This window comes from Mustela putorius, unplaced genomic scaffold (genome assembly GCF_011764305.1).
Source record: "Mustela putorius furo isolate JIRA1106 unplaced genomic scaffold, ASM1176430v1.1 tig00000040_pilon_pilon_pilon, whole genome shotgun sequence".
NCBI classification, from domain to species: Eukaryota; Metazoa; Chordata; class Mammalia; order Carnivora; family Mustelidae; genus Mustela; species Mustela putorius.
The window spans coordinates 954,226-1,242,583 of NW_025421261.1; the positions used below are offsets into that span (position 1 = coordinate 954,226).

The window sequence follows — 288,358 nt, forward strand, 5'->3', positions numbered from 1 at the left end:
GGAGTGTGTTTTGCTTGCTTGCTTTTTTTGTTTCTGTTTGCTGTTTTTGAAACTGTAACATTAGTAAATAAAGGAGTAATAGATTATGGTTATTTTTTACTTTTTTCTATTGGACATTCCGTGTGTGTGTGTGTGTGTGTGTGTGTGTATAAAATCAGGTTGTAGGAGACAATCATGGTTTTTTTTTTTTAAGTGTTGACAGCCATTAAATTACAAAGTTTTGAAAATATCATATTAGCCAGGTGTATTTAGGGTACTGTGTCAATTTTAGCACAGGTGTGGCACAGTAGTAACGAATTCTTATCGCTTAATGTGTCCCATGCACTGTCCGGAGCTCTTTGTTCTGTGTTTATTTATTTAATTCTTACAACAACTGGACGAGCAAAGTACTATTTAATCTCTGTTTTCTGATGAGGAACCGGCCCCAGCTGGGGAGGAATGGAAAATGTAAAGATTAACAAAATCCTGCGGCCGCGTCATCGGCAGCTCTGGCAGTCCGTAGTAGAGAGGTGATGTAAACTGACCTGCGTTCTTTTCTGAACTTTTTTTTTTTTAAGTTTTTTTGTTTGTTTGTTTTAATTTGTCAGAGAGAGAGAGCACAAGCAGGGGGAGCAGCAGAGGCAGAGGGAGAAGCAGATCCCCCTCCGCCCCCACTGAACAAGGAGACCTCAGTGGGACTGGATCCCAGGGCCCCAAGATCATGACCTGAGCCAAAGACAGATGCTTAACCAACTGAGCCACCCAGGTGTCCCTCTTTTCTTAACTTTTAAACTGACATTTAACACGTGTATAAGGCAGTAAGGGCACCAACGTGAAGTTTAGAGCTTGATGAAATTGTACATGTATATCCTCCAGGACATCTTCACCTGATGGAAATATAAAATATTTCCAGCACCCCAAAACCGGTTTCTTTTGATCCTTCGTAGTCAATACCTCCCCTAAAGGTAGACTTTATTCTGATTTTCATCATCATACATTAGTTTTATCTGTTCTTGAACCTCACATTCATGAAATCATACAGTTTGTACTCATTTCTGGCTCCCCTCACTCAACACGGAGAGTCATCCGTGCAGTTGTGTGAATTTATAATTCATTCTTTTTTGTTGCCGTATAGTATTCTATCCTACGATCATTCCACAGTGGTTTACCCATTCCCCTGTTGGCAAACTTTTTTCCAGTTTGAGGTTTTTATGAATAAAGTGACTCTGAATATTCTTTCTCGTGTCTTTGAAAGGACAAATGCCCTCACTTCTCTCGGGTGTATCCTTAAGAGTGGGATTGCTGGTTATAAAGTGGATGTGTATTTAGAGTCCAAAGACATTGCCAAACAGATTTCTAAAACGATTATGCCAATTTACACTCCCACGAGCAATGCGTGAGAGTTCCAGTCGCCTCACATCCGTGCCAACTCCGTGTCATTCCAGTAGGCATGTAGTGCTATCTCATTGTGGTTTTAATCTGCATTTCTCTGATAACTAAGAACGTCAAGTGCTCTTTAATATACCTGTTAACCCCTTGGATATCCTCTTTTGTAATGTGTCTGTTTAAATCTTTTCCTTCTGTTTTTAATTAGGTGGTTTGTCTTTTTCTTACTGAATTATAGCAGCTCTTAACACATTCTTGTTGGGAGTCTTTTGTCAAACACATGTAATTGGGAATAAATTCTCAGTCTGGCTTCTCTTTTTTCCTCTCTTAAGGGTGTCTTTTAACACCAAATCCCTTCAGGAATCAGGTAATAAATATACTTTATGTAACACACATAAAGGAGAGAACTTACCTAATTAAGTTATCAACCTGCGTAACATGTAATAAAATTTATGTCAATGGCTTCAAAAGGGATCTATTTCAAATAGCCGTTTTATTTACTCAAGCACTCATTTCCATACTCACCCCCAAGTCAATTCTGTGTGCGGCACTGTGCCAGGGTGCAAACAGGGCATCGTCTCTTCTCTCCCTCAAGGAGCTCCAGGAGGCTGGCAGGCGATAAACCGAAATAACGTAATGAGAGAAGTGATAATAGGTATGTATTTGTCCATGAGATGGGGCTGGAGTGAACGGACCGTGAAGAAGACCAGGAGGAAGAACATTAAAGCAGTTTCACCAAAGGACATTTGCGGAGCCCCCTGAAGGAAAAGAGGGGCGTTCACCAAGCGAACGTGCGGGAAGGGGCATGAAAGGCACGGGACGTCAAAGGCAAATATTTTGCTGTCTCTGAACCAGTGATTTTCTGTATGTGGTTTTTCAGACCCCCTGTACCAGTTCAACCTGGAGTAGATGTGAAAAATAGCATTTTACTGCCTTTCGTCCCAGAATTTCTTAATTCACATCTTTGGACACAGGACTTGATAATCTGAGTCTTAACCTTCCCCCTTGAGTGGTTGCTGGGTTTTTTATACCCTTACATTGGAGAACCTTGAACTAGAGTGTAGGGGAACCACTAGGACACAGAAAATGGTGCCCGGAATCAGGTTATGAAGAGTCTTTCCTTGGATTTTGTGCTGAGGACTGCGGGTTAAATACGAGTTGGGCAATGTAAGGCTGTTAAAAGAGTTTTCAAAGGGGAGAACGTTTAAAACAAAAGATTAATGGTCTTGCTGAATGTAGTTCTTTCTGCTCCCCCAAGTGAGGCATTAAAATCATTAGGGGGATTTGCACAGTCTATCTGACGGCATGTCCTGACTAAAAGTCAAAGGAGAAAGTCATATTTGCATTTCCCGTTCTAGACCTGAGACTGGCAAATTTATTCTGGAAAAGGCCAACTAGTAAACACTTCAGGCTTTGTGGGCTGCGCAGTCTCTCTTAGACCTACTCAATCTGCCTTCTTAACAGGAAAGCAGCCAAACAGCCATAGAAAATAGATCAATGAATGGGGATGGCTGAATTCCAGTAAAATATTATTTACAAAATCAGGCGGGTCCGATTTGGCCCATGGGAAGTAGTAACTTGCCCTCATTGATTCTAGATCATTTCACTTAGTCTAGTCAAAGACTTAGAATCCAAGGTTTAACTTCAGGATTGGGAGCTGTCTCCCCACCCCACCCCCGCCCAAATCGTGTTTGATGACTATAGGTTTAAATAAACATAAATCTGAAAAAATTATGAAGAAAAAAATTAGTGAAATCCAGGTTGTGATAAATTCTATAAGAAAATGCCCTAGATGCTGAAAATGTGATAGAAAAGAAGGGGGAAAACAAAGAGACTGTTTTAGTCTAAATTAAAAGGAGTTTAAGAGAGCTTACAACCACATATAATGCATGAAGATTGGACTCTAGATCAAAAAAGGGAAAAAATACTGCTATAAAGAATACATGTGGGACAATTGGGAAAGTTTGAATATGAGCTACAAGGTAGATGATATTAATGTTATATCAATGATATAATATATTGTTATATCAATGATATAATGTTATATCAATGATATAATATATATGATATCAATGTTCTATTTCTTGGATATGATAATGTTACTGTAACTATACAGAGAATGTCTGTTTCTTAGAGATACATGGTTCTGTTTAAGGATTGGAGCGTTGCAATTATGGTTCAGTGAAGGAGAATATGACAAAATCATAACAATTGTATCTAGCTAAAGGCTACACATGTTTCATTGTACTACTGTTTCAACTTTTCTGCGGCTTTGAAATTTCTTTAAGTTAAAATGAGCGGAAATGTTGCAGAGTTCAGTACGCAGTACGCTATTTTTTCCTTTCGCAGTGCAGAAGAGGACAGGTCTGCTTCAAAGTAGGGAAGCCCGCATTAGAATTTCATCATAAAGTAATGAAAGTTCTCGGGGAAATCTTCAATCTAGGCCTGGAGTTGCCATTTAAAACTGCCGGCTCCAATTTGCCACATTCTCATCTCAACCTCTATCTTTTTAAAAAAATCTCTTTTACTCCCTGAGTTGCAGGAGGGAGGGGCGTGGAAAATTCCCATTTCACAAGCGTGTATGTTGTGTCATAAACCGGTGGACTGCGGCCACGCGCAGGGCACTGCCCCACATCCTTTCTGGTGAGGGTGTCCCGCATCCTGTCACTGACATGGTCCCTGCCGACACTTTGAGTCCCTTCCGCGTGAACTGTGGGGGGATCAGGATGAGGCCCCAAAGGCAGAACCGCCCCAGCCGACAGAATCGTGTGTTTACACAGTTCTGCTCTGTCTCCAGCTCTGAGCCCTCCGCTTTTTTATCTCCCTTCTCTTTCTGGCATGGCTCGGACTCCTCCGGGGGGTCATTTCCGGAGTGGAAGCCTGTTCTGTCACCCCGCCTTTCAGTTTCCTTCCCCGCCCCCTTGGCAGTTAGAGAACCTTGTGTTGAAAATTGCTCGAAGGGAGACCAGGTGGTTGGCAGTTGCAAATAACTAAATTTAAACCTTATGAAACACAGCACTAATTTAGGCTGTTGTATAAATTTATCCTGAAAAAGAAAAATATATATATATATATATATATATATAATACGAAGGGAAAGACAAGTAGAGTACTGTTTAAAAAGAACACAGCTAATAATAACAACCACAAAAGCATCACGATAGGAAAAATCTTGAACCTCTGCCGTGCGGCTCACCGGCAGGATGATGGCGGACAAACTAGTTAACTTCTCTGAGCCCCGATTTCCTTATCTGTAAAACGAAACAAGTAATGCCTACTTCTTCTTGGGCTGAAGTGTCACAATATAGTCTTTCCCCCTTGGCCGAGAAGCTTCTCAACATCTGAGCGTTGATGTGCTTTAATTGTTGGGCGGCGCCTGGGTGCCTCGGTGGGTTAAAGCCTCTGCCTTCAGCTCAGGTCATGATCCCAGGCTCCTGGGATCGAGTTTAACTGTTGGTTCAATTTAAAGTGACCCTTCCTATTCCACAGAGTGACCGAGTCCACAGCCAAAATGGGGGAGGGGGCCAGGTGAGTAGCTCCTCCAGGGCAAGACAGAAAGCCCTTCTTTGAAGTCTTTTACAATTCAAATGCATCCAGATAAGAACAAAGCTTCTCAAAACTTTAACTGGAAGACAAATCACCCGGGGCTCTTGTTAACCGTAAATCTGGCGGAGTTCTTAACATCTATCAAGCTCCTGGGGGATAGGGACTAGGAAGCTGCTCCCCCGCTCCGGATTAGGGGCGCACGCACAGAACGGGGACCCTCAGGTTGGGAGCACCCAGAATTCCCAGGCTCTTTGCCTTCGGTCCTCATTCTCATCCTGGGCCAGGGACTCCCTTAACACGCCCATTATTCGTTTTCTTTCTATTAAACACGATGCTCCTTTCACGATGTTTTAATGAAGTGAAACACCTTTTCAAAATGAACTAACAACATTGGCAGTTGCCAGTTGAAACCTCGCTCAAGAATTAAACCATGAGCTGCTCTGCGGACAGGAAGGAGCGAGCTTTGCTGTGGAAAGTCGGGAATGCTCCAGACGCGGTTGGGCGATCACGGGCCCTGTGTGCGACACGGAGCCCCGGCCCCGGACAGCGGGCAGGAGACCCGCGGCCTCTTGTCCTTGGGAAGATGAGAAAAGGGGAGAGCAAACTTGGGAGAGGTAAGCCTTGAACATGAGCCTCTGGGCTTTTCTCTTCGCCTCCCCCCACGGCCAGCTCGCAGGCGCTGACCCACCTCCCCGGGAGAGAGTCCGCGCTCGCCCAGCAGGGTCTCGCGGACCCGAGGCCTCCCTCCGGTCCTGACTCCCACGAGAGCTGGCCCAGAGACTTTGAAAGGCTTGAGGTGGCGCATGTTTAAGGTCAGGAGCTGATGTGCGAGAGTGGTCTAGATTTCTCATCCACGATCTCCAAACTCAGTCTGGAGGTGAGAATGAAACTCGACACTGCTTGTGGGTCCGTCAAAAGCCAAGAATTAGGTTAAGGACTGTGGAAAATGAAGTCTAATGAGACACCCCCTGTGTTCAGGAGTTTCAATATTACGGAAAGTGACAGACAAATGTTAAAAGTGACAGGACATGGATAAATGTAACTGTGGAAGTATTGCAAGCTGCGGCCGATCGGAGATGGCAAGATGGGGTCCGCCCGGCACAGAGTCTGGCTGGGCCCGGTGAGGGCCACGGAGCCTGTCATCCTACATCCGTACGTGTCGCTGGACACATGAGCTGGTGAACAAGGAAGCGAATGCAGACCAAGCCTCTAGTTTCTTGAAAAGGAATCCCATTTTTCCCTGAAATGGGAAAATTTCCATTTTTCTGAACAGAACTTGCTGCTAGCCGCAGGTGAGCCCTTAGAGGGCAAATCGCCCCTTACTCTATGTTTGATGAACTTTTTTTTTCCTTTTCTTTCTTTTCTTTTCTTGCGAGCTGGAGCTGGTGTGGGCCGATGCTCATACACTGGTAGCTCTCTCTGCTGGGGACTTCCCTCCACCCCCGGCTGAGAGGAGGCTTCTGGCCTTAGAAAGAACTGTTGGCGGTTTTCTCACTGAAGAAAGGAAGGTAGGGAGGAGGGAAAAGTGACGGAGGAGAGGGCGCGTGGCAGGTACAAGCCCAGCCAAGGCCCGCCCGGTCTGGAGCAGCGCAGTTAGCCAGCCGGCCGAGGTTGGCTGCTGGGATGCAGGGCGCGAGAGCACGTTGGGACAGGATGAGAACCAAGCCTGTGTCCTGCTCAAGGGGTCGGGCCTCGACTGCGGGTCACACTCCACTGTACTCGCCTCTAATAGCACACTCAACGGAACAGAGCGGCGTCCTGGGTACTAAAACCTGGGGCATAAATAAACGCTGTTGGAACCTCTGGGACTCTTGCAGAGAACAAACCTTGTGCTCTTCCTCTAGCACTTCCAGAGGCTTAGCAAGTGACCGTTCCCAAAACCTGTTGTTTCTTTTACTGTGACTCTGTGTGTGTGTGGATGTGAGAGAGAGAGAGAGAGATCAAGAACATTCTTTAAGGACACATGTGAAAGACTTTGAGATGGACAGATTTAAAAATTGGGTTTTAGGTGTCTTCTTAATGGAACAGGAGGTGTTGTCCAGCACACCTTTTGACCTCACTCACCAGGGTCTGCCTTTCATTGTGTCTGAGGGATTTACAACTCTGTAAATTGTAGACAATTGATGGTGTTGACAAAATTCCAGTCACAGAAATGCAAATGAACTTTGTCCCCGTGAACCCGTGGTTGGTTCCACCAAAGGGAAGAGGCCAATTTTGCCTCTTTTAGCAAATTCACTTCAGTACTCGCGATTGCCTGAACACATACCTGTTCTTTGAACTGGTTTTCACATCTGACTGGTTTCCTTATTAATTAATGAGTTAAAGAAAGCATTTGGCACCTATCCGGTTTATATCTGTATGAAAGCCATGATTTTATTTCTTTTAACAAGTATCCTTTACCCATGGGGAAAACAAGCTCAACAAGGTTATCAGATGTGCATATCTTATTCACACGGGAAAGAACAGAACAAATATAAGCTTCTAATTTCAAAGCAGGGTGTTTTGTGTACAAAATGAGTATTCGAACTTTACCCCCTGGAGCTAGTAGGTTTAAATACAGCATGCCACCATCAGTGTTCCTCAGAGCATGGTCATTCTGAGTCAGAGGACAATTTGGCATCTTTACATCTTTTTTTTTTTTTTTCTTTAATGGGAACTCTTTGTGATATCCTTGTTGTAGGGGAGGAAAACTTTTCCTCTATCCTCTTCTGGGATGTGAGAGAGGGCTGAAAATTAAATTGACAAAAGACAGATTAACAGGAGAAGGGTTTATTTTGTGGGCAGTCATGAGTTTCTCTCTCTCTCTCTCTCTCTCTCATCCCCAATCCCAAAGAAGTGCTTCGGCCTATGAGTTTATAAACCATTTTAATACTGGGTGATCAATGATGACATATCAACATAAAAAAAGGGGTTGAGGTTTCTAGGGGTGGTAAATTGCGGGAAAGTAAATATATGGAAGAAATTAAGAAGGTAGGAATCCTTTTAATAAGGTTTGTTTATGCAGATTCATCTTGGTGCTGACGTTTTGGGTCCTGCGGTAAGGCTTTGCTCCTCCAGGTGCTGGAGAGGGGAGGGAACACACCTTCGTATCAGGGAATTTTAGGTGACTTTTACAAAGGGGAATGCATGCCTCGGTGAGAAAGGGGGCAGGCAGACCTTTGGGTCTGCTATTTATTAGTTATCTTCAGCTCAAAATACTCTCACGCCAAAGGGCATATTTGGGGGTGGCAAATTCTAATCCACTTTTGACGTCAATGAGACCAATTGATGTACGTCTGCTCCCTGGTCCTGTACAGTAATTAAGTTACTCCTTGTGATCCAACCCCGGAAGATGCCCTTGCTTCTGCAGCCGGTCTGGATTTCTGCTCAGCTGAGCTGCCCTCCCTTATTTCCTTATCACATCCGGCTCACAGCTTCTTACCACTCGGGCTGCACAAAGGAGGATCTAGATTGGATCAGAACTGCTGCTTTAGCCAAATAATTTAAGTCATAACTGGTTCAGTCTCCAGAGGATTTGGAGGATGATGTAAGAACCAACACCATCTTATCTCTGACATTTGTACAGCGGCTCTAACATGAGTGTGCTTAACCTCTCTTCTATACTGAACGTCCATGAACTAATATGGAATGACACATTAACTGAGAAAAGGAAAGGTGCAGAATGGGGTCTGCAGTATGCTAACTATGCCTTTTTTATGTATAAAAAAGGGAGGGAGATCAGAATCTGTATTAGAATTTGTTTGTATATAATACAAATGAGTTTGGAAGAATATATTTTAACCCAAGAGAAGATGGGAACAAAAATGGGCATTTGGGGGGCACCTGGGTGGCTCAGTGGGTTAAAGCCTCTGCCTTTGGCTCAGGTCATGATCTCAGGGTCCTGGGATTGAGCCCTGCATTGGGGGGGGGTCTTTGCTCAGCGGGGAGCCTGCTTCCCACCCCCACCCCCTACCCCTCCTGCTCTGCCTGCTTGTAATCTCTCTCTCTCTGTCAAATAAATAAATAAATTTTTTAAAAAGATAAATAAATAAGTAAATAAGAACTTTTTTTTAGAAAGTGGGCATTCGGGAGACAAGGCAGGTTAGAAGGGAGATGTTCAGACCATCTCTTATTTCATGCTTTCTGCTTTTTGACTCTCATGCCTCTATTATTTATTTAAAAAATAATTAAACATCTTTCTGTTGGGTCTGTTATCAAAGGAACGAGGCTGAGACAAAGTGAAAGTTATCTAAAGCTTTATTCTATGCAAAGCATTAGAAGTCAGACTGACCGGCCAGGGCTGCCTCCGAAGAGCGCGACCCCCCTTGGTCTTACAGGCTAGTTATATAGGGCACAACCACAGACCTCTACGTATGTGGCTTTGGCTGATTGGATGTCTCCTACCTGTGTGTTTTAGGAACAGTTACCTGGAACTGATAGCAGTAACTGCTGAGGCATTTATTAAACAACAAAATGTCTACTTAGGCAACATGGAGTCGCTATGGCTAAGTAGGCTCAGGCAGGCCCTAGGGTTTTAACAGGTTTTAACGTGGAATCGGCCCAACACTTTCAAAAAACTGGAAAATGTTTTTAAAGTACACGATAGCCCATTTGGATTAAGTTCCAACGTTAACAACGTGTCACAAAAATAAACACTGAAATAAAATGTGAACTATAACGTTACTTCAGTGCACATATATTTGCATGGGCGGTCAGTACCAGAAGGACAGGTCAGGCCAAAAGCCTGCGGAGGCTCTACGGTTCAAACAAATGTCCCCAGCACACCGAGGACATAGTCACTATTGGGCAAGGACAGTGTTCTGTACAACCTTTGATATGCGATCAAGACAGGTTTAAAGAATTAAGGAATTTGTGCTTGAGAAAAAAGAAAAGGAATGTTGCAAACATAATACTAACACATGATCGTATCCCCAAGGATTTCCGTTTCTGGGGAACCTCTGGTAATACCTAGGTAGATGTGTTAGGCTCTGCAAGCACCTTAGTTCCAATCGGATCTATACTTAACTATATTTTAAGATATTTGGGAGGTTACCAAGTTTCAGTCTGTATTGGAAGTGCATGGTGCATACGTCAAAATATTGTTACATGATGTTACATTAAAAGTCTTACAAAAAAAAAAAAAAAAAAAGATATCCAGCACTTAGTGATCTTACTGAAGTCTTTAACTCACACGGGCCTGGGTGGGCATATGTCAAGGAAGCCCCAGGGCAGGAAGCTTCCCCTGACTTTAGGGCCCACCCCCAACCTCCTATTAATCCAAATAAAAGCAACACTAAAACAGAAAATAAATATCAGGAAAGCTGGCAAAAATTTGATTTTCCTTAAGATGACAACTCTAATGTTTTAAGTATTGAAATTAGAGAAGGAGGGATCCTGGGTGACTCCATCGGCTGAGCAGCTGCCTTTGCTGGGGTCATGATCCCCGGGGTCCCAGGATCAAGTCCCGCACGGGGCTCCTTGCTCAGCGGGGAGCCTGACTCTCCCTCTCCCTCAGCCTGCTGTTCCCCTGACCTCTCTCTCTTTCTCCCTCTGGCAAATCAATAATAAGAAAAATTTCAAAAAAAAAAAGTTGTGGAAAAAAATTGCACAAAAGAAGTGGAAAGCACAGACATGGGAAGGAGATGAGTCTTACCCTATGTCCACCATTTCCTGACCGCATAACCCCGGGCAGATCCGTGAGCTTCGCTGAGGGAGCCTCAAGCCTCCACCCAGAACGTGTGCGCCCTCAGGCTTGTGACCCCCCAGCCCCGCTCCGAGCCCCGGGAGGCTCAGCCCGTCAGCCGGGGAAACGGCTGTGAGCTGGGCGCTCAGGTCAGAGGCAGGAGGGCCGAGGGACACTAATAAGCCCCCCGAAGTCCCCCCGCGGGCGAGGCTGCGCCAGGGCGTGCCCAGGGCGGTGCGGCCCCGAAGGCGCTCCTGACCCCCCAGCGCACCCGTAAGCTCCATGTGGTCGCTCACCGTCCAGCTCGGCTCCTCCAGTGGAAGCGGGCGAATAGGAGGCTGCGTGGACAGATCCTTGTGTCTTTCTCAGCCCGCGTCTGCAGGGGCCTTCGTCGGGGACCCGAGCTCCTCCTGCGCGTCGGTGCGTCCGGCCCGCAGCAGCCGCGTCCGCGCCGGGGTCCAGCCTGACCGCCGTGACCCGCGCGCTCCGGGCGGCCGGGGGTCCGGCCCGGGGGCAGCGGCCGCGCGCTCCCTCCGCGACAGCACCGCGCGTTGGGCCGTTTCCCGCCGCGGCTCCGGGGTCGCTCGCCCCCACCAGCCGCGTCCCTGGAGCCTGCAGACCGACCGTTTCTTCTGGAGACGGAGCGGAGGGAGCGAAGCGGAGGAGGCCACGTCTTTCCGGCCCACAGAGTCGGGCATGCGGCGCGCCCGGCCCTTGTCTACACTCGTCCTGCAGGTTTTCTGTCAGTTGGTTCGCTTTGCTCTGGTGTTTGGTTGCCAGAACGCGAGCCTTCCGTATGGACTGGCTGCCACAGCCAGAAGAACGGGGTGGGGCCTCCTGGCACAGGGACACTACGGGGACAGCCTGCCCGCAGCCGGCGGTGAGGGGAGGCCGGGGCGGCGGGCCGGGGGGGGGGGGCCTCGGTCGTCGCCCTCTGGCCAGGGACGGGGAATCCCGGGAAAGCACCAGATTCCCTCCATCCCGCGGCGGGCGCTGGACCCTGTCGCCCAGGAAGGCCGGGGGGCAGCTGCGGGCACAAGGCCGACGGGCCAGGGGCCAGGCCCGGGGCAAGGCGGACCGTGTCCAGGATGACATCCCGGGGGACGAGGGGGCATCGCGGGCTGAGGGTTCCGCGGGCGAAACAGCTCCGCAGCAGAGAGGGACAGCGCGACCCACCACCGTGTGCTTAGTGTCCTCCGAGCTCTGGGGCTGGCCACGCGGAGGAAGGAGCAGCGGGCAGCGACCCGCAGCCGGCGACCCGCAGCCAGCGACCCGCAGCCGGCGACCCGCAGCCGGCGACCCGCAGCCGGCGACCCGCAGCCAGCCTGACCTTGAGCCGGAGGCCGCACGCGCCCAAGAGCAGAGCAGGTTGCTGTGTCCGGTGTCAGGTGCCCCGAGGCCGGGTGACACGCGCGGGCTCGTACTTCAGCCCTTGGTCCCTCCTCGTGGGCGCGCGTTTTGTCGGGGACGCGGCGGGACGGGGGCAGGCCGGTTCCCTCCGTGGGGACGGTTTCCCGGGAAGGTCAAGCGTCTGCCTTCGGCTCAGGTCCGGGCTGGGGGCGGGGGGCCTGGGATGGAGCTGCCGCAGGCTCGGTGCTCCCGGGGACCCGGCTTCTCCTCCCTCCGCCTCTCCCGCAGGCTCATGCTCCCACTACCTCAAATAAATAAATAAAATCTGGTTTTTTAAGACTTCATTCATTTATTTGACAGAGACGCGAGAGAGGGAATATAAGCAGGGGGAGTGGGAGAGGGAGAAGCAGGCTTTCCGTTGAGCAGGGAGCCCGATGCGGGACTCGATCCCAGGATCCTGGGATCATGACCTGAGCTGAAGGCAGACGCTTAAGGACTGGGCCACCCAGGCGCCCCTAAATAAATAAAATATTTAAAACAATGTTTTGAAAGTTTATTTATGGGCACCTGGGTGGCTCAGCCAGTCAAGCATCTGCCTTCGGCTCAGGTCATGATCCCAGGGTCCTGGGATCGAGTCCCACATCCGGCTCTCTGCTCAGAGGGAAACCTGCTTCTCCCTCTCTCTCTCTGCCCTGCCCCCACTAGTATGTACAAACTTTCTCTCTGTGTCAAATAAATAACTAAAATCTTTTAAAAAAAAGTTTATTTATGGCTGAAAACAAACAAACAAAAAAAAACCGGTATCTACTACTTAGAACTTAAATTCAAGGCGCTATGCCAAGTACTTGTGGCAAAACTACCGTTTTCCCAGTATCTCTTCTTATTTTCTTCCAAACTTAGTATAACCTTGATGTGGGTTAGGGGAGCAAATCCTGCCACCTGTTTCTCTCTCTCTTTTTTAAACTGAAGTATAGTGGACAGACAATGTTATCTTAGTTTTAGGTGTACAACGTAGTGATTCAACATTTATATATATTACAAAATGTTCACCACAACAAGTATGGTTATCAGCCACTGCTTTTTAAAAAAATAAAGTTGATTAGAGAACACCCATTCATTTGTGTTTTTTGGGTTTTTTTTGTTTGTTTTTGTTTTTTATGGCTGTTTTTTTATGGCTACAATAACAGTTAAGTCATTGCCACCAAGACCATCTTGTCCACAAAGCAGAAAATATTCATTTAGGTCCTTACAGAAACAGTTTGCTAATCCCTTCTCTAAACCACTGGTCCCAAACTTTAACCTTTAATGTGAATTAAACACACACACACACACACACACACATCTTTTCTGAGCCATTTGTATCATACACTTTAACCCTTAAGACTTAAGAGTGTACTTCCTAAGAACAAAGATATGTTTTAATAACCACAGTACAGTAATCGAATTCAGGAAGTTTAAAATAAATAAACACACATTTTTATCCAATCTATAGTGCATGTTCCAGTTTTGTCCGCCCCGGTAATGTGCTTTATAGCATTTCTCCCTCCTCTTATGCAGAATCTGGCCCAGGATCACATACTGCATTTTTGTATCTTTCTTATGAGTTTTCATGACATTTCCCTATTTTTAATAGGATTTTTAACGTTTTATCAATTTGTAGAAATTCCATTTAGAAGTGTTAGACCTTTATCTCTGATATAAGCTGCAGAAGTTTTCTCATAATTCGTCATTTGACTTGTGACTTTGCTTAGGGTATGTTTCTGCCCGTGCACCCGTGCAAAAAGGTTTTTTAATGTGAATCTTACTTTTACATCTGAATTTTGAGTCATAGTTAGAAGCTCCTTCTACACTGACATTAAAGTTGGATTCACCCTTGTTTTCATCCAGTGCTTGTACAGTTTCGTGTTTTATATTTTGATCTCTGATTCATTTGGCATTTATTTTTATGTGAGGTGTGAGGAGTGAATCTAATTTCATCTTTTTCCAAATGGCTGCCCAGTTGTCTCAATAACATTTATTAATCTTTGCTCCAGGGATTTGTGATCCCCTCATTATCATCTCTGAGATTTCCATATGCATTTGGGTCTATTTCTGGACTTCTAATTCAATTTCATGGGTCTGTTTGACTATACATGTGCTGGTATCAGACGGTTCTAATTTAGAGGTCTTGCAGAGTATTTTAATAGCTGACGTAGCTATGCCCTCCCCAAGTAGCTCTTACTTTGCGTATTGTTTGTTTTTTCCTATGAGCTTTATTTCCTATCAACTTGTCTAGCTCCAGAAAAAATGCTTTGGTGTTTTTATAGGAATCACGTTAAAGTTCTGAACTGGGTACAGAACTGATATCTTAATGATTTTGAGACTAGAATAAAGGACATATTTCCAGTTGTTTCTATTTGTCTGTCTTTCAGAAATGTTTGATAACTTTCTTTGTATATGTATTCAACATTTTTTATAAAGTCCGTTCCTAAATATTTTATCTTTATTTGATTCCCTTGTACATGGACATTAAGAGATTTGAGATTTAAGGGATTTGAATGTTGCATTGTTAATTTTATATCCTGGTCCCTTACTGAGTTACTTGATTGTTATCTAACTTTCATAAGTAATTTTCTGAGGTAGCACTGTCCAATTGAAACATAATGTAGTCAGATGTGTGATTTTTAATTTTCTAGTGGCTAAAGAAAAAGAGTTAAAGAAACTAATGAAATCAGTTAAGAGTATGCTTTATTTAATTCAATACATCAAAATACCACTTTAGCATTAAAGCAATAGTAAAATTAATAATTAGATATTGTAAATTCTTTTTTATATAAGGTCTTGAAAATCGAGCATATATTTTGCATTTACAGCACGTTTCAATCTGGATCTTCAATTTTCGTCAGAAACATTTTGTGAATTTAGATTTCATAAATTTTGCAGTTGAAAAAGTATGTTCACGTATCCAAATTGTTCCAAACAGACTTAAACGTTTTCTTATCACTGAAGCAAGAACGAAAACAAGCATTTCCCTTTTATATTTGCATCCACCTTGACAAAACTGGTTCTTTTCTGACTGATTCGACTTTGTAGCAAAAGCCTCTGCCTGTTAAGAAAATTCACAAATTCCTCTATCGACTCGTGTTAGTAACATCGAATCCAAAAGGGGATTTCACGAGTGGAAATTCAGCCTTGCAATGAGGACAGCGAGCCTCCCAGGGGGACTGTCAACCGATGGGGGTAACAACCTGGGTAAATTAGTTCCTGTGCACTCTCACTTCTGTGGACAGTTCTGAGCGACCCTCCTATATGCGTCTCAGGAGGTCACAAGGGACGCATTCCCAGTGGTGACCTTGACTGTGGCTGTGTAAGAGAATATTCTTCTCTTTGGGTGTATACAACTTACTCTTGAAAGTTCAGAAAAAAACTATATGTATGTATGTATGTATGTATGTGTTCTTATACTAGTCATGGAACTTTTCTGTAATGAAATTATTTCCAAATAAAAAGGTTTTTTTTCCAAATAAAAAGTTAAAAAAAAAAACTATTATAAAGCTTCTTTTCAAAAACAGCAAACTTCAGTCATATAACTTCAGAGTCAGCAGACTTTTATCTTTTTACTGACGACCTATAAAAAAAATTCCTGGTGATTCTGATGAGTTAATATTCTTAAAGCTTCCACATTTGGGCTAACTTAAAAAAAAAATAAAAAATAAAAAAGAGGAAACATTCACTCGGAAGCGATTATAAATGGTCACACTTTCCCCACTTGAAAACAAAAGGTAATGTTGGCTCTGGCCTTTCAAATCTTGGCTGCCCTTTCCCTTATCTCGATGACCTGGTTTGCAGAGGTACTGTGAAAATTCATTAGAAAGCAGTAAAACAGCTGAGATGTGGGGTTCAAAGGTCATGCACCACTGTTATTTCTTCCCTGGTTTCTGGGAAACGTCGGTCAGGAAATCTCTTGCTGAGTTCGTGAGCAAAGAGAATACAGATGTGGTGGTGAGAAGGTCTATTAATGAACGAAGGGTGCCCTTTCCAGCAACTTGAGCAGATGCGTGTGGGGCATCCCAGCTTGTCAAGGCTGGAAGGGCTTTTACGACCAATAATACCCAATTCCTTCACTTGCCAGAGTTCTGCTACTGGGGCAGCTCACAACGGTCATGGGCTCTCACGGCTTGTTTGCAGCCCGTCGTTTTTAAATGATACCTGCCAAGTCATCATCCACCATAAACACATTCCATGCCAGGCAGCGCACCGCACCTGAAATGGCACGATTCAAGTCTGCGTCCTGTACTCACATCGATCTTCCTAGAGCTGTTCTTTACAATAATAATAAAAAAAATTAGGAAGAATTGAAATGACAGCCAGTGGGAAAACTGTTCATTTGCTGAAATTCTAAGTAAGTATTCTTAAAAAAGAGTGAGTTGCTGTCATATGATCTCACTGATATGAGGAAGTTGAGAGGTAAGTCAGGGGTTTAGGGGGTAGGAAAAGAATAAATGAAACAAGATGGGATCGGGAGGGAGACAAACCATGAGTGACTCTTAATCTCACAAAACAAACTGAGGGTTGCTGGGGGCTGGAGAGTAAGGAGAGGGTGGTTGGGTTATGGACATTGGGGAAGGCATGTGCTATAGTGAGTGCTGTGAAGTGTGTAAACCTGGCGATTCACAGACCTGTACCCCTGGGGCTAATAATACATTATATGTTTATAAAAAATTTAAAACATTTTTTAAAAAGAGTAAGCTGGATCTATATGTATCTATTTGAAAAATGCCTGCAGTACATCGTTAAGCAAAAAAAAAGAGGTTACCAAATAGTTCACATGATGTTCCGTTTTTGTACAAAAAAATGGTCGTTTATATCCATCTGCAAAAAGTAGTCTAGAAGGATAAGCTCCAACAATTTCACCTTGTTAACAGTGGTTTCTGCGGGGACGATGGTAGAAACTACTTACTCCCCGTTTTCCACCCCCAACTGGGAGAAGAGCTTCCTCTATACCTCTGACCTCTTGGCCCCAGTCCACTCCTCGGAGGTGTCTGGGTATGATGGGCCAGCTTGCTCTCTCCAACTCTCATGTGCAGGTAAAGGGCAGGCTTTAGAGAAACGCCACTATTGAACACAGGCAGATGGGGAGGTTTGCAGGAGTGAACAGGTGTCACTCAGTCAGGTCATATGGTCCCTTCAGCTGGGACTCAGACCTCAACACAACCCACTCCTCTGCCCTTCCATTCCGCGCTGGAAGTTTTACGGAGGTGGACCTTCTGAGGCCGTCAGGTATTCTCCATGACTGGGGCCGTTGAGTGCTACCCTGGGCTTTGGTGGTAGCCAGGCCTACTGCCGTGCCCCCCAGGCCACGTTCTACAGTAATTTAACCATAACAAAGCTGACACTTCCATGGCTGTCTGCTCCACTCTTTATCTCCTGGGTTTTGATCTTGGATGAGGAGTAACTGTCATTTATTGGAAGCCTCAAATGTGAAAATCACATTCTCTTTGTATTTTCTATGCTTATGTATTGTTTGAATTTTTTGTTAATATGAGCATATATTACTTATAGATGCCTCTCAATATAGGGATGTAGGGTCGTGAAATCCATATTCTCACAGTTTTTACCTAGTAGTAGGAATTCCTGTCTCCTCTTTGATCTGTTTCGATCTGTATTGTTCTTTATACTTCAGTTGCTTAAAGCAACACAGAGCCGTCCAAGCTGAGAAGGGGTGCTTTGCTATTCTCTTGGTACTGGTCACTAACTCTCTTGTTCTATATGTACTTTTCCCTTTAGGGTTTAAAACATCCATTTTCCCGGCTCTCAAAGAGGCCACTGCCTTTCTATTCTATTAAGTCATACCTATCCGACTGGGAAAAAGCCACCCCCATTTTTCTAGGCCTCAGGGTTAACTTTGCTTTGGTGACAGCCAAAATACTGTCTCCCAAGCATTAGGGAACACCTCCTTCATTCTCTATAGCGTGGCCTTTAAATATATAAAACATTATGTTCTCACAAATCTTTTTTTTCCCTCCAGAGAAAACATTTCCAGTTTCCTTCGCTATCCGTCATGGGACTTGGTTTTGATTCCCTCTGACATTTTGGTTACCATCCTTGGAATAACCCCCAGTGTGTGGACAAACTCCTAAAAGGTGTTAAAAATGACAAGCCAAGTGGAACTCAGCTCTCTGGGGGTGAACGAACCGAGGCGGAATGGAAAACCTACTTGTTCTGAGGATGACGGACTCTTACCCCAGTGGCAAGCGTGCTGGTGTGCTCTTACGGGATACGTTATACTGTGGATCGGGGACACACTCATCCTGGGCTTTCTGTGGTAGAGAACGCAGAGATCACTTTCGGTGAAAGAGACTCATTGCTCTCAAATTATAAATATCTCTGGTAACTTCCATGCTAAGTTAGAAACCCCCTTTCCCATTTTTGCAGCGATCACCCCTTTACAACCAAACATCCCCTTTTTTACCTTCTATTCAGGCCCAACCCAGGTGACTCTCGGCCTTTCTTCTCTGAGTAATTTGCAGCTACTCCTGTAAATGATGCTAATAAGCAAAATCCAGTAGTCTCTTTTCTGGCTCAGTCCTGACCCCGTAATGAATCTGACACGGATGGCCCTCCCCTCTTTCTTGAGTTCCAGGCACTATTGCCTCCAGGTCTCACACCAGTCCTCAAGGACGCCTCCCGCAATTTCTCCTTAGGCGCTGCTCCCAAATCTGACTGTCATCATCCTGCTGAAGTTATCCACTGTCTCTTTAGAATAGTTATTCGCAAGCCAGTTGTCTATTGGAGTCACCTGGGGAGCTTTTACAACCTCTCTAAGCCCAAGCCCCATTCCAGATGAATTGAATCAGAATGAGTAGGGATTGGCCAGGATTTAAACCACCAGCGATGACCCTTGCGTTGTTGTCCGACTTCATCTCTTTTCTCCTACCTGGTGATCCAGCTGGATGAAATGGAGTTCTTCCCCACTTGCTGTTCTCTCTTTTTAGGTTGTACTTGTCAGTTTAAGTATCACCTCCTCCATGAAGCCTTCGCTAGGTCTACATGTTCAACCTCACCCTGGTTTTTTTGTTTGTTTGTTTGTTTCCCCTACAGTCCAATTCCTTTGACTTGATAGAAAGGGGATTAGGTTAGTTCGGGCCGGTAAAACTGCTGGTAAAACTGCAGGCATGCCCGGATCAAGGGGCCAAGCCGGGAGGGGGGGAGGTGAAAGGTAGGGTGTAGACTGGCAGTAGTCATCCCTTCCAAACCCTTCCCCTCCATGTGCGCGTGTGCACGGGCACGCATGCGCGCCCACACGCCTCTTGCAAACAAGCGGACTCTCCTTCAGCTACCTCGGATCACCAAGGGGAGAAAAGCGTTTGGGAAAGAGATGAGCAATGTTTTATAATTAAAGAGTCAGAAGAAGGAAGAATGGATTCGATTGGGGGTAATAGAGGAAGAGCTTGTTTTTTGGCAAGGGGCCTGGGGGGGCTGAGATGAGGCGTTTGGGGCAGGCGGGGAGAAGAACTCAGGGGTCACGCAGCAGGTGGGTGGGAGGTAACGGTAGCTCTTTTTTGGTGTTTTGTTTTACTAAATTTTACATGTTCATTTTTTAAAGTTTTTTGTTTGTTTGCTCTGTTTTGTTTTGTCTAGTAATCTCTATACCCAGTGTGGGGCTCAAACTTATAACCCCCGGATGGAGAGTCACATGCCCTTCTGACGCAGCCGGCCAGGCACCCCTCTCTTTTATTTACTTATTTGGCAGATAAAGATCATAAGTAGGCAGAGAGGCAGGCTCCCCGCTGAGCAGAGAGCCGGACTGGGGGCTTGATCTCAGGACCCTGAGATCATGACCTGAGCCGAAGGCAGAGGCCTAACGCACTGAGTCCCCCAGGCGCCCCTCATAATCAGTTCTTGATTTTGAACTATAATTGTTATTAAGGATACTGGTCTGTTGTTTGAGGTCAACTTCTTTTACTTCTTTTTAAGTATTTCTTGTTTTTCTGATTGTTTCAAAGAGAAGCTGTCATGTGATCTTGCTTGCTGTCTCGCTGTCTTCTGATCTCCTTGGCAAACTCTTTTAGTATCTTGAAACAGAACTCTAATGGTTGCCTACCGACACCTATTTCCATTTAATCCATAAATAACATCTTTCTAAGGTAGCTGCGCTGTGAAGGAACCAGAGTCCTATCCCCACCACCTGATCATGATTAGTTCAGAAACTCTGTGTGTGGCTTTCCCCAAGGGACTGTTATTGGTCTGGGGTGTACCTAACCCAAGATCAGATCGGTTTCTCTTCTTCTGCACATATAGAAGAACATTTTGTAGTCCAAAGACGGACTACTGACAGCCATCTTCAAGCAAAGAGAAAAGTAACAGGATAAAGCCATTCCCAAGGACAACAAAGCGGAGGGATGCAAAGACTTCAAATCCTCGATGACATCACTGAGTCAATAAATCAGCCGGATTTGGGTCCTGCCCTACCTCTGGACTCTTTGTTATATGAGAAAATAAATGTTGTTATCATTGAAGCCATTTCAAGTGAGGATTTCTGTAATTGTAGCCAAAAGCATCTTAACATTCATCTGGATGTAACTTAAAAAGAAGAAATGCCTTAAACTCACTTAAATTACATGATTAATTCCCCATAGTTTCTTCAACCTTCTTGAATCTTGGCCTTACTTCCCTCTTTCTAATACTGGTTCTAGAGCTCTACACTCAAATGTCACGGAGCTGTACAAACTAGTCCCAGCACTATTTGGCTTTTAAACTTTCCAGGAGAGAGAGAGAGAGAGAGAATTCATGTCAGAACTTCTTCCCATTCTGAAGAGTTAGAAGGGAATCAAGATTAATTTTAACTTACCCAGTACAGCAAGCAAGTCAGATTTATTATTATTATTACTAAAATAACATATACATCTGAGAGAGTTCTAGAATAGAATCCCCAAATGGTAAGACTATACAAATTGGATGAGGGGAAAAAAGTTAATTTGTCATCTAGTATGTGAATGTTTTACTGTCATTAGGGGAAAAAAAAAGTCTTATTGCCTGCATATACAACCTGTATTCTTTTCCCGCTCTTCCCAGGAAAATCGAGAATAGTTTCTGTAGCTACAACAACATTGTATCTGTTAGTTCCTAAAAGTTTGATAGGACAGCAACAGGAAAGAATCATTTCCAAATGATCTAGCAATTAGAAGAAAATCACCACTTTATCTCTCTTCCAGAGGTGGCTTTTCAGATACTGAAATTAGAAGGCTTTTTAAGAAAGATGCTATAAAAAAGACAAATTGACACTTTGTTGATGATTTATTGTCTTTCCTGAATTTTTGCCAACATGAGTCACTGTTACGGTGGTTTTCAAAGCGATCAGGGAAAAAAAAAACCCACGAAAACTAAAGAACTGTAAAGTTACAAACTGATCAAGTGAATTAAAACTTAGGAAAGAGAAAGTTCAAATGATTCTTCTGGGTCAGGCATATAAACCTAAATTAAAGTATTTCATGTGGACAAATTTAGTACACAATCAAGGATATGTATGTTTTGGATTGTTTGCACATGTCAGCATTAAAAGATTCTGTATCTTACAGTCTTCTTTCAACTGAGATGACAAAAGCGCATTCAGAAACTGGCTTGCAGACCCGCTTTCTCTGTCTTCACAGCAAGAGGCCACTGTGGTGAGATTAGGCTCTTCCCCACCTCCCCGTGTCAGTTAAACTTCCTCAGTTTCTCTCCATCCAGTCAACGTTTTACTTCCTCTAGAGTAACACCCATCACTATCTGAAACGTTCTGATCTGCCGTCTAATTCCGCCACAGTGTAAGCTGGACAAGAGCCACTGTCTACCTCAGCTAGGTGATTTGCTGCCAGATTCCTAGCAAGACACCTAGAACGTTCTGTCCCCTTTAAGGGTTCAGTAACTATTTGTTGAGTACATACACGGATGAGCAAATCAATAAATCTCGATAAAATGTGTTTCATTTACAAAGGAAAAGGCAAGACTCTATATACCAGATTCCAATTCAACCTATTAGGAAAGTTTTCACGGAGAAGCATTAATGATGTGACATTGTTACCAGACAGGCATGCGTACTTAGGAGCTCGTTAGAACAAAGGAATGCTAAATGTGTACCGTCTCCCTAAATTTGAGAATTTTTGCAGCATGATTTGGTTTAAACCTTTCTAAACTTGAGGTGTTTCCTTACTGAGGAGGACAAATGCCATCTCAAGAATGCTTCTGATCAGGGGCGCCTGGGTGGCTCAGCCACGAAGCATCTGCCTTCAGCTCAGGTCCTGATCCTGGGTCCTGGGATCGAGCCCAGCATCTGGCTCCCCGTTTGGGGGGGATCCTGCTTCTCCCTTTCCTTCTGCCTGCTGCTCTGTCTACTTGGGCTCTCTCTCTCTCTGCCAGATAAATAAGTAAAATTGTTAAAGAAAAAAAAAAAGATGCTTCTGATCAGATGTTTTTGTCCCAGCTTGAGACCGGAGACCACAGTCGCCAACAGCCGTTCTTCTCGTGGCCCTACCTACTCTTCCACATGTAGCCACTTGAAATCTCTAAGTATCGTGAAACCTTGCTAAACTCGGACAGACTCAGTTTGTTCAGACTGCTGAAACAAAATACCATAAACCGACTAGCCTACAAACAACAGACATCTACTTCTCGTAGTTTCGGAGGCTGGGCAGTCCAAGATAAGAAGCCGTCAGATCTACTGGTGAGAATCCACTTCCTAGTAGCTGCTTTCATCTGTAAGCTCAGTGGTGGAAGGTTCTGGGGATCTCCCTGGGGCCTCTATTATAAGGGCACTGACCCCATTAGTGAGGGCTCTGCCCGCATGACCGGATCACCTCTCACAGACCCCATGTCCCAATACCGTCCTTTCGGGGGTAAGATTTCAACGTATGAATTTTACAGGGGGACAAACATTCAGTCCCTCGTTCAGATGGACCAAAAACAGCAGAGGCAAGAATTGAAACCTAAGGTTATCTAACTGCAAAGTCCTGTTCTGTTCTGTTTTGTTTTATTTTTCAGTACAAGATGTTTTCCAGTAGAATTAGAATCTGCTGGACAGAAGGAATCTGGGATTTATAAGATTACTGCTTTTAGTAAGTCTTGACATTTTTGTGCTTAATTGAAAAGTGAAAGTCACATAAATACGGCACCGGGTACTGTCAAGCAAAAGTCAGTGTCAGGGAAGGGCTACAAACGGCATGTATAGTGCTCCATCCTGGCAGGGTGCCATCTCCAATCACCACCGTCAAACAATTCTTTTTTTTTTTTTTTTAAGATTTATTTATTTATTTATTTATTTGAGAGCGATGGGGAGAGACTGAGAGCAAGAGAGGGAACACAAGCAGAGGGAGTGGGAATGGGAGAAAGAGGCTCCGCACCGAGCAAGGAAACTGATGCGAGGTTCGATCCCAGGATCCCTGGGACCATGACCTCGGCCAAAGGCAGACACTTAACGGCTGAGCCACGCAGGCGGCCCACAATTGCTACTGACGGAACTACTGAATGGCATGAGAGGTGTTATGCTAAGAAATCAACCCAAGAATCTGGAGCAATAATTTTGATACTCAGATCTTACTTCTTGAGTTAACCACAATTAGCTGGGAAGCTCCACTGTGTTGACAGGATGCTAGCATGAAACAATACTGATAAGGATCTTTGTCAAGGAAATTTCTTTCTCCCTATTTGCATGCATTGAAAACCAAATATATGATTACTAAGAATTTCCTCAAGGTGTAAACAGTGATCAAAAGGCTGAACTGGCAACTGTATATATGGAAATTAAATGACCAGTATTTGCTCTCTCACCTTGCACATTTACAGTAGTGTTTTGTTTCCTCCGTGAGGTTCTTACTGCATGTAATAGAAACGAAAATAAAAACGGCTTGGAGTACGTGAGAATCCACAAGGTCATTTGGAGCATTTGTGATAAGCTTTGAAATGTGGTGTCAGAAAACATGAGAATTTTTTTTTAAATTTAGTCCATCAACATTTGTTTCAAACCTTTTCTGGCACAGACCAATACCTGATGTACTTACTGCTTTATTTTTCTCAATGCAAATATAAAAATGGGCTTCAATTAAAACAAGACACAGCCCAAAATTTGAGATTCTCAAAACTTTTGGCCAGTTCTGCTACAAAGTCTAAAACTTTTGCTTGGACTTCTAGCAGGCCAGGGAGTGTAGACAACTTTGCATTTATGCACAGTGTTTCCGGGTACCTTTTTGGCCAAAGCTGGGGCTAACTCTCTTCTAATGAATGCTAATACTTTCTGTAATGCAATCTGTTTTACCACCTGTTGTTTAAATATTCTGTTTTCTGTCACAGTTGCTAGAAAATTACTCTGTTTACATTTCGAGTTCATATAGCTTCTGGGAGTCTTTCATGAGCAGGAAATCAATTCTATAGCTAGATGAATAGAAACTACGTGGTTAAATCCTAACTAATCTGATTAGTAGTTGTCAGAGGGTAAGCTAAGTAATGCGAAAGAGGGAAAGAGGCTAGGAAACATCCGAGCCTCCACACACCGGAGCTGTTCAGGGCTCCGCAGGACAGAAGTTGTTCCTGGTGATAGGCACAGGGTTTGAGGCCTGTGGTTTTGGCCTCAAACAATTGCATTTCTTGGCCTCTTCTGTTCTACCGCATCAGCTATCAGGTCAAAGAACAAAGGAGCCTGCAGGACAAAAGTCTTCACTGAAACAGACTTGATTCACCTGGTGACAGGAAGCTGGTCCTGTCCTGGTTGAAGCAAGCAAGCGACTGGGGCACCAGCTTTTATCAACACAACACTCTAGAAAAAGACATTCAGTTTTGAAAGGCTGTTCTTGGGTCTTTCATCTTCCTACTTTTCTTTGAAAATCACGCTCTCGTAAATATAATTGAGCATCCTGAAAAGTTACATAATACAAATACTAAATTATACATTCCTATTAGGAAATGAAACGCTGTGGCTAACTTTTTAGTTCTGGAAAAACACTTTATTCTAGATGAAAAAAAATGTGTGCATTTAGGAAAGAGACATAGAAAAAAACCCATCTCAAAAATAGGTACCAATATTTAGGAGACACAGAGAAATTAAAACCAGGGCTGTGTCTACATAATTACAAATACTCATTTAATTACATGAATTCAGCCAGTGAACTAAATTCCATAAAAATCAATAAAAGCCTCTTTATTTTTTTTTTTAGTCGTGAGGTGGGATAAACAGTTGATAAGTTGAAGATATTTAAAAACTCCTAATATGATCTGTTAAATAAATATTTGTTGTTATTTTATTTAATTACAAAAGTAATGCATGCCCATTATGGGGAATTTGAAAAATATGAAAAAAAATTAAAAACCAGATCAAATTACCCATAAATCCATTTCTGAAGTGTCAGCACCATTAGTTTTGTAATGTATATCTTTTGGACTTTCTTATGCATAAATTATATATATGTTTAAACAAAACTGTATGCACTGTTTTGTCACTCATTTCCCCCTCAATATTATGCGCAGGTTTTCTTTATTCTACTACATTTAATCTTCTCATGATTGATGTAAAAATTGTTGCCAACCTTTTGTTATTATAAATACAGCTGCAATAAATGTCTTTGTAAATAAATTTGTACATCTACTTTCCATTATTTCATTAGGGAAACATTAGCACTGGATTCGAAGATAAACAGCTAGCCTTTTAGAAACCTCGAAATAAATTATACTCTCACAGATAGTGATAAGAAGACTGGTTTGCCAATGCCGCAGCTAACACGGGGCGTTATCAACCACGTGTTTTCTTTCATATGTAGACACAGCATAATCTAACAAGTGCATGAGGAGAAAAACTGTATATATTTCCTTCTAAATGGTCCAGAGATTTCCCTGAAGTTTCCTTTACGTTTGAATATGATGTCAGTCGAGACCAAGTCTTCAAAAGCAGGACAGAGGGACTAAGTTAACATAATTTGGGCCACCATGTCCGTAACTTCCCTTATCTGACTCATTTGTTCCTTGCACACTCTTGTGTCTTAGCCTTGAAGCTGCTTTCAGGTTACTCAATAAATTACAAAAGTCAGGGGGCACCTGGGTGGCTCAGTGGGTTAAAGCCTCTGCCTTCGATTCAGGTCATGATCCCAGGGTCCTGGGATGGAGCCCCGCATCGGGCTCTCTGCTCCACGGGGAGCCTGCTTCCCCCTCTCTCTCTGCCTGCCTCTCTGCCTACTTGTGATCTCTGTCTGTCAAATAAATAAATAAAATCTTCTCTGCCTACTTGTGATCTCTGTCTTTCAAATAAATAAATAAAATCTTTTTTAAAAAATTGCAGAAGTCAGATCAGCAGCAAAAGAAGTGAGTTGGAACACAGTATTGAGAAGGGATCTTTTATCTCTACAAAATTCAATGTTTTATTAAAGTATGTTTGTCTATTCATCCATGAAACTAAAAAGCTATGACTTGTTCAATCTTTGATTACCCACAACAAAATAAGTATATTTAAAACAAAAACAAATTAATTTCCTAAAAAAAATTCCAAAGGAATTATACTATCACAGATACCAAATAATCTTTTCTGAAAGAACCAGAGAGAGAATATTTTCAGCTGGCCTTACAGGCTGGGCCGTATGACGTCGCACAATTATTCAACTCTGCTCTCATAGCACGAAAACAGTAAGGGGTGATAGGTCAGCAAACGAGCGTGGCTCTGTTCCAATAAAACTTTATTTACAAAAAGAGCCAACTGGGTGGCTTGACCTTCAGGCTGTCCTTTGCCAACCCCTGTTCTGGCTTACTGTTTGATCATAAAGAAAAAATACAGGGAGGCGTGTTTACATAATTATCTTCCTGAAATGAAGTCATTGTTTACATGAAGTGAAATAATTCTTTGCATTAAGATGTAATTTTTATTAAGCAACTGTTCAGTGAGAGGGATCGCATGAAGCCACCGACCTTCTAAGGAAGGGTCATTGCTTTGGCAGAAGGGAAGAGTCAAAGAAAAAGGCTTAAGTTGAAAGAGTTTCCACAAGGCCTTCTTTGCTTCACCTAAACAAAACTTAATCCCGAAACTCTTCTGAAGTAGTTTAGAGTTTATAAATCTTCATCGATAAGAACAAAGACCTCAGAGCAAAAACCAAGCTTGCTTGGGGCACAGGCATAACTCTACCATTGCCAAGCGGCGAAGAACAGTTATTATCACCGTGATCATTGTGTTATTGGTCTTTGTCTTCATGATCATTGTGTTATTAGTTTATTATCATCGTGATCAATGTGTTATTAGTATTGGCAGGTTTGGTTTAACTTATTATTTATCTTGGTGCTTACTTCGGAGATATTTTTCCAAACATTAGCTATCCCAGCTAGCAGGCAAGGGAAAATAGCAAAGGAGTGATGAACGTCTTGCAAGTGCCGTCAGGGGGTACATGAGGACAGAGGAGATGTTCGAGTGACAAGTCAGAACGAACATGTAGTTCTTTAATAAGACAACTTGATTGAGATATGCCCCACTGTGTACACTTTTATAGCATCACTGGCTTTAGGAATAAAAGAACTTCCTTATCAGAGGGCTAAGCCGTTCAAAAGTTCAGAAGAGAGTTTGTATTATTTTCCTCCACGACACAGGCCCTTCTGCCGGTCTAAGCCCATGTTACAGATTAATGGTGGCTGCAATTCTGTGATACCGCGGCTGAGACACGGGCCCGTACCCTCTCCTAGTCGCTGCTGAGACACGGGCCTCTACCCTCTCCTAGTCTCTGACGAATCGAATACAGTGGAAGTGACATCATGCCTATTTCCAGGCCCAACCATTTTCACTGTCTTGTAACACATGCTCTTGGAGCTCTGAGCTGCTGAGTGAGAAGTCCAGCGACCCTGCTGAAGAGTGGAAAGTCAGTGATCCTGGAACACAGAGACACAGAGAAGGCCTGACCCTGCTCAAAGAAAGAGGGGCCCAGCCCTCCAGCCATCCCAACAAAGCACGGGACATGGATCCAAAATGACTTTGTCTGCTTCAGACCGGCTTAGTTACCAATATATTGGACAGAAGAATCCCCCAGCGACCCCTTTTCCAAACCTCATGACTCCTTAAACTGTGAGATATAATAAATGGTTTGCTATTTTAATCCACTAAATTTTGGTATCGTTGGTAACACAGCAATAGGTAACTGGAACAGCATGTGAATGACAGACATCAAGAGGTATTTACTGCGGTCTGCAGCCATAACTCACTTGGTGTTTCCCCCTTTTGTTTTCTGGTTACTTTCAGTAAAATATACACCCCTGGCTTTTGTCGCTCTATGGCTAGAGTCATCTGAAAGTTATAGTTCACGTCCTAAACAATGAACTGCATCAAGAAATTCCCAAGATTGTTGTTGACTCGTGATTACCAACCAAAAAATTACTTTTGAAAATGCATAAAGCCTGCCACAGAACCAGTGTGAATTGGCGGCAGATCTTAAAAATAAACAATAGAACAAAGAGCCGAATTTAATATTAATTTCATAGCCAAATCCAAGTTAATTACCTTATTCAGTGATTTCCAATCCCAGTTTTAAAATATTTCAACATCGTTAATTAATGCATTCAAGGAATCACAAAGTTCTCCATGATATCTTAAAAAGTTGCACTTTTCTTTCACTCAAATTAGAATAAAAATGCAAAACATGTTGAAGAGCAGAAATTTGGGGAAGGAGCAACTGGTACTTTCCATGCGTAAATAAAATCTTTCAAAATATGGAATGTGTATCATAAGCATAAGTAATAAACTTGGTTACATACTTTCTTGGTATTTCCGCTCGGCGGTCTCATATATGTAATTCCATAGCAACGCGCCCTGCTCTCAGGTAATAGCAAGGAAGTCTGTCGAATGGCTGTAATTACCTGGCTTCTCATCTCAAGATATCCACTGGTTAACTCATGAGAAAACATACACTTTTTTAACATGAAGAAAAGGTTAGTTTTTGGTGATGATCTTTGTCTGTAGAAATTACTCACATAGCCTGGCATATGGTACAGGACTTCTTAGAAAGAGCGAAACAGGATTTGATTCCTCAGAATAGTAACACGTGGTTTTGGATTGAAAAGTCCCTTTGTGGGGCGCCTGGGTGGCTCAGTGGGTTAAGCCACTGCCTTCGGCTCAGGTCATGATCCCAGGGTCCTGGGATCGAGCACCTCATCGGCCTCTCTGCTCAGTGGGGAGCCTGCTTCCCCCTCTCTGTCTCTGCCTACCTCTCTGCCTAATTATGATCTCTGTCTGTCAAATAGATATATAAATCTTTAAAAAATAAAAATAAAAGTGCCTTTGTAAATAAGTTTAGGAAAAAGTTAGGAAGGGTAAACATGTTCCCTTTCCAGAATTTTCTGGGAACCTTGAATGTGCTAAGTTCTGTGAATTTCTGCGGGATCCCATGGTATGCTACAGCTTTTGGGACAGCATTTTGGAGAATGAGTGTGGACAGAAACACTCTGTGAAATGCTGGCGGGGTGGAAGGAGTCTGGGACTTTGTGCATGTAGGCCTTGGTTACAATCCTGATCCTCCACTTACTGGCCAAACACGTCATTTATCTACTTTCAGTGTCAAGCTCATCTTATGTAAAATGAGGATAATTATACATGCACTAACTGGTACTCTGCAGTTATTATGAGTAATAAATGAGAAACATTAAGTAAAAGTGACTAATTCAATGCCCGGCTTACAGAAGGCCCAGTGACAGAATGCTGGCGCAATGAGCTCCTTCGTACAATGTCTTTAGTGTTTTTAAGGCCCCAGTGAGAGACTCACCTGCTTATGAATTGCGGTGCTGATTTCTCCTTAACCTCCACATCTTTACCTTGGTTGGATTTTCCTGCAGCCTCACAACATCTTGCGGCAATGGCCACAGGACATGATTTATCGTCTGCTGAGTTGAAGGTCACCTTGGTTTTGTTATTTAACCCATTTTACAGTTGGACAACTAAGCCTAGGGATTTTAAAGTTAGTTTCTCCAGAATATAAAACCCAGGGGCGCCTGGGGGGCTCAGTCAGTTGAGGATCTGCCTTCAGCTCAGCTCATGATCCCAGGGTCCTGAGATCAAGCCCTGCCTCAAGCTCCCTGCTCAGTGGGGAGCCTCTGCTTCTCCCTCTCTCTCTGCCATTCCCCCTGCTTGTGTTTTCTTTTTCTCTCTTTCTTTCAAATTAAAATCTTTAAAAAGAAAGAAGAGAAGAGAAGAAAAGGCAAGGAAGGGAAAGGAAAGGAAAAAAAAAAAGAAAACAAAACAAAACCTGGAGGTGAAACCTATCTTAGAGCTGAGAGCTGGTACTAGAAACTCAGGACGTGATTTACTTAATTTCTTTGGCCCTTTGTTTCCTCACTTATAAATAAAAATAATTGCTCCATAAGAATATTATTGAGAATTAAATTTGATAATATGTCTGGTAGGTACATTTATAGTATAGGATACAGTAACAAAGTTAATAAACCATTCTACACTGTATCAAAAGAGATTTTCATAGAATTATATAATATTAAAATTAAAGGATCTGTTTTCAATTACCTAGTCCAATAATCCAATTCCCTCCTTTTCTAGAATAAAAAAAGAAAAAAGCTTAGAGGGATGAAGGAATTTAGCCAAGGACATAGAGTTCTTTGTGGCCATGTCAGGCAGGTTATAATAGCTTTCTCCAAATATTCAAAAGAAGGAAAATAGATTTGTCCTGTGCAAACCCAAGGGATAAGAATCAGTGGTAAAACTAGAGAAGACTAGGTAAAGAGGAAATGTCTAACAATCTCTGTGCTCCATTGTTGCAATAGGCTATCCCAGGCTATTTCTATTTTGAAACTAGCTTTAGGAAAATGAGGCAGGCCAGACGTATAGCTATGACACTCGGGTTGAACGTGATGGAGATTAATCATATGCCTCATGGCTTGAACACACGGTTAAGCCATTGCCTAAGACACGCCCAGCCCTAGGACAGAGCCAGCTTCGGAATGTGTATTTAACAGGAATATAAGAGCTACGGTTTCGCTAGAAAAAAAGACTCGAAGCTGTCATTTCTTAGCCCTTTACATAAGGTTGAGAAAATGCCAAGTATTCATATCAAAGAACAGGGTTTCTAGGAGATTATAGGGAGGTTAAACTCCCCTAACCCAGTTGGCATTGCCACTGGGTATATATAGATGTGTGGCTCAGCTCCGCTGGATGGTTAGCCACAGTTTTAGAATCTGCAATTTTCTGTTATCTGTGCTGACAGCCCTTTTTATTTCTGTGGATAATTGAAAATTGACTGCAATTATGAAATCTGACAGTCTCAAGACAACTCGTTGAGCACTACTCTTTAGAAACGATGTGGGATGAGATGTTCCACCCACTGGACAACCCAAGTTATGTTTGCTCATGGTTACAGAATGTGCCATCCACCGTGATATGCCAAACCAAAACAACACAGCAGCAGCAACAAACAAAGTTCTGTCTCGGACGCAGTCTGCATGAGACCAGATTGACATTAGCAACAAAAGAGAAGTGAGAGGTGATTTGAGGAAGTAAACGACAGTTGAGCACAGGCTGGGATATTTCTGTGGAACCTCTTAAAAGGGGAACTCCAAGATCTGCCTTCCATTTGTTCAGATCTGGACCTGAGTTTGCATATTTTGTGATTTCGGAGTGCGCTCTGACTAAAACAGCAATTACACTTAGTATAAATGGTCACTGAAGCTAGCAGTCAAGCGGGCACATCCCGTTACAAGGCACAGAACAACAACAAAGCTAATATTAACCTGCGCTCACGTGGGCAGGTGCTGTGCTAAAGTGTTACACACGAGTTCACTTGTTCAATTCTCCCAATAAGCCTGTGAAGTAGGTACTTTTCTTTTTCTTTTCTTTTTTTTTTTTTTTTGAGATTTTGTTTATTTATTTGGCAGATAGAGATCATAAGCAGGCAGAGAGGCAGGCAGAGAGAGGAGGAAGCAGGCTCCCCGCTGAGCAGAGAGCCCGATGCAGGGCTCCATCCTAGGACCCTGGGATCATGACCCGAGCTGAAGGCAGAGGCTTTAACCCACTGAGCCACCCAGGCGTCCCAAAGTAGGTGCTTTTCTTAAACCCATTTTCAGAAAACTGAACTTGAGAGAGATGGACTATTTTCCGCAGCAGGTGAGCATCTCATTTTGGGTTGGAATGACGGTTTTCCGACCCCGGACTCACACGCACTATTGCACTATGGAGTGTTGCGTGCTGTGGGGTCCATTCACCCTGGTGACAGCTGAAACGGAGTCTCAACTTGTTCCGCCAGCACGGCTGCCGCCACCATCCCTGGAGAAGCCCATGACTTCCCACCTCCCAGGGCCAGCTCTGTGTAGGCCGGCCTTTGGGGTACGGTGTGCCTCTTTCCTGTTAACCCTTGAAAGAAACCTACTCAAAAAGAAGTTATTTTTCCATCAGGGTCATGACAGGTCAAAGGTGTAGGGATGACAGGCTTTTACCAGGAGACGGGGCAGGGCATGAATTGAAACACAAGTAGAAAAATCTTCTAACCATTGTTACATTTACAATAATACTTAAAGTTAGGTGTGTCTCGCAGATGCTAAGGAAACCATTCAAAGGATTCAAAGGCCCAGTCCATCTGTTGGAGTTGTTTTCTCTTTTCTTTCTTTTCTTCTTTTCTTTTTTTTCTCTTTCCTTTCCTTTTATCTTTCTTTTCTTTCCTTTCTCTTCTCTTCTTTTCCTTTCTTTTTATTTTTTTTTAAAGATTTATTATATATTTTGGAGAGAGAGAGAGCACACAGGCAAGAGGAGGCAGAGGGAGAGAATCGGAAGCAGACTCCACACTCAGCTCAGACTCCGACGTGGCGCTCGATCCCACCATCACTAGATCATGACCAGAACAGAAACCAAGAGTTGGACACTGAACAGACTGAGCCGCCCGGTGCCCTGCAGTTCTAACTTTCTTAAGCTCAAGGAAAGTTGGGTCCATGTCATATACATGTATAAGGCAGGCGGACATTCAAGGTGCTGAAAAGGACACTTGTACCCAAATCTTTTATCCCCAGAATTGCCAGCTGGTGCGGAATTCTCACCACTACAATTACTTGCTTGGATAAAGCCTCCTATGTTAGGATATAAATATGTTTTTGAGAAAATGACGACATTTATCCTTTAGCATTCACTGTAGACCAATGAGTTGTAATGTCAGGAAAGAGAATTGGGCTTCAAGGGAATGAGACAATAGTAGGGAAATTTTGATGGAAAAAGAGAATTAGAAAGGTCGCTGTGGTTTCCAAACACAAGATCGCAGTTTCCAGTTGATTCGCGATGAAGTTTTCGTTGACGCATGGGGAAATCTGAGCAACTAGGACAAGGTAGTCTATTTTAAGATAAAAATTACAAATTCTGATAATCACGTCTTCTTTTTCAAATGGTGCCCTGTCATTTCTTTTATGAGAGGGTTGTGATAGTAGATGGAGACTTTTTTTTCTTTCATGTCCTGACTTGAAATCTAGCAAATTTTTATTAATTTTTAATGTGTACAAGTTCACGTGCTACGTGTTTCACATTCAATGTTTTATTTAATCTTCACAAAGACTATATGAGGAAAGTATTCTGATAATCTCTATATTATAGATGAAGACTTTCAGGCCTAGGGGATGAATAGCTTACCCAGTGTTACATGGTTAATGCGAGACAGAACTGATTTGCTTCCTTTTCCTCCCATTTAGGGCAGGCACACTGGGGCCCTTGTGGGAGTGACGGGAGCTAAAGGCTTGAGACCTGAAGTACAGAATATGAATTTCACCTCCTTAACTTTGCTCAAGGCTCTCCAGAACTTTGCTTGCAAAAGTGTTTTCCCTTATAGTGAGCATTTATAAACTAACATCATAAAATCCTATACGGCTTAGGGCAAAACAAGTCTTAAAGTTTATCTTCTTCTTTTCAACAAATGAGAAAACTTAGGGGTAGTGTATGACTTAAAAGTCTAAATTCTTGCAAATCATTAGCACTCAGAAATGTTTAGTTAAAGCCAAAGGCATAACATAGCCATTATTGCTAATGTAAGAAAAGAAAATAGACAAAGAGTAAAGCCTGATCAAACCAGCAAAGTAAAAACTACATTTCAGCCAATTCAATCATCCATGACAAAAGAAGAACAGTAAATAGGAAAAAAGACTCCAGAACACAGTAAATTTCAGCTCAATGCTTTATATACAATAAACACTCAACAAATAATCACTACTAAAAAATGAATGAATCCCTAATTTTATGTTGCTCATCCCAATGTGCATCTTTTCTTGTGCTGGAAATAAACATTGAAGACTTATGAAGATGCTTAACCATGAAATAACCCACAAGGCTACATTTTGATTGACTGAGTGTGCTTACTGTTAAACAGAGATGTGAAATGAAAATCTGCAAATATGCTAATTTAGATACGATACATATACTAAGTCTAAAGAATTAGTATCTTTCATGTGGCATCTTTCCGATCTCCCAACATTGGAAAATATTTTACCTTACTGAACCCCCTTGCCACCACCAAGCCCAGCTAAGCCCAGGCTTATGCTTTCTTCAGAGAGTTCTCATCAACCTCAGCAGATAGCTCTCTTGTGTTCCTTCTGGAACACACCCCCAAGGGTTATATGCTCAGCATTTCCAAGTCCTTTTGTATTTCTACATAGCATCTTCTGTTGATGAGAAGGAAAATTGGTGCACAGTTGATTAAATTACTTTTTTAGGGTCAAGGGGTATAGAAACAGAATTATGTTCTGGGGCCTCAGCTCTAAGCTTTAGGAAATCTATCTATCTATAAATTATATCTATCGATAAATTATAACTTTATATCTCTAAGCCAAACAGCTAAGGCAGGCCATCTAAGGCCTTTCAGAGGCAAGTACTGGAGTAGGGACCTCGAGAAGCCCTTATCTACCTTGTAGACCAAGATACAGATGATATGGAGGGAAATCAGGTACCATATTGAGTAGTTTCCCATCATGGCTTAGGTTTGCATAACAAACACGACTAAACTAAATTCGACTCCTGAGAATGGATGGACAGACTAGTAGTTTTCCGGGGGCTTCTTCATTAATTAGAGATCCAAGCTCATGCTCAGTTTCCTTCACCCACGGGGGGAGGTTGAACGTCCTGATGGCAATGCTGGGATGTATTGCTGACTTTCAGAATGCATTTCATCTACACAGGTGAGCCTTCCAAGGCTGAAAGGAGATAGAAGAAGTGAGGTTCAAACTTTTCCTTTATTTTCATTCTTTATGAACCTGCTCATTTAAAATGGTGGCTAGTCCTCTGACAAGCAGCTAAATTATCTGCAGAAGTTCTAGTGACTCTCAAGCTCTCATTTCTGCTTCTGGCTTCTCATTCTAAAATGGGGGCTTCCTGGAGCACCTGCTGGCTCAGTCAGTAGCACATATAATGCTTTATCTCTGGGTTGTAGGTTTGACCCCCATGTTGGGTGTAGGGATTACTAACAAATAAAATGGAGCTTTTCTGGAGCTCTGTGAAGAAGTAGGATACCATGGAGGGCCACAAGCCTGAACATGTGGCTCCCATGGTTGTCTGTAAAGGGCCAGCAACCCTTTCAGGAGATCCTGGAAGTGAGTGTGTCAGACCAATTTTGAATTTGGGTTGCAGGGTCTTAGAGAATTACCTTTCAGCTGGGACGCTGGACTTTCTGCCCCATTTGTTCAGCAACAACGTACTAAGCACCTGTTTTGTGAAACCAGGAAGGATGGGATCGCTGACAGTTTGAGAAGCCGCAAAGTGACACTGGAATTTGGGATTGTGACTGATGGCCAGCAGATCTCCACAGGTCCTCTGTGTATGGGGCCAAAGGAATCCTCACCTATATCCTTGTCCCACAATTTTCTCACCCCTTCGAATGGAAATGACCAATTTAGCATCATTATTAATTTTACCGGATTTTTTTCCTCCTGAAAATTTCTAAGCTAAGATTTAATTACATAGACTTGTGATAGACCCACCGTGTAAGAGATATCAAAGCTCACACTGTTGGGCTATGTATTAATCAATAAAAACTAGATCTTTTTAAAATCAATTAAAAAAACAAGGACCTTTCTTAATTTTCTCTTTGGCTTCCAGTGCACAGCACAATGCTTGTACCATAGTAGACCCCTCGCAAACATTTCTTGCATTGAAAAAAATTCCTATAGTAAGGAATTTTTACCTTGGGGTTTGCTTGGCTGGATGTAACTATTTGCTTGCTATTTTATCATTTGAAATGTTTTTGAACCAGTGAATAGTAATACTGACTAGCACTAAATTAGCAATTGATTTATTTAACTTTTAAGCCACGGAAATCTGCCCACACGGGCAGCAATATTCAGTCGTCCAGTCTACTGAATATTCACTTACTTTAATGCCAAAATTTTAGCTTCAGTTTAAGTATTCATCAAGAGTGTTCACCTGAGGGGCTCCTGGGTGGTTCAGCAGGTTAAAGCCTCTGCCTTCAGCTCAGGTCATGATCCCAGGGTCCTGGGATAAGGCCCCACATCGGGCTCTCTGCTCAGCGGGGAGCCTGCTTCCCTTCCTCTCTCTCTGCCTGCCTCTCTGCCTACTTGTGATCTCTGTCAAATAAATAAATAAAATCTTAAAAAAAAAAGAGTGTTCACCTGAAACTATTCTAAAACTATTGACTCCATGATTTTTGCCCTTTGTCTCAACGTCCCTGGTTGTAAGATCAATGTTATAATTGCATATTTCCTAAGAATAGGAAGAAGGCTTGTGAGCTACCTATTAGATATAATTATACACATGCAGTTACTATTACTTTCAATGCCCATGATTCAATATGCAAATGTGTTGAAATCAGTAGTCTATTGTAGGCAATAAAGTACTGAATTTTTAAAATGATGTATTCTAACACACATTCAGATTCAAGATTATCACAATCCCGTACATTCTCACTCATTCTCATTGACATTTGAGTTAATTTTCCTGAGTGAGAAAGAGCAAAGCAGAGTTATATCCAGATACACACATAAGCACACAAGAAGTCGCACTGGCCACTGGTCGACTAAAGGGAGTGTGTGACACACGTGACTATCATTAGTCGCAAGCATCACGGTGGAGAAACAGTGGCAAATTCCTGTTCAGTAGTCACAGTCTTTCACTGTTAATTATAATCACTTTTAGAACATTTACATTTAAACAGCTCCAGTGTGACTGCCCGCTCCTAGAAATAAGGCGAGTTTCCCTGATGACAGTATTTAACGATGCACCCAACCACCTACATTCCTTAGTCCCCTTTTCGGTCTTTATTTTTCTCGATAGCATCTATTGCCACCCGACATGCACGTTTTGTATTTTTACTTTCTGTTTATATATTCCTTCTGGAATCTAAACGTTTCCCCATCCTCCGGAATAGTGCCTGGCACATAATAGACACTCAGTAAATATTCACTGAATGAATAAATAAATAGGTTGCAAATTTTGTTCTACTGAGCAACTCTTATGAGGAAACTGCAATAATTTTTTTCTGTCTTAGGCTGTCAGTTGCTTTTATTAAAATAGAATTGGGATGGGGCGCCTGGGTGGCTCAGTGGTTTAAGCCGCTGCCTTCGGCTCAGGTCATGATCTCGGGGTCCTGGGATCGAGTCCCACATCGGGCTCTCTGCTCGGCAGGGAGCCTGCTTCTCTCTCTCTCTCTCTCTCTCTCTCTCTGACAGCCTCTCTGCCTACCTGTAATCTCTCTCTGTCAAATAAATAAATAAAAAAAATTAAAAAAAAATAGAATTGGGATGATGAATGAAATAAAATCACTCGACAATCTAAAACACAATAGTTAGTCCAAGAATAAAAACAGTAGTGATGGAAGAGAAATCATCTAATAAAGTGGTTCTTTTCTCTGCCGGACAAATTAGAGAAGAACACAGCATTTTTCAAAGGCTCAAATACAGTATATATTCCAAGAGCTTCTGAGAAAAAGAACACTTCTCAAATAAACATTGTCTAGAGGAAAACTAATCAACAATTATCAGATTAGACTAAAAAATATAGACTAGTAGTTCTTCTAAGTAAGATAATAAAACATTCTTCTGAACTATAGTATTAAGAAGGATAAAACTAAGATGAATCTATTTTTAATTGCTAGATAGAAGTGAAAAGATTATAGAGTTTCTTTTTATTTTACTAAATGAAGTCCTAAGCTTGAATGATATTAATGCTGAACACGAATTGGCTCATGCAGTATATTGGTTTCTTCATTTTTAATTAAACTTTTAATTTTGAGATAATTGTCCATTCATATGCTGCTGTAAGAATAATACAGAGAGATCGTATGTATCCCTTACCCAGCATCTTGTAAAACCACAGTGCAATGTCACTGCCAGGATATTTACACTGATGCAGTCGACACACACACACACACACACTGATGCAGTACGTACACACACACACACACACACACACACACACACTGATGCAGTACGTACACACACACACACACACTGATGCAGTACGTACACACACACACACACACACACTGATGCAGTACGTACACACACACACACACTGATGCAGTACGTACACACACACACACACACTGATGCAGTACGCACACACACACACACACACACACACGTTGTTCTTTTACAGCCATCCCCTCTCCCTTTATCTCCACTCTTCCAACTCCTAGAAACAATATAGAAATGTTCTACATTTCTATAATTCTGTCATTTCCAGAACGTTATAGAAGTTCTGATTCTTCGTTTGTTTGTTCCAGGATTATAGTACATAACCTTCTGGGATTGGCTTTTTTTTCACTCAGTATAAGTCTCTGGATATTCATATACGTTGTTGAGTTTAAAAATAACACCTTCCTTTTCATTACATAGTGTTCCATGTTCCCACCACAATTAGTTTAAACATTCACATGTTAGAGGACATCGGGTTGTTTTCAGTTTGGAGTTCTTATGAATAAATACTCATGCATAGGTTTTTATATGAACACAAGCCTTCAGTTCTGAGATAAATGCTCAGAAGCACAATTGCTGGGTTGTATAGTGGTTGCATGCTTAGCTTTTAAAGAAAACTCCTGAACTGAATTCCAGAGTGACTATCCCACCAGCAACGTATGAGTAATCCACTTTTTATTCTTGCCAGCATTTGGTGGTGTTCCTATTTTTTAATTTTAGCCATTCTGATAGGTATGTATTGATACTTGATGGTAGTTTAATTATGCCTTTCCCTGATGGCTGATGATACTGTATATCTTTTCACATGAATTTTTATATCCTTTTGGTGAAATGTCTGTTTATATCTTTTGCCATTTTCCAGCTGGACTGTTTCTATTTTCACTATGATTTTGGAAGTTTCTTTATAAATTCTAGAGACAATTTTTTGTTGCATGTGTGGTTTATAAATATTTTCTCTGGTCTGGAGGTTATCTTTTCACACTCTAAACAGGGCTTTTCACAAGCAAAATTCCAACTCATCAATTTTTTTTTTTTTGATTGATCATGCTTTTGTCGTCAAATCTATAAACTCTTTGCTTGGCCCTAATGTTTTATCCTTCTTTTTTCCTGAAAGTTTTGTAGTTTTAAGGTTTACATTTGGGTGGCTGAGTGGCTCAGTTGGTAAAGTGTCTGCCTTCAGCTCAGGTCATGATCCTGGAGTCCCAGAATTGAGTCCCTCCTCTGGCTCCCTGCTCAGTGGGGAGTCTTTTCTCCTTCTGACCCTCTCCCTATCTCTTGCTCTCTCTCTCTCAAATAAATAAAAGCTTAAAAAATTACCTTTGAATCCAAGATCCATTTTGAGTTAATTTTTATATACGGTGTGAGACTTACCTTCCTGTCCCATTATCCTCCCTTGTTTATACTATGAATATCTTAAATATTTCCTGTGTAGAACCATCCAGTGTTATAATTTTTGACTTTAATCATCAATGCTAATTTAGAAAACTCAAGAGGAAAGGGGAAACCTATTGTATTTACCTATATTTTTGCTTACCATATTCTTCTAGTATTCTAAGTTTTCTTTTATTTTTCCCTTCTGTTTTGAGAACTTTCCTCAGCGATTCTCTCAGAATGGTGAGAGATTCTAGTTTTCCTTTATCTGAGAATTTCTTGATTTCCCCTTAATTCCTGAAGTATATTTTTGCTGGGTATAGGATTCTGGATCAACAAGTCTTTTCTTTCAGTCCTTAAAATACTTCCCTCCTTTCTCTATGGTTTTTGATGAGAAATTTGCTGTCATTCCAATTATTTTTCCTCTAGAGGTAAAGTATTATTTTTCTCAGAAGTTTAATATTAATGTGCTGTGGTATGGATTTGTTTGGGCTTATTTTGTTTGGCTTTGCTCAGCTTCTTCCAAGGTTTTGCTTTTTCGAGTTTTCACTTATTATTCTCTATGTTTTTTCCCGGTCCCACTCTCTCCCTCCTCTCCTTTTGATGTCACAAATCTTTTGTTTTGATCCCACCGGCCCTGGCCCCCGAGATTCTGTTCACTATTTTTTTTTAAATAAGTCTTTTCTATTTTATTCAGGCTCTAATTTCCAATTTATGAATTCTTTTCTCTATCCCTTCCAATCCGCTGTTGAGCTTATCCACTGAGTTTTTTACCCTAGTTATTACACTTTTTTTTTACAATTTTCTTAAAATTGTAAAATTACCAGTTGGTTCTTTTTTATATCTTCTATTTAATTTTCAAGGTCTTCTAATTTTTTTGTTTCATTTGTTTATAATTGCTCAATGAAGCTTTTTATCATGGCTACTTTAAAATCTCTCTTAGATATTTCTAACATTTCTGTCACCTTAATATTGGTATCTATTGGTTGTTGTTTTTTTATCTGAGTTTGGGATTCACTCATTTAATCGGGGTTCATTCATTATTGAACCTCTGAAAAACAATATTTGTTGGAGCTCTTCTTTGTTTTGGTGATTTTTAAAAGGAAAGTGATTTTAAAAATGAAATCTAAATATTTTTGTATCATAAGATTCTGAATCTTATTTAAACCCTTTGTTTTAATTGGCTTTCTCTGAAATCACTCAGGCAGGAGAACAGTGGACACCATGTCCGTATGGGTTGAGGGAAGTAGAAATCAATATTCCCTTTTTAGCCTCTGTTGTCATCTGATGGGGTATAGGCTCCTCATTAATGCTGTCAGGAGTAGGATTTTTATCATTCCATATGATCTCTTCTGGCATCACAGGTGGTAGCCTTATCCCAGCCGAGAACCTATAAAAGTGCTGACTCTCCACTAGACTTCCTCTGACACTTCAGTGGTGAGAGGAAAGAGGGTCTTATTATGGGTGAGTGGGAATGGAAATCCAAACTCCCTGTGTCATCTCCAATGACACTAAAGGGGGGGCTCATTACAGGCCAGTGGGGATGAAAGGTGCTTGGCTCCCTAGTTGGCCTTTTCTGACACCACCGTGGGGATTGGCACCTCCTTACAGCCTGATAAGGATGGAAGTCTTGGTCCCCAATCAGCCTTTGCTAGTCTGGGTTGGGGAAGGATTACAGTATTTTCTGTTGTGTTTGGTACCACAGAAAAGTAGAGGAGCTTGGAAGCAGAGAAAGTAATGTCTGAAAATTTTTTTTCTTGCTAGGGTGACACTCTCTTTTGGTTTGAGAGAGTAGGCTTTTGCTGAGGCTTTTTTGTCTGTGCCCATTGGCATCCTGGGTTGCTTGCTTCTTCCGCTCCAAATCTAGAATATATGAGGCAGACAGAAAACTCAGCGAACTCACCACCATCTTGTCCCTCGGGTCCCAAAGTCCCTAGCTCATCAGCTTTCTTTCCACCTTTCTGTCTTTTCGTGTTTATTTTATATTTTAAGTCCAGGGAGAAATAGTAATAAAAAATATCTCTATTTTATCCTTCTGGAAATGGAAGCCTATAAAATACATTTTGTTCCATAAATATGTCAAATAAAAAAGTAGATAGTCATTATTGAACCTTCTGAAATGACGATATTTAGATCTGTGTTGTCCAACACAGTAGCCACTAGCCATATGGGAATATTTAAATTTAAATAGTTAAAAGTAGATAAAATGAAAATTCAGTTCTTCAGTTGCACTAGCAACATTTTGAGGGCTTAGCCACATGTGCTCAGTGGCTATCATATAGGACTGTGCAGGTTCAGGACACTTGGAACATCTCAGAAAGTCTATAGGACAAGAGTGAGCCAGGCACTGAACAAAATGGTTTGTGATACTACTAAATGTTGATGTAAAAAATGGTCAGGAAGAAAAATATGAACAGATGGGTAAACAAATGATTCTGGGTATTCTAGGGATAGAAAGGGTATGTATTTATTTGCAAGACAAATTTGCAGAATGGACACCAACCTATTATCATCACGTGGACTGAATTTTAGTGATTCTAGCTGCATGGGTCCATACCTAAGACAATTCCTTTTCCTATGAGTTGATGCAATTTAAAACAGCAAATGCTAATTGATACGGTAGCTGAGATTACCATGCACTTACCCTGAAATTGCCTGGTAGATTACATTCAGGTATCATCGGACTTTGGCAAATTTTGGGCACATTCATTTAATATCATTTTATTTGATAGAGGGAGTATGTGTAGTTTACAGATTACAGTTTTTTTTTAAAACAATAAGCTGAAATGATACAAAGGCAACTTTAGCAAAAGAGTTTAACTTCAGGGCAACAAAGCACAAGCAAAGATAAAATATAGGCACATAAAATTAAAATGGTTAAAAACCATAAAGACTTCAGAACTAGAACTTCTTATTTACTCAGCAATTATTTGTAAAATGCATATATTTTTTAAAGATTTATTTGTTTTATAGAGAAAGAGAGAGACAGACAGAGAGTGTGCAAATGCAGGGAGGGGCAGAGGAAGAGGGAGAGGGGAACAGACCCTTGCTGAGCAGGGCAGCTCTACATGTGGGGCTCTGTCCTGAGATCATGACCTGATCGGAACCAAGAGTAGGGCACATAACTGACTGAACCACCCAGGCGCCCTGTAAAATGCATATTATTGGAGTTCCACCATCAGTTTCTCAGATAAGAAATTGAGCTACAGAGAAATTGGCTTTATTACTTATTGGTAAAGTAAGGAAAAATACTTAGGCCATTTTATCGCATCCTATTAATATCATGTGGCCATAAGATGTCTGTCATGGTCATACCAGTCCTAATGGACCCCCAATTATTTGAAAAAATACCTTAAACTTTCTGCCCATATGGTTACTTATATTTTTCTTCGTTAATTCATTCTACATATCCGGCACCTTCAATGAGCCAGAAAATTCTAGCACCAAAGTGCATTCAGTGAACTAAACAAAGATCCCTGTATGAACACTCACATTCTAGGTAAATAAAGATAAATACAATAAACAAATCAGAGGATGAGTACTGCGGAAAAGGAAAAGCAGAACAGGTTAGAGGGGAACAAGATGGGAGGTATGGAGCAGACCATCTCCGGGGACCATCATCAGGGTCTGTTGCCATCCGGGCTCATCTCAGACCCACCCTCCTTGATACCTTACTTAAAACGCATCCCCCCCGCTGTGCTCCTTTAGCACTTCCTGTCTCTATTACAGCACTGAGCATTCTGCCTCGTCTTAGATACGAATACATCTGTCTTTTCATTGAACTCTGATTCCTTAATAAAGAGAACTTGCCTTATTAATCATTTTATCCCTTGCAGAACCACACATAATGGTTGGCTTAATAAGTGTTTGTTAAACAATGAAGACTAAATTGAACACAATTTGACAAAGATCTAGTACTTTTATAAAAGGTACTCTTAATATAAGGTTTCAAAAATATAAGCTATACATGCAGATATTGGGTGCCCACTCTCTGTTCATACTTACTTTCTTTCCCTCTACTAACACCCATTGGGCTAGAGATGGTATATGTGTCGTTGGAGAAGGTTTTTATTTTCTGCTTTTGCTGAATTTCTAGTAGAAATACCACATACTAACATACCCAACAAATCAAGCCAAATAGTGTCATCAAGAATTTAAATAGGTCTTCAGAGCATTATGCATTCACCATAGAACCTACTAGATTAAGTGTTCTACCTTAGAATTTAGGCAAATTAACTAACATTATTGTTTTTATATAATACCATGGTTTCATATGAGGAAACACGATTTATGTGAAATTGTCACTCTTTATTTTTCTTTTTGTTAATAAGCAAAAAACACAGAAATCATCTAGCTATATTCTTCTTTCTTTCATAAAACATACTGCTTTATATGGCAAGAACCAGTAGAACTTGCTGGTTAAGAAGTTGTATTTCTTGAACATAATAACTTACTATTTTGAAAGTGCTATTACAAACAACATTCACGATGTCATAAAGCATAACTACGAAGCTGATTTTGATTGCACATTCTGTAAATATCCCATTCAGTAGGTATGAATAAAAGACTCCCCCTAAATAATCATATAACTGAAAGTACAAGCAGTTTTTATAGTTTACTCCTTTTTAAAAATCAGGTTTAGAATTTGAAGATTTGGCATAATTAGAAAATGTTTAAAAATTCTTAGTAATTCAGATAGATTGGATTAGTTATTAGTATTGCTTTTTGAATAGAGATGTGACAGCATGAAATATTAATGAATGTTCTACTGGAATTGCTAATGATGGATTCTTCTGATGAAGAATTTAAAAGAAATCTCTTTTAAAGAAGAGAATCTGTTTGTTTTCTTGATATTTTTATTGAACTTAAACCTTGATGTTTCTTTAAAAAAAAAATTTTAAAGTAAGCTTTACCCCCAAAAGTGGGGCTTGAACTCATGACCCTGAGAGCAAGAGTTGTAAGCTCCACTGCCTGAGCCAACCAGGTGTTCCAATGTTTCTCTGAAAGGTACTTATTTTTTATTCCAAGTGTTCCTACAGGTTATATTTCATTTAAATTTTATCCCTGGTGTGCAGGGAATTACTATAGAGCAATCATTAGAGACACAGAAATTCTTCATTATGAATATTATAGGAAAGTTTATGGGTCATACATGAGAAAGTTAACAATGATGGAAGAGACAATGTGCTGGTCAGAAGCAGAACAAGTGTAAAGAATGCATAGGATGATCATGAACATGAGAAAAAAACGTCTACGGTGACTAGTTTCAATGTTTGTTTGGCTTAGAGTTTGAATCTTAAGTCTTATTTGTATTTTTCTATGTGCCTGGTACAATGTTGTGTGCATGTGTATGTATATACAGGCCTGCAATCAGTGACTATTTAATTAATTTAATTACTAGGTAGGACCGGTGAAGTTTCTAAAGTTACTTTTTCTTTGAGGCTGTGTGTAAATGCCATCAAAACAAGTGACAAATTCAACAAAAACAAAAATTGTTCTATGAAATGATTTGAGAAAATTTTAGCTGTTTGACTTGATTTTTCAAGGTTTTGATCATCAGTTGCTGTATTATATGAAAGTTTAAATTTTAAGTGGGCCAAATCTATGGTTGGTTATTTTGATTAAAATGTATTATTAGACACATTTTCAAAGATCAAAAGTATTTATGTGTGTGTGCAAAATTTGAACTTGGTATCTATCAACACAAACATTGTAGTGCACAGCTGCTACATACACAAATACATACACATAATTTATGATGTTGAAGCTTAAATGTGGTTGTCTATGAAAAGGATACAACAGGGGGACTCAACAGAGGGTATGTTATTTGCATTAAAAATGACAAGAATTTTAATAAAATGTTAATAACATGTGAATTCACTTTAGCTATACTATCTCCTTCACTCCTGAATTAAAGTTCTTACTCAGGAGTATGAATTCCTTCTGCATTTTGTAGATGCTCTGAGTTGCTCCTAGTTTATCAGTAAACATTAGCTGGGTGTTGTCATGGTAAATGAAAAAAAATGTTTCTAATCTGTCCATGCAAGTAGGCCCACTGCTGTCAGCAGATAAGAGAGAGAAGAGGAATAAGGTATAGTGATGAAGTATAAAAAATTAAAAGGTTAAAAAAAGAAAAGCATACTTATCCTTTAAGAATTATTTCCTTGAATACTATTTTTAGGGCAACATGCAAATAACATAATTGAAGAAGGTCAACGCAAATCAAATTGGAAATTTTATAATTGAATTAGTGGGTACACAAATACAATTTTCATTTTGGCTTGAAATATGCATGAAGGTGTTGTCTAATCTTCACCCAGATGAAAACAAATAATGAAATCACTTTCATATAATATCCAGTCACACTTCATAAAGAGTTTTTTGAGGAAAGATATGTAATAGGAACTTCTCTTTTACCTCTAAACAACAGTACAAATTTACCTTTGTTTACGTAGCCTCTGGTCAATTGTGACTCTCCTCTCAACGCATCTGTCTTTAATTCCTTTCTGGAACTCCAAAATGCAATTTTAAAAAGACGCATTCTAAAATGCCTATTCAAAGTGGCATTGATTATTTAAGTATTTGACCGTCTAATTCAGTAAGTGTTTAGCACCCGTAATGTGGCTAATTGGACCCTGTCTGCAAAGGAATTACTTTAAAATAAGAAGACATACACTGCGAATGTCCTTTGACAGTTGAGACGTACAGATAACTGGCCGGCTAAGCCACACAGTGTGTTAGACTTCGCATGCAGACAAAAATGCCGCAGTGGTTTAGAGAAAGGCTGGGTTATTCTGAAGTGGGGAAGTTGGGAAAGAACTTCTCGGAGGAGGGGAGTGGAGTTGGGAAACAGCGTATGCCTAATGCAGATGGGGGGGCAGGCAAAGACAGTGTAGGGGTCAGGGAAACAGCAAGCACAAAAGGAAAAGGGTGAGAGAGATGAGCCAGTAGAAAATAAACACGCCTCTTAGAGCAGATTTGCGTGTTCTGAGTGGTGGGGGCCCGGCTTCCGTTACAGTCTCAGGCTTTGCTTTCAGATCTGCTTCCGGTTTTACAGTTCTCCCCTCTCCCCTGTCTTTGTCTAGATGCTGTTACCTTGGGCCTTCTTTTGCTGGTGCTGTCCTCAGTTTACCCGCTTAGGTTTTCCACTCCTTTTTTTCTTTTAAAGATTTTATTTATTTACTTGACAGGGACCACAAGTAGGCAGAGAGGCAGGCAGAGAGAGAGAGAGGAGGAAGCAGGCTCCCTGCTGAGCAGAGAGCCCGATGCGGGGCTCGATCCCAGGACCCTGAGATCATGACCTGAGCCGAAGGCAGAGGCTTTAACCCACTGAGCCACCCAGGCGCCCCTTTCCACTCCGTTCTTGTAGCTCTGAGCACTGAGCAGTTTCCTATTTCCTCTTTTGTTAATTTGCTTTTTTCACTCCCTGCATTACTCCCTTTGAGACTGTTCACAAAGATCCAAGAAACCGTCAGGTTTAAGAGGACCCAGGTACACGGTTCCACCAGCGTTTGTTAAGCACTTGCTAGGGGGCCGGCATGTGTAGATGAAGAAGGCACCTTTCCTACCCTCCTGACGCTTTCAGCCAGGAGAAGGCTCTTTTGCATCCCCGCTCTGCTTATGTTACCCTCTACCACCACCGCAGGTTGACGTCAGCCAAAGCAAAAAAGTAAAGCGACGAATAAATGCGAAGAAGCCTGAAACTGACCCCAAATTAGAATCTAGCTTGTATGTGTGCAGTGCCTGTGGTGAAACGGTGACAGGGGAGTTCGGATCCTAGCCCTGTCACTACACTTCTACACTTGCTATACTTCTACACTTGCTACACTTCTGAGCAAGATGACAGAAGAGGAACTGACATTTCTCTGTGTCCAGCACAGTCACTGGTATTGATTGTATATTATTTAATAATCATAGTTCATATCCCTTCCCGGGCCCCACTCCAAAAGCAAAAGAAAACCACCACCACCACCCACCCACCCACACACACACAGAAAAACCAACTCTTTCTATTTTTAGAGATGACCAAAACTCAGAAGCTTGGGTTTTCAGACACACCCGAGATCTGAGCCTGGTCTCAAGCCTCTAACCCCACCACTTTCTACATTTCAGGCTAAGTTATTCATTCGTTTATTGAATACTCACTAGATGTCATGTACATTGCTTGGGACTAGATTTTGAGAAAACAATGTGATATGGCCCCTTCCCTTAAACCTCTTAGAATGCAGTAAAGGGAGACAAGCATGTAAGGAAGCCCTCTGATAGGTGTGTTTCTGGGAGTCTCCAAAAATAGGATGAGGTACAAAAAGAATTCATTCTACCCAGGACTAGTCAATGGCAGAGGTCAGGAAAGCTTCCCTGGGGAGGTGGCCCTGGAGGTCCACAGAGCCACCCATCAAACCAGGTGACTGTGAGCAAGAACAGGACATTCTAACTGGAGTCAGCACTGGGGCCTGAAACAGGATGGCAAGAAACGGAGGTGGTTCGGGGTGGCTGGAGTGAGAGTTGGGAGTTAGAACATTCACTTCGCTTGTTAGAGGAAACACAGGTAACATTTATACAGTGCTAAGCATAAGGCCTGAGACATACTAGGTGCTCAATAAATGTTCCTTTTGTTCTTTGGGATGCTGCATTTGATTACCTCCCCTTCCAGTCCTGAAATTCCATGATTCTTACCATACTGTGTGAGTTCTTACTGTAGATCAGTTCATATACTGTTTTACACATGTTCAATAAATAGTCTACTACAGCTGGCAGAAGACTGGGTAAAACAAGATGTAGATTTTGGTAAAGGATTGAAACGCAATGAAATTACAATGAAATTCATTCACTGAAATGAATGTGGCTTTAAGTCTTTCTCTGTCCCTCTATAGTAACTTGAACACAGTTTTGCTGGTGTTCTGTGAATGTTGTGCATTGAACACAGTTTTGCTGGTGTTCTGTGAATGTTGTGCAAGCGTACAGATTCAGCATTGGTTCAACATACTGGGACGTAATTTGCTATTTTACCTTGGGAACTGCTCACCTGCTTCCCAAACCAGACGAGCTGCTTTTCTGTTCCCTGAAGTTTCTAAGATCATAACATCAGCCGCATTGCTGGGTGGAGATTTGAAGGCATCATACCATACAAGCTCGATCTCAGAGCTCATCATTTCTGTACCAAGTTAGCACATGTAATGCACGTTAAAATTGCACTGATACATCTCAGGTATCCCCAAAGAAGCGGTTCTTATTTTACATTCTGCTGAAGTTTTATATAAATGTACTTGGGAGCAGGGTAGGCACAGCGCAGTAGAGCTAGGCCACGGAAGGGAAACACAAGAGGTAGCAAGGAGAGCGGGCAGGAACACAGCCAAGAGTGTGATTGTAACGACACAAGGACAGCCCTGCTGTGACATGGGAGCCCGAGGTGCTGTATATCCAGGGAACCTCCCTGCCAACTGCACCCCTCCCCTACCAGTTTAGCTGGGATGGCCAGCAAAGTGTTTCTTCTGATGGAGAGGTCGCTACCACTTGCAGTCCTTTCGAAAAGCATGGTGTCTGGAGCGGGCGGCTATCAGCGGGAGTGAAAGTGTTGACTACTAAGCTCCGAGCAGAGTCGGCCTGTAGGACGGAGCCGCAGCCCAGGGACAGGGCGCGCCCGACTCCCGCACAGGAGGCGCCACGCGTGTGGTCTGCGCTGGGAAAGGGAAGGCAATGCCGCCTCCGAGAGCAACGTCAGGGTCTGGCTTCTCCCCGGCCGCAGCGGGCCTGTGCTCCTGCGGCCGGGGTCCCGGAGGGGAGCAGGGGGAAGCTGAGAACCGGCCGCCGGCACCCCCGGTCTGCGCTCCCGGCGGCCCTCGAGACGCCCGCAGTCACCAGGTGGCACCGAGGTGGCACCGAGCCGCCGCCGCCGCCGCCTCCGGACGCGGGCGAGTCCCCGTTCCAAGGGCGGGGGGCAATCCGGGCGCTCTGGCCGTCGGCCGGGTCGCGGCGTCCTTCCTCCGCGCGGTCTGGGCGCGGAGCGGGGCGTCAGGACGGCCCCGCGCCCCCGCGGCCGGGCCCTCGGGCTCCCCGGCGCGCACACGCACCTGCTCCGGGCGTCCGGCCGCCGCCGCGCGGCCCTCGGGCTCCGGAAAACGGCGCCTCCGCGCTTCCCGCGCCGCAGACGCGCTTCCCGGCACCGGCCGCTTCCGAAGTGGGTTACGGGAAGCCGCTGCGGCCCCGGGCGCCCGCCGCCCACGCCCGGACGGCGAGCGGAGGCCCCTCCGGGACGCGAACCGGCGAGAAGCCGCTGGCGGGGACGCGGCCGGCGGCGGGTTTACGCGTCCGGAGGGTCGCGGCAGCTCCTCGCCCAGACGCCGGCCCGGACGCGCGGCCGGCGCGGGAGCCTCCCCGCCCACCTCGACGCGGGGCCCGGACGCCCGACCCGAACGCTCGCCGCCGGGACCCCGGACGCGGGACCCCGGACGCGGGACCCCGACCTCGCCTCCGACCCCAGCCCCCCGCCGCTCCCCGCCCCCACGCCCTCCACGTGACAGAGCCGGAACCGTCACTTCCGGCGGCGCCGATCGCGCGCCTGCGCGGCCGCCGGGCCCCAGAGCGGTTGGCAGCGGCGCCGCATCGCCCACGGCCGCGAGTGGCGGGCGGCGTCGGTCCGGCTGCGGCGGCGCCGCGGGCTGCGGTCTGGGGGCGCGCGGCCGGAGAGGTCCAGCCCACTCCCCGCCGGCCCGGCCGCCCCGCCCCTTCCCCGTCTCCCTCCCCGGCGCCGCCCCCTTCCCGGCCCGCGCTCCCGACGCGCCGAGGGGTGGCTGGGGCGCCCGGGGCGCTCGCGGAGGCGGCGGCGTCGCCCCCGCGCCGGCCCCGCCCCCTCGCGCCCCGCCCCGGCCCCGGCCCCGCCCTCCCCGCCGCGCTCTGCGGGAGCCGGGCAGCTGCAGCGGAGCCGCGGAGCGGGCGGCGGGGCCGGCGCGGTGCGCTCGCGCGCGGGATGTGAGGCCGCCGGGCCGCAGCGCGCACGGACGCTCGCACGGGCGAGGGCGGCGACCCCTCGCGGACGGCCGGCCGCGCGCCGGGCCGCGGACCCGCTCCCGCGCTCGCCCTCGCGCGCCCCGCGCCCCCCAGCGCGCCGGCGGGACCATGAAGAAGTTCTCGCGGATGCCCAAGTCGGAGGGCGGCGGCGGCGGCGCGGCGGGGAGCTCGGCCGGCGGGCCCGGGGCCGGCTCGGGCGGCGGCGGCTCGTCCGTGGGGGTCCGCGTGTTCGCCGTCGGCCGCTACCAGGTCACCCTGGAGGAGTCGCTGGCGGAAGGTAGGGGCGCGGGGGCTCGGCCGCAGGTGAGGGGGGCCGGGGCGGGGCGGCGGCTGGCGGCGTCCGCCCGGCCCGGGGCTCGCCCGCTCGGCCCGGGGCTCGCCCGCTCGGCGCGCTCTCCCCGCCCCTGCCCCGGGCCGCGGGGGCCGTGACGAGCGGCCGGGCTGGGTCGGCCCCGCTCTCCCGGCCGGGCTCCGGTCCCGCGGCGCGAGGGGTGAGCGGAAGACGCCCTCGCGGGCGGTGCGGGGCGCGACGGGGCCGGGGACCCGCCGAGGGGCCGGTCGTGCGGGTCGAGGCTCGGCCTCCGCCCCGGTCTCCGCCCGCGCTGCGGGGTGAGGACCCTGCGGACCCCGAGGTCGAGCCGCGGTCGCGCCGCTGGGTCCCCGGGGAAGCCGGCGCCGCTCTGCGCGCTCGTGTGCGGCCGGCGCGGTCCCCGCGGTGGGTCGGCGGGAGCCCGGAGCAGCGCGTGGGCTCGGAGTCCGCTCGTCCCGTCCGGAACCGGCGTCGGACCGCGGCTGTTCGTGCCCTCGGGGCGTCTCTGGCGCTGGAGACGGGGTCGGGAGCGCGCGCGGACTCCGGCCCGCCCGGCTGCGCGTCCCGCCCTCGTCACCGGTCCCGGGCGCCGGCGGCCGATCGGGGCTCCGGCGGCGGAGCTCGCGCCGGGGAAGCGCCGCCCCGCGCTCCGGTGTGGAGTCTCCCGTGCGAGCGGCGCGCGCGGAGGCTTCCTGGAGCTGGAGCGTCTCCCGCGGAACCGGACCGGTGAGGACCGGTGAGGACGCACGGCGGGCAGTCGGCCGCCCGACCGTCCTTCACGCTCCCGGTTGCGAGAGTTGGAGGGAGCGGTTCTGGCTCTGAAAGTCGGACGCTGCTGTGGTTTGGACGCAGCAGACGGAGATTCCACTTAGGCTTTCTGAGATGCCGTAAACAATAATGCATTAGTGCAAAAAAAAAAAAAATCTGAAGGTTTTTGTCTATAAAATATTTAAAGAGAAAGAAATGCTGACTTATTCGGGGATGGGTGTCGTTTTACAAGCCACTGCCTCTAGTGAGGAGCCAGGCACACCTTGGGGGGGGGAGAAGGAGCCTTAGCTTTTCAGAGGGATGAATATATGTGGTCATTGGTTTTGATAGATTTACTGCATGTAAAATTTCCTAGTTCTTTGTTATACCTGGATGTCAAATGTTGGTTTAGATCGAGTTGTGGCTTTTAAGAAGACATGGCTGTTAAGTTAATGCTGCACTTACACTTTGAATTGTAGTGACTAATGGAAGTGTGGCTTGAGTAGTATTACAGTCACTTCATTTCACAAAATCCCAGATGGGTTTTTTTTTATAAAGTGGAAAGAAAACATTGACATTTCATCAAACTAGATTTTGGATTTGTGGCTTCTATCACTGCCCTAAGCATATCCTATCATTACCCTAAGCAAGTCATTTTCAGGAAAAGTTAAGTAATTTTGGAAAATGAAAATAAGAATTTCAAAGGGAGTGTTCATTCAGCCACAAAACATTAAAAATCAGTTAAGGACTAATGTCACTGTTAGAGTGTTCTGCTAGCTTCTGCTATAAATTTTGCCATTTTTCTTGGGAAACTCCGTAACCAAGTGCTAGGACGAAGCAGGAGCTGAAGAAGCTGTTTTGGAAGGTGGGACTTCCCTTCCCGACCCTCCAGCTCTTGGATTAGACTTTTATTTCGTAGTCGTTGGATGGGAGGGCAGACTTTCTTCCCTTGTGTATTTCTTTTCTCTTTACACATACAACTGAAATTACCCGTATTCAGTTTACTTTTTTATCCTGACAGTTTCTTCTTACTTCAAATGCATAATATCCTCTCTTTTCCAAATAATTTAGACAATTTAGACAGGATGTTTAAACACAAAGTCTGGTTCATACTCAAGAATGATCGTTCAGTAATTGACAGATACATGTCCTGAATTACAAGGTCAGGGCAAGTGGTGTGGAAAGGCATTAAAGTTTAGAGTACCTGAGTTGGGCAGAGGTATACCATTTAGTGGGACAAGGAATAAAAACAAAGACCAAAAAATGAAAAAATGAACTTGGTAGGCTCCTTTTTTTTTTTTTTTTTTTTTTTTTTTTTTTTTTTTTTTTTTTTGCTTTGGGTCCTTGTTGTTTAAACAGGGCCAATACTGTAGGTGCTGTGCCCTGCCCTGAGGTGTTTTTGCTGTAGGCATCTTGTTCAGAGTGACCTCTGTAGTGTCTTTGAGTCTTCAGTAAATCTACTGTTCTTTCTCTCTGTCTCATATTCTCTCTCCTCTTTCTAAGTATAGTTGTTTGTATTTACATACTTGCCTCTCATTGTTCAGAGTAGTTGTGTTTTATAAAGTCATGGGGCAGTGAGTAAGTTCTGAACCGCTGCCCTTTAGAAATACAGGTGTGCGGTCCTGCAAGCCCCTGTTGACAACATTTTTGTCATTTTTGTTTTATGTGGGTTTCTGTTTAAAGATCTTTTTTAACATATATTGTTGACTCATTAAAACTGAACTTACGGCTTACAGCGCTGTAACTCATTTCTAAATAAAGCTTATCTAAGACACATTATTTTCTCTGTAAGGAACAGTGCAGCCTCCTTGAGCTTAGGAATACTAGATGACACTTTGGCACTATGCTTGGGCCATTTTAAAAAATGAAATCAATAAAAAGCACAAAAATGAGAAAAACATGGCACTAAACAGATTTCAAAAAGGGCCCTTGTTTATAAACAAGGCAGAAAGGTATCTTCTTGTGTCCAGCCAGCCTTCTCAGAATTTTCAGCACTGTGCTTATGTCTGCAAATGATCTTGAAAATGCCATTGTATTGATTTTTGGGAATACAGATAAGTTTTAGTGACTACGTGAATTTACAAATATGGAGTCCCCAAATAGTGGCAATCTCCTATGTATGTATGTGTATATGTATGTATACATACGCACGCATAATATTTCTGAGTATAGATATTAGGTCACATGTATACATGTAAGTACATATTTATATATTATATATTTATTTAAAGAAATAAGCAGATTCTCGGATATATACTTATGTTGTATGTTTAAACTGTTGGGAGTAGTTTCTTCTCTGAAATAGGTACTTGTATCATTGTCTCTAGTTAAGCATGTGTATGTTTGAAATGCTTATTACACCTTATACCTTTTTAATTTCTGCTCAAAGTTTAGAGAACTAATACTGTGGAACACTTTCATGTTTTTTTCAAAAACACTTTCGTCTTTTCAGGAGTGCATGCTAACTAAATCCAATTTGGGCCTATAGGAATCTGATAGAGCCATATGTAAATTTAAGCTTGAAACAGAGTCAGAGTGTCAAGCATATGTATTTCAGTGTACTCTTTAAATTCTAACAAAACATAGGACTGGCTTTTTGGTCACATGCTAGTCAGAGCATTTAATGTTGATTGATAAGGTTCTCAATGTGTTTGGTTCTGTGTTGTTCTAAATGTGTTTGGTACAAAGTGCTTAAATAAATGTGGAACCAGGGGACTGCGACACTATCATAATTTGTTGAGGTCATCTAATTATGAGGTTCTCGGGTCTGGATAGGAATGGTATTTTGCATACAGTTTCACGGGTAAGGATGAGACTTTCTGTCACGGGCATGGGGGTTGTTGGTGCTGTCAGTGCAGGTAACGGTGAGACCAGGAATTTGCTAGAGAGTTCTGTGGAAGGAGCTCAGTAGCTCTCCGGTTAACTGCTTAGATTAGGGTCAGTTAATATAGGCTAAGTGTTAGCCACTTCTTACTGTTAATTTTACAGGAAGGTAGTAAAATACATTTGATTTTGCCATGTAAATCAATCTGAAAATGAGGGATTTAAGCATGATACTTCATAAGCAGAAATTGTCTTGGCTTCCCAGTAACTTGTAAGTCAGTTTGTGAGAGGACAGAAGGGGAGGATTTAACAGAAATAATGACGAGTCTTACTGCCCCGTAACTACTTATGAAATGCCTTTCGTGTGCCAGGCTCTGTACTAGTCATTATTTATACAATGGAAAATGAAACAGATATTTCTTTGTCCTTGTGGAATTTCCAGCCTAATATAGAAGATAAAGGTTAAACAAAAAATCATCAAGTCGTGTAGATAATTTTAATAGTTGTCACGAGAAGAAAGCATAGGGTTTAGTGAGAAAATAACTGATTCAGTTTATACTGAAGGATCAAGGAAGACCTTTTTTGGTATTTTGCCAGAAATATGAAGCATGAGAAAAATTAGGTAAAGGCAGTGTGCGAAGGTGTGAAGGTGGGGGTGGTGTGGGGTATGTCACAAATGGAGAAGTCTCTGTGTGAGGAAGTTTCAGGAACTGAAATATGCCCAGAGCTGGGGAATGTAATGATTGAATCCCTTTGGAGGAAGGACCAAGATGATGTTGGAAAGATGACCAGGGTCCAGGACTTTAGGATTTTAGGTTTTATCTGAAAATGCAATGCGAAGCTACTGAAGGATTGGGGCAGTTATAGGCTCTGATTTGCCCTTTGACAAGATCATGGTGATTGCTCTGTAGAGACTGGTCGAGAGGCGGACAGATTCGATGGCTGGTTAAGATGGTGGCAGTGGGAATGGAGAGGAGTGCTCAAGTGGGAAGACCTGGTGATAGATTGGGTTGGGGGAGGGTATTGTAGGAACTGGGAAGAATGACTGATGCAGCTCTTGGGCTTGAGGTACCATTTGCTGAGATGGGGAAGAGGAGAGAAGGAACAGACTTTTTGTGGGGAGGGAGAAGAGTTAGGAGGACATCCAGGAGTTCCAGACATGTGTAGTTGAGCTGTCTGGGAGGAAATCAGCGTCAAGTGGGAAGCTGAATGTGTGGTCTGGTGCTCAGCAAAGGTGTCTGGGTTTAGAGAGAGGTATTTTTTGGTAAGTGAACATTTGGCTGTTATTGAAAGGCCCGGGAGAGGAGAATGTAGGGAGAGAGTGTAGAATGAGAAGGCTCTCGCTGAAGGACTCTGGTAGAACACTGGTCTTAAACATTAGTGTTCATCAGAATCATTTGGGGGGGCTTGGTAAGCCCCAGGTTCCTGAGCCTGAGCCCCCACGGTTTGGTTCTGTATGTCTGGGTGCGGCCCATAATTTTCATTTCTAACAACTTGCTCACTGGTGCTGCTGCTGCTGGTCCAGAAACCATACCTCAAGAAGGGCTGATTTAGAGTAAGCAGGAGCTGCAGGAGGTATGAAGAGGGCCCGGAGAACACGGTGCTTTGAAAAGGAGGGAGTGACTTGTGTGTCATCTTGATCCCAGTTTTTGGCCACACACTCACAATTACTCATGCTTAGTTATTATTATTATTTTTCTTTCCAGATTTTATTTTTAAGTAATCTTTACACCCAACTTCGGGCTTGAACTCAATCCTAAGATCAAGAGTCACAGGTTCCTTGGGCTCAGCCAGCCAGGCGCCCCGCCCCACCCCAGTTTGTAACCTACCTTCTAAATCTGAGCTCTGGTTATTTCCTGATAATACTCTGCTCCAGCCACCATGTGCCATTCCCTGTTCCTTACCTATCACTACCTTTGCCTGTGTAAGCCTATTCGCCTCACTGCTAGTTAGGATCACTCCCTTCTTCCTATGGACATTTGTAGCTATTTATTTGCTTTTTCCTTCTTATCACATTTAATCTTTTGTCTTGAGATACAATTATGTAAGCACGTAGAAATACTAAGGTGGTTATTGTTTCTGTCTCATTTCCCTTAACAGATAGTAAAATTCTTGAGGCTAGAATTACTGTCTATTAATTGCTTTTTAAATCACACAAATTGCCTTGTCATATTAAGGACCTTCAAATTCTTTACAAAGGAAACAAATTTTGACTTAAAAAAAAATTTTTTTTTTAAATGAACACAGATGGAGTTCTTCCGTAGAATTTAAGACCTAATTCGCAAATTGAAAAGCACCGAGGGAGGGCTCTTTAGTTCTTGTCCCATCAGAGGTCTTCTGCTTAGGTCAGGGGACCCTGAATACTTGTGCGAAGACAGACTTTTTCTTTTTTATAAACCTGCACATTCATGTTTACAGCACCTTTATTCATCAGCCAAAAACTGGAAACACGGATGCTTGGTTGGCTCAGTCAGTTAAGCTTCTGTCTGCTTTCCACTCAGGTCATGATCCCAGGGTCCTGGGATTGAGCCCCTCATCAGGCTCTCTGCTCGGTGGGGAGCCTGCTTCTCCCTCTCCTTCTGCCCCTCCCCCTGCTATGTTCTCTCCCTTTCTGTCAAATTAAAAAAAAAAATCTTAAAAAAACAAAACAAAACAAAAAACTAGAAACAGGAGGAGTCAGCATCATGGTAGTATAAGATGTACCTCTTTTTTTAAAAAAATGTGGATTTATTTTTTTTAATTTTAATTCCGACATAGTTAATATACAGTGTTTTATTAATTTCAGGTGTATGGTATAGTGGTTCAACAATCACATATAAGTGAAGACAAACTTTTGAAGACAGCATTTAAGGCTAAGTGTTATTTTAGTTAGCCTCCTTGAAACCGCAAAGGAAGATAACCTCAATGTCCTCTTAGAGTTATCTTTCTCTGTTGGCATATTTTTCTTTATTTTGCAAAGGTGGCTGAATTTAAAGAAGGAAAGTATCGTTACATGCAGTTGTGTGTAATATAATTGGTTTTTGACAATGAGCTCTTTGAGGGCAGGTTCTCGTTTATCTCCGTATCTTTAGTTTCTGTCCGCAATTTTGTTGTTGTTGTTGTAGTTGAATTAAGCTCTCAGAAAGCATCATTTCCTCTTTTATAAGATGGAGTTAATATTTATTATGAAGAGTAATAGGTAATATGTGCTGTTAAGCAGATAATGTAGGATAGTACTTAACAGTGCATGCCAAGTCTTTAAATAAATGTGGGCCAGTTTTAGGTTCAGATTTGGTTATCAGCTTTCTGTGAAATCTGCTTCTGGATTTGTGGTAATTTGCTTGTAGAGTAGGTATTTATCTTGAATTTATCTTGAATTATAGTTGTAAACATTTTGAATTATTTTAATTAGATAAATATTTTATGTCATTAGCAATATATAACTTTTCAGTTTCAATCAGCTATATAGAATTTTTACCTTGATAGCAGCATACTCTTTGACGATGAGATGAAAGTGATTTGTAGCAAAAGACATTACATAGACTCTCACACGCTTCGCTTGTGTGATATGTTATCATTGTGGGGATAGTTCTTTGGTTGTAATTTTGATTGCTGTTTTCTCTAGAAGTGGCAGTTTTATTCAAGGACACTAAAGCAATTCCCAATTTTCAATATTTTGAAAAAAGTGTGGAAATTATGCATTTATGTCCAAAAAAGTGCTAAATTGCACTAACATCATATTTCTTTGCTTTTAGCTACAGTCAGCTTTGTTCGGTTAATACTGACTTTGTCATGCTGAGCAGTTCAGGTGAGGTTGACTTTGGTTATTTAAAAAAGAGTAGAAATAAGTTAATACTTGTTAGCGTCTTTCCATTATGGGATCTGCAGGAGGGAAAAATAGAAAAGATCCCTGAAGTTACTCATGTTACGGAACATACTGCGAGGTGGAATTGTTTGTCCTTAGGTTGATTCTGGACCTTTAGTGTGCGTTACTATCTTACTTGTGCATTATCTTGTTCTCTTTAACTCCTTCTCTACCCCCTTTTTTTGGGTCAAAATTTGAAGTACAACATTTATTAGAACCTATTTGGTAGCTATCAAAAGGATTCAGGGTTTGACTTGGAATTCTGAAATTAAGAATCCTGAGTGGTGATTTCAAAGCTATAGAAAGGTTTCATCAGAAGGAGCTGTGACTGTTTATTCTTGGTTTTATCCTGGATCCATCTCGTGAATCATCCATCTACTCACAAGTCTATTATTTTTAGGAAACTGAGTTGGGAAGTTGAGTGGTTAATGACCGAACTGTTTTAAGTAGTTGGGCACGTAGTTAATTTGGAGAGTCCTTTGTCTGCGTGTATCATCTTTACAAATGAGGTCAGTCAGCACATTTCTGCTAACCGGCTCACGTCTCTCTGCAGGAAAGTGGTTGTATTGGGCTTTTACACAGATACTTTTATTTTGGAATTTTTGGTTCTTGTCTTGTAGAATTCCAGTAAAGTTTAAGGGCATAGTTTGGGATGTAGCCTTTAGAGAGGCATTTTGCAGTGAATATTATTAAAAAATATGAAACAGTTGTTGCTGCCGATTTGCCTGTTTTAACTTTTCATTAAATCTTCAAAACGGTGCCTTCTTGGAGGCAGCTATTAAAAAAAAAAAAAGGGCAAAACTTGGAGCTGGGCCAGCTGATATTCTGTTACGCTACTGACTTGCATTGTGACATTTTGATTTCACTCTCCTTAAGAAAAAATGAAGTGGATAAAAATGAATCTGTAACATCTTTTTCCATTTTAGCATTCTCCCATTCTGTTTGTGTAATGGATTCTTCCTGCTTCTCTGATCTGAGAGGAGCTTGGGAAAGGAGGGATAAAGATAACAGTTTTAGGACCGAGACCATAATGAAAGGATTATGTGTGATAATCATGCATCTGAGTTCTTTGACAAGTATAGATTAGCAATTTATTTTTTTATCCCACAGTATACAATTATTTCTTAATCCTTGTGAAAAAGTCCTTTCTAGGAAGTTGCCTTATTTAGTACCCTTTAAGATAAGGGGATTGGTGCTCAGATAAAATCCTGTGGCATTTCAGAGTACTATTTAGTTTCAAAGGATATGCCACCTTAATAGATTCTTTTATCATTTTAATCCTTTGTGTTCTCCAAGTGACTCATATTTTGGAGGGTATCTGGAGGTAAAGAAATTTTCGTGTTTTTCAAGTTTTATTTTGGAAAGAATGTATAAGGAAGAGCTACGACAGTACTTTGTCTTAAACAGTACTTTCTCTTAGTTCGTGGATTGAAAGTTTACCCGTGCAAATATGTGAAGAGTTGGCGACTTTTGTTTCCAGTGCTGTCAGTTCTAGTTTGGACCCTCCCCCCACCCCCGACCTTTTTAAAAAAATATATTTTTATTTATTTATTTGACAGAGAGCACAAGCAGGGGGAGCAGCAGGGAGAGGGAGAGCAGGCTCTCCCACTGAGCAGAGAACCCGATGTGGGCCTCAACCCCCGGACCCTGGGATCGGACTCCAGCCAAAGGCAGCCTGCTGAGCCACCCAGGCTCCCCTCTAGTTTGGGGTCTTTACTAGCTCTTACAGAATTGGGTTTTCACTCAGACTGTTCCTCCCCTTTTATTTACCAAACCACCTCTTGTATTCCTCCCAGTTTTTCTTCCTGAAGTGGACTTCTGATCATTTGCCCAACTCATTACTCTGGGATTCAAGGCCCCTGTGCGGTGGGACCCCAATGCCCAACTCATTACTCTGGGATTCAAGGCCCTGTGCGGTGGGACCCCAATGCCCAACTCATTACTCTGGGATTCAAGGCCCTGTGCGGTGGGACCCCAATGCCCAACTCATTACTCTGGGATTCAAGGCCCTGTGCGGTGGGACCCCAATGCCCAACTCATTACTCTGGGATTCAAGCCCCTGTGCGGTGAGACCCCAATGCCCAACTCATTACTCTGGGATTCAAGGCCCTGTGCGGTGGGACCCCAATGCCCAACGCAGGTCTTAATCTCTCTCTTACTCCAACCCTAGGACTTGACATTTCCTGTGCTTTACTCTTGCTTTGACATTCCTGTTTTTCAGTTTATGTTGTTACATTGCCTGGAATGCAGACACCTGCCTCCCCACTCTATTTTAAATGTATCTTGTAGGATACAGTTAAAATACAGTTACTTTCTTGCAGTCTTTATTTTTCTATGAAACCCCTGTGTGCAACCAAGTGAGGGTAATCCTGCCTTCCTCCGAGGCTCTGTGTTGTAACTGTTGCTCCTATTGCCCTTACTTGTGGCAGCTTTGTTCTGTTGGAAGACAATGTGTAATACAAAGTTTCCTCTACTGCAGGATTAGAAGTTCCTTTAAGATTTGACTTGTATCCATCTTATCTCTTATCTCTTTTCTCTTAGGGTGCTGTACTCATGTAGGTATTTAGTACATTTGTAAGAGATTAAATTTTTGAACTGAAAAGCAGCCAGAGAGGCCTGTAAACATTTACTATAAAACAATTGGAGAACAACATACTTGACATATCCAAGTTTGGCTGATGCTTGGGAGTAGGTTGGCCCCATTTTTCAAGTTATGTCCTTTTACAGAAACTGAAATAAGTAGAGATATTTGCTGATAATACAGGTACAGCTTATCTAGATGAATGAAAAAAAAAATACTAACAGATTTATTTCTGGATTCCTGGCCTGTTTCATTTCTGTAGTTATTACACAAATAGTCTATCTTTGTTTTGTGGGTACTGCGTTGCTCCTCATACTAGGTGTGACTCTCCACAGTGTTCTAGCCGAGTTCCCTTGACCCATGTCGGCTTTAGAGAGAGCCACTACTGTGGGACAGAGAGGATAGACAGGACTAAAGTATGTGCTCCAAATACCTAATCTTACAGTGACAATGTTGGAAATGCTCAACTGGCTATGGGTTTCTCTTGAGAGGTTGATAGTTACCAAGGCTTAATGGGAGAACTGCTGTCTGAGAGAAAGAGAATGAAGAAGAAGGGGATCTCGTATCCTCAGTGCCCTGGGGAAGAAACTACTCGATTATGACCTTGCGGGACCCCTCTGACTAGTATGTCTAATATTGGAGGTGCTTTTCTCAGTAGAGAGACTTCAGTTTTCTTTTAGATTAGGGAATTTGTAAGCCTGGCATAAGAGACCAGAGGGAGCAAACCAAGGCTTCATGCAGTTCTGTTAATAACTAATCATTATCACCCTCGACATTCTGTTCCTTCTTTGGTTTGGGAGAGAGGTTTCCAACACACCACTTCCCCTGTCTAATTGCTGTGTTTACTTATTTTCCTTAATTTTTTGTGCCTGGGTTATTGTTAGAGCTGGCTGGAGCTTTTTACACTTTTAAGTATTCTCTTTTGAATGAGATTGTGTGTGGTTGGTCTAGATTTTACTACTCATTCTGGAATCATTAAGATATTAGTATTAAATGATTTACATATAATATAGTAAAATATTTTACTTAATGAATATTGTCAGGACTCTTATTAGGGAGTGGGATTATGCATCACTGGCCATGACCCACTTTTTCATTCTCTTGCCTGCGTAACAGAATCTCTCCTACTGAATGTTAATGGTCTATTCTTTGTATATAAAAAAATGATGGCACTGACTCATGATCAATAGGACATAGGTTTTGAGTTCTTTTTCCAGAAGTAGGATGTGTATATGCTCTCTATACATAGGCCTTTAATGATCTCTTCTCTGATCAATAGGAGAAGTTTATAAGATAGTTTATTGGTGTTGTAAGCAATAATGAGATCTGAAGAGTTTTGTTTTGTTTTATTTTCTTACCAGCTAGCCTAGTTCAAATCCTAGTGAATAGTTAACTGTTAATTTTTTATCTTTTAGCAAAATATCGTTTGTATAATCCAAACGAGGAATTCTAAGGATCTCAATTCAAATTGGTATATATTTTTAAAATATACTGAAACTAGCTGTTAGGGGTGACAACTCAAGAAATGTTACAAATCCATGAGTTTTTTTGTTTTTAAGTATATGTTGTGTTTGTGTCACTTTGCTGATGGTACTCTGTCCTTGCGCAGTATTGGAAGCGAGTTTGCGAGGTGCTGTACGAATCCGTAGTGTTCAAAGTAGAACGGAACTAATGGCCATATGTTGTGGGGTCAGTTCATTGATTTTTGTTTTTTGGAAAACTGAATACAGGGCTGAAGGCGTTGGGTGGTGTACACGAATCTAAATGAGGGTAAGGTCTTCTTGACTTCCTTCAGAAAACATTTTGAAATATTATTCTAACTGGTGTTGTTGGATTAACAGTCTTTCTTTTAAAATGCTAGTGCATCCCAGAGTCACACTGTTAGTGTTGTGGAGGGAGGAATTTAGGTCTTGTGACTTCAAACTCTTTCCACTACATGTGGCTTCCTTAACTGGCTCCTGTGCACATACAGGCATTGGCTTTTGATTGCAGTGGGGACTTTAAGGAGGCTTAAGGGACTGGGGGGCTTTTACTGTTCTGGAGGCAGCTGGAGGATTCGTGGGTGCCTGCAGGGGCTGAGGTGGAAGGCGGTGCTCCCAGCCAGCTTGGAGTTAAAGCTTTCCCCTTCGCTTTTCCCTGAGACCATCAAACCATGCGGTGCAGTTGTTTAGGACGTCAGGATTCATTTTACAAAGTTTAAACAAAATTTTTACAAAGTTTAAAATCGCAGTTATTCCCTAAATAAAATTGCAGCTTACCCTAAAATGAGTCTCTTGTCTCGGCGTAGAAATGTTCATTCGTAAATGAAATAATGTATTTGCGAACTGTAAAGTAAGTAGCATAAAGTTGCATGACTCTAGCTCCTTCAGTTGAATGTACCATGGCAACATCTAGAACTGCTATAAAACACGAGGAAAGTGAAAGAAGAGACGAGCTGAATTCTTATTCTCTACTTCCTTCGGTTCCTGGTTCAAACTTAGGAACTTTAAGGCTTAGTGCTGTCATGTCAAATCCCTTTTTGCATTCCATTTAACAAATTTGTGCTACATGTATTTAAAATAAAGAGGAACAAGGTTTTGGCAGATTTTCATATTATTAGATCATGGTACAAATACATTTGACTTACACCTGGAATACTGATCTTCTGAGTGTTTGCAGGAGAAATGAGTGCCTATGGCATCATTAAACAGTTTTCTTAAAAATGACATGACAATGCTTCTTTGATACATATGGCATATTTTTATACACATACAGGTGAAAAGTCAGAAGAGTTCTTGATATATGATTTAAAAATATTAAAATTTCTAAATTTTTTGGTTAAAATGCTACAGTTATTCCTGTCATTATCAAGAAGCATATATCTAGTGTCTCGATTTTTCTGAGTAGGAGAGCTTTTTAAAATTTTTTTATTTTATTTTATGTTTTAATTTTTAAAGATTTTATTTATTTATTTGACAAGGAGGAAGAGGAGAACAAGCACAAACAGGAGCGGGTTGGAGGAAGGGGAGGAGGAATGGTGGAGGGAGAAGCAGGGAGCCTGCTGTAGGGCCTGTTCTCAGGACCCTGAGATCATCACCTGAGCCGAAGGCAGATACTTAACCGACTGAGCCACCCAGGTGCCCCTAGGAGAGCTTTTTTTTTTTTTTTTTTAAATTGAGATATAATTGACATAAACAGTTTCAGGTGTATAATATAATGATTGCATCTTTGCACAAATTGCAAAATAATCACAGTAAATCTGGTTAACATCCATCATTCATTTTTAGTGTAGTTACACATTTTTTTTCTTGTGATGAGAACTTCTAGATCTACTCTTTCAGCAACTTTCAAGTATAGAATACAGTATTAACTACAGCTGGCATGCTCTGCTGTACATCTTGAAGCCTTAGAGCTTTTTTGTATCAAATTATACCCCCAACCCCATTCTACCTCTGATTATGTTTCTCCTTTACTCCCAACTTCAGAGGCTGTGTCCCTGATTTATCTAATCTGCCCTGTTTCTTTCTCTATCAACTATCTGATTTTTCTTGTTTTCTGCTTGTTTTTAAAATTCTTATTATATCTCATGTCTGCTCAGCATTTAAACCTGTTTGTTTCTCTCATCTTAAAAGGTCAAATAAAAACAAAACTAGAACTAAGTGATCTTTTATGTTTCTTTTTCTTTTCTCCCCCTCCCCCCCAACATTAATTGGCTTTTCAAAAAGAACAGGCTCAGTAATGGTTCTTAAAATACGGCTTGTGGGCCCCAGGAGGAAGGATTCCCCAGGGCCCTTCGAGGAGTGCTTTCAGGTCAGAATTATTTTCATGATGCTACCAAGACATTTTACACTGCATTGGCATTTGTGTTGATGGTCCAAAAGCAATAGTGGTGGTGGTAAAACTTTTATAATATCTTACCACAAATCAAGACAGTTTGCACTCAGTTTTTTTAATTGTTTTTTAAAAATTAATTAATTAATTAAATTTATTTTTTTTAAAAAGATTTTGTTTATTTATTGAGAGAGAGGCAGTGAGGGAGAGCATGAGGGAGAAAGTCAGAGGGAGAAGCAGACTCCCCATGGAGCTGGGAGCCCGATGCAGGACTTGATCCCGGGACTCCGGGATCATGACCTGAACCGAAGGCAGTCGTCCAACCAACTGAGCCACCCAGGTGCCCCTGTTTTTGTTTTTAAAGCCAGTTTCCCTTAAGAATATCCTGGATAAAGCTGTAAAAACCCTATCAATCTTGGCTGCTTGAGTACATCTTTTTTTTTTTTTTTTTTGGTTGTGGTAAAGTGTGTATAACATAAAATTTACCATTTTAATCATTTTTAAGTTTACAGCTAAGTAAGTGGCATTAAGTACACTCACATTGTTATGTGACCATTACCACTACTGATCTCCAGAACTTTATTTTCTCTAACTGAAACCCAGTACCTATTAACCACTAGTTCCCATATCCCTTTTCCCCAGCCTGTGGTAAACACTGTTTTACTTCCTGTCTCTATGAATTTGAGTATTCTGAGTGCATCTTATAATAGAATCACCCAATATTTCACCTTTTGTGTCTGGCTTATTTCACTTAGAAATAAAGTTCATCCATTTTGTAGCATGTATCAGAATTTCCCATTAAGTGAATAATATTCTGTTGTATGTATATATCACATATTGTTTATTCATCCATCAGTGGGCACATTTGAGTTGTTTCTACCTTCTGGCTATTGTAAATGTTGTTGTGAACATGAGTGCACAAGGATCTTTTCAAGCCCCTGCTTTCAGTTCTTTCTAGTATATATCCAGAAGTGGAATTGCTGGCTTATGTGATACTTCTGTGTTTAATTTTTTGAGGACCTACATTCTATTTTCCATAGTAGCTGGATTTTTATTTAAAAATTCCCACCAGCAACGCACAAAGGTTCCAATTTTTCCCATCCTCACTAAAACCTGATATTTTGCGTTTTTAAACTTTTTATGAAAGTCCATTCTAATGGATGTGAAGTGGCATGTCATTGCAGTTTTGATTCATATTTTCCTAAATATAAGTGATATCGAACATCTTTACATGTTTTTATTATTGGCCGTTTGTAAGTACACATCTTTTTAATGTATGAAGAAGCGGGAAGTGTACACAAAACACGTGCTGCATAATGAAGTATGATAGTATAATGGAGGAAAAGTGTGTGGGTGATTGAGTTGTGTCCTAGACCAGCTGCTTTTACATAGAACACTATTTTTATTTGAAAGAATGACTGACAGACTATGATTCATTTAGATCTGGGTATTTGGCAGATATTTTCACTATTAAGTAAGGCTGTCACTTCAAGGAAAACACCTGACAGATGTTATTAATGATGGAATTTGAGCTTTCAAAAAGAAAATAAGAATTTTGGAAGACTGTATTTGCCATTGTGGACTTGACAGCTTCCCATTACGTAGGCTTTTCTGAGGAGATAGATGATAATGTTATTTTCTTTTGAAAAAATTGTGTAATGGAAGATCTCTTTAACTTAGTGAACTGATATAATATTTTCCAAATGTATGATGTTACAAATGTACAGTACGAAACTGACCATTGGATTTTAGTTTAACAGTGCGAGAATTTAGTGATACTTGCAACTAACCTTTAAGAAACTACTGTTTTGTTTTGCTGTAATAGCGAAGAAGAATATCCGTACTTATTTGAAAAGACTATTAAGATAGTTTTCACCTTTCTCTCTGTGTATGCGTGAGGCTAGATTTTGTTCATATGCTTTATTGGGCCCAAGCATATGATAGGAGATTTACTGCAGAAACGATCATGAGAATCCAGCAGTCTTCTCCTAAGGCAAATATTAAAGAGCTTTGCAAAAATGTGAAGCATGCCATTTTTCTCTCTAAATTTTTAAGAAATAACAACTAGTTATGTTGACAAGTCATGTCTATTATTTTAAATGAGTTAGTAAAGATTTAAAAAATTCTCAGTTTTAATTTCTAAAAATTTATTTTGGAGAGAGAGAGTATAAGTGCATTTGAACGTAAGCATGGCACGAGGCAGCAGGGGAGGGAGAGGGTCAGACAGACTCCACACTGAGCGCAGAGCCCAATGTGAGGCTCGATCTCACGACCCTGAGACCATGACCTGTGCCAAAATCAAGAGTCGGACGCGTAAGCAACTGCACCACCTGAGTGCCCCTCTCAGTTTTAATTTCTAAAATGGTAATATGGATTGATACGACCATAGGAGCAAAAGCTCTCTTGGGTCTGTGATGGATCCTGAGCCCAAAGGGCTCAAGAGTTGCTAGATGGTGTATAGTTTAGCAAGACTGTCTAACACACAGTCCACTAGCTGCATGTGGCTACTTCTTGAAATGTGGCAGGGCTGAATTGGAGTGTGTCACATATGTAAGATACACATGGGATTTCAAAGCCTTAATGTGAAAAAAGGAATGTAAAAGATACTATTAATATTTAATATTGCTTACATGTTGAAATAATAGTATTTTGGTTGTATTGCATTAAATAAAATGTATTATTAAAATTCACTGTGTTTGTCCTCTAGAAAATTTGAAATTGCATATGTGTCTTATTACATTTTGTTGGACATGTATCGGACAGTACTTGTCTGGACTGTGCAGTTTGTATGGACGCTACACTTCGCAGTTGGGGTAGTTCACCTGGGGTTCATTGACAGCCATGTGTTTTTTTCTTAGGCAGGGGCTTATGGCTTTCACTGTATTTCCAAGGGACACATGACCACAGTAAAAGTAGGAACCGCTGTAGAAACTGGAGACAACCTGTTAGAGTTGCTGCTTGTAGTTACTTGGGTACTGTTAGTGGCTTGGATCTGGGGCAGTCTCTTTCTCAGTGGTCGGCTGGGCAAAACCTGCAGTGTGAGGGGTGTAGTGAGATGCATTCTCGGCTTCTCGCGTTGGAACTCTGAATGTTCACACAGAGATGTTTCTATAGAGGGGCATGAAGGCACGACAGCGCTGTTAGAGTAGAGTGCAGGTTGACCTGAGTACCTCATCATCAGATGGAGGATTGTTTGTGAGGGGAAATACTCTGAAAGCCAGAGTGTGGATAGGAGCTGTCAGAGCAGAATCCACTACAAATTGGGGGATTTCCTACATGTCATGTTGGGAACTGTGATCGATTGAGGAACATTTTTCAGTTGAGCATTCATAGAGGTTGCAAATAAAATGCGTATTATTTGGTTGTACAGTATAACCAATACAAAACATGTATTAAAATAAAGTAGTAATACATTCCAAAGATGAAGATACAGGGTGCTTGTTTACTGTGTATCCCTAATCCTCAGTGGGATGATATAAAGGAGCCACGGAATTGGATTTGTGGATTAAGTGGTTGCATGTTTTGCTTGAGTTACATATGTGATGCTGTTTATGGGATAGATTTCCTGACGAATGTTGTCAGTTCTTATCTAGAAAGTCTTCCTAAAACAGTGAAATTTCAGGGCCCACTTAAGTGAAAAAAGAAGGCTGGATTGAGGGTATATCAAATATAATTTCATTTCAACCCTTTGCCATCTCAGTGACAAGTGCCCTTACTGTATTGTTCATCACAATGTGCCACAATATTTCTGTTTTTCTCCTCCCGAGAGACTGTAAACTCACACATACCGTGTCCTACTTAAAATGTGTTCCAGAACCTAGCACAGCCACTTACTAGAATTTGTTGGAGGGGCACCTGGGGGGCTCAGCTGGTTAAACATCTGATTCTTGATTTTGGCTCAAGTCATGATCTTGGAGTGGTGAGATGGAGCCTGCTTAAGATGCTCTCTCCCTCTCCTTCTGCCTGCCCCCAACCCCCACATGTACTCTCTAAAAAAATTGTTGGGAAAAAAAATAGGAAGAGCCTCTATCTGATGGTTAGCTAATTGTAGTTCGGGTGAGATGCAGGAGTGTGGTAGCTGGGTGAAGAGACCATGGGAGGCTGTCTGAGAAGGCGGATGATGGATGGGTCTTGGAGTTGCAGAATCCCAGACCTTATTGAGGTAACTGGGAAAAGTTTAAGATGTAGGTTTCTGTTTTTACCCTCACGAAGCCAAAGAGTCCCAAGAAGAGGTTAGTATAATGATGAATTTGGGAAGAAAAGACAAATTTAATAGCAGTGTGTAAGAATTGGCTAAAATTTTGGTGCTTTTCAGTTCTGCTATTTCTGGTGAGAATGAAACTGTGAAATGGGTGAGAGATGATTGAGACCCTAAGACCCAGGCTTATGAATGGAGGAGTTTTGAAATGTAAGAAGGGGAGAAAAAAGTAGTTAATGCAGTTATGGAAAAAAAAAAAAAAGAAAGCATTAAACATCTAAGATCCGACTTTCCCTATAGGAAAGAAAATGCGGATAAAGATGTCATGGCTGGAAATAAAGGAAAATCAAAAGATGGCGACTTCCTGCGGTCTCATGAATGGGGGTGATGATGCGGGACCCTTGGGGCTGGTGCTAGAACAGGGAAGTTCAAGAGGAATATGAATGTCCCTTTACTTGAATGGCTTTTTTTTTTTTTAAAGATATATTAATTTTTTAAAACATTACCATTCTGGAGAGCCTTATTCTTTAACACACTGGTTATCAAACTAATAAGTATGTAAATCATCTGGATGTTTATTAAAATACACACTCCTCTCTGCTAGATCTGGATGCAGCATGAGGTTCTGCACTGGGTCAGCTTTCCAGGGATGCCAGTGCTGCTGTTGCCACAGGTCGCATTCTCCTCTAGCCAGTCTCCTAAGATGGGGAGAAAAAATACCCCCCAAAGTGGCCAGATCAGTTCATGAATACAGGTCTCCCTTGACTTATGATGGGGTCCCATCCCCCAAAACCCATTGTAAGTTGAGGATATCATGTTAAAACTGTAATACACCTGCCTCCTGAATGTCATAGCTTGCTGTGCCTGCCTTAAACGTCCTCAGAACACTTGAACATTAGCCTCCTGTTGGACAAGATCATCTAACACAGAGCCTGTTTTATGGCAGAGTATTAAATATTATGTGATTTGCCAAATACTGTCCTGAAAGTGGGGAAAAAAAAGAGTGGCATGTAGCGGTACTGGAGGGTTGTGGGTGTGTCGGCTGTTTACCCTCATGATTGCCTCGGCTGACTGGGAGCTGCGGCTCTGCCATGGCCAGTGGCAGGAGAGGGTATCGTGTCACATACTACGCGCCGAGGAAAAGTGCACAGTGCCAGGTGGGATGTCTAGTCTCTGCTGAATGCATTTTGCTTTGGCACCATCGCAAAGCCGAAAAATGGTTGAGTTGAACAAGTAAGTCGGGGATGGTCTGTATCTGCTTTGTTAATGGCCTTCAGGTCAGACTTTAGTAGATAACAGGACTAATGCAAAGGTTCTTAACTTCATACGGTGCTTATTGAAGAGATTCCTGGACTTGAATCACAGAGAATTAATCCTCGGTTTAGAGAAGGGTCCAGAAAACTTCAGGTTTAATAAGCATGCCATAAAATTCTGCAGTTGAATTTAAATCGGCATTACATGAAGACTCTGTATTATCTCGGGACTGTAGGTGAGGAGAGGTCCGACCTGTTGATAGTATTGAGTGTTGCTTTCCAGGAACACACTGTGTCTGTCCGTTTGGTTAAAACTTGTATGTTTCTTAGTGAAGTTTTTCTTCATTTCGGTCCTGCAACTTCATATGCTTAGTCCTGTGTGCTCTATATTATATTGTAAATGGATTGTCCGTCTCACCAGTACAATTTTTTTTTCTTTTGATTTTTGGAGAAGATAATTTGCCTTTACTTAGGAGTATATTCATAATACTTAGGCACGAGGAATCAAAGCTATAAAAAGACACGGACTCTGTGAAGATCTTGCAGTCTGGTCTTTTTTAAAGAACTGGTTTCCCCAAATGCAGGTAGGTCAGTAGAGGAAAAACAAATTAAAGTTATAAATGTGAAAATGATAAATCCTTTAAGATTTTGCTTGAAAGAAACAAGGGAAAGGGACCTAGTACTTCCTGAGTGCCTGTGAGAAAGTAGATTGTACTGTTTCAGAGGCTTTCTTATCTTAATACATGGGTCCTTTAAAGTCAAAGGGGACAGTCCATTAAATATTTTTTAGGTTATGGGAATACTTTTACAAGTATTGTTAGCATATATAGAACTGTACCAAGGGAAGAAATAACTCATCTTCTTTCTTTGCATAGCTTATTAAAATTGCATTTTTATAAATCATTTCACTCTGAAAAGAATTTGTTCTTAGAAAAGCTATGATTATGTTCTTTCAAAGGTATGACTGTTTCTTGTAGTAGTCTCTGAACAGAGCAGTGCAGGTGGGCAATATTGTTATTTATTTGTTTTTTAGGTTAGTTTCAGGAGTGGAAGTTAGTGATTCATGAGTTGCATATAACACCCGGTGCTTCTCACATCATGTGCCCTTCACCCAATTATCCCCAACCCCCACCCCGCCCCTCCCCCACGCATCTCCCCTCCAGCAGTCGTCACTTTGTTTCCTAGAGTTCAGCGTCTTTTATGGTTTGCCTCCCTCTCAATTTTCGGCTTATTTTTCCTTCACTTCCCCTATGTTTATCTGTTTTATTTCCTAAATTTCATATATGAGTGAAATCATATGTTATTTGTCTTTCTCGGACTTACTTCGTTTAGCATAATACCCTCTAGTTCCATCCACATCAATGTAAATGGCAAGATTTCATTCTTTTTGATGGCTGAGAAATAGTCCATTATGTAGATGTGTATATATATGTATATGTACACACACGTGTGTATTTATGTAAAGAGGATGTGATCTATGTGTATATATATCTATAGCTATAGTTATATCTAGTATCTTTTTTAACCATTCATCTGTTGATGGACATCAGGGCTCTTTCCATAGTTTGGCTGTTGTGGACGCTGCTGCTATAAACATTGGGGTGCTTATGCCCCTTCAAATCATTATGTTTGTATCCTTTGGGTAAATACCAAGTAGTGCAATTGCTGGGTCATAGGGTAGCTCTATTTTTAACTTTTTTGAGGAACCTCCATGCTGTTTTCCAGAGTGGCTGCACCAGCTTGCATTCCAGGGAGACAGTATTTTTGAGGAAGTGGTGCCTGGAATTCTCTTACCAAAGAGTTTCATTGAAGTTCTTATTAACTAAAAAGTGCACAAGACCACTGTCATGTTCTTTGAAGTAAAATATATTCTGAAGTAAATCTACATGTCTTAAAGATCCACAAGCTGAATGAGATTACTACAGCTTGCAGTTATCAAGCACTGGGTATCAGTGCTTTTAAGACAGAACTTGTTATGTTTTAAGTGGTACTTGTTTTGTCTGAAATTGTAAGTGTCTTTTTTTTTTTTAAATTCTTAAAAGATTTTATTTATTTATTTGGCATACAGCGATCACAAGTAGGCAGAGAGGCAGGCAGAGAGAGAGGGGAAGCAGGCTCTCCACTGAGCAGAGAGCCTGATGCGGGACTCCATCCCAGAACCTGAGATCATGACCTGAGCTGAAGGCAGAGGCTTAACCCACTGAGCCACCCAGGTGCCCCTATAAATGTCTTTATAGACCATTCTAACAGGTAAAAATATCAGTGGTGAATATTGTTAAATTATTTTATATAGACATATTTTGATAGAGACTTCCAGCTAAGAGGACTTTCTCCTGTATTGAAATTTAATGTGGAAGCCCATTACATAGACATTTTAAGGACCAGAATTCAGAAAACATTCTGTTGCATGTTTCAATGAAAGTAGTAAAACTTAATTTTCTTTGGAATTGTGTATTTTGTTCTGAATCTAATGAAAGTTGTATACATACTGTACTTCTGTTTGGTTGGATATTCTTGTACCGATGCAAGTATTTATGTGTACGTGTGTTTAAAGAGCTCTATGTACATTTTTTTTCTTTTTTTCAGTGTGATGGGCTTTTCTATAAAAGTACATAGATGTTTTTAGGGCTGTATCTAGTGTTATCTCTGAGTATCAGAAGATTTGACCAAATTCTTCCTTACTGAGGTGTTGTGGTCATATTGTGTACCACGGATGGCTTAGAGGTACGCCGAGATGGTTCCTCCCCAGCCCTCAAAGTAGCTTCACTGTCGTTGGCGGTGGGGGGCGGGTCCCTGCGGGTTATCTCACACTGAAGGTGGACTCCCATCATTTTCCCCTGGGACCAGCCAAGTAGTTGGAGAGCATGACTGGATAGTAATACTGGAGGGTTTTCCATTAGTCGGACTAAATCTGTACTTCTACTAAAGTACAGATTTGATCAAAGGAGTATTAAGCCCGGGGAGTCATGGAAGCCAGGGAGAGGGAGAAACTGTCCTGGGCCTGACAAACCTTATGAACCCAGAAACAGACGTGAGCTATGTGTGGGAAGGAGGAATCGCACAAGCTACTCTTTCTTGTTTGAGTTTGGGGATATCAAGATAAGCTGATTTGAAGCATTGTAAGTGCGCTTTTCTTAGTCATACCCAGAATGTTTAAATATGTATTTGTTTTCTGAGCCAAGGCTTTGGTATCAGGCCTTGAAGTAATAGATCCTGGCTCTGTGCTGGTCCTTTGGCTCTGGGCTGTGATTCTTCTCAGTGGGCCCCCGCTCTGCCTTCCGAAGTCCTCACAGAAGGCGCTGTGTTTACTTGGCACGCTGGGGACGGTTAGCCGGGGTGCCTGCATACGCGCCGGCGGGCTGGGCCGCTTCGTGGTAAAGGCCAGTGCCAAGAGGAGTCCTGTCCAGTTCGCACTCTGTATCTTCGGTGACAAAAAAAGTTTGTCTTACTTGGGTTGGATATAGAATTATGTGCTTTGTACTTCCTCATGCACATTCATTTATGAAGTTTTTAGTGGTTTTTGTTTGCTAACCACAGGCTGTTTTGTGTGATTTTAATTCTTCCCTAACGAACTAAATCTAGAATGTAGTTATGTGGGCGAGTTGTTTGGTGTCAAGGTAGCTTAATTTCCAAGTGTTCTAAAAAATGGGTTTTGCTTTCTCTGATGATTTCATGTTAATATTTTAAATCTGTATCGCTTGAACTACAACTGTTTTCAGAACTTTGAAACAGCTGTTTTTGTTTAATAAGAATATAATTTGTATTATAAAGTAAATATCTAAAATAAAAAATGGCAGACAACTTACTTGTTAATGGACTGTAGATTGAATCACCTTGCTTACATACAAGAATTATCTAAATGTAACACATATTAAAATTGTAAACATGTTTGGGGGGATGACATATTTTAAAAACTTAGTGACTCAGTGTATTTCAAAACAGTTTTTTGTTTCATTGTATGTATTTTATTTTTATTTTTATTTGTTTGACAGAGAGAGAGAGACAGTGAGAGAAAGCACACAGTGAAGGGGAGTGGGAGAGGGAGATGCAGGCTTCCTGCCGAGCAGGGAGTCTGGTGTGGGGGTCCGGTGTGGGGGTCCGGTGTGGGGCTCCGTCCCACTGTTAACCTCCTTGTCACTGAAGGCGTTGTCGCCCCGGACTTTGCGTCCATTTGCACTTTAGTCCATCAGTAAGACATGCTTATTGTTTACAAGTCATGTTTAATAGCGTAGCTCATCATCGTTTCTTAAATGTCAGACCTGCCATCTCTGCTCACCTGTTTTCACTTTGACATCCCTTTAAAGTTCCTTTTAGTAAAGGTCATTTTGTTAACCTGAACATTGTTTTTTCAACTTCATTCTGGAAGGCAGATAGTTTTTTTCTTTCAGTATTTTGAAGGTACTATTTTACTGCCTTTTAATTTTCTTTTACTGTGGACAAGTTGCTGGTTACTCTAATTGCCTCTGGGTAATCTGTCTTTTCTCACTGGTAACTTGGATGTCTTCTCTTTGGTGCTCTAGTCTTTCACTGTGGTGGTCTAAGTTTGGCTTTTCTGTTATTTTATAGTTCTTGGTTTTTCTGAACCTGGTAATTGACATGAAATTGATGATGATGAAATTGTCTTTCATCAATTTCTGGAGAATTCTCAACCATATTTATTTTAATAATGCCTCTTCCCAGTTCTTACAGTTGATAGATGTGTATGAAATCTCTCCCCTGTATCCTCCAAATCTCATAACCTTCAGTCCCGTTTTCCATCTTCGACCCTTGGTGCTGCACTTCGGTCCACATATGGGCATCACACTCTGCATTCAGAGGCGTCTTCCCAGTTCTCTTTCTTTCCCTGTGCCGTCCTCTGCTGTTTACCCTTTTCAGAAATTCAGTTTGTGTGTAAATTGCCTGGCCAGTTTTCTGTTTTGAGCCTGTCAATTTTGATAACCTTTTAATGTGTTTCTGTACTTTCAGTTTCTTAGAATATGAAATACAGTCTCTGATGTCATTTAACAATTTTTAAGATAGTTTTCCTATATAAATAGCTCTGTTTCTGAGTTTTTCTTTGTTATTCTGTGGTCCTTTGTCTCTATGCCATGATAATGTATCTTATCAGAGTTTATAATTTGATAATTGGTAAAGAGACTAACCCCACTCCTTATTCCTTTTTAAAATTGTTAGCTATTGGGGTGCCTGCGAGGCTTAGTGGGTTAAGCCTCTGCCTTCAGCTCAGGTCATGGTCTCCTAGGATCGAGCCCCATGTCGGGCTCTCTACTCCGCGGGGAGCCTGCTTCCCTTCCTCTCTACCTGCCTCTCTGCCTACCTGTGATCTCTGTCTGTCAAGTAAATAAATAAAATCTTAAAAAAAAAATTGTTAGCTATTGTTAATTTTTTTGCACTACCGTGTGAATCTTAGAATCAGCCTATACAATTCCATGAAAAACTACTAGGATTTTTATATGGATTACATTGGATTTATCAAATAATCTGTGAAAAGTTAAAAACCTTATAATATAGAACCCTCATTTTCATAAAGAAATTTATGTATATGTATCTTTAGCTTTATTAAAGTTTCATAATTTCTCTCATTAAGTCTTCATTTCATGTACCTCAATTGATTCCTAGATGCTTTTGTTGTCGCTGTGGTCATAAATAGTATCTTTATTTTTTTCTGTTTTTCTCTTGGTTGCTCTTGTCTAAGAATGCAATACCTAGAGAATTATTTTTTATGCAAATCTGATGAATATAAACCTTTGCTTAAAATTCTTCTATGGTTTCCTCATGTTTTGCAGGACAAAGTTCAAACATCTTAACATGATGATCTTAGCGATGATCTTTCATGATCGAAACCATCTCTAACTCTTTACCATGCCTCATTTTAATATTTTGTAGCCTGTGCTTCAGCTTAATGGAGTTAGTTGTAGTTTCTTGGACATGTCCTGATTTTTTAAAAAACAAGAACTTTATTGAGATACAATTTACATATCCTGGAATTAATTTAATTTTTTTCTATTACCTATGCTATACTTTGATCTCTGTGATTTACTTGTTTTGTAGCTGGAGGTTTGTACCTCTTAATCCCCTTTGTCTGTTTTGTTCATCTCTCACCCACTTCCCCTCTTGCAACCACCAGTTCTCTGTATTTAAGGGTCTGTTTGTTTTGTTTTTTAGATTTCACATGTAAGTGACATTATAGGATATGTGTCTTCCTCTCACTTCCTTCACTTAGGGTAGTACTGTCTGGGTCCGTCCATGTTGTCACAAATGGCAAGATTTTATTCTTTTTTATGGCTGAGTAGTATTTCATAGTGGTGTGTGTGTGTGTGTGTGTGTGTGTGTGTGTGTGTTGTCTTCTTTATCCATTCATCTATTGATAGACACTTGGGCTGTTTCCATATTTTGATCATTACATATTTTGGGTGTTGTAAGTAATGCTGCATTAAACACAGTGGTGCATATGTCTTTTCAAATTCGTGTTTTCATTTTCTTTGGGTAAATACCCAATAGTGGAATTACTAGGCCGTATGGTCGTTCTGTTTGCCTTTGGGTTGTCTTTCTTATTGTTCAATGCTAAGAGTTCTTCATGGATTCTGAATACTAGATCTTTATCAGATATAGTATTTGTGAATATCTTCTCACATTCTTCCATAACCGTGTTCTTTGAAGCACAAAAATTTTAGATTTTAATGAATTCCAATTTCTTGTTTGATTGCTTGTGCTTTTAGTGCCATGTCTACAAATATGTTGCCTAATCCAAGGTCACAAAGATTTATATACCCATGTTTTCTTCTTAGAGTTTTATAATTTTAGTTCTTATGTTTAGGTCTTTCATCCATTTTGAATTAATATTTGCCTATGGTGTGACCTACAGGTCCAACCTCATTCATTTATGGGAATACCAAGTTGTCCTAGCACATTTTTTGAAAGACTATTCTTTCCTCACTGAATCGTGTTCACTCTTATTGAAAATCAGTTGACCATGAATGTGTGGGCTCAGTTCTGTTCCGTAATCGGTATGTCTAGCCTTATGCCACTATGACACTGTCTTGCTTGCCTTAGCTTTGTAGGTAGTTTTGAACTTGGGAAATAGGAGTCCTCCAAGTTTGTTATTTTCAAGATTTGTTTTAATTAGCTGTTTTGTTTATTAAGTTGTTTTGTTTCGTTTTGGGTCCCTTGCATTTCTATATAAATTTTAAGGTCAGCTTGTGCAGTTCTGAAAAGAAAAAAAAAAACCAAAACGGATCTGATAGGGATAGTGGAGGTTTATGTTTATTTGTTTTATTTTTAGATGGGGATTTAAGGGTATTTGAGGAGTATTAACTACCTTAATTTGCTGTTTCATTCTATGAATGAGGGATGCTTTTCCATATATTCATTTTTTAATGTCTTTCAGTGGTGGTTTGTAGCTTTTAGTATGCAAATCTTTCATCTCTTTTGTTAGATTTATTACTGTCTTACTATTTTTGATGCTATTGTCAATGGAACTGTTTTAATTTCTTTCTCAGATTGTTCATGTTAGTATAGAGAAATACAGTTGTTTTTGCAGTAATAAATGGGTATCCCATAACATGCTAAACTTGTTTATTAGCTCTGATAGTTTTTCCTTAAGGATTTTTTTAGGCTTTTCTATGTACAAGATCATGTTATCTACAAATAGAGATAATATTACTTCTAATTCAATTTGAATGGTATTTTACTTATTTTTCTTAACTAAATTACTCTAGCTTAAATCTTCCACACAATATTGAATATAACTGGTAAAAGCAAACATTCTTGTCTTACTTCTGATTGCAAGAGGAAGGCTTTCAGTTGTTCATCAGTGTGTATGGTTAGCGGTGTGTTTTGGTAGATGCCGTTTATCACATTGAGAAAGTTTCTTGCTATCTTAGTTTGTTGAGTGTTATCATGAAATGGCATAACTTTTTCAATTTTTTTCCTGTATTTTTTGAAATGGCTTTTTTTTTTTGTTAAGATTTTATGTTTTGACAGAAAGAGACACAGTGAGAGAGGGAACACAAGCAGGAGGAGTGGGAGAGGGAAAAGCAGACTTCCTGCTGAGCAGGGAGCCCGATGTGGGGCTCCATCCAGGACCCTGGGATCCTGACCTGAGCCCAAAGCAGACATTTAACCACTGAGCCCCCAGGCACCCTGATCATGTGATGTCTTTATTTTTTAATTAATTAATTTTTTGGGAAAGATTTTATTTATTTATTTGACAGAGAAAGACACAGCAAGAGAGGGAACACAAGCAAGAGGAGTGGGAGAGTGAGAAACAGGCTTCCCGCCAAGCAGGGAGCCCATGTGGGGGCTCCATCCCAGGACTCTGGGATCATGACCTGGGCTGAAGGCAGACGTTTAATGACTGAGCCACCCAGCCGCCCCATGGTTTCTTTATTAATATGTTTTATTACATGATTGATTTTTGAAGGTTGAACGAACTTTGCATTCCTGGGATAAATCCCACTTGGTCACAATGTATAGGGTTTTTTTTTTTAGTTGTTGTTGTTGTTTTGTTTTTGTTTTAGTTAACATTTTTGGATTTGGTTTGCTAATTTCTTTTTTTTCTTTTTTTTTTTTAAAGATTTTATTTATTTATTTGACAGAGAGAGATCACAAGTAGGCAGAGAGGCAGGCAGAGAGAGAGGGGAAGCAGGCTCCCCTTGAGCAGAGAGCCCAGTGTGGGTCTCGATCCCAGGACCCTGAGAGCCTGACCTGAGCTGAAGGCAGTGGCTTAACCCACTGAATCACCCACCCAGGTGCCCCCATAAATGTCTTTATAGACCCGGTTTGCTAATATTTTGATGATGTCCCCATCTGTATTAATAAGGGGTATTGATCTGTAACTTCTTTTTTTGTGATATGTTTGTTTCATAGAATGGATTAGAAAGTGTTACTTCTATTGTTTGGAAGAGGTATGAAGGATTGGTGTTAATTCATCTTTAAACATTTGATACAATTCCCTAGTGAAGCCATATGTTCTTGGGCTATTCTTTGTTGGAAGTTTGTGTGTGTGTGTGTGTGTGTGTGCGCGCACGCACGTGTGTTTTTGGTCACTCAATCTCTTTATTGGTCTAAATTTTTAATTTCTTGAATTAGTTAGGTATTTTGTATTTTTGTAGGGATTTATTGATTTCATCCAGGTTATTTAATTTGTTGGCAAAACTTGTTTACCCTGTAATCCTATTTATTTCTGTAATGTTGGTAGAACAATTTTTCCTTATTAGTCTTTCTGTTTCCTATTAGTTTTTCTGTACTCTAAGTTTTATTATTTCCTTCCTTCTTTCAGTATAAATTATCTGCTTTTTCTAGTTTTTAATATGGGAAGTTTTTTGGTTTGAGATCTTTCTTCCTTTTCATTGTGGTTATCTGCAACTATAAGTTTCCCTCCAATAACTGTTTTAACTGCATCCCATAAGTTTTGGTATGATGTTTCTTCATTTTGATTCATCTTGGAAGTATTTTCTCATTTCCTTTGTAATTCTGTCTCTGGTTCATTGGTTTTTTATGAGTATGGTCTTTAACTTCCACATATTTGTAAATTCCTCAAATTTCCTTTTTTGATTTCTAATTTCATTTCATTGTTGTTGGAGAACATTCTTTGTATGATTTCAGTTTTTAAAAACATATTGGGACCTGTTTTATGCTCTAACATGATCTTTCCTGGAGAATGTTTCATATGTGCTTGATGAATGTGTATTCTGCTGTTGAGGGGAGGGCTCTACAACTGTCTTCTGGGTCTAGTTGGTTAGTAATGCTCAAGTCTTCTTTTCATGTTGACCTTCTGCCTACTTGTTCTATCCATTATTGAAACTGGGGTATTTAATTCTCCAACTATCATTGTTTAATCGTCTTTTTCTGTCTTCAGTTCAGTCAGTTTTTGCTTCATGTATTTAGGGCTTTTTTGAAGTGTTTATGTGTTTGTAATTGTTACATGTTATTGATAGATTGACCTTTTCATTATTATAAGAATGCTTTTCCTTGTTTTTGTAATTACATTTGTCATAAAGCCTCATTTATCTAATACTAGTTTAGTCATTCTGGCTCTTTCTTTGGTTGCTGTTTATATGTTGTATAGTTTACCATCCTTTAACTTTCATCTCTCTCTTTTTTTTTTTTTTTTTAAGATTTTATTTATTTATTTGACAGAGAGAGATCACAAGCAGACAGAGAGGCAGGCAGAGAGAGAGGGAAGCAGGCTCCCCGCTGAGCAGAGAGCCCGATGCGGGACTCGATCTGAGGATCCTGAGATCATGACCTGAGCAGCGGCTTAATCCACTGAGCCACCCAGGCACCCCAAACTTTCATCTCTCCTAAAAAAATAATTTCTGACTCTTTATTGATACTCTCTACTTGGTGAGGCATCATTTTCATACATTTGTTCTTTAGACATGATTTTTTATTAGTTCTCTGAACATATTTGTAGTAGCTGATTCATCGTTTTTGTCTGGTGTGTCCAGCATCTGGGTTTCCTCAGAGACAGTTTCTCTTGACTGCTTCCCCTCTACCCCTAAATGGGCCATATTTACTATTTTCATGGCTCATAATTTTCTGGTGGAAACTGGGCATTTTAAATAGCTTATTGAAATGACTCTGGAAATCAGATTCCTCCACTCGCCAGAATTTTGTTTTTGCTATTTGTTTAGTGACTCTCCTGTACCGATTCTGTACAGTCTGAATTTTTTATGGGAGCCACTCGAGTCTTTTCTCAGTTCGGTTAGTTGTCAGCTCACGACAGGACAGGTCTTCCCTGAAACCTGCAGCCCGCGCGTGTTCGGCTGTAGCTGAGGGGCCCTTTCTGTGTGTGCGCATGAGTTCAGTGCCGCGGGTTCCAGCTTTGCTTTAGCCTTTACTTTTCTCGCTCAAGAGTCTCAGTGTCACCCAGGGGGGAGAGGTGGGGCCTTCTCATCTTGTCTGGGCATACGTTCATCCCTTTGCATGCAGACGGCCTTCTAGATCCCCGGGAATGTGTTGGAACTTTCCAGCGTCCCATATAGATACTTCATTTCCAGATTTCCCCCGTGCTTTTAGCCGGCCTCTCATTATCCTGACTCGGCTGGCGGCCCAAGACCGCCGCAGGGTTGTGTGGTTAGTTGCTGCTGATTGTTTTCAACACAAGATCTGGTGATCGTGATTTTTGCACATTGAATCTGAGTCAGGTCAGATACATTGAATCTGAGTCAGGTTAGATACAGAAAGCTCCAGAGAATGGAGTTTTTCCAGGGAGCTGCCTGACAGGTCTTGTGTTTTTTTGGTGAGGCCAAGCCTGTTTTGTTGATGCCAGTATCTGCTGGTTTTTGCAGTTACTGTTGTTGTAAGGTGTATTTTTTCAAGACTACCATGGAGCTGGGAGAGAATGATAGGAACAGGACAAGTTAAAATGTCGCAAAGCTCACTGTTTTTTACTGAGATTCACTTTGTTTTGAATAGAAGCTTCTCAAATTGTTGCAAACTTTCAGAGTTGTGAAAAAGTTGATTTTTTAAGTTTTTTTTTTTCCCCCCATTAGGAATGAGATCATAAGTGGGGGGAGGGGCAAAGGAAGAAGGAAGGAGAGAGAGAAGCAGACTCCTTGCCAAGGGTAGAGCTGGGTGGGGCTCAACACAGGGCTCTATCCTAGGACCCTGAGACCATGACCTGAGCTGAAACCAGCTGAGCCATCCAGCTTCCCTGAGTTCACCTTTTTGATAAATACGCAAATAAATGAGTATTGTTTTGCCAAGTGATCTCTATTAAGAAGCTCAGTTTTTGACAGTTGATAAAGACATTTCTTTTAACACATTTTAGAAGTCATTTAAGAAATTTCTATACCATCTTATAAAGTACACAGCTTTATTGATCTGTTGTATCAATTTCCATATACTTTTTTTTCTTCCTCCAAAAACCTTTGAAACCCATCAAAAACTTTGTTTTCTCTCTTCATTTAATTTGTTTAGGAATAACTTATAAGTGTTTTTGAGATTTTGTCCAGTCTCAAAAAGGGGGAAATTTCCCATGTTGTAGTTACTGAAAAGAATTTATGATGGTCTTTGTAGTCTGTTTCAAACAGAACTATGTTAAATTATGGCAATGATGTGAATAATCCATGTCAGTAATTTTGGAGACAGCGTTCATATCTGAGTGTCTGGGCATATAATACCTATGAAAATATATAATTCCTTTTGCTTAATATTCTAAAGTGGATCCCAAAGTGGCATTAAGGATTATAGGACGCTCTCTGTGGTATTGTCCTGCTTTATCTTATTGCTACCTGATACCCCAAACACAGGAGTATCATTGATGGTGTCTGAGTTTCTACCTTGGAAGCATTTTAAATACATAGTTCTCAGTTAATAAGGAATTCATGATATTTACATTCCTATAGAAATAATCTCGTTAATGTTGGCTGGCTTCCAAGGGCTGATCCAAAGGCTAATGTAATTGATGCTTTAGGATTCTGAACTGTAAACAGAAGGAACCCATCTCAGATTAGTTTACCAAAAGGGAGTTTTACTGGTTGAAAGAAACTTGGTGTCCTGAATTCAGTTGTACCTGAAGACAATGAGATTATTTTGTTTATAGTATATTATGTTAAGGTTATATTAGCATTTTTGTAATGCCTACACGAAATGTCATCCCTTGTAATGTTATTTGCCTAGTTATTTGCATTTTGATAGAAATAGAGGTTTCCATATCGTCACTAATTTCATTGTGGTAGAATTTTATAAATAAAATCACGAGGCAAAAAATATGAATATTTTAAGGCTCTTGTGTATGATTATGGTGGTAATATTTTACTAATCTCCACATCCAACAAGAGCATATAAAAAGATGATAGAAAATTATTGATTTTAGAACATCCTTGCTAACACATATAGTGATGCTTTACTATTAAGTAACTTTTTTTTTGGATACAGGAACACAGCTGTTTTCATTGTGTCTATAAATGATAATAATAAAGAAGATATCTCTTGCTTTGGTCTCTTCTCTGGACTTTATACTTGGAAATCTAATTGTCACTTCCATGTCTCCAACTGAATGTCCAGTAGGCATCTGTGACGTAATGTGTCCAAACTGCACTGTTGATATTCTGCCCAAGACTTTCACTGTTTGTCAAGAACTATTCAGAGTTTGAGATTTTACCTTCCTTGTAATCTGACAGGTTAGCCTGCCATTGTTACACGGATGCTGTCAGAAGACACAAGACGAAGGATTTTATTACAGCAATAGCTGTAGCCAGAGTATCAGTGTTTTCTCCGGTGGCCAGAGCCTCAGTTCCCACAGGACTGTGGAAAAGGGCCCAGGTGATGCCTGTGCATACGGTGGATTGTATTATAGGAGAGGAAGCCCGAGTTAAGGGAACTGGAATCTTTTACGATGTGTATCAAGTCTGTCCCAGAGAAGATGGGGGGGGGCATTATTATCTTTATTATGCTAGGCAGTCAACTAAACTGCTCTTTGCTCCAGAGGAATATATAGTCTGTGTCTGCTAAAGCTGTCACTACGCAATCCTGAAAAGACAGTCCAAAACAAAGGTAGTTAGTGCCTCTGCTCACAAGATAAGTAGAAATGAGAAACCTGTGTTGCATTGTTTGCCACTACAGTCTTCTCGGTCTCAATTAATGGTGATTTCATCCTTCTAACTCCTCGGGCCAGAAATCTTGGAGACATTTTAACTCCTCTTTTTCTCTTATATCTCACATCCAGTCTGTCAAGAATTCTTGTCCAGTCTACCCTCAACATATATCTAGAATTTTTTCATTTCTCACTGTTCCCATTGCCTTTTTCAATACCACTATCATTTTTTGACAGAGTTACTGTGGTAGCCTACTACCTGGCTTTCCTACTTCTAATTTTGCCTTCACTCTAATCCCCAAACAGTAGTCAGAGTGGTAATATTAAAATAAAAGTTCAGTCATGTCACTCGTCTACTTAGAACTCTCCAGTGGCTTCTCATTTTACTTGGAATGAAAGCCAACATCTTTACTCTCATCCGTACATAAGACCTACATGGTCTGGATCCCTTTTATGTCTTTGAAATATTTTTTATTTTTATTTTTATTTTTTTTGTTTTTTGTTATCTCTTCTTTGTTTGTTTGGCTTTAGGTTTTCTGGTCCCTTTGCTGTTCTCCAAATGTATCAGCCAGGCTCCCCGTCTTAGGACCTTTGCACACCCTATTTTCTCTACCTGGAATGTACTTGTCCCAATAGTGGGACAAGTGGGCTCGTCCCCTCACTTTCCATCTTGACTCGGAAGTCACTCCAGGCCATTCATGCCGCCCGCCAACCCAGGTTTCCAGTCTGCTGTCCTTCTCAACTTAATTTTCTTCTCAGGATGTAGCACTATCTCCCGTATAGTGTATATTTTATTTATTTTGTTTCAGTCCCTTTAGAAGTAAGCTCACAAAGGGCAAGAGGGTTTCTCTGAATTTTTTACAGGTCATCTTGTTTCTTGTACCTAGTACAGTACTCAGCACCTTGTGAACAGTTAATATATATTGTTGAATGAATGCGTGATTTACATGGTGCAGAAGTGAATTCCTGTTTTCAGAATTCATGCTGTAAATGAGAAGTGTAGTGAACAACAAAGGAAAATGATCAATCAGATTCATTGCTTTTTATTCACAGAAGATCAATGTAGTCGTTGTAACTTACCAGTTAAAATTACTTTTGGCAGAACCATTTTCTTAATGTTAAGTTGTGCACTTCAATATTTGAGTGTCGGACGAGGTGGTACTCAAACACGGATGAAAGTGTGGTAAGAAAAATGTTTTTTGTGGAATTTACATGCAGTTGAGGAGACCGGCATTGGATGAGTATAACAAGTGTACATACTGCAGCGGGTCAGTTCTGGGAAGTTCCTCTTGTAGGGGTTGCAGACTCCGATGGTGCCCAGGCCAGGCGGGCCTGTCGGAGTGAAGTGGGCCAGGGAACGCGATGAAATGGCGGCGAGCAGAGAGAGTGCAGATGCCCTGCGGAGCGCACGCGCTGTGTGAGGGCACGCCGGCTGACAGCTCCATGTGCGTGAGGCCATGTAGGAATGAGGGCCCACTGTTTCCTTATTTCCAAGTTTTTAAGAGAAGTTGAACATGTAGGTTTTCATCTGAAATGTCTGCTAAGGCGCTGAGCAGTCCAGTCAAACATGGTTTTGACTTGCGTCGTCATTATGAGAAATACTGCCTGTCACCTGCGTTTCTATCAAGAGGAAACCCTGGGAGTGGGGAAGGCATGTTTTCTCTTGGTTATCCGTTTTTCTTTTGTTCCTCCTCCGTTTCAATGTTTTTCCTAGGTCCTCCCATTTGTAATTCTATAGTAAACTTTTCTTCGGACACAACTAACACGGACGGATGTGGATGTAAAAATCATTAGAAGGCGAGATGTATGGGCGAGGGAGGAAGACTCAGTTTTGTGTTCTTGGACTAACTGCTTACCTTCTAAGTGTTGACTTTATTCCTCGTCTGGACGGCAGGAATGTCGGTTAAACTGCCTCGTGATGTTGTGAGTGGTAAAAGAGGTAATGACTCGGCAGTTCTCTGTACGTCGTGAGGGCTGTGTGAAGGCCGCGCGCCGGCCTGATCTTCTCCACTCCTCCTATTTCTGCCTCGTCAGATGTCCCTGACACATTCTTTCATTGCCTTGTACCAGATAGCACTTACTGACATGACAACTTCGGCAAAAATTTAAGTTAGTAATCCTCTTTAGGAGTATTTTCACTTTTAAAAGAAACTTCTGAAGTCATTGCCGAACTTAAAGTGATGATACTCTGACGTGTCACAGGTCAGTGGGCATTGGTAGAGGATCATTCTTCTGGCTCAAATCCCACAGCAAAATAAGTGCCTGTTCCACTTATTTTGAAGATTGTTTTCAAATGACATTGTTTTCTTTGGCAATGGTTAAAACCAGAAGTTGCTGACAGCTTGGTATTTCCTCTGTCTTGTTGATTTGCGCGATGTGTGATGGTACACACGCTACAGAAAGACCACATGTAATTCTCCCCTTCCATCTTTCCTCTTCCGTTCCCTAGGAAGACAAACTCGATGGGGTAAACGCTTCTAAAGCCCAGTCTTTCAGAAGCATGAGGTGCTTGTGTGTGTCAGGATGTCCGAGCTGTAGGTTTCTAGGATACTGTAAACATTTTCTGTGGCAAGAGACTCATGGTGCCTTTGGGGAAGTTGGCGTCTGTATAATCAGAGGCAGTGTCTTTTCTTTCTTATAAAAGAATAATTCTCAGTGGTGGTGGTGTGGTTGTTGGATGGCAAGGGAGGGAGCAGTTACCTGGGGAAAAACATCTGGCGTTTCTCGTTTCTTCCAACTTTGTCATGAAAAGTTTACAGTAATATGAAAACTTGAAGGAACAGTATAATGAATAACCAGGTTGTTCTTCATCTACATTCAACTACCAGTAACATTTTATAGTATTTTCTTTATAAATTTTTGAAAACACTTGGATAATTTTGAATAATGGCTGTGTATTAGGAGGCCTATTGTTCATTTTCTTAGGTGGGTGAGAGGTACTGTGGTTAAGGAGGAAAACGTATACGTTTTAAGAACATATATGTGTTTAAATAGCAATTACGTACTAGTAAGTAAAATGATAGTCTACCTATTACTTCCTTCAGACAGTGCACCACCAACAAAAAGGGTTTATGGTTTCTTTCACCAACAAAAAGGATTATGTAATGCATTTCATTGTTATGTCTTTTTAAATCTAGAATAGCGACGCCCTGGTGGCTCAGTCAATTAAATGTTTGCCTTCAACTCAGGTCATGATCCCAGGGTCCTTGGGTTGAGCCCACATCAGGCCCCCTGCTGTCACTCCCCCTGCATGTGTTCTCTCTCTCTTTTCTCTCAAGTAAATAAGTAAATCTTAAAAAAAAAAATGCAGAATAACCCTACGCCCCTCATTTTTTTTACTCTACCTATGGAACACTGTGTAAGACAACTAGCCAGAGTCAGTATCTTGGACTTTGGTTGTTTCTCTGTGTTAGCACTTTCCTTATTCTTCTAGCCTCTGTTTCATGTACGCTGGAGTTGGGCCTTAAGATTTATCAGGTGAAAAGTTTTTTGTTTTTTTTTAAAAGATTTTATTTATTTACTTGAGAGAGAGAGAGTGAGAGAGAGCATGAACGAGGAGAAGGTCAGAGGGAGAAGCAGACTCCCCATGGAGCTGGGAGCCCGATGCGGGACTCGATCCTGGGACTCCAGGATCATGACCTGAGCCGAAGGCAGTCGTCCAACCAACTGAGCCACCCAGGCATCCCAGGTGAAAAGTTTTTAACAAAATTACTTTGTAGGTAATCAGGAAACACGTAATGTCAATATTAATGCAATATTAATGACTCCCAGATTTCTCCCTTACAAGGGAATTTTTTCCTTGTGATACTTTGACTTCATGGGAATATCCTATTTCTCATCACACTTGATCTTGAATTTTGGGCATACATAGATGATCCTTACTGAATCGGTTTCTTAGTGTTGTACTTCTCGATTTTGATACCTTTTCTTCCCAACTCCGTTGGCCGTCTCTGTCACTTTTTGGGAATGAGTAGTGTCTTCCAATGTGTTGGGCAAGAAAGTGGGCTGAGAACCATGGTTATAAGAAACATTTAGTGGTAATTCTTTATTTATATAACCCCTGCCAACTTGGATTTTCTGTTCTCTGGAAAGAAGGTGCTAATTAGGAGCTAAGAGACATTCACTGAATGTAAATTATATGGATGAAATTAATTTCTTACAGTGATTACAAAACTTGTCAGGTTTTGTCAAAGTGTATCATAGTTTTATCAAGGCATTTAAAAAATACCTCGTTTTTTTCATTTCAGAAGAGTTTGGTTACTTCAAAAGTGATTGAACTATTACGTTATGAACACATTTTGATTATTTTGCATCTATTATTGTGTGAAATTGTCATCAAGTTGCTTACTACCTAATGGGAGAGGCAGATTGATGAACAAAAGATCAACTCTGCTCTGTGGAATGGACCGGAAGCTGGGAGAGTTTGAAAGCAGTGCAGTATAGCTTGTAGGGATGTCTCATTGTATAGACAAAGAAGTATTTACTAAGTACTTAGTTTAGTATTGTATGTCTCCAAAATATCTGATGTTGGCCTCTAGACCTCTAGACCAAATCCATTTTGAATTACCGTTAGGTTTAAAAGTTTTTTTGATTGTTGCTTGATATGGCATACTTCTCATCTTCCCAAGTAGAAGATGAAATACATTCATAACTACTACTTTTAGGTAAGCAGTTACATTCTGCCTGCGGTTCTCTGACACTAGCTGGGTGCCCCTCAGTTCAGTTTGGACACTACTAGACTCAACCCACGCCTTAAAGGGCTCAGTCTCAGATGATTGCCCCAATTTCAGATGCCTGGAGGCCTTAAGCACTTCTCGTGACTTTCTTGACAGCAAATTTGGGGTTTCTCATGATTCCTCTGCAGGTTTGATAATTTGCTAGAATGACTCAGAATTTAAGAATGTGCTCTACTGATGATTACCATTTTATTACCACGGCTACAGTGAACAGCCGGGCTGAACAGGTGCATGAGGCAGGGGTATAAGGAATGGAAGGGCCTCGAGTGCAGGGGCTTCTGTCCACATGGGGGCAGGGTGGGCCGCTCTGCGGATGTGAGTGTGTTCACCAACCAGGAAGTTCTCGGGGTCTTGTTAGTCAGAGTTTTTATTGAGGCCACTTTACGTAGGCACAGTCGGTTAAATCATTGACCATGTGATTGCACTCAGTCTCTTAAACCCTCTCTTCTCCTCAGAGGTTGGCAGGTGGAATGGAAGTAGAGGCAGGCGGCTGAAAAGTTCCTACTCCAGTTTTTGTCTGGAAAAACGCTAAAACTGGTAAAATGATGCCATCCATATATAATATGCTTATTTAAAAGTAGATGAGCTTAATTGTGCTTACACATTCACTCTCTGCTGGTGAGATGGCCAGATAAGGGTACAGGGCCAAATCTACCCTGAACTGAAGCAAATGTGCAACCATTCAAATGCGAAAAGATTTTTTCTTTATCCTGAACCTTCTGAAGTTTCTTGATGATTAGCCTTGATACGGTGTTTTTTGTGTTTGTTTTTGTTCTTGATCACCATGCTTGGTATTTGCTCGGTTGGTGCTTTTTTTTTTTTTTTAAATATTTAAACTTTAATTAAATTTTGATTTTTTAAAACTTCCAGCATAATGAACACGCATTGTTTCCTTTGCTCCAGGTGTACAATGTAGCGATCAGGCAGTTGGGCACCTCGCTCAGGGTTCGAGATAAGTGTACCCTTTCTCCCCTTCACCTGTTTCACCTGTGCCCACCCACTTCCCCTCTGCTGTCCGCCAGGTTGTTGCCGATACTGAATTCATTTGTTTGTCTCTTTTTTCTTTGTTTGTTTTTGTTTATTAAATTCCACATGTGAGCAAAATGATGGTATTTGTCTTTCTTTGACTTAATCACTTAGCATTATGCCCTCGAGATCCATCCACGTTGTTGCACATGGCAAGGTTTCATTCGTTTTTATAACAAATACTCCATTGTGTGTGTGTATGTAGGATATACTCTATATATCTATATATATGGTTAACTTTTTACTTACGGAAACCCATGCACATCAAGTTGGGAATATATGTGTGTATTATATCTTCGATATACTTTTCTTCTTAGAAATATTAAGAAAGAAGAAAGAATAAATATTATTCTTAATTATTTATTTCTTCTTTATTTTCTCTTTCTGGAACTTCTGTTACTGTGATAGTAGATCTGTTACACTGGTCCTTTTATGTTCCTGTCTTTTCTTATTTCTTTTGTCTGGAAAATTTCTGGAAATTTTCCTTAATTTTATCTTCTAGCTCCTCTGTTGAAGTTTTCCCCTTTTGATCTCTTAGTTTTAATTTGCAAAAATCATTCCTCATTCTCGGAATAGCCATCCCTTTTATAGGACCCTGCTCTTACTTCATGACTACAGTATTTTCCTTACACTCTGAACATGTTTGTAGGTTCATGGATGATTTCTTTAGATCCTAGCATCTGTTCAGAGTTCCTTTTTTCCTGTTTGCCTTTTTTCATCTCTTTATGTTGGAGTCTTTCTGTGTCTGATGAACCTTTGATGTCTGGTTTTTGTTTTTGTTTTTGTCTTTTTTATTTTTTGAGTGAGGTTCTTTAAAGTGATGATTGGAAGGGCTTTGTGTAAATTGTAAGGGTTTCTTAATTGAGGGCTTCACCTCAATGTCATGAGTCAGAAAGCCACTCTGTTTTCCTTCTGTGTCTCCCAAATTTCCGTATCTGTATTTTTTTAGTCTGGTTTCCAAGAAGAGAACTTCTTTGATACGACTAGGATGTACTTACTGTCTGGTGCTTGTCGCTGAGAAATGGTCTCAGACTGAGGTGGAGATTCTCTTTACAGTGTGTAGACTTTTATTTAATTTTCCTGTTTTTAGGACTACACCTTTCTCTCCGCTTCTGTCCGCATGCCTACAAATGGTGCCTAGTGTCCCAGATACTGGTTTAACTCATCTGGCCTGGAGGGGGAGGAATGGGGTGGGGTGGGGAATCTAGAGGTCTGATGCTTTTATGAAGACTTTAATCCAGTCTTCCTATTTCCTCATTGCTATCCCTGCATTCACAGGGCCCCCCATCATTCTGTAGTTTTTTAGTTTTTCAGGTTTATGTCATTAGACTAGTCTTGCTTCTTGCTCATTCTTGCTCCCTCTCCCTCCCAGTCAAATGCTTGATGTGCTCTTTCTCTGTTCTGTTTAGTCCTTTACCATGTGTCCCTAAGTTCTTCATCTTCCAAAATTTTGTTGACATGTCTTGTCTCTTTCTCTTTGACCTTATGGATTTAAGGCTTTAAAAAAAATCCTTTTATTTTTGTTATGGAGGAGTACAGTGGTAAATGCTACCGTTGAGATCACAATATGTTTATTGGAAATCTTGTGGCTTTGTGTGACCTCTTTTGTATGCGCTTTTACTGTATAGTGGTGGAAAGTACCTTTCCTTTATCTGTTTTAAGTTGATGAGTTCTTTTCTCATTCATTTAAAAGATATGTTCTACATTATTTCTCTAAAAATTTCCAATAAAACACAGCCCCCATACAACATCCAACACTACAATGATATATAAAGAAAAAATTAGGGGTGCTTGGGTAGCTCAGTTGGTTGAGCATCTGCCTTTGGCTCAGGTTATGATCCCAGAGCCCTGGGATTGAGCCTCGCATCAGGCTCCCTGCTTGGCGGGGATCCTGCTTCTCCCTCTCCCCCAGATGCTTCCCCTGCTTATGTTCTCTTACCCTTTTTCTCTGTTAAATAAAGAAAATCTTGAAAAAAAAGAAAAAAATTAAGTTCCTCTTCCCCCATTATATGATTCTGAATCAAGCTTTGGTGTGTGTCCTTGATCAATACCAAATGGAGCCAAGTGGTAGACCAAATAGGCACACCTTCATGTGTCAGGCGAATTCTATAATGCTCTCCTACAACGGAAGGAAAGAGAGGACCCTTTAGAGAAAGAGACCAGTGATAGGAAGGCAAGTCATGGAAGAGCGGACACAAGTGACCGGCAAAAAGAGGCAAAGAGGCTCAGTTTCACTGGTAATGAGAAGAATGAAAGCTAGAAGTAACAGAGCCACAAGTCTTTCCCAATCAGATTGGCAGAATTTTAAGTGCTCTGGTGAGCATGTGAGAAAAAGGACTCCTGTTGCTGGTGAAAGTTGCTACAGCCTTTCAGGGTTTAGCCTGGCAGTATTGAGTCTGTGTTTTTCCTTTGGGGGACTTACCTTGGAAATCTATGCCACGGGAACAAAAGTGCTAGTCTTTAAGAATGATTGTACGAGGGTGTTTAATGCAACATTTATTGTCCGTACTAGCAAGAGACAAATAAAACACCAGACTAACCTGGATGACCATCACTTTGGAGATGATCAAATTATGGTATTTACATGGTATAGCATACTCTGCCGCTGTTAAAATGGGGGAGGGATGGGGTGGCCGGGTGAGGGACACTGGGGAGTGTCTGTGCCATGGGGAGCTGTGACGTGTGTGAGCCTCATGACTCACAGACCTGTGCCCCTGAAACAAATAATACATTATATATAATAAAATAATACGTTATATGTTAATGTTATATGTTAATTAAAAATAATTTTAAAAAATGAAAAAACAATGAGTTAAGTCTTGTGTGTACACTACAATAGTCCCTACCTAGAAATGATTCTTTTTTTGTCAAAAGGTGTGGAGGGAGGAAGAGGCTAAACCTTATATATGGGTATCTGTGCTTTGTTTTTTATTTTACTTTATTTTTTAAAAAAGGTTTATTTGAGGGGAAGAGGGAACATGTGCTCGCGTGGTTGTGGAGGGAGGGGGAGTGAGTCAAGCCGACTCGGGGTGCGGTGCCCTGGAGGGGCTTGATCTTACAGCCCTGAGATCCGGACCTGAACTGAAACCAAGAGTTGGGCGCTTTACCAACTGTGCCACCTAGGTGCCCTGGTATCTGTGTTTTAAACCAGACACTTCTGTAAAGATTATGTGATAAAACCTGTGTAAAATACCTTCAAAACAAACTTTATCAGTACAAGGTAATTGGAGGATTTCCTGGGTGGCTGGCATTTAAGATTAAATGGAGGATTGTTCATTTTGATTTATCTCAGGTTGATTATAATGTAAAACTAATATCTTAATCCAGGTCCCTGCTTTCTTGTTTACCTAACCCAGTGAACTACTTAGTAGTGTTCTCAGGATTATTTTGTTACTGATGAATTTCTACTCCTTTGGGTACTCTTAGTTGGTGAATTAACATCTGAACCCGAGGAAGTGCAGGGAAGATAAAGAAAGAAACTGGTTCCGTCATTCATGTCTTCCTTCTTCTTTTTTTTTTTTTTTTCATGTTTTCCTTTTTTTATGTTATCTTTCTGAACACATTCGAGGAGAGTTACAAATAAATGCACCATCAGTAAATGGAAAGTAAGACAAATGAAAGCATGGAAAAATAATGGCTTTTAATAGGAGGAGTGGTTTATCAGGAAAAGTTAGGCTGTAGAAATACATGCCTTCCGTGCATCCACAATTACGAAGGCACCTGGCGTCTCTAGAGCGTGCTTTCGGTCAGGTGCAAGCTACATTGTCATTATTTTAATACTGTTAACTGAAACAAATTTAGGTTGGCTTCAAGCTACTTCTTCATTGAAATATGATACTTTTTGTGTTGGGTTGTGGACAAAGGAGATGGTATTTGAATTTGACGACCTGTGCAGTGGTTTCACATGTGAACTGCATGTCTAACCTGGAAACAAACTGGGGGAGGCTGATAATCATTGCTTTTCAGAATTTGTACCCACAATTGGAAAGGAATGCCTATATTATATGATTTATAGATTACAAAAGATTTCAGTAATTTTCCTTCTCGTGTTAAGTTGTGTAAATATACATTATTTCCCATTTTACTCTGTCAGATCAGTATCTGTCATTAGTTTTTTTACTCTTGGGATTTGGGGACACATTTGGAATGCTTTATAATACCCTTATGGCTCCAAATTTGGAATTATAAATATAGCTTTAATTTAACAACTGTGTCTTTGCTTGGAATTGAACAATATATTGAATTGGACGTAGAAATATATAAAAAGGGGAATTTGTGCTAGTAATCTTGTGATATATGTATGTGGTGAGTTGAGAATTGAAGTACACAGTAATGTAGTCAAAACCCTAGGTAAAAATTCTGAAGGAATGATGCATGATGAACTTGAATGGGGTTGGTCGTGTAAGACTTCCTGAGGAAACATATGTGTTGAAGACTTTGGTAGGTGTGGATGGATTGATAGCAAGCAGATGATACTCCTCTCTTGGATTACTGTAATTCTTAACTAATTACCACTGAATGTGTTCTTCAAGCAAATAATATTAGCTAATTAACAATCAGAAATTATTGGAAAATATAGTATTTGGAGAAATATAAATAAATTACTTCCCTTTCATTCTCAAAGCAGGCACTATTAATGACCAATTTTACCTAGTTTAGGTATAAATCACAGTTAATGAACATATCTCTTTAGAAAAGCTAGCATCTGGTGGGATTTAGGTCTAATTTCAAATTAGTGAAATCAGCAAGCTTTAACTTTAAGGAATATGGGTTTTATGAAGAAAATTAAAATTTTTCCCTTAGTTTCCCTAATTCATAGGCATAAAGTTACTTTGTTAGTGGGTGGTTGAGAACTGAATATATAGGATCCATGACTCCTCTCAGAACTTTATCTCTGGTTCAGTGGATGCTCAGCTAGGGTGTACATCAGAACCAACTGGGAGACTGCTGCCCAATTCCCCAGTTAATAACCAGTTTACATTATTATGTATTTATAGGAACATATACCTAAGTAGAATAATATAAAGTGTAGGGGGACACACACACACACACACACACACGGCCTGCTTAGGCTTTCTGACTCTGACTGGGTCAGAACTTGGAAATCCATTCAAGATAAATTCATTCTCTCTCTCTAGAAAAATATCTCAGAACAAATTCTGTTTAAATAATTTATCTTGACCTATACTCATACTAACTCCACATAAAGACCCAACTTTCAGCATTTTCTTTAAATTTTTAAAAATCAAATAAAAATTTGAATAGTTGAAGTAGTACTTTATTAGTGCTACTAATTTCTTAATGTTTGTATATGAAATTAATGCTAAGTGAACTTCTTTTAAAAAAATTCCCTGCATTGTTAGAGCTTTTATTTCAAGTACCTTTCCCAAATACCATCTTTTTCTTTCTTGGTAACCACCTTGCGAGTTGGATGATTTGACTTTCCCTACATTGTGTATATGGCAATCCAAATCTACGACGTGGGAGTTTTACAGTTTCTTGGAGCTGCAGTTGGGGGATATGAAGACTCTGGGTTGAATCCATACTGGTTCTGGAGTGTCTTAGGAACTCTTCTTCCCTAGCATTTATCCCCAGTAGTTTACTTTTCCTCTGACTGTTTTGTGTTGAATCAATGCAGGTGCCTTATAATTGATCAGGATGCTGTTTTATTAGGGCTATCAAACTGATAAAAGTGACACAACCATTTTTTGTTTTAAACTACATTAAACAACATAATATCCTTTACCAGGATGAGCTTTAAAGACTTCAGGTGGAGTTTTTGTGTAGATGTGACAGAAATAATTGTTCTTTAGAAAGCTGAGCAATATGTTTTGGATCTGCTTTCTCAAATACAGTTAACAGACTGTCCAAATAACGGTGGTATATATCATGAGGACACTTACATCATGCTAAGACTTCTGGAAGGAGATGGTTCCAGAGTTGTCTAATGCAGTAGCCTAACTGTGTCAGTGGTTTAGGTCATCTTTGCTCTGATCCTTTTGGTCCGTCATGGTCCCGTCTGGTCCATCCTGCCCACAGATAGCTACAGTAGGTCTGAACATCATATTCATCTATAACAAAATCCAAAAGCTAGCAGAAGAGCTTGGCCTTCTTCACAAGTCTCTCTCTTTTCTGGGTGGACATTCTTTCCCTGCAATCCCCAGCCAATTTTCCCCTTATGTCCCATAGCAAAATTGTTTACATACCTAGTCCTAAGTCAGATACTGACAAGAGGAAATGAGATTCATTATCTCCGTATAACAGTGTTGGTTCATCCCCTGGAACTGGAGGGGAACCCACCCATCTGATTCTGTTGCTATCTCAGATAATATCAGTGTTTTTGTTATCACAGAGAGGAGGAGGCTGGTGATTAGACAGTCACTAATATGTGCCAAACTATAGTAATGCAGTTATAGTGACATTTTCTACATGTTACATAAGAGGCAAAATGAAATTTTAGTATTTTAACCTTTAAAAGAGAAGCATGTTTATTTGAGGAGCATGCTATTCTCCATGTACTACTTTGTGATGTACTACTTTCCTACTTCATAGGAAGCCAGTGTTTTGGCTTTTAATCTAATAAAATAGTTGCTTGCTATTATTTTTGTCTTGTTTGCGGTTTATTTCTTAGATTAAGCTCCTCAGTGATACTGCATAGTAGTTTCTGCTTCTTTGTAATTAACCGGTACTCATTCTCCTAGGTGGATTCTCCACGGTTTTCCTGGTGCGGACACATGGTGGAATCCGCCATGCATTGAAACGAATGTATGTGAATAGCATGCCAGACCTCAACATTTGTAAAAGGGAAATTACAATTATGGTAAGTGAAAGTGTAATTCCATTTGAAAAATTGGCTGTATTTTCTTTTGATTTTGCACTGTAACAGTAGCCAGGTTTTAGGCAAGCTGCTTACTGGTTTATGCAGGTCTAGAAAACCTTTGAAGTGTATTCTTTATAGTCCTCCTTAGGGCTAACTGTAGTCAACTACTCCTTAATCCTCTCTTTCTGATTGTAGTTCAATGGGCAAGGACTCTGCTTTTTCTTTTTCCCCCTCTTTTAAAAATACATTTTGATTATGAAATATTTTGAGAATAGAAAAATTAGGGAATTATGTAATAAGTACCAGTTTATGCACTACCCAACTTAAGAATTAAAATTTTACAGATAGAGTTAAAGCCTCTGTATATTCCTGCGTAGCCATATCCTTATGCTGTTCTCATCCAAAAAGAAACCATTGTCTTGAATTTGGTGTTTACCTTCCCCATGGTGTTTAATGCATTCAGTGTAATGTGTTTGTCTTCAACAACATTTTGTTTTGCTTTTCATTTTAAAAATCATGTTATAAAGTTTACTGTTGTTATTACTTTTTTGGGGGGTGTACTCTACAATACATGGGAAGAGAACCTCCAATAAGGGAAAGATTCTTTTTAAATGTTAGGAAAAGTAAAAAATATTTTAATAGGTTATTAAAGAAATGTCAGTAACTGGGTTAACTAAACAGTTAAAAAAATGTACCAAATAAAAATATTCTTTTTTTCTAAGTTATCTTATTCTCAGCGCTCTGTGTGGTTTCTTGTTTTTCTCCTCCTCCTTCTCCCCTGGTCGTCTTCTCTTACGTCTCCTCCCTCCCCTCCGCCTCTCGCTCACCCCCCATCCTTCCCAGCTTCCTCCTCTTCGTTCCCACCCTCTCTCCTCCCCCTGCGCTGCCTTTTCCTCCGCCTCCTCTTCTTCCCCCTCTTCTCTTTCTTCCTTGCCCTCTCCCCATCCGTCTCTGCCCATCTCTTCTTTCTTCTCCTCTCCTTCCCCCGCTTCCTGCACGTCTTCCTTCTCTTCCTCCTCCCCGGCTCTTGTCTGCGGCTTATCAGATGCTAATATATGTTTAACACTTTTGTCTTATTGAAATGAAACTTTTGTTTGATTTATTTATTTATTGCAATCCACTATTTTAAAGTGAACAGTTCGGGCATTTAGTGCATTCATGATGATGGGCAGTCACCACCTCTGCCTACTTCTGAATCTTTCCATCACTCCAAAAAAAAAAAAAAAAAAAAATGAAACCCCTTGCCTGGCAAGCAGTTGCTCCCATTCCTACCTTGTTCCAGGCCCTGGCAACCACCCATTGCGTTATGTCTCCATAGATTTACCTATTCTCGATATTTTATGTAAATGGAGTCATGCAATATGTGACCTTTTATGTTGGCTTTTTTCACTTAGCATGTTTTTGAGGTTCATCTACCTGGTATGTGTGTATCTAACTGTCTATCACAGCTTGTTTATTCATCTTTTGAGGACTTTAAAAAAAATTGATGGACATTTAGGCTGTTTCTATTTTTTGGTTTGTTGTGAATAGTGCTGCTATGAATATGTGTGTATATATATATATATTTATTTATTTGTTTTCAGTTTTTTGAGTTTGTATTTAGGAGTGGAATTGCTGGGTTATGGTAATTCTGTGTTTAACTTTTAGGAGCCACAGAACTGTTTTCCATAGCAGTTGAACCTTTTATGTTCACACCAGCAGTGTGTGGGATTCTGGTTTTTCAACGTCCATGTCAAACACTTGTTAATATCACTGCTACTGTGAGCTGCTTAGAGATTTCCTACTTTACATCAACATCATTAGCAACATACAATTTGATCCCTTTTGTTCAGTGATAGGTATACTTATACAACAGGATTTATCTGATTCGGCTTTATTCTCCCTACTTCCTACTTAGACTAGAATTGACTAGGCTTTGAGACTTGGTTTTTAAAAGCATTTTAGAAAAGCTATCAGTTGAAAGGGTGAAGAGATTTACCCCCAAGATAATTGGCGTTCTTAGAATAAGTTCTTGAACTTGAGTTTAGACATGGTACTGTGTACCATAGTTCTTCCTTTCAATAGAATTTGTGTAATTTTTTTTTTCTTTTTAAAGATTTCATTTATTTATTTGACAGAGATCACAAGTAGGCAGAGAGGCAGGCAGACGGGGAGGGGAAAGCAGGCTCCCTGCTGAGCAGAGAGCCCGATCTGGGGCTCCATCCCAGGACCCTGAATCATGACCTGAGCTAAAGGCAGAGGCTTAACCCACTGAGCCACCCAGGTACCCTGAATTTGTGTAATTTTGATATGTAAAATATAGTCATCATCAGTAGCAATAAAACTCAGGTTCTCTGCTTTCGAACACAGAATTTAGGGTAATTCGTTCTTTACAGCAGTGGTCTTGTAACTTTTTGGTGCCCATCTACTATTATATTTGTGTATTTATGAACCAGTCACATTACAGCTTCCAAATTACATGGTTAAAATAGGGTTTATTATTAATGGTAGTGGGTGTAAATTTATTTTTAAAAAGTATTGTTGATAATCGTTTTTTAATTTCCAGACCTACCTAAGTAGATGATTATTTTGAACCTCATTACATGCTGATCGTTATCTTTACCAGAAACACAAGTGGCAGATTTGCCATTTTTTCCTTATTTTCTTGTACTTGTAATATTAGTATTATTTTTAACCTGTGGTTTCTTTTCTTTCCTTTTTTTTTTTTTTTAAAGATTTTATTTATTTTTTGACAGACAGAGATCACAAGTAGACAGAGAGGCAGGCAGAGAGAGAGAGGAAAGCAGGCTCCCTGCCGAGCAGAGAGCCTGATGCGGGGCTCGATCCGAGGACCCTGGCCTGAGCTGAAGGCAGTGGCTTAACCCACTGAGCCACCCAGTTGTCCTAACCTGTGGTTTCTTAATAGAATGTTTTTTTAGCCACTTGTTTGTTTTGTAGGTTATTTAGTTAAAAGTATATACATTCATAAATCCACTTAACTAAGTACACATAAATTGTAGTATGTTGCAGGGAAAACCAATTAGAGTGTACTTGTTAGTTCATAAATATTAGAGCTTAATTAAAAAATATTTTTAGCTAAAAATAAATAAAAGTTCTGGTATTATATTCTTGAGTCCCGAAGGACTATCATGCACACTTTGGGAGACTGCTGGTTTTGAGTGAACCATCTCTTTTGTCCTGATTTAGTTTAAAAATTAGTGTTCATTGAATATTTGCCTGTTAGAAAATGGCAGGCACATGTAAGGAAACTTTTCATTGAAACTGTAGAAACCTTTTTGAAATATGTCAGCTTCCATATTTATTCTTAATTTACTTTTTGAAATTCTTTAAATATATTAATTTAGACTTCAAACTATTGCTAGTAGAGCTTGAAAATGTATGTTTTTAAATTATTTTTCAGAAAGAGCTGTCTGGTCACAAAAATATTGTGAGTTATTTGGACTGTGCTGTTAATTCAATAAGTGATAATGTATGGGAAGTGCTTATCTTAATGGAATATTGTCGAGGTAAGTATTTTTCTGTATTTGTTTTATACTGAAAAAAAAAATTGTCCTTAAAATGGTTTACTAGGTGTCTTGGTTTCTCCCAGGACAGTTGTCATCTGATTACTTCTTGTAATCCCCAGCTTTAATTATCTAATTAAGGAATGCTATTAAGAAATATTTAAAATTTAGTCCTCGTTGCTGCAGTGATGATAGGAGCATGTAAGTGACAATTAGAAAAATGCTGTTGTTTTAAACAAGAAATCCAAGCAGGTGAAGAGCAGTTATACATCTTCCTCCCTATATGTTTCATTTATATGCCAACAAAGGAGAGCATCATTTATCAATATTAGTGTTGTCAGATTTTCTCCAGCACTCTATAATGTTAATTTTCAATATATATAAAATATAATAAATTTAGTTGCATTTTGATCTATAATATTTATAAACTTACATAGTCTTTGCGGTTCTTTTATAAATATCAGAAGGTTAAAAACTATTTTATTTGGATATCATGGTATTTCAAAGAAATATTTACTGGTGTAGTATGCCTTAATAATTTTAAAACTTTTTAATGTATTTGGAGGAGGCAATTAATTCATTTCCAGTAAACTTGCTTTTTTTTTTTTCTTTTAAATCAGACTGTATCTGGTAATTTTGACTGTAGCGAGCTTTGATTTATATTTAGATTCTCGTAAGACAGTTATGATTTTTAATTATATTAGGAACACTTGTCATTTCCTGAGTAATGGAGGAAGAGGAGGTTGGTGATGGTGATGGAGAAAATACAGTCTCATTTACTGTAGTTTTGTAAGGAGGGAAGGACGGGGGAAAAGGAAGTGAATCTGTATTATATCTATTATGTTATACTTGTAAATTATTTCCATATATAATATAAAAAATTAGATTTTTAAATTTTATTTATATTTCATACTGTAAAACATGTGATCTCTTTAAGGAGAAGATATTGATGTTATTTACTGTATGTTCCTGAGTTCTAGCATTTGTGGTGCTGTTAGCTGGATAGAGTAGCCCTTGGTTACCTGTAAAGATAGCCCTCAACTATTTTTTTAAAGATAATTGAATCTGGGAGGAGCAAGATGGCAGAGGAGTAGGAAACCTTAATTTCATCTGGTCCCAGGAATTTGGCTAGATAGTTATCAAACCATTCTGAACACCTACAAACTTAATAGAAGACCAAAGAAGAGAATAGCAGCAATTCTGTGAACAGAAAAGCGACCACTTTGTGGAAGGTAGGATGTGCGGAGAAGTGAATTATTTGAGACTCACTGCAACAGGCCCCTCCCGCAGAAGATCAGCAGGAACATCCAGCCAACACCAAGATTACTGCTCAATGAGAACTGCAAAGCTCCAGTGCTAGGGGAATACGGCACATAGAATTCATGGCTTTCCGCCCATGATTCTATAGTCTTTCAAAGTTAAATTTTAAAAAATTTCCTTATTTTTTCTTTTTCTATTTTTTTGAATTTTTCCTCTTTCCTATTTTAACCAATATCTTATCAATTCCTTTTAAAAAATCTTTTTCAATTTTCATTTTTACAATGATACTCTATCTCTTCATTGTATTTAACCTTATTTTTTGTTCATATGTATATATTTTATATAACTTTTTATATGTTTATAAATTTTAAAGAAAGAAAAACATATATGTTTATATATACATATATATGTTTATATATATATACATATAAACATATATATATACACACAAAAGTGTTTCTTTTAAGTTTTTCTTTCTTTAAAATTTTGAGATACAGTTTATTCTAACAGACCAAAATATACCCTAAATCTAGTGTATGGCTTTGTTCTACTCTCCCGCCTGATCACATTCTTTCCCTTTCCTTTTTTCTTTTTTTTCTTTTTTTTTCCTACCAACTTCTTATCAATTCTTTTTTAAAAATCTTTTTAAATTTTCATCTTTACAGTCATATTCCATCCCTTCATCGTATTTACCCTTATTTTTGTATATATATAGATTTTTCCCTCCTTAAAATTTTCCACTTTAAAATTTAAAATTAAAATTTTAAATTAAAATTTTAAATTTACCCTTATTTTTGTATATATATAAATTTTCCCTTCTTAAAATTTTGGGAGGCAGTTTCTTCTAACAGACCAAAATACACCCAAAATCAAGTGTGTGGCTCAATGTTCCATTCACCTGATCATATATATAAATATATGTGTGTGTGTGTAGTTTTTTTCCTTTCGTTTCCCTCTGGTTTCAGGTCTCTTCCAATTTGTTGAGTGTATATTTTTCTGGGGTCGTTGTTATGCTTTTATCATTTTGTTCTCTCATTCATCTATTCCTTCTCAGGACAAAGTGACAAAGTGGAAAAACTCACCTGAGAAAAAAGAACAAGAGGCAGTACCAACTGCTAGGGACCTAATCAGTACAGTCATTAGTAAAATGTCAGCACTAGAGCTCAGGATGACAGTTAATAAAGATACTAGCTGGGCTTGAAAAAAAGCATAGAAGATATTAAAGAATCCCTTTCTGGAGAAATAAAAGAACTAACATCTAACCAAGTTGAAATCAAAAAAGGTATTAATGAGGTGCAATCAAAATGGAGGCTCTAACTGCTAGGATAAATGAGACAGAGAATTAGTGATATAGAAGAACAAATGATGGAAAATAGGGAAAATAAGAAAAAGAGATAAACAACTACTGGATCATGAGGGGTAGAATTTGAGAGATAAGAGACAGCATAAGACAAAATAATATTAGAATAATGGGATCCCAAAAGATGAAGAAAGAGAGAGAGGGGAAGAAGGTATATTGGAGCAAATTATAGCAGAGAACTTCCCTAATTAGGGGATGGAAACAGGTATCAAAACCCCGGAGGCACAGAGAACCCCCCTCAAAATCAATAAAAAGAGTTCAGCACCCTGTCATCTAATAGTAAAACTTAAAAGTCTCAGAGACAAAGAAAAATCCTGAAAGCAGCTCAGGACAAGGTCAGTAACCTACAATTGTAGAAATATTAGATTGGCAGCAAACCTATCCACAGAGACCTGGCAGGCCAGAAAGGACTAGCGTAATATATTCAGAGGACAAAACGAGAAAAATATGCAGCCAAGAATACTATATCCAGCTAGGCTGTCACTACGACAAACAAAAACTAAAAGAATTTGCAAACTCCAAAAGCAGCCATATAAGAAATATTGAAAGGGGTCCCCCAAGCAAAGAGAAAGCCCAAAAGTGATGTAGATCAGAAAGGAATGGAGACAGTGTGCAGTGACAGTCATCTTACAAGCAATACAATGGCAATAAATTTGTATCTTTCAACAGTACCCTGAATGTAAATGGGCTAAACGTCCCAATCAAAAGACACAGGGTATCAGAATGGATAAAAAAATAAGACCCATCAATATGCTGTCTGCAAGAGACTCATTTTAGACCCAAAGACAATCCAGATTTAAAGTGAGGGGGTAGAAGAAAATTTGCCATGCTATAAACATCAAAACAAAGCTGGGGTGGCAATCCTTTTACCAGATAAATTAGATTTTAAGCCAAAGCTATAATAAGAGATGAGGAAGGACACTATATCATGCTCAAAGGGTCTGTCCAACAAGAGGATTTAACAGTTTTATTATCTATGCCCCTAACATGGAAGCAGCCAGTTATATAAAACTATTAATAACAAAATCAAAGAAACACATCGACAATAATACAATAATAGCAGGGGACTTTAACCCTCCCCCCCATTGAAATGAACAGGTCTTATAAGCTAAAGATCATCAAGGAAATAAAGGCTTTAAATGACATACTGAACCAGATGGACATCACAGATATATTCAGAACATTCCATCCCAAAGCAACAGCAACAGAACACACATTCTTCTCTAGTGCCTACGGAACATTCTCCAGAATAGATCAAATCCTGGGTCACAAATCAGATGTCAGCTGGTACGAAAAGATTGGGGTCATTCCCTGAATATTTTCATACCACAATGCTTTGAGACTAGAACTCAATCCCAAGAGGAAAGCTGGAAAGAACTCACATACATGGAAGCTGAAGAGCATCCTATTAAAGTATGAATGGATCTACCAGGAAATTAAAGAAGAAATAAAAAAAATCAATGGAACTAGGAGTTTGTTCTTTGAAAGAATTAATAAGATTGGTAAACTCCTGGCCAGACTTACCACAAAGAAAAGAGAAAGGACCTAAATTAATAATAAAATGAATGAAGGAGGAGAGCGGTCACAACCCTACACCAAAGAAATACAATTAGAAGAACATATTGTGAGCAAATTAGACAGTCTGGAAGAAATGGATACATTCCTAGAGACAAATAAACTACCATAACTGAACCAGGAAGAAATAGAAAACCTGAACAAAGCCATAACCAGTAAGGAAATTAAAGAGTTATCAAAAATCTCCCAACACACAAGAACCCAGGACCAGATGGCTTCCCAGGGGAATTCTACCAAACGTTTAAAGAAGAATTAATACCTATTTTCCTGAAACTGTTTTCAAAAAATAGAAATGGATGGAAAACTTCCAAATTAATTTTATGAAGCCAGCATTACTTTGATCCCAATAAAGGAGAATTAACCAATATCCCTGATGAACATGGATGCAAAAATTCTCACCAAAATACTAGCCAGTAGGATCCAACAGTACATTAAAAGGATTATTTACCATGACCAAGTGGGATTTTTTCCTAGGCTGCAAGGTTGGTTCAACATCTGCACATGAATCAATGTGATACAATACATTAATAGAACAAGAACCCTTTGACACTATCAATAAATGAGAAAGTACAACATCCTTTCTTCATCAAAGCTCTTCAAAGTGTAGGGATAGAGTGTACATACTTCAATATCATCAAAGCCATCTATGAAAACCCACAGCAAATATCATTCTCAATGGGGAAAAACTGAGAACCTTTCGCCTAAGGTCAGGAACACAGCAGGGATGTCCATTATCACCACTGCTATTCAGCATAGTACTAGAAGTCCTAGCCTCAGCAATCAGACAACAAAAAGAAATAAGAGGCATCCAGATGGGCAAAGAAGTAGTCAAACTTTCACTCTTTGCAAATGATATGATACTTTATGTGGAAAACCCGAAAGACTCCACTCCAAATCTGCTAGAACTTGTACAAGAATTCAGTACAGTGTCAGGATATAGAAATCAGTTGCACTTCTATACACCAACAAGACAGAAGAAAGAGAAATTTAAGGAGTCGATCCCATTTACAATTCCACCCCAAACCATAAGACACCTAGGAATAAATCTAACCAAGTAGGCAAAGAATCTGTACTCAGAAAACTATAAAGTACTCATGAAAGAAATTGAGGAAGACACAAAGAAATGGAAAAACCTTCCATGCTCACGGATTGTAAGAAAAAATATCGTGATAATGTCTATGCTACCTAGAGCCGTCTATACATTTAATGTATCCCGATCAAAATACCATCAATTTTTTTTCAAAGAAATAGAACAAATAATCCTAAAATTTATATGGAACCAGAAAAGACCCCAGATAGCCAGAGGAAGGTCAAAAAAGAAAACCAAAGTTGGCGGCATCTCAATTCAGACTTCAGTCTCTATTACAAAGCTGTCATCATTAAAACAGCATTGTACTGGCACAAAACCAGACATACAGATCAATGGAACAGAATAGAAAGCCCAGAAATGGACCCTCAACTCTATGGTCAACTAATCTTTGACAAAGCAGGAAAGAATTTCTAATGGATAAAAAAGACAGTTTTTTCAACAAATGGTGTTGCGAAAATTGGACAGCCACATGCAGAAGAATGAAACTGGACCATTTCCTTACACTACACACAGAAATAGACTCAAAATGGATGAGAGACCTCAGTGTGAGTCAGGAATCCATCAAAATCCTTGAGGAGAACACAGGCAGCAACCTCTTTTTCCTCAGCCATAGCAACTTCTTCCTAGAATCATTACCAAAGGCAGGGGAAGCTAGGGCAAAAATGAACTATCGGGATTTCATCAAGATCAAAAGCTTTGGCACATTAAAAGAAATGGTCAACAAAACCAAAAGACAACTGAAAGAATGGAAGAAGATATTCGCAAATGACGTATCAGATGAAGGTCTAATGTCCAAAATCTGTATTGAATTTATCAAAGTCAGGAGCCAGAGAATAGGTAATCCAATTAAGAAATAGGCAGAAGACACGAACAGACATTTTTCCAAAGACATCCAAATGGCCAGCAGACACATGGAAAAGTGCTCAACATCACTCAGCGTCAGGGAAATACAAATCAAAATCACAGTGAGGTACCATCTCACGTCAGTTAGAATGGCTAAAATTAACAAGTTAGGAAAGGACAGGTGTTGGTGAGGATGTGGAAAAAGGGAAGCCCTCCTACAATTTTGATGGGAATGCAAGCTGGTGCAGCCACTGTGGAAAGCAGTATGGAGGTTCCTCAAAAAGTTGAAAATAGAGCTACCCTGTGACCCAGCAATTGCACTACTGGGTACTTACCCTAAAGATACAAATGTGGTGATCTGAAGGGGCATGTGCACCCGGATGTTTATAGCAGCAATGTCCATAATAACTAAACTATGGAAAGAGCCTAGATGTCCATCAGCAGATGAATGGATGAAGAAGATACACACACACACACACACATACACACACACACACACATACACACACACACAATGGACTACTATGCAGTCCTCAAAAAACTGAAATCTTGCCATTTACAATGATGTGGATGAAGTAGAGACAATTATGCTAAGTGAAATAAGTCAATCAGAGAAAGATAATTATATGATCTCATTGATATGAGGAATTTGAGAAACAGGTCAGAGGATCATAGAGGAAGGGAGGGAAGAATGAAAAAAGATGAAACCAGAGAAGGAGACAAATCACAAGAGACTCCTAATTTCAGGAAACAAATTTAGGGTTGCTGGAGGGGAGGTGTGTGGTTGGGTGTCCGGGTTACAGACACGGAGAAGGGTATGCGCTATGCTGAGTGCTGTGAATTGTAGTGTGAGTGTTATGGGTGCTGTGTGTATTGTGTGAGACGGATGAATCACAGACCTGTATTCCTGAAAGAAATACTACATTTTATGTTAATAAAGAAAAAAAAAGAAGATAATTGAATCTGGCACAATCGTAACCTTGGATGAGTTTAATTAGTAGTCATCCGGAAGACATTTTAAAAGGGAAACCAAATGAATTTCAGTTTTTTGGGGACACATTTTATTTTTTAACTTTTATTTTTAAATATTTATTTGAGAGAGAGAGAGAGAGTCATGAGGAGATCACGACCCTGAGATCATGCCCTGAGCCAAAATCAGGAGTCGGATGCTTAACTGAATGAGCCACCCAGGTGCTCCCGGGGACAAATTCTAAAGTAGGAGCTGTATTTTGAGGAAGTCACGCTTTTGTGTTGTAAAAAATTAAAATTTTTAAATCTGGTTTGAATTAGCAAGCTGATTGACATAAAACTTTTATTGTTATCAAAGTGTAATTCATATATATGTTTTAAAAAGTCGAAGGGTTTTGTTAAGTTGTGGCTAAATCATTATCCTCTTGCCCCGTCCCTCTCCTCAGAGGCATTCACTTTAAAAATCCTTGAGATATTTCTCCTCATATTTACTTACAGATTTTTCCACTTAATTATGTAGAGGAGAATCTGTAGTTTTAATGAGATCCTTGGGGTATGAAAAAGAGGGAACTTAGAAAATGAGGGGAAGTATGTGATTCTGGGCATGAGAACACTCTTGAATTCGTTTGCTAGCGCTCTTTCTGATTTTATGTTTTAGAAAATATCTCCAAGTAAAGATGAGGATTTTACTGTTAGAATTTGTTTTTAGATAAATTAGTAATTGGTGTTTAAATTATTTTGTCACTTAACTGTGATATGTAATAGTTTATAATTACATTTTCTTTCTTGTACTTTAAAATTCTTTTCCTGGAGTTAATAATTACTCCACTTTTCGTTTGCCTAATTTCCTTCTCAATATGTAAGTATTTTAGCCTCACATTCCCCAAAGGAATTATAAATCTTTATACACAGTATGCTTAAACATTTAAATACTTGTGTCAATTTTAGTTTTTCTTCCATAGAAATGTCCTTTCGGGAGACTTCAGTTCTGCTTAATTTTGAACAGCATTTAGCTGTCACTCTGGGACTTCCCTTTGTCTTCCTACTTTGGGCTCCCGACTGCTCATGCCTCTCTCCTTGTTTTTAACTACCTCCTTGGAATAGAGTACGTTTTTCATTAGCTTTTTGATAATTGGTTATGGAGGAAAACATTTTTGAAACCTTGCTTATATAGAAATATTTTTATTCTGCATCTATATTTAATTATTAATTTGGCTGATGAAAGTGTTCTAGGTTGGAAATAATTTTGTTCTAGAATTCTGAAGGCTCTATTCCATTTTTTTTCCCCTAGTATTTGCTACTGTTGAGAAATCTGATGCATTATGATTCTTCAGTGTTTTTTCCATGGACAGTTAGGATCTTACCTTTATCTCCAGCATTCTAAAATCTCAGATACATTGCCTTGGTTATGGGTCAGTTTTGCTGTCTTTATTTCTTGGCAGTTTTTCCCCTCTCCTTCATATTCTTTGTTCCTCTCTTTTTCTTCTCTTTTTATAAATTCTGCTTGTGTTGGGAGCATTCCTTAAATGTATCTTTCAGCTCCTCTATAGAATTTGGTGCTCTGTTATTTTTAATTTCCAGGAACTCTTCCTCTTCTCTCAACATTGTTCTTTGTTGAAATGCACCTTGCTCTTATTTTAGGTGTAAATCTTTTGTTGTCTGTAGTTATTAATTAGAGTTTTTAAAAAGTTTTCTTTTGTTCCTTGTGTTTTTGTTTTTTTGATTTTTTTCCCTGTTTGTTATTACACCTTCTTTTCTATGTTAGAAGTTTTCTTCATATGTTTTATCAGCTAAGCTTACTGCATGTACTGTAGATCAGAATGTACTCTCGGAGTGGGTAATTGCATCCTAGAGAAGGGATCCAGAGGCTATGAGTAGAGCATGCTCAGTTCCTTTTTCTCAGATGAATCAGTTAGATAAGTTCCTCCCCCCCCCCCCATGGGGAAAAAGAGAGTTGGAGGGGCAGAGAATGGGAGAATAATTAGCCTACCCTTACTTCTTCTATAGAAGCTAATTATATTGCATAAAATTGTGTAAGAATGAAGGTACTTTTGGAAGGCAGTCAGTGTTACCAATATAGATGAGGTACATTGATTTTGATTAGGTAGGGATAAAACTGTTCATGAAGTAGAAGAATGTGGTATGTAGCTGATACGCCCCATCGTGGTTTCAGGTATGAAATGTTGGCAGTCATCTTTTGTAATTAATGTTAGATCTTTGTCGGTTCGTGATTTGAGACTGCTTCATTTGCTAATACTCTGATGTATATAGGTTAAAGAGAGATTACATGCTTTAGGTAAAACTTCAGACTTCCAGAATCAGAGTTGAATTTGAATATATTTCTACTTTGTATGAAAAGAATGTTTAGGTGTGTGGGTAGCTTAGTCAGTTAAGCGCCTGATTCTTGATTTCCGCTTAGGTCTTAGTCTCAGGGTCCTGAGTTCAAGCCCCTTATCGTACTCCTCACTGGGTGGTGGGTGTGGAGTCTACTTTAAAAGAGAGAGCAGGCGTGCACGCGCTTTTATTTCCAGGCGGTGTTTTACAGAAATTTCCATGGATAATATACCTATTGGCTCTTACTTAATAACAAAACATCCCAAGCTCAGTAGCAAAAAGCAGCATTCACTTATTATTATTACTTGTGTAGCAGTGAGTCACCTGTCCTAGACTGAGCTTGGTGGGATGGCGCTGTTCATGTTGACTGGGCTCGTGCACGTGAGGGCGGTTTGCTGCTAGGAGAGTGACTCTGGTTCTTACGTTTCTCATCCATTTCCCTGGCATAGCAAGCTGTCCTGGGGATATTTTTCTTATAGAGAGAGTAGAAATACAAATATACCTTTTTTAAAAAAATTATTTCTGAATCTTTTTTTTTTTTTTTCTTCTCATTAGAATAATCTTAACTTTAATTTTCAGGGTGCTTTGATTTTGCATAATGAAATTTTATTTGTTTCTGCATTTGAAATGCAGTTCAAATACAGCTGTTAGCTTTTTCTGGGGACTTGCGTTTTGTGATTCAAGACCTCTGGGGGGCACCTGGGTGGCTCAGTGGGTTAAAGCCTCTGCCTTCGGCTCAGGTCAAGATCTCAGGGTCCTGGGATCCAGCCCCGCATCGGGCTCTCTGCTCAGCTGAGAGCCTGCTTCCCCCTCTCTCTCTGCCTGCCTCTCTGCCTACTCGTGATCTCTGTCTGTCAAATAAATAAATAAAATCTTAAAAAAAAAAAGACCTCTGGATGGAAGAAAGAGAATTAACGTTTACAATTTATTCTGCTCGTTGCACTGAAGGTTTGAGAGAGGATCTCAGCTCTTGAAAGAGTTTAAGGTTAGGATTTCTTCAGCTATGAAATACTTCAAGAATGTGAAAGAGCACCAATAAAATACTTTTTATCCTGTTTAATTTTTGTTTAAAACAAGTTTCTGTCGAATACACAAAAGGATGGAGGAAATTGCTGCCTGGTCAGGTGCCTCAATCTTGAAATACTCAGAATAAATTGCAGCCAAATATACTTGATTGTTCTGAGACTTGGGGATTGATAGGTAAAATTTGATATTTTTTCTGCTTTAAAATTTTAAAAAGAAACCCATCTGTTTCAGAAAATATATTAGCATGCTCTTTAGACAGTAATAATAAAAGGAACAGGTGTGTATGCATCTTCTTGCAGATTACAAAGTAGTAATTCATTTGTCCAGTCTTGTTAAAGGAAATTTTCAAGTTAATATAAGTTTGCCTTTTTAAATTCTCAAACTTATTTTTATTAGAATGCCTTCTGAATGAATTACATTTTTACTTGTGTTCTTAAATGATGGTAAACTTTTTCTTAATAACTTAGAATTGCCATTAGGCTGTTGATTGTCTTGGTAAATGTAGTATATAAGCATCCTCTCAGGGCTTGTTGGTATGACTGTTGAGTTTAGTTAAGTTATTCTGCCCATTGTCTTTTACATAAGAGCATAAGCCTCTTAACCCGGCTCTCCATTTCTATTCTTGTGATTCCCCCATAATCAAGGAGATCCTTTAAAAAGGTAGAAGAGGTGGTTTCCCTGGTTGTCAAGATAAAATCCAAAATATGGCTGACGGATAGCTGTCTTGTCAGTGTCATGTCACTCTACCTCTTCTCAGCTCCGTAGACCGTACCTACCTTGGCTTCAAGTTATTCAAGATTATTAAGCTCTTGTCCATACTGGAGGCATTTGTACACGTTGCTTATTGTTGCTAGCATGCTTTTTCTCACAGATCTCGGCCTGGTTGGTTCCTAATCGTCCTACAGTCTCAACATAAGTATTACTTCCTCAGACGTACCTCATCTGACGCCCTCTCCTCCCCATCCTCCTTCACCAACTTGAATTTAGGTTCCTCTCATGTTATCTTTATTGTGTATAATTATATGTATTTCTTTGTATATGGTTTGTTGTTTATCTGTGCCTTTAGATTATACATTCCATAATAATCTAAACCCCGTTTTTGCTCACCACTGTTTATCCAGTGGCTTGCACAGTGTTGAAGAAGTGTTTCTTCAGGTCCATGATGCCATCAATTATAAGGTATATCTTGATTTCAGAGATGTTAAAATCTTTAAAAATGACCAGTAGCATCTATTTTAAGATGTTTTCATTCCAGAGATGTAAAATATGAAAAAGTACATGTCACTGAATCAATAGGGTATGGTACAGAAAGGCTCCTTACTTGAGCATTATGAAAAAGCCAGTTCCCCATTACCTGAGACAATATAGACATTTCTTAATTTATTAATGGCAGTTTTTTTTTTTTTTTTACTAAAAGTATGTCTTCTCAAAATTTCTGTTTTTGTTAGCCGGGCAGGTAGTGAATCAGATGAATAAGAAGCTGCAGACAGGTTTTACGGAGGCAGAAGTGCTGCAGATACTCTGTGATACCTGCGAAGCTGTCGCAAGATTGCATCAGTGCAAGACTCCAATAATTCACCGGGATTTGAAGGTAGGAATTTTAGACTGTTACGGATGAATACATTTTAAACTTTAGCACTGCAGTGTCTTGAACTGTCTTCCTCTACACTAGGTTTTCTTACCAGCCCTGAGAAGGGTCTGTCTGTCCCAGGCTGTAGTCACTGAGGCCAGAATAGAAACTGCTTTCCATGACCCTGAGGGCTTTTAGTATGGCTGTCGAAGGGGATGTTGTATCCTCTGCTCTGCTTCTGTGTTACATAGTGGGCTTCTAAAAGGTTTCTTGTGAGCAGAAATGTGAACTTCCGTGATGCAGGTTTATGTCCTTCTACACTCTTCTCTCCCAGTTCAGGTCTCCTCCTGTTCCCTGTAATCCGTATTAAGCATCAGGATGCTTTCCAGAGATTTGGGAGGCAAACTTGAATGGGTCTTTTTACTCATTTATTTATAATTTACTATAGCTTTCTGTAATTTACTATAATTTGGTGGTGATTGTCTTTAAGGTCGTTTCATCTTGGCTTTTTCTGGGCTCTGATCTCTTGTATAGGGTACCCACTTGTTACACTGGAAAAAGTCCCCAAACGATTTATTCCTGGCATCACATTTCTCAAAATATCATTGAATATATCATTTAAAACAATGGGTGTCTTCCTTGACGCCCACAAACACTAAGATCACAAAAATCTCTCTTCCCCAAATGCTGTATGCTCAGATATCCCATGGCTAGACTCTCACCTTGCTTCAGGTGTGCTCAGATTCACCCTCTCAGTGGGTCCTGTTTTACACTGTCTTATTTACAGTTCCAGTCCAACATTCCTGCTCTCTGCCCTGCCCTTTATTATCACTTGTTACCTCGTAAGATGCTGTATAACTTGCGTACGTGTTGTGCTTGTTGTGTACTTCCCGTTCTCTCCCACAGAATGTAAACTCCCATGTGGGCAGGGATTTTTCTCTTTTGTAGTGATAAATCCAAGTACTTAAAATGGTGCCTGGCACATAGCCAGGGTCTCAATAAATATTTAATGAAGGAATGAATCCCAGTTCTGACTGATTATACAAAATTTATGCAAGGTGATAATAAAATCCTCTTAAGATACAAGAGAATAGAAGGTGTCATTTAAAATGCAGGTTGTTGGGGCGCCTGGGTGGCTCAGTGGGTTAAAGCCTCTGCTTTCGGCTCAGGTCATGATACCAGGGTCCTGGGATCGAGCCCCCTTTGGCTCAGGTCATGATCTTGGAGTCCTGGGATCAAGCCCCACGTCGGGCTCTTTGCTCAGCGGGAAGCCTCTTTCTGCTCTCTCTCTGCCTGCCTCTCTGCCTATTTGTGATCTCTGTCAAATAAATAAATAAATAAAATTAAAAAAAAAAATGTAGGTTGTTAACCATGAAAGTGTCATTTAGGAAAACCTATAGTAATAGGTTACAAATTTAAGCCAAGGTTGAAATGCATGAGTGCAGACTTCTGTCCTTTTATTTAGTTAGCCAGTGTAGTTCATTTCAGTACTTTTGAATATGCGGTGTTTGTGTTTTCTCTAATAATTTGGCACAACTTTGACACGTAAAGTCAAAACTGTTTTTTAGTTGAGCATTTTAGATAAAAATGGAATTACAGGGGCACCTGGATGGCTCAGTCATTAAGTGCCTGCCTTCAGCTTGGGTCATGATCCTGGTCTTGGGATTGAGCCCCTCATTGGGCTCCCTGCTCAGTGCGAAGTCTGCTTCTCCCTCTCCCACTCCCCCTGCTTGTGTTCCCTTTCTCACACTCTCTCTGTCAAATAAATAAAATCTTAAAAAAAAATGGAATTGGTAGTCAATCAGGTAGAATTTTAATTGTTTTTATGACTTGTCTATGATAAGCTGAAGTGTCAGAAAAAGAAAAATGGAGGTGCAGTATAGACTTCGACAGCTGCTAGTTCTTTTTCATAGAAGAGGTTTAAAGAGGATTTAAGGCTTCTTGGCCCCTGCAAAAATCATTCTGGGATGGGAAAAGTACTTCTCTGTTCTTAGTAAGAGGAACAGTAGACATAGTCAAGTTTATTTTTGGTCTGATTCATTTGTCCTTTATTACCTCCTGTGTCTGTCTCTATAAATGGCACAAACCTTTCAATGTTTATTTTGTAAAAACATGGTTGTAAAAATATAATTTCATTTTGAAAATACTACTAATTATTTATTTTTTCTGAAGGTAGAAAATATTTTGTTGAATGATAGTGGAAACTATGTACTTTGTGACTTTGGCAGTGCCACGAATAAATTTCTTAATCCGCAAAAAGATGGAGTTAATCTAGTAGAAGAAGAAATTAAAAAGTAAGTTTCTGTCTTTATTGTGCTTTGTCTCTTGAGAATTTTAGTTAAGTCTGTGGACCAGTTCTGCTAATACAAATTTTTTAGGTGCTCGATTTATAGATATCTTTAAAATATTTCTGTGCTGTAGACATTGACTAATTTATTTCTGCTCTAGCTCAGTAGAAAATACAATTTACCATGCATACAGGTTTTCATGTACATTGTAAATATATTGATCTAGAAGTTTGTTAAGCTGTAGTAATTTGTGGAATCATTAAAGGTAGTTTTAAGTGATTGTTGAGTTCAGGTAAGCATATTTTTACTAATACTGAGGATTACTGCTTGTTAGGAAGACAGTTATTTGAAATGAGGAAGATTGACCTCTTAATATATTGAAAACTGTGTGGAAAACATGTTACTTTGTCATAGTGTGTTAGAAAGCTCTCTGGTAGAAATAGGTCATATCTGCTTTATGTTTTCTTAATTTTGTACTTTCTGTGGTTGCTAGAGTACGAGTACCTGTAAGTACCTTTCCCTGACTTTTCTGTTTTCTAGTTTTAGACCATAGAACTGTTTGTAAATCTTAGATTACCTTAGTACAATGATACAGAATGCCCAAAGATGTGTGAGAATAGGCATTTCTGGGTAGTTGTCTTTTCGAAGTTGTCTTTCTTCACTTCTCACAAATTCTTAGTTGTTTAAGACTAAGTGCTATCATTTGAACTGCAGGGTACATTTTGAATTGACTCAAGGAGAGCTGATCTTACTGTGGCCCATTTGTATAACACTGTGGGTTTCTGGGCTGTGTATGGCTACTCAGGAAACTTAGCCTACGATGATTATATTAGATTCTGTAGAACTTAACTCCTTAGTAAACATGTAAATGTCCTGAGAACACAAGAATGATTACACAAGAATGAATTGGTTTCTTGGGGATCTATATATATGTATCTATTTACATATATATATATATATAGATATATATATATACACACACACACACACACGTGTGTGTGTGTATATATATATAAATATATATAAATGTAAAAATTAAAAAATTACTGGGTTGTGATATATAATGCCTGCTTTAGGATCTCTGAGTTGCTGAAAGTTTCATTTCTTGCTGTTGAGACGTTAGGTGTAGTGGAATTCTGCAGTCAGGATGAACGCAGGCTCGTGAGGCTCTTGTGCTTCGTGGCTCCGCTGAGGAGTTAATGGTCTAACCATGTATTCAGCTGAAGGCGTTTGTTCAGGGCCTCCAGTGTAGTGGCCGCTGTGGTTGGTGCTGCAGCTTGGCAGTGAGCAGAAGCCCTGCCTTCATGCACTTTCTCTTCTGGTTTCTCCGGTTGCTCCTCTGTAGTGTCTCACCAGTCAGGGTGATTTTGAAAACATAAGATGATAGAATGTTGAGCCTTAAGATATTTCATATAAAACAAAACATATCAATACTCAAAACTGATCTTAAATTACCCATGATATAGGAAGTCCTTCCATTATCTAATAATTTCTGCCGTGAAATTGAGTACTACTTCATTAAAATATTCTGTTCATAATGGATTTAGAATTTTTATATTGGTAACTATTTATTCACAGTATCTTTTAATTCCAAGTAGCTTATGATGGCAGTTCTAGAAGTGTTCTTAATTAGTGTAGTTAGGATTATGACAACTAGGTTACTTTTAAAACAATAATGATAAAAATAAACCTAAAGGAGATTGACTTCTATGTGCCAGGAATTATATTAGAGCCATAAAAACAAACTCCTTAATAAACGTATAAATTAATTTTTTGAGAGGGTAGCAATATTGCTTTTAATAGACTAAAATATTCTGATAAGAATAATTTTAGAGGCATATTATTTAAAATAAATTCAAAGAAAACCATATTTTCAATCCATTGTCTTTAAGATTTTTTATTAAAGAAAATTTTTTATATAATTAGACATGCTGTTGCACTTGTTGAATAAAAATGTTTATGTAGATGCTTTGTATTGTTAAATCTTGATGGACTTTTATTGAGCTTTTTGAAAATATTATTTCTATAGAATGTTATTGAAACTAAAAGTTTTTATAGTATTTTATATAGAAACAATGTAGTATCTATCTTTTTCTTTCTTTTTTTCTTTTCTTTTTTTATTTTTATATCTCCACTCCATTTCACTTATTTACTGCCAGGTATACAACTCTGTCATACAGAGCCCCTGAAATGATCAACCTTTATGGAGGGAAACCCATCACCACCAAGGCTGATATCTGGGTAAGGCCAAGAAAGGTTAACATTTTCTCTAACCAAATTAAAAAAAAAAATCTGAGTTCAGTTGATTATTATCCCTTTGTCCCCCAAAAGGTATTTCATAATAAGTAGAAGAGAAGTAATAAATAGTAGGGCTGCTTATTGAGAAGAAAAAGATTATCTTTTTAATCATGAATTGGAAAGCTTAGGTATAAAAAAGTAAATAAAGGACTTCCATATAATGTAACATTTCTACCACAGTATTTTTTAGAATTTATATTATATAGAATGTCAATATTTTTTTGATTGAACATAGATTTGGTTGATTACAGAATGGAACAGCTGGTCATAACTCTTAAGTAGCTTTTAGAAGTATTTTAGGATCTTTTTAATGGAAACTAAGAGGAGTAAAACTTTTCTCTAATTAAAATCATACCATTGACTAACTTCTACAAATTAGGATCTTATCATTTAACATGTACAGTTGACCCTTGAACAACATGTGTTTGAACTGTGTGGGTCCACATAATATGCAGGTTTTTAAAAATAAATATATTGGAAAACTTTTTGGAGGTGAAAAAACTTGCAGATGAACCACAATAGCCTAGAAATACTGAAAATGTTAAGAAAAAATTACCTATTATTGTAAGAATACAGTATATAATACGTATTACAATATGTGTGTTAGTTAGCTATGTTATTGGTAAGACTTCTGGTCAATAGTAGGTTATTATTAGTTTCTGGAGGCGTCAAGTTAATGTGGATTTTCAACTGCATAGGAGGGTTGGTGCCTCTGTACCCCATGTTGTTCGAGGGTTAACTGTGTATCTGGGTTGAATTATTAAGATTAATCATGTTTCTGTATAATTGAACTTTATGTTAGAATGCCAACACTTCTTTAGAACTTGTTTCATAAGGAAATCTATTTTGGCTATATTTGATAAACTAGCAAGAAACTATATTTTAAATGTAAATTCATTTAAATCAACAAAGATTTAGTCATATCTACCTCTAGTAACCGTATTAGGGATGGAGGAAAAATATTCCTTTGGAAATAGTTCTAGAGTTTACAAGAAAAGCCATATTTGTTTTATTTTTGAACGTATTTAGAGAGTAGTAAAGCGTAACGTGTGAAACCAAATGAGTATCTCCTCGGTCCTTTTCTCCTGGCTTCCTCCTTACAGGGTCTGCAGGGTAATAATAAGAGCATGTCTTTGATGTCCTTTCATCTGTTGTAATATATGCTTTTGCAGCAGTGATTCTTAAATCTTGTGGTAGTTGAATTTTTAACCATATGCCTAGTTGAATCAAACCTTGGGTAAGTTTGATTTAGTTAACGTGATAGCCGCTTGTAGATCACCAGCTTGTGTAATTCAAATTCAGTTTGCTTTTCTCAGCATTAATATTTGACCTTTTAAATGGCTTATAGTATAACGTACAGAGCAAATCCAATCAGATCTTAATTTATAAAAAGGTATTAGAAGAGGTGGTTGTGGAAATCTTCTGTAACCGAATTTTATGACGGCTGGTGAAATCCATGTCACCTAAGACTATTTCAACAGCAGAGGAAACAACAGACAGCAGAGCTTAACTACAGTTTGGAAATCATCAAGGCTTGATTGAAAAAAAGCAAGGAGTCTCTAAGCACGCGATGTGTTACCCAGTATCTTAATAAAAAACGAGGGAAACCTTTCAGACTTCGTATGCGTGCCAGGCAGCATACTAAATTGTGATAAGTTTAAGCTTCATACAATTTATAGATCAGTATAGGGGTATTATTTCTGTAATGGATATCTGGAGATAGCTGTGGGGATACAGAGAGATTACCCAAAAATGAAAAAGAAGAAAAATAATAGAAAATAGAATCTATGTTTATATGCTAGCTAGAAATAAAATTTTAATTTTCATGATCCTGTTTTTTTCTTGTCTTAGCTCAGGTGCAGCAGAAGTATGTTACAACATTTTAGGTGTGAAGGAAAGAATATCCAGAAAAAATATTCAATTCATGCTGGTTAAGAATTATATTTCTGATTCTATTTCAGGTAGTACTGATTCAGGGACTTAGAATATTGAGGTTAAAGTATTCATTTAGCACTTTATATTTTGGGAAAGAAATTTTTTTTTTTTTGCTTGAAATTTTTCATTGCAGGTAATTTTCATCCTGATTAGTAGAATGTTGATTTTATAAGTATTAGGAAATTCAGTGACAGATGCTTCATGTTATCTTTTAATAAGGAAAATTAAAGATGATGATACTTAGCTTCCAAAATCAGGTCATTTGTTTCCTCCTGTTTATTGAACAATTCTCATCATCAGAGGGATAAAAAGGAGAATGCATTTGGTTTGAAAAAATTAGGACACCTAGTTGTGTTCACACTGTGTGAAGCAGAGTATTTTATGTTTTAAGATTTATGTTTTTAAGTATACTGGCATTGCTATCTAAAACTGTTGTCTGGGGACTCCTGTAACACTTACTCTAACAGAAGACATGTTACTAAAGGTTTGATTTATAAGATAAAACTGGCGAAGATGCAGAGCTCTCATATTTGACTGTCATCTGGGAAGGAGAAAGGTGTCATTTAATGTAGATATTACACCATTGGTAGAATTTTTTTTTAGTGCTATTAAGGAAGCCTACAGCTCAATTTGTTATATAAATGCCGAAAATATCTCCCTTACAGAGAAAAGCATTATAAATATTTTTAAGTGACATGGGACTGGTTATTTCCATTCAGAATCTTTACCATTTCATTAATCATAGTAATGCTTTGAACTTACTAGAACTACTCTTCTAGAACTGAAATTTCTAGAACTTTTAAAATTATTGTTAGAAGGCTATTTTGAAACTAATGTTTTGTAAATATTGTTGAACTTACAAAGGTGTTTCTGCATATTATGATTTTCATGGTGGTCATAAAACTTAGTGTATTTGTTAGTTGAGCGCGCTACGTTGACGGGTGGAGAAAGTCCAGCAAAGGAGAGCTGATAGAGCCAGGCCGACTCTGTCTCCTGATGGAGTTGCGCACTGCCTGTGGGAGAATTTTATTACAGTCTCTTTAGAATTAGAAATATCTTTAAACTCTTAAAGGTTGAGGTGATATTTTTTATAACAACAACATGATTTCTTGAGCCAAAAATCATTTTATTACTGCCCCCCCCCCTTTTTTAAACATTACTGCTTCTTAGATTTGAGCTGTTAGCAGCTCGGTAGCTAGGAATTTCCTGGGCTGCTTTTCAGAATGCAGTTTGTGTTGTTTTCGGGGGTTTTGTCCTCATTGTCAGCAAGCAGATTTATTGGTGCTGTGCTGTCTAGGAAGCCATGCAAGTGAAGCAGACTGAGCCCTTCCTTTGTGAATTTTCTTACAGATTAGCCAAGTACAAATATGAAGAGTATGTTTAGAATAAAAATTTTGGGGTTATATGTGGAAGTAGAGACGTCATTTTTATGATATGAAATAATGACATGTTTAGTGAATAATCAATAAAACTGTATTGATGGTTGTCTGATAAATTTAACTGTGCTGGCTAGCTCATATTTGGAACCTCAGGATTTTAAAACGTGTTTTACAGTGGTTTTTTTTTTTTGTTTGTTTGTTTTTTTTTTAAAAGGTTATTAGAAGAAGCCTTGTGATTACTTTGTTGGTCATATGCTAGTTTTATGCTGAATATATTTTTTCCTTGTGAAGGAAATAAAAATACAGTTTTTTTCCCCAAAGGCAGCCAGCTAGTTCCAGTTTTGGTTACATCATTCATGATTTAGAGTTCAATGATAGCTTTAATGCAGCCAACTAACCACAGATGTGATAGAAAAATACGAGAGTGATACAGTTAAAAATCTTTTCAGAAATTAAGGACATAAATTGGTTTAAGCAGTAATTTGTGAAAAGAGTGATCCAGTATTAGAAACATTAGACTTTTGTTTTTTTAGTAACATTTAGATTTTGGTCTGGGATTGTGTTTTTGTCTTGTGGTTGATTACTGGAGCTCTGATGATATTCATACTTGTTTGTTTTGCAGGCACTGGGGTGTTTACTGTATAAACTTTGTTTCTTCACTCTTCCTTTTGGTGAGAGTCAGGTTGCTATCTGTGATGGCAGCTTCACCATCCCAGACGATTCTCGCTACTCCCAGAATATACATTGCTTGATAAGTAAGTACTTGGAAAGATTTATGAAAGAATCATAAGATACTGTACTTAAGGGTGGGCTGTTTACATCTCTTTACCTAAGCCTAGTCTTTTCATTTCGTGTATTATAATTTTGTGAAACTGTTGTAAAGAAAAACATGAAAAAATGTTTACAGGACTTTTATAGGAAAGAAAGCAGCATAATTACTGATTAGTGCATGGATATTTTTAAGCCCCCTAGATAAGCTTTTGTAGAACTAGAGATTATGTAATTAAGGAAGCTGGAATTTCTGGGAAAACTTAGAGTAAAACATTTAATTACTCAGTCTTTGCTTTTTGAAATCTAAATATCCAGATCTGTTGCTCTTTTGTATCAAAGTGTTACCGGTCGTAGACTATAGCTTATTTGGCCAGCCTTTTAAATAGTTATTCTTGATTGATTATAAAACGTTTATTGGAAACCAACCTAAGTGTAGTACCAGGGAGGAGTAGACCTATGGGCCCTTGACTCCAAAAGAATGCCTGTTTTCCTTCTAGCCTCCGTTAAGAGATGTTTCTTCTTTTGGATGGTGTTATAATTTAATTTTTTATATTCATACATGGCAAAATTTCTTGAAAAGGTGATTGAGGGTGGGGAGGATGGCTATCAGATATTAAAATTAAAATATTGTGAAGCTGCCGTATTTAAACAGCACCTCTCACCATTGATTTAATTAAAATGTTTCTAGCATGTCTCCTCTCTTTTTTGCATTTTAAACATGCTCTGTCATAGCCTCCAGCCACACAGATCAGTGCAATAGAAAAGAGGGCTAATCTAAACGTAGTTGATGTTTTGTATTATAAAGATGGCCATTCAACTCAATGGGCAGAATTAGATGGAAGTACAAAAAATTATTAGGCATTTGTGGACAAAAAAAAAAAAAACAAGCTGAAAATCTACCTCAGACTTTATGCTAAAAGTTCAAATAAATCAAAGACCTGAATATAAAAAATAAAGTTAAATGTACTTGAAGAAAATAGGCTTGAATTTATTGATAACATTGGAGTGGGAGTGGGTAGTCTATAGGTATTAGACCTGAGAAACTAGGAAAGAAAAGATGAATCCATTACATATGGGTTTAAACCATTAAAAGTACCCCCCCTCCAACAAAACCCCTATTAACCCCAGCATAAAGTCAAATAATAAATTGGGAAAAGATACTTGTTACACATCTGAGAAATGGCTAACTTCTGTAATCTATAAGGCTCATGTAATCAAAAAGAAAAGGACACTCTAGTAGAAAAGTGGTCAAGAGAAAACGGATGGCAGAACAATATCTAGCCTTGCTTTGCAAGCTTATTTAAAGAATAACCTTTTTATTTATGTGGATTTGCTCAAACATGTTCAGAATTGGAGACGTATGTCAGTTGAACACAAACTTAACATTGCTTCATGTGGATTTGTTTTCCTAGGCAGACGGAACCAGATTAACCGGGTAGGGTAGGTGGTGGTATAATTTTTAGGGGAAAGCAAGTAGCCCTAAGCTTTGCTGCTGTGCTGCCGGTGTGAAGACTTTTAGCTCTCACCGGAGAGCATCAAATACCGGTGTTTGTACCTGGGATGATCTTCACAGAGAGGTCTACCTTTATTTCCTGTGGCTCCCTACTAACGGGTGCCCCCTGGATAGTACCCGTGCTGGCTGAGAGTTCCATTTTTATCTTTATTGGTTAGCACTTCCCAGCCTTATTTTGATGTGTTTTCATATCCGTGTGGCAGCTTCCAGTCAAATTACCTTCCCAGGTGCCCGTTACGGTTTTTGTCAGTGCTGCGGTTGACAACGTCGTTTAGTTTTTCAGGGGTCTGACCCAGCTCTGTTTTCCCATTATCCCTGTTATTTTTAGCCTGCCATTTTACAGAATGTGATTTTTTTAAAAAAGCAAATATACCTTTAGATTGTATCTGAATAAACATAGACCCATAACCCCTCTCTTCCGTGCTTTCCTCCTTCATTGTCCAGAAGTTAGGGCCTTAAAAGCGTGATAGAACTCGGATTTTACTTTGGCTGTTGTGTGTTCTGGCTAATTGAAGTTTAACCTTTTATTGAGATCCTTGTACTTCACTGTAACAGTGACTAAAGTTTTGTTGCTGATTATAATGTTTTTATTACGACTGAACCGAGGGGTTGGGGACCTTTCAGTGTCATAGAAACTCTGAATATTCTCAGTGGACAATGCTGTATGAGAGACTGGACAGTATACACCCTGATTAGTGATTTAATTTGCTTATAGTGATGAGACCTTATTTTCTTGAGTTACGTTTTTTTTTCCCCCTCTCTGTGTATGTGTGTAGGGGTGTTTGTGTGTAATGGGAAGGTGGAAAAGCTAAACACTTGATAATTTTAGGATCTGATTGGACTCTACCTAGTTCGTTGATGCTTAACTGTTTTTCATATGCTTCCTTTATTTTCCAATAAATGTGTAGCTTTTAGTTCTTATCAATGGTAATATAATTTTGACCATCTATTAATGTCTTTGAACTTATATCAGAGAGGTGAACAAAACAGTCGAATAAAATAAAAGTGTTCAATTAAATGTTGGTGTTTTATTTCCTGTGAAAGGGTTTTTATGGATTTTACTTTTTAAATATTGCCATGAGTAATAAAAGCTTAACAAAGTAGAGATTTTTTAAACAAGAGCATACCTACAACGCAGTGTTTTTTAGAAAACACTTAGATTCTTTGCAATTTTATTCTTTATGTTTTTTCATATGTGACCTTGCCTATTTCCTGCAATCCCACTTAGGTTTCTCTCTCTGCTTTTTAAAAAAAAAAAATACATAAAAAGATGTTGTGTATTTATTTGTCAGAGAGAGATAGTGAGAGACGGAACACAAGCCAAGGGAAGCTGGAGAGGGAGAAAACAGACCAACCCCCTCTCCCACCCAACCCCGAGCAGGGAGCCTGATGTGGGGCTCAATCCCAGGACCCTGGGATCAGGACCTGAGCCAAATGCAGATGCTTAACAGCTGAGTCACCCGGGCACCCCTCTCTCTGTTTTTATAAAATATAATGAGTAATCTTCATTAAATTGGGAATTGCCTAGTTGTTCTCATAGTTTTTGAAGGTGAAATATTTTATTGGCAGTTATTCGTGCAATGTAGTTGCCTCCACACCCTACATCAAGAACTAATGATGTCTGTGCTCGCTAATTGAACATAATAATAAAAAGATAAATGAAAACATTTATCTTTTTAGTATTAACACTTTTACTAATGCATCTATTTTCTATGACTCAGGACTTTTGAAATGGCTATGCCTGATCTTTGTTAAAATTATATGGCTTGTGATTACACAAGAATTTGCAAATACTTTCAATTATCACCAATTTTGTTAAGGGTAATTATTATTACCTACTGTCCATAAATCTCAGTTTAACTAATTTTTTTAAAAAAGATTTTATTTATTTATTTGACAGAAATCACAAGTAGGTAGAGAGGCAGGCAGAGAGAGAGAGAGGCGGAAGCAGGCTCCCCACTGAGCAGAGAGCCCGATGTGGGGCTTCATCCCAGGACCTGGGATCATGATCTGAGCGGAAGGCAGAGGCTCAACCCACTGAGCCATCCAGGCGCCCCAATAAATCTCAGTTTAACTATTAATTTCATTATGTTTTCCTGCTTCTTAAAAGTAGCAGAATCAATTATTCAGAATTTTTCTTCTGAGCTTCTGTTAACTTTCCCAGTAGACAGATAATGGAGGTGAATTGAGGGATGAGGAGAGAAGCATTTTCATGATGGATCCGAGGGCCGAAGAGAACCTACAGAGTGTTTAGAGAGAACGAGAAGCTTAACTGATGGGATTGCTGAATATGACGATGAACGGATGGAGGGCTGGCTGCCTTACCTTCCTTTTAGCATCTGGGTTGTAAGGTGGTTAAGGTAGTATGCTCTAGAGGTTAAGAACAAAGTCTTGAGCCAGAGGGCCTGGGCTCACATCTGCTCTGCCACTTACTTGGTCCAGAACATTGGGCACCTCCATTTTTCCTAATAACGTTTTTAAACTGACCATATTCAAAGTACCTGCTTCTTAAAGGTTATTGTGAGAATTAAATGAATTATGGAAAAATACTTCTTAGCATGTGTATGTGTTCAGTAAGAGATGGCCTTTAATACTACCATCATAACTATTATAATAACCACCATTACTGCTGATATCATTGTTACGATTCTTTCTAGTTAACTGAGGTTTTGATTTTCTGGGTAAGGGGCAGGGCATTTACTTTCAGAAACTCATTAGAATGTATTTCCTCAGAGATTTCTTTGGATGCTATAAGCAGAGCTTGGCCTTGCAGATTAATGGTGGCTGTACCAAAGGCTTACTGTAAGTTAGATGCTCAAGAACACACTGATCAATGTAACTACTAAGTTTTTTTCTCACTGCTTGCTTTGTGCAGTGATTTATACAAACAGCAGGAAAAGCTTTGTTTTTCTTACTTTTGGGTCTGTCTTTGTGGTTCTGTATCTTTGCTTTGTGGTTCTGTATCTTTGCTTTTTGCAGCTCATCTATTGGGCTTAATTTTTTTTCTTGAAATATAGTTGACATGCAATATTCTATTAATTCCAGATGTATAATGTAATGATTTGATGCATGTATATATGGTGAAATGATCACCACAGTAAGTCTAGGTAACATATATCACCTCACATAGTTTACCCCCGACTCCCTGGGACGAGAACCTTTAAGACTCTTATTAGCAACTTTCAAATAATACAGTACAGTATTATTAACTACAGTCACTGTGCTGTGTGCAGTATGTCCCCAGAACTTATTTTCACAGTAGCTGGAAGGTATGTTTGACCCCTTCACCCATCACCTGTTTGCCCACCCCTCCCCTTTCCTCACCTCTGGCAACCACTGATCTGTTCTCGTATTTCTGAGTTTGTTTCTCCCTCCCCCCCATGCAGGTGAGATCCTACAGTGTTTGTCTTTCTTTGTCTTATTCCACGTAGCATAATGCCCTCAGGTCCATCCACGACAAGATTTTCTTTCTTTTTAATAGCCAAATAATGTAAGGGAGAGTGAGTGAATTTGTGTGTGTGTGTGTGTGTGTGTGTGTGTTATATTTTCTTTATTCACCCATCAGTGGACACTTAGCTTGCTTGTATTGTAAATAATGCTGCACTAACCATAGCGGTGCAGATTTTTTTTTTTTTAAGATTTTATTTATTTATTAGAAAGAACAAGAACACGAGAGCGGGGGATGGGCAAAGAGAGAGGGAGAAGCAGACTCCCCACTGAGCAGGGAGCCCGATGCAGGACACCCTGGGATCATGACTTGAGCTGAAGGCAGACACTTAACCCACTGAGCCATGCGGACGCCCCATGCAGATACCTTTCTGAGCTGTTTTTGTTTTCTTTGGGTAAATACCTGGAAGTGGACTCGCTGGGTGATACGGTAGTTCCGCTCGTCATGTTCCCGAGAGCCTCCATCCTGTTCTCCAGAGCGGCTGTTCCAGTTGGCCTGCTCACGCCCCTGCCCAGACGATTCCTTTTCTCCATGTCCCCACCAAGACTTGTTACTTCTTCTCATTTTAATAGTAAATAAATTTATTTTGATACCTATTTCCTGTGGGAAACTGGGAACTCACTTGCTTGTTTTAATACATTTAAAATTTATTATGGAAGCAAGAAATACACAAATAGAGGCAGAACAGTTCAGTGGATTGTGTACCCATTCCCCAGCTTCAGGAATTACTAACTCATGGTCAGTCTTCCCGTCTATAGCCTCACCCACTCTTTTTTATATTATTTTTGAAAATAATCTTGGGCAATTTGCTGTACCTTTGGAAAGAAATCAGTGGCTAAGGGAGGAATTCCTTGGAGGTTTCCAGTCATTGCTGCTGGGTCGCCTCTTGGGCAGGTGTAGAGAGGGCTGTGATCCATGACATCTGGGGGGGCTAGCAGGACTCCCCCAGATACACTAACTGGGCATATTGGTAGTGCCCTTTTAGTGTTTAGGTTATTTATGATTGAACACGGTCATTACTGGTTATTAAATTTGGTTTCATTCCAGCAGTCCGTAGAAAAAGTTATGTAGGATCCTTATACTTAACATGTAGGTTTCTAATACAGATGGTTCTGCTTCTGGTTTTTCAACTGTACGATGACGTGAAAGCTATACACATGCAGTTGAAACCATACTTTGAGTCTTGGATTTTCATCTTTTCTCGGCTAGCGGTGTGCAGTGCACTAACTCTCTCGTGATGCCGGGGTGGGGGGGGTGGGGGGGTGGGGCGCTGCGTTGGAGCTCCCAGTCACTGCCTGGCTCATGGGTGCACGATGATGCTTTCAAGCATTCTGTGCCCATGCGGTCACTTTTTCCATTTCAAGTACAGTATTCAGTAAGTTACATGTGGTACTCACACTTTACTGTAAAATGGACCTCGTGTTAGATGATTTTGTGCAACTGCAGGCTAACGGTAGGCGTTCTGAGCACATCCAAGGTAGGCTAGCCTACATTCAGTAGGTTAGGCGCATTAAAGGTATTTTTGACCTACAGTATTTTTAATTTATAATGGGTTTATTGGGATGTAACCCCATCATAAGTCGAGTGGGATCTGTAATAATTTCCACAGGCTAACAGATAAAAATGTTAATGTTAATGTTTAATGTTAATGTTTAAGTTAATGCTTGAAGTATTGATAGTTGTAAAATCAGAGTAGGTGTTCTCTTTTTAGGTGAATTACTGTAAGGATAGTAATAAATAGAAGTCTTTGGGAAGGAAAAAAGTTCTTCATGAAAGGAAAACAATTTAACAGCATTTTAGGCAGAAAAATTCTTTAAGACCTCTGTTCAAAGTATTTTCCTGTTAAATTTGTTGAGCTATCAGAGAGGCTGGTTTGGCTTTTACTTAGGCTCAGGGATGGATCTTTCATTTTGTATAACTTGAATGGGAACCCCTTTATGTAACTTTTGGCTTGAGTCCTTAGTGAAGCTGTAGTGTTCACTTGGTCGCTGCCGCAGGGGCAGCAGCCCCTTTAACAGCTCTTTCTGTTGGCATAGGCATGGATGTTTTACTTTCCTCTACACTTAGTTATAAATGTAACCATTTCAGCTGCCTTGGGCAAGTGTTTCAATTTTTATTTTTTTTTAAAGATTTTGTTTGAGACAGTGCACGCCCAGGTCAGCTGCCTTGGGCAAGTGTTTCAATTTTTATTTTTTTAAAAGATTTTGTTTGAGACCGTGCACGCCCAGGAGCGGGAGCAGCGCTGGATGGGTGGGAGGCCAAGGGAGAAGCGACTCCCCGCCGAGCAGGGAGCCCAGTGCTGGCCTCGGTCCCAGGACTCTGAGGTCATGACCTGAGCCGAAGGCAGACTGAGCCACCCAGGTGCCCCACAAGTGTTTTCTAATAGGCTATGTCTGATACCTTAGTTGGAAATAGCATGGTGGTTTAATTATACACTACCTTCAGGGCTGAGATATTTTGTGTTCTTGGGTTATGTAAGTGGTGTTTGTATCAACAGGAAGATTCACACAATTAGGAACAGAGAAATAGCCTTTCATTTCTATGCAGCCGATGTTTTAAAAGTTGATCTTACATTTTCAGTAGAATCAAGGTCAGTGGGACTGTCTCATGATTCACATGATCACTTTAAATTGGGTAAACAAGGGTGTATTCTAACTTCTCTGCCCCCCCCCCTTTTTTAATGAATTTAAACACTTTTGGATGGACTAGACACATGTATTTCTTAACCCGTTCTTTCAGGAGCATATTATTATGGGTGATATGGTTTTATTGTCTTTGAAGTCAGAGTTAATAGAACACTAGACTTGAGGTTTAATTATTATGAGAGAAAATGGGCAAACTACTTAAAAACTGAGGTTGTCATTCTTGGCAGATGTGTCTCGGTGTTTAGCTGGATTAGAGCTGTTACCTCTGTACTCCAGATTATATCGTTTAGTTATCGAGGAGTACATTTTGCAGCATACAGTCCTCGCCGACAGTTTGGGAAGTTATATTATTTAAATTAAATGCTTCCATGGTGCCTTATTGAGTGCTTTTCCTTTTTTCTTTTTTAATGGCTGGTAATATCCAATATAAAAATATTCAGAGATAAAAATGTAGCCATGTTCTTCCTATGGATTTCAGCCTCCTCATACTTTTGAAATAGAACCAAATCAGAGGGACACAGGAGCTCAGTCAGATAAAACTGTCGACATTAATACTAAAAATCAGGTTGCAGAATGAAATTTAGATCTGAAGGCAAATGGGCCTGTTGATCTGTGTTTAGTCCCCAAATGTACTTAGCCATAGGCAGTGCTGGAAAGCCACAGATTCCCTCTAGAAAAGCAGACCGTTTACCAAACATGTTTTCAGAGAGAATGTTTCTGTCTGGAGACTCATCCTGAAAGAAAGTCTCAGAAATTGATCCGTGTGGGTGCTTATTTATTTTTGCTAGCTAACAGTTAGACAAATCACTCTTTTCTTCCTGGAGAGGAATGAGTTATAGTAGTAGAGAGAGGTAACTAGTACAGTAGTTTTCACACTATTTGACTGTGGTCCATAGTGAAAAATACATGTTAATTATGACCTGGTGCACGTACACACATGCACTTGAGGCAAGTTTCTTGAACTATTGCTTATGCTTACCGTAATAATGCACTCTATATTTTATAGTCTGTAAAATAAATGACAGTCGTGACCTTTTAAATTGATTTCGCGTTCTGTAAATGGGATCCGTACAGTTGGGCAAACTGGACTGGCTGTAGCAGATGTAAACCTGGGAGTGAGAGTTCCTTCTGTTTGGTTCTGAGAAGATCCGGCTTCTCTCCACAGCTTGCTTACCTAATCACTGGGGGATGTTGTGCTGTGCTGAATTTGGGACATAGGATTACCTGTAAAGATACTGCTTAGAGAACATAAAATCTCAAGTTTATTGGCCCTTAATGCTTTTCATTACTATGAAAGAAAAAAATATATAGGATTGCCGGAAGGATCATTCTTTTCCACTCTAGATACTTAAAAAGCTTTTCCTAAGATTAAGTCAGACCAGAAAAGTATATTGTTGTGTTGAGCTGTTCTCTGCTCTTACGGAATTTCTTCTGCTGAACTGCATTTAGGTGTTATGTTACCGGTCATCACAGAAGGAACGACCCATTGCAGTTTCTTAAGGACATTATTCATGCTGTATGAACTTTTCTTTAGAAACACTTGGGAGAATTTACTCTTTACCATCAGTGTTAGGAATAGTGCTTTTTCTTAACACCTGGTTTGTTTTTGTGCTGAGGATACTGTGATTCTTGTAATGGATCATGTTGTTGTATTTATGTTGCCAACTAGAAGAAAGTAACTAAATTTTTGGCTTACATTTATAGGGCCAAATCTTTACTGACATTATGGCAGCTTCTTTACTGACATTATCCTGTTTTTTTTTGTGGGGGTGGGCACGAGCTCTTAGCCATTACTTTTCTATTAATATTAATTTTCTCATATACTTAAACTCATAGTTTTGGGGCACCTGGGTGGCTCATTGGGTTCAGTGTCTGCCTTTGGCTAAGGTCATGATCCCAGGGTCCTTGGGTCAAGCCCCACGTCGGGCTGCCTGCTACTCTTTTTCCCTCTGCCCCTCTCCCTGCTCGTGCTCTCTCTCTCTCTCTCTCTCTCTCTCTCTGCTCTGTTTCTCTCTCTCTCAAATAAATAAAGTCTTTGGAAAAAAGAAAACAAACCCAAAACCTCATAGTTTTGTATGCTTTTTCAGGTCTCTTATAGGAATAAATATTTATAATTAGCTACAGTTGAAATTAGATTTTAAAAGCCACATAAACTTAATTGTTAGTATAGAAAAATAGATTAAGTTTGTGAATTTGATAAGTTTCTTGTGATTTGTTTTTAAAAAGTATATGAATAAACATTTATTGTTAAAAGTCTGTTTAAATTTATTTCTATATCATGTGCTGTTATATTTTTAAAACATTTAATATTTGTTGGTATCAAGATCAAATATGATTTTGGAGGATAAAATAAACCTGTAGATGCCTGAATCTTCTCTGGAATGTGGTTGAATACAAACTAAATAAATAAATGTTTTTGGTTATTTACATCTAACAATGGTGACAAAATAATAATCAGTTTTATAAGTGACCTATTGTAAGTCTATAAAGTCAAGTTACATACAGAGTATTTTTTTTTTTAAGATTTATTTACTTACTTTTAGAGAGAGAGAGAGAGGGAAAGAGAGTGTGCACGTATGCATGGGTAGAGGGGTGGAGGGAGAGAGACCCCAAGCTGGTTCCTTGCTGAGTGCAGAGCCTGATGTGGGGCTGGGTCCCACGTCCCCGAGATCATGACCTGAGCTGAAATCGAGTCTGATGCTTAACCAACTGACCACCCAGGCGCCCTCATGTAGAATATTTTTAAAAACTGACTTTTTAGAATCTCCTGAATCAATTTCTAAGTTTGTACTTAGTGTCATTTGAGGCACACTGTGTTTTTAACCTAAGTTTATCCTGCTGTTGGAGATGTAGAATATGTTGTTTGTTCAAATATTACTTAAATTTGAAAGGAAGATTTAATTTTTTTTTCTAATTTTAATTTACCCATTTATATACTTAGATCTTTCTATATATAATTTTCTTAGCAAGTTTCAGAAGATTATCTAATTGATGCTGTGCATTTTTATTCCAAATAGGTTTAAAAATGATTTGAGTGGTGCCTGGGTGGCTTGATTGGTTAAATGTCTAACTCTTGGTTTTGGCCCAGGTCATGATCTGAGAGTCCTGGGTTTGAGCCCCATGTTGGGCTCCACACTCAGCGGGGAGTCTGCTTCAGGATTCTCTCTCTGTCTCCCTGTGTCTCGCCCCAGCCCCCTCTCACTCTCTCTTTGTAAAATAAGTAAGTTGTAAAAAATGATTTGAACATTGTAAGAACTTAGAGTTAATCAGTGAATCAGAGTTAGAACATGGAGATGTTGTAACAAAATATGAACTTTCTAGTTATAGAATTGAGTGTAGATGTCAGCGTTCTTGTGAACTTGTGAATAAGTGATGTAATAGAAAAGTAGTCATTCGGTTAGAAAAAAAGATCATTTTCGTTAGGAAAAAAAGTCAGGTATTTCAAGCAATGTTGTAAGACTGGTGTGAAATCGGTTTATAATAGAACCATAAAGCTTACTCATACTTTTGAACATGATGTGAATAATATGTAGAAAGAAGAGCTTGGGTGAATATCGTTAACATCAGTATGGGAAGAAAGAATGTTTTTGGAAAACTGTTGTGTCAACCCTGAACTACTTTGGTAAACATAATGCACAAACAACTCAATCTTTTCTCAATGATTTGGGATCATTTGAAAATTAGTGGAGGTATTTTAGATAATAAAATAAAGACCTCTACTGTGGCTTTGGAACTTTCTTGAATAATTCCCTGGTGTTCACTAAACTCACTGTTTTGTGTCACTTTCTGAGAAGACCATTTCTATTTGTTTATTTATACAAATATATTTCTATTTATGTATTTATACTTCTGGTGCAGAGCTCTTCCGTGACCATTTTTGCTTCAGTTAATGCTTCAGGTTCATGTAGAAAATAACAATTTCTATATTTTCTAGAACATGAGTGAAGTCTACTAGAATCACTTGATCTTAGAATGGAAAAAAGTGTATATTCATTTCATTGTTTTAATGCGCCCCTACATAGCTTCTGTGTATTCCATGAAACTTACCAGTTTAATCTGTTCTTTCAGGGTTCATGCTGGAACCAGATCCAGAGCGCAGACCTGACATATTTCAAGTGTCCTATTTTGCATTTAAATTTGCCAAAAAGGATTGTCCAGTTTCCAACATCAATGTGAGTAGTTTTTCTTTTTTTTTCTTATATACATTTATTTATTTATTTTTATTTCTTTTCAGCATAACAGTATCATTATTTTTGCACCACACCCAGTGCTCCATGCCATCCGTGCCCTCTCTAATACCCACCACCTTGTACCCCGACCTCCCACTCCCCGCCCATTCAAAACCCTCAGATTGTTTTTTAGAGTCCATAGTCTCTCATGATTCACCTCCCCTTCCAGATGTGAGTAGTTTTTCAAGTAGGATATGAATTTAAAATCTCATTTCTTTTTTTTTTTTCTTTAAAGATTTTATCTATTTGACAGAGAGATCACAAGTAGGCAGAGGGGCAGGCAGAGAGGGGGGGGAAGCAGGCTCCCTGCAGAGCAGAGAGAGCTCAATGTGGGGTTGGATATCAGGATGCTGAGACCATGACCTGAGCCAAAGGCAGAGGCTTAACCCACTGAGCCACCCAGGCACCCCATAAAATCCCATTTTGTATGCATAGGTACATACATTTTCAGAATTACTTGTTTTATGACAAGCGGTCTGACAGTGTGTTTGTGATTAGTATTTTTATAAAAAGTCACAGTTGCCAAACTGCGCCGAGGTGCCCTGGGAGCTACAGCAGACCTGGGATCCTGCAGGATCTTTTCCCTTTTTGAGGGACACACAGTGACCTCTGTTTGACACAGCACAAACTGCTTTTATTCAGTTGTTTGGGCCTCTCTGTTCCATTGGGAGGTGCCTCATGAAAAATTGCTGAGGCGCGAAGTGCTGGGTAAAAAGTCTGGTTGCCTTTGGTATAAAGAGCGTAGCTATTATACATGGAGAGACCTGGCTTCAGTTCTGTCAGTGACTGGTTTTGTATGTTTTGGGGAGTTACTTACTATCTCTTTCTTTTTCTGTGAAAATAATACTTATGAGGATCACAAATAATAAATGTGAACCCTGTGCTTCATCCTGGAAGGTGTTGAGTTGATGGTAGTTAGCATTATTCTGAGGCTTTGAGTTCGTCTGCACAGTGCACCTGATCCCAGCACATTAACTCTGTATGGCAAGTCTTTGATGATTTTAATAAAGGTCTGTGTTCATCACTGACTTTAAGCCAGTCTCAGCTTTTTTTTTTCTTTTAAAGATTTTATTTATTTATTTGACAGACAGAGATCACAAGTAGGCAGAGAGGCAGGCAGAGAGAGGTGGAAGCAAGCTCCCTGCTGAGCAGTGAGTCTGATGCGGGACTCGATCCCAGGACCCTGAGATCATGTCCTAAACCGAAGACAGAGGCTTAACCCACTGAGCCACCCAGGCGCCCCCAGTCTCAACTTTTAAAGATTATTCTGGCTTTTGTTCAGATAGGTCTTTTTGGTGTATAAAACTTCGTCCATCCTACTAAAAAAATAAGGAAGTTGGTACTATTTCTTTTTGTTTTTTGAAGCTTCAATGTAATATATTCTCTGTCGAAGCTGAAAGTGAGGCAGTTCTAACGTAGTCATGAAAGCAGGTTGATTTGACATTTGTGGATTTCTAGCTTTTCATTCAGCAAATATGTATTTGGGTGCCTGCTCTAAGACAGACATTAGAGAGCATGTGTTTGGTGACCTTTACGAGCGGTGTGAGGAGCGTATCTGCAGTAGAAACCACACTTCCCTCTGCTCTTGGGGTTCGCTTCTTTTTCCAAAGTCCTTTGGAAAATAGTCACTGATTTACAAGTATACTGTAATCCTTCTTTTAATCTGATATTTACCGGTTTGTAAAGTGGATCTGATGATGATGTTCTGTTTCTTTTCCAACGGTGTCTGTGGAACATGGATATGAAAGTGACATTTGGGGAGCGTGCAGTGATATTTGCAGATCAGATCTGGCAAATACGTGTGGGCATGTCGTAGGCATCTGAGGTGCAAGTAGTATTTCCTTGATAGTACTTTTCAAGGGTATATCCGTACTGTTTAAATGAAACTTTCTGCGGTTAAAATGAAAACGAAAATGAGAAGTTTTATTTTTTTCTTCCAAGAATTCTTCTGTTCCTTCCGCTCTTCCTGAACCGATGACTGCTAGTGAAGCAGCTTCTAGGAAAAGCCAAATAAAAGCCAGGTAGGCAAAGCTGTGCTGAGATCGGAAAAGACCTTTTTTATGAAGTGTATAGTTCCTTTTTAAGTTCTAGCTAGTATTGTTGATTAAATGTCATTTTCACACACAAAAAATGTATGTTCTTTACTGCATGTGATGAATAGCTTAGATAGCAACTATAAACTGAGCTTTTTTGCATTAGATATGGGATTTGACATCGATCTTACTCGAAATGCTCACCCTCAGCAGTTAGGAAGTGATTATGCAACAAGTGATGTTCTGTTGGGTCATTTTGAAGGGTGTCATTATTCTATCACATGGTAACTCTCATGAAATTTTTTTATTGTGTTTATAGCTAGTATTTTTTTTTTAATTTAAGGAAAGAAATGACTTACAGCAAACTAAAGTATTCTAAATTCATATGTTCTTTTATGTATTCTAATACATATTTGGAATATGTATTGCTATGTATAACTTACAATGAATGGTTATAACTAATTCTTTTAAGGCTGATAAAGAAGTATAATGTTTTAAATTATCATTCATAGTTTTTTATTGTACCGGTAAGTTTGATATGTATTATGTAGGTTAAGATGTGTGTCTGATCAGTGATTGAATTAATGATTTTTTATACTATTTTTGTCTATAAAGGTTAATAAACAGGATTATAATTTAGATTGTCAGATAATATTGCATGTGGGGAGATATCTTGGTCATGGCTTTTTTTCCCCCTTTTCGTAAAGGTTTCTTTATCTGAGAGAGAGCATGAGCTCTCGAGTTGTGGGGGTTGGAGGGTTGCAGAGGGAGAGAGCAGAGAATCTCCCGACTCCCCGCTGAGCACCCGGTGCATCTCAGGGCTCGGTCTCAGGACCTCTGAGATCAGGACCTGAGCTGAAGTCAGGAGTTGGACACTTAACTGACTGAGCCACCCAGGTGTCCCATTCAGAGCTTTTTTTGTATTTTACTTAGGTAAAGATTTTATTTGACATGAAATACATAAAATATGTTTATTATGCACCTGTTATATGTAAGATAGAGATCCTGGAAACACAAAGAAAAAGGAACAGTGTTTATTCTCAAGGAGCTCCCATTCTAATGAAGATAGACAAGAGACAGTTACATGTACAGACACTGCGTTACACAGGTAGATGCACGCGCAGCTACTGTGCAGCTCTGAGAGGGGGAAAGGGCCAGCTGGGAGCAGAGAGAGCCGCCTCTCCCTGGGGCCGTGGCTCCTGCTGGGTGGACGTGCTGGGGAGAGAAAGGACAGCAGACAGGCAACTCAGGCAGGAAGAAGGCCCGTTGTCAGCGTGCCGGCCGAAGCGTAAGGGGACAAGAGACGGCAGTGGTGGGAAGCGGCAGCTAGATGCCGGCCCCAGCAACTGGGTCTCTGTGTCATGCTGAAAAATCGGCACTTTGGGCTTGAAGCCGGTGGATTTTCAACTTTGCAGTTCGCTCTACCATTTGGGACTTCGTGTGAGATGTATTGTTATAATAATAAAAAATAATTTGTTGTTTGTAAATTGTTAAAATATCATTTATGAATGACTTTGTTTAAAAAATATGCCTTCAGTCTAAAAATATTATCTTCGCTCTCTTGAATTTTAAAATACTCTCTCGAGTAAGAGACGGAAGGAATAAAGTTCCATCTACCTCGCGGGAATCTTCTGACCGACGGTCTCCTCTATGGCACAGCTGTAGTTGGCAGCTGCTGTTCGAGTTGAGTCGATGAATTCCCATAGGACATGTCAGTTCAACTTTACTGTGGTCTTTAAAATTTTATTTATTTTTTAACAATTTATTTGAGAGAGAAAAAGAGAAAGAGTGTAAGCGGAGGGGTGGGCAGAGGGAGAGAATCCTTGAAGCAGACGTCCTGGTGAGCTGGGAGGGGCTGCCGCTCCACTCCAGCCCAAGACCCACGACCTCATCATGGCCTGAGCTGGAACCAGCAGTCCGTCCCTTGTCTGACTGAGCCACTCAGGTGTCCCTTTTGTGGTTTTTTAAGTAATTATTGTGTTAATGATGAAATCTGTAAGAAAGTAGATACAGATGTTTTAAGAAGCATGAGTCAAGTGGACAAAAATGATGCTTTGAGTATCTCTTTAACCATGACCGAAGTCCTAGCTATACAGTTACAGGCAAATGAAAGAGTGCAACTAAAATTCACAGTGCTATCCATGTTAGGTTAAATCTGTACATTACATTAAAAAATTAGGTTCACTGGTACTTATGGTCGATAATATAAATTTTCTCTTTATTGACAGAATCAGTAAAGTACTTGAAAAAATTTCAATATGTATAAAACCTAATTTAAAGATTTAGTTAGTCCTTTTTTCATGTAAAAGTCTTCTTGATGGAGGACAGGGGATTGGAGCAATCTTTAAGTAGCTTTGCATCATCATTTACAGGTTTTAGAGCTTCTGTGAGTATTCTCCATGTACCCCGCCTTTACTGAGGGACACAGCGCACTGGTCTCCTTCTTTCTTAAAAGCTCTTTTCTACCTCCCTGAAACCTGCATCTGCTCTTGGGATTGTTAAACATGGCAGACTTGTGACTCATGTCTGAAAATGGGAAGATTGAGAATTACGGTTCTGGCAGATGGAAACACTAAAGTATTTTAAGAGGAGAGAGTCTGTGTTTAAGAGATTGTTCAGGAGACAGGGAATAGGAAAGACAAGGAGGGAAGCAAACAGCTTTGTCTACCGTAATAGGGCGGATGAGTCCTCACGGTGGCGGTGTTACCAGTGATTACTCAGTCTTTTGTTCGAGGCGAGTTTGTGTCTTCATGTTGCCTAATCTGCCCAGGCATTTTCTGCCCATTTCTGCACACAGAACGCTTAATTTCTTTTTTACTGTCTAATGAACGTGTGTTTATTTTTACCCTCCAGTGCCTACCTGAAGCCTTCATAGCCAAATTAGATTAAGGGTAGAATTACTCCTCTGTGAAACTGTTGACCGTACTAGCTTGACACTGGTTATTTTTACTGTCTTGTATTTATTTTATTGTATTTTCATGAACGCATATCATATCTTCCTGGGTATACTGTAAATTGTCTGAAGATGGTATTGTGCTCTGGTTGCTGGATATCAGTAATTGTATAATAGGTCTTGGTACATTGGTAAAATACATTAGGAAACGCTACACTAAAGTCTGTAGAACTTTGAACATGCTTTTTAGAGGTTTGCTGCCCTCGTGTATTGTGAATCTCTACAGAGCAATTTATAACGGGAACAAGGCAGGTCAAGGCTTGGCCCCTCCTTTCCACTTAATAAAGAACGGATAGACAGATGAAAAGACTGTACGGGATACACAGTCCCCAACTGGAACTTAGGGAGTACAGCATTGGTTTTAGTGTCATATCTAATTTGAACTCAGTAAGTACTTGATTATCATTACGATGAGATACAATTGGTTATATGTAAACATGATAATTTTATTGCCTTTAATTCAGTCTTCATGACTTGTACTATAACCCATCGATCCTAAACATAAATGTCATTTTTAGAAAACCGCACACATACAGTGTATTTCTGTTACTATCTAAAATCTTCGATTCAGTTTCAGTTCTTTTCTCTCTTACGAAGCTAGTTAAGAGGCTCCCTCTTGTGGTATGCACAGACGTAAGGGAGAGCCATGGATCTGTACGGTCACTGTGTATCGGACATTCTCCAAATGCAGCAGATAGAACTTGGTAAATCATGTGTGCAGACTTTCATTTCCAAGTCTTTGGAAAAGGTGCTGAGGGAACTTGGTGAAGAGATTTTATGGCAGCCCTGTTGAAAAGTGAACATATGATTAGAAAGTAATTGAATTTTTGTACTGGATTTATAGAAAAAATAAGTTGATGAATATGTGAGTTAAAGATTTCCCCTGGCTTTTTTTTTTTTTTTTTTTTTTAAAGAAAAGAAAATGTGTCCTTTAGTGTTCTTGCTTTCAAAACTATGCTTACCATTTTGACCATCCCTGTCTGTGGCCTCAGCTAAGTTCTGGTGGGGAAAATGTTGCGTAATTTCCATTCATTGTTCTCAGGAAAGCATGTTGAAGATTCAAGAAATTGAATGTGAACAGGTGGCTCCACTCTTTGAAAGTTTTGGCTCTTTTGTGAGTTCTGGACGGCAGTCTTTTCTTTCTTGACCTAGAGTCTAAGCTAAGGGAGACTGTTATTTTTTGTTTCTTGTTTTTTATTTTTCGGACTGGTTTAGAGAATTGACTCCTGATTCTGTCTAGAACCTTATGAGAAGGTTTCTGTTTGTTTCCTTTATTTTGTCTCTTTAAGAGCAAGCCTGTATTCTTTTTCTATCCGCTTCAGTGACGGACTATGAATTGTAGCAGAGCATACTGGTTTTAAGGAAAATGGTTAGGTTTATTTTATTTACTTTCCTACCTTTCTTAAACATTTAACACTTGAGAATAGAAAGGAAGAAGCCAAGAGGACTAATATGATCGTCAGTAATAATTAAAATGCATCTGCTGAAATAGAGCCTTTCTAGACAAATACTGAATTAGAAATAATCCCAGGATTTCAATGAAATAGATTCTTCTGTTGTAGAATAACAGATACCATTGGACCAACAGAAACCTCAATTGCACCAAGACAGAGACCAAAGGCCATCTCCACACCTGCCACTCCCAGTGTGCTGACCATTCAGAGTTCAGCAACCCCTGTGAAAGTCCCCGCTCCTGGTGAATTCGGGAACCACAGACCAAAAGGTAATAACAGCCCTGCCAACCTTGTCACCTTTATAGTTAACCTAAACCTTATGGCTTGATTTCCTAGGAGTGTAAATTACTGGCAGCTTACTCTCGTGAAGCAGGTCACTTAATGCTTAAGAAACTTTCTACTGATGTCTGATAAACTCAACCCATTGTTTTCCTAAAGTTGAAGGCAAAAGCGGTTACTGGTAATATAATAGTTTGGTACAAACAAAGCTTGCATTTTGCTTATCCATAGAGTCTTCAGCTGGTAGGGTTTGAGGTTGGTAATAAGGTTCAGGGGTATAGACAATTCTGTATTGTGTTGGAGGAGGTTGAAACTCGTGTCTTAAAAAGTTCTCTGTCTTTCCCCTGTGTCCAGAACCCTGGCGGAGGAGTGTGTCTTGGGTCCTGTGGAGAGCATGACACAGAAACTGTCTTCTCATCTGATTTGAGAAGATTTATTTTTCTGATCTTAAATATCTTCAAAGCATTATGATATAGTATAGGACTTAAAAAAAAAAATTCCCTAAGAAAATCTCTAATATTAGATAGTGAACTTGTCCTGTCAAGGGTCTGGGGTTATAACCTGTAGGCTCATCTTAAGAAAACACTGTTTTGCACTTTATTTCATGATATGGCTATTTTGCTTTAATGTTAAAATGTTTTAAATAAAGGTGTTTTCAGCTAGTATACTCTAATGGTTAAGAGCCCATACTTGGAGCCTCATGAACCTGAATGTGAGTTCTGTTTTTCCCATTTCTTAGTCATGTATGTTATAGAAGTTCTGGTACCTGTCTTATAGCATTGCTGTGAGGATTACATAACTGCTTAATATAATCCCTTGCCACATAGTATGTCCTTAAGAAATGTTAGCTATTAGCTACTATTACTGTTAACTCTATACTCAGGAAAGGGAATGTTTATGTCACCTGATGTGTTGCTGGTCCTTCTGTCGTGATCAGGCTTACCAGATGGAGGATTGTTTCATGGAAGAGGGAAACTGGGGGAAGTGGAAACCTTTTGTGTCTGTTTCTTAACCTCATTGTTCTCTTTTGTAAAATGAGAGTAAAAGCTGTTTTTCCTGTTACAAGAAATACATGACAAGGTGTGGGGTATCTGGGAAGGTTCTGTTTTGTAGCAAGCATTCAGTGTTCGTTCTTTTGTTCGTTCTTTCTTTCTTTCCTACCACTTTGGGTTGGCGGTCCTATTAGTCTTCTTTATCATGTATCAGTGCCCTCCAGCCAAAGAGCACTAGGAACACTTGTATTTGAACAGATTGGGTTTATTACTCACACATCCTGGGAGTCTGTGGGAGTGTCTCAGTTAGATGCTGTTTGAAAGACTTACTGAAGGATTTGGGCTTGTTGTAGGTATTTTGGGGGAAGCTTGAAGGAAGTGGGACTTTGCTCTGGATTGAATGCTGTCAGGAAGTGAATATATCATAGGTATTTCGATAAATCTTACTTCTCTAGAAGGAGGGAAGCCAAAGCCTCACATTTTTTTTTTTTTTAAAGATTTTATTTATTTATTTGACAGAGAGAGATCACAAGTAGGTAGAGAGGCAGGCAGAGAGAGAGAGGAGGAGGAAACAGGCTCCCTGCTGAGCAGAGAGCCCGATGCGGGACTCGATCCCAGGACCCTGAGATCATGACCTGAGCCGAAGGCAGCGGCTTAACCCACTGAGCCACCCAGGCGCCCAAAGCCTCACATTTTTTGGTGTCCAAGCAAGCAGCAGTCAGCCATAGAGCAAGGCCCCACCTGGGAGAGGTCTGGTCTTTTTTTGGTTTGGACAGTGTTCCTGCGCCTGGCGGTGTTCAGATGCGGTGATGGAGTGGTCGCGCTGCCCGGGTCCGCCATGGGGACAGGAAGCCTCCTCTGACATGAGCGTCTATGAAATTGTTGAGTAGGAGCTGTGAGGGTCAGGCCTGCTCCCACGGCAGGGACTGCGTTTCTTTTTGTCATGCTTCCAGCTTGAGTTGAAAAAGCAAAATTCCTTTCCTCCTGCTATGTATGCATCTTTTAACATGTCTCCCCCATTAAATATTATACGAGAAATGACCCATGGATACGTTCTTTTAGACTATTCAGACGGTATGGTAGTATTCAGGGAAAAATATTAAAGTCTCCGTTATTTTCTTCCATGGAGTGAAACTAGCAGCAGGTTAGTATGCATTTCCTGGGTGTATTTTTTTATGTTCTTGCACGCACCTGTCTGGATACCAAACACTTAGGTTGTGTTTAAGGTAAAGGGACTCATACTATACCTAGTTTTCTGCAAGTTGATTTTTTTTTTTTTTTAACTCTTCTGCTTAGGAGAGCTTTGCCCATTAGTGCGTACACATGTACCTTGTAGTTTTTAAAAGGTAGATGATATTCCGCAGTGTAAATGTACCAGTTTATGTAAGCATTCAGGTCATTTCCAGTATTTGGAACATCCTTAAAACAGACTGTTAATTTCTACGTTAGAGCATTTTTCTGAGGATGATATTAAAGAGGCAACGCATTTAAAATCTGTCAGCTGCTGTCGCATTGCCGTCCAGAAGGACTTAGATGTTCACACTCAACAACAGCGAGTGTCCATGGATTCTTATTTTTGCCAATACCTGATAGTATTGGTTTTTTAAAATATTTCTCTTTTGATAGGTGAAATATCTGTGTTTTTGTTTTAATTATTGATTAATTGATTAATACCACGGTTTCATGTTTACTGTTTACATGTTTTCTTCTGTGAAGTATCTTTTGCAGTTTTCTGTGACGTTGCTTTATTTCTGTTTATTTTTTATGCCCTTTTGCGTTTCCGTCTTCTGAATAGGAGTTCTTGGCCTTATGGATCGTAACGTTTCTTACAGTACGTCTTTGACTGTCCCGGCCAATCCACGTCGCTTCTCTGAGCCTTCGTTTTGTCCCCGAGACCCGGGGTGATGGCTGGTGCTTCGCGGGCGCACTCGGAGCGCCGTGTCCCGCCGGGTCGCCGCGCCGCTGCGCCGGGGCCTTGGTTGCGGGCGGGGACGCCTCTGGGCCTGCGCTGACGAGAGGCGGGTCCCCCGTCGGGTCCCCGTCCCTGAGCTGCGGCCGCACGAGTCCCCGCAGGACGCGCCCTGCTGCGGCGGGTCCCCGTCGGGTCCGGCGGCCGCACCGAGACCTCGGGGTCCTCGGAGGCGCCCAGCGCGGGCTCCCGCCTTCGCGGGTCCCGAGGGGAAGCGATGCGCGTCACGGGGACGGGGTCGTGTCTCTGGTCGTCACGGTTCAGCCTTCTCCCGAGCGTGTTTCTGAGAGCTTCAGGGCTAACTGTGACCAACGCGCAAGACGCGGGTCCGGCGGGTCCGGCGGGTCTGGGACCCGAGGTCTGGGCGGCGACGCTGTCGGAGCAGAACCGGCTCCTCGCGGCGGCCCCGCGGCCCACGGAGCTGCGCGGGGCCCCTGGGCGCAGAGTCGGGCTTTCCGCGCCGCCTTCCGCTTCTGTGCGCGTCTTTGGTCGGTTTCCCGCGCTCATTCGTAGGACGCGCCGGGGGCGCACTTCCGCGGCTCCCCGGGATGCGCGCCGGGACAGCGGCTCCGCGGCGCCCTCGGCCCCGGGTCCTTGTCCGCCCGGCCAGGCCCGAGGCGGGGACCGCCGAGAAGGCGCCGCGCGGCAGAAGGAAGCCGTGGGGACCCGGGGAGGCCCGAGACGGACGCGGGGAGGGCGGGAGCGAAAGCTCGAAGGACGGGACGAGCCGCGGCCGGGGGGACGGAGGGAATCGCACCGGCAGACGGGGCCGTGTAGACGGAGGGAGTCGCACCGGCAGACGGGGCCGTGTAGACGGAGGGAATCGCACCGGCAGACGGGGCCGTGTAGACGGAGGGAATCGCACCGGCAGACGGGGCCGTGTAGACGGAGGGAGTCGCACAGGCAGACGGGCCGTGTAGACGGAGGGAGTCGCACCGGCAGACGGGGCCGTGTAGACGGAGGGAGTCGCACCGGCAGACGGGGCCGTGTAGACGGAGGGAGTCCCACCGGCAGACGGGGCCGTGTAGACGGAGGGAGTCGCACCGGCAGACGGGGCCGTGTAGACGGAGGGAGTCGCACAGGCAGACGGGCCGTGTAGACGGAGGGAGTCGCACCGGCAGACGGGGCCGTGTAGACGGAGGGAGTCGCACCGGCAGACGGGGCCGTGTAGACGGAGGGAGTCGCACAGGCAGACGGGCCGTGTAGACGGAGGGAGTCGCACCGGCAGACGGGCCGTGTAGACGGAGGGAGTCGCACCGGCAGACGGGCCGTGTAGACGGAGGGAATCGAACCGGCAAAGACAGACGCACGCGATCGTGCGGCTGGTGGAGAAGCGCGGAGCAGGCCGAGGCCGGTGGGCTCGGAGACCTGCGGTGGCCTCGGAGACCTGCGGTGGCCTCGGAGACCTGCGCGGGGGAAGGCGCAGCGTTTCCAAGAGGCCGACTGGCTCAGGCTGTGGCGGATGCGCGCACATTCGCGAGGCCTGAAGCTCCGGGAAACACCGCGTCGGGCCGTGGGCTCGTGTGCACGCGGGACAGAAGAGGGACCGGCCTTGCCCAGTGGGGCTCAGTGAAGCAGAACGGAATGCACCGTTCTGTTGAACTCTTGTATGTTAACCTGCATTTTTCAAACCTCTTTTAGGAGCCCTGAGACCCGGCCGCGGCCCCGAGCTGGCGCTGGGTCAGGGGCCGCCGCAGCAGCCCCCGCAGCAGCCCCCGCAGCAGCCCCCGCAGCAGCACCGCGTCCTGCAGCAGTTGCAGCAGGGAGACTGGAGACTGCAGCAGCTTCACCTCCAGCCCCGGCCCCCGCAGCCGCCGCCGCAGCTCCTCCAGGACGCCTACGGGCAGCAGGTCACGCTCCACTTTCTGTACACACGGCGGGGGCACAGGGGACTCTGGCTCCAAGGCAGCCTTCGCCCCGTTAGCACACTAGTGAAGAAAACGCATTTTCCTTGCCTTCGTGAGATTCTTTAAGAATCTCCTGTTGAAATAGGTTGCATCAGGACTGCATGAAGCCAAGAAATGTTTAGTCATTGGGCATTTTGAATAAGCATGGCCGTTGACGATGAATGTCATCTTTTCCAGGTTATGTTTTTAGTTAAAAAACAACTTAAGAATGTCATTGTTGGAAAGGTGGCATTTAGGCTCTCAGACATAAAACTGTCTTGGGGTTTTGTTCTAGGTACGCCCCTGCCCTCCCAGGCCTGGGTTGGGGGGGTGGGGTGGGGTGTGTGTGTGTGTGGGGGGGGTTTGTTCTAGGTACGCCCCTGCCCTCCCAGGCCTGGGTTGGGGGGGTGGGGTGGGTGTGTGTGTGTGTGTGTGTGTGTGTGTGTGTAGGGGTGGCATTTAGACTTGGGACACAGACAAAAAATGACCTTAAGTTCTGTTCTGCACTTTGCCTTACCAGAACCTGCAAATTTCTAGTTTCATTTAGCTGTTTCATATTTAATTACTTGTCACAATTCCTTCTCTATCATTTCCTGAAATGTGTTGAGCCCAGTAAACACATGGCACCTCTACGTGGGGGGCTCCCTCTGCTGGTCTTGATGCAGAGACCCGGAGCAGAACAGTTAAATGGAGGGTGCCGTTGCATTGCCGGAAGGCATCGTGGAAGGGGAGATAGAAGAGGTTGGGAATTTACTATGAGTCCTGGACCCAGATCATTTCAGGGTCCAGCGGGGAAGTGTGTTCAGGGTTAGTTTTCTTCCAAGCATCCTTAAAGTGCACTGGGAATGCAATTCCAGTGAGCACATGTAAGTTCTAGTCAGTTATGGACTAGGGTTTTTGTACATTGGTGCTTGGACTCCTAGTACTGAAATCATTGTTATGATGGTGAGCTCAGTACTAAAAAATGTCCCCCAAGCCAAAAAAAAAAACCCCGATGGCACAAAAAAGGCGTGCCTGATATTGATGAATTTCTTTGTTTTTTTCATTGTAGTATCAGCATGCAGCGAGGCAGCAGCAGATGCTCCAGCAACAGGTTTTGCTGCATTCCGTGTATCAGCCGCAACCTTCTGCATCACAGTATCCTGCAATGGTAAGTGTTTTGTAACTTCTAGATAGTTCTCTCGGAGAATACATTCCAGTGTGGGAATTCCCAGTATGAATGGTATTATTCAGAATTTAATTATTCAGATTTGACTCAAGTCAGTTAATTAACACATTCTTAACAAAGCCAGTAGTGTGTGTTCTTAAGCAGTCTGGCATTGGTCTGACCCATAGCACCTGAACTTGGAACAGTGTAACTGACTGATGATATTTTTCTCTTACCTCATCATATAAGGGAAATGATCTATTTCCTATGGTCTTTTGGTCATATGTCTCTTTCATTTGGCACATGTCTGTTGAATAAAAAAATAAACTCAATGAGAATTGCATTTGCTTCAGAGCAAATTTATAGCAATTGCTGTACTAGTGGCTATAAACTCCTCTTGTCTTTTTCTTAGACTTTTCAAAGGTAGATCTTTGAATCCTGTCAAGTGAACCTAACCTCACAACGTTTTTTTTAATTGAGGTATAATTGACATAGCATTCTGTTAGTTTCAGGGATACAGTGTCGTGATTTGGTGTTTGTATATTTTGCAAATGATACCGTCATACCCGCAGTCAGACAGCTTCTTAAATAGACTTCTGTCTACTGCTGTCCTGTTGGAGCCGCAGACTGCTCCCCCGCGCGCACGCTGCTTTTCAGGCCCCGGACTTTGCTGCCAGCGTGCAAGGGGAAGAGCGTAGTAAGCAGGGTGGTGCTGACCGGGCTCCAGTGACCTTGAGCCCTGTCTGGCACGGCGTCTCTCGTTTCAGGTGCAGCAGTACCAGCAGGCGCTCCTGCAGCAGCAGGTGCGGGCTCAGCGTCCGCAGCCCCAGCCCCAGGCTTCACCCGAGTTTCTCACGTCCCCTCAGGAGTTCCCGCCAGCCTTCGTTTCCTCCACGTCTTCCCTCCCGGCTCAGGTTGGAAGCGTAGTGGACTCCTCTTATAGTGCCAACAGGCAAGTATCTTTGCGGCGAATGCGGAAGCCGTGATCGTGGAAGTGGGTGTGAATGCCGAGTGGAGTCACCAAGTGGCTCCTGACTTGCGAGCCCATCTTTTTGCTGAGTCCCCCTTTCTCGCGCTAGTCCTCTCTTCCCGACCCTGAGGATCCCTGTCCTTCCTTGCACTTCCGTCAGTCAGGTCTAATAATTGCTATTTGCAGGTGAGGCTTCGCAATATCTAGCAGCATTTAAGGCTAAGGAAATTAGTGACTTATATGTTAAGACAGTCTTTGTAATTTAAATAGAAACAAAGCCCTTAACAGGCTACTTTAGTAGTTTAAAAAAAGGAATCCTTGTAGACAAGTTAATTTAACTTTGTCTACTTATATATATTATTACTTTCAATTAATTTGATAATATTCATAAAGTTTGTCTAATTTGGTTTAATTTGAAGAGGTGCAAAAAATAATAATATGTCACTTGGTTCATTTATAAGATCGTGCAAGCTTATTACAACCACAGCCTGGTGTATTTTGGTTATTTAGATATATTGGTTAGAGTTGTTTTTCATGGATCATGCATATTGGACACATGACGGTAAAGAACTATGCTGTCAATTTTCTCAAATTCAGATTTGAATTGGGGAGTGCTTCAGGATTTTATAGTGAAAGATCTATTGACCATTATGAATATTTCCTAATATTTTTAGATATGTAGGAGGAAGTAGTATTAGAACTTTGATTATGGGAATGCTGAAGAAGTTCTCATATAATATTATTTCAGTATATGAGCATTAGTTGGGAAAAGGTGTCTGCAAGCTTCGGCTAGGACTTAGGCATGAGAAAGTGCAACATCAGTAGCATACTGATTCAGTGAGCCTGTCGAGAGGGGGGTAAGATATACAGTTTGCTGTAGTATACCTCCCAGCCTCTGTGTGTGTGAGAGAGAGAGAGAGAGAAAGATAGGGAGAGAGGAAGGGAGAAAACATGGATTTATTGAAGTATTTTCCTAAATCAAACATTTAGATGAAGGAATTAGGACAAGTATGTCTAAGTGCAGAGCAGGGCATAAGATCAGAGGCTAGTTTAAAGATCCAGATTGGTATTTGCCAAACTGTTATTTGCCTACTCTGGTATTTCCAGGCTGGGTTGAAAGAGAGTTAACCAGGGGTTCTTAAGTTAAGAAATCATTAGACTCTCATCTTCTCTTAAGAGCCAAGAGACCTTAGTAGATAACTTTCATAAAATGAGAGGTTCGGGCCTCCAGACTATGTGGATACTTAAGATACAATGAATTCTTTATGATGTAGAAAATAACCCTCATCTACTTTTAGCTGATTCATGAAGCACTCCTTGGTGACTATGTAGAGAACACCTCTGTAAACGGAGAGTTGTCGCGGTGTCTCAGCAGAGCCGGGACGTGGGACCGTCTTATTCGGTGGTGATTTTAGACGGATCCTGTTTGACATGGCACCCGAGTATCGCTTTAGGGCTACTCCCTAGGATCATCATAATACTAAGTGCTGGTTTTTTTTTCTAGACACCATTCTCTTGGCTTTTTATGTATTAAGTAATCTCCTTAACCTTATGAGAGAGATCGAGTGCCTCCTGTTGTACAGATGAGGAAGCTGAGACAGAGAACTTACGGAGCTTGCCCAAGGGTACACATCACAGCAGTTCAGATCCCAGGGGGGTTGTCCCATCTGTGCCCAGATCTGCCGTCCTCGTCATCATAAAAGCATCTGATTTTCCAGGTTGGTTAGGAAGAATGAACTAGGGCCCTTGAGAATTTTGAATTCTAATGTTTTCTCTCTTCTTTTCCTTTCTTAATTATTACTACAGGTCAGTCGCTGATAAAGAGGTAGTTGCTCATCTTCCAAGTCAGAGGAACGTCAGTAACCCACCTGACATGTCGGGGTGGAACCCTTTCGGAGACGATAATTTCTCCAAGTTAACGGAAGAGGAACTGTTGGACAGAGAATTTGACCTTCTGAGATCAAGTAAGGGACACTTGAAGGCTTATTTTGCTTCACAGTAAAATCACAGTTCTGTAATTATTCAGCAAGGCCAAAGACTGTTTTGAGGTGGTAAATAGAAAATTCTTTTTGTGCATTTGAGGGCAAAAATCAGGCCGTCTTTTATGTATACTGTTGAACTATGTTGCGTCCTTTTGAAATCAATTGCTTGATTAAACCCAGGATTGCTAGTAACATGCTGATTCCTAGCACTTAAATACTGCATATCTTTGAATGTTAAATTCAGAATATCTCTAAAACATGGAAAATTGATACTTAAATGAAAAGGGAGATATCCGAATCTTGCTTACTAATCATTTTGCAGCTCTCTTTTCTTGCACATGCGGTAGAAGACACTGTGGGTCTGAGATGCCCTTTGAAAGTGCCTGAAAGAAAACATGGGCTACTACATTATGTTAATGTTCTGTAATGCCCTTTTAATGAGTGCTGACATAAAAGGGCTGCTTTGTTGTCCTGATATGGCAAAAGTTAAATAAATTATTTTCCACTTTGAGTCAGATATCTCAATGTTTTACTTGGAATCTTTGCCTTTTCTTAAACTACCTACTGTATATGTCGAGCCTTACCGCACGCATTTTAGAAAAGCTCTTTCTCGGAAAAGGGAAGTGTGGAATGGTTTGAGGAGGTTGCAAAAACTCACTTCTGGAGTCTAGATAATTTTCAGGTTTCAGAGGTTTGTACGCGTGTGCGCGTGCGGGCATGCATGTGCTCGCGTCTCCAAGTGTGTTTTCCTGTGTTGCATGTGAGAAGAAGGTCCTAACGGGCTGTCATCATAGTTCTGAGCTTCTCTTCTCTTGTAGGCAGCTGGCTTTATGAGAACAATTATTAGATGAGTTGCTTTGTTCCCAAATGATATATATTTTATGTAAAATTTATAAATGCCCTAATTCATGTAAGAATAGTTGTTTGAGATTTAAATTTATATTTTGCATATTGGTTATATGACTATGAAAAATTAAGTTGATGATTAATGCATATATAAACATGAGTTTTGAACCTTTAATAAAGGTTTGTCAACTTTGGTAAAACCAAACTTACATCTTTTTATTAAAGAAAGTTTTTTTTAAACCACGACTTTTTTGTAGGCATTTTTAGTATACCTTATGTTGAGTAGCCCAAAAAGCTAAGTTCTAAAAAAGGAAATAAAGTATCTCTTTCTTTTGGGGGGACGGCAGGGTGATATATGGGTTATAACCAAATCAATATAATTTATAGGGTTATTTTGAAAGCAAAAGGTAAAATTAAAGTATTCATTTTAATGTGTTCCAGGATAGTAACTGAGGGTTTGCTAAAGCAATTTTCTACTATTTGGGTAAAACTCGTCCTTTTTCTTTTCTTTCTTTTTTCTTCTTCCCATCAGTTATGGAATGGGTAAAATATATTATTTTATACCTTATAAATAAAAATATAAAATATTTTATATATAAAATATAATAAAATATTTTATTTTATACCTTATAAATAAAAATATGTCATTCTAAGCTCCATAGAATTTGTAACGGTAAGCAAGTTTTATTTAATTCACATAGGGAAGAATGGCATATAAAATATTCATGTATACATAACTTCATAAAAATTGGGTTTAGCCTGTGAAACTCTTAACCAGCTATTTGCTTTCAGACTTCAAGGTCAGATAACATGTGTCATTTTTGTGTGTATCTCTCACACATGTGTGTGCCAAAGAATTTAGATTTCATTGCATGCTAATTATGGAAAGATATTAATTTCCAGATGAAAGTTCAGGAGAGGAACTTCTCGGAAGGTCAGACTTGGAGCAACTCAGCTATTTGGGCAAGTGTCTAGACAAGCTATTGAAATCATTTCCCTGTCACAAGGCTGATGTGCTTAAATTGACATCTAGCACCAGAATTCTCAACCTTGGCAATGCCATTTACCTAGGTTGTAATCTCAGTAAGTCTCTTAACTGCTGTCTCACTTCCTCACTTACGAGCTGGGTAGAGTGATGCCTATCTCATAAGATAATCAGGAAAATTAAAGGAAATAATGTCTTGAAGGAATGTGGGTACTCCATAAATGTCACTTCCCTGTTCCTCGTCTTCTGTGTAAATCTTTAGGCTCCAACTCAAGGTTATTGCCCTTTAACCGGCATTTAAAAATTGTATCTAAACTATCAGGTTTCTCAGCTGGCAATTAGAAAGCCAGATTAGAAGGGGTTTTGTGGGTGGATGACATCAACAGCAGAAGTGACATATGACAGCAAGAAAGACGATGGAAATTATCTGCCTTCTCCTTCATAACTGATAGTCGTAATAATGGTGCTCATAAAAGGTGAAATGTCTTTATGAAAGTTTATAAAGAAATCATTAATATGTAGAGTGTCATTTAGAAAAATTTCTTCCCAAAGTGTAACTTAACTGTCCTATGTTCAGTCATCTTTAACAGTTCTTCCATTCACAAGCAGTAAGCCATCTGATACTCAATCCACTTGATAGGGGCTAAATTACCTGCGGCATGAAAAAAGGTCTTTCGGAACCTTCAGAGTCTCGGCGGAAGACTGACGGTGTAATGGAAATGAACTTTGGTCATTACTGGTTGTTCTTTTGTCCTTAAAAACTTTTTTTTAAATAAGAAAATTATTGATGCATTTGGAATAGCAAATTTACCTTTTATCTCAGCACAGATTTTGTCAACAATTTTCCAGAGTCTTTTCTGAAATAATTTACATTAGGTTTCTGAAATGCTCTCCAGTGAGAAACAATACCTGTATGTATGGTCCTTAAAAATACAGGCGTCGCCCATGTAATGATTGTTCAGAAGAGTACATTGCCATTTGAGTTTTTATTTTTGCGTCGCCCATGTAATGATTGTTCAGAAGAGTACATTGTCATTTGAGTTTTTATTTTTAAGATGGGAAATATTATTTATTAAAATGAAAAAGGATAATTGTGTCTAGGAAATATTTTACATGTTTGTATTATCCAAAAGGTGACTTAAAAATCATAATACATCTTGACATACCAGGATTCCAAAATATTAGTAATTGTTAACAAAAAATGGTTTTTCAGTGATCTTTAAGAAAACAGTTGTTGATTCCATTCAGACACCAGTTAGCAAAGGAGTTTAACATATAAAATAAACCAGATTCTTGCTTTTGCTTTCAGTGTAACTGAATATTATTTATGGTTCAGAATTTTTCATCTGTTCTACTTAAAGTCAAAATATTAACTCAATATAAGTTGATCTCAGTGACATTTTTAAAGTTTAAAAACTTGTATTTTTCTTTGTCTTTCATATCAAAACTTCCAGATTAGTATGTAAACTTTAGATATCTAACTGTGGTAAAATTTAATACATTAAACACTAGATTACAGGGGTTTGCTTTGGGAAACTTTTTAACTTGCCTTTGTTCAAATAGTTGTGTAGCTCTGCATGCTAATCAAAAGTAATACTTAATGGAATATTGTTTTTTGTTAATGATGATTGTTTCTTTTTCAAACTGCATCACAATAACTGAAACGAAGAATAGAAGAACCTAAAGACTGTGGCTGCTTTGCAAATTCTACTGAATGTGTTGTTTTTTCTATGAAGCCACAGAAAGAAATAGATGTAAATATCTATATTAGTTTGTTGTAAAGCATTAACTCTCACCATTTTAAGCTAATTCAGGTGTATTGCTGTTCCTTTAGTGCAGAATAACAGAACTTTTCAAATAGAATAGTTTCAAAATTATCAGATGAAGACTATACTTATAAAATTTATTCATTAGCCTTTTTGGCTACTCAAGCCATTACCCAAATAAGCTACGGAATTAACTTATTAGAATATTTTAATTTTTTGATGATATTGTGGAATATAATTTGACTCTAGGATTTTTAAATCATTTATATTTTGCCATCTGTATCAATTAAAAATCCTGAAAAGATATTGTCTTTATTCATCAACACAGTTCTTTTGGGAAGGCGGGAGGTAAGTCTCTTAATATTGGACAAATCAGGCTCTGGTTTTGCTCTAATGTAAAGCAGTGATTTGAAAACGGAACTTAAATTCATTTTAAGAGTGACTGTGTATTTGAAAAGTAGCTCTTACACCATTTCATTAGTTTTTAATTATAGGTAATTAATAACTTAAAAAATTGATATATGTATTTATTTTGTATTTTGTGCCCTGGGACCCAGATTATCCTGTGAACTCTAGAAATCTAGATGATTTAACAAAAGACTCCTTGGATAAATTGATCCTCTGTTTTGTGAAACAGTGAGAATGTGATTCATTTTATAGTGAGTTTATTCTGATTCCCAGAATAATTGGGGGAATGAACTTTGCATAGAACGGTGTCTCCATATTTTAAAATTATGGGACTCACTATATAAAAAATGTTAGTTTATCCCCACATGGTAATGTTTGTATTCTTATTCTAACTACACAGTGCTATTCTACATGTGAATTGAAACCATAACTTGATAGAGATAATCTACCAATGCATGAGGATTCAAAGAACCTTAGTGGTAACTGCATTTTTATATGCTGGGAACCGTTGGTACAGTGCTGTTTTTTTCTAAATCTGGGGAGTATGTTAAAGTGTAGATTTCCAAAGTCCTGCTCAGATAAATCTGATGCATTAGGTTTGTGGCGTAGTGCCCAGGTAACTGAGTTTTATACAGGAATCCTAGCAATTATACTGCAGACGGTTTGGAAAGGAAGTTTGGTCCTAATTTAGACCTGAGTACCCACACACACGGTCTTGATCTTCAAGAGCGAGGGATCTTGGACACTGATGTGCTGGGGCTGTCACTCTGAGATAGTCTCTTCCGTGTGTCCTTTCCTTACTTCGCCTTCCCGTTGTCCTCACTCTCCGTCCACCCCAGAATTTTCATTGTTATCCATTACTCTGTTGGATTTGAAAAGCAGCTCTTAAGTCTTGGAGCTTCTGTTTGTGCATAAATCAGTCGTCAGATATGTTGCCTTCTCAAAATATTTATCATTTATTATATTATCAATGAAACTTTAAGTAAAATTTCAGATAATCCAAAGTTTCATGTAGATATCACATTTCATGTGGATATTAGTTTTAGCCATAAAAGCTGATAAGTATGTCCATTGTCATAAAGGTGTTTAAAGAATTGTCCATCGCAGCGTCTTGGGGATATTATAGACACCAGGGCGTTGCCTTCTCAAGAGTGTGTCCCTGACCCAGCAGTATCACATCACCTGGGAGCGTAGGAAGTGAAGCCCAGAACCTTCCAGAACTGTCCAGTCAGTGTCTGCATTTTAGCAAATGCACAGTTCACTGGAACGCACCTTCAGTTTGGAAGCACTGTCCTAAGGGATTGCTGCTTTCACTTGGGGCTTTTTGCTTCATTCTGAAGTTACAAGTCATTTTTAGGGAATTCTAATTATATTTGGATTTTCTCTGCCTTCGCTGCACTGTCTTAAAACTCAAACGAAACCAGCGTCATTGGCCCATAGAGTTTCTTAAACACGAAGGGTATAGTCCTGGGAGTACTTAAAATTCCTGAAAACAGCAGAATGTGTTGCTAATAGTGTGTGTTGCACTGCTCAGAATCCGACGCTAGGGAGGCAGTGCACGGAGATCGGGGAGTCCCCGCCGATCGAGTGCCTGTGATAGGCGGCGTCAGAGCGAGGAGAGCTAATCCGTACTGCGGCTGCTGTGTCAGGTGCGGCAGGGCGGCTTCTGCTGGAGCTCGAGCCTTTGCCACAGCCCGTCCCTTGTCCGCTGGGCTCTCCCCCAGATGTCCCTTTGCTGCTTCTTTGACGTCTTTTCTCACCTGGTCCCAGTCAGAATCTCTGTTTATTACTGTGACTTGTGCCCACCTCCTTACCCCCTTTCCCCCGGACTGCAGTTTTCTCTGTAGCTTGATTCGTAACATTCTGTATATATGTCTCCTTGTGCTCACTGCTTTCTCTTGGTTTCTCCACACCAGCATATAAACTCCAAGAAGGCAGGACTCTCTGTTGTGTTCGACGTCGCCGGCCCATTGCTTAGAACAGTGCCTGGCACACGCTGGGTCTCAGATATCCGCGGGATGAAGTATCAACTCTGTCATTAGGCGTTCCATAGTCTCTGTGTGTATGTGTATGTGAATGATTTAATATGCGAAATGAACATCAGTGTAATAGTTAATTACTTTTTATTGCTGTTGAGAAATAAGATTTGCCCATTTTATGAACAAATGACCATTTGCAATCTTTTTTCCCTGAGTATTTTTGGGAGAAAATCTGCCAAATAATGCCTCTGTTTAGTAAGCTGCATTTAAGTTCAGGTCCAGTGTGTTACAAGTTGAAGAAAACTGGGGATTTAGACTAAGTTACTTATTGGGCTAATGGTATTTGTGAAATCTGGCGCTGAGATGATGAGAAGCTTGCCTGTGTAGCAGCAAAAGTATCTGTTAACTCAGGGCTACCCCTCATCCTAGTAAAAAAGAGCTCTGACTCTGGTATTTTTCAAAAAGGCTGTTGCTTTGTTTAATTTTATTTATACTGTTACCACTTTTTTTTTTTTTTTAATTTGAAGACTGTTTTTATTTTATTTTATTTTTTTGTTTCGTCTTATTTTCGCAGACAGGCTCGAGGAGAGAGCACCCCCAGATAAGAATGTAGACCCACTTTCCGCTGCACATAACCGTCCTCCGGAAGATCCTTTTGGTTCTCTTCCTTTCGTTTCTCACTCAGGCAAGTCACATATGCAACATTGTCATCATTAAAAATTCACGCGGAAGCAACAATAATAAAAATAACAACCAAAAAACCCCTTATTAATATGAGGCCAAAGTAAGGATGAGGTGTGAGGTGCAGAAGACGAGACTCATTTTACCTTTGCTGCCGCAGTCTTCCTCACAGTCTCCTTTCCACTGGGTGATTCAGGTGTGTCTTTTGCCAACATAGAAAAATGCTGACGTACACAGTAGAGCCGTCACTCTCTTTTTCTCTCTATTGTTGGGTATCAGTGAAACAAATTCATGCATGAATATCTCTTTTTCTATATTTAAAGATCTTTTTATGCTCAGCTTTTGCTTAAAAATTCTGTATTTTCCTAGTTTATACATTCTCTTTTGTAGTTGTATTTGAAAAGTATTCGTGATTTTGTATCATGTTGCTCTTTGTATATCCTCACTTCAATTTCTTTTTTTTTTTTGCTTTGATTTCAATTTAGAATTTAAATATTGTTATTACCATTAAAAACTATCTATAGTAATATTTTCTAAATAATCCCCCAGCTGGCACCGTCAAATATACTCAGCTGGAATAGGGTCCTGCTTTGTTGTAAATGTGTGTGTGTATGTGTGTGTGTGTGTGAGTGTGTGTGTGTGTGTTCCTAATGGAAAAAAATGAGTTTGAGCTTAGAAAAAGGAGATATATTAGAAGAAATAATGAGTCGACAGATGGTTCTAGCATTCTTTTCCTAATATTTCTCACTCAGGCACGTTATGTATATGTAATAACATCATTGCTGTCATTTAAAAATGCACCCAAGTGAGAAAATAAAAAATGACCCACCTTATAAACAAAAGAAAAACTTATAAATAGAAGTTTAATAAGATATAGGTGTTCAGGATTTCTGATGACTACATCGAGGCAGTGTTAATAGCTTTTCAGTATTTAGATTTGGTTATTCAGGATATGCACAAAAATAAATAGGAGTTTCTACATATTTTCATGTTCTGTGTTTTACTCTTTGCCATTTATTGAAAACAGTCCATTTTGTTGTCATTTTCTGCTTGCTTCTTTCAAATTGTTTCTAATGAATGGCATGACAGCATTCATTGAGTGGGGAAGGCAGTTTACTGTTTCTACTTCATCTGCACACGTGTACTCCCTCACACCCCCAATGCTAATGCTATTTCTTTTTTCAAATGAAATATAGTATCTCAACATGGTCATTAGAAGCTCTCAAGAATGTAAGTATTGGGGGCGCCTGGGTGGCTCAGTGGGTTAAGCCTCTGCCTTCGGCTCAGGTCGTGATCCCAGCGTCTTGGGATCGAGCCCCGCATCGGGCTCTCTGCTCAGTGGGAAGCCTGCTTCCCCATCGCTCTCTCTGCCTGCCTCTCTGCCTACCTGTGATCTGTCTGTTAAATAAATAAATAAAATCTTAAAAAAAAAAAAAAAGAATGTAGGTATTGATCTGTTTGTGGTTGAAAATGGTTTCTTTACTGCTGGCTCTTTTTTAGGCCCTGGAAGGGGTTGTATAATCCTTTTCAGGTTTGCACGTATCTCTGCAACTTTCCTGTTCTTTACAAGTTTCTGAAAGAACCCTGGAGAAATGAAGACTGGAATCAGGGCCTAGAGTAAGCCTCAATGATTGGCTCTTTCCTTAGGTACCCTTGTTTTGGGGTTGGCCTAAGATTTTTATAGTTAGAAATAGGCTCACAGATTTTAGCTTGATTGCTGTCACTATTAGTTTTTCTTTTCACTGTGGGCATTTAATTTCTCCGTTATATTTTAAACTTACCAAGGGTAGAAAACGTGAATTGTCTGTCTTTGAATCCTGTTCAGTGGCCAACCCAGTAAGTATCTAATAACAGTTTTTGGGTGTATGATAAAATTCTGACTATTCCTAAAAACAATGGCCAACCCAGTAAGTATCTAATAACAGTTTTTGGGTGTATGATAAAATTCTGACTATTCCTAAAAATTTATACTTGTAAGTGTTAAGAAAGTGACCTTAAAAAAATGATCTTTTTTTTTTAAAAGATTTTATTTATTTATTTGACACAGAGAGATCACAAGTAGGCAGAGAGGCAGGCAGAGAGAGAGAAGGGGAAGCAGGCTCCCCGCTGAGCGGAGGGCCCGATGTGGGACTCGATTCCAGGACCTTGAGACCATGACCTGAGCTGAAGGCAGAGGCTTAACCCTCTGAGCCACCTGGGTACCCAAAGAAATGATCTTTACCCTAAAAGTACCCCTCCAAAAGAACCTTATTAGATTTAGTGTAACCATGTGCATTGGAATGGTTTGGTTATGAGGAATTGAGCTTACAGAATGGAATAAAGGATGGAATGGTCACAGGTGAGATGTTCATCTAGAAAGAGAAGGAAGGGTAGTCACTTAGCTAATCAGCACTGTTAATTTGTATTCACCAGATCTAAAGTATGTAATTAAGTTGAAACTAAAAATAACAGATTTGCACTGAGTGAACTATTCATTATCAAGCTTCGATACACTATGCATAATTTTTCAGTTACAATAAACTATTTGGGGTCATTCGTTTTTCTCATAATAAAATAATGGAATCTACTGGAACAAATATTGTCTTTTCTGTAAGATTTAGGAAGAAACTGGAAAAAGAAAAATGAATTCTGCTCAGTGAAAATACACTCTACCTAACATTGGGAGCATCTGGAGATGCGTAGGACTGAGAGAGAGAGAGAGAGTGTGCGCGCGCGCGCGCGTGTGTGTGCGTGTGTGTGTGTGTGTACACAGAATGCAGAATGATAGGTGTATGTGATAAACCATCTTACTTCAATCTGAGGGTTGACAATTACTGAATATAACTGTATTTTATGTCAACCAGATGGAGAATGCTACTTGAGAATAAAGCAAATTTAGTCACGAAGCAGAATGCTATAAGAATTCAGCAAGTTTTAACTCCATTGGGAAAGTACGTTTAAGAGGAAGTTCCATTGTCCTAAATCTAGTGTTCCTTACACTGGTTTTGTTAGGAATTGTGCTCTTTTTATTTTGAAAGACAAAATTTCTGTGAGAACTTTAAATCTTAACTTTGAAGTTATGATGGATTAATTTTTGCTTTGTTTTTCTTCAGTTTATCATAAGTTTACAAAATTAGTTTTTAAACTTAATTTTATTAATCAAAATACTTATGTACTTTAAAAAGTTAGATTTAACAAGTTTATAATGAAAAAATTCACTTATCTGCCTGCTGCCTCCATGCCCCCATCCCTGTTCAGATTCCGTCGAGATGATTTTTCCCTTCTGATATTTAATCCATCTTACTCTGCAGTGCATCTTACTCTACACTTCCTCCCAGCCGGGCTGGGGGGGTCTCCTTTCTTCCCTTGGTCTGTAGGCCAAGCAACCCTCGACTAGTTTCTTGAGAAACTGTGCATGGGAGGACACGTTTTAAGCTTTTCCGCCTAAAAATATCTTTTTTCCTAACGGACACTTGACTGATAATTTGCGTAAATAATTCTACACTGGATGTAATTTTCCCTGTGAATTTTTTGAGGTATTGCTTCATTGCATTGCAGCTTTAAAAAAAAAAAAAGGCTTCAATTAGTCGGATTTTCTCTATGTCCCTACCCTGGGTCCCATAGCCTCTCCTCTTCCAGAATACCTTTCTCCCCCATTTCTGTAAGAGCTGCGTGTACTCCAGAGCTGATACAGTCGGCTGACCACCTTGATCTGTTCACACAGACGCTTCTTTCTGATTCGCTGGTGCATTAGATTATGCTACTGCGTTTTCAGGCTTTTCGGAAACTTAGGTGGAGATAACATTTTGATAGATCGTGTCTTAAATTGTTCAAACCTAGCTTTTCCTGTTCTTAAATGTTTTTAAACATTTCTTTATGGGCCAAATTAAATTTTGTACATATCCATTTATGCAGAAATCAAATAATTATATCAAGAATATGTTTGGTGCTGTATGTAAGGGTAATATCGTATTCCCTAAGATGATATTTTAATTATCATGGAATTATATTTACCTTTTATGTCAGGTTACTAAACTGTTAGTAGAGTGGTATATCATAATCATAATACTGTAATTCCAAAACAACTTTGGAATTATGAAGTCCTGGGTATAAATCTTGGTTGTATCCCAGATTAGCTATGTGATAGAAGATGTTGCCTCAGTTTCTTGGAGGGTTTCTTTATCTTAAACTGGAGATAATATTAGCTACTTGATGAGATTATTGAAAGAATCAAAGAGGAGTGTTACACAAAACACAGCATTCTCGGTGTTGTTGCTAGCGTGACTGTTGTTGGTAGTGTTAGTACATAATATGTTTACTCGTTACTAAATTTAAAAATTTTTTTTGTTAAATAAGTTGTAACTGCTGTCTAGCTAGTAGTACTACAAAATTCCAGTAATAATAAGCTAGGATCCTCTTAACTACTGGTACCTTGAAATAACATGTACAGTCTGATTTTGAAGGTTTTCACTACCAAGAACTATTTGGATGGTGCTATTCCTATTCTTATTAAAGCATTAACTACCAGTACACACATAAAACTTTATTAAAAGCATGGGATTCATTCCCCCATCAAACCCACACACTCTCCCTTCTCCCACAGGCATCATTTTACAGTTAGTTTGTATACCAACACGGGAATTGAAGTGCGAACTGCTTGATTTTAATAAACACAACTTCTGACACATAGAATATTTGAAGAATTTTGTTGACAGGCTGTATTAAGTTACTGAAGTTTTAGATTTCATATATTGCATTTCATTTTTAATTAGGTTTGGTAGTTACTCTTCCAAATCCCAGATCCACTTCATGGTTCTCGTGACCGAACAGGAGGCTAAATTTGAGTTTAAGGTTAGGAAAGGTCACATTGTGTATAGCGAATATTTGTTGGGACGTAGACTGTTGCAGGATCATCCGTTCAAATGCTAAGTCGTTTTATAAGTGATGATGAATGTATTGCTTATATTTTTAGATTCTAGTAATTCTTGAAGATCAAGAATTTTGCTCTTCCAGGGTGTCAGTGATAATGGTTACCATTTATTAAGTTCTGTTTTATACATACAGTCAAAACTGAGGCTCAGAGAGTGCCAGTGACTTGGTTAAGGTCAGATAGTTTAAGTTTATAAGTAGGAATCCAGCTCTGTCTGCTTCTAAACTCTCTTCTGTAAATAGTAGCAAAACAAAGATGTTGAGTAGCCTGTTTTAAATAAAAATCTGCATAATAAAAATGTCAGTTTTGTAGCATTTTTAATTTGGCTGGAAAATACTGTTCACAAGTAGCATGATTCTCTTTTTATACTCAGGCCTTGTCACTTGGCCTGTCTTCGGAGAAACAGTACAGATTTGGATAAAGTCTCCTAATGCACTGATGCTCAGTCCCGGCATGGCGCGTTGCTGGGGAGTGACAGCAGGCAGGATGCTGTCGGTTCAGAGTGGGCTTTCAACTCCCACAGCCCCTCCCTTGTTCCCTAAATGATGAGACAACAGAAGGCATGTAATTACAAGAGCACTTTCCAGCCATTCATCCTCTATAATCTGATAGCAAAGAAAAGAACATCAAAATAAAATTTCCTTGAAGCTGGAAGCTTCTTATATGATTAAAAATGTACCACCTGTTTTATAACTGAAAGAGCTATCGTCTAAAAGATGGGAGCCTGATGAGAAGAGTATGATGCAAACAAGCCTCCCCCCCCCCCACTTTTTGACATTTTCTAAATATTTTGAATTTTCTGATATAGTTTATGAAGGTTAATTTATGTGACTGAAGAATACATTGTTTGCAATATTCATTTAAAATAATGTGGCATTAACTAGGATTTCACGCTTCTCCCCAAAGAGTATGAAAGAATACTGTAATAAATATATGAAAACTGACCTTAGAAATTTAACTTTTGAGTTTGGAATCTTCTCTGGGGCTGGGCAAGACTATGGTATTTTTGAAATTTTAACATCTAGAAATTTCCTTTTATGAAAACTCAGGCACAAAATGGATGGAATTATGTTCTGATATTATTTGGCAGATTCATGTCAGTTCATTTGGTGAGTTAGGCTTGTTCCTCAGACCCTCCCAGTTTCTACCGGGTTAGTCACTTCCCGGATGGCGGGCATCGGGAGGAGCAGGCGCGTTTCCCTGCTGCTAAAGTGGACGGTCAGCTTCCCGAAGCCGGGAAATGCTCTCTTCACCTTTGTGTGCCATACAGGACCTTGAGAAGTAAGGTCATTACTTTAGTAACCGAATATAATCTCTCTTTGTACACACACACACACACACACATACCCTAGTATTTAATGAGATTTTACTAAGTAAAGTGAATATTATTTAATGTTCAGCTCTATCACGTAAGTTCTGTTATTGCCTTTATTTTATAGATGAGGAAATGGATGCTTTTTTGGGTGTTTATCTTCTGTGGATTTTGTAAAGTTGAGTATTGGTTCATTTGGTGATGAAGCCCTATAGTAGTTCTAGACCTCAGGCCTACAGACTATAAAACACTCAGCCCAAGATAGGTATTGTACAGTTCAGCAAAACACTGTTTGCTGAAGTGGAAACAATATGGGGCTTTTTTTTTTTTCCCCCAGACACAGCTTTGTAAAGGAAATCGAAAGAAGTTCAGAACAGGTCTGTGGCTGCATTTTGTTGGGTTGACAATGAGCTGTGTGGAGTATTTGCTGGTGGTGATATTCTACTGGTAGTTTAATTGTAGGATTTACAGGTGAGAGTTTTACACTAGTGTCAGCTGAAGTCTCTCTGACGTTGGGGTGTATGGCCTTAAGCTTGGATGTTAGTCAACTTCTTCTAGCTTCATATGCCTCATGTATAAAAAGACTACATCTCTAAAAACCCCTTCTTGTTTTTTGCTTTCAAATATAGTTGCAGCTATGAAATAGGATCAAGGTCACCGGCAGAAACGGAGAGAAAAGGAAAAGCCAGGCAGAGAGCTGGAGACTAACAGTGCGGATCTTCCAAGTGGCAGGAGGGCAGGACCGTGATCTGACGTAGAGTAAGGGGGACATTATCGAAGATGTAGCGAAGAAAGGTGAAAAGATCATAACAGTCCTTTCAAAGCATTTTCACCCTGAGTTGTTGTGGGAGCCGCATGGTGGGGAGTTAAGAGAGAATGTCTGAGAGGCCCTTGGCGCCGCGCTCGTGTGCTTAACAGTATTCGCGCCTGTCCTCTGGGATGCGTTTCTCAGCGTCACTGAAGCATATGGCGGGCACTCCATAAATTATCCTGAAACGATGGTGCGCTACGCCCGCCGCACTGGCTCAGCCCCTCCCTGAGTCCCCGCCAGCAGTGTGGGAAGCCCCTCGCATATGTTCTCGCTTTAATCCTTGCGACAACTTTCAGAGGCGAATACTGTTGCCCTCTCTACTCTACAGAGGAGGGAAGTGACCCGCAAGGCAGTGCACGAACCAGGCCAGCACAGGGCACTTCCATTCAGTATCTTCTGCAGATAAAGGAAGGGAAGGATGCTATGTGTTGTTATATAAACAGTTATCAGAGGGCCAATGTGGCGTTTAGATATGTAGTAAATGCACTATACTTGCAGTACTGAAAAACCGAAGCATTGCTCCAGCTGGTTCTGAACTATTACCTTGCCGTTCTGTATATGACATATTAAGCCAGTGAAATACCTTTAATCAGCAGGATCTGTGTGTTTAAGTATACTAGTTCTCTTGACATTTTAGTGATTTCACATTGTTGTAACTTTTTTTTTTAAAGATTCTATTTATTTGAGAAAAAGAGAGCACACAAGCCAGGGGAGGGGGCAGAGGCAGTGGGAGAAGCAGGCTTCCCGCTGAGCAGGGAGCCTGACATGGGCTCCGTCCCAGCCCCAGAACCCTGAGATCATGACCTGAGCCGAAGGCACATCCTAACCGACTGAGCCACCCAGGTGTCCCTATTGTAACTTCTCCCCGCAACACATTACTTGGAATTTTCCTGAGGGACCATTTACATGCTGCACAAGACAATTAAAAACTTTCATAACCCTTTATTGAATAATTTATCCAAATCTGCATTGTCTTAGTCACTCCCTTTATTTCCAGGATTTTGTTCTGATTGGATTTTGGCTATTTGCAGAAATCAGACCAACCTCAAAAGATAAGCATTACTCAAAAAGCTGAAATTTTGTAGTCTGTGGTTCCAAGGCACAGAGCAGAAATAATATCCTAACAGAAGCCATCCAGGTCTTCTAATGTATTTAGTTTAAGGAAAGAAGAATGCCCTACTCAGAGCCAAAAATAAAAGTTAGTCAGCATATGAGAATGTACAGTGTTTTATCAAAACTGATTCATAGAGAAAGATAACTGAGGTATCTTTCTGGGCACATTCTAGACATTTTTTTATTCTTTAAATATATCTTTCTAGTGTTATTCTAAATATAGCTTCCCTTCCACCCACTTGAAAAACAGCCATTTTTTATGTTAATAATACAGTTCTCAGTAAATATAGGGATTATTAGGATTTAAGATATATTGAATTATAAGGAAACATATTTAGGCTGTACTTTGGGGAAATTAAATAGTGGAAATAATCCTGATTTAAATTTCATAGTAAATCACATGTGTAATATTTACTCTAATAACTAGAAGAAGCAGTCTGGCCCCAGGAGCAAACAGTGGGAATATCTGAATTCTTCCCTTTTCTTTTTTTTTTTCCCAATTACAGGACTATGGTTAGGCAAAGAAATAGAATGTAAGAGTTGATGGCATTTAACTGTGAAGCCACATTTTAAAGTACTATACATTGTACAGTGGATAACCAACTTGATAACCGTAGTACTTAATTTGACAGTCTTCCGTGCCTATGGAATAGCACTAAAAGCCTTAGAAATATGAAATAACCTCAAATTTTGTAAATTTCCCATTTCTTTCTCAGTTCTACTATAGTTTCACAATGAAGACAGGATGCTTCAGTAGATCACTTTTACTGCAGAAAGTAGAGCCTTCTCTGGGATTGCTGTAACAAACAGCCTGGAATTTAACTTTCCCTCAGCAGGAGGTACTGGAGAGGGAGGACCGCATGCATTTACACTGTTGTAATGTAACAATGTAAATTACAATTACAATTACAACAATTACATTGTTGTAATGGTGCTTAACATTGAAGTTGCTTTTAGTATGCTGTCGGAAAAGTTAAAGTTCATAGCTGCTCCTGATTCTCTTGTGAAAATGTGGGAGAAGAAAGGAATTCGGATTAATATCCTTGCTTGTCTTAGTTTTATAAAGGGGAGACAGTAAAAGAAAGAAAACCCATTTTTCTATAACCAACAGAAAATTTCCCCCGTTGCCCATACTTTTTCCAGGGTTGTAATCTGAAACCGCAAAGGTGGAATAGATCATGGTGTGCATCTGTTCTTGGGTTTCTGAAAGCAGTCTTTTCAGTTTCTTCTACTGTGCCCCCAACTACAGCTGTTTAAAAATCAGAGACAGTTTCCAGGATCCAGTATGCACCCTTGTATGTGGATATACATTTGTGTGCCTACTTTTTCCTGGCCATTAAAAATATAGATATATGTTTTATGTAATCTCTATACCCAGTGTCGGCCTTGAACTCACCATCCTGATATCAAGTCACATGTTCTTCTGACTGGCCGACCCAGGCACTCATTTTCTGGCCGTTTCTAAAGGTGGACCTGAACGCCTCTTGGATTAGCCGCACCAAGCTGCACTCATCTCTGGGGTGCCTGGGGGCTCAGTCGGTGAAGTGTCTGCCTTCGGCTCAGGTCCTGATCCTGGGGTCCTGGGATCCAGCCCCACGTTGGGCTCCCTGCTCAGTGGAGAGTCTGCTTCTTCCTCTCCTGCCTTTCCACCAGCTTGTGTGCTCACTGTCTCTCAAATTAATAAAATCTTTAAAAAAGAAAGAAAGAAAGAATTGCACCCCCCTTCCCCCTGCACTTATACTCACTGTTGACCACTGGGTCCAGACAAGACCCTAGAAGGGCGGAATTTGGGGGATGAAGTAATTGAGTTCGGCCTTGTTCTGGAGGTGGTGCTGGTCGTGTACTCCAGAGTGATTGTTGGGCCATCTTCTAAGTCCTTTCTTGGTAACAATCTGATGAGTAGAACCTGGAATTACATTATTCCTTCATATCATGATAATTTGTATATTTCCTCATATTATGCTTGAGGGTACAGAGGGTACAGAGCTACGATCTTGTCAGAGATTGTTCATTAGCTCTGTATTAATTATGTATAATGAATATGTAGAATGAGGGAATAACAGTCAATCCATAAAGTGAAATTGATATTAAAAAAGGAGAGTTTTCTTATTCCTTTTTCCCCTCAAGGAAAAAGTATATGATCATGGTTCTAGTTAAAATGCTGAAAAACTAGAAACAACCTAGAGGTAAATATAAATCTTAAAATGTTACACATACAATGCTTTGTCATGTTCCTGTCAGTTAATAAGTATATTGATGCCTGTGAACATGCATTAAAAGTGGGGCATGAAAAACCCCACAAATTTTTATTCACGCTGAAAATTTAAAAAATGGAACTGGGGGTGCCTGTGTGGCTCAATGCGTTAAGCACCTGACTCGATTTCAGCTCAGTCGTGATCCGTGACGTGAGACCGAGCCCCAAGCAGGGCCGAGCGTGCAGCTGCTGAAGATTCTTTCTCTTTACCCCCTTCCCACCTCTCCCACCCCGCCAGTGCTCGCTCGCTCTCTTAAAAAACAAAAACAAAAACGAAAACAAAACTGTATAGCACTTAACATAAATCTATGTCTATATTAAAACAACTTCAAGAAACTGACAGTGTGGACAGAATGAGTAGGAAATGACGTATGTGTCTTGGAAGAGCACTAGTGGCCAGCTGGGTAAAGGAAACAGTTAATTTAGAAGACTGGGATTCAACTAGAATAACAAAGAGAAAGTCAACTGAAGGACTGTGTCCTATGTTAAATTTTCTAGAAGATCTCTATGCCCTAGAAACGGAATTTCCCTAAGAAATTGTAGAAACCGGGCTGCCTCGGTGGTTCAGTCGGTTGGGCCTCTGCCTCTGGCTCAAGTCATGATCTCAGGGTCCTGGATCGAGACCCCCCACCCTTGGGCTCTCTGCTGAGCAGGAAGTCTGCTTCTCCCTTTCATTCTCCCTCTGTGCTCTTCCTATCTCAAATAAATACAATCTTCAAAAAAGAAAAAAGTTGTAGTAGTAGTATTTTTTCAGAGTGTATTTTGCAAAATCGTTTATAAAGTTAATAGGTGCTACTTGTACATAAAAGTGTTTATAGTGAAGCAAATTTGGGAAGTCCTGGGTTTCACAAGATGAAGCAGATTTTTTTTTGTATAGGACTTGGCCGCACCTTTAGTGAGCATTTTCCAGGTAGAGGCATAGGCATATTAAAGGCAGCATTTTATAAACTCAGGTACCTGAGACCGTAGAGCTGTTTGGTTTTTGTAAGAAGAAACATGTTCTGTGGATACAGGTTGGAAAACATTCTGGAATGTTCCCGGAGGTGTCCATGAGCAGGCGTGATGGGTACACACGGTGGAGCTCTGGGTGGGTAAGGAGCTTGAAGTAGTAAGTTAAACTCTATCATAGAGGAAATGCCCACAGTGAGGGATGATTCTTAGTCTTTGCCGTTACACTTTTTTTTTTCTTTTGGATAAAAATTCACAAAAATTTTATAGCTAATCTAAAGGTAATCTTTGTTTTTAGTAAGTAAAAGTAAGCTGTATGGAGGAGAAGTCGAACTCGAGAATCTGCATCTGATTGGGCTTTAATCTGTTAGGATTTCAGATAAGCCTGTCATAAATTTGTAAAGAGACAGCATTTAGCTCCTGGCTCGTTTCGCGGAACTGGTAGATGAATAATGGATGATGACATTGAAGTAGAACCTGACGGTAGTTCAGTCTCCTTTCCCCTCCTCAGCCTGGTCCTCGCGTCACGGCTGCCAACCAGCTGCACGGGCTGACCGGAGCCAGTGGCCGCTGTCCCTTCTCGGTTCTGCCTCCCCGGCTCCATGCTCCCCGCTGCCCCGGGCACCCCCCACCCCCTCGGCTGCCCGGGCACGTGCTCCCCGCTGCCCCGGGCACCCCCCCACCCCCTCGGCCGCCCGGGCACGTGCTCCCCGCTGCCCCGGGCACCCCCCACCCCCTCGGCCGCCCGGGCACGTGCTCCCCGCTGCCCCGGGCACCCCTCACCCCCTCGGCCGCCCGGGCACGTGCTCCCCGCTGCCCCGGGCACCCCCCCACCCCCTCGGCCGCCCGGGCACATGCTCCCCGCTGCCCCGGGCACCCCCCACCCCCTCGGCTGCCCGGGCACGTGCTCCCCGCTGCCCCGGGCACCCCTCACCCCCTCGGCTGCCCGGGCACATGCTCCCCCCGCTGCTGCCCCGGGCACCCCCCACCCCCTCGGCTGCCCGGGCACGTGCTCCCCGCTGCCCCGGGCACCCCCCCCACCCCCTCGGCTGCCCGGGCACGTGCTCCCCGCTGCCCCCCCCCGGGCACCCCCCCACCCCCTCGGCTGCCCGGGCACGTGCTCCCCGCTGCCCCGGGCACCCCCCCACCCCCTCGGCCGCCCGGGCACGTGCTCCCCGCTGCCCCGGGCACCCCCCACCCCTCGGCTGCCCGGGCCCTGTGCCCGCCGGTTGCGGTGCTGCTCTCCGACTTTGCGGTTGGCTCCGCGGGCTCGTCTGCTGCCCGCAGCTGTGACACGGGCGGCGCAGTGCTGCGGCCCCTCACTTCCTCGGTCAAGTCCTCCAGACTCGGAACTCTGCGTGCCCTCGCCCGGGGGGACGCCCACATCTCCGGTCTCCTGCACCTGTTTGCACCTAAATGCCTCGGGGCAGCTCAAGCCCGGGGTCCAAAGCGAAGTCCTTGATGATCTCCGCTTCCCTCTTAACCGTACTCTCTCGTGCGCGGCGGCGCTACGTCCTCCCCAGGTTCCCTCCCTGAGGCGCTCGTCCTTCGCGTCCGCTTGGCTGCCGCCACCGTGCAGGCCACCAGCATCCCGGGCTTGAATTTCTACCGCTTCCCCTTCCCCGAGCTTCTCGCTTCTCTCCGGCCTCGCTTCCCGTACAGCGCTCCGTGGGACCCCGTCTGAGCAGGACACCCATTTTACCGCTTTCCGTTCCCTACTGAATTTAGGACAAATTCCAGACTCCTCCTCGTGCCGGAAAGGCACCGTCACAGGCAGGGGGTTTCCCCTCCGTTTCCTGCCCCGTCTTCCGTGGCATCTTCTGTGGCATCTTCCGTGGCCTGTCGCTCCCACCGTGGCTGCGCGCTGCCTGTTGTCCTCGAACGAGCCCATTGCTTTCTTGCAGTCGCCGTCACGCTCGCCCTGGCTCCGCCTCGGAGCAGCTTGCTGCCTGTCCTTTGCATGCCTGGCTCCTTGTTACTGCTCAGTGTCAACCGTCCTCTCCCAGGGAAGCCTGTGCTGACTTCCCAGAGTAGGCGTCTGTGGACCCCTGCCCCCCCCCCACCTGCGCCACTGCCCCGTCACTGCGGAGCGAGCTTGGACTCGTGTCTCTGTGCTTGCGCTGGCTCCCACCCTCGACGGTATACCTGGAAGGCAGAGACTGGGGTAACCAACATTCTCAGTGTAACCAACATTATTTTTTTTCTTTTAATTAAACCTAAAAAAAATGCAGTGACTGAATCCTGAGCTGAAAACATCTGCAAATGTAAAGAGTTCATTTTTGAATGTCTTTCTTTCTTGTGTTCCGAGTGTATTGGGTGCGCCTGTGGCTCTGAGCGCAGAACAGTCACTACTGTTCATTCGACAAGTGCCGATTCGTGCTAAGTGAGGTGGATGACAAATAGGACCGTATCTAGGAGCCCATAATGAAGGAGGGAAAACAGACAAGCAGACAGTAATCGTAATACAGTGCCATTGAGGCTAGTTCTGAGTTCATCACGAGCCCCCAATATGGGCATTTTTCTAGGGGTGTCTTTGCAGGGCCCTGGCATCGGCTGGGTCTTGAAACACAGCCGGGTCCCCGAGGCCAGTCAGCTGGGAGTGGGAGTGCCGGAAGGACGTTCCTGCAAGGGACGGTAGGACACCGTAGGAAGATGTTCAAACAGCAGCAGTGGGCCGCTTGAAACCCAGATCTGCTGGGTTCCTCAGTCTCGGATAGCAAACGTAGAGGTTGGGTAGCAGGAGAACTCAGCGCTATATACTCGTGGAAGACATCAGGGTCTGAGGCTAAAGATGTGGGAGCACAGGATCTATAGAAGGGCGCCCTGTGCTGGGCTAAAGGTTACGGCTTTAGAGAGCCACTGAATGGGTTTAGGCTGGAGCCACATAATTAGTGTTTCAGAAAAGTCATTCTGGTGGCAGGATAGAGGAGCAGTTTGAGGGATGCCATACTGGAGGGAATAGATTCAAGAGTTTAAAAACACTCTTTGGTGAGGAAGGAAGATGATTTCCAGACTTCTGTTGATTTGCAGAACTAGTTAGACGTGTTGTTTACTAATTTAGTAGGAACTGGTGAGGAGCACATTTTAAGAGGAAAGACGCTCTCTTGAAATTGCTGAGTTTGGAGTGATAGTAGGATATATATTCATAAGTATTAGATAAGTAAGATAAGTATTCATGGTCAGTAGTAGAGAGTATTCATGGTCAGTAGTAGAGAGATCCAGTCGTGATGGTTAACATGTAAGTATTTAAGACCACGGGAGGACATACAGAAGGAGAGAGCCAAGGATTGAACCCAGGGGAACATCCATGCCTTTGGAGATGTTCGTGAAAGAGAAGTCTCTGTGTGTGTGATCCGCAAGGAATAGTCAGGGAGGTGGGAAGACAGTAGTACTGACTCCTAAAGAGAAGATAAGAACTCAGAGTGTCCTATGCCACAGGGACCATGTTAATAACGGGAAAGTGACCTGTGGTTGGATCAGTTAAAACTGATCCCTACATCTGGAAAATCAATTCAATACATCAGTGTCTTGGGGTGGCAGGATATCTTCATGTCACTAATGCAGTCTTTATTATATGCCATACAGTGAAATCGTAAGGCACTATATTTGATGCAGTTTTATGATGCATCGTACAGTGAACATATTGGTAGGTAAGTTTTTTTTTTTTTTTAAAGGTAGCATGCTTTTAATGGAATGTTTAGTAGTGAAGATATGATAGTTAAAGGAAGATGTGGCCTATAGAGAAGGTAGGTGTCCTTGGTACGGTCTCAGTTCAGTACCTGGTCCTTGTCTTTGATCAGATTAAGGGGTTGCACTCATGTTAGCTCCAGTCTTAAGCTGACCAGAGGCTGATTTAAAAAATTACAGTGAAACAAGACTGAGCAGACAAGCTCTTCCTGCTTGTTGATCTCTCTGGGAAAACTTTGTAACGGCCTTGAAATATAAACAGAAGGGGGTTTGGTAAATGTGGGATTCTGAGGAGGGGCGATTTGCTGAATAATCTTACTTTGAAGGTGGGAGAAGAAAATCTGCCTGTGCTTATTCAGAGGCCCCTTCTGGGTACCGTCAATCAAAGCCAGCACTCAGGGCGGGCCTGTGGTGAGTGGGAGGTGTGTAGGGCACAGAGGCCCGTAAATGCGTCTGCACTAGAGGACCTGAGCCCAGTGAGGGAAGAGGGAACTGTCGTTTGCTGTAGGTGAGCGGGCAGGAGGCACTTGTCACGCCTGTGTCCTCGCCTCGGGTTTGGAGCCGCTGGGGCCCGAGGTGTGCTGGAATGCCCTAGTAACTGTTCTCTGACCCTGCAGGTTCCCCGGAGAAGAAAACGGAGCGCTCAGCCGTGGGGGGCGAAGACGGCTCCGCGGACCCGATCAGGCACAGACGAGCCAGTCCGGTGGGTAAGGACCCGCGGGCCGGGAAGAAGAGCGCCGAGAGCCCCTCGCTGCGGGGTCCGCCGCGGGGTCCGGTGCAGCGGCGGACCGAGGAGTCCGACAGTGACTTTGAGTCGGACCCGCCGTCCCCGAAGAGCAGCGAGGAGGACGAGCAGGAGGACGAAGAGGCCCTCCAGGGGGAGCAGGGCGACTTCCACGACGACGACACGGAGCCGGAGAACCTGGGTCACCGGCCTCTGCTCATGGACTCGGACGAGGACGACGACGAGAAGCGCAGCTCCGACTCCGACGACGAGCGCGCCGAGGTGCGGGGCGGCCGCGGCGCGTCGCCCTCGGACGGGGCCGCGGACGCCGCGAGGCCGGAGGTGGACGTGTTCGGCGCCGTCCCCTTCCTCGCGGTGCGCGCCCTGCAGCCGCGCCCGGGCCCGCGCGGGGAGCCGCGCCCGCCGGACGCCGGTGCCGCCGCGCGCCCCGAGCCCGAGGAGCCCGACGTGTTCACGAAGGCGCCGTTCGGCCGCCGGGGGGGCGAGGACGACGGCCCCGGCCGCCCGCGGAGCGTGGACGCCTTCGGCCAGACGCCCTTCCAGCCGGTCCCCGCGCCCGCGGGCGGCAGCGGCAGCCGCGAGGACCTGTTCGGGCTCGTGCCGTTCGAGGAGCTCGCGGGGGCCCCGCCGCCCCGGGCCAAGCCGCGCGGCCTGCAGAAGCTGTCGTCCCGCCAGCGGCGCCCCAAGCCCGACGCGGCCAGGGCCAACGGCAAGCGGCACCACGGCGCGGCCGCCGCCGCCAGGAAGCCCGCCAAGCCCGCCTTCCGCACCCCCGAGCGCGCGCGCCGGCCCCGCAGGGCGGGCCGCCGCGACTCCCAGAGCAGCAACGAGTTCCTGACCATCTCGGACTCCAAGGAGAACATCAGCGTGGCCATGCCCGACGGCAGGGACCGGGGCGGCGGCCTGCAGCCCGAGGACAGCCTGCTGGACCCCTTCGGCGCCAAGCCCTTCCGTCCGCCGGAGCTGCCCTGGCTCGCCCCGCACCACCCGCCGCACCCGGGCCTGAGCGACCCGCGGGCCGACCACGGCCCCGTCCTGCCCGGGCGGCCCAGGGCGAGCTCGCGGCCCGGCGCGCTGCACAGCCCCGAGGCGCTGCGGACCGACGACTTCGGCGCGGTGCCCTTCACCGAGCTGGTGCTGCGGGCCGCGCCGGCCGAGCTGGACCCGTTCGGGGCCGCGCCGTTCCCCTCCAAGCAGTAGCGGCCGGACGCGCGCGGGCCCGCACGCCCGGCGCCAGAGCGGGGTGGTTGTGCGGATCCGCCAGGAAACGCGTCTGTCCGTGTGTCCGTCGTCCCCAGCCCGTCGGAACAGGCCATTTCCAATAAGCCACATGGAGAGAGGAAGGCTGCGCGCGGGGCCGGGGCGCCAGGAGAGCCGGGGCCCCCCGCATGCACGGACGGCGCGGGCCACCTCTGTAGCCGTGTCGCCCCGGAGCGGGCCTGGACGGTCCCTCGTCTCCGCGCGGCGCGTCCCCAGGTGTGCGCGCTGCGGGCTCCTGGCTCAATCCGGCCGTGAAGACGGAGCGCGTGGGCCCGAGCACCGGCTGCGCTCGCGGAGCTGTCGGTCTCTCCCCCCGCAGCGGTGTAGACCCCGGTTCTCTGGAGAAGCGCCGAGCTCCGTCTGCGGGAGCGGAGATGCCGGTCCCCGCGCCGTCCCCGGCGTCGTCGCGGAGCCAGAGCGACGGGCTGTGGCGCCTCGGACGGTCGCATTTTCCAAGACAAGTGCCATTAGGACGGAGCACCCCGCGGGCGTCCCCGACAAGCCCGGGGAACACGGGGCGCGCACGGGGCCCGGGAGGGAGACCGGGAACTTCAGGACACTCTGGTTCCCGAACGGCTGCTTGCTCCCAGGGTCGCCGTCGTGCCGGAATAAAGCCGATCGTCGGGAAACGGGGAGTGAGGACAGGGTTGCAGGGACACTGTGCTCCAGGACAAACACATGTACCGAAACCCGAGCTTTTGAGCCGTTTACAACATGAAATCGTGTTGCATCGAGTAATGGACTGTCCCGAAGTACCACCTTCCTGGGACGTCCCCCAGCCCCGAGCAGCAGCTCCCGGCTCTGTTCGGGTGCGAGTCCTGCAGCGCGGACCGGCCGAACCCACGAAGCCTTACGGGCCGGACCCCGCGTCCTGCCGCAAGTACCTCTGCGCTGACCCGGCGGACGCTCGGGCGGCTCCAGGGCTCCGCGGGCGAGGAGCGAGCCGCTCGCTGCCGCGGCCTGACGCGTCCGTCTCCGGTGACCAGAGAACGCAGCTACCAAATTGCCTTTTTTTTTTACACCCCAAATCCTAATTAGAAACTTGAGATTTTATAGAAATTGTTTAATAAGATAGAAATTACTATATGAATTAATGTGAATCCGGTATCTGTGCTTCCTGTGTCTCCGGCTATTTTAAGTTATAATTAACTGTTCTTCCCTGTCAACATTTAGAAGTTTCTAGAACTGTTAAAGCTATTTACAAAAAGGGGTGGAAACTAATTAACTGGCACTCTTCTTGATTGCTATACCTTAAATGAACTTTTTTTGAACCCAATTAAAGTCTATTTTATGAGTAATCTTATTAGAATCTCTTAATTATAGTGCCCCAGATGGAATGAGCTGTTTGCCTGTTTTCACAGTTCTAAACTTGGAAAGAAGCAAAGTATATGTGACTAAACTATATATTCATGTTTATTGTTTTTTTTCTTTGATGTTTGAGATCAGATATAAATTTGCGGACCAATAGGGAAAGCAGTATGTGAATCACCGTGTAGCAGCGGCGGTCAGGCATTGTGTTACTGCTTAAGAATCGTATTTTTAGAGCCCCGACTGCACCAATTACTTGTCCTTGTGCCAAAGGCAAATACTATGTTTGCACCTCCTTCCCCCCCCCCGATTCTCAGGTTGATTAATACTGCTAATGCAAATGCCCAAGTAGATATTTTTCAAAACTTTACAAGGTAGACTCAAGTGATACTTTTCTTTCATTTAGTAAATTCATGAACTATATATATAGTAGGTTTGTATCAGATTTTTTTTTTAATGAAAATTTGTTGGTGGATGTGTGCACAGTATGTTGACTATTTTAGTCCCTTGGCCTTGGTCTCTGCTAGACCTCATGAGTTTCTTAATTTAAAAGAGGCGGTAGATGAATCAATGTGGTCTCCTTGGGATGTAAACATGAAATACTTAGATTGTGTCTGATACCAAGGCCTTGCTTACACTTGCTTTTCAATACACTGAACAATTGTAAGTGACTTAGACACTGATGTAGACGCTTCAGGCTTACAAAGCTGGATGGATTCTAAGGAAGCAGTTTTGACATGGTTTAAAATATTCCCATCCTTGTGTTTCTTGTATCACAGCCCAGTGACTTTCCTCTCTTGAGATTGTAGCTCAGAGGAACTATTAGGACTCAACAGGTGACCTAACAGGATAGACATGGGGAGATTCCCGTGTGCTGACGTAAAGGCATTTTCCAAGGAGTAGAGGATTTGGGTTGCGTTCCATTTTTCATGATCTCCTGCCACTATTGTTAGGACGTAGGCCACTCAAGCAATGCCCAGGTGGTTCCCTCATGAGAGTTAGGAGGCTGGAGCTCCCAAGGCACGGGAAAGAGCCTAGCCCATACCTGGGACACAGCTCTCAGTAAACGTTTGCTACTGTTCTGGGGTGGCCCAATGCTCGTTTAAGGAAGGAAAGTTGAAATTGTTTTTCCTGTTATTAATCAGGTGTCCTCTGTGCTTTTGTATGTAGTCCTAACAACCTGTAATACTTGAACATCACTAAGGGAAGTAAATTATGAAACTAGCAAAAATCTGAGGCCAAAGTTATTTCTGTCCTAACAGCTTTAATAATGCTTGTTGATCTTGAATAACCGTTGCTTAAAAGTGGACCATTAAGTTAACTTTTTAAATGTCACTTCAGCACAACTGTGTTTAAAAGATCAGCTTTTATGGCACTGAAGAATGTATCTGCTGAGACATGAAAGTTGCTTGGTGTATGTATTAGGTAGAGGAAGAAGGGTTTTAGGCCAGATGAAAAGTTAACTATTATTCAGAAGTATTGACTGGGAAATTCAGAAGACCCACGTCCTCCCTGTATGTGTATTTGGGTGCAGTTATGACCTTTTTTGGAGTTGTAGACAGATACACCTTCTGATCGCACCCACTTATTGTTCTAACAGTGGTAGATTGTTGGCCTGAGGCTGGTGGAGAAGAGTCAGGTGGAACCCCTCTTCTGCTCTGATGTTCATAAGGCAGAGCCATTTTCTGCTTAGTTCAAGTTTTGGTACTTCATATAAGCATTGCTAGAAGGTACACACATGTATTAGTATCACTAGTTCTGAGGAGTTTGGTACATTTGTTTTAATATGTGTAGAATGTGCAGTAAACTTTTTCTTCCTTTTAGCAAACTCACTCATCATTGTTAGGTCTGATACTGAGCTGACAGATCTACTGTGACAATGAGATGACGTATCTACTGTGAGAATAAAAATTATGTTTAAAAACTTTTATGCACCAGGGTGTTTATATATTGAGGAAAATATATAAACACACGCATGCATGCAAATGTCACATCTCTACTGTGGAGTTCATGTGAACTTTTAATTTTAAATGGAATTGCAACCACAATCATTACTAAAAGAACATTCACTCCTAGGGAGGTTTTACAAAAGCCACTAAAAGAATGAGGTAGATGAAAATGCAATGGGTTGTCATTTGGGATTATTTTTATTTAAAAATTGTGCTACTTTTGAAAACTGTTTTTATTACTACTCTCTTTGTGATTGAAAGGTCATCTAATAGTAAGCAGTATAGTAATAGGAAGCTACTTTTAAAATTGCTGGCAAACAGCTTTAAGTGCACTTTCTTTGATTACACTTCCATTTTTTGTTAAACTTGAATTTTCTGAAGCCTTTTATGTACCACTAAGCAGATAACTTTAACTTTTAATAAACCTGATTTACATGTTTATTATATTTCTAAAGTAACTTCAGTCCTCAAATCTAGCTGGGAAATTGTTTATGAGATAGAATCAATTGATTTTTTTTTTCTGTCTACATCTAATTAAGCACTAACTGATTTTACTACTTTATTGCCTTTACATTGCTTATTATTGACTGAATTCTGTCCCTCATTCACTGTTTTGTTTGAAATTTAAAATTATTTTCTTACTGTATTTATCATACCTACTGTTTTAATAATCTGCTTTCTTTAAATGCAATAAATCCCAAATGGATGGCATATTCTTTGTAATTAGTGACTGGAGTTTTTCATTATTTGTCTTCAATGTTTTGGGTGTAGACTTTGATTCAGCTCTTTTATTCACACTACAGACATGAAAGCACCTATTGTGCTGCAACTAGTGGAATAGAAAAATGAATAGGATTAGATTTCTGTTCTTAGGGTAAAGCTCACAGTGTGGGATTTAAGTAGGAAAACATTGTAACCTAGCATTCTTTTTTTTTTTTTTCCCAAAGATTTTTATTTATTTATTTGACAGACAGAGATCACAAAAAGGCAGGCAGAGCGAGAGAGGAGGAAGCAGGCTCCCTGCCGAGCAGACAGCCCGATGCGGGACTCGATCCCAGGACCCTGAGATCATGACCTGAGCCGAAGGCAGCGGCTTAACCCACTGAGCCACCCAGGCGCCCCATAACCTAGCATTCTTGCAGCAAAAATACTTCATAGCACAATCTGTTCAGGAACTACAATTACGGATTATTACAATGACGAAGGTAAGGCAAAGCCTGACTCTGAAGTACCTTGTGAACGTCTGACATTGTTTTTGCATTGTGTCTAATTTATTGAAGCTTTTAAAATCTGGTAACATATAACTTAAAAATTACTTGGTTAAATAAAATACTGTAATCCTTGATTATATCAGAAAAGAGGCTTTGGGATGTTAAAGAGAAAACTTGTTTATTGGCCTGGTGCTGGTGGGGGCTATGTCTGGCGTCAAGACCACATCATCTTAGGTTGTATTTCACAAACAGGGGCCTTTAGACTGGTGGCTTGGGGAAAGATTCGTCTTGTTATGAACTTTTTTTCTTTTTTTGACTTAGTAACATCTAAAGTTCCACGGAAGAATAAGGGCCCTGGGTCTTTTTATGGTACAAATGGTACAAGTGTGGAAAGCACCACTGTTCCAGCTGAGTTACGGTTCACTTCTTTAGAGAAAAACATAGCCCGCAATTAGAGCTATTTATATCCCCTTTTAAGGTTATAAAATGATATAAAGGATATAAATGCTGCTAGCTTGGGCATCATCGGTAAGATGTAGTCAGTCATTCTCGTAGTGGAGTTTTCTGTTGCACATTTACAAACAGCGGCCTCTGCCACAGACGGCCGGCGCGACTGCAGTTACACGCATGTTCCGGACAGTTTCTGATCCCAGACTTCGCAGCTGGGCGAGGGCTTTGGTGGCTGCCATTCCTACCCTCTAAGGCGAGAGTTGCCACTTTTCACTAGAGACCCCTACCTACTGTTGTCACCTGTCCCTTGTGAAAGTGTTTCCTTAAAGGTAGTTTCGGTTTTGGGTCACTCCCTCACTCCCTACTCAGGACGTATCGGGAATTTCCGGGCACATCGGTACCAACGGCCTCTGCACCTCTTCTGAGGACACACAGTAACGGTGCTGATGCTGGGAGAAAGACATTCCGTCCCTCCCCGAACAGCGGAGCTCTTGCTTCACGCATTTTGGCAGGGCTGGGACTACCCAGAACGACTTTCAGGTGGACACACATCTGCTCAGCTCAGCAGCTGGCAGGAACCCAGAAGTGCAGGCTTTGCCCCTTGACCTGGACTACAGGGCAAAGGACAGCTCTAGGGAGGGACCTGCCGAGCGGCGTCGCATGGCTTTCCGCCAGTCGGTCACAATCTTCAAATCGGTTACTCTGTTCGGGCAGGATGGATGGGATGGGACGGATGGCACAGAGACTCCCTGAGTCTTCATTCCTGATTCTAAAATATGATTTTGAAGCCGCTACGTATTATAAAGAATGACAAGCAGCACGTAATACATTTAGTAAACCAGTTTATTTACATCACACATATCTGCCATGCAGCTTACTGAATTGCACTCTGTGTCATAACAAAAAAGACAAGCACTACCTTTTGAAAATGGCTTTATATAGAAAGATAATTGCCTCCAATGAATTAACTACAACCTTATAGATCACAATAGACAGTTTAAAACCGCCACGGATAGTTTTAAAATGCACGTGTAAAGTCTGTAGGTAAAGAGCTTTTCTAGTTTACACACTGTAAAATTAAAACCAGTTTTTTTAGTATGGTAGCTGAATAGTGTACTTTTAATCTTATTTCAGTAAATCTATAAAACCAAAAATAACTTAAATATACATTATTACAAGGCTCAGATTTGTAGGCAATTTTTAAATATTCTCTCATGTTAACAATGTCTTACAAATTTTTCCAGTAGTGGTATGCACACAGTAGGTGGTCAGTAAATGCTGACATACAGAAGTGTTTATAGTTGACAGCAATCCACACTCATCCATTCATTTCCTACTTTATAATAAAATATTTTATAGTAAAGATGAAAATGAGAGAGGATAGGTTTCTTACAGTATTTAACATTTTCATAAAAAGATGAAATGTTCCCATGGTAGAATTCTCCCTACAGTCAGACTTGTAGGCCTTTTAAATTAAAAAAACAAAAAAAACCAGTCAAACATAGTATGCCTTTTTAACCCATTAATTTGGATGGCAGGTATTAGATAATTCATACACTCGAACAAAAAACCAGGAATGTTTTTAAAAAATTTAGAGAAAAGAGAGCTTAAAGTTCAGGGTTTCTATTTTGAGAAGATTTTATAGTAAAAAATGGTACCAGGCCTAAAATAACTCGACTTTTCTATTTTTATATTAATTCTAACTATTCTCAGTGTATTTTATTGGGCCAAAATGACAAAATATCTTATTTAAAATCAACAATGCCACGTTAGACCCCTAAGCGTTGTTTTGGGGAAAATACATCCTATTATCATTACAGCAAAGTCTTTTTTTATCACTCAGCATAGGAATCAAATTTGTGGCCTTATGAGGCAAAGTAGCCATTTTCAAAGTAGTGTGTTCATCACCATAATGGTACAATACAGTGCCCTTAGCCTACCGGGAAGATTCTCTGTGCTGAGATGCTAGCATGGGGAATTTATACTCCAAAAACACTATACTGAAAAGAAACCAAAATTTTACAGATATATAAACTGAGGCACATTAAAGTAACATCCCTAATATGAGATACAGAAATGGCAATGTGGAAGTAGGCTTACCCCTCAATCAACACGAATTCCAGTGCTCTGAAGCTACACCAGTATTTAAAGCAGCTCATGTGAACCCATTAAGAAATCTGGATAATATTTTATATCCCGATGAACGTGTTTTTGTGAATGTGTCCAAAGGGATCTAATTTACACACATGAAAAGACCAAGGAACGAGAAGACTATGTATGCTGGGGTGGTGAGATGTATTTCTTAGGTGTATACATCAAGATGAATCAATGCTTCAGGCCCAAGTATGAGATGGCGTTTACCAGCACTCTGCGCGGTCAGTGAACTGCTCTCGCGCAAGGGAACGCGGAAAGACTAGAGTACAGGCAATAGTCCTGTCACCAACTGGGGCATCTACATGACTTTATTATTCTAAGGCTTAACGTTCATTTCAGGGTCAGCCCTGGGCCATCTGGACTCTGTGGCCTAGAAAGTAGCACCCATATAACTGGGAACCCCCACCCATCAAGAAATTTAGCAGGACTGCAAATTCGGAGAGGTGAAACTCTCTATTTTGCTACAGGAATTTTAGAACGAAAAATCTGTAATCCACTGGCAAGAGTGCCATTATTACATGCAACTTAGTAATAGTCCTTGAAATTAAAAAAGCTTAAAAAAAAGCTGAAAAGCCTTGGTTATTAGACCACAGAATTTGTGGCCTGATCGTATCAGTTTTTAATGTGATTCTCATGGGATGGGAAATGACGATGCAAGCTTTTCCCTCTTAATGCCTCTCTCAACTCAGAGGAGGGAAGGTTTCAAGTCTTTGTTCTAGCAAACTAACACATTCAAAGCTCCCAAGAAGAAGGGAGCCTACAGCTAAAGGAGACCAATCATACGTTAAGTGCCGGTTCTCACAACCCGTGTATTTAAAGGCGAGTGATGACTCAGGACGGCGCTCCTGGCTGTGCTAAGCACAGGCTACTGCAGCCCTGGCCTTGAGGAGGCACTTCGACTGGATCCACTACTGTAAGTATCTTCTATTAAAGGAAGCACACAGGATGACTCCGTTTTATAACGGAGGTGCAGCCCTTCCTAGGGAAATGAAGCTGGCGCCAAGCAAGACGACTACTACTTCTACACCGCTTTCATGTTCATTGCTGTAACTGTCAACTAATGTTCACTTTCTGTACAAGCAGCAGATTAGTAGCTTGAAGGGCTGGAAAGCAGTTATTACAGATTCCCAAGTATATTTTCCATTTTTATAAAGTACTACTCATGATATATTAAATAGGAGAATAAAGGAAAAACTAACATGAATCTTAGAACAGTGGCGCAGACAACTCCCCGTGACATATTGCTTACCAACTGTATACAGCAGGCGGCCATTCCTGCGTTCACAAGTGTGAAGCATAGTCCGGGCATGGCTTGCTGTGTCTGTACTGCATGACGTACACCGTAGACTGATGCCACCAGTATAACATCACTACGGCAAGGACGTGCCAGATCTGGTGGCTTGATCCGAGGTAGTTTAGTTGTCCTAGAAGGGAAGGCAGAGAGACAAGAATACTGACTAATATTTTGATATTAAAATATGAATGTATTTTTATCTCTGGACTTGGAAATACGGCTTCAGAAAAAGATTTCGGCAGCGTCAGAGCACGTGGAGACTGACAGGAGATTCATTCAAACCCAAAGGCTTTCTTTTTAAAAGGATGAATTCATATTTGGGTCTACTTTAAGGACATTGGTGAATTCTGGAAATACTATTCCAAATGTGTCTTCCAAACTAATTTGGTTAATTTCAGGAATCTGATTTTTCGTCTCCTGGGTCTCCTGTGTTACTTATCTGGATATATGTGTCATGGACTCATCCACAAAATGTAATTACTACGGCTTCATCGTTACTGAGGTTGATTAGTTCATACATACACACACACGCACACACACACACACACACACACAAAACTTAGAACTATTTCTCTTTATGCTTAGATTCCAAGGGGATTAGATAATTAACATGCGAAAGCTTCTTGAAAAAGAACAAAATAAATGAAATCCAGAGCTGTAGAAATTTAGATTAACTCTCCTCATGTCATGTAAACATTCTCACAGTCACCACCCCTGTCTCTTTTTACCAAGAGAAATAGTACAGTGCGTAGATTTTAAAGTGTAAGTCCACACAATCCTTTCTGTAGGACTTCCTAGCCTTTTTTTGGTGCCACGGTGTACTGTGACAGTCTAGTGAAACCCACAGATTCATTTTCAAAAGCACAAAACACAGAGGATTACAAAGAAAACTGATCACATGGTCAGATAAATATCACAGATATATTTGTGTTCACGGACACCTTTGGGGATCATTGGACGCCGTCAGATACCACTGTGCTGTTTCTACATCCGTAAAGCTGTAACTGAGCTGAAAGTAAGTTCTTCAGTGTCAACCTGTTGCTTTCATAGTAGTCAGCCACCATTCTCACCACTGCACGGTTCTCTCTACAGCCAGGTCACAAATGGGGACTGGGGAGACCCGGTTTCTAAGCCACTCCTTCAAGAGCATCTGAGCTATCACTTTTATCCGTGAAGCTTTTCATCTCGTACGGTCTCCGGATGTCTGCTGCTCCCGCCGTGCCTGCACCGCCACACACTCAGCTACATGGGGGCAGAGTTTAAGTCAAGCTCATCTGGGAGAAATGTTAAGTTATGTAACATTTGGCCTTTTACCAGGATCCTATGTCAGACAACTGGAAACTTCCAGTATCAAAGTTCTGGCATCAAAAACTTCTGGCATAAAAATACTATGGCTACAATTATGTAATGTAGAAAAATGACACGGTTCAGTTTTCTACATGTACTTGTCATGAAAAAATAATAAAAGAATTATTAGGGGCGCCTGGGTGGCTCAGTGGGTTAAAGCCTCTGCCTTCGGCTCAGGTCATGATCCCAGGGTCCTGGGATCGAGCCCCGCATCGGGCTCTCTGCTCAATGAGGAGCCTGCTTCCCCCTCTCTGCCTACTTGTGATCTCTGTCAAATAAGGAAATAAAAAATCTTAAAAAAAAAAAAAAGAATTATTATTAAGGTGCCACAAAAATCTATTTTGCTAGAACCGTTCCCTGAGGAAAATTGTGGCTCTCCCTGAAGGAGGGCTGGTCTTCAATGTAGGGTCACGTCCCAGTTATGCTCTGGAATCGGAATGTTTACCCTCAGGTTCGTCTTACTCTTGTTTAAAATTCACGGGTGACAACCAAGTTCACGGAAGAAAGCCTGTGATCTAAACATTCTCTAGATCAGGGTTTCTCATCCTTTTTCTTCCCAACATGCACTATGAGGAGCATAATCCTATCTTCAATTCACTGTGGAAGACACTCTTAACCCAGGAAGGAGGGACAAGTCTGTGGTTTGCAAGTGAACACTGTCCGACGTCTAGCTCCTCACACAAAAAATCACTGCTCTATGCACTCTGTTCTCTTGACTCAAGCCAAAGATCCCTAGACTTCTATCTCGCTGCCCCTTACCCAACCGCAACCTCCACTTCCGGGACTGAGGTCGAGGAAGGACCATCACAATAGCTGCTGACTCGTACTGAGCGCTTACTACTCGTGAGGAACCCTGCTAAACGGTTCATGTACACTTTCTCACGTAATCCTCACAGTAACACCATGAGAGAAAGTATGATCTCCGGGCTCAGATGAGGAAATGACCCGAAAAAGCACGAGTAGTTTCTTTAGCTTGCGCAGCTAGTAAGAGGGTGACATGGATTTGAAGCCCAGCAGTCTGACTCCAGACCTAAGATCCTAAACAAGCAAAGACAGATTTTGGACAACATTATTAATTCTACCCAGTGTCCTCTTGGTTATTTTCTATCAAAGGTGGTTTTTTTTTCTGGACTGAAGAATCAGGGCAATCTGTCCTATTGAGGTACTGGCTTGTGTCTATCTTGCAGACGTGAAGACCCTTCACTTACGTTATTTTCCCTTTAGCACTGGGTATTAGGAAGCTGAAAGGCAGATTGGCGGCCTTTATCTACTTTTAGAACCTCAGGATGGATATATGGTGAAGTGATCCTAACCCTGGCTTCTTTTTGTTATCTTATTTTCCTCTCTTTTCTTATTTCTTGTTTTGTGGATCTCTACATACATATATTACTTTTTAAGCTGAGCTGGTTTATAAAGAAGTCAATGGTAACTGATAATAGCATTCCACAAAAAAAGCAGAGTTTGGGAGTCAGAAGACTCCTAGCTCTGTCACTAGCTCATCATCAGGAAATGGTGGGAACTCATCTACTGCACACGAAGTTTGTGAAAGTCCTTTGAAAGTTAAGCTTTTAGATAATATTTGACAATAGGAGAGCTATTCTGTAACCAATAATATTGAAAAAAGCTAACTTTTGATACTCAAGCATATACTTCTACCATATATTTAGAAGAAAGTCTCGAGATCACCATGAAAGTGAGACTCACCTGGAAAGTACCGCTCTGGAACTTTGGAGATGTAGAACAGGAAAGCCAGAAGAGCGATCACATACATCACAATCACACGGGGTGCAAAGTCCTAAAAAGCAAAACATTTTTTCACAGATCTTTTTCCTGTGACTGAATTCCTCATTTATTAGGAATCTAATTCACAGACTAGGTAGAAGTCATAAGTGGAATTTAGCCTTGTTAAATCTTAATCGAGGACAGTGTCCAGTCACAGAAGTCTTGTTCTCGCTACTGTAGGAGACGGGCGCCGGGCCGGCTTCGTCCGTGAAGCGTCTGACTCTTGGTTGTGGCTCCGGTCATGGTCTCAGGGTTGTGAGACTAAGCCCTTGTGGGGCTCCCTGCTCCGCACAGAGTCTACTTGGGATTCTCTCCCTTTCCTTCTTCCTCCCTGTAGGAAATGGCCCGCAGAAGTGGAGTGGAGTGCTCTAACGGTGAGGGAACTAAGGGAGCCAGACTGTACCACGGTTGAAGGTCCTAAGGACACCCCAACTAGAGGTGTGCAGGAGGAACGTGTATGGACTGGAGGTACCAGCGGAATAAGCAAAAACTGAAGATGAGCGGCGCCTGGGTGGCTCAGTGGGTTAAAGCCTCTGCCTTCAACTCAGGTCATGATCCCAGGGTCCCGGGATTGAGCCCCACATCGGGATCTCTGCTCGGCGGGGAGTCTGCTTCCCTTCCTCTCTCTCTGCCTACTTGTGGTCTCTGTCAAATAAATAAATAAAATCTTTTTTTTTTTTTTTTAAAGATTTTATTTATTTATTTGACAGACAGAGATCACAAGTAGGCAGAGAGGCAGGTAGAGAGAGAGGGAGAGAGAGAGAGAGGGAGAGAGAAGCAGGCTTCCTGCGGAGCAGAGAGCCTGATGCGGGGCTCCATCCCAGGACCCTGAGATCATGACCCGAGCCGAAGGCAGCAGCCCAAACCACTGAGCCACCCAGGCGCCCCAAAATAAATAAAATCTTTACAACAAACAAACAAACAAACAAAAAACAAAACTGAAGATCAGGGACTTGTGGTTAAAAAGACACAAGAGTGTTGGGAGCATCTGGGTGGCTCAGTTGGTTAAGCCTCTGCCTTCAGCTCAGGTCATGATCCCAGGGTCCTAGGACACAGCTCCAGGTCAGGCTCCCTGCTCAGCGGAGAACCTCCTTCTCCCTCTCCCTCTGCCCCTACTTCTGCTTCTTCTCCCTCTCGCTCTCAAATAAATAAATAAATAAATAAATAAAATCTTTAAAAAAAAAAAAAAAAAGAGGTTTGGCCCAACAATGAAATGTGTTCACCAACCCGGTTAAGTGGTCCTCCTGAAACTGCTGTGTGAAGCAGTCCCTCTCTCAGCTCTAACTGGAAAGCTTTTCCTGGCCCTAAGAAAATTAGCCAGCTAAAGTTGATTCATATTGATCCTAATTCTGGTTGTAAATTCACAAGAAGCCATTTAAGAAATAAAGACAAGGGGCGCCTGGGTTAAAAAGCTCAGTGGGTTAAAGCCTCTGCCTTCGGCTCAGGTCATGGTCCCAGGGTCCTGGGATCGAGCCCCGCATCGGGCTCTCTGCTAAGTGGGGAGCCTGCTTCCTCCTCTCTCTCTGCCTGCCTCTCTGCCTACTTGTGACCTCTGTCAAATAAATAAATAAAAATCTTTAAAAACCAAAAACAACAAAAAAGAAATAAAGACAAATTACTTCTGTCTACACATGGTTGACAATCATCCTGGCCCTCCCGAAATCCTACATACTTAGAACGATCAACACGAGAACACAACCATACCCTGCTTCCCAGGATTAGCCCTTCTGGAACTTTTCATCTTTGGTTAAGTCTCTCTCTCTTTCCCCATCTTTTAAAAATTACAGCTTACTGGAGAATTTCTCAGGAAGTCTCCCTCTGCTGCTTCACTGCAATGATCTGTGATCACATTAGATTTCTATCTTTCAGAACCACTTTTTTCCTCAAACCTATTTCTATTGTAAGATTTCTGAAACCAGAAAACCATATTTTTCTGAATTTCTCAAAAATGTACTGGCTCAACAGGTCTGGTTCTCCTCATTATAAGCTTAGAAAGGATGTGTTTATGTCATATCAAATTCTGGTCCCTTCTCTGTCAATAACCAGTTATTCACTTCGGGTTAGAACTAAATCTAGATTGTAGTTCACCATCGTACTTTCTTTAACTTATATTCAGGGAATTGAAATTGGCAGAGAAATGAGGTTTTCAGTTATCAGGATCACTGAAGTTCATCACCACTGTCTCACCTTCTCCCAAGATTTAATGGTATGAAGAAAGCATCACCCTGTTCTCCAGCTGACAAAGTGGCTGGCCAAGTCACAGCACTTGATTTGCCAGATCACAGAACTTCCTTTCTTTCTAGTTTTATACCCAAATGCTTTCCACCATGCTGTTGCCAGCTTCACTGAAGCACACGTAAGCCTACTATTAGTTCTTCTAAAAAATACGTGATCCTTTTGTGTAAAGCCTGCAGTTAAATCCTCATATTCCAGAGAAGACCCCATTGCAACGAGTGTATTACTTCTGCTAGATTTCCTGGCCTATTTACTGATGTTAAAAATTCCTTTTCTTTAAAAAAAAATATATATTTTATTTATTTATTTGACAGACAGAGAGAGATCACAAGTAGGCAGAGAGGCAGGCACAGAGAGAGAGGGAAGCAGGCTCCACACTGAGCAGAGAGCCCGATGTGGGGCTCGATCCCAGGACCCAGAGATCATGACCTGAGCCGGAGCAGAGGCTTAACCCACTGAGCCACCCAGGTGCCCCGTGATGTTAAAAATTCTTAAGTTTACTCTCAAGTGCTTTCTTAAAGCATTTTTATGTGGATTTCTGAGATCTTAAGTCTTATTTCTAATCCCTTTCTCCAGAACATGGAGGCATTCTCACGACTTGCCCCGTAATACCTAACTCTAAAAGCTCTTCTTTTACTTGCCAGTATGTTGTCCTTGGTGGGTGGGACATGCTCTCAGGGCTCCAATACAGTAATGATTTTCAAATCCTGATCACTGGTCTCCAACTGTGACCTGAGTTGCAATTTCATCTCCACCTTTATGTCCCACGGGTGCCTCCAACTCAACAGGTCCAGGGAAAAAATCTTTTCCAGTTCCTTTTCCTCCCCCAATTCAATCAATCAAATCAATCAATCAATCAATCAATCCCTTATTGCATATTTGTGTTCTCACTGGCATTACCCTTGCCACAGGTAACAAAGTTGGAAACTTAGAAGTTCCCCTGCACTGATAAGCACTTGGGCCTTGATACCCTGAGGGTAGCAGAAGGAGAACTAAGACCGTTACCATTTCACAGAAAGACAGCTGGGGAAAAAGCAGCAGTTATACTTCTCTTTCCTGCAAGGCATGCTAATTTATAAAGATGTGAACACGATGGTATTAATATGCAAATACATGCATTTTCTCCAAGGACAGAGACCCACCCACCCGGTCCGATTACAGTGCTTTACCCAAAATGAATACAAGGGAAAGGACAAAAAAAAGAAGAACATGGAGCGCACTCAACCCACCTGTACAATAGGAGCCCCGAAGCCTCCATTGAGCCAAACCCAGTGCAGCGTAGGGATCACTCCGTAGCCCGAAACGGAACAGAAGATGACGGAGCGCAGCCGCTGCCACTGCTGCGTGAGGTAGCTGGGGTGGGTCTGCGCGAAGAACACGGCCAGGATCATGGCGAGCGCGGTGACCAGGTACACCTGGCGCCAGTACTGGGCGCAAGGAAACCGGGTTTAGTCGTCAGGCAACGGAAGAGACGGACAGAGCCGGGCCGGGTCTTACATCACACATTCCAAACTTACTCATGGTTTTTCCCTTCTGAACAGAACTAAGTCCCTTCCTTCGAGCCCGGCGACCCCACGAGCACGAGGTCTCCCCGGACGGCAGCGGGCCGCTAGAGGCCACACCGATGCACACCGAAGCACTGCGGAGGACCTGCCGCGTGCCAGGGGCGACTTAAGTCCCGCCGGCGACGCTGACCAGGACGCGGCGCTCCCGGGGGTGAGCTCGGAGCCTGTGGGAGCGGCCGGGCCGGACAGACGGTCACAATCCCCAGGATCCGACGGGGCGCGCTGTCGCCCACGGGGTCCGACGCTGCGGAGCCCCGGGCCGGGCCGCCGGCTCCCCGCGGCAGCGGCCAAACGCGCCAGGGGACAGAGGCCGTCCAACCGGGCCGCCTGAGGGGCCACACGACTGCGGGCGCAGAGCCGGAGGACCGTGAGGCCCGGGGCTTGGGGCTCGAACGCGCCGGGGCGGGGACTTCCAGGACGAGGACAGGCCTGCTTCTCCCCCTGACGGGCCAGGCGACGCCGACATCGCTGTGAAGGCGACAGTGGGGACGGGAGGCCGGCGGGAAGATGCGAGAACAGCCGGCTCACGACGGGACGGGGGCTCGCACGCCCGTCGAACGAGGTACGGACGCGAGCAGAGCCCGGAGACTTGAAGACGAAACGGGATGTGTGAGAAGGCGGGACAGGGCGGCCAGGCTGTCCCCATCCCGAGGGGCCGAGCGCGCGGCTGCCGCACGGAGCGCGCGAGCAGGTAGGCCCGGTGCGGCGCGCGGTGCGGGAGACACGGGGAAGGCGGGCCCGGGCGACCCGCGGCGGGCCACGGCGGACCCGCAACGGGCCAGGGCGGACCCGCAACCGGCCAGGGCGGACCCGCGGCGGGCCACGGCGGAAGGGCGCACGGGGTACTCGGGTCCCCCCGCTGGGCGGCAGGGCGCTTCCCGAGGCCGCAGGCCCCACCGTCCGGGTCACCGACACCCACGTGCACACCCCCGGATGGGGTTCAGAGTTTCAGTCTCACTCTCAAAGCAGCCTGCGTTCCTTCAAAAATAAAGAGCTGCTACGGCAGCTGCGTACTCGGCAATGATTAGGCACCAGAGGAAAGAAAATGATTTTCCTTTAAATGATCATTAACCCTGGTGGTTCTCTTTGCTCTTGGAAACCGAGCTTTTCTGAAAAGAGATTTAGTCTCACTAGGACTGCACTCACAAGCTCCTACGGACCAGCTGATACCGAATTTTCTAAAAGATATAAATGATTTCCTGCAAAATGAGTAAGTGAAACCTGAGCAGATACAAACAACTTACCATTCAAATCAAATCAATTTACAAGGTTAACTGCACATATATTTAATTAGATGATTATGTTCCAAAGTAATTAGGCCTAAAAAGCAAATGGCTCATATATTAAGTAGCTATAATCAATAATTCTTACTTCAAACCAAATTCATGATTTTTCTCTTTGCTAGTTTTACACTTCAGCTCAGTTCTATTACTGTGCAGAGACAAAGGTCCCACTTAGGAATTCTCAGTTCAGAGGGATCCTGCGCTACAGCCGATCTTCCCAGGACGTGAAGGCCGGGGGGACGGCTCGGAGCACCTGTTACATGTGAGGGCTCGTGGGGAGGAAGGCTCCGGTCTTTTGCGAACAGGACTACCAGCACCTAGAATGTACACTGCCCCTGCACAGCTCTGTCCTGCCTCTGAAAGGGAGGGAACTAAAAGACAAAAGCAAACAAAAAGGGTAAGTGTAGGCGAGCAGGAAGAAGACAGAACAGAGCTGCTGAGGGCTTCCGGAATGGGAGGCCTTCGGAAGTACCGGGCCCAGGGGAAGACTGTTTACCCCCTTGGCGGGGACATGAGGTGATGGGACAGGGTTACATTCCTGTTCACTGGGCCAACTTAATCCGAAAGCAGTGTTTCAAATGCTGCTTTGCACAGGGCAACAAGTAACTTTTGTGACATCAGAATCAAAAGCAGAGTTGATCTCTAACTCAGAAGAGACACCTATTTAAGTCACTCATCACCCAGCTGGTCTATCTCCATACTTACCTCCAAATATAAGACTAAAGAAAGGAAAACGTATTTTTTACAAAGAACTTAGTCGACACGCTCGCAGACAAACCCTTTATTTTTTTCACTGAGAGAGGACTAAAGGATCAGAGAAAATGGAAAGCAGCAGGCAGCTTCATAATTTTATCAAGCACTAACTTCAGCTCTATACACATAAAAGACATGTAATGTGCATCTGAAGAATCATGTAGTTACAGGGATTTAGTGGAAACATTAATAACTTACTGTTTACATCCATTTTCAGAAATAATCTTTAAATATATATTTCAATGGAAAATCAGTAAAATGAGTTTGGATCTAGTAATAGATATTAGAGATCACAGGGACCTTCTAAAAATGAGTTTATACATATATAAGACTCATATTTCTTCTATAAGTTAATTATGTATTTATTCAGAAGTTCAAAGGAACCATGGCAAGAAAATAGAAGACCTACCAGAAAAGTAGAATGTAAAATGTTTTAAGTTACTTACGTTATTACAATAAAATGCATAGAACACTCCAGAGACGTAGCATCCCAGTATTCCAATAGAAATTCCTGCATAATCTAATGCCATCCATCTTCGACAGGTCTTTTCTGATCGATGGCAGGAAAAAAGATGATAGCCCACAGAGCAAAGCATACAGACCTATGGACAATAAAACAAAACTTAGCGAACTGAAACAAAAAGGAATGAAAGCAACTCATGTGTGATGTTCAGTGAAGTGGTTAGGTCAAGTCCAGACTTTCTGGCCAAACAAACTTGAACCTGGATTCTGGCTTTGTGCCATAAGGCCAACCATGTCATTTTTCGAGGTCTCAGCTTCCTTATGGGTAAAATGAGGCTGACAGTAATAAAGAAATGTAAAATGGTAGCTGTTTTACAACATGAAATTTTAAATAAGTAGCACAGCAGTGGGAAAATGATATAATGTCAATGTTTTTAAAATATTTGGAAGCTTATTTGGATTCACGAATGAGTTTCCTTTTTAAAAAGCACCCACTAGTAGATCAAAGGACATCAGATTGTGTGATTTAAAACCATAAGGTCCTCCCACTTAGCTGCTCCCCAGCAGCAGCTCCTGATAACATGTTACGTGTCCCAGATATCTTCGTCGAAGGTATCGAACACCTACGATCTACAAGGCCACACATTCAAACACACGCTGTACACTTTTTAATCAAATGGAATCATATAATACATTCCGTTCTACAATTTTGCTTTTTACGCTTAAGACTTCCCGTGTCCATATGAAATTTCATTCACTACAGTTTACTTTTGGGATGTAAGTTATGCACAGCTTTGTTGTGTCCAAGAAAAAAATAACTGACTTATGCTGACTTTTTAGGTTGCCAAATTGAGAGCAAAGCCAGTCTGACTGGAGCAGCTGCTCTGAAGATTGATCAGGTTTCCACGGCCGAACTCCCTCCAGCCATTCAACACGTGCCGTGAGGCGGGCCCTGCGGATACGAGGAGGAGACCTCTACTGCCAGAAAGGTTTTCGGGAAACAAGCGGACAAACGAGCGGCGCTCCACAAGTCACAGTGAGGGAGCCCAGCAGGGAGGGGCCCGGGTCTGTGGCTGTGTGTGCACTTGTTTGGTGGGGGACGTGGCGGGGAGAAGAGCTTCACAGAAGGGCTGCCACCGGAGCGGGATCCTGCAAGGCCGTGGCAGCCGTCATCTAGAATAAATACAAACACAGACGTCCCGTGTGTGCTGGAGGGGCCACAGGAAAAGCAGAGTTGAGAGACACAGAACCATTAAGGAATGTCGTGTGGCCCCTCAAAATACAATTGTGACAGAGTTTTAGCGTCAATATTATGGACAAAGTGTGATCCTATTGAAGATTTAAGTACCGCCTTCCAGAAAGGCTGAGATGGGAGGTTCCAGGAGTAGCCAGAGAAGCCCCAGAGAGCGACGACAAGAGCCTACTCAGCCAGTGACGGCAGGGGGGCGGCAATATGAAGCAGAAATGATAGGAAGTAGATCAAATAAATGTTTTGTAAGCAGCTGCTCAGGTAGAAAAATGGTCAGCTAGCCAGTCTATAGTCTGGTCATTAAACAAACCTAATCAGGCTCCACAGCTCCGATATCAATACTCAAAACAACGTACTTAGCCACAATGTCATTTCTTCATCCACAGTCGGAAGCCTTCATCAGTCTGTGGCTTAGGCTAGGAAGCCACAGATCCGAGTTCCTGACCCAATGAAACACAGCTCTCGGAAGTTTGGTTATTGTTTTCTCAGATTACCCTTGAGATTAAACACCGTTAAGTCTAGAGGACACCACGGTGTGTATTCTTGTTGACAAGGAAAGATCTCATTGTCACAATGCTGAGTGACCCAAAAAAGCAAGCAGAGATGATCAGAGCTCAGAAATAGGTAGGCAGGTAGATGGGAGGCAGCTGTGCCTACACAAATGCCGAATATGGCTACCTCTGCAAAGCGGAATGGCTTTTACTTTTCTGCATACACTGTTTTGTTTGAATTCCGACGTGAGTATATTTTAAAGTAATAGTAAGAAACAACAATAAGGCTAATTTCATTGTGAAAAGGAAAATAAGGAGAAAAGTTACACTTTTTAAAAGGAAATTAAAATACATAGTATTAACAGAGAGCACTGAGTTTTTAAAAAGTAAACCTATATTTAGTATCTGTTCTAAAAATTAAAAGAAATCCATTTTCAAAGAAATGTGTTATTATCAGAATTCCTTAAAAACAAAAAAAACTGAAAAATGATCTGGCAAACTGAATTTAGACAAAGTTTTCTGGAAACTTTCCTTCTGTGGACTATCTCACTCCATCAAGGCAGAGAGATGACTGGAGGGCGACATCCTACGTCTAATCTCCTTGGCACGATCACCAAATACTTTCCAAGTACTCTCGGGCTCCTTCCTCCCTCCAGCCTCAACTTTCTTCAGTCTCCCACGAGCCGACCACAAAGGCCAGCCCCCACCAGTCCAGAAACTGTTGGACAGTCTCTTGCTTCCGGGCCTTTACACAAACTACTCTTATCTGCTTAAGTCCCTGCCTCACTCTCCCTCCCGCCCTCCTACCTAAGTGACTCAGTCGCTAGGACAGGCTGGTTTTGCTCAGCTCTACATGCATGACGCCTAGCTTAATGCCTAGCTGTAGATTATGGAACTTAATGCAAATGAACTGAATCTAGGGAAAGGCATTCCTGGGTTCTACTCAGGGCCTAAGTCAGAAAGACCTCTGGGAAAGTTCAAAGCCCCTGAAATTTCATTCTACTATTCAGGATGTACTCTATTAAATCTGGTTCGTGGGAAGGTACTAAGCATATAATAAAATGGTAGAAGTGAAAGAGAAAAAAAATATTAAGTCTTTTAAATTAAAATTAAATGTAAATCAATTATTTGCATTTATTTTTTACATTTATTTATTTAGAGAGAGCGAGGGGAGAGAGAGAAGGAGAGGGAGAGAGAGAGAATCCTAAGCAGGCTCCACACCAGGAGCAGATGCCCAACATGGGGCTCGGTGCTAAGACCAGGAGGTCATGACCTGAGCAGTCTTCAAAAGTCGGACGCTTAACTGACTGAGCCGCTCAGGAGCCCCTAAATGTCAATCAATCTTAATTTGTGGTTTACCATGCCGCCTGCTGACTCTAAGAATTGGAGAAAACTGAGTCAACAGGTTATAAATTTAATAAAATAAAAATAATGGAGATGGCAGCTTTCAGTTGGGAAAATCTGTCTTTAGTATCTTGCTGCCTTTAGCAACTTCTGCAGTGTAACAAAGATCACTGCACTATTTTACCGTCCTGCTGAATAATCCTGAGCAAGTCGCTGTAACATATTTTGGGTTTTTCTTCATTGGCAGTTGTAATTATTTGTTTTTCAGTTGTGCAATGCATTGTTTTCTTAAACCAGTATGAAGCTTAATATGCTTTCCTTGAACTCATGTCAGTCGTGGCTGGGTGGTAATGGAATAAAGCGCAGGCCCGGGGGTAGAGGAACACGTGGGACTTTCCAAGGAGATCCTACTCATATAGTAACAGGAGAGTATAAAGCAGTTTTGCTTATTAATGGTTACTAAGAGCATCTTAGTCTGTAAGATACATCTAAAAATTAAAGTGTAAAGAAATTGATTGATTTCCATTTTAAAACCAGAGATGGCATCTAAGAGAGGTTTAGGCTACAATGTGGACAAAGTGCGTATACTTATACGTGTAAATAATCAAATAATAATAATAACGAAGATACAAGAGTATTCTTTCCCTCAACGAAATTCAACATATCATTCTAAAAACTAGAATTAGGAAAAAAGGGGAAGGGTGGTGTTCCCAATGTGTTCTTAGTCTTTTAACTCCGAAGTGTGAACTTGAGTTGAATGATGGTCTGAAATTAAATGACCTCTCACAAAAGCAACATCTGAGCAGGGGCAGTCTGGTACAGAAGCACCTTGCCACGGGAGCCACGGGTTCACTGCAGGGGGCGCTGGCCTGCACTTGCAGGAAGCAGGGAGGGGGTGACAGCTTTTAATGTGTATGTTTTCTGTACTCGCTTCATTTTTTTTTTTTAATTTAAAAAATGTCAGCAGGATTTCAGCCCACATTTGTTTTCTTCTTTAGAATTGTTTTTAAAACTATTCTATATAACTTTTAAAGGAATTTTACCAATCCTTGAAGAAAACTGTAAGTGCTAGGGAACTAACAAATATAAAAGGAAAGAAAGGAGAAACTGAAAGTATTTGAAGCCAGGCAAGCATAAAAAGACCAAAGGAAATGAACACTAAAGCAAAAGAAAAGATCACTACCAGCAAAATAAGACATTCAAATTAAGACAGATACATTTATATATGCATATAAATTACATAAATTTATTAAATTTAAAGATAAAACTAAGACAAATAAGAAATCACAGACATATAAATAAGAACAAGATGGGAAATCTTCTGAAAAAAGTTTTAAGCAGTAACTAGTGTTCTATCTCAGCCAGAAAATAGAGTACAGAAGTTCCTATCCCATTATTAGTCTTAAAACAGAAATCTCAAAAAAGGGAAGGAGAAAAGGAAAGGCATTATCTCAATCTTTAAAATTTACTGCATTTCAAGTATACTCTAACAGTAAAGCCCAAATATACTCTCATAAAAACACTTCTGCTGCTTGTATGATGGAAATGAGTGAGCTAGCCTATGTGCTATTCTGGGGGCTGGCTGTGCTGTAAGATCACCTGCCCAAGCCTCTTTGCTCTTTACCAGTAATAATGTTTCTGAAATGACTTACCTGGAAGCAGAAAAGACAAATGGAACAAATTACGAAATCTTCTCTGGACGCGCTTGCCGAAGGTAACACTGACGTCATGTCATATATTCCCAGAGTAAAGAAGAGGAAAAAGCCCAGCAAATGACTCCAGATGTTTACGGTCTCATTCGATAAAATAAACAAACTGGAAAACAAACAGACGTGCATCTCAGATTCGTACTGGCTTGCTCACCATCAGCATCTAGAAGGCTAGGGACAGTTTTGGGGGCAGTTAGCCAACACTCGCTACTGAAGCCCTTAACTGTGTCTCTGCCTCTGTAAATAGGATTTCTCGTTTAGTTTATGTTCTTCCGCGTCTCCACCAGTCCTGAGGTCTTGGAGCTTTTTGGGGCTCACCTCTATTATCATAGTCACCACTTCCTTCCTCCCCTGAGGTACTGATGTCGGACCCCATCTCACCCTCCAGCCCATCTTCTCCCTACGGCTGGCACCGGCCGTCTTTATGACACCCCTGTCCCCTGCAGAGTACTTGGCTCAGATCGGACGCTAGGTGTCTACAGAAATGAACGTGCGGATTCAAACTGGATGTTCGCTACCATACTTTCATGTTCAAACACAGGTACCTGAAAACCTGCTAAGTATAAGGTTAGCCACAAACTTAAAATACCTTTCAGCACACATTACAGGCGAACGCAAAGCTAAACAGACGTGAGAGAAGCAGAATAAATACAAACTGTTCCATTGGAAAGGCTCTTACAATAGGCGTGCTGGAACAGCTTTGCTGTGGTTGTGTGAAACCAAACCAGTTCCTAGGTGGCATGAGTTTCTCCTTTTTAGGAACAACAGGTTACCTTGAGTATTGGTACCGTTTGCTCACTGAATGCCCAGCTGGTCTGAGCAGTCTTAGCAGCACAGGGTGCTGGAGACTGGACCGCAGCAGCCAGGAGTCCAGAGACTCACTGCCCCTCCCTCAACTCTCACCCTCTGCTACAAAGTAGCTCTGCGATCATAAGTCACCTAACTTCTCTGGCTTCCGCTTCTTCAATTATAAAACAAGGGAGGTGAATGAGATGCTGCTCCAAGTCCCTTCTAGCTCCTTCACTTTGTGAAATGTTTCTCTAACTATAGACAGAACACAACTGATGATTTATTGTTTAAAATTCTCTTGCATTTCTCTTGTGAAATCTAATCTTTTTGTTTGAATTAAGGTCTTTGACATTTGCTGGTTCACATTCCTTATTAATAAGCATCGATGTATCACTCTAACCTAATGAATTTGTAGGAATCACCATGGTTCTCACTTTCCCGTTTTTATACACCATAAACATAACAGGGTCTCACACTAGCAAACGATCATCAAGAATAAGATGAATCTTTTTATCATGAGTTTTGGGCTTTATCCTGTACAAGCATCGAGCGTAAGGACTACTTACACCGGGGCAGGGTGAGATGCAGGGGTGTGACGGAGGGTATAACTACAGGACTACATCGATGGTCAGCACTCTGCTCGGCCTCTGCCTCAGAACTTCTCACTTTGTGAAACTCGGCGAGACCTGACTGACTGAACCGACAGGCAGAACCTTGGCACGCTCCTTCCAACTAACAGCGTGCTGGCAGAACAGTTGTGACATGCAAAACCTCTCCTTACATCCAAAATCTGTCCTGGTCACTCTGACAGCTAAGAGAGGGCAAAAGCTGAGCTTGGCCAAGACCAAGCTGGTGGGAAGAGCACTTGCTAGAATCCTGCCTGTGGAGAATCTACTCTTACTCTGTGAGAAGTTCTGCTTCTCTGTTCAGCTTCAACATCAGTAATTAGGGTGGTAACAAGTCACCATTAATTGAGTGCCTGTTAGGGGTCATGCCCTGTGTAGCATTTTATATACATAATCTCATTTAATCCTTACTGCTTTTTGAAGCACGAATTGTGATTACCCTCGTTTTCACAAAAGGGTAAAGTAAGATTCAGAGAGGTCAGCCCTTGTTCAAGGTCCTGAAATGGTAAAGTGGCAGATCGGGGCTTTTTGACTCCGCAGCCCAAGACCAGAGCATTACACATATTTCACTTCTCAATCCATGAGATTTGGACCCTCGTACCAGAATCCAGAGGACGACTGCTGCATGGTAATAAAATACTTAAGGGCATTCACGACCTGCTGTGTCCTTGTGAACTTCACCGGCATAGCAGGGCCCGGCTCTGGTTTCTTGTATAATAACTTATGCAAAGGAGACACTGGGGAGGCAAATAGTACTTAGGATTCAAATTGTGAAGGCCTGTGGGCCATCCACGGAGTAGGGATGGGCGGAATGTGATGTCACCTTGTGGCGATGAGTCCAAAACACTTTCAAGGCAGGGCGGAAAGATCTGGGGAAAGCCCTTGCTGAAAAGAAGACCAAGAATCAGATGCGGAACTGCCTCCGGAGCAACTCAACAGCCCACATGCCAGCACAGTGTGTCACTACCACATCCTACAACTCACCGATACCTGTTCCTTCATTCCCTTAAAGTGCGGCTCTGTATTTAAGTATATATAGTGAGTTTTAACATAAATCTAGTCTAACAACCAGAACACTGATTTTTTTGGTTTTGTTTTTTTAAAATCCAGGCACTCAAGGGACTCAAGGTTTTAAAGGTTTAGATGATCAAGAGATTCCTTTCTCAGAGGTGCTTCTAGGGTGCTCCGGTGCAGGGTGGTGTCGGTGTCGGTGACAGCTTCTCTCTGCTCCGTCCTTTCCCTACACAGCGTTTTCCACAGCGGTTATTATGCAAGAGAGTGATCACTCTGAAATGTGTGTCACTCGGACCAAACCTTAGTAGTTTCACAAGAACAGGGCACTAACTGCTGTTCTGGGCATGGCCTGGTACAGGGTCTGGGACCTGGGAGGGGCTCCCAGTACCTGCAGAATGAATGAATCAGGGCTGCTCTGAGACATCTGTCCATCTACCTGCACACACACACACACGCACGCACGCACGCGTGTACATACATATTCACGCATATGCCTATGGCACCGTGACCTGTGTCCTATTATATTAATACAATTTCCTATCACACGTCACATTGGGCCGAAACCACCGGAATTTCCGCAGGGCTCATCTACAGACAGACAAAGCTTGGGTGTGCGCCGGGCAAGGACCACCGGCCGTCGTCGGCGGGGGATGGGGGGGCGGGGGGGCTCCCAGCGGCAGCAAACGCGGAACGGGCGGCGGAGCGCCGCAGGGGGGACCGCTGCGCCGGCGACGAAAGCCCTGCTAACTGTCACTCGTGCTCCTGGGCCAAGCACCGGGCGGGGGAAGAAGACCGGGGACGAGAGGGGAGACGCGGGGGAAGGAATGGCAGGGACGGGCCGGGTGGGAACGCCCGGCTCGGGGCGGCGCAGGGACCCCCGACCAAGGGGCGGGTGGGGAGGAGCGCCCCGGCGCCCCCCGCGGCGCGCCCCCCGCGGCGGCGGCGGCGACCCCGTACCTTTTGATACACAGCCTGGAGGGCAGGTAGGCCCGGTAGCCGTCGGTGATGTACGGGTTGTCCTTGAGCGACACGGGGATCTGCTCGTAGGTGTAGAGGCGGATGCCGCGGGGCACCAGGACCGGCCAGTACTGGTAGCTGCCCAGCTCGATGTAGTGCGCGCTCTTCAGCAGCTTCTGGTGCATCCTTCCCGCGCCGCCGCCCCCGCGCCGGGGAGCTCGTCCGGGCCCCGCCTCCCCGGGGAGGGGGCTTCGCCGCCGTCGCCGCCGCCCCCGCCCCGGAGCCCGGGAACGCGGCGCGAGGTCCTACGGTCCCGCCGCCGCCCAGGCCCCGCTCCGCGATCGCACCGGCCGGGCCCCGCCGTCCGCGCCCCGGCGCACCCGGCGGCGTCGCAGCCTCCTCTGACGTCAGCACGCCGCGGCCGGCCCCACCCCTCGGCCTCTTCCTGGGCGGGGCCGGCTGGGGCTGGGGCGGGGCCGGCGGGGGGGCCGGGGGCGGGTCAGGGGCGGGGCCTGCGGGACGCGGGAACGGAGGCGCGCGCGGGGGCGTCCGGGTGGTTTCCGACCCGCGAGGCCGAGGCGCGGGTCTGTCTTGGTCGGTGAGAAGTGCGCGGGGCCGTGCGGACGAGGACCGGCGGCGTTTTCCTCACGGGCCGAGGAGAGAGCTCGCCGGGAGCGAACGGGGAGCGAGAGCGGAGTCGCCCCGGCTGCACGGTGGGGGTCCGCGGGGGGCGTCGACGGACCGGTTCTGCGAGCCGCGGCCGCTCCGTCCACCGCACCACGGCCCCGCACCACGGCCCCGCACCACGGCCCCGCACCACGGCGGAGTGTGGCCCAGCCCCGGAGGAGCCCCGCCGCCGTCCCGGTGCGTTCCCCGACGTGACGCGGTGCGCGCTGGCCGACGTCGACGGCTCGAGGCCAGAGCCGGGCCGCGCCGGGGCGGGGCGGGCAGGTCGCGGAGGCGCCCGGGGAGCCGGGGACGCCGGGGGCTCGTCTCTTTCTTTTTTACTTTTTTAAGATTTTGTTTGTTTATGTGACAGATCACATGTCGGCAGACAGACGGGCAGCCAGGGAGGAGGAAGCGGGCTCCCGCCGAGCAGAGAGCCCGACGCGGGGCCCGATCCCAGGACCCTGAGGTCGCGACCTGAGCCCAAGGCAGCGGCTTAGCCCACGGAGCCCCCCGCGCCCGCGCCCGCGCCGTCCGTGTCCTTCCTGGGCCCTGGGCTGGGCGCGGGGGGCGGCCGCGGTGCGGGGCTTGAGGCGGAAGCGGAAGGTGCTCGGAGACGGTCCGAGGCCGAGACGCGCGGGACGGCGGCGGGAGGAGCCGAGGGGGCGGCCGCCCCACCGCAGCCGCGTGCGCCGCGGACTCCCGCGGGGGCCGCACAGCTTGCGCCCCGTGTCGGCCCCTCCGGTCGCTGCCGCGGTTGCCGCTCGTCCACACTCGCGCGGGCCCGGCGCTCGGAAGGAGGAAGCGAGCGGCCGGACGGGCGAAGCCGGCAGTCCCGTGTGAGGCCCGCGGACCGGACGGTCGGGCGCGAGACGCGGACTTTCCCCTTTCCTCAGGCTGCCGGCGGGGCAGCGGCGGCCGCGCGGCGGGGCCCGTCGGACACGGGAGAGCCCGAACGGAAGGGCGCGAGGCCCCCCGGACGGCGGGCAGCGGCCGCACCGTGAGGCCTCCGGACCTGCGGCCGGTGCGACGGCGGCCCGAGCGGCCTGCTGCGGGCCTCGCACCCCGGCGGGCTCCGGCCCCCGCGGAGAGGTGGGGGCAGCAGCTGCCCCCGACGGGGCTCCGGGGAGACACGCTGGGAAAGCGGCGGCCGCGCGCCCTGCGCGGGGAGGCGCGTCCCCGATGTGGAGACTCGAGGTGGGGGAGGGGGCGCTCGCCGGGCCGGGGCCCCGCGTCCTCGGGCCGTCCGCCTGCCTGTGCCGGCACGTGCGCGAGCCTCGACCGGGGGCCCCGCGTCCTCCGGCCGTCCGCCTGCCTGTGCCGGCTCGTGCGCGAGCCTCGACCGGGGGCCCCGCGTCCTCCGGCCGTCCGCCTGCCTGTGCCGGCTCGTGCGCGAGCCTCGACCGGGGGCCCCGCGTCCTCGGGCGGTCCGCCTGCCTGTGCCGGCACGTGCGCGAGCCTCGACGGTCCCGGGACCCCGCGTCCTCGGGCCGTCCGCCTGCCTGTGCCGGCACGTGCGCGAGCCTCGACGGTCCCGGGCCGGGCCCGGAGCGTGCAGCGTTTGGGGGAGTGAGCTTCCTTTTTCTTTTTTCCCCGTTTCTTGCCCTTGACTTTCCTCCGTCCTTCCTGCGACTCTGCAGCCCCCCCGGCGCCGAGTGGGACTCCCGGCTGCCGACCTGGGCACCGCAGGGAGTCCGGCTACGCGCCAGTTTCCTAGACGGGAAGAAAACAGCAGTGAAGGCGTCTTTCCCAGGCCCAGTAGCATCGGCGTTTGACCCTCCGCACCCCCAGACTCTCCTTCTGGACTTCGGGGAACATCTTGCACCTGGATTTTCCCCTTTCCTCCCTGGCGGGTCCCTCCCAGAAAATGTGACCCCTGCGGTTTCTCGACGTGATCTTTAAGCCTCAGTGTTTCTCAGGATTCTTTCTTCAGTTTTTTTTTTTTTTTTTTTAAATATTCTGTTTTTACTGTTTATACTTTCTTTAAGGTAAGCTGCTCACGTTTGGAGTTTCAGGCCAGATCTCCTTTCTGGGCATCTGGGTTCACATTTAGAACTGGACATAGAAACTTGAAATACTAAAAACGAACTCATTCGCTTTTCTCCTAAATCTGCTTTTTCTCCCTTATCCCTATTCACTCAGTGTTTTAAGCCTCAGAGTTCTTTCCTCCCCGGCCCCATTCTGTTAGTATTTTGCTTTCTGCCTTTCCCCATCACCTTTAGCAGTTCCTCACCAATGATGTCATCTCCCCGGCCTCATTAGGCTGATCTGAAAATGCAAGTGAACAACAGAGAGTTCATCAATTTAACTATATCTTCTTTAATCCTACACTCAGGTTTCTGAAGACAATGACAGAAGGGCAAGGGTTGCTATCACTACAAATTCATCTTCCGTCTCTGTGGAACTTCCAACACCACTTTGGGTATTTTAAACATTCACTGAATACTTTATGCCCCCACCCCCCGGTATCAGGAGATAACCCCTTTCCTGTTTCACAGAGGAAATAGAGAATAGAGAGTGGGAATTTCCTCAACTTTCTGCTGTTAGCTCTCCATCTCTACGATCACCACAGATTTTTGTTTCCTTTCCATTGTCTCAGTAGAAATGACCACTTTTAGCCTCTTACTTAGGGTCAACCTGCTACCTGTTTTTGGTATCACATTCCCTTCAGTCTCCTCTTGGATTTTGCTCTGTCAGTTCTCCTTCTCTCAAATGCATCTGCAATGTCCCGCTCTTTATTTTTTATCTCCCTTTGGCACATAAACCTGTTCAAGTCTCATTCATTTTAAACCAAATGATCTCACTGATAGGAGGAATTTGAGAAAGAAGACAGAGGATCATAGGAGAAGGGAGAGAAAAATGAAACAAGATGAAACCAGAGAGGGAGACAAACCATAAGAGACTCTTAGTCTCAGGAAACAAACTGAGGGTTTGCTGGAGGGGTGGGGGTGGGGGGATGGGGCGGCTGCGTGATGGACACTGGGGAGGGCATGTGCTATGGGGAGCACTGTGCATTGTGTAAGACTGATGAGTCACAGACCTGTACCCCTGAAACAAATAACACATTATATGTTAAGAAAATTTATTAAAAAAATAAACCAAGTGAGCAAAAAGAAAAGAGAAAACTTCTTTCTTTGCCCTGTGTCATCTTAAACTTACACCCCTCTCTGCTTCCATTCTCAGCCGCGCTTCTACCAACACCAGTCTACATTGGTGGTTCCCATTTCTTACTTTCCTTTTGTTCCTTATCTCACGGCAGTCTCACTTTTGCTCTACGGTTTTATTGAAGCTTCTTTTTCCAGAAATGCTAAACTCATTGGACACTTAAAAAACAAAACCAAAGAAACCTCTAGGAGTGCCTGGGTGGCCCAGTCAGTTAGGCAACTGCTTTCCACTCAGGTCATGGTCTCAGGGTCCTAGGATTGAGCCCCACATCGGGCTCTCTGCTCAGCGGGGAGCCTACTTCTCCTTCTCCCTCTATCTATTGCTCTGCCTACTTGTACTGTTTTTCTTTGACAAATAAATAAATAAATAAAACTCTCTTAATTCTAAAATAGAAATACAGGAACAAACATACCACAACAAAATGGCCAGTCACACTAGTATCCATATCATGTTCTTCATGCCAATCACAATCTTTAACCTTCCTCTAAAATAATCAAACCCTGACTTTTCATGAGAGACTGTGGACTCCCAGAAACAAACTGAGGCTTTTAGAGGGGAGGGGTGGGGAGGTGGATGAGTCGGCTGATGGTTATTAAGGAGGGCACGTATTGCATGGAGCACTGGGTGTTCAAACAATCTTGGTACACTAGATTAAAAATAATGATGTACTCTATGGTGACTAACATAATAAAAAACCAAAAAACCAAAGGCAAAAGTCACCCCCTTGGGCTTTTTGATGTTTTCTTATCCAAGTGTACATCCCTTGACCTGTAGCTTTAGTCCGCCCATTTTAAAAAAATGTGATCTATCTTTTAATCCTTTTTTAAATGTACAGGTTTTCCTTCATTCCTTTCATTACTTACAGTTTGTCTGTGAAAGAACTAATACATTTTCTCATAGTGTGTATTCTGCTGTTTGTAGAACCATGGCACAGTTCCATATGTTACTCTGTCCTCTGTATTTTCTGCAAACTGCCAGTGAGATCCAGAAGCTCGATCAGATTCCTGTTTGATCCTTTTGGCAAGACTATAGGTGGTAAGGTGTTCTTTCACCTGAAGACACCTATGTCCGGTTTTGTTCTTTTTTGATATTATCAATCATTGATGTTCAGTGCCTACATCCATTAATTCATGGTGTTTGCAAAATAGTGATGATAAAATTTTGTGACTTTGTTTCCGTATGTTAACTGGAATAATGTTCATAAGGAGATACTCCTTATCTACTGTTTGGTTACTTAGTGTTATAGGTCAAATAAGCAAAGGGAGATTGTTGATTCTTTCATTTTATTTACCTAGGTTTCAAGAGAGCAAGTTGATTCCTGTTATCTTCAAAAGGACCAATTTAATTAAAAACATGACCTTGAACCCATGAATTTAAGGGTATTTAATCATTTTAATTCATTATGGTTCATTTCTTCATCGATACTCAAATTGTTTCATCTTTGATCAGTGGGAACCTTTGCAGATTTGGCTCCTCAGTCCTTATGGTGTGACTGTAGTAGTCTTAATAGCTTCTTTCTTTCTGGTGTGTCAAGATGGTCCTGGATCATCATGTGGATTTGTGAATTTACTTCTCTAGATTTGTAATCAGTCATTTCCCCAGAAAGCCCTTGCACAGGGATCAATTGTAGCCTTCAAGAGATGTATTCAAGTCTTAACTGTTGGTACCTCTGAATGTGACTTTACTTGGAAATAGGACCTTTGCGCATGCAGTTAAGCTTAAGATCTCCAGGACCTTAAATTCAATGACTGTGTCTTTATGAGAGAAGGGAGAGGAGGATTTTAAACATGCAGGCCCAGAGGATGAACATGTACAGACAGAGGTCCAGAAGAAGGCATGTGAAGTGTTAGAGGACCAACCTGGTTTCTCATTGTTGCTTAAAATGTGAAGGAAGGAGATGAATGGAAGAAAGGAGCTGTTAAGCAAAAAAGATTCAAGCCCCTGATGATTTGGGGAGGTTCTCCCAAATCTAGGTCACAAGGATACCAAAATGAGAAAGTTCATTGTTGGAAAAATATATTCTAGAGAGAGGGTCAGGGATGTAGCCAGGCAGCCTTTTGCTTAAAAAAAAAAAAATAAAAAATAAAAAATTAGGCTTGTGACTTGTGGATTTACTCAATCAACTCAGCAGAAACCAGGAGCAGAGAGATGGGATCATCCAGGAAACATCTGTGAGACCTCTCTTGTCTAATGGAATAGACCTCCGTGACATAGATAGGTGGCCCACCAGGACCCACAGGGGCTACATTTGAAAATGTAACATTAGCAGAAACACTGGCAGCTTGGACTGGAGGGCACAGAGAGAGACAAAATGAGGGAAGGCTTTTGGACTTCCAAGATCCTACAGGTAGGAAACTGCCCAGTAGAGTTACTTGGCTGCAAACATGTTTTATCTTTTTTTTTTTTTTTTAAGATTTTATTTATTTATTTGACAGAGAGCGAGAGATCACAAGTAGGCAGAGGCAGGCAGAGCAGGGGAAAGCAGGCTCCATGCTGAGCAGAGAGCCCAATGTGGGGCTCGATCCCAAGACCCCGAGATCATGACCTGAGCCGAAGGCAGAGGCCTAACCCACTGAGCCACCCAGATGCCCCCATGTGTTATATTTTGAGAAAAAGGAAGAATATCTCCAAGGGCAGGGCCCCAATGGCACAGAGCCTGGTAAGTTCCCATCATATGCTCAGAGGCTTAGCATTGGGCCATAGAGGATTCTTTTCAGGCCTTGAAACCTAAAGGAATTTGTTCTTCTGGTTTTGGAATTTGCTTGGGACTGGTGACCCCTTTTGTCCTTCCAGCATCTCTCTTTTGCAGTGCAAGTGTCTATCTTGTGCCTGTTCTACCACTGTGTTTTGGAAACAGATAATTTGTTTTGTACTTTTACAGAACTACAGGTGGAGAGGAATTTTGTCCCAGGGTGGATCATACCTAATATCTCATTCATACCTAATTTTGATGAGATTTGGGGTTTTTGGCAGATGATATTTAGATGAGTTTTTACAGTTGATGCTGTAATTGGATGAGACTTTTGGGGATGTTGGCATGGAGTGAACATATTTTGTATGCTGGTGGACATGAATTTTAGTGGGCAAACCAGTGTTGTGAGTGGTGGCTCCTCAAAAGATATGTCCTTCTGGATCCTGTGAATGTGACCTTACTTGGAAAAGTAATCTTTGTAGGTGTGATTAAATTAAAGGATAGAAGAGATCATTCTGGGTTGAGTTGGGCCTTCAGTCCAGTGATACGTTTCCCTGTAAGAGAAAGAAGAGGATAAGACAGACACATAGGGAAGTCCATGTGAAGACAGAGGTAGAGATTGTAGTTATGCTGCCAGAAACCAAGGAAGATCTAAAGGAACCAGAAATTTGGAAGAGACAAGGAGTAATTCTCCCCTAGCACTTTCATGGGAAGTCTGGTCCTGCTGACACTTCAATTTCAGACTTCTAGCTTCCAGAACTATGAAAGAATACATTTCTACCCTTTTAAGCCAGAAAGTTTGTGGTAATTTGTTACAGCTGCCCTAGGAATCTAGCACAGCCTTGGTTTTCCTTAGTAGAAAATAGTGTTTCAAGACTACAATATGGTGCATTGATATATTTAAAGATTAGATACCATAGGAGTTCATACTGATATTTCCAATTAAAATTCAGCACTACAGGGATTTCTCTCTCTTCCTGTCCCTCTCTTTTTATTTTCTTTTTCTTTTTGTGATTTTTACTTATATATTAGAAAGAGAGCACAAGCAGGCAGAGAGGCCGAGGGAGAGGGAGAAACAGACTCAGTGTGGTGCAGGGAACCCGATGCTGGGACTCCATCCCAGGACTCTGGGATCATGACCTGAGCCAAAGGCAGATGCTTACTTAAGCAACTGAGCCACCCAGGTGCCCCTCTTCTCTCTCTCTCTCTCTCTCTCTCTCTTTTTTTTTAAAGATTTTATTTATTTATTTGACAGAGAGAAATTACAAGTACACTGAGAGGCAGGCAGAGAGAGAGAGAGAGAAGGAAGCAGGCTCCCTGCTGAGCAGAGAGCCCGATGCGGGGCTCGATCCCAGGACCCTGAGATCATGACCCGAGCCGACGGCAGCCGCTTAACCCACTGAGCCACCCAGGCGCCCCTCTCTCTTTTTTTTTTTTTTTTTTTATTACAGTAACTTTGTTTGGGATTTGACCTCTATTTTTTATTGTTCATTTTTATGCAAATTTATTTTTCCTGAACTTCAGAGGGCTGCTTGTTTTAGACAGTGTTCCTAACTTTTTGGAATTTCCTCTGCGGTTGTTTCTATATACAAAAATGGAGAGCTTTCCCTGACATTTCCTGACTCAGCTCATCTTTTGCACTTTTCTCTGAACCTTTTCTTTTCTTTGTCTGGTTATATCTGTCTTTCTTAATTTCTATTGTGCTCTTGGCAAGCTCTCTCAGAATAGGTGGGAGCTCTGTCCTGGCTGAGAGCCTTGGGGGGTCAATCTTAAGCATACATAAGGGCTAGAATGCCCCAGCCCTTCTGTGTCATCCCGCACACCTCTTATGTTCCCTGGGCTGGACAGAGTCCCTCCTGGGCTCAGCTGTGGCTGTCAATTTGTTCTGCATCCTTTCCAATGAATATCTCTCGGTCTGTCAGGTGCCTTGTGACCTCCCTCTGCTTTTTCCTTCACATATACCTGTAAAAGGACACAAAGTCTTATGATTTGCTCATGTTTTGAGATTTGTAGGGATATTATAGTATGTATTTATTTTTATAACCTTTTCGTGTATTTTTTGTTTTGCTCTCTAGCTCTTCTCATTTTCTGTAAAGATTGCAGAAAACCCAAAATCTGTGATGGGACCACCACTGCCGTCGTCTTTATGTCTCTGTCGACAGGTTCTTTTTAATCCTCATTTTTCTGACTTATCTGCAGCACTTATTTCTAACCACTTTGCCTTTCTCTCCTTCTTTGGTGTCAGCAACCATGCTTTCCTGGTTTTCTTTTTATATTTCTTAGCATATTATCTCATTCTCTTTTGTGGTCACTTCTTTTGTCCATCTCTCAAACACCCGTGTTCCTGAGGGTTCTGCTCCTGATCCTTTTTTCCTTCACTCTTTGTACACTGTAATTAGACTTTAATCTTCTGGACTCTATGGCTTAATTTCCACGTATATGGGTACTGATACCCAAATCTCTACCCTTGCAACATACCTCAATATCCAGTTTCCTACTAGATATTTCCACTTGTCTCTCATGACCATTGGACTCAGGAACATACCAAAACAAGTTCAAAATTTTTCTCTTCAATTCTTGTTTCACCTATTTTTATGGATAGTACCACCATCCATCTAGAAATTCAGAAGTCAGCTAACGTAAGAGGTAAAAAATAATTACAACTTACTTGCTGACCCTCACAGATACGTAGGGGCTTCTGGGAGAGTTGATTTGAGCTGTGAAGAGTACAGTTATTAATAGGGATGTCTGCCCTGGGTTGAGGGTAGCATCCTACTTTCACTCATTTGCAGTTGCGTGCTAGAATCTTCCCGCATTTTCCCTTCTCACATTCAGACAGTCGCTGTGTACTGCTGGATTCTGTCCCTGTGGAGTCTCTCAGTTCCACCCCCTTTTCATTCCTGTCGTCACTGCTGTCATTTAAATCTCAGCCGTGTCTCACCAGCTCCTTCTGGTCCCCATCTTCAACTCACTCCAGTCTCTTCCCCTGTGCCCTTTAAAACCTAAATCTTATTTGTTGCTATAAACAAGCAGAGAGACAAACCTGTAGTTTCTAGCTATACCCTACTGGATTTACTTCAAGCCCTTTAAAATAAGGGCTTGACCTAGACTTTGCGTTTGGATTACAGTGAGCCCTGTCTCACTCGGCTGCCTCACCCACCACTCAAATGAGATACTGAACTACGCAGAGTTTCCCGAATGCCCCACATTACTGCGGTCTCCTTTGCACATGTTGTTCCCTTTGCTAGAGGCTCTTGACCCTTTCTCTCCTTTCTGGGCCGGGACACTCCCACTAACACTTGAGGTCTCTACTGCAGCATCACTTTTCTAGGAAACTTTTCTATTTTTTTAAGAAGGGGAAAGAGAGAGAGAGAAAGAGAGGGAGGCGTGCGCGCGGGCACACACACGCCCCCCCCACCCCCCCGCCACGGCAGAGGGAGAGGGAGAAAGGGAATCTTAAGTAGTCTCCGTGCTGAGCCTGATGTGGTGCTGACTCTCAGACCCCTGCGATCATGACGGAGCCCAAATCCAGAGTTAGGTGCTCACTGGACAGAGCCGCCCAGACGCCCCTGGGAAACTTTGCGTCCCTTATTCCAGCTAGAGGTTCAGTGCTTTTCCTCTGTGTCCCCGGCATCTGTGCAAACGATAGGATTGAATTTACCGTACTCCAAGGTAATTGCCTTCTTTCCTACAGGTATTTTATGTCCTTTAAGGGGTCTTTGTAGTTCCATTGTCTTAGGTGTTCACTATGATTTTTTTTTAATAAACTCTTTATTTTGAGGTCTTTGTAGACTCACGTGCAATTGTAAGAAATAATATATAGAGATAGCCCTGTGCCCTTTGCCACAGTGGTGACACTGTCACAATCGCGATATTACATTGATGCGGCCCTGATTTGGACTCTTTCCGTCACCACAGACCCCTTCCTGTTGTCCTATTATAGCCTCACCTACTTCACTCTTATTCTCACTCTCTCCTTAACCCCTGGCACCTGCTCTCTTGTCTGATATTTCTATGATTTTGTCAGTTCAAGAATGTTATGTAAATGGAATCATGCCGTGTATATAACCTTTTGGAACTGGCCTTTTTCATTCAGGATGGTTACTTAGAAATTCATCCAAGATGTTGTGTGTATGACCAGTTCATTTTTTTTTTTCAGTTGCTGAGTAGTGTTCCATGACATTTATGTGCCACCATGTGTTTAACCGGACACCTGTTGAAGGACATTTGGGTTACTTCCAGTTTTGGGCTATTATAAATGTAACTGCTCTGAACATTTCATTTCGAATTTGGAACATTCTGAGTGTACTGGAAGATACCACAGAGCAGAAATCAGTAAGGCTTGAATGTGATAGGCATTCATTACTTTAGGGGTCAGGGTTTTTTAGGCTAAACTGTATACAACAATAGTGAGGTTTAACTTCTCACAAATGATATAGAGACACTACACTAAAATTTTTAATCTCCAAATGGCTGCACATTGAAAATTATATTTAATAGCCCCCATAAATGATGCATAGCTTGTTAGCCATGAATGTACATTCAAGATGTAACCATAAGTCCTTTCATTTGTTTTTTCTATTCCTGTAGAAAATAATTTTTATTTTAGTGTTCCACTGGAGTGTTGGCCTTGGTAGGATAGTTTTGCTGGGAGTGAGGAAGGTTATGAGAAGTTCCCAGCATGCAGTGTTTATAAGGAAGATCCGATGAGGAGCTGAAAACGAGGTGAGAGGAGTCCTGGGCGGCTCAGTAGTTACGTGGCTGACTCTTGGTTTGGGCTCAGGTCATGATCTCTCAGTTCACGAGGTCAAGACCTGTGTTGGACTCCCCACTTAATGGGGAGTGAGAAGGGGCACATGCCCCTGCTCACATGCTCTCTCTCTCACTGTCTATCAAAAAAAAAAAAAAAAAAAAAAGAGGTGGGAGACAGGGAAAAGGAGGCAGGAACACCTGAAGTCTTGCATGATCAGCAGACAGCGAACCCGTCAAGGACAGGAAATGTTTCTGGTTCACCGCTGCACTCAGGTTAGTGGACAGTGCCCGGCACATAGTAGGTGCGCAACAAATGTTCACTGAGCAGATGAAGGAAGGTATGTTCTAAAATGGGAAGGTGGTGTCTATTCTGAAAGGAGAGATAGGGGAGTTTCTAAACTAAATTTACATCCTTAACTAAGTTTCCCTAAGCTTGGCCCTGTGGAAGATTACAGAGCCATAGTGCTGACGTGGGAGGCTGTGGAATTTTCCTTCTACAAGGTCTTTCAAAAGAAGATAGATGCTTATGTGTCTGGAAGGGTTCCTATGAAAAACAGAACATTGATCTGACTAAATGGAATAGCCTCTGGCCCTTTTTTTCCTGGGGCTTGTTTTGCTTTTTAATTTCAAGAAATGCAATGCAAAAGCTATACCATTACCATCACACAAGCGACAATAACATTTGTTGAGCGTTTAATGTATATCAGGCAGCGGGCTGAGTGTGTCATCTGTGTGCTGATGAGTTACTGGATTTTTGAGAATTCTTGTGGATTTCGCTGTGTAGTAACACAGTATTCCTGCAGATGTCACTCTTTCCCCGCAGAATGTTACCCCTTGAGCCCTTAGTCTTAGCACCGAGATAGGGCTGAGGCACAAGTGATTTTAGAGTCAACTTACTAAGATTCAAAAAAAATCAGCATGTTATCTATATTTGAATTGACGTTCCTAAAGAAGAATCGCCCTTCCCACTAGAAAGTTACATATAAAGAGTTCATTTAAAGTAGAAAACTTGGTGATCAATTCATACACTTTTTAAATGGCTTTTCCATTTTTCCTCTATCTTTATCTAAAAGAAGGTTAGTTTTTTGTCCTACTTCCCTCAGGAACAGTAAACAAAGAATTTTTTTGAAAGGCAGTCTTCGGCTCAGACAGTGGATGGAAAGCTCCTCCCTTCCCCTGTATTTCATTTTGTGCCGCCCTCTCTATCTCATTTCTGACTTGTTTTCCTCCTTTGGTGGGGGGTATGTGCCTGACCTTGGGGAAGTGGCTGAAGCCAACTGTTCCTTCGTGGAAGCCCAGGCCATCAGCTTTATTTCCCCCCAGACCTTAGCTTTTCCTTCCAGCTTGTGGCCATAGCTGGCACCGTCTCCACTGCCTTTTGGAAACACACAGCTGCAGGATTGAAGAGTGAAGCAGAATGAGCCACATGCCCAGAAAAATAGCATTTTCTTTCTTACTATCTCATGGCATTTGCAAAAACATGCTTTTCGGCTCACATGACTCTCCTGATGCTTCTGGGCAAATGCACAGAGCGGGTCTTAACTCTGCCGCACTGCACGGCTGGCCAGTACTCAGTATTCACGATGAGTGACAGCCTCTAGTTCTCTGATACATTTTTGAAACATTTAAGGTTTCATATCCCAGAGAAAAATTCTGTGAAATCTTTCTCTCTTTCCTCAGATCCCTTGGTGGAGCTCTGAGGCAGTGCTTCGAGTGTGCTCTGTTGATGGTCTTCATCTGCATTATGAGAGTGTTTGTTTAAAATAAAAAATAAATTAAAAAAAAAAGGAGGGCAAAATCTTAGACCTGTCTCTCTTCACAAGCTTAGAACTAGATTCTCTGGATAAGATTCTCTGGATAATTTATAAGAAACAACATCAATTCTTTCTCTCACTAAGGTTTGAAAACTGCTGAAAGACAGACAGTGTTCTCAGGAGCTAACAGTTCCCCAAACACAGATCAGAATCTGATTTGGTCCTTGTCTCCAACTGCTGCCCCTTCTCACTGGGGGTTCTCTTAAGGGCTCTCCCACATTCTTCATCCTCAGAGTTTATCCCCAGGGTCTTTATTTACTAAAGATGATCTGAGAATCCCTCACAGTTCCGTGCATTTTAATAATGTTGCCAGTACTAGCTTCAGGGGACCCTAAGTGCCAGCATGTTTATCCTATACTAAACCTTGTACAGTCAGAACTCCATGCTTGCTTCTGTTCTTTCTTTTCGCTAGACTGGTGGTATTCCCAGCCATCCCTTTTCTTTTATATTCTTTACCTAGCAAGAAATGAGCTTTCAAGATTGTCCCAGTGTCTGTTCTTGGGGAAATTCCTCAAATCCTCCAGAAATATGTGGTTGACCAGTCACAGAGCCAAGCACTTACTGCCTCCTTCTTTAATCTGTTTGTTTCCCATCAGTTTCACATCAAGTAGTTTTCATCTTCTTTGTGTCCTTGGCATGGAGCCTTTGTATCCCTGGCATGGACATGGGGAATGCTTCATCAATGTGTGTTGACTCACTAAAGGATTTTTAAAAATCTCACCTCCCACTTCTGTTCCTTTAAACCAATGTAGACCAAATAACAAGTAGGCTCCTTGAGGATTAGGTATATGGGCTTTTGTCCATTAGTGTGAAGAAATGAACCTGTGTGTATCCTTTATTTTTCTTTCCATATACCAACTTCAGTTACTATTTTGTGGAACTCTAAAGGTAAGGGCCGTATCTTATTGATATCTAGTTCTTGGCACACTAGCACATAATAACATGGGCTAAATGTTTGTTGAAATACAACTCAAGAAGCTACCCACAAATTAATTTATGTGACATCAAGCAGTACAGCAACAAAAGATAGCCTCATTTTTATATATGTGCTTGGAATGTTCTCCTAAACAGAGAGTTTAAGGGGTTTGTCTAGAGTGCTGCACTATTTAGAGGGGATGAAAACTAGAAAGCAGGGCTCTTCAGGCTTAGAGGAATTATTCAGACACAGAGCAGAGAGACCGTTAGGTGGTTCTCACTCTCCAGAGATGACCATTCAGTACACACATGTCACCGTCTACCAAGCAGTTTTGCTTGCCCATCCTCTGACTGTAGTCTAGGGGAGGGATATAAGAGGCTTTTGTAAAGGCTAAAACCCATTAAACGATACTGTTAGTATGTGTGTTATTCTTTCGCAGGTGGGAAAAACCCCATCTTTTTGAGCAGGCTGTAATGCAACATGTAAAGGGTAGGGGGCAATGCTGGGACACAATATATATGAAAGAGGCAGAATTTATTGAGAGGGGCCTTGGGCAAATTTAAGGGCTCCTTTGCAGTCAGCTGGTTGAAACATTTCGCTGTAACGGGACCACTACCAGCGCCAGCGCCAGCACCAGCACCAATATCAATGACCGCCTCTTTCTTGGCTGGTGAGTGGCAGCATTGATTTTTTGAACCCAAGTCCACTAATTCAGTATGTTTTTTATTATATTTTATTATGTATTTTTTTTTATTATGCTTGCTTTCAATAAGGTTTTTGTTTGTTTGTTAAGATAGTTACATATTTTTCCTGATTACAATAATAGTTATATTATCCTTATAAAATTCGAATTTAGAGACACGGATGTTTAAAAAGGTAAAAGTTTTCCTCATTCCAATCCCTTCACATACAAGTAATGTTAACAACTCAGTATGTATTCTTACAGTCTTTCCTATGTATAGACCTACCTCTATCTTTCTAATGGAAATAGTAACATAGCATGGCTACTTTTTCCTTCATGGCAAACTTTACGTGGAGTGACCCTTGACTTGCTCAGAGCACTGTCTGGACTAATGTGTCATTGAATTTTTTGCACAGCTCTTTTGGGTCGCATATACGTACTTTACTTTTTAAATGTTGGTCCTGTAGCTCCTAACGATTGTTTTTTTTTTTCCTATTCTTTTCCATATTAACATTACTGTGATTTTAGCCCTTTTAATTTGTAACACATGGTGTGATTCAAACCACTGAGTCTTAGCATCTGTCAATGATAAGATCATTCTTTTTAGTGATACGAGGATGGTTGCCAATAATGTGGCAGAATTTGGCTTTTCATTGTTATGTTATTAATGACTGCAAAAAAGAACTTGTGGGTAATATGTTATTTTCTACTTAGGCTTCAGTCAGGGTTCTGAAATCTCTCTTAAATTTCTGCAGATAATTAAAACTAAGGTGGTCTTGAATTTTGCAAAGCAAAACTATTTTTCTCTATCCCTAAAGTTTGTGTTCTAAATCATTTAGGTCAAGCTAACTGACATTACTCTCTGATGCCTGGAAATGTTGTCTGCTGCATGGAATGGGGAAGTCGGGCATAAACAATAGACGGGACCACAGGGAGTCCACCGATGCGCTTTGGAGAGCACGCATTAGGAGTACCCTTGCAAGAGAGTTGTGACCTGTCTCCTGGGTCACAGGGACAGTAGTTCCTGATGTTACTGATTTAAGAGTTTGGTTCTTCCCTTTGAACTCACTTACTCTATTTAGAACTATTTATTTCTCATTTTAGTCCTTTGACTTTAATTTTTGTGCATATTGTTTTCTGATGTAATTTATCTCTATGTAGGGGTATTATATGAATATGGTGATATTATTATGCATAATGTATGCACACCTTATTAATACAGTATTATTTATAATTTTAAATAAGGAGATGCATATTTTTGGTACTGGGTGTATGTGCTCCCAAGATCTTTTTTGTTGGTGGTATTCAAGAAAAAAATTTGAGACTACCATACAGTATTATGAATTACTTGAGGACAGGGATAATTTCTTTTCTTCTTGATATTCCTAATTGCTTAGGATAATGTCTGGCTCTTAACAAGTAGATGATAAGTACTGTTGTCTGCCTGGGTGTCTTGCTGGATAGATAGATAAATCACGTGATTATGTTTTTCCTTATGAGTAGGAGGCTATCTTAGGTTACTACTTCGTACTTCAGGTACTAAGGACATATCTGGGTGATCAGACAACGAGATTGTGGTAATTGATCTGGATGCTCTGTTTGGATGTATTAAAAACTGATTCTGCTTGCCACATTTTTCAACAATCCACCAGACTGATGGATTACCACAAAATAAGTGGTGAATATGATTGAGAAATTTTATGAACTCTGCTTCCTTGGATTCATTTGTCTTAAATATTACCAGTATCCTACCTAGGGCTTAGCAAAGGACACAATCACAAGCCTCAATTAGATTTCTTTATATTTCTTGTCCCTTTAGGGAAAAGGTTATGTGATTAGAACACTACAGTGACATAATCAAGGATGATGTAAGTGAGGAAAAGTCCTAAAAAGATTTGTGGAGCTCATTTGCAATTGAAATGTTAACCCCACTAACACTAAGTCTTCTCGTCGCCAACTTATTACAGTATCGATGATGGAGCTGAGGGTCTCCACCAGGCAACAGTGCCCCCAGCGTCGTTTGACTCCTCTCCTTTGGCTGATTCTTTCCCACATCACTGTGACTCTCGATGTCCATTTTTACCGTCTTACTTGTACAGAACAGGACCCAGTACATAGTACAGACTCAGAAAACATTTGTTGACCAACTAGATCCCGTCCATCTAGTGTATGTACATGCAGTTGGCAAACATGTATGTCTTTGACGGTGGACGTAGCAGTCCTGCGCTGGCCGGGGTAGACTGCGGAGAGCAGTTTCCTGCCCTCCGTCAGGCACCACCCAGGCAGCCTGTTGGTTGAGGAATGATAATTTTGTGTTCTGCACTTTTATCTTTTATCCTCCTGCCCTGTGCAAATAGAGAAGTAAACAAACCAAACCCAAACAAAACAGGCTGAACACTATTAAAAAAAAAATCTGTGCTCTTTCCATCAGAATTTCCCACAGAATTCAGCTGATATATTGCTGATGTTCTTTTATTTCGCATTTTTTTAACAATTTGGATAAAAATACAAGGAAATATGAGTTGCTGTAAATTTGAGCATATTTTGGAGTTTATGAGTTACATGAGTGTGTAGTTTTGGCAGAACCGTGTTCTCCCTCTTGCTTTTCTTTTCTTCTCATGCTCAAAATCACGTTAAACATGAATGCTCTTTCTTAGTGTTGGGACCATGATATACCTAATCAGCTTTGCAAGGGAAGAACACACATCGAGACAGAATGGTTTCTACAACAAAAGAGGTAAAAGTTACTTATACTCTCTTCTTTTCATTTTAACCCTTTAGCTAATTTTCCAGAAAAGGTTTTAAGTACCAATTATATGTGACAGTGATTTCCTTTATTTTTAAAAAATATTTTATTTATTTGACAGCATATCACAAGTAGGCAGAGAGGCAGGCAGAGAGAGAGGGGAAGCAGGCTCCCTGCTGAGCAGAGAGCCCGATGCGGGGCTCGATCCCAGGACCCTGAGATCATGACCTGAGCCGAAGGCAGAGGCTGAACCCACCGAGCCACCCAGGCACCCCAACAGTGATTTCCTTTATAGTGGATGTGTTAGCACATGTTATGATACAGCTGTCTTACACTGAAAGAAGAATCTAAGTCTTCTTAACAACCATAGTGAAGGGCACCTGGGTGGCTCAGTCAGTTAAGTGTCTTCCTTCGGCTCTGGTCATGATCCCAGGGTCCTGGGATTAAGTCCCACGTTGGGCTCCTTTTCAGCAGGGAGCCTGCTTCACCCTCTGCCTCTCCCTCCTGCTCATGCACTTGCTCTTTCTCCCTTCTCTCTCGCAAAAATAAATAAAATCTTGGGAAAAAAAAAAGAACCACAGCAGAGAAATTTTTCTTTATTGCCTACAACAGGTACAAAGTATAAGCCTACAAATTCAGACAGGCAAAAGATAGAATTTTATTTTTCTAAATTGTGCCTAACTTCTATTATAACCTGTAGCTGTGTTGAATAGTGTCTCCCCAGATTCATGCCTGCCTTGGATGTGAGTGTGACCTTATTTGAAAAATAGGGTCTTTGCAGATATAATCAGCTTAAGATGAGGTCGTGCTGGTTAAGGTGGGCCCAATAATGAGAAGTAATATGAACATAAAGTGGAGAAATGTGAAGATGCAGGCCGAGTTGGAGAGACGCTCTACCAATAAGGGGATAATGTGCATTGCTGGCAAACACCAGAAGTTGGAAGACATAAGTAAAGATTCTTTCCTAGAGACTATGGCCCTGCTGAGATCTTAATATCAGATTGCTAGTCTCCAGAACTAGCTTAGATCTTTGAAACAAAGAGTCAGAAAGATAGGTCTTTTTTACTTTGTTTTCTGCAGTTAAATTCTTCGGAGGCAATGAACAGAATGTCTTGCTTTTGAATGGTGAAAGATTCAACAGTAGAAAGGAAATACTGGGTAGGGCAGATTGACCATTACATCAAAATTATTCTGTCTCTCCTAGGGGAGGTACTTAAAAATACTTCCCAATTCCTTTTACACATAAATAAATTATTTATATTAAAATAGAAAGTAGAGCATTAGCAGTTATCTGGGACTTCTGGACTGACTACAAATCCAAACCACTTAATTCAGGAAGGAAAAAAATCCATTTGGAGCCCAGACTTTCTTGATTGTCTAGAGTGCCAAATGACTTAGGAAAGAGTATATTTTAGGTAATTCATGTCAGGATGGGAAGAACATTGGGCTGGCAGTCTGTATACATGGAGTCCAGTCTTGATTCTCATACCAGGTGCTTGAACGGGCAACTTCTTTTCTCTGGGCCTCAATTTCCTTATGTGTTAGAAGTTTAAACTACATTATTTCAAAAATTCCTTCCATTGAATTTTCCCATATGATTTATACCAGAATGGGAAAGAAAGAATTTTTCATGTATAGATTCTTAAAGGCACTCATATAAAATTATCTTTTTTCATACCATTTTTTATAAATATGGAGGAGATTGTTAGTTGCCCAACAAAATTTGTTCTCTTGTTCTGTGTGGTCATTAACTGGGATAAGAGGATAAGTTGCTATATTAGAAAGACCCAGCAAAAGAGTGTTTCAAAGATGGGGCGCCTGGGTGGCTTAGTGGGTTGGGCCGCTGCCTTCGGCTCAGGTCATGATCTCAGGGTCCTGGGATCGAGTCCCGCATCGGGCTCTCTGCTCAGCGGGGAGCCTGCTTCCCCCTCCCTCTCTCTCTGCCTGCCTCTCCATCTACTTGTGATTCCTCTCTGTCAAATAAATAAACAAAATCTTTAAAAAAAAAAAAAAAGTGTTTCAAAGAGACTCGACCACATTTCCCGTAGTCCCTTACATGTGGGTGTGACCAGGTTCTCACAAACAGAATGAGAAGCAAAGTGCAGTGTCTAAACTCATTCTAGTCCTCAAGGTAGTGGGCCTTTCTCTTTTCATACTTTCTTTCCTGTTTCTTGTAGCTAGAATTCCTGGTCATTTCGCTTTAACCATGCAGGTGACAAAGATGTCCTTGGGGAGGGCAGACAATGGGACGGAAGGAATCTAGAACCTCAAATGATGGAATGGAGCAGAATCGCCCCACCAATTGGATTGCTTATCTGAGAGCTGTTTCTTTTCTTTTCTTTCTTTCTTTCTTTTTTTTTTTCCTTGTATCAGTGGTGCTTATTTAGACAAATTTTAATGTAAATCTTTTTTTAACATATAATGTATTATTTGTTTCAGGAGTACAGGTCTGTGATTCATCAGTCTTAGATAATTCACAGCGCTCACCATAGCACATACCTTCCTCGGTGTCCACCACGCAGCCGCCCCATCCTTCCCACCCCCACCCCTCCAGCAGCCCTCAGTTTGTTTCCTGAGATGAAGAGTCTCCTATGGTTTGTCTCCCTTTCCGGTTTCATCTTGTTTCATTTTTCCCTCCCTTCCCCTATGATCCTCTGTTTTCTTTCTCAAATTCAGAACTGTTTTTGATGAGAAACATAAACTTTTTTTTTCTTTTAGTCATTATATTGTTAGTTGTTTTTATTATAGCTGCATACATAGCCTTTACTATAGTAAATAGAGGAATTCTCCACGTAATGACTAAAACAGCAAACTTCAAAAAAATTAGATTCTTATATACTCAGTATACAGTCCTAGTGTTGACTCTTTTTTAAAAAAAAATTTTATTTCTTTAATTACTCTTCAGTGTACTACAATTCATGTTTATGCACCACACCCAGTGCTCCATGCAATATGTGCCCTCCACAATACCCACCACCAGGCTGGCCCAACCTCCCACCCCCCGCCCCTCCAAAACCCTCAGATTGTTTTTCAGAGTTCATAGTCTCTCATGGTTCATCTCCCTCCTCCAATTTCCCCAGTTCCCTTCTCCTCTCCATCTCCCCATGTCCTCTGTGTTATTTTTTATGCTCCACAAATAAGTGTGTTACTTTTAATACCTCATTACTAAAATAAGTAAATATTTTAAAACAAGAAGAAGATATTGAGAAGATAAGGTCTATCTTGTTAATAATCTCTTCTTTTCTCACCTGGTTCTGTACCATTTTCTCTCGTAAGTGCTGCATTAAAAAACAGTCCTCATAAGCCACTCCAAATTGGCCTTTTTAAAAAAGGCATGACGTCTACCTTCAGAGAATTAATCAGTTTTTCTATTTAGAACTGTCCAAATTTTAGATCTATTGTATTTCCTGTTGCATTATTCCTCTTACAGCTATTTCTCTCCCTGTTCTTGGTGCTTTTCTGGAATTCCGGGTGTGTGGCTCTCTTCCCAGGATCTGCACAGATTGTGCCCAGTGGACATTTGGGAACACGTGGGAAAGACCTTGCCCCTTTGTGCTGTCGGAAGGTAGACACACCGGGAGCAGGGAACGGTGTTTTACATCAGCTTGGTCTTTATTGGAAAGGCAGCAACTTCTTAACTTCTCAAAAAAAAAAAAAATCGCCACTTTCTATCAAATGTTCTCTTTGGCTTCTTTTCATTGCCACTAGGTAGTGGTTATTAAGTACTGAATATTAGTTTAGATATTAACCTAATTCTGACTCTGAACTATTTTCATGTTTAATAAAAATGCCATTTGTTTTAACTATGCAAACAGGAACTGTTTCATTGGAATAGATATTAACTTAATTACAAGATCATGAATAAGAGACTTGAAGTTGGGCGCCTGGGTGGCTCAGTGGGTTGGGCCGCTGCCTTCGGCTCGGGTCATGATCTCAGGGTCCTGGGATCGAGTCCCTCATCGGACTCTCTGCTCAGTGGGGAGCCTGCTTCCCCCTCTCTCTCTCTGCCTGCCTCTCCATCTACTTGTGATTTCTCTCTGTCAGATAAATAAATAAAATCTTTAAAAAAAAAAAAAGAGACTTGAAGTTACATATTCAATTTTTCATATGTTCAAATGTGGACAACTAGTTTAGTCTCTTATTGATCTTTTTCTATTTTAAAAGATAAAGGTGATTAGCTGAACTGTGATCTGAATGGAAATGGTTTTGATCATCTTAGCAACATTTCCTTTTAGCTTTCTTTAAATAGACCTATCTTGTATACTTGATATAGGACAGCTTGTGATATGGTTGCTCTTTGAAATTAAAATCTTTCCTTGGTGACTATGGAGATTTGGGTTATTGTTGGTTTAGTGGCCCCTTTTTAAAATCAACCTGAAGTGTAACTTCCCTTTATCATTTTAAATCAGTCCTTTGGAAAGTAAACCTGTTTGTAAGTTTAATCTTGAGATTAATTCATGCAGGCCTACACGATAGGTTTTTATTTTTCAAGTGACAACATGGGAGTTGAAATGAATGCTTGCTGTGACTTCATTTGGGTTGGAGTAGGAGACCCACCTTCCTTCTATGCTCAGAGTAGGCAGCTGTGGATGGCTTCACAGTAAGAAAAACCCCAATACGGAACTTTCCGGAGTTGTTGCATTTGCTCTGTATGCTCTCCGTGTTTTGATACACTGAGCAAGGAATGTTGATGAGACATGAGGCAGAACAGCTTGTTCCTCCACAGCTATTTTGACTTTGCAATGCTGGCAGTAGTAAAAAAAAAAAAAAAAGAAAGAAAAGGAAAAAAAAAGTTTAGTGTGTTAACTAAGCAAACACATGGGGCTTGGAAGAAGGCTAGGGAACAGCGAGGCTATTCTTGGTATCAAGAATCCTATTGCTTAGGAACTTTTTATTCCAGTTCACGAATGCATAGGACTTGGAGTCCTGAAATTCTCTAGATGTTCTCTGTCTCTCCGGGTGTTAATAGGAACAAATGGTATCTCTAATGAAGTCGACTTCAAGTTGTGTTCAACAGTCCATTTTAGTCCAAGAAAGATGACTTTGAAGAAGAGGTACTTCAGAGGATTCAGAATGTGATTATGTTGTTAATAAAAAGATCATCCTGAAGAAATGGGAAATATCAGCAGTGGGGATAGTTTTCCTAGCAGTGTTGCTAGGGATTTTAGAAGGTGAATGTGGATCATAAGCTTGTTTTGTGAGTTATTGTTGCTGTTTTTCACGGAAGTGACAGTATAGCAACATTTAGCTGAGGCTCTAAGAGGCATGACCAGTTTCCGTTGGACTCTCTTGTGCTCCTGCGATTGGCCATAAGAAGAACATGTCACCAGTAGCCACAGTTCCTTTTGCCTGCAGGCCCAGGGTCAGACAGAAGGAACCAACCTAACCATGCATCAAGCCAAGCCTAACTGAGTCTAGTCAGTCCACTGTTGACATGCAGGTGTGTGAAGGAGAAATACAGTTTTTTGTTTAAAACCATTGAAATTTGGCAGTTGTTTGTTATGCAGCATTATTGCTGCAAAACCTGACGAATATGCCTTTAGAGAGGTCTCTAATTTCAGGCTGTTGGTATGTGAGAACAAGACTGTTATGGGACACAGATCATATGTCCTGCCTCAGACTCTCTCGACAGTGCTGGGCTGTGCTGTCAGAGGTGTGGCCGTGCTGCACACTCTCTCTGTCCGTGATTGCTGCAGTGCCGTCAGATTCCCGGCCGCAACTCAGCGGTTTCCGGCATCTCCCTTCACTTTTAGACTTGAAAGAAACCCCACGGTAGTGGTGCAGTATCTGGCATCTCAGGTGGCCACCTAAAGCACTAGATGCCACAACACAGAACTGTGCTGTGCTAATGCCCATGGAACAAACTTTGACCAATGGGAGAATGGAGAGGGGAGGGGAATAAATGCTCCTGTCCCCTTCTTTGCCTTTCCCATGGGTGGTTCCAGCTGCATAGTCACAAGCACATCTAAAGAAGCCCTGCAGAGTCAAGCAGCATCTGCTCAAAGATGTGCTGTGTCTTTCTACAGCTCATTACGGAGCCGTGGCCAGCAGAATGACAAGCCCTTCCCGTGGCTTTCTGTCCTTCCTTGCCTCTTCCCCCTTGGCCTCACTTTCCCTGCCCTACTTTCGATGCCCCAGAGTAAGTACCAGCACTTCATCTGGATTCAGGCTTGGTTTTCTAAGGAGCCCAAGCCAAGATATGGAAGCACCTAGATCATCATGGAAAGATGAAGATGATAAAAATGGTGATTATGGTGATGTCAGCCAATGCCTAGTGCTATGCATCAAGCAGTACTCTGACTGCTTTTTTAATATGCACTACAACTCATAAACTGGGTAACAGGATTACTTCATTTTACAGAGGAGGAAACCAAAGCTTTTAAAAGAGGTTTATTTGGTCAAGGTTCCATAGCAAGTAAGTGGAGCCAGAATATACACCTATATATTTCAGGTGTCACGTCTGATGAGTTAAAGCCCCAAGTGACACAAATAAACTGCAAAGTAGGTAACAGGTGTCAAGTTACAGTGTCTTTTGTGTTCTAGTATGATCCAGAGCACTTCATATTGTATATTACATATAGCATATATTCAATATATAATTTGTTGATTTAAAAATAGTTTATTAAGCTTCTACTTATTAATAATATTTTGATAAATCTAGAGTTATTCTACATTGCACTCATAGATTGTCAGTTTTTGAAAATTAGACTGAAGAAACATATTTAACAATAAACCATTTTGAATCAAAGACTTTTTAGAATTTTATAGGGCCACAGAGGCACCAAAAAATTATTTTTGTATATTGTTTGAAAATAGTAGTATTTATTTGAACCCGATGTATTTGGGATAAAAGGACATTTATCACAATAGGAGTACTTTTTTATTTTAATAAATCCTTGTTGCCTCAGGGAAGCAGTTCATTGTAGTAGAAAAATAGTGTACTAAGGAAACAGTCAAGAAAACAGGCAACCCACAGAATGGGAGAAAATATTCACAAATGACACTATAGACAAAGGGCTGATATCCAAGATCTATAAAGAACTTCTCAAACTCAACACACACAAAACAGATAATCACATCAAAAAATGGGCAGAAGATGAACAGACATTTCTCCAAAGAAGACATACAAATGTCTAACAGACACGTGAAAAAATGCTCATCATCACTCGCCATCAGGGAGTTTCCATCACTAGCCATCAGGGAGTTTCAAATCAAAACCTCACTGAGATAACACCTTATACCAGTTAGAATGGCCAAAATCAACAAGACAGGAAACAACATGTGTTGGAGAGGATGTGGAGAAAGGGGAACCCTCTTCCACTGTTGGTGGGAATGCAAGTTGGTGCAGCCACTTTGGAAAACAGTGTGGAGATTCCTTAAGAAAGTAAAAATAGAACTTACCTATACCCTGCAATTGCACTGCTGGGTATTTACGCAAAAGATACAGATGTAGTGAAAAGAAGGGCCATCTGTACCCCAACATTCATAGCTTGCAATGGCCACAGTCGCCAAACTGTGGAAAGAACCAAGATGCCCTTCAACGGATGAGTGGATAAAGATGATGTGGTCCATATACACTCTGGAGTATGATGCCTCCATCAGAAAGGATGAATACCCAACTTTTGTATCAACATGGACGGTACTGGAAGAGATTATGCTGAGTGAAATAAATCAAGCAGAGAGAGTCAATTATCATATGGTTTCACTTATTTGTGGAGCATAAGAAATAACACAGAGGACATGGGGAGATGGAGAGGCAATGGGAGTTGAGGGAGATTGGAGAGGGAGATGAACCATGAGAGACTGTGGACTCTGAGAAACAAACTGAGGGTCTTGGAGGGGAGAGGGTTGAGAGGTTAGGTGACCCTGGTGGTGGGTATTAGGAGGGCACATATTACATGGAGCACTGGGTGTGGTGCATAAACAATGGATTCTGGAGTACTGAAAATAAATTAAAAGAATAGTGGACTAAAAATAAGTGGACCTGAATTCTTCCCTTGAGTTTTTCCACTTAATAAGCTTGTGGTTTGGGGAAGGTTTGTCTGGGCTTGGGCTTCAGATGCATCATCTATGAAATGTAAAGTTGGCTGAAGAGCTTCCAGCTCTGACTAGCATCTGTGATTTTCCTGAAGTTACTGGGGAACCTGTAGCCAGCTGTCATCTGAAGGAACAGTTGCAGCCACCCTTTTAAGGAATGTGATGTTCTTTCCCTCTTCTAAGATTTTAGCCATTCTGACTGGTGTTAGGTGGTATCTCATTGTGGTTTTGATTTGTATTTTCCTGATGCCAAGTGATGGGGAGCACTTTTTCATGTGTCTGTTGGCCATTTGGATGTTTTTGCAGAAATGTCTGTTCATGTCTTCTGCCCATTTCTTGACTGAATAATTTGTTCTTTGGGTGTTGAGTTTGGTAAGTTCTTTATAGATTTTGGATACTAGCCCTTCATCTGATATGTCATTTGCAAATATCTTCCCCCATTGTTGGTTTTCTTTTGATTTTGTTGACTGCTTCCTTTGCTGTGCAAAACCTTTTTATCTTCATGAGGTCCCAGTAGTTCATTTTTGCCCTTGTTTCCCTTGCCTTTGGCAATATTTCTAGGAAGAAGTTGCTGTGGCTGAGATCGAAGAGATTGCTGCCTGTGTTCATTTGAGGGCAATTTTTATGATCATCAGATTTCACTTTTCTCCTCTAAAGATGTTCTTGTTATGTAAATACATTTACACATGAGACACACATGAGGCTGTTCATTGTCTTCTTTGCAGTAGCAAGAAACTGGAATTAATTGTATTTGTCCTTTAATAAACAAATAGCTAAATTCTCCTTCTCCTCCTTTCTTTTTCTTTCTCTTCTCCTCCTCTACTAGTGCTCTGCTGGTTCTGCTTTCTCCTCTCCACTAATGTTATAACCACTGCATCTGCCACCACAAGTAACACAATACCGATACCACTAACAACAACAACGAAGAGCTTACTATATTGGAGAAGGGAGTGGGGAGACAGTATTTTGGATGGTGGCAGAGGAACTTTTTGATAATAATATATACTTTTTGATAATATTACATATTTTAAAAGGACAAGATGTTCTTTTTTAAGGTTAGTGATTTTATTTGTTCTTTTTATGAAATCTTTACCAAGTCTAAGATTATGAAAATACTGTCCTATGGTTTCTTTGAGAAACACCATGGTTCTAGTATTTATGTGGAGTTCTATTTAGAGCTCTTAGATTTTTTTTGTGCATAGAGCAATGTAGGAGATGAGGTTTAATTTTTTTTTCTACAAGGATATCTAATTGTTCCTAGTACTTTTTACAAAATGATTTTATTTCCCAGTAAATTTTCATGCAACATTGGTCAATAATCAATTGACTGTATACATGTGGGTGTATTTCTGAACTATTTTGTCCATGTTATCCCTAAGCCAACACTGCAGCTGTCATACTACAATGTCATACACTGATACTTTATCAGCTAGTGTAAGCCTTGCAACTTTGTCCCTTTAAAATACTATTTTATGTAATTTGGGTCATTTGTATTTCCATGTAAATTTTAGAACCAATTTTTCAATTCCTCCAAAAAGTATCCTAGGAATTTGTTTTGAGTAGATAGATTTATTTGGGTAGAATGGAAAACAACAATCTTGAAAATTCAAATCTATGCATATGGTATATCCATTTATTCAAATCTTTAATTCTTATTGGAAATGTTTTATAGTTCAGAGTAGAGGTCTTGAGAGCTTTCAATAAATTTCTTAGGTATTTTATATTATTTGATGCTGTTTTATATGATACTGCTTTTTAAAATTTTTATTTTTCCATTGCTTATATAGAAATACAAACTGAGGGTTGCTGGGGGGAAGGGGGGTTGGGAGAAGAGGGGTGGGGTTATGGACATTGGGGAGGGTATGTGCTTTGGTGAGTGCTGTGAAGTGTGTAAACCTGGCGATTCACAGACCTGTACCCCTGGGGATAAAAATATAAGTTTATAAAAAATAAAAAATTATTAAAAAAAATAAAAAGAAATACATTGTGTGGGATGCCTGGGTGGCTCAGTCGGTTAAGATGATGCCTTTGGCTCAGGTCATGATCCCAGGGTCCTCGGATCGAGTCCCACATGGGGCTCCTTGCTCAGCGGGGAGCCTGCTTCTCCCTCTGCCTCTGCCTGCCTCTCTGCCTGTTTGTGCATGCTCTCTCTCTCTCTGACAAATACATAAATTTAAAAAGAAAATAAGAAATACGCTGTGCTCTGGGGTTTTACATTGCTCCTTCCTTTAAACCCTCCTTACCTTCCTTATGTCTGTACAATCTTCGATCTGCTTTTGGTCACTGTACATTAGTTTGCACTTCTAGAATTTTGTATACATACAATCATATAGATTATATTCATTTTGTCATCATCAGCATAATTACTTTGAGATTCGGTCGTGATGTAGCTTGTATCAGTTTATTCAGTTTTGTTGCTATGTAGTATTCTATTTTGTGACTATGCCATAGTTTGTCCATGAACCCATTGATGGACATTTGGATTCTTTCTAGTTAGGGGATCAAAAATAAAGATATTGCTATATACAAATCTGTATATGGCTATATTCTTTCATTTATCTTGGATAAATACCCAAGAATGAAATGGCTGGATTTGTGATAACCTTTAAAACTGTTTTTCAAAGTTGTACTATTTTATAATTCTGGCATCCGTGTATAAGAGTTCTAGTTCATACCTTCATCAACACTTGCTATACCAATCTCTCTTTACTTCCTTTTAATACATAATTTTAGCCATTCAGATGGGTGGATAGGAGTATTTCATTGTGGTTTTAATTGGCATTTCTCTCACTACTAACAATGTTGAGCGTCTTTTTATTTGCCATTCATATATTTATATTTTGTTGAAGTGTCTGTTCAAATCTTTAGTCCTTTTAAAAACTGAGTTAATTGTTTTCTTATAAATTTTGAGGATCTTGGGGCACCTGGGTGGCTCAGTGGGTTAAGCCGCTGCCTTCGGCTCAGGTCATGATCTCGGGGTCCCGGGATCGAGTCCCGCATCGGGCTCTCTGCTCGGCGGGGAGCCTGCTTCCTCCTCTCTCTCTCTCTGCCTGCTTCTCTGCCTACTTGTGATTTCTCTCTGTCAAATAAATAAATAAAATCTTTAAAAAATTTTTTTTGAGGATCTTTATGTATTCTGGATACAGGGTTGTTTTTTTTTTTAATTCATCTATATCATTTGATACTATATTCTCCCAGCCTGTGGCTTATCTTCTCACTTTGTTAATAGCATCTTTTTAAGACAGAAAATTTTAATATTGATAAGTCCAATTCATCAGTTTTTTTCTTTCACAGATTGTGCTTTTGTTGTAAATAAGCAATCTGGCTATCACAGGGTCATGAATTCATTCTCCCATGTTTTCTGCTAGAAGTTTTATGATTTTAGGATTGTATAGTTAGGTCAGTGATCCATTTTGAGTTAATTCTTTCAGGTGATACAAAGTTTGAATAGTTTATTTTTTGCCTGGGGATATCCAGTTGTTCCAGCATCATTGTTGAAAAAACTATTTTTTCTCCACTAGATTTCCTTTGCATCAGTGTGAAAAAAATGTATGTGTTGATCCATTTCTTCATTGGTCTACTGGTATATATTTATACAAATACCACATTCTTTTGATTACTTATAAGTGTTACTGTCAGGTAGTGTTAAATCTTCAACTCCGTTCTTTTCCAAGATTGTTAACTGTTTTAGGTTCTTTGCTTTTCCGTTTGTGTTTTGTGAATTCCAATTTGTCAATTTCTACAAAAAGCCTGCTGAAATTTTGATTGGAGTTGCCTTGAATTTGTAGATGAATCTGGGAGAAGTGACACCTGAACAATACGTAGTCTTCCGGCCCATGTAGATGTTTTATCTTTCGGTTTATTTTGGTTTTTATTTAATTCCTCTCAATAGTGTTTTGAGGTTTAGTGTACCGGTTTTACACATCTTTTGGGTGATAAATCCTTAAGTATTTAAATGTTTTTTTATTTTGAAACATTGAATTTCTAGTTACTTGCTAGTATGCAGGAATTCACTTGATTTTTGTATGCTAATTTTGTATCCCAGAACTTTGCTAAATTCACTTTTTAGTAGCTTTTACTTTAGGTCCTATTAAATATTTATACAGATGATCAAGTTTTCTGTGAGTAGGAGTTTTATATGCCCTTTAATCTGGTTTGTATGCCTTTTGTTTCTTTTTCTTTCCTTATTGCATCAGTTAGACTCTTCAGTAAAAAGTTGGAGAGTTGGGTATTCTTGTGTTGTTCCAGTCTTTCATCTTTAAGTATGATTTTTATCTGTTTGTTTATTTATTAAAAGAATTTATTTTATTTATTTGACAGAGAGAGACACAGCAAGAGAGGGAACAAAGCAGGGGGAGAGAGAGAAGGAGAAGCAGGTCTCCTGCTGAGCAGAGAGCCTGATGCAGGGGTCCATCCCAGGACCCTGGGATCATGACCTGAGCTGCCCGCAGATGCTTCAACTGAGCCACCCAGGTGCCCCTACGTATGATGCTGAGTTTTAAGTTTTTTCCTAGATGTCTTTTATCAGATTGAGGAAACTCCCTTCAATTTCTACTTTGTTGAGTGATTTTATCATGAATGGAAACTGGATTTTTGTCAAATGTTTTATGTGCCTATTTTGCAAAGATTATATGGTTTATTTTCTTTTCCTTTTTTTAATGTTAATATAATAAATTATGTGGATAGATTTCAGATATTAAAGCAACATTGGATCCCTGAATAAACGTTATTTGTTCTCCCTTTTCTAATATATTATTAGATTCAATTTGCTAAAATTTTGTTAGAATTTTATGTATTTTTATGAAGAATATTGATCTGCAGTTTTCTTGTAGTGTCTTTTATTTTGGTCTCAGTATAATGTGGGAAGTATTCTCTCCTTTTCAGTTTTCTAGAAGAGATTATGTAATATTGGCATTACTTCCTTCTTAAATGCTTAATGGAATTCCCAGTGAAACCATCTAAGCCTGAAATTTCCTTGGACAGTGGTTTTTAACTATAAATTTAATTTCTTTACTTAATATAGAACTATCCAGGTTATTGACTTCTTGAGTAAGTTTTGGTAGTTTATATTTTTCAGTTTTATTCATCTTATTTGATAAATTCACTGACATAAAGTTGTTCAGAATTTTCCCTGAGTATTATTTTAATTTGTATAACATCATTGCTAATATTACTTTAGTGTTTGTTTTTTTCTACTTAAATAACTTAATTTGAACTCATATTTCTTTTGGATTCTTAAGGTGGAAATTTAAATTATTGGTTTGAGATCTTTCTTTCTTTCTTTTTTTAAAAGATGTTAATTATTTATTTGTTAGAGAGAGAATGCACAGTCAGGGAGAGCAAAAGGCAGAAGGAGATGCAGGCTTCCCACAGAACAGGAGCCTGGTGCAGGACTTGATCCCAAGACCCTGGGATCATGACCTGAGCTGAAGGCCGATGCTTAACTAACTCAGCGTCCCAAGAGATTTTTAACTAACTAACTTAACTAACCCAGCTGTCCCAAAAGATTTTTATTTCAAATATAACATATTTAATACTTTAATTTTCCCCCAAGTTCTGCTTTAATAAAATCATATAGTTTAAACTTTTCTTTCCTTCCTTTTTTCTTTCTTTCTTTCTTTTCTCTTTTTTTTGGGGGGGGTCTGGCTTCTTGTATTAAGTATAATTATTTTGATATTCATCCATGACCAAAAGTTCTCTATTCTTATCCTGATTTTCTGTGTAATTTTCCAGTTACGGAGAGTGGAGTATTTAGATCTTTATCTACAAATGTGCATCTGTCTAAATTTTTTTTTGGTTCTATCTGTTTTGCCTTTTGCATTTTGAAGTTCTGTCATTAGTTCTATAAAACGTTAGGATTATTGTGTCTTTTTAATTATTTTACTCTCATTGCAAAATGATCATCTTAATTTTGGTAATATTCTTCCTTCTGAAACCTATTTTTTGTCTGATACAAATATATCTACTCCACTTTAGTTGTTATTAGTAAGTTTTATCTTTTTACTTTCTTTGACTTTCAGCTTATTTATATCTTCATATTCAACAAATGTTTCTTGTAGGCAACATTTTAGTTGGGACTCGATTTTTCTTTAAATTTCAGTTTGCCAAACTCTAGAATGTTTAGACAATTTATTTCAGTGTGATTGTTACTGTGGTTAGGTTTTAGCTTATCATCTTGTTATTTGTATTCTATTTGTTCTACCTGTTCATTGTTTCTTATTTTTTAAGTTTTTGTTTTAATCTCAGTTAGTTAACATACAGTGCAATATTAGTTCCAGGTGTATTGTATATGCAACACCTGGTGCTCGTCACAAGAGTTCTCCTTAATTCCTTCGCCCATGTAACCCATCCCCCATCTCCCCTCTGGTAACCATCAGTTTGTTCTCTGGAGTTAAGGCTCTGTTTCTTGGGGCCACCTGGGTGGCTCAGTTGCCTGAGTGTCTGCCTTCATCTGAAGTCATGTTCCCCCAGCCCCGGGATCAAGTCCTGCATTAGGCATCCTGTTTGGTGGGAAGGCTGGTTCTCGCTCCCCCTCACCCCGCCGTCTCTCGTCCTCTTTCTAATAAATAAATACAATTAAAAAAAAAAAAACTCTTTTGCATTGCCCCTCTGTCTTATTTTTCCCCTTGGCTTGTTTGTTTTCTTAAATTCTACATGTGAGTGAAATCATACGAGATTTTGTCTTCTATGACTGACTTATTTCACTTAGCATCATACAAGCTCCAGTTACATCATTGCAAATGGCAAGATTTCATTCTTTTTTATGGCTAAGTAATATTCTATTGTGTATAGTTTAATACTAATCTTTGGGTGGTTAGCATATACTTTACTTTCATATATGCTATAATCTGCATGCTACATCGTTATTATTTTTGTGTAATAGTCAATTAAATTTTCAGAGATTTTAAATAAGAAACATATCTAACATATTCAGTCAAGTGGTTACCTTTTCTGTGCTCTTTATTCTTTTATATAGATCCATATTTCCATCTGGTATCAATTTCCTTCTTCCTGAAGGACTTTCTTTAACATTTCTATGGTGGGTCTCTTGGTGATGAATTCTTTTAGCTTTTCTGTATTGAAAAATTCTATTCCACGTTGTTCTTGAAAGGTGTTTTCATCGGATATAGAATTTTATTTCATTATTGTTTATTTATTTAAAGATTTTATTTTCTTTATTTGAGAGAGAGAGTGGGGGAGGGACAGAGGGAGAGAGAGAATCTTAAGCAGACTCCACACCCAGCTTTGAGCCTCACACAGGGCTCAATGTCGTGCTCCTGAGATCATGACCTGAGCCAAAATGAAGAGCTGGACATTTAACTAACTGAGCCTTTCAGGCACCTCGGTTATAGAATTCTAGATCCACACTTTTCTTTAATAAAGATGTTGATTCACTATTGTCTTACTTTATTGATTCCTATGGGAAATCTGTCACGAACCTTATTTTTGTACCTTTCTCTGTAGTGTGTGTGTGTGCACATTTATTTTGATCGTTTTTAATACTCTCTCCATATAACTGATTTTGAGCAGTGAGATTATGACAGGCCTTGTTGTAGTGTTTTATACTCCTTATGCTTAGGTTTGTTCATGTTTCTTGAGCTACTTAAATCTGTAAGATGTTTGTTTTTATCAAATTTAGATAATTTTTGCCATAATTTCTTGAAACTCTGTCTCATGCTTCTCTCCTCTCCTTTGTGAACTCCAATTTCACATATTCTAAGCTGCTTGAAGGTGTCCCATAGTTCATGGATGCTCTACTCATATTTTAAAAATTCTCTTTTCTCTGTTTTTATGTTAAACAGTAGTTATAACTTCAAGTTCACTGTTAACTTTTTCCCTGTTACTGTTTAATCTGCAGTTAATTCTCTCTGGTATATTTTTCACTGTGCACATTGTATATTTCATCTCTAAAAGTTTGATTTGGATCTTTTCTATATGTTGCACATCTATGTGCAATTTTTCAGCATATGGAATGCATTTACAATAACTCTTAAAATGTCTTTGTCTTTTAATTCTATAATCCGTGCTATTTTTGATTAGTATTCAATGAACTGTTTCCTACTATTTTATATGCCTGGAAAATTTTGATTTCATGTCGGGTATGAGTTTTACCGTTTTGCTTCCTGGATATTTTTTCTCTAAATATACCTGAATATTGTTTTAGGATTCCATTAAGTTACCTGGAAATAGTTTAATCCTTTGGGTCTTGCTCTTAAAATTTGTTAGGTGAGGGCTTGAATAGTGCTCATTTTAAGGCTGTTTTCCATTACTTCGTTAAGACCTTCTTGTATACTCTATCCAAGGCCCTGTGAATCTTGAAGTTTTCCAGTCTGTCCGTGGGAACAGGCATTACTACTTACAGCCCTGTGTGGGAGCCAGGTACTCTTTCCTAAGAGTGATTCTTTTCTCGGACTTGGGTAATTTCCTCACATCTGTGCTGATCAGTACTTTGCTGAATACACAGTGTAACCCATAGTGGATCTTGGGTTTTCTCTCTGCGTAGCTCTTTCTTTTCTGCAACAAGTTCTTGCTACCTTAAGGGTCTTGGGCCTTCAAGACTATCTCCCGAACTCAGTGTGTCTCTAGGTCTCTGTCTTGAGTTTCTCCCATAAGAATTTCTGTCTTGAGATATGTCCCAATCCTAAAGCTTGCCTCATTCTTCCCCCACAATCACTAGGAATCTCTGTTCTCTATTTGACAGTGACTTTCAAACCATTGTTTTATATATTTTGTCTGTATTCTATTCATTTTACTCGGGAGGATAAATCTAGTCCCTGGTTACTCTGTCTTGGCGAGAAGCAGATTTACACTGATTTATTTTTTGAATGTCAAACCAACTTTGAATTTCTTCAGATTCCTGCTAACTTCATACACACCATTTGACCATGATTTTTTAAAATAATGCTGGTTTTAGTTTTTTAGGAGATTTTTAGGATATACACAGAATATTGGCCTTTGATTTTGTTTGTTTTGTTTTGGTCAGGTTTGTCAGATTCTTTGTCAGGCTTTTGTTCCAGAATTATGCTGGTCTCATAAAAATGAGTTGGAAAATGTTGATGCTATTTCATAAAGGAGTTTTCTGTATTTTTTTCCTTCCTTAATATCTAATAAGATGTATGTGTCAAGCAAACTTTGCTTAGCATTTTCTTTGTGAAAAGAAAGAAACTGTGTTTATTGACATAAATCTTTTTCATAGTATTTCAGTATCATTTTTTTTTCAAATCTGGAAGATCTGTCCTTCTATTCCTTTTTAAATTCCTGATAGTGATAATTTCATTTTCTCCTTTTTACTTGATCAAACTTACTAAGAATATATTTATTAACCCTTTCAAAGAACCAACTTTGGCTTTATTGTTTAATCTTCTCTTTTAATTCATTGATTTATGCTATAATGTTTATTTTCTTTTATCTACTTTAGGAATAATTTGTTATTCTTTTCTAGTTTATTAAAGATTTAATATTTGATTTTACACTGATTATTTAAAAACCTGTTTAAGTTACAGATTTTTAAGCACTATTTTAGTTGTACCCACATGTTTTGATATGCTGTGTTTCTCTTTTAATTTCAAAGCATTTTTAATTTTCCATGTGTTGTTTCTTTAATCTGTGGGTTGGTTAAAAGTGTAATGCTTATTTTCCAGATATTATATTTTGTTGTTATTGATTCTAACTTATTTCATCATGGTCAGAGAAAATACTCTGCCTTTGGCTCATTAAAAATTATTGGGACTTATTTTAAGGAATAGCATATTGTTTATTTTGGAGTATGTTCTGTGTGTGCTGAAATGCGTATTCTGCTATTGTTGAGTGTTGTGTCTTATAAATGTCAGTTAAGTCAAGCTGGTTGATAGCATTGTTCAAATATTCTATATACTTCCTGATCTTCTTATTTTGGGGTTTATATATACTATTAATTTTTTGTGAGAGAGATTTTAAAATCTCAAACTATGAATGTAAATTTGTCTATTTCTCTCTTTAGTTCCATCAGTTTTTGTTTCTTTTACTTTGAAAATCTGTTGAGTTGAATATATGTTTACGATTCTTATGTATTCCTAACAAATTGATTGTTTATGATTTTGAAATTTTGTCATTCCATTTTCTTCTGGAATTCATTGTTTTTGAAGAGATGTAATTCTAATCATTGTTCTCTATGTAATTTTTCTTTTCCTTCTGGCTGCTTTTAACTTTTTTTTTTTTTTTTTAAACCCGTCTTTGGCTCAGCATTGTGACTCTAGTGTAATATGTGTGGTTTTTTTGTGTGTTTATCTTCTTTTGGAGTTATTATATTTTTTTTCACTAATTAAAAAAACATTCTTGGCCAGCATGTCCTCAGATATTTCTTTTGACCCATTCTCTATTCCTCCCAATTCACTTGGAAGCTTATTAGGCTATTTAATATTGCCCAACAGATCACGGACTCGTTCCATTTTTGCCACCTTTTCCTTTCCCTTTTAGTTCATTTTTGGGGGATAAACTTGTCTTAAGTCTACTGCTTTTCTTTACTCTTGATTGTTTCTTTTTAAGTTCATAAGTGTATTCTTTTTTTTTTTAAAGATTTTATTTATTTATTTGACAGGCAGAGGTCACAAGTAGGCAGAGAGGCAGGCAGAGAGAGAGAGGAGGAAGCAGGCTCCCTGCTGAGGGAGCCTGATCCCAGGATCCCGAGATCATGGCCTGAGCTGAAGGCAGAGGCTTAACCCACTGAGCCACCCAGGTGCCCCGATAAGTGTATTTTTATTGCTGATGCTATATTCTTATTTCTGGCATTTCAGTTTGGTTCCGTTTTACAGTTTCCATGTCTTGCTGAAATTCTCCATCAGTTCATGAATGTTGCCAACTTGTCCACTAAATTCTTTGACATAGTTATCATATTTATGATGAAATTATTTACTGGAAATTTTAACATCCTGGTTCTTTAGTGATTCTATTAACAGTTTTCTTATTAAATTGCTCACATTTTCTTGCTTCTTTGTGTGTGTCATAATTTTTTAAACTGTGTACTGGCCATTTTGAGTGAAAGAAAAAATAAGTAGAGATTGAGATAATGAGTATTTACCCCAGAAAAGGACACACCCATTTTTCTATCAAGTCTTAGTTTAGGAAGGCTGAGTGAATCTGATATGTTTGAGATGTGTGACTATTATTTTAGTTTTAGATTGGCTGGCCACTGATTTTAAATGTTTTGAGACAGAATCAGTACTTTTTCAATTAGGGCTTATAATTTCAGCACTGGCAAAATTTTAGAAACCCCTTAACACTTTGGCCTATTTCCTCTTTGTTTTCCTGACCCTGGTTTTATTGTCTTTCTTCTTCCTGACACTCAGCTTCTAGTCTTTGGCATCCAGTGCATTGTGCTTAATGAAGGTTCACAAAGCCTCCAGGAATTCCTCTCATTTCTGCTTCTGTTCTGGTTTCGGTTGCAACTGTCTTGACTTAGGTGAAAACTCAGATATTCTCAGACAAATTTCTTCCAGCTCCTCTGCCCTGACCCCAACCTTTATCGGGATGCTGCTTGCCTTTAGGGAAGACCTTATATGCCTCAGGGGTCTCCCTCTTCTATTTCCTGACATTCCTCAGTCTTCAGTGTAGTGCTCCCAGGTACTTGATGAATGTCTACGTGAAGTGTCGACAAGCAGACGCAGCCGTACTCTGTGGTTGGGGTTCCTGCTATCGAACATAAAAGCAAAGAAACTTTATTAGCATTTTATAGCTCGTAAGTGATGGTGCTGGTTTGGGGCCCAGAGAGTCGGGATCTAGATCTTGTGCTCATAACATCTCTGCTATATTGCCTCCTGGGAAAGGATCTTAGTACTTTGCTTGTTGTGTCTGTTATTATTGTTCTTATTTTTAAAATGTCATTGGTGGTTTGTGGCTGTGAACTTGTATTTGTTGGATTTCTACAGTCTTTGGTTCTGGCTAAGCTTAATCTCCGGCCTTCCCCCCACCGCCATTCTTGTTGTTTTTTGTTTTTTTTTTTTAGTTTAAGAGATTTTTTTGACAATGAAAATAATATATATTTAAGGTGAACAATCTGGTGTTTTGAAATACATATACATTGTGAAATGGTTAACATAATCATGGTAATTAAAATACCTATCACCTCACATGGTTATTCATTTATTCTTTTGTGGTGAAAACACTTAAAATCTACTTTAAAAGCAAATTTCAAGTGTATAATACACCATATTAACTACAATGCCCTCCTGTCCCTTAGATTTCTCAGAACTTATTCATAAAGCATGACTGAAACTTTATTTCCTGACTTCCCCCACCTCCCTGGGAACCACCATTCCACTGTCTGTTTCCAAATTTGACTATTTTAGCTTCTGCCTTCCTGATTGTCACCTGGGCTTAGCTGGAGCTTTTTATTACCTTTGAAATGGTAGGCGAGAATTCTACCACTGAACTACCAATGCCTGGTTGTTAGCTTTGAAATGAAACTGAATTCACAAAACACTTGTTAGGAGGGCTGCTATTGGAATGACTCTATTTGGGAACTACCCTTCTATTTTCTGTCTGTAGTGCATTGCCATCAGAACTAAAGATACCAAAAAATATCAGTAACAGTGTGGTAGTAGCTCCAATAGTGGTGGCAATGGAGAACGGGACTGAGTCCATGAATGAGGTAGACAGATTCAGTGATGACAGAGGAGACTCTGGGATTTCACATTTTTATTTCTTCAAAAACTGTTAATGAACGCAGATACTGGGTCCTGGAAGTATAGTGGGGAATAATACAGAGATAGCCCGTTTATGCGCTTTACAGCGTAGTGAGGAAAGACCAGCAGCTCATGGATAATACCAGCAAACAACACTTGCATTAGAACTTGCTATGTGCCAGATGCTTCCCCAAATGCTTTACATGAGTTGTCATACCTGTTCCATTCGATGAGCCTCAGAGGTGTGTACTCTGATCTCCAGTTTATGGATGAGGAAACTGAAGCACAGAAGGTTAAGAAACTTGCCCGAGATCTCACAGCTAGTAAGGGGCAGAGCTGATATGTGAACCGTGGAAAACTAACTCCAGAACCTGGTTCCAAACATTACCCCAGTTGATGAAGAGTGATTAGTCACTTGACAAGTGTAGTGAGCACTGCAGAGACCTTGAGAGGATGAGGGAATTGAACCTAGTCAGGAGGGTCTGGGAGGACTTGCCTGGTGAAGATGAGGAAGGGTGAAAAGAGTTATCCAGATGAGGGTGTGTGTGTGTGTGTGTGTGTGTGTGTAATAGGGTCGGTGGCTGCTGAGGAACTGCAGGAGCATTTCAGACGGGGGAGAAGCTCATTTGTAGGGCATGTAATGGAACACATCTCTAAATATTTTCAAAGCAAATGGCAACTTGTGATGCTTTTAAAGAAAATTCACTTCATGTACAGCTTTCAGGTCCTATTTTGCAGCATAATTCAGAATGTTGCTGAATTTGTATATGATTTTAAGCCAACTGTTGCTTACGTACCCCTGGTGTTTCCTGCTTTATCGGCAGTGAATGGTCAACAGCTGAGCTTGAGAATCCTGGAAAGCTAAGTCCACATCCCACCTTCTTAGTCAGGGTCATTTCTCAATTATTTGGGGTTGTGTTCTCTATTTTCTGGATTAATAGAAGGTGCATTAAAATGCATGAAATATAAAAATTACCTAAAATTACTTTGCTTAAGCTGTCTGGTAACCATCGAACCCCTCCAGCTAGGTAATTAGTTTGGTTCTGGGCTCAGCCAATGGGCCCTTAAAGAGGAAGGTGTCATTTACTCTGAGTAAAGACAGAATTTGGAGGGCCATGGTTTCAAGCACTGTAAAGACGGGGGAGAGAGCAAGTGAGAGAAAAGAAGAAGAAGACTGAAGCACCGAGAATACTTTTTGCCCAACTCTGTTTTGTTCTAACGTTTTTTAAAAAAGGATTAACTAGGAAGCAAATAGAAATTAGATTTTAGCAAGTTTTTAGCAGTTTCTCATCAAGTGACACGTGTGGTATTTAGTGTTCCTAATGAGTTGCCCTAAAATTATTTTTACAATTCTGGACATCTGTGGTGTGGTAAATGTGTTCCTAAATATTAGATATAATTACAAGGAAATATGTTTATATAAATTCATTTGGTACCAGGTTCTGACTAGTTTTAGTTTTAATCAGCGTTTTGGGTTATACATGACTTTCTTTCCTCTCCCCTTTTATCCTCATTAACGGAGAGCTGACCGTATTGGGTGTCTGAACTGGAGTGGTTATCCACATCTCTTTGAACCTTGGCTTCTGATAAAAATGAAGCCAATACCCCAATCAGCTCAGATATTTGTAGAGATGACATAAAATAATATGCAGCAAAATAACTTGTGTGAGGTCTGGCACAGGATGAAAGGTCAAATCATTTTAATTCCTTTCTTGCCTGCCTGCCTTCTTCCCCTTTGGCAGGAGGGCAGAAGGCAAGGAGATCTGGTCTGAGCTTTGCTACTCAGAGGCTGGTGAGCTTGACTTCATCTTTCTGCTCCGTAGTTTTCTCACTGTTAAAGGGAAAGAATTCATTAAGTGAGTCTCCAAGGAGCCCTGCGGCTGATCCAACTCCACAAATCTATTTTCTTTGATTCTTGAATTACACATGAAAATATTTGACTGTACTTTCAGGCACAAAGTTGTTTCAGTTTTTGCCCATCTAAAGCTCTCCACCCCATACCGGAAAGATTTTCACAAATACAGCTTGACTGAATTTGTTGCCTCCAACTGACTTAACAAAACCCAGGCAGCTGAATGGATGGGCTTCTATTAGCACAGTGATGTTTGATTATGCAGCTGAAGCACTGGGGAGAAGAGACTGAACCAGTATTTATGAGGTGGGACTGTGATAGGAACTTTAAGACTAGCTCTCCTGGAGGATTTAGATCATTCTTTTTCATTTCCTTGAAAAAAGGAATACCCATGTGTGGTGCACTGAGTAAAGCCCTCCCTCCCCCAGGATGTCCATTTTCTTATGCTTAAAACCTCTGAATATGTTAATTTATATGACAAAAGGGACTTTGTAGGTGTGATTACATTGAAGATTTTGCGATGGAGAGATTATCCATGTGGGCCCAATTTAAAAGCACAAGGTACTTACCAGAAGGAGCCAGGAAAGTCAGAGTAAGTAAATGGTGATATAATGATAGAAGGAGAGAGAGGGTTGGGGGTTGGGGAGGTGGCTTGAAGATACTATCCTGCTAACATCGAAGATGGAGGATGGGTCCACAAGCCAAGGAATGTAGGCAGCCTCTAAAAGCTGGAAATGGTAAGAAAATGAACCCTCTCATAGAGCCTCCAAAAGGAACACAACCTTGCTAAATCTTGATTTTAGCCTGTAAAACTTGCTATTGTTTCACACCACTGCATTTGTAATAATTTAGTAAGCAGCAACAGGAAAGTAATACACCGTGGCCCCCGAAGGAAACACTCTGTTTATTCTTCTTCCGGATAAGGAGGCATCAACAGCTCTAAGGACGGGAAAATAATTTTACCTATTAACACTTGGTGGTTGGCGAAAGGACTTGGGGAGTGGAGGAGACCTAGACTCTTCAACACTTTGAGGTTAAAAAAAAAAACAAAAGGTCTGAAATGTTTAGGTGCTGTGGGGTCTCAGTAGGCTGCAGCGGAAAGCTTCATTCAGGGGAGTTACTGAGTCAGTGAGGTGGAAACTAATTAGACTGGATCTGCTTCCTATTGGGAATCCTTATAAGATCTTCAGTTTCAGCTTTATTTTCCCTTCCTGCTCCAGGAATATGACCAAGATTACCCCAGAAAGGCCACTGAGTATTGAACCGAGATTGTATTGAGACCATATCTCCTTTCCCCAATCCCACTTTTCTATAAAGCTTAGTAAGGTTTCTTTCCCTTGGTAGAGGCAGGAGACTGTTAGCAACAGGGGGTCTGGTGGAGCACTAGGGAGGGGTCACTGACAGCACAACTGCCATGGCAGACACTGGGTGGTTCTCAGTGGGGCTTTTCCTTTCTCGGTTTCAGTCTATCTTTGCTGTAAGGTAAGAAAGATCCTTTTATAGGTCGGGTTCTGGGTAGTCAACCGTGAGTCAGATATTTGTGGGCATGAAATTTATTGGAGAATCCCTTAGGAACAATACTCATTTGAGAAGCAGGGTTGGACAGAAGGACAATTCAGTTGCAATAAGGGTTGCAACAGAGCCCTCAGCTGATCCCACGTGAAGCTCTCAAGCTTGAAAGGCCCCCAGAGATGTCCTGCATTGAGCTGAGGGTACTGAGGGAGCAGAAGGCTAACTGCGGGCAAAGCACAAGCTGACACCGTGCACTCTCCCCACCCCCCAGGGTGTGATATGTGTGGCATTCTTTCAGGAAGCTCCCAACTGTCTTAACGTTTGCTAGAGGGAAAAACAACCTTAACTAGACAATGGCAAGGACTCCAATATCCCATGTCTTCTTTAACATATGAAAATCCTTGTGAAACCTCCTGTTACTTTACCTCCCCCAACTCCCAAGTATATAATCAACCACCCCTCACAATCCCGGGGGCAGCAGCTCATTCTGCCCACAGGTACCGTCTCCTTGCTTTAATAACGCCACCTTTTTGCACCTAAGGCGTCTCAAGAATTTTTTTCTTGGCCATTGGCTCCGGACCCCACCCCGCCAAATGTCACCTAGATTCCAAAACCACATAAAGAAGACTGGGCCTTTGTATCCCCACAATGACCAGTGTGACTGGATGTCTGGCTGCCCTGGGGTTAATCTGGGGTGAGGCAGCTCCCTTCTGCTGAGGACAGTCCCCAGAGTCAGCTATGACCCACAGGCAGCTAGCACAACAGACAGCTGGGAAAGGAGAGCCTCAGTCCTGAGGCTGGGGTTACGCCAGAGCTATTGTACAGATCAGTGAATGAGTGTGGAGAAGGGGAGAGCACAAAACTGAGATCAGTGTCAAAAGAAAGATTTATTTAGAGGTTCTGCGTCATTGGCTTCACAAAGGTATTTGCTGAATTACTTAATTCCACTTCTAGCAATCACCCTTTTCATTGCTTGTGTATCACCAAGAGGGTGAAGAAGGTAGAACTCAGATAGTCGAAAGTCAAAGATCAGCCTTATTTTAAATCTCAGATTTCAACCTTGATGAAAAGCATTTCCTGGGGCCTTCTCGCATTTACCTTCCTTGAACATTTTCAGCTTTGCCCTTCGTCATCTACTGTGATTGAAATAGTATTAAGCAAAGTAATTGTGTACAATTGGGCATAAGGAAGGAAAATAGAGGCCTCTAGGTGGCTCAGTCAGTTAAGCGTCTGCCCGCAGTTCAGGTCATGATCTCGAGTCCAGGATGGAGTCCAGGATCAAGTCCTGGGAATGAGCACCACATAGGACTCCCTGCTCACCAGGAAGTCTGCTCCTCCCTCTCTCTGTGCCCGGCAACCCTGCTCTTGATGAGGGAGCAGGAGGCTGGCTGAGGACAAAGCAAGAGCTGGCGCCTTGTACCCCCCCCTCCACCCGCTCCCCTCCATAGGTGTAGCATTCCTCAGGCACCCCTGACTGCCATAAAATGATAAATAGTTAACTTGCTGAGATCACAATCCTGCAAGACAGGAGTCTCCCTTGGTTTGCAAATGTCCTTGAGATTACAACAAAGAAGTTACCTTATCAATAGCCCAATTTCCAAAGACACAGAACTCAGTTCCTCAAGCCTAATGTCACCCTCCCCTCCATAAAAAACCGAAGGAGGTGGAAGTAGAAGGAAAAGTAAATAAAGTTAAATTTCTTCTAAACCTAAATCTCATTAACAAGGATGCTTGATAGCAGGAATGTAACATTCCACCAGACTCCCAATTGTCTTTACTTGATAGCAACTAAGCCTTCAATATCCTGATAGTATTCTTTGCCCCAATAGCCCTTCTGAACACCCCTTTGTCCTCACCTACCCAACTCCTGTGTATATAACCAACCACTCCTAACAACCCGGGGCAGCAGCTCTTCCTGCCCATGGGTCCTGTCCCCGTGCTTTAATAAACCACCATTTTGTACCAAAGATGTCTTAAGAATTCTTTCTTTAGTCATCAGCTCCGAACCTCCTCACCCCACCGAACCTGACTTAGGTTCTGGGACTTCATCACTCTCTCTCTTACTCTCTCTCAAATAAATAAAATCTTAAAAAAAAAAAAAAACAAATAAACACAAGTAATGGACTTAAATTCAGTGCGACATATATTTCTGTCCAGACCAAATATTTATCTTCACTGATGATTTATTTTAGGTGGTAGAAAATCTGGAGATTGAGTCATCTTTTTAAATGAAAGTGCAGCAAGAATGGATTGAACGCACATTAAGGTCAGGAGACTCTCTTTGGAAGTTCTTTATCCCTACAGGTTATTTAGTTTGTTGTTAAGTTGTTGAAAATCCATTTTCCTCTGTAACTTAAGTAACCGCGTGAGGACTACTTTACATCGAGTTACCGCTCGGTAAGGCCTTTTCACTCAGTTGTTAGCCTTTCCTTTTTCTGCCTTCTCACTTTTATGTTTTACAAATCAAACCCACCCACCGTATCTTTATTATTAATTCATTTAGCGTCTGTTGCAAAGAGATCAAGCATTCATTCCTTTTTGAATATTCACTTCCCTACGAGCTTAGAAATATTTGACGGACAGCACAGCTATCCCCATGAAGGCTGTGTAAACATGAGTTTATGGGCTGCTGTGCAGGCATCTTTGGTGATTTACTTTCCGGTTATTGGATTTATTTATTTTTTGATGGACTGGTAAATTATGAGGCCATGGACCTTGCCAGGTTTTCAGGTATCAACTTAAAATGCCTTGCTGGAAAAACTGTGGTTGGCACAGCAACACAGGGAATGACCAATGATGCATCATATTTTTTTAATAGAGATAATGTTTTAATAAACATTCTCCTCTTAAAGCAATGGATTTTAAAATAGGCTTTTGCCTTGAGCCATGTAGCTACCCAGCTGTGAGTTTTATAAGGCAACAATCTCCACATCATTAGATGTTATGACTAATATTCCAGTAACTGAAATAATAGCTATTTACACAAGCATAAAAAGTTAAAATGATATTTAAGGTGTACTTACACTCCGAAAAGTGTACTTGTAAAAGTGATGCCTCAAGTTCCTCATTCATTTTCTCCATATTGACTTGTAAGAGTTCTTTGCAAGCCACAGGGTGCCTTGGAAAACTTAGCCCAGGGTGACACCAGGGACCTCTCCAAACTTGGGAGCAGGGTGCGATTGCTTCTCACCTCCAATCCCACTGCCCTTTAAGAGGTTAGGCTTCCTGAAGATCTCTGGTCATGTTGCTGGCTCATGGCTTAGTAGTTTCTTCCCAGCTTTGCAAGGTGCCTTTGATGTTTTTCTTCAAGTTACTATTTTGCTCCTTTATTGATTTCTATATTAAACCCACTCATATCAATATTTGCTGACCTTTTTGTGGGTTTTACCAAAAATTTGGAAAATGTCAAATAGTATACCCTATAGCTGTCTGCCACTTCTGCGGTCCTACCTACTTCCCTCCCTAGCTTTCCCCCATCACTGCAAAAACAAACACATCTCTCTCCCTTCTCTTACTCAGAGCACTGCTTGGCCCTCAGGTCTCAACTCCTATTTTAGCACTCAGCAAGGTGATGTCCCCTCGCCCCAGTGATGACTCTAGTGCCAATTATAAGTATAGAATTACTTTCCCCATCTTACTCCATGTTTGAAGACTTTTATTTTCTATTTCTACTATTTTGCTCATAGGCATGCACTGGTTATATGGCCATGGAAGGGAAGTTTCTCTTGATTTTCTATTGATGTTTTCCTCTTCTGGCAGGTGAAGAAAGGAAAATATACCAGCGAGAGGTTCGAGATGGACAGCTTTTAGAGGGGGAGATGCAAGTGTTTTGTGTTCTTCTCTCTAGTGCTACATGAAAATGTTTGGTCAGGAGAAGAGAAGAGATTTGCTTCTACTCAATCCAGCTGGCTCAGGCTTAGACACAGGCCCTTCAATCTCACCTACTTTTGACCTGGAAATCTTTTTCATCAAACACAACTTCATTCTGTTCCCCTTGCTACTTTGGCTTATCACGTGGAGATGCTGCTCCTCCTGGAAACACAGAACACAGTCATTCTTCCTCTTGGCTCCCTCCATGCTCTTCTCCCACCTTGCCGTGTGTCCCTGCCAAACTCACATCCTAATATTCGGTGTTGTGGTGTTAGAAGATGGGGTCTTTGAGAGGTAAATCAAGTCATGAGGACAGAACCCTCACGAGTAAGATCAATGTCCTTGTAAAAGAGGCCCGAGAGAGCTCCCTCTCCCCTTTCCCCTGTGGGGGCAAGAAGCCCGTGCTCCAGAAGCGCGCTCTCACGCGAGCAGGCTGGCCCCTCATCTCAGACATCCAGCCCCCAAATGGTGAGAAATAAACTTCTGTTGTTTACCAGCTGTCTGATCTGTGGCATTTTGTTATAGTAGCTCAAATGGATTAAGGCATGTCTCCTAAGTGATTTCTCCTGTTAGAAGAAAAACCGAGCATATTTGGCTCAGCCTCTGCTGTTTCCTCTCAATAAAATATTCAAATGTAGCATAAATATCTGATCGGACTATGATAATGTGAAGGGTAATTTATTTCCTAGACTTAATCTAGTTTTCGTCGTATAATCTAGAAGATTGCATTTGATATGAGGGAACTGAATTTTATTCAAAAACTAGGTTTTTAAAGTAACGGACTTCAGTGGGTTCTATGGTAATGTTTTCTTGTTCATCATGTGTAAAAGAGGCAGCTCTTTCCCTCGCTCCTGGAGAGTGTAGACTAGGTATCAGTGACAATGTCAAGCTTCTTCGAAGCTTTCATTTATTTTAAACTATAATGTTGGTTGGTTGGTGGGTCATGTTGTTTTTAGGGCCCTTGTAAAGTGAGTGAATCTGACTAGATCATCTTCTATCCTATTCCACATTCTAATTTTGTCGGAATATGAAATTCCTCTGAGTGATCCAATCCCCCCTCAGTCCCCACCGGGTCGGCAGATATAAATTCTTTGAGAGACTGAGACTGAGACTGAGACTGAGTCTCCTTTATCCCCTCGTCTGTTTGTAGCCTCGCGCATAATAGGTGATCAATTCACTCTACAGAGTGAATTCTTCTTCTCTTAATTTGATAAGGGAGCATTAGCCCCTGAAGCTGTTTTTCCTGCAGTGGTTTGTGAGTATAGAAGGAACTATGGATTGACCTGGAATTCTCCATGCTCTTACACTGGACCCATCTTCCAGCAGGCATCCAAGAATTTTTTACTTTCCTAACTAAATTGTAACACTGACTGTCCCTGAACACATCACGCCCTCCTTAGTCATTTGAAATAAAGAATGGAAAAAAAAAATCAGAGCCCCTTTTCTTAATTCTCTATAGTTTTATTAATATTAATGAACCAGCACAGAAAAGTTACTTGAAGAGAAAACAAAGCAGGCCAGTGGGTACCAAGAAAATAGAGTTGCCTTCTTGTCAGCATAGAATCTCATTGCCTCAAAAAGCAGGAGAGGTCTGTCTGGTGATTTGATTTCCTCCCCGTCTTATCTGTAGGAATCCCAGGATTCACGATAGAATCATCCCGGCATATGCTTTCTCCTTCACTGTTTTGATACTGAAAAAGGAGTACCGCATTGCCTAGCACAATATTTGCACAGCATGCCCGTGGCTTCAGCTGAGTCTTGAAAGACTTTGCGGGTTATGACATTCCCCTAAATGTGCTGAGCTTTCTTTAACCTTTCATAAAACACTGTGATCTTTATGGACTGTATCATATTGTGCAGTAATGTGCTTTATTGTCCACAGAATAAGCTTTTCTTAAAGATAATTGGAAAGCTGGAAATGGCTGCTATCGGCTGATTTTTAAAAAATACATTATTTCTGAAATGGGGCTGGTGTAATAATGACCCTATCTGTTCAAGATTTAAGATTTGTCTTGGCAGAGAAAATTGATCCATTTCACCTTTGTCTAATGGAAATTTTTATCTAGGATTATCTGTTTATGTAAATGAATGTTCCTCTGAAAAGGGAACTTGAGGGGCTGTAAATCTTGGTGACACTTCAGTTTCATAGGGGAGAAATTGGAAAGGATTCTAGTATTTATCTGCCTGAAATTGGTTATAAAAACAAAATTATCTTCATGTACCTGCAGCATCTGATGTTTCCTGGAATTTCATTATATTTTTGAATAATTCAGTGCAATATTAAGAATGGTGTTTCTATATTACCTCATTCAGAAGTTGTCTTTACTTGGTCTATTTTCCAGTTCCTTTCTAATGCTGACATTAACAAGGAAGCGGAGCCTTTTGCTTACCCACATTTTTAGGGATGGGATTTTTTTTTTTTTTTTTTTTTTTTTTGCATAATCTTAATAGTCTTTAGCTATCGTGGGCTTGTTATCCCTAGTTATATTAAATGTGTTAGCAGAATAGCCATCACTTCTTTTTTTAAAAAACAAAGGTTTATATGGGCTCTGATCTGTTGACCAAAATACTGACGCTATTAACAGAGTTGCTCTACATTCAACAAAATATTTCGGTTCTTCACAGTGAGTGATCTTTGGGCCAAGTTTAATCTACAGTACTTGGCAGTCATAAGGTGATATAACTTTGAAAAGTTATCAGTGATGTGACCATTTCTTTTTTCCCCAAGTCAAAGGAAAATTGGAGAGTAAGATGAAGTAGTTTAAATACCAGGGAATCAGAGAAAAATGAAAGGAGTTAGAAATGTAATTGTATTAACTTTTTTTTTTTAAGATTTTTTTCGTTTATTTGACAGAGATCACAAGTAGGCAGAGGGTAGGGGGAAGCAGGCTCCCCGCTGAGCAGAGAGCCCGATGCAGGGCTCGATCCCAGGACCCTGGGATCATGACCTGAGTCAAAGGCAACAGCTTAACCCACTGAGCCACAAGGTGCCCCTTGTATTAACTTTTTTGAAGGAATGCATTATTTCTTTGTAGAGACAACTAACTTTATTATTACCTGGTAATTATCAGAATGACACTGTTTTATGTTTCTCTTGCACCTACTTGCTTAGAAGTTTTTCTCCCTTAGGTAATATTTGAGTTATCTTACCAGGACTTGGGGAAAAAATGTTGTGGCCCAAATATGACACGAAGGTAGTTATTTAGCTCTGTGGGATATGGACTAAAAATCGCTAACAAATTGTGTTTTTTCAGTATGAATCCATTCATAAAGAGTGTGCAACGGCGACAACGAGGAGTCGGCTTGCTGCGCGGAGTGTTCGTGTTCAAACGACATTTGGGACATCCCTGCTTAGGTTGATCTTTGCAGCTGTCTTTCAGTATCAGAAGGACGTGAGTAGTAAGTAGGGCGTACAGTCACCTTTGTTTCACAGGAACTGGAAAGAAAAAATGGAGCCGTGTGGAGTAGAAGACAGGGCCTGGGTCCGGCAGCTGGAGAATTGTGTGACTGTGGGCGACTCACGGCACTTCTCGAGCCCTAGTATCCTCATGTTTAAGATGTACATTGAAAACCTGTGCTGAAAAGCAACTGTGCTGTGAGGGGTCAGAATAGTGGTTTCCTGGGGTGTGGGGAGGTGATGGGACGGTGGGGTGCGCAGCCACGGCTGCGGGACGTCCAGGATGCTGCTGGTGGTCTGTGTCTTCAGCTGGGCAGGATTTACGCAGTGGTGTTCACACCCTGGCCACTGTTTTGCTTGTATATATAGTTCAATTTAAAAGTTCCCTCAAATTCCTGCTGTTTTCATAAGACCACCAGGGGACACCATATTTAAAAAACATGTAGGATATAGTAATGTGTGTTCCAATTTTAGGTATAATCCTCTTCAAATTTTGTAGCTTTTTTGGTATAGATCACATGAATAATTTTACACATACCTCTCACCTGACTTCTGATTTTTTATTCTGAGTGTTTCTGTACAGTATGCACTTCAGTACCTGGACCATATGAAGATCCAGTAAGTTTATTTTCTACTTATATATACATATACCTATAACGTGTGTGTGTGTGTTTGTGTATATCCACATATGTAAAAATATATGATAAGCTCTCTCTATATAATAAATTCTACTCTAGTTAGAGTATTGGTTAAGAAAAAAGACCCCTAAAATACACTCATTTGTAGAACCAGTGACATTATCCAATTTGAGACTCTAAATATTTCCTTTTATCTGGAAGATTCCCTGAGCTCCCATTGATTGATTCCAGCATCTGCTTGACAGCTTTTAAGGACATAGATAGAAAACAAACTGTAATTTAAATAAACTTTAATTTTCATGCTGGATGTGACCTTTTAAAACATCCAGTTGTAGTCCAAACTTCTAATTTTAAAGATAAAAAATGTGTAAATTTTTAGGTTTTCATGTCAATATTAAAAAGTAGATCTTTGATAAAAATAGTTACAAAATTCATATGCTCTAATAAACCTTTCATTTAAATATTTACATTTATAAAAACATAAGGGACAATTATTTGAATCAAGAAAGAATTCTTTACAAAATTTTTCCTTTAAATAGCCAGTCTCCTCCCCCAGTGCAGTAAAAATTATTCCCATATACATCTCTTGTATGAAGCTAGTAGTAGACATTTAGATTAATTATTATGAAGACATATTAAGTCAGGATGCTTCTTAGGAACATTCCAGAAATGCCAGGCCTTTAAGACGCAGATTAAAATGTTAGGTTTGTGTTAGGAAGTAGGTGTTTTGGGGACCTAAGAGTGAACAGAACTTTCCAGCTGAATTGGAACTCTCAAGAATCAGGACTGTGCTGTTTACCTTTATGAGTTTTGAGGTGGCGTCAAACAGGAGGGGAAAAGAGCTCTGCGGAGGCTAACCTGGGTTTGATTCTTATTAGCCAAGTGGCTTTGGACACATTTCTAAGCTTCATTTTCCATAGCAGCAAAATATGCATGGGGACACTTTTACGTATTAGAATTGTGAGCACTCACCGAGAAGACCTTGGTAAAGAGTCAGCTCTCATGCACGATACGTGAGTTCCCCCTCCTCCCTACCTGAAATCTTGTGATCTGACACTGGGTCTGAAGGAGTCCAATGAATTATACCACCTTCCTTGCCTGAAGACCAATTCAGAGCACAGAGATCATAATATATAATGATACAATTATAACTATGTATGTATGTGTCTATCAAACATCCATTGTGAAGTATGTGTGTATATATACACACACACATATATTTGTATGCACTTCATATACTTTATATATATAAAGTATATGTACTTTAAAGTGTGTGTACGTATATGTGTGTGTGTGTGTGTGTGTGTGTATATCTCAATATATATATCAGCTTTATTACTGATACAAGTTGACTTAGAGAAATGGCTTAAATATGCAGCAATCAGGGAGCCCAATGCAGGCCTTGATCCCAGGACCCTGGGACCATGACTTGAGCTGAGGGCAGAGGCCTAATGACTGAGCCTCCCAGGCGCCCAGTAAGGAACTTCTTGATTCCGAATCCCAGAACTACATGACACAGGTGGTCAGAGACAGCACTAACTAGTCTTGGGCCTCCCCGTGTGGGGGCCTGCCCCGCTGACTGAGGGTGTTGAGAGGACGGGTGTGCTCGCTCCTTTTGGCCAGTCTTGTTTTCAGAAAGAAGGAGAGCTGAAGAGGCGAAGCCAGTCATGTTTCGTTTCTCCTTCCGAACTCTTCAGGCTGGAAAGTAACTTTGCTTCCCCAGAGAAGTGAGACCAGGCAGTAGACCAGGCAGTGATGGATGTGCGGCCCCTGGGAAGATGATGGCGGCTGCCATGGTGGGGACAGCGCTCAGCCCTGGCACGGGGACCTCGAGCCACAGCAGGCGCGAGATGCGGGACAGGCAGACGCATTTGTAGTTCTCTGTAATCAAACTTCATTTTGTTGGAAGGAGGCTATCATTTCAGGTGGTAAAAAGCACTTCGGATTTTGGTTTTCTCATCTGTGGTAAAAATCGTCCTATTTTGGCATACTTGTGAGGTCAGCATAATCTAGTTTTTGGCTAGGTGCTTTGCCAACATCCAGGTTTCTATTAAAGGGCAACAGTTTGTATAATAGAAAATACAGAGGTGAGCTTCCAGTTCTATCGTTACTGACTTGAATTTTAAAATCAAACATACATAACAAAATTTCTACTTCCTGAGAGAGTCTTTTTTTTTTCTTTTAATCTCAAAAGCAACCAGTAAAAATCTCACAAGATTTGAACCTACTTTTTCACTGTCAGCAGAGACTTGTTGGCAAATGTAATTATAGCTGTGTATGTATCTGTACTTTCCAGACAGATAAAGCAAAGACCCAAACAATTTTCTCGAAAAATCAGAATTCAAAAGGAACAGCAGGAATTCTAGAGGCTAGTCGGGGTGGGAGAGGCACACTCTGCGTGAACTCTTAATTTTAGTCAGCCATGCTGAGAGCAGAAGTTGTTGCCAACGGGTTAGATCTAAAATAAATAAATATGTGTTTGGCAGAGTAGAAAAGTCCTCTTTGTAGAAGTAAAACTCCGTGCATTTGTACCCAGAATAAAAGGGTATACTCTGAAACATGAGGTTTCCCATGTTGGAGGAAGCAGAGGTTATATATTTGTCAGGATTCCCTCGAGGCAACTTTCCTAAGTGATACAAGACACAACCTTCTGCTGGATTTTGACACATGAAGTTTATCCAGTGTCCTCTTGGCCAAATTTTCCCTAGAATATCCTTCTACATGTGAGGCGGAGTTCAGGGGCACCCAGTAAAGGGTCAGAGGCCATGAAGTGTCTGTTGATTTTTTCTTCTTTTTCACTTCTCAAATTTTAGAGAAAACCCTTGTCACCTGGGGTCTAGTTTATTGCAGTTATAGCTTTTTCTGTCTCAGGTGCTCTGCTAATTCCTGCCTCGAATCTTCCTACATCATGGTGTGAAGTGATTCCATACTGCCTACTCATCAAGGACAACATTTCTGGATTTTAAATCACTCATACCCTGCCCTCCCCCACCCCTTAGATAAAATGAATGGTAAAATGTGTAACTTATGTCAAAATAATGATTTAAAGAATATATTTATTTCAGAAATAAAATATTGCAAATACGCAACCCATCCTCCGTTGTATTCTCCTCTTATTCCCAAAGGTAGGTACTGTCCTGAGTTTGAGTTTAATATCCTAATGCAGCTCATTATAATTTTAATACAGATGTATGTATCCATACGGTATTACTTGCATGATTTCAAGCCTGATATAAATAGTACCATTATTGTATGTGTTCTGTAAAGTTTCATTTTTCATGATTTCTTTGAAATTTATGCCTGTAAATCTGATTAGCTCTAGTTCATTCATTTTCACTGAATAGTATTCCATGGTAAAGCATATCACAAACCCAACTCCATCCTCCTATTGGTAAACATCTACATTTTCAGTTTCCGCTGTTAAGAACGGGGGTAACGTCCACATTCTAGTACACAGGTCCTTGTACACAAGTGTGAAAAAGGTGGTGTTGGTTTAGGGTGATTGTCTAGAAGTAAATGTTTGGTTTATAATGTATGTTCCTATCAATATCACTTAAAATAGTCCAGTTACCCTCTGACATGGTCAGACCTGTAAGTGCTTCTGCCCTCAGTGAGCGCCAGTCCCTGTCCTGTGTCTGTGCCAACATGTGGATTTCCTGACGTTGACCTTCTTTGTCTGTCTGGTGGGTGCAAAATGGTATGTCACCATGGTTTTAATTTTAAGGCAGAACATCTTTTCATTAGTTTCTTGGCTGGTCTAGTTTCTTCTGTGAATTGTGTGTGTATGTCCAAGGTTTTGGTACCATTCATTAGCATATTGATTCATTCTACAGTTGGAAGACCTTTGATTTGTTTTCTGTATGTGGCTATTGTGAATCATGCTTTGAATATTCTTTGACATGTCTTTTGATGTACAGATTCATTAATTTCTGCTGAATATACCCTGAGGTATAGACTTTCTGGGTTAACATTAGCAGGTACAGCTGAATGATCTTCCTGTGTGGGTGTACTAATTTTCATTCTCATCAACCATATACCAGAGTCTGAATACTCACTTTTCTTTGCTAACGCTTGATATTTTTTCAGAAGTTTAGTGACCATTTAGATATGTCTTTTTATGAAATGCCTATACAGTGCTTCCTGTCCATGTTTCTTTTGGGCTATATGACTTTTTATTTATAGGAATTCTGTGTACATATGCACAGCTTTTTGTCAGTTATAGGAGTTGATAACCTTATATCCATGGTTTGCTTTTTTTGTTCTCTTCATGGTGTTTTTTTTTTTGATGAGCAGAAATTCCTATTTTAACATCATGTTTATAAAAAAATTAATGTGTTTGCACCCAATTTAATATCTTTCCTCATGTGACATTTAGAGACCCTCTCATAGTATCTTCTGGGAACTTTACTGTTTATCATTCCTATCTACATCTATATTTTATTTACTAATGTTTAGTGTATGCTATGAGGTTAAAGTAAGGTGTATTTTTTCCATGTGGATATATGATTGTCTCAGCTCCACTTACTGATGTTTTCCCGCAGTTTATTACACATTAGTCATAAGTCAGGTGCATGTTTACACAGTGGGTCCTTCCAGGACTCTCTGATGTATTCTCATGATCCATTTATCAGCCCTTACACAAATACTAGAATTTCATAATTACCTCTGCTTTATAAAAATCTTGATATCTTGTAGAGCAAGTTCTCTTTATGAATGTGTTGTCCCTTAAGGTATTTCCCCTAGATTTTAGTAATGTTGGTGTTATTTTATTTTTTTTAAATTTTTAAAAGATTTTATTTATTTATCAGAGAGAGAGAGATCACAAGCAGGCAGAGCAGCAGGCAGAGGGAGAGGGAGAAGCAGGCTCCCCACTGAGCAGGGAGCCTGATTAGGGGCTCGATCCCAGGACCCTGGGATCATGACCTGAGCCGAAGGTAGCCGCTTAACTGACTGAGCCACCCAGGTGCCCCTGTTGGTGCTATTTTAAATATCTTTTTTTAGATTGCCAAAAAAAGTAGTCTTTAGCTTGTTACTGGCATATAATATAGAGTTGGTTGTTGAATATTGCTTTTGAATAAGTAACTTTGCTACATTATTTTAATAATTTACCTGTAGATTCTTTGGATATTCTACATATATAGGCATTCCTGCTGTAAGTAATGACAGTTTCATTTGTTACTTTCTGTCCTTATATATTATTACTTTTTTCTTCTCCTATCACACTGGTTAGGATCTTCAGGACAATGTTAAATAGAAGGATAATTAACAGATATTTTGTAGTTTTCCTGATCTAATAAAGGAAATCTATTTATTTATTTATTTGAGAGAGTATGCAAAAGTGAGGGAAGGGTAGTAGGGGAGAGGGAAGAGAGAGGGACATGCAGACTCTGCACTGAGTGCGGAGCTGCCGTGGGACTTGATCTCATGACCCTGAGATTATGATCTGAACTGGAATCAAGAGTTGGATGGGTGCTCAACTGACCAAGCCACCCAGGCACCCCAACTTTCAGAATTTTAAATATGATGTTTGCTGTAGATTACTGTGGCTAATTTCCCTGTTTCCTCCCTGCTCCCCCAGATCTGCCATTTATCTTTCTCTGCTCTCATTTTTACCCTAGTCTTTTGTACTGCATCCTCTGGACCCCTTATCTAGTGATTTCTGGTTGGGTTTGGTCAACAACAGGCAGAGGCAGAAAATCAGGAGGGTCAAAGCAGAAACAGGCATGGTCTTCCCCCTTTCAGACACTTCCCTGTTGGACTGGAGGAAGTTACTGCCCTCATCCGTCATTCTGAATTCCTTTCAGCAGGACTCTGGTAGCTACATGGTCTTACAGAGTCCAGTAACCGTTTCCTCCTATTGTTCTTTCATGGATGTGACAGCTGTTCTCTCTGATTGTTAGCTAGGAGGTGCCTCGCCATTCTTTGTGGGTTTCCTTATAAATATACCTTTATAAGTAGTTCCTCTATTAACCTTATTGAGTGTGCTGTTTCTTCTTGTTACCCTACTATAATTGTCAGATTAAGGAAGTTTTTTTCTATTCTTTTTGCTAGTATTTAACAAAATCGTGATTGGATATTAAATTGTATCATTCATTTTTGTCTTCTTTTTAATGATTATATGATTTTTCCCCATTTACTGTATTAATGTATTGGATTACGTTGGCTGATTTTTCTGTTTTTCCTGTTTACGATCTATCACATAGTGAAATACATCACTACATACTCTGTTTGTATCTCGCTTGGGCTAGTACTCTCTTGGCGTGTAGTGACCATCCCTCAGAAATGAGATGGTTCAAAGATGGACTGTTCACAGACACTGGTGACACAATATGCATACTAGGAGAGTACAAAAAGGTTTATGATCATATTATGAGGCTTCCTGGGAGAGAAGGGCAGGCCTCCCTAAATTGTCCAAAAATGGCTCGAAAAAGTAGGGAAAGTAGTGGTGGTTATGGCATGGGAAGGTGGTTAGGGCATGGGAAGTGCTGAGAGCTCCTGTGCATGAACAGGGGTTTACATATTTTGAACATCCCACTGGTGCCAAAGAAGGGAGCACCTGGGTTTTCTTATTAGTTTTCCCAGATATGGGGCAGAAAGAAGCGAGGGAGGAGGGAGACTTAGAACCTATAAGGAATTACACATCAAAAATACAAAGTAACACTTTTGTAGGGATTATGTCACTAATTAGATACAAAATTAGATTCCTTTGTCTTATTTTCCTACCTCAGGACTGCTATTTGAATATATTTAAATATCTTTGGGAAATTCATGAATTATTTCTAAGGGAAAACAAGTTATTTGTAAGGGAAAAATTAGATTGTTATCGGACTTTTCAGCAGTGATGTATTATGTCCTTTCAATATACAGTTTCAGGTTACTTTGACTTCAAGGAAGTTTTCTTGAATTATAGTTTCTAGTATATGCTTTACCCAATATTCATATGTTGAAGCCCTAACCTCCAATGTGATGTTATTTGGAGATGGGGCCTTTGGGAGATAATTAGTTTTACATAAGTTCTTGAGAATATGGTCCTCATGATGAAATTACTGTCTTATTTTTAAAGAAAGAAACGAAAGAGCTTGTTTGTTCTTTCTATCTACCATGCGAGGTTATATTGAGAAAATGGCTGTCTGCAGGTTAGGAAGAGTGCTCACCTGAGAATGGAATTGGCCAGCGTTCTGCACTTGAGCTTTCCAGACTCCAGAACTGTGAGAAATACATTCCTGTTCTTCAAGCCATTCAGCTGTAGTATTTTGTCACAGCAGCTGGAACATATGTTAGATCTTCTTTTCCTGTCTTTTATATCTAACCTTTTTACTTGACCCTTTTTACTCTTTTTAAGTTTTTTTTAACATTTTCCTTCTTTTCGTTTTCTTTTTTTTTTTTTTTCATTTTTTAAAAATTTTTTATTTTTTATAAACATATGTTTTTATCCCCAGGGGTACAGGTCTGTGAATCGCCAGGTCCATAACCCCACCCCCCTTCTCCCGACCCCCTTCCCCCCAGCAACCCTCAGTTTGTTTTGTGAGATTAAGAGTCACTTATGGTTTGTCTCCCTCCCAATCCCATCTTGTTTCATTGATTCTTCTCCTACCCACTTACGCCCCCATGTTGCTTCACCACTTCCTCATATCAAGGAGATCATATGATAGTTGTCTTTCTCTGCTTGACTTATTTCGCTAAGCATGATACGCTCTAGTTCCATCCATGTTGTCGCAAATGGCAAGATTTCATTTCTTTTGATGGCTGCATAGTATTCCATTGTGTATATATACCACATCTTCTTTTTTTTTTTTCCCATTTTATTTTATTTTATTTCTTTTCAGTATTCCAAAATTCATTGTTTATGCACCATACCCAGTGCTCCATGCAATATGTGCCCTCCATAATACCCACCACTGGGCTTACCCAACCCCCCACCCTCCTCCCTTCCAAAACACTCAGTTTGTTTCTCAGGGTCCACAGTCTCTCGTGGTTTGTGTCCCCCTCCAATTTCCCCCAAATCCCTTCTCCTCTCCTTCTCCCAATGTCCTTTGTGTTATTCCTTATGCTCCACAAGTAAGTGAAACCATATGATACTTGACTCTCTGTTTGACTTATTTCACTCAGCATAATCTCCTCCAGTCCCATCCATGTTGATACAGAAGTTGAGTATTCATCCTTTCTTTTTTTTTTTTTTTTAATTTTTTATTTTTTATAAACATATATTTTTATCCCCAGGGGTACAGGTCTGTGAATCACCAGGTTTACACACTTCACAGCACTCACCAAATCACATACCCTCCCCAATGTCCATAATCCCACCCCCTTCTCCCAAACCCCCTGCCCCCGGCAACCCTCAGTTTGTTTTGTGAGATTAAGAGTCACTTATGGTTTGTCTCCCTCCCAATCCCATCTTGTTTCATTTATTCTTCTTCTACCCACTTAAGCCTCCATGTTGTATCACCACTTCCTCATATCAGGGAGATCATATGATAGTTGTCTTTCTCTGCTTGACTTATTTCGCTAAGCATGATACGCTCTAGTTCCATCCACGTTGTTGCAAATGGCAGGATTTCATTTCTTTTGATGGCTGCATAGTATTCCATTGTGTATATATACCACATCTTCTTGATCCATTCATCTGTTGATGGACATCTAGGTTCTTTCCATAGTTTGGCTATTGTGGACATTGCTGCTATAAACATTTGGGTGCATGTGCCCCTTTGGATCACTACATTTGTATCTTTAGGGTAAATACCCAATAGTGCAATTGCTGGGTCATAGGGCAGTTCTATTTTCAACATTTTGAGGAACCTCCATGCTGTTTTCCAGAGTGGCTGCACCAGCTTGCATTCCCACCAACAGTGTAGGAGGGTTCCCCTTTCTCCGCATCCTCGCCAGCATCTGTCATTTCCTGACTTGTTGATTTTAGCCATTCTGACTGGTGTGAGGTGATATGTCATTGTGGTTTTGATTTGTATTTCCCTGATGCCGAGTGATATGGAGCACTTTTTCATGTGTCTGTTGGCCATCTGGATGTCTTCTTTGCAGAAATGTCTGTTCATGTCCTCTGCCCATTTCTTGATTGGATTATTTGTTCTTTGGGTGTTGAGTTTGCTAAGTTCTTTATAGATTCTGGACACTAGTCCTTTATCTGATATGTCGTTTGCAAATATCTTCTCCCATTCTGTCAGTTGTCTTTTGATTTTGTTAACTGTTTCCTTTGCTGTGCAAAAGCTTTTGATCTTGATGAAATCCCAGTAGTTCATTTTTTCCCTTGCTTCCCTTGCCTTTTGCGTTGTTCCTAGGAAGATGTTGCTGCGGCAGAGGTTGAAGAGGTTGCTGCCCGTGTTCTCCTCAAGGATTTTGATGGATTCCTTTCGTACATTGAGGTCCTTCATCCATTTTGAGTCTATTTTTGTGTGTGGTGTAAGGGAATGGTCCAATTTCATTTTTCTGAATGTGGCTGTCCAATTTTCCCAGCACCATTTATTGAAAAGGCTGTCTTTTTTCCATTGGACATTCTTTCCTGCTTTGTCGAAGATTAGTTGACCATAGATTTGAGGGTCTATTTCTGGGCTCTCTATTCTGTTCCATTGATCTATGTGTCTGTTTTTGTGCCGCAAATATCATTCTCAATGGAGAAAAACTGAAAGCTTTTCCGCTAAGGTCAGGAACACGGCAGGGATGTCCATTATCACCACTGCTATTCAACATCGTACTAGAGGTCCTAGCCTCAGCAATCAGACAACAAAAGGAAATTAAAGGCATCCAAATCGGCAAAGAAGAAGTCAAATTATCACTCTTCGCAGATGATATGATACTCTATGTGGAAAACCCAAAAGACTCCACTCCAAAACTGCTAGAACTTATACAGGAATTCAGTAAAGTGTCAGGATATAAAATCAATGCACAGAAATCAGTTGCATTTCTCTACACCAACAGCAAGACAGAAGAAAGAGATATTAAGAAGTCAATCCCATTTACAATTGCATCCAAAACCATAAGATACCTAGGAATAAACCTAACCAAAGAGACACAGAATCTATACTCAGAAAACTATAAAGTACTCATGAAAGAAATTGAGGAAGACACAAAGAAATGGAAAAATGTTCCATGCTCCTGGATTGGAAGAATAAATATTGTGAAAATGTCTATGCTACCTAAAGCAATCTACACATTTAATGCAATTCCTATCAAAGTACCATCCATCTTTTTCAAAGAAATGGAACATACAATGCTAAAATTTATATGGAACCAGAAAAGACCTCGAATAGCCAAAGGGATATTGAAAAAGAAAGCCAACGTTGGTGGCATCACAATTCCGGACTTCAGGCTCTATTACAAAGCTGTCATCATCAAGACAGCATGGTTCTTTTCGTTTTCTACTAAGTCATTGTCCATGTGTTAATTCACTCCTGCATTCTTTAAAATTTAGCCTTCTAGCATTCTAAAATCTAAAAATTCTATTTTCCCTTTTATTTCTAATTGTTTCCCAAGCCCTGTTACCTCTCTTTTTAGAGGCACCAAATGTTCCTCCTTTTTAACCACTATATTTGTATTTGTTTTTCTAATTCTTATTTATGTTTTTTGCTCATACTTCTATCATTTCTTCTAATTCTCTTTGCTCTCTTTGGTTATAATTTTCACCTATTTTGTTGATATGTCTTTTCTGATATGTAGGGTTTTTTCATTTCATTTTTGTAGGGATGTTATATTATTGATTGTTCTTTTTTCTATAATATAATTTCATAAAATTTGACTGTGATTCTTTACTATTGCTAATTTTATGAGTCTTCTCATAATTTTGAGAGATCAGATATGGCATGACGTCTTTTGTAGCTTCACTGCTTTAGCGCTCTCTCATGTTGTTCTCATAGTGTGATGTCTGTATACAGTTGACCCTTGAACATTGTGGAGTTTAATTGTGCTACCCCCCTGCACAGTGAAAATCCATGTATAACTTTTGGGTCTTCCAAAACTTAACTACTAATAGCTTGCTGTTGACCAGGAGTCTTACTTATAACATAACTAGTTAACACATGTTTTGTATCATATACTACATTCTTAAAATAATATAGAGAAAAGAAAATGTTATTAAGAAAATCCTAAGGAAGAGAAAATACATTTACAGAACCATACTGTATTCACTGAAAAAAAAAACAAAAATCTACGTGAAGGTAGACCTGTGCAGTTCAAACTCATGTCATTCAGGGTTAGTCCTACTTCCTTAATTCTGCTTCTGCTCTCCTTCCACACTGGCCTTTATCTTTTTTTTTAAATTAAATTAATTTATTTATTTTCAGAAAAACAGTATTCATTATTTTTTTACCACACCCAGTGCTCCATGCAATCTGTGCCCTCTATAATACCCACCACCTGGTACCCCAACCTCCCACCCCCCCCCCCGCCACTTCAAACCCCTCAGTTGTTTTTCAGAGTCCATAGTCTCTCATGGTTCACCTCCCCTTCCAATTTACCCCAACTCCCTTCTCCTCTCCATCTCCCCGTGTCCTCCATGTTATTTGTTATGCTCCACAAATAAGTGAAACCATATGATGATTGACTCTCTCTGCTTGACTTATTTCACTCAGCATCATCTCTTCCAGTCTGGTCCATGTTTCTACAAAACTTGGGTATTCATCCTTTCTGATGGAGGCATCATACTCCATAGTGTATATGGACCACATCTTCCTTATCCATTCGTCCGTTGAAGGGCATCTTGGTTCTTTCCAGTTTGTCGACCATGGCCATTGCTGCTATAAACATTGGGGTACAGATGGCCCTTCTTTTCACTACATCTATATCTTTGGGGTAAATACCCAGGAGTGCAATGGCAGAGTCATAGGGAGGTTCTATTTTTAATTTCTTGAGGAATCTCCACACTGTTCTCCAAAGAGGCTGCACCAACTTGCATTCCCACCAACAGTGTAAGAGGGTTCCCCTTTCTCCACATCCTCTCCAACACATGTTGTTTCCTGTTTTGTTAATTTTGGCCATTCTAACTGGTGTAAGGTGATATCTCAATGGATAAAAGACCTCAACGTGAGACAGGAATCCATCAGAATTCTAGAGGAGAACATAGGCAGTAATCTCTTTGATATCAGCCACAGCAACTTCTTTCAAGATATGTCTCCAAAGGCAAAGGAAACGAAGCGAAATAAACTTTTGGGACTTCATCCAAATCAAAAGCTTCTGCACAGCAAAGGAAACAGTCAACAAAACAGGCAACCCAGGGAATGGGAGAAGATATTTGCAAATGACAATACAGACAAAAGGTTGATATCCAGGATCTATAACGAACTCCTCAAACTCAACACACACGAAACAGGCAAACATATCAAAAAATGGGCAGAAGATATGAACAGACACTTCTCCAATCAAGACATACAAATGGCTATCAGACACGTGAAAAAATGTTTATCATCACTAGCCCTCAGGGAGATTCAAATTAAAACCACATTGAGATATCACCTTACACCAGTTAGAATCGCCTTTATCTTTTGCCTCTATTATCTCTGTCCTGCTCAAGTAAATTCTACTTCAAGCTTTTTCTTTTCTTGGTGTGGGATTTTGTCTTGTAAATGAGACTCATTATGCTAACTTGTACTGGGCTGAGCTGATTCCAGCGCTATCAGATCTTACTGCTGTCCCCTTGCGTGCACTCCTGAACTGGGTTCTATGAACATCTTTCAGTTTCAGGTGCTGTTCTCTCTTGCACCACTGCATTTATAGGGCTGGGAAACTCGAGTCTTCATCTAAAGCTATCACAATTCCCATTGCTTTTCCTTGGCTTTTCCCTAAACTGCTTCTGATACCACACGGATCTTGCAGCTGCTACTACGGTGATCAGTAGTTTGTCTCTACCTATTCATATTTTCAGGTTTCTGAGGATTCCACATTACTTGGTTTTGCTGTAGAAGTTGTCTGGGAGTTTTTGGTTTTGCTATGGTATTTTCTGTGTCTATTTTCATGGGGGAGTCTAAGGGATATTAAAGCAATAACTATCTTGTTACAGCTTCTTTCTTCCCAGAATCTTTCTGATCTCTGCTCTTTAATTATTTAATTGACATTTTTCCCTCATTAGAATGATTTTGAGGCTTTTTGTGCAGAAAAAATGTCCACTTTTAGAAAGTAATTTCTTATTTTGAAAAAAAATACATTTGAACATATATATACCAAAATGAATAGTTAAGTAAATAACTAAATAAAGTAACTATGTGAGGTAATGGATGTGTTAATTAGCTTAATTGTAGTAAAAGTAAAAAAAACCTATAATACAACAACTACTGTGTAACTTTTTCCTGGATTTGCTGATTACTATTATTTTGCCCTTTTTGCTTTACTACTCTCTCTCCACTCACACACACAGATATAAAGATCGTGTTACTATTGTTATTGTCTTTGCTGAACAATTTGAAAATGCATTACAGACATCTTCCCCCTTTACATCTAAAAATAGTTATTTACAAATAGTTATTTTCTGTTTTAAGGAATGAGGTGATTCTCTTATGTAACACATACATTGATCAAATTCAAGAAATTTAATGTTGAAATGATGCTATTATCTAACATAGTCACGTTTTACTAGTTGTTCAGTTAATGTTCTTAATTTTCCAATTTCAAGAGCCAGTACAGGATTTCTTATTACATTCAGTAGTCAGGTCTTATCAGCCTCATTTAATTTAGTGTATGTTCAGGGTTCAGACTTTCTTTGTCATAACACAGTCATTTTTTTTTTTAAGGGGATCTAATTGTATTGTAGAATGTTCCTCAAATGGGGTTTGTCTATTTGCTTTTTCATGATTACATTGTGCATTTTTGTCAGAAATCTGACACAACACCAGTGATGTTGTGTACCTCTCAGTGTATCGTATCAGAGACATACAGTGTCAGTTGGTTCCATTACTGGTGATACTAGTTTGATTGCTTGGTTAATGTGACATTCATTAGATTCTGTACTTTATAGCTCTAATTTTCCCTTTTTTAATTAATAATTTATCTATGGGGAGACAACATAAGACTCTAGATATCTTACTCCCCATCAAGTTTTCACTTTGTGTCTTTAGCATCTCCTTATGGTTTTTGTGTGTATCAGTTATTACTGTGATGTTTGTAAATAATAAATTTTATGACTGTATCACTCTTTCTATAGTTATTAGTTGGCATTTTAAAATAAAGAAGAGTTTTCTTTCTATCATCTTAAGTAATTAGAAGATTGATCTTATATATTAAAAAAAATAAATTGGTTATAATTAATTATTATCGCTTTTCATTTTTATGCTCAAATTGTCTTAGATTTGACTAATGAGAGCCCCTTTAAGCTGGATCCTAGGTTTTTTTGTTTAATATTTCCATAGTTTTTGAGGACTTCCTTATTTTTTGGAGCAAAATGACATCCCTGGAAATTCATATGGCAAGGAGCCTTGGCTCTTTTTAGTAGAGAATGATTTTTAGAAACCAAGATCTTATGGCTATGCCCATGGATATTGCAGTCTCATTGTTTTGAGACATTCCCTCTCCTTTTTTTTTTTTTTCAGAAAGAGCTAGAAAATCTTTTTCTATCTTTCTTTTTCTCTTCCTTTCTGTCTCCATTACATCAATACTTCTTAATTCCAATCCAACACTACAGAGTTATTCATTACTTTCTCCCATACCTTATTTGTATCACAGTGAGATACAACCCAGTAATTGCGCTACTGAGTTCAAACCCCACACTGGGCTTCACACTGGGTGTGGAGACTACATCAAAAAAAAAAAAAAAAAAAAAGAGAGAGAGAGAGAGAGATGTCTTTAATCAAAAAACAAAAGCTAACAAGTATGGTGAAGATGTGGAGAAAAGGAATTGTGGTAAAATGTTGATGGGAACAGAAATTGATACAGCCATTATTTGAGATGCCTCAAAAAATTAAAAATTTTTTCTTCACAGTGAGATCTTCAGCTTCTCCAAGAAGAAATTTATTTTCTCAATTTACTTATTTGCATAATCGCATTATACACTTAAAGTAGTCTCAGATATTCTTTCTTCACCAACATTGACAACCAACCTACTAAGTAGAGTTCATGATTTCTTTGTGGTTCTTGTTATCTTTAGTCTTTAACTCTGTAGTCAAACAGCCTTCTGTCTTCCTTCTTTTTTATGGCTAAATTATATATATAAAATCACGTTTTTGTTATTTATCCGTCAATGGATACTTAAGTTGTTTCCATATCTTAGCTATTGTAAATAATGCTGAAATGACATGGAATACATATATCTTTTTGAGTTAATGTTTTGTTGCCTTTGGACAAATATACAGAAGTGAGATTACTGGATCATAAGGTATTTCCATTTTTAATTTTTTGAGGCATCTCAAATAATGGCTGTATCAATTTCTGTTCCCATCAACATTTTACCACAATTCCTTTTCTCCACATCTTCACCATACTTGTTAGCTTTTGTTTTTTGATTAAAGACATCTCTCTCTCTCTCTCTTTTTTTTTTTTTTTTTTTTTGATGTAGTCTCCACACCCAGTGTGAAGCCCAGTGTGGGGTTTGAACTCAGTAGCACAATTACTGGGTTGTATGGTAGCTCTACTTTTAATTTTTTGAGGAACCATTTTACAGTTTGCCACAGTGGCTGTACCAGTTTGCATTTTAACCAGTTTGCACAAGGGTCCCTTTTTCTCCACAAACTTGCCAACACTGTTGTTTCTTGCGTTTTTGATTTTTACCATTCTGACAGCTGTGAGTTGGTAGATCATTGTAGTTTTTTGATTTGCATTTTCCTGCTGATGAGTGATGTTGTATATCTTTTCATGTGTTTATTGGCCATCAGTATGTCTTCTTTGGAGAAATGTTTGTTCATGTTTTCTTCCCATTTTTTAATTAGATTGTTCATTTTATGGGTATTATATACTTTTTAAAATGTATTTTAGATATGAACCCTTTATTAGGTATGTCATTTGCAAATATTTTCTCCCATTTGGTAGGTCTTCTTTCAATTTTGTTGGTTGTTTTCTTTGCTGTGCAGAAGCTTTTCATTTTGGTGTAGTCCCAATAGTTTATTTTGCTTTTATTTCCCTTGCTTAAGAAGACACATCTAGAAAAATGTCATGGCCAATGTCAGAGAATTTACCGCCATGCTCTCTTCTAGAATTTTTATGGTTTCAAGTTTCATGTTTAGGTTCTTAATCTATTTTGACTTTATTTTTGTGTATGGTGTAATAAAGTGGTCCAGTTTTTTCTTTTACCTGTAGCTGTCCAGTTTTCCCAGCATCAGTTGTTGAAGAGACTTTTTTTTCCCCCAGTATGTATATATTCCTGCCTTGTTTGATGAAGGTTAATTGACCATATATTATTGGGTTTATTTCTGGGCTTTCTATTCTGTTCTGTTGATCTGTCTGTGTTTTTGGTCGGCATCATACCATTTAAATCTGGAATTGTGATACTTCCAATTTCATTTTTCTTTTTAAAGATTGCTTTGAATATTCAGGGTCTTTTGTGGCTCTATACAAATTTTAGGATTATTTTAGTTCTTTGAAAAATGCTGTTGGTATTTTGATAGGGATTGCCTTAAATCCGTATATTACTTTGGGTAGTATGGACATTTTAACAATATATATTTTCCTAATCCATGAGTATGAAATGTCTTTCCCTTGTGTCGTCTTCAGTTTCTTTCATCAGTGTTTTATAGTTTCAGAGTACAATTCATTCATCTTCTTGGTTAAGTTTATTCCTAGGTATTTTATTATTTTGGGTACAATTGTAAATGGAATTGTTTTCTTAATTTCTCTTTCTGATGTTTCATTATTAGTATATCAAAATGCAATAGATTTCCGTACACTGATTTTGTATCCTACAACCTTACTGAATTCATTTATCAGTTGTAGTAGTTTTTTGATAGGGTCTTTTGGGTTTTCTATATATTGCATATCAACAGCAAATAGGAAAATTTTACTTCTTCCTGACCAGTTTGGATGCCATTTATTTCTTTTTCTTGCCTGGTGGTTGTGTCTAGGACTTGCAGTAGTGTGTTGATTAAAACAGATGAGAATGGACATCTTTGTCTTGTTTGTGACCTTGGGTGAAAAACTCAATTTTCGCCATCGAGTATGATGTTGTCTCTGGGTTTTTCATATGTGGACTTTATTTGGTTCAGTTATGTTTCCATAACCCTAATTTTTGAAGGTTTTTATCATAAATGGATATTGTACTTTGTCACATGCTATCTTGCATCTTTGAAATGATCATATAGTTTTTATCCTTTCTCTTGTTGATGTGATGTGTGTTCATGTGATGTGACATATGTTGATGTGTTGTGTGTTGATAGATTTGAGAATATTGAACCATTCTTGCATCCCAAGAATGAATCCCACTTGATCATTGTGAATGATTTTTTAAAAAGCATTATTGGATTTGGTTTGCTAATATTTTATTGAGGACTTTTGCATTTATGTTCATCACAGATACTGGTCTGTAATTCTCTTTTTTGTGATATCTTTATCTGGGTTTTGGTACAGGATAATGCTGGTCTGATAGAATGAACTTGGAAGTTTTCCTTCCTCTTCTATTTTTTTGGAATAATTTGAGAAGGATAGGTATTTAACTAAATGGTATAATTTGCCTGCGATGCCATCTGTTCCTGCACTTTTGTTTGTGGAAGTTTTTTTGATTACTGATCCAAAACTGCTTTAATTTTGGTAGGTTATATAATTCTAGAAATTTATCCATTTCTTCTAAGTTGTCCAATTTGTTGGCATGTAACTTTTAGTAATATTCTGTTAAAAGCCTATGTATTTCTCTGATGTCGGTTATTTCTCTTCTTTCATTTCTGATTTTGTTTGAGTCTTCCCTCTCTTTCAGTCTTTCTCTCTTTCTTTTTTATTTTTATGAATATGACTAAAGTTTTATCAATTTTGTTGATCTTTTCAAAGAGCCAGCTCCTGGTTTTCTTGATCTGTACAAATCTGTACTTTTTTTTTTTCTTTTAGTTTCTATATCATTTATTTCTGCTCTAATGTTTATTATTTTCTTCCCTTTGCTGGTTTGGGTGTTGTTTGTTCTTCTTTTTCTCTCTCCTTTTGGTGTAAAGTTAAGTTGTTTATTTCTTGCTTCTTGAGGTAGGCCTGTTTTGCTATATACTTTCCTCTTAGAAATGCTTTTGCTGCATCCCAAAGACTTTGTGTTTTCATTATCATTGTTTCCACATACTTTTTGATTTCTTCTTTGAATTCTTGGATGACCCATTTATTGTTTAGTAGCATGTAATTCAACTCCCATGTATTCATGGTCTTTCCAGGTTTTATCTTGTGGTTGATTTCTCATTTTATAGCATTGTGGTTAGAAAAGATGCATGGGATAACTTTGATCTTTTTGAGTTTGTAGAGTCTTGTTTTGTGGTTTAATATGTGATCTGTTCTGGAGAATATTCCATATGAACTTGAAAAAAATGTGTATTTTGCTGTTTTAGGATGGAATGTTCTGAATAGATCTATTAGATCAATCTGTTCTAATGTGTCATTCAAATTCACTGTTTCCTTATTGACTTCTGTTTGGATGATCTGTCCATTTATGTAAGTGGGGTATTAAAGTCTTCTACCAATATTGTATTACTATTAATTGGTTTCTTTGTATTTGCTTTTAATTGTTTTGTGTACTTAGCTGCTCCCATGTTGAGTGAATAAATATTTACATTGTTTTATTTTCTTGTGTGATCATCCCCTTTATGATTACATAGTGTACTTGTTTAAGTCTCTTGTTAGAGTTTGTTTTAATGTCTGTTTTGTCTGATAGAAGTATTGTTACCCTGACTTTCATTCCATTTGTATGATAAATACTTCTCCATCCCCATACCTTCAATCTGCATGTATCTTCAGGTCTGAAGTGAGTCTGTGGTTGGCAACATATAGATGGGGCTTGTTTTTTATCTACTTCATGTCCTTGTGTCTTTGGATTGGACCATTAATCTATTTACATTCAGAGTAATTATTAATATGTATTTACTGAAATTTTGTCAGTTGTTTTATGGTTGTATGTGTTTATTGACATTTTGTCAGTTGTTTTATGATTGTCTTTGTAATTCTTGTCTGTTCTTTTCTTCCCTTGCTTCTCTCACAAGTTGGCTTTCTTTAGTGATATACTTGGATTCCTTTCTCTTTATTTTTTGCATATCTATTACTAGTTTTTAAATTTAAATTCAATTAGCTAACACATAGTACATCATTAGTTTCAGAGGTAGAGTTCAGTAATTCATCAGTTGCATATAACCCCCATGCTCATCACATCATGTGTACTCCTTAATGCCCATCACCAAAATATCCCATCTATTACTAGTTTTTAATTTGTGGTTACCGTTAGGTTTGTATATAACCTCTTCTGCATATAGCAGTCTATATTAAATTGATGGTCATTTAAGTTTGAACCCATTCTTTACTCCTTTTCCCCCACTATGTTTTAGTCATATGATATCATACTTTACATCTTTTTATTTTGTGAGACCCTTCAGTAATTTTTACAAATTTCCTTATTTTTACTGCTTTTATGTTTCTTACTCCATTCAAAGACTCCTCTTTAACATTTTTTGTTGGTCTGGTTTAATGGTCATGGATTCCTTTAACTTTTGTATGTCTGGGAAACTCTTTATCTCTCCATCTGTTTTTTTTTTTTTTTTTTTTTTTTTTTTAGAGATTTTATTTATTTATTTAAGAGGGAGAGAGCATGAGAGGGGAGAAGGTCAAAGAGAGAAGCAGACTCCCTGCAGAGCTGGGAGCCAGATGCAGGACTCAATCTTGGGACTTCGGGATCATGACCTGAACCAAAGGCAGTGGCCTAACCAACTGAACCACCTAGGCACCCTCTCCATCTGTTCTTAATGACAGCCTTGCTGGATAGACTATTCTTGGCTACAGATTTTTTTTTCCTTTCATCACTTTGAATATATTATGCCATTCCCTTTTGGCAAGTAGCATTTTTGCTGAATAATCAGCTGATAACCTTATGCGTTTTCCTTTATATAACTATTTTCATTTCTCTTGATGCTTTTAAAATCTTCTTTTTTGTTACTATTTTATCCATTTTAATTACTGTGTGTTCTGGTGTGGACCTCCTTTGGATCATTTTGTTAGGGGAATCTCTGTGCCTCCTGAATCTCAATTTCTACTTCCTTTGCCCCTTTTCAGGAAGTTTTTAACTGTTATTTATTCAAATAAATATTTTGTTCCCTTTGCTCTGTCTTCTTCTTCTGGAATCCTAATGGTGTGAGTTATTATGCTTGATGGAGTTACTGAGTTCCTTAACGCTACTCTCATTTTGCACATTTTTTCCCCACCTGCTCCGCTTGATTACTTTCCATTATTCTGTCCTCCAGGTCACCAATTTGTTCCTCTCCTTCCTCTCATCTGCTCTTTATTCCATCTAGTGTGTTTTAAATTTCATATGCTGTATTCTTCATCTCTTATTTTTTTTTTCTTTTTAATCTTTGTTGAGGGTCTCATTGACTCCTCTTTTCTGAAGTCCAATGAGAATCTTTATGATCATTATTTTAAATTCTCTATCAGGCATATTACTGATATTCATTTCACTTAGGTCTCTTGCTGTGGTTTTGTCCTGTTCTTTCCTTTGGAACATATTCCTCTGTCTCCTCATTTTGTTTACTTCTCTGTGTCTATTTCTCTGTGTTAAGAAAATTAGCTACATCTGCTTTTGAAAGTAGTGGTCCTGTGAAGAGGTCCTGTAGTGCCCTGGAATGCAGAGTCCCCTGTTTATTGGAAACTGGTGATTCCTTTTGAGAATCCCATAATAAGTATATTGCTTCTATTAATGGTGTCCTATGACTCTCATAGTCTCTCTTTCATTTTTCTTTTTTTTCTTTTTTGTTCCTCTGCTTGGGTAATTTCTAGTAATCTGTCTTCAATTAACTGACTTTTTTTTCCTTCTGCTTAATTGAATCTGTTATTGAAGCTCTCTTTTGAGTTTTCCAGTTCAGTCATTGCATTTTTTAGCTACAAAATTTCCATTTGGTTGTTCTTTATGGTCTCTGTATCTTTGTTGAACCTGTGATTTTGTTACTATTTTTCTGATTTTACTTATTTGTCATACTGTGTCCCCTTAAAGCTCACTGACCCACTTTAAGGCAGTTATTTTGAATTGTTTTGTCAAGTAACCTGCAGATTTACATTTATCTGTGATCAGTCATTGGAACTTTATTTTTTTCCTTTGGTGTTGAATTTACTTGATTTTTTTATGTTCCTCTAAGTTCTAAGTTCCTCTAAGTTTTTATGTTCCTTGTGTTGCTGACTTTACATTTGAAAAGCATTCACCTCCTCCATTCTCTGCCGACTGATCTAGAGGGAAAAACCTTCACTTATCAGCCCATCTAGAGATTCTGAAGGTCTCTCAGATTTCTTCAGTGGATCTGGCCACTTCACTTCTCTTATTCTTTTTTTGAGTGGTAAGTCATAGATTTGTGTGCCTTCTTTCAGTCCTATGAAACTAACCTGGGTGCCAGAGGCTTCAACTTATTTTGCCTTGAAATGTTGAAGGTTGTATGCCTCCCAATCCAACAGAGTCAAGTTGCGGCTGATATCCATTCACTGTCTGAGGAGGCTACCATGCTCTATTTGTAGAGGAGCATAGAGTTCTGGCTATCGGGTAGATATGTGGAGTGTTGGGGGCAAGCAAAAACTAGTTGTTGGGGTTCACAGTTGAGGCATCCTATGAGGTTCATAGTTGGGGCTCTTGGTGCTGACTGTGAGCTGTTGCTATGATCCATAGCTGAGATCCACAGTGAGTTACTGTGAGCCCCTGTTTCTTTCCCCCCAGCTACCCTCAGATTATTCTTTTGTGTTCATCCTCTATGTGTTTTTGGTAGAGTGAGACAGAAGTGGGCCTTTATCAAAGTGTCCCATAAGGCTGGAGAAGCCACATGCTCACTTGAGTTTTACTTTGCTCTGTGGCAAAAATCATAGCCTGAAGGGGTCTCTCTTTGAATAGAGTTATGCTGTCTTAGGGGAGGGATAATATGAATGAACTTCCTAACTTCTTAGTGTCTCTATTCTCAGATTTTTTTCTGTTGCTGGATCCTCTCATTGGACTTCAGGGTCTCCATAAATGTTTTCTCACCTGTGGGTGGTTGTTAAAATCAGTGATTCTGTGGGGGCTTGGGGACTGGAACCTATTATTCTGCCATATTGCTGATATCTCTGCATATTCATTATTGAATGAATAAAGTCTATATTTAATTTTTGGTAGTTTCTCTCATCCTTATTGATTTAATTATTCTTTTGAATACATAAAACACTAATATGTTTCAAAATATCAAGACTATAATAAACTATTCAGGAAATTGTCACTTCCTCTTCATCTCTTTTATCTTGTTCCCACCCCTATTCCCAACACTCACTAGTAACCAATTTGATTGATTTTTAGTTTTCCTTCTTTTTGTTTCCTTTTGAAAAACAAGTATATTTTCTTTCTCTATCTTTCTTACCCAAGGCTGCACATTTTATATGTTTTGTATACTTTTGTATGTTATATACTCTCTTTCCCCCTCAACAGTATAGACAACAAATCTCTTCCTAAAAGTTCATAGATATCTTTCTTATTCTTTTTTACATTGTGTTGATATATCATCATTTATTCAGTGGTCTTTTTTATGTGAGCATTTAGGATATTCCCATATGTTGCAGTTACAGATAAGGCCACAGTGAATAACTTTATATATATATATATATATTTTTATATATAGTTTTATATATATAGTTTTATTATATAGTTTTATTATATATATATGTATATATATATACATATATATATATATATATATATAGTTTATTATAATGTTAGAAGTGCATTTTTCAGGACAAATTCCTAGAAGTGTTATTGCCATTTTTTTTAAGTTTAAATTCAATTAACCAACATACAGTACATCATTAGTTTCAGATGTAGTGTTCACTAATTCATCAGTTGCATATAAAACCCACTGCTCATCACATTACATGCCCTCGTTAATGCCCATCAGCCAATTATCCCATCCCTCCACCCACTTCCCCTTCAGCAATGCTCAGTTTGTTTCCAAGGGTTAAGAATCTGTCATGGTTTGTCCGTCTCTCTTTGATTTCTTCCCATCCAGTTTCCCCTCCCTTCCCTTATTAATATGTGGAATACTGCCATGTTAAAGGGCAAAAACATTCAGAATTTTCTTGGATATTATTAAACTATCCTTCCCACAATATACCATTCTGCATTCCCAGAAGTAATATATATGAGTGTCCATTTCTTCATAGCCTCACCAGCAGAATATGCTATCAGACTTTTGAATTTTTTCCATTCTGACATGTTAAAACTATTCAGTGTAGTTATATGTGTATGCCATTGAACATCTTTTTGTATATCTGTGATCTATTTTTAAATAATTTTTTTTGTCAATTGTCTATCTGTGTATTTTGCCCTTTCTTCTGTAAAGTTTATGAATCTTTCTTTCCCTTGAGTTTAAGAATTCTACTTACTAGTGAGGCACTTACCGGGTTGCTTAGTCGCTTAAGCATCTGTCTTTGGCTCAGGTCATGATCCTAGGATACTGGGATCAAGCCCTGCATTGGGCTCCCTGTTCAGTGGAGAGAGCCTGTTTCTCCCTCTTCCTCTGCCATTCCCCCTTCTTGTGTTTTGGTTTTGCTTATGGTATTTTTATTAAATGTGTATATAATAAAATCCATCACTATTTCTTTTATGGAATCTGAATTTCAAGCCATAGTTAGAATGCTTTTTACTATCTGCTCTCTTCTATATTTATAATTTCACTTTTTGCATTAGATCCTTGATCCATTGGTGTTTATTTTTGTATATGATGTTAGATATTCTACCTATTTTTAAAATATGTATTCTTTGGTACCAAGCGATTTATTAAAAAGTATATGTACACTAATGATTTGAAATGTTACCTATATTATGTATATTTGAGTCTATTTCTGGACTCTCTATTCTTCTTTCTTAACTTTATATGCACTAGAGTCTTCCTGTTTTATTTATAGTGTGTAAAAAGTTCATAAATAACAGAAATAAAACCAACAAAACACCAAAGTAGTAATTAGAAAAAGTTTATTGTGGACACACCAAAAAGGCAGTTTGCATACTGGGAACTTTTAAACCAAAATAATGAAGCTTGGCCGCATATTGCTATAAAGAGCTTATACGGTGGGAAGGCAATGATGTTTTCTTCCTCACAGGGATTAGTTATAGTATTAGAATTTTCTTAGATAATAGAGAATAAATAGGTTCATGGTCATCTCATACCAATTTTAGGAACAGTTTATGTTTTGCTTTTGATTTTCAGAGGCTTAAGCAAGACATGGTCCAGGCCAACTTAGTCTTACAAAATAAGCTAAATTAAGCTTGTGTGACTAAACTGGTGTTGTCTGCTCAAGGAATTTTTAATGCTGGTCTCGGTTTTTATTTTAACAGTATGTTCAATATCTTTCATGTCTCATTCTCCAATAGCTCTTTTTTCTATTGTTTTTTGTACTTATTTTTCACGTTTTCTTTTAAAATCTGATCTTTAATATTAATTTGTCTCATTGCACAAAAAAATTCATTGTTAATTTTATTAGTTTTGCTTTATGTTTGAATTTTAATTATTGTTACGTACTTAGTACTTAGCATGTTGCCAGGCTTAAAACAGACATTTAACAAATATATGTTGGATGAACAGATGAATAAATAAATGAATATTTTCATGGTTTATGAGTTTTATAACTTGACTCAAACAGGCATATTCTTGAATATATTTTATTTTAATTAAGAGGTAAAAAGCATGTTCTTGTGATAAAAGAAATAACTACAATATTTAAAAAATATTTTTATTCATTTATTTTTTAATTCCAGTATAATTAACATACAGTATTATATGGGTTTCAGGCGTACAATATAGTGATTCAACAATTCTATACATTACTCAGTGTTCATCATGATAAATGTAGTCTTTATTCCCTATACCTATTTCCCTCTTTCTCCTACCCATCTTTCCTCTGACAACCACCAGTTTTCTATATTTAAGAGTCTGCTTTTTTTTGTTTCCTTTTTAATTTGTTCATTTGTTTCTTAAATTCTACATATGAGGGGCTCCTGGGTGGCTCAGTGGATTGAAGACTCTGCCTTCAGCTCAGGTCATGATCCCAGGGTCCTGGGATCAAGCCCCGTATCAGGCTTTCTGCTCAGCAGGGAGCCTGCTTCCTCCTCTCTCCTCTCTCTCTGCTTGCCTCTTGGCCTACTTGTGATCTCTGTCTGTCAAATGAATAAATAAAATCTTTAAAAAAAAAGTCCGCATATGAATAAAATCATATGGCATTTGTCTTTTTCTGATGGACTGACTTAATTTAGCATTATACCCTGATCCATCCACATTTTTGCAAATGGTAAGATTTTACTCTTTTTTTTCTTTTTCTTAAGGCCAGAGTACCATATGATCAAATAATTCCACTGCTGGGTGTTTACCCAAAGAAAATGAAAACACTAATTCAAAAAAATATAGATGCACCTCTATGTTTATTACAGCATTATTTACAGTAGTCTAGCTATGGAAGCAGGCTAAGTTGTCCATCAACAGATGAATGGATAAAGAAGTTATAGCATGTATATAGAAACAATAACAATATTAATAAGTATAATTTTTTAAAATATGTATTTATTTATTTTAGAGAGAGTGAGCAAGTGGAGGGAGGGGCAGAGGGAGAGAGAAAATCCTGAAGCAGAGTCCTAGCTGGGCGCAGAGCCTGACAGGTGCTCGATCCCAGGACCCTCAGATCAATACCTGAGCTGAAATCGAGAGTTGGCCACTTAACAACTGAACCACCCAGGCACCCCAACAAGTGCATTTTTGTCTTTAGTATATATATATATATATATATATATATATATATATATATATATGTAGAATTATTAAGAAATAATCACCAACCTGCTCCAATGGCAATTTTGAATATAAAGGGTGCCTGTGTGGCTCATTGATTGAGCATTAAATAAATAAATAATCTTTGATCTCAAATAAATAAATACTCTTAAAAGGCATGCTTTCCTCAAAATCTTTACTATCATTTGATGGAATATTATCATAATACCCTGATTTATTTAAAAGGATGTTGCTTTATTATTTAAATAAATATATAAATATGTGATTTATCCTGTGGCTAGTTCCCCGTCAGGTCATACAGTGTGCAGCACTCATGGGACTATGATGTGTAATAGATTTGAGGTGGGCTAATGACAGGAGCAATAATAGTGCCATTTTCGCCTGAAGAAGAGAAACATAAAATATTAGAAATGGGTAGATTGTTCTCTAGGTTTTTTCTTTAGGGATTTCCATTAGCTTATCTGTACTCTTTCATGACATAATCCATATATCCTAGCAAGAGAAGGTTTACTTATACCCTGTTCCGTGTGTACACACAAGCACAAAATTCCTTTAATTTTTAGAATTCCCAGTAGGCTTTTCAGTCTCTTTGTGCCTCTTTCACTGCTGAAATGCAGCTGCCTCAGCTATGGAAGACAGCAGCCAATTGGCACAGAACAAGAAGTACAACAGTTGGCAGAAAGGAAATTTTGTTAATGACACCAATAATGTGAGTCAGTTTTCCTGTGAAAAACTGCATGATTAAATCTTTGAGGGAGCAATGGCAAACTTTTCTTTTAGCCATCTCTTAACATACATGCTAGTCTTTCTTACATGTTATTTTTCAATTTCAATATACTTTTTTAAAAGAAGGGTGGAGGGGAAATCAATCACCAATGAAAGGTAAAAGCTGTAAACATTGTTTGCCACACTCTGTGTGTGTGTGTGTGTGTGTGTGTTTATGAGTGTAAACTATTTTCATTGCAATGCCAGGTGATCAATTAGGATTTCTCTGGATTTTGGGGAAGTTTTCCTCACTTACAATTCTGGGTAAAGTTAAAAGTATCGGGTTTGAGAGCCAAAGACTGGTGTAGCTACCAGAGTCTGTTTCATTCTTACATCATAAACTCCGTGGAAAGAGTTAAGGAATTGTAATACAAGTGTGCATGCTGGTCCACTGTTTGGAAAAGCTCCCATGAGCTTTCATAAGGCACCTAACTCATCAAGAGACAATCTTGCATAGTGGTTAGAGGCAAAGAATTTGTTGTTAGATGGACCTGGTTCATGTCCTGTCACTGCTGAAATATTTTAACAAATTAATAAACCAACTCTTCTAAATGTTAACTTTCTCATGAGTGAAACTGGGATGTGGATACGATAAGAACAGTACATTTGTGTTGTGAGTGTTAGAATAGGGAATGCTTAGCATTTTGCTAAGGAAGGTTAGCTGTTTCCAAATGTGAGCTAGTTAAATAAATTAATGTTAATGTAAAAGTAGATGTAAAGTAATGTAAAGTAAAGTTAATGGAACCATACATTTGTTCCAAGTCTATATGTCAAAATGAAAGTCTAAATTAATATTCAGTTCCTTAAATTGTCTGTTGACAATGGTCACCATGGGTTTTCAAGTTTTCTTAGGAAACTTTCAAGTTTCTTAGGAAACTTGATACTATAGCAAAAAAAAAAAAAAAGAAACGTCTTGTAGGATGTTTGAAGTCAGAAAAAAAGCACTGAGCAACTTAAGAGTTGTTAAGAGTCCGTAAAAATTGTGGCAGAAATATCCACACTGATTAAACCATTTTCCCTGGAGACAGTACTATTCAATAGAAATTTCTGTGATGATAGGAGTGTTCTTTTTCTGCTGTCCAATAAACTAGCCACTAGCCACATGTGGCTATTAAGTACTTTATATGTGTCTAGTGTGACAGAAATAAATTTTTAGTATTATATGATGTTAGTTACTTTAAATAGCCAAGTGTGGCTAGTGGCCATTGTACTGGAGATCATAGCTTTATGGTGTCCAGTCCACAGTTGGAAATATAAATTATTCTAAAAAGAAAGTGTTCTTTCATTTACCAGTTTTTAAAGATCAATGGTATGCAATGTGCCAAAGATGGTTTTCTGCTGGGTAATGTTTGTGCAGCATAATTTTTGAGACCTAGTTTGCCAGCACTGAATAAGTATAATTCTGTAAATTTGGTTTTTAGATAGACTGTAGTTCAACAGGGCTGAACACTCACCTGACTAGGGCAGCTTGGCTGTGAAACCTTCATTCCCCTCACCCCCAAGAGCTGTTATAAACATGGGGAAAAAATTGTGGACCATCTGTGGCTGCAGATGGGGATTTGTGGACGGTGTACAAGTTGCAGTCATGGAATCGGCAGAGATGCCCAAAATGTGTCATCCAAATTGACCAGTCAGGATGGCGAGTGGGACATTATCGTGTTCAGATAGTTGGTTTCACAGCCCTACCCTGGTGAGTGGGCCCTTCGTGGGGTCGCAGTCTCCTCCTCTTTCCCAGTCTGTGATTGTCCTACTGCTGCTTTAACTTTCGGCGGGCCGGACCCAGACTGAGGGACGGCTTCCCGGCACGGCTATCTGAAATACCACAAAATGGACTGCTCTCGTCATTTTTCACCAGTTGATTTTTGATGCACAAAATAGATTTTGAGCAGGTGATCTTTTGACTTATTTGGAGCGATAAGCTCTGTGGGAAGTGGACTATATTGATTTGATTATGTCGGTGAAGTATTTTTTATTCACCATCTTTGAGGTTTTCTTTTCTTTTTTTTTTTCTTTTTTCAATCTTTGAGGTTTTCTTATGTGGACCTTCTAATATATAGCATTTTGCGATGCCAAGCTTAAAAGTACGTTGAGGTTAATAGATTAAACTCTTTGAATTTGCTGAGAAGGCCGTAGTTAAATAGGTAGTTTTCAGCCTCAGACCATGAGGGCCATTTAAAGAAACTCTATTTATTTGTGAGGTAAATGGTCCCTTTCAGACCTAGAGTTTTATACTTCTCTAAGATGTTTTGGTTTGGTGGATTCACATATCACATGTATCTAAGATACGTGGCAGTGATACTGAACATGGGCCAGTTTGAGGCTGTGAATCTCGTAGAACGATCCCACAGAGAATTCCAATGTGGGTGTAAATAAACCAGAGCAACCCTTGCCGAGGTCGTTATTGGAGAAGGCTAGGTTTAGGAGACTCTGAAAGAGCATTTGAACTTGGAGAAAGATGTGGAATGTTTTTGAGACTTAGTAGGAAGGGGCTGGCAAGAGGTCATCCAGGTTCCGGAATACTTCGTGACGTACAGTTCTCGGGGGACGTGGGATTTGTTCTGTGGCCGAGCAGTGATTGTTGGGCAATTCGGATCTCATCAGGAGGGTTGGAGAGGAGCAATTAGGAGCTAAGCCCCTGTGAAGGAGGACGGGCAGGGGCAGCGGCAGGGCACTAGGGTGTACAAGGCCGCTGTGGAGCCCACAGTCCTTCAGGATCTCTCATAGCAAGTTAGGAAATTAAACAGTTGAATGGTGCTTTCTTTCAAGAAAGCCAAATTAGGCTAACATGAAACCCATAGTTCCTTGAGTTTTAGTGGACTGAGACATACATATTCTTAAGTGGGGTCTGAACCAGACATTCTGGGGGCCCAGTGGCTATGGCCATGCCTGGTAGGAGCACTTACTCCCTACTCCTGTCTCCAGGGAGGAGCTTGATTAGAGGATCCCTGCTGGCCCTTCTCTGTCCCTGGAGAAGGAGAAGAGTCTGTCCTGAGAGGTGAGTCAGGAGGAGAAGCAAACAGCAGGGCCCAGTTGTCCCAGGCCTGCGTAGGGAGTGCAGTCCAGGAGGCTCACCTCACTCGGCAGTGAACTTGGCAGCATAGCTCTGCCCTGTGCCGGTCCAGGTGCCTGTGTCCAGGTGTGTGTTTCGTTCAGGGGAGTGTCAGCCAGCTTTGTGGCTGCAAAGATCACCCGGATTCTTCAGCCCAACTTTACCAGTAATACAATTGACATTTTGATCTCCATCTGTCTGACTTCCGCGTCTTCTACTTTATTAGTTCCAGGCTCAGGACAGAGAACAGGGTGATTTCATTATTGAGCTGCCAAACCCCAACAGGTCTGATCTTAAGTAATACTGCTTGAATAATACTACAGGCATGTAAAGAAAAATATATGGGTGTGATCTGGGCCACTTTCCAAATCAATAACTAAATAACAGCATTAGCAACAACAATGACAACGGTCACTAATTAAATACTTAATAAGTGCCAAGTAATGGCCTAAGCACTTTTTTTTTCTTTTTTCTTTTGGTATAGAATGTAAGCAGCCTAAGAACTTTATGTTATCTTGTTCTTACAACACATGTGTTAGACATATATGATTAATCCTACTTTTTCAGGCAAAAAACTGAGGTTTAGAGAGATTGAGTAGCTCCCTCAGGGCCATGCTGCTCTGAAGTGGTCATTAATGCGGCATAGTTTCTCATCTGCTTGAGCTCTGCACCTGTCTCCTTGTTCTGGGCTCATCTAGGCTCTCGGTGTTCCCTGGTGACTCATACATGTGGCCGCTCTGGGGTATGGCTTTGAAAGTGGCTTTGCCTTCCTCCTGACTCCCTTGCATTTGCTTTTGTCTTTCTGGTTTCCTATTCAGATTCAGATAGATGCCTCTGACCCCAACTCCTTGTCTTTTTTTTTTTTTTTAATACCTTGGCTTTCTCTGCAGTATCTTACTTTGCCCATAACCTTGGCTTTGTGGTCCAAGTTACCTTGGTTATAAATAGCAGCTACGGTTTTGGCTTTCTAGAACTCTGTCTCTCTTTCTTCCTACAATAGGAATATGATTCAGGCAGGTTGAGGGAGGGGTAAAACTCTTACATACACAGCATTTGAAAAAGCTCTGTGATCCCGTCATCAGAAAAAGATTATTCCTCTGTATTGCTTTAGTACAGAGCCATGTCTTCTGCCTTTTAGAGAAAAATACCCAGCCCGTGATCATGCATTGCTGTCAGTGAAGCAAGAGTAGCCAAGGAGGGGCTGAGGTACCTCAGCCCCTGAGGGGTTCAGAGTCAGGTGCCGGGAGGCAATGGAGGGCACCGGGAATGGTAATCAGGGTGGAAGCAGGTAAGACACTGTTGGTGAGCTCCCTAGAGAAATCCAGCTCATACTGTAAATGCGAGGACAAAATTCAGGAAGATATGATGTCAAAGTCGGAAGGGGTGCATGAAGAGGAGAATTCTGGGAGCTGGTGGAGGCCCAGGGTCCCTTTTGAAATCCAAGGTCCGCTTTGTCTTGAAGGTGCAGTCCTCTCACTATGGAGGCTGCTAACAATCTCCCAGGTACCAGGAACTCACTCTTAGTTTTTAAATTCATTTTGCTCATCTGGGCGATCAATGACTATTGAGTCTTTATTTTGTGCACAGCACTTGCAGGGAGCCAGTGATCTGCTAGTGAACAAATTTTAGATGCTAGTGAGGGAAACAGAGATGAGTAGTCAGAATACAGCACAGGAAGTGCTTTTATAGGGCTCTTAAGGGGTCCCAAGGAGGGAGAGACATCTACCCAGCTGTCCTCGAGAGGTCAAGGAAAGCTTCCTGTTGGCAGTGCTGTCTCGTCTTTGACTTGTAGGATGTGTAGGGTCAGCAAAGTTTGGGGAAAGGACAATGAGTATTCTGGGTAACATGCTGGAGAGCCCAAGGGCAAGGGAGGTCATGGTGCACTGAAATTACCCCAGGACGTTCAGTACAGCTTGGTCATAGAATGTTACATGAGGAATGTTGGGGATTAACTTTGGAGAGGACAGCCTGAGGCAGATTAGCCAGGGCCTATGGCTCATGTTAAGGGGTTCTGGAAGCCATTGAAGGATTTTGAGCAGGACAGTACCTGGTCAGGTGTTTGTTTTAGAGAGAGGGAGCCGGTAGGCAGGCTGCTCTGCTGAGGAAAAACTGAGGCTGCTCTTAGAGCCGTATTCTCAAGTGGTTACATGTGGTGTCAGGAACATGGGACATTTGTCCAAACTGCTGCTTAGTAAGAAGGGTCCAGGCCTCAAAAACCAGTGTCACTTCAAATGGTAGCTACACTTGTGAGCCTAGCACCACCTATGCAGAAGTTGAATCACTATGTTGTACACCTGAAACTAATGTAATGTTGTGTGTCAACTATACTCCGTAAAAAATTTTGGAAAAAAATTAAAAAAAATCATTGTTAGTGTTCTGTTTTTTGATTGATTGATTAACTTATCGAGGTATGATTGACATAGCTACTGTCAGTGTTCTTTTTGAGTCTTCAGGTTTTGGCTTTCAAAATCCCAAGTGGTCTAGAATTCTCAATCTGACTTTCCCATTCTGGATATTAAGATTCTGAATCATTTGCACAAATATAAAACACTCCAAGTCCATCCTCACGCCTAACAGAAAACGGAAAAAAACCTTTAAACTTAAAGGGTTTTCAGAAAATAATTTTTAGTTCTTATATTTAAGTTTAAAATCCAAAAGCTTTGATTTAAAGTCTAGTGAGTAAACAGTTTGAGGAAATGAATGGCTTTTTAAAATGAGCTTCAGTTTAAGGTAATATTTAGAACTTTACATTCATGTTCTTCAAGCAGCAATTCACATAAGGCTTTACTAAAGCAATCTGGCTACAAACTATAAAAACAGTTTTTAAGCAAATTTCAAAAGAGTTTTTTTGATTTGCTTTGTTTAATAAAAGATCCCTTTGTCTGAATAGTCTATGGATTATTGTTTTTTAAAATTATATTCTTGTTTCCTACCCAAATTCCCTAAATGAGAGTTCTTGTCTGCTCAAAGTTTTCATGTTGAACCATGAGCATTTGTTTGTATACATATGAATCTCTGTGTGTTTAAATGTCATATATAAATAAAGGCAAAGCATAAATATATTTGGGCTCATAGCTTAGAACTGATGGAAGCACACACAGAAAAGAGGAGGAGTGTTGGATGTTTTCTCTCTGCTTCCTCTCCTCTTGTTTCTACATCTCTCTCTCTCCCTCCTGTTCTTTCTCCCCACACTTCTCACCCTTACCACTGGTCCTGCCCTGCCCAATAAAGCCTCTGCACCTTCCTGCTTGTAATTTGTCGCTAATCAGCTGTCACTGTCATAGCCATGATGAGAGGTTCATCTCTGGCTGAGGGTAATGGCCTTAAAAGTCACAGAGTCAATGTCAATGGGACCGCTCCAATTCAATCACTGAGCTGAATGAGCGATGGCACCTGCTGACATTAGCACTCATTTTGAGCTCAAGCATCTGGGCCCCAGTAAATAACCATCAGTGGGTGGGTCTGGGGGACAGGTCATTAGCCCCACGAAAAATAAATATCGCTTCCCTTGATGGCTGCGAGTAATTTAGCTCAGACGAGGAAATTTCACCCTAGATTAAGTATGATGAGCCAATATCAGTCAGAGGAGGCCAAACAGTGAGAGCCTGATGAGATAGAGGGAAATTTATATTCAGCTGGCTGCATGTGAGATGAGCTCAAAGAAATGACTTACCCTTCCGGCTCATCTTCATGTGCAGGCTCAGTGGTGGGCTTATCTTATCACTTGCCTTTTGTTGCTTGATTTGGAGGGGCTGGTGTTTGAGGTGGAGACTGGAGGCTAGTCGGGGGTGGAGAAGGAGAACAGGTTTCAAATTTCTCCCCACTTTGCTTTTGTGATTTTATCCTCTAGCATGTAATGTCACAGCCTAGCCCTTATGCCAGCACTTGGCTAGTGGAAGGGCTTTGCCATGCCTGCCGGCTTTCCCATGCAGACCTCCCCTCCTGAGAGAGCAGACCCAGCTTTAATTGTTTTGGAGGCCCCGGAGGCTCCTTTCCAGCACTAGTAAGTGGGTTGGAGGGAGTGTAGGGGTCGGGCAGGATCCCTCCTTTTTGATCCTTAGGCAGGACGAGCCACCACCCTCGATTCACAAGAACATCTTTTTATTTGTCCCACTGACGTGATCCATCAAATCCAGAAGTGTTATTAACAGAAGGTCTTTATTAGAAGCAGTTTAGCTCACTTTAGAATCCTATTTTATATCTGGAGGGACCTGCCCTCGGTCCACCCTCTCCCTCATTGAACTAGGTATATCGCAAAGCTGGGTGGATCAGGTTCCCAAGCAGTCTTTTGCAGTAGTAACTGGAGATAGTATTATTTCTTCTGCGGCTCCCTTTGATAACAACACTTGGAAGACTTCAATAAGCAGGTACCAGCCACTGAAATATTTTCAAAGTCATCCGCTCCACTGATAATCAGCCAAAAATTCTATAGTATTTTTAAAAAGCAAGATTTTTGATTCCTGACTTGTGTATCTGAATTTTGTTCTTATCATTCTGGAAACAGTTTCATTACAGAGGAGTGGGCTTTAGTAGCATGGACACCTGGAGGATGGTAAAGCATGTGTGCCCTGATAGTAAAAGGGGACTCTTGTGCAGAGGCATGGGGTGCAGAAGAACTCTTCCTAAGGGGACAGGGTCAGTGAAGACCTCAGCGAAAGCTCTTACTCTCGTAAGAGCTCAATAAATATTTCTTGCTTGAAATCATAAAGACCTGCTGTAGTGACCAAATGCCTTTCACATAGGAACTTTGTTTATTCAGAACAATGGTCACAATTATACATAGAAAGATATTTGGGGAGTTATTCATTTTTGACTTACAGTGACTATTCAGTGGATAATTGGTGAACGAAGGGTAAACAAATATTTGCTTTAAGTTTCCTCTTCTGCACAGTACATTCCATAGGAACAAAGACTGTCTGTGTGTCTTTGACTGCTATATTTCTATGCCTAGCTCAGGGAATGCTGCATGATAGGTGCTCAGTAAATACTCAACGGATGAATAAAACTTCTTGTGGAGCACTTCTTATATGTCAAGTACTTTGTGAGGTGCTAAAACTCATGGTCTATACAAGCTGGGATTATTAGTTAATTGAAGAAGAAAGCTATCCATATATATAAGAAAGCTAAAGAAAAAACCATTTGAGTACAGTGATTTTATACTTGAATCTTATTAGGTCAATGCCCTCAGGATATACTCTTGTTGAACAGGTAAGACTAGTAAAGTTCTTCTACTCCTTGAACTGGTAGGTTTTTGGTGAAAGAAAAGATCCACAAACTTTGTGATAGGCATTGAGAGTGTATTTTATCAATCATTCAGGTGAGAGAGAGAGAGAGAGAGAGGAGTTAGCTGCTCAGTGCGGCAGACGAAGCTGAAAATAAAGGCGGGTCTTTGTCACTGAACAGGTCAGGGAGTGAGGAGGGCGGTGTAAGTTCTAGTGTGTAGCTCATCCGCAGAATGCTGGGCTACCGTTGTTGTCCCTCAAAGTACCCTGATAGACACGCAAAACAAAATTTATAAATCATTCTCTTATTGTAGATATTATTATAGATACTTTTGTATGCTCCGATTAAGAAGAAAATTACTAATTGGCTAATACACTAATACACTCTGGAACCATAATGGATGAAGTTTTCTGAGTCAGATTTTTTATTTTTTTAACGTACTCGCTGTGCTTCCAGCAGTCTTGGAGGTGATTAAAACAGCCCCATACTCCTTTTTTCAATGATCTAAAGTCAAAGAAATTTTTCTATACAAGAATCTTTGATATAGCAGATCCTATTGATTGGATCTTATATTTTTACTTTTGATGGAAATTGGATGACTCTGATTCTATACTTTTGATTGTTTTGGAAAAAAGTTCAGCATAATTTTTATAGTTTGTATTTTTTAAAATGTAGAATTTAATATTTCAAATTTTAATAAAAATAAGTTCATACTAATTTTAGGAATTAAATTATTTTCTTGTTTTTGGGCAGAGTATCGATGACTTTTTTGATTAATGATATCTTGAAAATGTTTATTTCATACAAATATTTTATAAGATGTATGTGTGTCAATTTGTATGTTTTGTATACCAAAGTGGAAGTCGTTCTGGAATCAAATGCTGCTGTTTGCATGACTTGCAGGTTGTCTGTTTCTTCTGATTGTCCTTCTTGAGTCTGAGAAATAGCCATTAAAGTGTCACTGTCTGATGTGGGGTCCGCAGAGGCTCAGGGATTTGATTTCTCAAATATTTATATTTGGTTTTTAGTACTTTGCAAAATCACAATATTATTTAGCTTAACTTGGTAGCTGAAAAGGGTTTATTTTCATTTGGTTTCCTAATTTTGAGAAGGTTTTGTTGCCAAAAGGTAAAAGGTAGTAGAGCCAAATATGCATATATATTTATATACGTATCTGTATTTAAAATGGGTGACTCAGATTTGGTAACTTAAATATGTGGGCCAGTGTTGTAGCTAAAATAGTCTTGTGTCACTCCGAGTTATTTGAATGAATTAAAACCAAGTATTGAGTGTGTATGTGTGTGTGTGTGTGTGTGTGTGTGTGCGCGCGTGCGTGTGAGGTAGATGGAAGGGAGAGGATTGTGAAATTAACTGTCTCTTCACATCTTCCTTCTCCCTGTACTCCTCTACCCACTTTGACCTGGGAGAGAAAGATTTGGGGGGTAGGTGGAGGAAAAAAACAAGAGGAAAAAAAGGTGGATAAGAGAAAGAAGAAAGAAAAAGCAGTTGAAGCAAAGGCAGAATTAAATATAGAATGATTTAGAAAAAAACAACAAACTGACCTGGTACAAAGACCGCTCTAGGGAATGAGATGATCATATTCTACAGGTCAAGGAACAAGATGCTATGCACTTTACATACATTATCCTATTTCATAAAATTCTTTACAGGAATTTATTATTCCCATATTATATATGAGAAAACTGAGGCTCAAAGAAGTTAAGTCAATTGTCCAAATTCACATGATTAATAAAAAACCGTCTCACACGTGGAGCCCAGGTCTCTGATTCCGAAGCCTGTGCTTTTAGCCACAACATTAAGGAAACGCTTGGTCAGTTGCATTGAACGCACAGTGATGCAGGTTTTGTTTTATGTTATTTGGTGTATGTGGTCGACTATAATAACAGAGAATGGCTGGAATAGGTATGTCAGAACCATTTGGAGAAATACATATTTTAGGCCTTATCATTGGAAAAAGTTTTTATTCTGCTGAAGAAGCAGGATAATATATTATGTTTTGAGAGTTAGGCAGAGAAGTTGATACAAATGGTAACTATGGTTATTTTCAACCACGTGAAACGTCACCATTATGGCGGAGATGAGCAGCTTTTCCATTAGTGTTACATAATAAGGGCCTTCTGGTTTCCTTTTCTTCAAGGGAAAGCATACCCTGTTCCTAAAGCCTAAATCAAGGGATGAGAATTCAATAGAGCTGTGCATCCTAGATCTTAGTAAAATGTGGCCACCACTAGGTTATTTAGGAATTTGAGATTATCCATGTTCCTTGGCTTTCTTCTCCTTTGTACTCTTTGTTTTGGGGGGGCGGTTAGGATATGTCACTTCTTCTTTCCTGATAAATGACCACAGGATGTGGTCAACTAGCTTTGCTAGTTGTTACCAGATGTTAATAGGAAAAGATGAAGCTCATATTCTGTGGTAAAATGCAGTTAGGGATAATTTGTATATTGAAACTTTCCATGTTTTACCTCTTCTCTCTTTACATAGAGTCCTGAGAATTCTTTATTTTGTAGGTTTGAAAATCATCACTAAATGTTTGCCAGCAACTTTTGTAGGCACACCCACCCCCTCAACCCCAACACACAATAACACCAGCTCTTTGTCCCTCAGACTCAATTTACAGAGCAGAGCTCATTAAATTTTCAGAGCTTGTATGGTTTTTCTTTTTCTTTTCTTTCTTTCTTTCTTTTTATTTTTTTTTTTAAGATTTTATTTATTTATTTGACAGAGACAGACAGAGTAAGAGAAGGAACACAAGCAGGGGCAGTGGGAGTGGGAGAACCAGGCTTCCGGACACAAGCAGGGGCAGTGGGAGTGGGAGAACCAGGCTTCCGGCAGAGCAGGAAGCCCGATGAGGGGCTCGATCCCAGGACTCTGGAATCATGACCTGAGCCGAAGGCAAATGCTTAATGACTGAGCCACCCAGGTGCCCATTGTGTGGTTTTTCTTAATCAAATGGACAATGTTGCCATGACATAGTGATGATATGGTAGACAGGACCTAGGTCAGAGCAATGACCTAAGTAAACCCAAGGATAAGTGGACTAAATTAGGAATTTGTAGATTTTAGTAGTAAATATGTTTCCTAAAAGTTATATTTACCTTTTCCAAGGTAAACCCTATACAAAATCCACCAGAAGGATTTTCTATTAAAAATAACCCTCAAGGGGTGCCTGGGTGGCTTAATCAGTTAAATGTCTGCTTTCGGCTCAGGTCATGATCCCAGGGTCCTGGGATCGAGCCCCACGTCAAGCTCCCTGCTCAGCGGGGAGCCTGCTTCTCCGTCTCCCTCTCCCTGTTGCTCTCTTTCCTTGTGCACATGCTCTCTCTGTCAAATAAATAAATAAAATTTTTTACAAAAAACAACCCTCCGACACCAGTTTATAAATATAATTTTAAAGGGTGTATTCTCTAAGTGTATTCATTTTAGAAGTACCATTTCCATTTATTTGAATGTCAGTGGCCCATCCTGTAAATGTGCTGATTGTGATAATGATGGGGATATAGGTTAGCAGCATTACTACAAGTGTCATTGCAGGATAGTATTAGTAATAACAAATTACTGCAGCAATTCTGTTGTAAGTTTCTGAAATGATATTTGGAGGCATAGAAGTTAAGAGACTTTATCAAAAGGAAAAGATTTAAATTAAAAAATATTTTTTATATTTCTCTTTTAAGTCTTATTTACATTGTTCCTCCTATTCTGTAATGGCTGGCATTTATTATGATTTGATATCTGTCTGCAGTGTTTGTGCATGAGAAACTAATGAACAAACAGTTGACAAAGTCATCACGACTAAGAGGCTGATGATGAATTGATTGCCATCACACAGGTATCGTGTGCGCTCTACCAGTTGACATTTTGAACTTCTCCCCTAATGCAGGTTGCTTCCTCTCATCTAGGAAACAGATAAAAGTCAGACATTCCCAATTAAGCCTGGTGAGATCCCATACCTTCTAATTACAGGCTAACTCACTGTGTCTAACTGTAATAGACATTTTGTTAGCAAATTGCTTTGAAAACCCAAGTATGCCCAATCAACAAATAGGAAAGTATTAGAATTACTAGCAAAAGTGTTCAATGTATTGAATTTTACTAATGAATGGTTTATAGTAATCTCTTAGAGTCACCTGCATTTTCTTTTGCTTTTCTTTTTAAAGGATGTTGTAGTTTGGCCAGTAATAGCAAGATTGTGAATTTAAAGTGATAGGAAGGAAAAAAAACAAAAAACAAATGACTTACCAACTAAAGGACTCAGAAGAATTGCGAGAATATTGTAGAGGGGAATTCAAGTTTGTAGTGATTAAGAGTTTTGGTGGGAGGGCACCAGTGGGTTAAGCCTCTGCCTTCAGCTCAGATCATGATCTCAGGGTCCTGGAATTGAGCCCCGCATCAGGCTCTCTGCTCAGCAGGGAGACTGCTTTCTCCTCTCTCTCTCTCTGCCTGCCTCTCTGCCTACTTGTGATCTTTGTCAAATAAGTAAATAAAATCTTTTTTAAAATTTTTAAAGATTTTATTTATTTATTTGCCAAGCAGAGATCACAAGTAGGCAGAGGCAGGTAGAGAGAGAGAGAGAGAGAGGAGGAAGCAGGCTTCCTGCTGAGCAGAGAGCCCGATGCCTGTAAATAAAATAAAATAAAATAAAATGAAATAAAATAAAAATAAATTTAAAAAAGTTTTGGTAGGAGATTGATAACAAAAAAGCTCATATAAATTTCATCAAATTGTGTAATCAGGATATCTGCAAAGAGTGGATTGGAGACTGAGTGCGTAAAAAAGCATTATTTTACTTTTTGGAACTCTTTATTCTGTTGCATTTTTAAAAAAGATTTTATTTTTTGTCAGAGAGAGAGGAAGAGAAAGAGAAACCACAAGCAAGGGAGGGGGGCGGCAGGCCGAGGGAGAAACAGGCTCCCTGATGAGGAAGGAGCTGGATGTGGGACTCCCTCCCAGGACTCCGGGATCGTGATCTGAGCTGAAGGCAGATGCTTAACTGACTGAGTGACCCAGGTGTTCCAATTCTGTTGTGGTTTTTTCCCGTTTCAATTTTACATTGAGAGTGAGTCAACGGATTTAAATTTAAATCATTGTGATACTGATAAAATGGCAAAATGTGAGATTATGGAATGTTGTTTTCATAAATAAATTGCATTCCATTTTTTTTTATTTTTAGACATTTTGCAGAGACATAGACAAAGCAGCTGATAAACTAGAGAATGGTGATGGTTGTTCAGCCACTGATGGCTGAAAAGTAAAAAAGTATCTTTTCTCTTACTTTTTGCTACTTTCATTAGCCTTTGTTTCTTGTAGTGCTCTCTTTACCTTTCTTATTAGGATTTGGGATACCAGAGCATCATCTTCTCTAGACATCTTTGGCACGTTAATATTTATTGGATTCTGACTCTAGTGATGGGGTTAAAGTCATCCTTTTGTGTTTTGATTCTAGGCTTGTTCAACAAACTCTGGGAATAGGCCTGAGAAGGATTCGCTGGTAGACACACTGATATGCACATGCCACCTTTGCTCTGCATACATTTTTAGATTTAAATTTAAATTTAACCAAAGTTCATTGAGCACTTATTCCTTCACTTTGTGTTCTTTAGTTTGTGAGGCAGTTTACATGGCCTGTTATAGTTTACAGGGAATACGGAGTGTGTATACCTCTTACAGTTTGTAAGGAATATTCATCATCTATTCTCAGATGACATCAGCTCTACATAATTGAGTGGCACATTCCTAAAGAAACTGCCAGTCAAGTTGAGAAGGTAGTCGTAAACATAAACAACTTACCACTCCATTATGGAACTTCAAAATAACCCTAGGAGGAGATTTGGAAATGATATAGTAAAGTTTAAGTACATATCAAATTTGATACTTACTTAAATAGAAATACATGGATGGGCTTGCTGTTAGATATTTGGAAATTTTATCTGAAGTCCTCTATATTTTAGAATTTCTACATCAGATACATTGTATTAATAATGGAGATAATATACCTAACTCTCATAAAACATGTGATACTTTTTAAGGAGCTTTTAAATCTTGGATTTCATTTTATCCTTATTAATGTGATAATCTGCAGAGGTTCTTTTTTGTCATTGATTTGATTACAATTGCTCACAGCAAGAAGAGAAATGGAATCATACTACATTAGATCTTGAAGGAAGTATAAAGATAATCTAATCTAATGCCTTTATTTTAAAAATGAAACCGGGGCCAAGGTTAAGTGACTCATCTTAGGTCACATTCCTAGTTAGAGCCAAATCCTCTGACATTAAATCAATCACGATTTCTACCAAATCCCGCTGCTCATGTC

General features: G+C 40.8%; 5 protein-coding genes across 7 annotated transcripts; 1 reads left to right on the plus strand and 4 right to left on the minus strand.

The window, feature by feature from the left end:
• Positions 1-5,011: 5,011 nt before the first annotated feature.
• Positions 5,012-49,187, minus strand: LOC123391660 (translation initiation factor IF-2-like). The gene is made up of 5 exons (XM_045078899.1): positions 49,110-49,187; positions 18,146-18,222; positions 16,907-17,017; positions 10,870-11,996; positions 5,012-7,637 (listed from the first exon to the last, which is right to left on the minus strand). The coding sequence occupies exons 1-5, from the start codon at positions 49,185-49,187 to the stop codon at positions 7,558-7,560; spliced, it is 1,473 nt and encodes a 490-aa protein (XP_044934834.1). The 3' UTR covers positions 5,012-7,557.
• On the minus strand, positions 46,932-50,769 carry LOC123391678 (translation initiation factor IF-2-like). The gene is made up of 3 exons (XM_045078939.1): positions 50,545-50,769; positions 49,110-50,442; positions 46,932-48,806 (listed from the first exon to the last, which is right to left on the minus strand). The coding sequence occupies exons 1-2, from the start codon at positions 50,767-50,769 to the stop codon at positions 49,507-49,509; spliced, it is 1,161 nt and encodes a 386-aa protein (XP_044934874.1). The 3' UTR covers positions 46,932-48,806; positions 49,110-49,506.
• Positions 50,766-175,732, plus strand: BMP2K (BMP2 inducible kinase). The gene is made up of 16 exons (XM_045067949.1): positions 50,766-50,936; positions 96,229-96,347; positions 99,748-99,853; positions 111,756-111,898; positions 114,050-114,171; positions 116,325-116,406; positions 120,400-120,532; positions 132,223-132,326; positions 134,325-134,404; positions 138,932-139,092; positions 143,705-143,913; positions 145,001-145,099; positions 145,864-146,048; positions 147,873-148,030; positions 154,607-154,717; positions 170,365-175,732. Exons 1-16 carry the CDS (start codon positions 50,768-50,770, stop codon positions 171,690-171,692), a joined length of 3,309 nt encoding a protein of 1,102 aa, XP_044923884.1. The 5' UTR covers positions 50,766-50,767; the 3' UTR covers positions 171,693-175,732.
• On the minus strand, positions 164,747-198,120 carry PAQR3 (progestin and adipoQ receptor family member 3). 3 transcript variants are annotated; one of them, XM_045069056.1, is made up of 7 exons: positions 197,725-198,120; positions 194,282-194,444; positions 189,530-189,685; positions 186,712-186,909; positions 183,170-183,260; positions 180,074-180,248; positions 164,747-164,764 (listed from the first exon to the last, which is right to left on the minus strand). In XM_045069056.1, the coding sequence occupies exons 1-6, from the start codon at positions 197,907-197,909 to the stop codon at positions 180,106-180,108; spliced, it is 936 nt and encodes a 311-aa protein (XP_044924991.1). In that variant the 5' UTR covers positions 197,910-198,120; the 3' UTR covers positions 164,747-164,764; positions 180,074-180,105. The 3 variants fall into 3 exon arrangements, with proteins under 3 accessions (XP_044924991.1, XP_044924659.1, XP_004776355.2); XM_045068724.1 differs by lacking the exon at positions 164,747-164,764 and adding an exon at positions 177,496-178,135; XM_004776298.3 differs by lacking the exon at positions 164,747-164,764 and having other exon boundaries at positions 177,496-180,248.
• Positions 198,121-198,223: 103 nt separating this feature from the next.
• Positions 198,224-207,456, minus strand: LOC123391742 (basic salivary proline-rich protein 1-like). Its single transcript, XM_045078982.1, has 3 exons — positions 207,404-207,456; positions 198,910-200,103; positions 198,224-198,731 (listed from the first exon to the last, which is right to left on the minus strand). Exons 1-3 carry the CDS (start codon positions 207,454-207,456, stop codon positions 198,224-198,226), a joined length of 1,755 nt encoding a protein of 584 aa, XP_044934917.1.
• Positions 207,457-288,358: the final 80,902 nt, after the last annotated feature.

Bases quoted from the DNA above. Each gene is read 5' to 3' on its own strand.
- LOC123391660 (XM_045078899.1), bottom strand. From the start codon at position 49,187: ATGCTTTTCGAAAGGACTGCAAGTGGTAGCGACCTCTCCATCAGAAGA. The intron at 17,018-18,145 runs GTAAGAGTCCGT...TGTGTTCAATAG, and splicing joins CCAGCACGCTTGCCACTGGG to TGGCGTTTCTCTAAAGCCTG. The intron at 11,997-16,906 runs GTATAGAGGAAG...CAAGGGCTGAAG, and splicing joins CTGGGGCCAAGAGGTCAGAG to TACGAGCCCGCGCGTGTCAC.
- BMP2K (XM_045067949.1), top strand. From the start codon at position 50,768: ATGAAGAAGTTCTCGCGGATGCCCAAGTCGGAGGGCGGCGGCGGCGGC. The intron at 114,172-116,324 runs GTAAGTTTCTGT...ATTTACTGCCAG, and splicing joins GTAGAAGAAGAAATTAAAAA to GTATACAACTCTGTCATACA. The intron at 139,093-143,704 runs GTAATAACAGCC...AACCTCTTTTAG, and splicing joins CGGGAACCACAGACCAAAAG to GAGCCCTGAGACCCGGCCGC.
- LOC123391678 (XM_045078939.1), bottom strand. From the start codon at position 50,769: ATGGTCCCGCCGGCGCGCTGGGGGGCGCGGGGCGCGCGAGGGCGAGCG. The intron at 50,443-50,544 runs GCGCGGCGGGGA...CGGGCGCCCCAG, and splicing joins AGCTGCCCGGCTCCCGCAGA to CCACCCCTCGGCGCGTCGGG.
- PAQR3 (XM_045069056.1), bottom strand. From the start codon at position 197,909: ATGCACCAGAAGCTGCTGAAGAGCGCGCACTACATCGAGCTGGGCAGC. The intron at 183,261-186,711 runs GTGGGTTGAGTG...TTTGCTTTTTAG, and splicing joins TCGGGGCTCCTATTGTACAG to GACTTTGCACCCCGTGTGAT. The intron at 180,249-183,169 runs GTGAGTCTCACT...CTTCCCTTCTAG, and splicing joins TCCAGAGCGGTACTTTCCAG to GACAACTAAACTACCTCGGA.
- LOC123391742 (XM_045078982.1), bottom strand. From the start codon at position 207,456: ATGTGGGGCATTCGGGAAACTCTGCGTAGTTCAGTATCTCATTTGAGT. The intron at 200,104-207,403 runs GTGAGGCAGCCG...CTTCCCGTCTAG, and splicing joins GTATCTCATTTGAGTGGTGG to GAAACTGGCGCGTAGCCGGA. The intron at 198,732-198,909 runs GCGCGGGGGGCT...ATCTTAAAAAAG, and splicing joins CACGGACGGCGCGGGCGCGG to TAAAAAAGAAAGAGACGAGC.